The sequence below is a fragment of the Vulpes vulpes genome, chromosome 2 (assembly GCF_048418805.1).
Source record: "Vulpes vulpes isolate BD-2025 chromosome 2, VulVul3, whole genome shotgun sequence".
NCBI lineage: Eukaryota > Metazoa > Chordata > Mammalia > Carnivora > Canidae > Vulpes > Vulpes vulpes.
The window spans coordinates 156,034,508-156,296,113 of NC_132781.1; the positions used below are offsets into that span (position 1 = coordinate 156,034,508).

General features: G+C 53.0%; 3 protein-coding genes across 6 annotated transcripts; 2 read left to right on the forward strand and 1 right to left on the reverse strand.

The window, feature by feature from the left end:
- Window positions 1-3,949: 3,949 nt before the first annotated feature.
- TEX46 (testis expressed 46) lies at window positions 3,950-7,179 on the forward strand. The gene is made up of 2 exons (XM_026012474.2): window positions 3,950-4,141; window positions 6,283-7,179. Exons 1-2 carry the CDS (start codon window positions 3,950-3,952, stop codon window positions 6,478-6,480), a joined length of 390 nt encoding a protein of 129 aa, XP_025868259.1. The 3' UTR covers window positions 6,481-7,179.
- Window positions 7,180-20,017: 12,838 nt separating this feature from the next.
- LACTBL1 (lactamase beta like 1) lies at window positions 20,018-32,957 on the forward strand. Its single transcript, XM_026012473.2, has 6 exons — window positions 20,018-20,081; window positions 22,705-22,814; window positions 24,631-24,788; window positions 25,779-26,017; window positions 30,757-30,862; window positions 31,976-32,957. The coding sequence occupies exons 1-6, from the start codon at window positions 20,033-20,035 to the stop codon at window positions 32,955-32,957; spliced, it is 1,644 nt and encodes a 547-aa protein (XP_025868258.2). The 5' UTR covers window positions 20,018-20,032.
- A 16,257-nt stretch (window positions 32,958-49,214) lies between these two features.
- EPHB2 (EPH receptor B2) lies at window positions 49,215-234,078 on the reverse strand. Of its 4 annotated transcripts, none has more exons than XM_072750825.1 (16): window positions 233,914-234,078; window positions 173,649-173,713; window positions 169,828-170,512; window positions 94,328-94,483; window positions 92,665-93,000; window positions 75,172-75,296; window positions 66,645-66,807; window positions 64,367-64,475; window positions 63,428-63,495; window positions 56,667-56,789; window positions 55,825-56,072; window positions 54,651-54,866; window positions 53,622-53,771; window positions 52,558-52,751; window positions 50,910-51,065; window positions 49,215-50,408 (listed from the first exon to the last, which is right to left on the reverse strand). In XM_072750825.1, exons 1-16 carry the CDS (start codon window positions 233,972-233,974, stop codon window positions 50,300-50,302), a joined length of 2,964 nt encoding a protein of 987 aa, XP_072606926.1. In that variant the 5' UTR covers window positions 233,975-234,078; the 3' UTR covers window positions 49,215-50,299. The 4 variants fall into 4 exon arrangements, with proteins under 4 accessions (XP_072606926.1, XP_072606927.1, XP_072606925.1 ...); XM_072750826.1 differs by having other exon boundaries at window positions 63,428-63,492; window positions 233,914-234,077; XM_072750824.1 differs by having other exon boundaries at window positions 63,428-63,492; window positions 66,645-66,714; window positions 233,914-234,076.
- Window positions 234,079-261,606: the final 27,528 nt, after the last annotated feature.

Consider the following 261,606-nt stretch of genomic DNA (forward strand, 5'->3'; position numbering starts at 1 on the left):
AACTCATTGTACTATACATGTAAAATATTTTCATATTTTACTTTTTGTCAATTGTACTTCAATGAAGTTGAACTTTTTCTTTTTTTAACTAAGCAAATGGGAAAAAGGAGACAGGTCCAGGAAATTTAGAAGCTGTGCAAGAAGAAAAGTGCAATCATAGTACAACATATGGCTCAGCTATGAACTGCACTGACATGGCCATAATAATATAAGCAATAGGGGCAACCTGGGTGGCTCAGCAGTTTAGCGCTGCCTTCAGCCCAGGGTGTGATTCTGGACACCTGGGATCGAGTCCTACCTCGTCGGGCTCCCTACATGGAGCCCATTTCTCCCTCTGCCTCTGTCTCTGTGTCTCTCACGAATGGATAAATAAAGTCTTTAAAAAAATAATTTAAGCAATGAATATTGTTTTAGCCAATGGGATAGAATTATATTGAGAGAATGGAGGAAAGAGAAAATGTATGGAGGAGAGGGATGAGAGGGGTTTACAGAAGCAGCGATGAAATGGGAATGGGGGAGTTTCTACATGGGAGCTAAATCCTTATCTTCCATCATAAAAAGATAACATATAAGGAATATATATATACACATATATATCTGCCCCCTCTCTGTCTCTCATGAATAAATAAATAAAATCTTTTTAAAAAGATAATATATAATGTCAACACTGAAAAATCAAGAAATAACGGTACAAGCATACAGTTTAGATTTATCGAGATAAATGCTAGAAGATACAGCTAAGGGATCCCTGGGTGGCGCAGCGGTTTGGCGCCTGCCTTTGGCCCAGGGCGCGATCCTGGAGATCCGGGATCGAATCCCACGTCGGGCTCCCGGTGCATGGAGCCTGCTTCTCCCTCTGCCTATGTCTCTGCCTCTCTCTCTCACTGTGTTCCTATCATAAACAAATAAAAAATTAAAAAAAAAAAAGATACAGCTAAAAAGTTGGAATGAGTTGTCGTATAACTTGAGGATGGAAAGAGGTGAGATAGATCAAAGTTTGTTTTAAACTCTGTAGTTCTGTCTGACTTGTTTGCACATTTAATAATTTCATAAAACTTAAAATTAGATTTTTAAAATATGCATATCCTTTAATCCAGCAAGTCCACTTTCCAGAAGACATTCTAGGAAAATATTTAACTATATGTACAAAGATTTAACTTTAATACTGTTTGTCTCAGAGATGCCTGGGTGGCTCAGCGGTTTAGCGCCTGCCTTCGGCCCAGGGTGTGACCCCAGGGTCCTGGGATTGAGTCCTGCATTGGGCTCCCTGCAGGGAGCCTCCTTCTCCCTCTGCCTGTGTCCCTGCCTCTCTCTCTCTCTCTCTCTCTCTCTCTGTCTCTCAGGAATAAATAAGTAAAATCTTAAAAAGAAAAAAAAAAACTGCCTCAGATTGTATAAATAGCAATAAAGAAGAATTAACCTGAAGGCCCAATAAATGGCCACTAATTGAATATATTAGAATATCATAGCCATTAAAGTTAAAGCTTGAACATGAAGAACTCCCACACAAAATAGTGAGCATATATCAACAATTTATTTAACTCAGTCCTGGGAGAATCAGCAAGATGACAACACTGGTTCAAAGGAAAACATGAAAAATTGATATATAGTCACTAGTCAGAATGCTGGGGGCACCTGGGTGAGTCAGTCTGTTAAGCATCTGCCTTGGGCTCAGGTCATGATCCTGGGATCAAGCCCCGCTTCCAGCTCCCTGCTCCACGGGGGGCTTGCTTCTTGATCTCCCTCTGTTTGCTGCTCCCCGTACTTATGATCTCCTTCTGTCAAATAAATAAATAAAATCTTTAAAAAAAAAAAAAAAAGAAAGAAAGAAAACAGGACGCTGGAATAAAATTGCAAAGTTAAATAAGAAAAAAAAATGGTTTTAAAGTCTTCCAAAGCCATAAAGCTATAGACTTTGAGGTTTTCTTTTCTATCAGATACAACTCATTGGCTTGTATTTGGGGGAAAAGCAACAAATAACATTTGTAACTTACCCATTTTCCCCCTGGAAATAACAAATTTATTTAATTGTTAAAAATTGTGGTAAAATACACATAACACAAAATTTATCATCTGAACCATTTTTAAGTGTACAGTTCACTAGTGTTAGTTCTATTCACATTCACATACCTGTACAACCTCCAGAACTCTCTTCATCTTGTAAAATTCTGTGCCCATTAAACCACAATTCATTTCTCCCTTCCTCCTCACTCCTGGCAAACACCGTTCTACTTTTTGTCTCTATAAACTACTCTAGGTATTTTACATAAGTAGAATCAGATGACTTTTGTGTTTTTGTGACTGGTTTCTTTCACTTCATCATTTAAAATTCACCCATGTTTTTTAGCATGTGTTGAAATTTCCTTCCTTCCTTCCTTTTTTTTTTTTTTTTTAAATGTTAGCTGAACTCCTGGCCAAGGTGAGACTGATTTTGCCCTTCTCATCAACCTTATTGTATTGCAGGGTGGCTAGCTGAACCTTCTTTCTCTTATGCTTATTCTTCTTGGGAGTGGCATAAGGCTTCTGCTTTTCTTAGCACCACCATGAAGTCTCAGCACAAAACGAAGGACACTGTAGTCAGACAAAGAACGTCCACTTTCAGTTCCTTGCAAGTGAAGATGGGTCTCTGCTCATCAAGAGGAATTCCTTCCTTATCCTGGATCGTGGCCTTTACATTTTCTATTGTATTTGAGGGTTCAACCTCAAGATAGTCTTTGCCATTAGGGTTTTCATGAAAATCTGCATCTTGGCAGCGATTCCACCGCAGATGATGGATGGGAAAGGAGAACGTGGCAACAACCCATGGGGTTTTCCACATTTCCTTCTTCTTTTAAGGCTGAATAATTCCATTGTAGGTATATATATAGCATTTTATTTATCTATTCATCTGTTGTTGGATTTTAGGGCTACTGTGAATAATGCTGCTCTGAACATGGGCATAAAATTATGCCCATAAAATTATGGTCTTTCAGACCCAGCTTTCGGGACACCTGGGTGGCTCAGTGGTTGAGCATCTGCCTTCCGATCAGGGTGTGATCCCAGAGTGCCAGGATGGAGTCCCACATCGGGCTCCGCGCATGGAGCCTGCTTCTCCTTTTGCCTATGTCTCTGTCTCTCTGTGTCTCTCATGAAATAAATCCTTTTTAAAAAGAAAAAGACCCAGCTTTCAATTATTTTGGATATATTTCCAGAACTATAATTGCTGAAGCAACTTATCCAACTTTTATTTTATTTTTTTAAAGATTTTATTTATTTGACAGAGAGAGAGAGAGTGAGTGCACAATCAGGGGGAGCTGCACAGGGAGCGCCCCGCAGAGCAAGAAGCACAACTTGGGGCTCCATCCCAGGACCCTGGGATCATGACCTGACCTGAAGGCAGACACTTAACCGACTGAGCCACCCAGGCACCCCTTATCCAACGTTTAAAAAGTTTAACATCTACTTTACAGAGTCAAGATCCTAATCAATAATTAAACAGTATGTCGAACAAAGTTACCTTCCCCTAAAGCATCAGATGACCAACAGGTGGACCAGCTGGACAAGATTCTAATATGACCGTAAGTAAGCTCAACTTTATTTCCAGATCTTGGATAATTTTTCTTTGCAGTCTCCCTTGCTAAGAGGGTAGGGACTCTGTGCTGCTGACCATTTTATTCCCAGTGGCTAGGCCCAGTAGTACTGTTGAATAAATGAGGTGTCACTAAGACCTACATCACCTGGCTGTTGTGAGGACGTCATGAGATGTCGCTTACAAACTGCCTGTCAAAGTCTGTCACATAGTGGCTGTTTAAGACATAGGAGTAGTTAATAGTATTGTTATGCGGTAGCTGGGAAGGGTGGCTAGTTATGACTCAGAGCAGGGGGCAGCCATGGCTCCTGTTATGGAGGGTAACTGTCCTAGAAGGGTCACCAAGTCAGGGTCTTGGGGCCTGGGTGCCTCCAAGCCATAATGCTGGGGGAACTAATAACTCTTTTCGGGTATCTCCATGGGATACTTGCTTCTTCAGGCACCATAGGAGCAGTGGTGGCCTGGCTGCTCAGCTATAAGCCAGCCTTGTTTGGGTTCCTATTCCTTCTGCTGTTGCTTAGCAACTGGCTGGTCAAGCATGAACTCAAGCCCACCCCCTCAGAGCCCCCACAGGTGAGCAAGAGGGGCCTTAGCTTCAGCTAAGGATGATGGGATATGTACAGCTAGACTGAGGGTTTGGGGGACAGGGAAGATGTCAGGATAATGGGGCAAGACTGAAAAATCCATAGCTCTGATCTCAGCCTCCTCTCTGCAACTCCCACTTGGGTGATGGAGGACAAAGATTTCCTTTACAAGGTTTCAATTGCCTGGGCTGTAAAATAGGGACCAACTCTAGACAAAACAAAAACAAAAAACAAAAAAAACAAAAAACTGAAATGAAACAAAGCAAAAAACCCACAATAAAAAACTCTTAAAATACAGAGAACAAGCTGGTGGTTCCCAGAGGGGAGGTAGGTGAGGAAGGGGTGAAATAGATAAAGGGGGTGCCTGGGTGGTCCAGTAGTTGAGTGTCTGCCTTCGACTCAGGTCATGATCCCAAGGTCCTGGGATTGAGTCCCACATCGGGCTCCCCACTGAGCGCCTGCTTCTCCCTCTGCCTGTGTCTCTGCCTCTCTGTGTCTCTCATGAATAAATAAATAAAATCTTTAATAAAAAAAAAACAAAAATAGATAAAGGGGATTAAGAGTACATTTATCTTGATAAGCACTGAAAAATATATACTATCAAAGAATCACTATATTGTATACCTGAGACTAATATAACACTATTAGTTACACTTCAATAAAAAGAAAAGAAAGAGAAAAAACTTGTTTTAAAAAAAATAGGGACCATCCCAGACTCTCCTACTTCATATTTGATATCAACATGGTTTGGCAACAGTAACAACTACTTTATAAAGTGGAAATTTTTTAAATTGATGAACTAAAGATACCTGTAGAACATAGACACATCTCCAGGACAGCATAATAAAGATAGTAGAACTGTACCCAGATTATGAGATCTTTTATGTCAAGTTAAAAGAACATGTGAAACAATATCCTGCCTTGTTTTATGGATGCCTATGTATAGCAAAAATATGTTTAAGGTTGGGTCTCTCAACCTCTGCGCAATTGATATTTTGAGTTGGATAATTCTACATTGTGAGGGCCTGTCCTGTGCACTGTTGGATGTTTAGCAGAATCCTTTGCTTCTACCCACAGGTGCCAATAGCACTTTTCACTCCTCTTTTGTGACAACCAGTGTCTCCAGACATTTGCCAAATGTCCTGCGGGGAAGGCAAAATAGCCTGCCATTGAGAACCGCTGGTATCAAGAAATGTATGAAAAAGATAAATCCGGAATTCAGGATTGCAGTTGAGATGAGGTTCAGGGAGGGAGGGAACTCTATGGGAGGGACCCACAGGGGATTTCAGTTACATTTGTCATATTTTATTTCTCAAGCTGGTGGGGAACATGGATATTTGCTGTAACATTCACTTTTTTTTTTTGCATGTCTGGAATATTTAAAATGTTTTTTTTTAATATTTTATTTATTTATTCATGAGAGACAGAGAGAGAGAGAGAGAGAGGCAGAGACACAGGCAGGGGGAGAAGCAGGCTCCATGCAGGGATCCTGGGTCTCCAGGATCACGCCCTGGGCTGAAGGTAGGCACTAAACCACTGAGCCACCCAGGGATCCCCTAAAATGGTTTTAAAGATGAGGAATTTGTAGCTGAACCCAAAAAGAAAAAAAAAGTATTTATTAACTGTGTAGGGATAGATGAGGATCATAGTGATTAGAGGCATGTCGTGAGACCATGGGAAGCTCGGCAGGTGGTGATTTTATGAGGCCTGATGACAGTCTCAGAGAGGCACACTGGGAGAAACACAAGCTCCGGAGATAGATATATGTGGGTTAAATGCTTTATTTCCCCTGCGAATGCAGATGAGCAGGCCATTTCGTTTATACCTATGGAGCAAAGACAAGGACAGGTCCTAGGAGTTTGGGGGCTTCCAAGCTGAGAAGAGGACCTTTCCTCACTGGACCCCATATCTCTCACCCACAAGGTGTGGCAAAGATGCTCTCCTTGCAGGCTGGTTGTGAGGACTGATTAATGGGGTGTTTAAATAACACTATTAACCAACGTTTCCTTTTTTGTGGTGGGGGGAGTCTAGGAAGAGGCAGAGAAACCAAAGCCTCCTGAAGCCAAACCCAAAAGCTGCGTCTTGAACACAAAAGAAGTCGAGAGACTGCATGCCTGCTTCGCCCTCCAGGACAAAGTCCTTGAACGGCTTATGTTCAGTGAAATGAAGCTGAAGGTCTTAGAAAATCAGATGTTCATTGTATGGAATAGAATGAATCACTGCAAGAGGTCAAACCGGCAGCGGACTTTTCCCGCGAGGAAGCACAGAATAAGGAGACAGGACTCAATTTTCTCCATCAACTCTGACTGTACTTCTAACTCCCCCTAATGAGGTCAGAGAGACTGGGGTGGGCTGGCCTGTTCGGATGTTACCTTTACGCAGTAAAACACAGTCAGAGACTATTGAATTTTCTTAGTAAATCACACTGGAGAGCAGGATTGGAGGCTGAAAAAGCCAATCACCTTTGGAAAAGAAATCAGTACTCACTAGGTCGGCCACACAGCGCTCTAAGATACCACCTGAGGGGGCTCCAGAACCCGGCTCCTCCTCTCTTTCAGTTGACCACCTTAACCCTAGTCCAGGGCCCTATACCTGTTCACCTGGAGTCTTACAGTGGCCTCCCCAGGGCTGCCCCAGCTCCCAGACTTCCCCTTCCCCTTTGCTCAGAGGCCAGAGCCGAGCTCTGCCAAGTGCGGCTTCGGACAAGTTCACTGCCTGTTCTCAAGCCTACACCTCGCTGTGGTTGACAGAATAAAGGCCTCCTTACCATGGTGTTTAGACCCTCCATGATCTGACCCCCTTTCCAGGCCGGTTTTCCCTCTTCCTCTCCCTCATGTGCTTTATACCTTGTGCCAGAGAGTATCCTAAACATCAGTCACTGGAGTAGCCCCTTTGTGATTTTTGCCAGAGCCATGAGCCACCTGAGTGTTTGACTCAATACTGTCCCTTTAAATGGACTTTTTTTCCTTAAATAAATTTGTCTGTGAAGGAAAGTCATAATAAAAATAATGATCTGTACATTAAAAAGCAGTATCATTGGGCTGAAATAGAACATGACTGTCAAAAAGTAAAAGACAATAAAGACGGAACAATGTTACGAAAATTCCAACCAGAGCTTGGTTGCCCACTGAAGGGTCTGAGCCTGGGAATTTGGGGTTAAAAAGCGAGATTAGCAAGTATTAGCATTTGAGAGAGGGGCTAGCACCAAAAAAAGGAGAACTAGAGGGAAATCACCACCTCGCTGTGGGATCAGGTGTGGCTTAATGCCTTGTCAATGCCCCACCTAAAACCATCTCTAATCAAACCAGATGGTTGGTCATCCCCCAAAAGCATCCACGTCTTCGCTCACATGACGTCTTCCCCTGGAATCCCTTATCCTCCCCTTTCTACTATTACAATTCTTCAGTCGTTCCCAAACTACACCTCCAGAAAGCTTCCCTAACCCAACCGGGAAGAGTCTCCTTCCTTGGTGCGCTCCCAGCATTTTATCTACAGTTCGACACTAGGATGTGTCACAATCCTCTGGGATTTGATTTGTACACCTTTCTATATTCCCTCCCCATCCTCCAACTAGATTATAAACTCTCTGAGGGCAAGCGCTGCCTCTTGTTCATCTGTATATTGCCTCACACAGCGCCCAACAGTGTGGCTAGCATATAGTCAGTGCTTAATAAATAGCATCTCTGATTGTTGATCACAGTCTTGTGTCCAGACATGTTCTCAGTGTTCTCCTTTTATGATGACTCTTCTGTATCTTGGTTTCTTTTCTTTTCTTTTTTTTTTTTTAAAGCAGGATCTCTGGAGCCCAATTGCCTGACTTTAAATCCCACCTCTATCAACTCCCCGCTGTGTGATCTTAGACAATTCTGAGTTGTTTATTCTTGCTGTGCGTCAGTCTGCTCAACTGTGAAATGGGGAGAGTAGTACTCCCAACCTCATTGCATGTTGTAAGGATTAAGTGAGCTACTACACCCCCTCAGGTCTTTCCTCCCATGACCTCTCTGCTTAACTCACAACCCTCCCTTGTGGGTCAGGTCTCTTCATGCCTCTCCAAGTCCACTCTCTATTCTGGGATTGCCTCAGGCTGGTTTAGGGCTGGCTGGGTTCCTTCACAGAGGGTCACTCCTCTCGGGAAGGCTCTTTCTACAGGACCTTCTTCCAGGTTCCCTTTGGAGCCGGGGGTGGTAAGCATCCTCCATTTTCCAGTCCTGGGGTATACTACATTATCTTTGTGGGGTCCCTATATGCTGCTCACACCTTTTTTTTAAAAAAAAGATTTTATGTATGTATGTATGTATGAGAGACATAGAGAGTGAAGCAGAGACATAGGCAGAGGGAGAAGCAGGCTTCCTGCAGGAAGTCCAATGTGGAACTTTATCCAGGACCCCGGGATCACACCCTGAGCCAAAGGCAGATGCTCAACCTCTGAGCCACCCAGGTGTCCCTGCTTACACCTTTGTAAACAGTCCCTTTCACAAAGCTTCACGGGCCACTGCTAGTGGTCTTGCTGTATGGCCAGGCCATTGGACCACCCAGAATTGGACTATTAGAATATCCATATGGAAACCTCTGCTGTGGAAACAGATAAAGCAGTTCAGCCCCAAACTCCAAATGTATGTGCCCCCCCCCCCCCCCCGGTCGCATGACACCTCACGGGTGATCTAGCAAGAACACATGCAAGCAATCTCAGGAAACAGACCAGGGTGGAGGGCTAAGTAAACTTGCCTTCTCTTCCAGATTTGGACGGGCAATGCCGAACAGCTTCTAGCAGCTGCCCAGGCCAGGGCCCATGGCACGAACCTATCACAGTACTCAACCTACCATCACCCTTATCCCCACCCACCATACCCAGCTGCAGGAGACTTATCTGACTCACCCTCTGACAATGGCAAAGACATTGCTCCTAGCTGGCCACAGCCACCAACAGCTATGTCTTGGGCCTCCACAACCATGTTCCTGTCCCTTGCTCAGATGATGTTGAAGCCCACTGGCAGAGTATTGAGCAGCACCCTTCATATCCTAGGACTGTTTTGTGCTCTGGTTATAGGTTCCTGCATCTGGTAAGGACTCCATGGCCAGATGGCTCAGACCTCTACCATGGGCTTTGTACTGAGCACTCCAGGCTTCTCTCCTTTTGGGGAGTCTCACCCAATATTGCCAACAACAGCCGGAAATCCCTTTACCAGCCCAGCTGATTTCTACCCCTGTTGTTTATTACACTCTTCTTGATCTCCATCCCTGGTGGGCAGGCCTATGTTCAATGAGCCTTAGGTCAGGAGATGGACCTTGGAAAACAATCTCTACTGGAAGACCCTAAGAGCTCACTCCAGGTTCTAGCAATGAGAGGACAGCGGGTGGACTCTAGAGCAGACTCCCTTCCCAGATGCAGAAATGATTCCAGAAGGTCTCCACTCCCCTTAGGATCTTCAGGTTCCTTCAGTACACAAGCAATTTTGCTGGTGCCTGAGCTCAGACCAGTTTTTTTTACTTTTGAGGCTGACCTCATGCTGGCTAGACAACAATAGAGTAGTGGGGTGGGGGGATCAAGGGGTTTTCTGGGGCACACTCCAGGATGTTTCCAGCCATGGCCTAACCCTCGAACCTCTCTCCATATGATGATGAGAGAGTGCACAATGCACCAGCACCTCATTAACCGCTGACCTGTCACTTCTAGTTTCCTGAGTGAAACCTGATTTGCACTTGTGCTGCATGACTTTGTGGTATCTGCCTTCATCCAGCGCTCACATCTCCTGGACCTCGGGGCTCAGTGTTCAGATCCCTCCTTCACTTCATTCCACTCCCTGGTCATGGCTTTAAATACTATCTCCTATATTCTAATGCCAACGATTTTCTAAATTATATCTTTGATATTGACCTCTACCTTCCAGACTCGAATGGCCAGTTGCCTACTTCCATACTTTCACTCAGACATCTCAGAATTAACGAGTCCTGAACTCTGCCCCTCTGCTCCAAACTTCTCCCACCTGCAGGCTTCTCCCTTCCAGTGGCTTAGGCCAAAAACTTTAGAGCTGGTCCTGAGTCTTCTCTTTCTCTCTTGTGTTTGGCTCTAACTTATGAGCAAGTCCTACTGGCTCCACCTTCGAAGCATGGCCAGAGTCTGGGACTCCAGCTGCCTCCACTATTGCTCCAGACCACCACCATCTCTGACCTGGGATAAGCCCCTGATCTCCCCACCCCCCAACTCTGGCCCTCTAAGCAGCTCTCAACACACAAGCCCGAGGGGTCCTTTAAAAACATGAGTCATGTCATGCTGCTCCTCTGCTCCAAGCCCTGCAAAGGGCTCCCATGTCACTCAGAATGAGAACCAAAGTCCTTCTTTCAGCCTATGAGGTTCTCCATGACCCCTCTTTACCTTGCTGACCTGGCCTACTGGCCTGCCCCTCACTTAGTCTCCTCTAGCCACCAGTCTCCTTGCTTTTCCCTTGGCACACTGGGCACACTCTCGACCTCTAAGAGGCCTTTGCAGTAGATGTCCCCCTCTTCCACTGCTGGCCACATACCTAACTCCCTTATTCCTCTAGGTGATTTGCTAAAGGTTTCTTTCTCAGTGAGGCCATCCTGACCTCCCAATTTAACACTATAACCTCCACCCCAGCTCTACTTATTTTCCATAGTCTGTGACACTTCCTCACATGCCACTTCACTTACATATTGTGTGCCTCCACTAGAACGTATGCTCTACAAGGTCAGGGATCTGTCTTGTTCATGGAGATAAATTCAAGTGGCTAGAGCAGTGTCCAACACTTAGTAGGTACTCAGCAAATATGTGCTGGGGTGCCTGGCTGGTTCATTGGGAAGAGCCTGTGATTTTTGATCTTGGGTCATGAGTTTGAGCCCCACGGGGGATTAAATATATAAGCTTAAAAATATATACATTGTGTTGACAGTGAGTACTTGTTGCTATGTGCCTTGACCTGTGTCCTCCCCCAGACCCGAGTTTAAGACCTGATGAATAGTAGATCCTTGATAAGTATCTGTTGGGTGATTCAATGGATAAGTTAGCCAACAGATGAATCAATTAATCATTCCAAGCATGACAGGGGGAAAATTGCTAAATATCTTCACAGATCCTTTGGGAGGGAGACTTTTCTTTTTCAAGTTTAATTTGTCCTTGAGATCTTTTTGGCCACGTTCTTCATTCTAAACAATTCTGATGCTGAGGGTAGGGACAGTCATTTTCTCTCTCTGGGGATGTTCTGGAGTGGATTTGGGGACAAGAGAGTGACCTCAAAATTATCTAGGGAGCAAGCCACATGGAGAGGTTGACTTCAGGAGAGAGTTTTAGGACATGGGGAAAAAGAGGAGGCCAGCAGGAGTTTCTGAAACCCACAGTCCACTGGAACTCAGGAGTCTCCTACCCCTCTGTGGAACAAGACCTGCTCCTAGTTCTACAAACCTGAGCATGGTCCACAGAGAACAGATATCAGAAAACACCTCCAGGAAGTGTTGGGACAACTGGAATGAGTTCTGAAACTGGAGGGAGAAAGATGGAGAGAAGAGCAGGGAAGTGAGAAGAGGAGGCAAAAGGGATGGGAAGGGGTGGCGGGGGAGATGGGGAAAGTAGGAGTAAGTGGGCAGAACGGGGGATGAAGAAAGGGGAAGAGACCAGCGGGGACATGAGTGGGAACCCTGGGAGGAGACAGAATGGGACCCATGGTCGTCATGGTGGCTCATGTGTGTTGAGCACTTAGCTGTGTGCCAGCTGCAGAACTGTGTGCTTAACTAATGGCATCCTCACTCCCATCCCAAGGCGGTAGGCTCTGTTTTATTATTCTTGTTACTAGATCAGCATATTGAGGTCCAAGAGAAGCCAAGAAGCCCAACCAAAGTCACAGAAGTAGTAAGTGGTGGAGCTGAGATCTGAACCCCAGTGGACTGACTGGTCCAATTTTGATCTTTCCAAGGGCAGTGGGCAGCCATGGAAGGTTTTTAAGCAAAGGACTAATATGATCTCTCATGTATAAAGTGGATGAATAACTCCTCCCTCATGGGGCTGTTGTGGGGATTATCTTTGTTCACGCATGGAAAGCCCTTGGACAAACGCCTGGAGGAACGGAAGCGCTCAATGAATAAAATTATCCTTCAGAGGAGGCTCAGGCGGGCCTAAGAGTTTACACATGGGCCTCTACTGTCACCATGTGGCCACTTTGCTCTATGACATGCTGCAGATTCCTACCCATTAACTTCATAAGGGGCAAGACTGGACTGGGTTGGTGACAAGTGGCAGCTTTGGGGAGGGAGGAGCTCAGAAAGTAGTCTGTGTCCTGGGAATGAGGGTCTTTGTCAGCAGAGGTGCAGAACTCTGGAGTGGTCTGTTTTGCATATTCGGCCTTGGGTTGGAGACCAACTAGAGTGAGACGTGGTTCTTGCCCTAGAGGACCTCTTGGTCCAATGGGGAGTCAACATAGTTGGCTGTATTTGGGACAAGGTGAAGCCTCTTGGGTCCAAATCCCAGTCTTGCCACTTCATGGGCAGAACAGAACATGCCTCATGGGACTATTTTGAAGACCAAAGGAGGTAACGTGGAAAGCACTGAGTACTATCTGCACTCCAACTGTGACCCGGTGGCACGCTGCCCAGCAAAGACTGACCAAGCGGCCAGGTCCAGAAGACACAGGTTCCAGCCCCACTATAGCAGCTGTCACTAAGCTTGCTATGAGACCCTGGGAAGTCCCCTCCTCTCCCAGAGCCTGTTTCACCAGCCATACGATGTGGAGTTTGGACAAAATCACTCAGCTCTCTTCTTGCTCTAACTTAGTAAGCATTCTTTTCTAGACCAGTCCAGATTTCTAACCACCAGAGACGCAAACTAAGATCCAGAAGACCTGCCTCCACCCATTCACATACTCGACCTTAATCATCAGCAAAATGGAGAGAATCGCTCAAGTCCCTTCAAAAATGGGGTGGCTGGGAGGCAGCTCTGGGGCCCTATGGAGATAATGATATGGGAGATGGTGTGACCAATGAATTGCAGAGGATTCTTGCTCCTCAAAATGTGGTCCATGGACCAGCATTGACATCACCTGGGAGCTGGTTAGAGATGTAGAATCTCAGGTCCTGCTCTGACCCACTGACTCAGAACCTGCAGTTTGACTTGACCTCAGGCTGTTCCGATACACATGTATGTATGTATGTATGTATTTATTATTTTTATTTATTTATTCATGAGAGACACACACACACAGAGACAGAGAGGCACAGACACACAGGCAGAGGGAGAAGCAGGCTCTACGCAGGGAGCCTGATTTGGGACTCGATCCCAGGACTCCAGGATCATGCCCTGGGCCGAAGGCAGGCGCTAAACCGCTGAACCACCCAGGGATCCCCTCCTATACACATTTAAAGTGAGTTGGAGACATGCTGGTCTGGGGCAGCGGTTCCTAACCTAACCTTGACCACATGGTAGAATCACCAAAGCCATGTCCCTGAGCATCTCTAGGTATGGAACCCAGGCACCAGTGGTTTTTCAAAGCTCTCCAGGTAATTCCAATGTGTAGCCTCATCTAGTGCCAGGAAGGTGAATGAATAAATTTTTTTTTGTCAATTAAACTCAATGGATAGTAACTTTCTAGCACGTTCACCGAGAAAGATCTGATGTCGACACAGGGGAAGAGTTTTGGGCACAAAGCTAAGTTATCACAAGAAGCTGGTCTTTATAGAGTCTTTACTCAGGGCCAGGTCCTAGGCTATCTGTTCACCAGCACGCTGTAATTTGATCCTCATGGTAACCAAGATATTATTTTCTCCTTTTATAGAGGAAGAAACAAAGAGGGCATGCCTTACCCAAGGCTACGCAGGCAGCAACAGAACTGGTTATCTGAATGTTTAACAATTGGGTTGACCCCTAGTGGTCTTCAAACTGTGTCCCTTGGAATCCTGGTTCCACAGAGGCAGCTGAGGAGCTGGTGTGGGGCATGGACAGGTCTGGGAGGCCTGTGGGTCATCTCTGGCACACCGGGCTTGGCAGACACTCCTTCTGGAGACAGCTTTCCTTTGCCCGCCAGCCTGGAGCATTTTGGATCACGTGGTGCTGCCAAGGCCCTGACAGATGTTCCCCACTCCCTGCCGCCCAGGGACCCCAGGAACTAATCCTAATGGCGGAGGGCTCGTGGAGGGATTAGTGCTGGGGTAATCGGCACTACATCTGCCAGCCACTGGAGAACTGCACCTCAGAAGCCCAGGAAGCCATTCCCGTCCCCTGGCACACGGGGACTCCTGGAGACACTGGCCAGCCATGGTTGGGCCTGAATTGCCCTGTCCTTCCTGAGCCTTCCAGAAGAGGGTGAGTGGGGTTAAGAGTCTGGAGGGCAGTTGTCTGACAGGGTTGTTTCTAAGGCTGGAAGGGGAGGCAGTGGCCAGGAGAACGACCAACTGTCCTGATTTCCCCAGGCCTGAGGGATCTGCAACTTTCAGTGCTAAAATCATGACAGACCTGGGCAGATCTGGATAGTTGGTCGAGCTTGCAGGGTTTCTGAGCTCAGTTCCCCTTGCCTTTGAGGTGGAGCTTCATGAAGTGGAGGGGTTGCTTTGCCCCCTCCCATCCTCATTCCCCCTCCTCATCTTCTAGCATTTCTGTCCCCTCCTCCTTTCCAGATTACAGGATCGCTGTTTGTCTTTACTCCTCTGACTCAATTTTCCATTCATAGGGTCTCCTGAGCTGTAGACCCAAATCTTCAAGGAGCTGGAATCTTCCATACCTTGGAGAGAATGAAGACCCAGGTAAGGCATAGCCCCATGAAGTCTAGATCACTCCACATTACCTTCATTATCACCACTAACATTTCTAGAGTTTGGACTGTAGGCCAGGAACAGTTTCAAGTATTTTGCGTATACTAAATTCTCGAAACCAGCCAGAAAGTACTCCCCTTCCTTCTCATATCCCCAGGCCTTTGGCTGGAGTGCCCTTGATTCATCCCCACTACCTGTTCAATGAAGCTTTCCTCCCCCTCCCACCCAGAGGCTGAGCTCATGGGTCCCCCTGAGACCCAAGAGCTGTCTGCACATGCTCTGTTTACATTTCCTTCCCAGAGAAATGACTACACTAGCACCAGTTAGGCAATAGCTTTCTAGGGGCTTTGCATGCATTATCTCATTTACCCTTACCTAATTTCTATGAGGTATAGGAAGGATGGTCACTTCCATTACACAGATAAATGGAGACTCAAAGAGGTGAAGTCATTCGTCCAAGGCCAGTAAGGGCAAAGTCGGCATCAAGTCTTGCTTTCCCTGACCCCAGAGCCCTTGAGTATGGTCACTCCACCATCTTGCTGGCTCTATGGGGGACAGATGTTGGCCAAAGGTCCTGTACCCTAAGGGCATAGGACTGTGTCCAACACACAGCTGACCCTTGGAAACTGTATTCTGGATGACTGACTGGACAAGGAGGGTTGCACCAGAGTGGGCAGGAGAAGGAGAATGGAAGCGAGTGTCTTGGGACTGTAGACCACCTGGGGAAGGAATGGGGAGGCGTAGAGTTTGAGAGAGTCAGGCTCTTCCGGAACCCTTCCCTTGCCAGCATTTTCCAGAGGGGAGAGAGTCCTAGTGGCTACTGCAAGTCAAAATGTGAGCAGCTGGTGAGCAGCTTAGAGATTAAACACTGACCCCAAATTTGGGTCTTTTGGTGTAAATCCTGAGATTGGAGATGGGCATGAGAGGCGGCTGGGCCTCAGAGGAGGATGATGAATTGGGGGTGCAGAGATCGCAGTCATGTGGTGAGGTGGGGTGGAGAGATGCAGAGCACAGAGCTAGAATCCCAGGTGCATCTTGTGCTGTTCATGACTTCGGCAAGTCATTCAAAGTCTCTGAATTTCGTTCTGCACTTGAAAATGAGATGTTGGGCAGCCCTGGTGGCGCACTGGTTTAGCGCCGTCTGCAGCCAGGGGTGTGATCCTGGAGATGCAGGATCGAGTCCCACATCGGGCTCCCTGCATGGGGCCTGCTTCTCCTTCTGCCTGTGTCTCTGCCTCTCTCTCTCGCTCTGTGTCTCTCATGAATAAATAAAAAATAAAATCTTAAAAAAATATCTTTCTAAAAAAGAAAAAGAGAAAATGAGATGCCCACATCCTGGCCATGTCATGGATGCGTGTTAAGGGAGATTAGGTTACCCTCCCACTGGGGCTCCCTCCCTGGCCCTGCCCCAGTGGCCCTTTGCTCATGCTCTGAGGGAAGCACCTTCCAACTTCCCTCTCACACAAACAATGCCAGAGAGCACCCCCTCCACTCCTCTTGGCTGAAGCGCGGTCTTGTGTCTGATGTCACTCCTGTGACACCTCGGTGGAGTCATCCTTATGCTCTTGGGCTCTTTAGCGGCTTTGTTAAAAAAAAAAAAAAAAGAGGAAGTGTTGTGTACATGCATTAAAAGGCACTTTTTTGGAGTTCAGTTCTATGAGTTTTGACAAATGCACACAGTCCTGTAACCATCGTCAAGATACAGGACTGTTCTATCATCTTCCGAAGTCCTTTCTGCTCCTCCATCCTCTACCCCATCCCTACGCCCCAGGCAGCCACTGAGTGGTTTTCTGCCCCTACAGCTCTGCTTTTTCCAGAATGTTATGAAAAACTGAATCACATAGACTGCAGCTTTTCAGTCTGGCTTCTTTCATTTAGCACAATGCATCTGAGATTCATTCACATTACTGCATCTATTTGTTTCTTTACATTGCTGATAGGTATTCCGTTGTGGGGATATAGTGGAGTTTGTCTATCCGTTCACCAGTTGAGGGACTTTTGGTTTGTTCCCAATCTTTGGAAATTATGAATAAAGAATGGCTTCAATGGGAACCCCAGATTTAGAGCTGAAAATCAGATGAGATTTCTGGATGTAAATATAAACTCTTTACAAATAGTCCATCCTGCTCCAACAGCTGAAGACATGGAGTTCCAGACAGGGGAAGGGACTTGTCCATAGTTAACACCTGACTCAGGAAATGAGGCTGAGATTTGAACCCAAGACCTTCATCTTGCAGGACAATGTAAAGTTCAAAACATATTTCCTGAGAATCTGCCAGTGCCAGGTGGAGTGCCAAGTGTTGCAGGTGTAAAGGCCAAAAAGGAACGATCCTGGTGTGGGAGGCACCTGCCACCGAGTAGGGACCCAGACAAAGACGCCAGTAGCAGCCAGTGCGGATTACTATTACAATAAGGGGTGTGCATACAGCAGAGAGGAGAGGCCCTCAGTTCTACCTTGCGGAGAATGAGAAGGCTCAATGAATACCCATGGGTTTTAAGGGAAGAAGACAAGTTTGTCAGGTGGAAATGGATAGAAAGGGCCTCACAGAGGGGAATCACAAGTACAATGCCATGGAGAGGGGGATGAGCCATAAAGATGCAAGGGGGAAGAGAAGGAGGAGGAGTAGGATAGGCAGGAAATGGGCCCATGGAGTCATTTGGGGTCAGATTATAGCAAGCCTCTCTGGCCAGACTGTTTCCTGAAGGACAGTGCTCAACATGTGAGTGTGTGGGATTGGACAGAGGGACAGGGAATTGAAACTCAGTGAGACCCTAATGGAACAGAGCCTATAGAGCAGGTGTTGGTATGTACAGATGCTGGGTATGTTTCAGAGATGGCATACAGGTCAGTGGGGGACAGGATTAGAGTATTTGATAAATGGTTCTGAGATGACTGATTATCCACATGAAAAAATAAAATTATTTTCCTTCTTTTTTTAAAAAAATATTTTATTTATCTATTCATGAGAGACACAAGCAGAGGGAGAAGCAGGCTCCATGCAGGGAGCCCAACGTGGGACTGGATCCTGGGTCTCCAGGATCACACCCTGGGCTGAAGGTGGCGCTAAACAGCTGAGCCACCCGGGCTGCCCTATTTTCCTTCTTTATACTAAGACCAAAAATATATTTTTGTGTGTGTGAAAGTATAGAAATCTACATCTATAACCTCTGTATAAAGGCTTTTCTGAGTACATAGCACACACACACACACAGAGCAAACAAAAGAGACAATATTGATGAATTTGATTGGCAGCAACCAAAACCAAAACGAAGAACCCTCTATTCAACAATAATAGCTAACAGAGCTTACAATGGGACAAACAGGATGCACTTTATATATATTAACTCACTAAATCCTTACTAATTTACGAGGCAAGCATTGTTATCATTTCCTTTTTACACGTGCAGAAACAGAGGCACAGAGAGGGTGACTTTCTTAAGGTCACGCAGCCAGGAAGTGGCTGAACTGAGATTCAAAATTTGGCAATCTGGCCACAGATTCACCACTACACTATTCTGGCCCCGCAACAAGGTATCATAAACGCAATGTGAAAAGACAAAAAACATGAGCAAGAGTATCCAGAACTTACAAAGAACTCTAATAGTAATACATAAAATTGAATAGGAAAAAACAGGCAAAGGATAGGAACAGTCTATTCGTAGAAAAGCAAACCCAAATATACACAATAAACACAGGAAAAAGGGCTCAGCCTTATTAATTAAAAATAGAAATGAGAATCACAGGTGGTGGGAGTGTTACCTGGAGCAACAACTTTGGAGAGCAACTGGATAGTATCTAGTTCAGCTGAAAAAGGTCACACCTGACCGCCCAGATATTTCACTGCCCATCACAGTGCTCTCAATTCAAATGCATAAAATAGGCACTTAAAAAAAGATTTTAGGGGGCAGCCCGGTGGCTCAGTGGTTTAGTGCCGCCTTCAGCCTAGGGCCTGATCCTGGAGCCCTGGGATCGAGTCCCACATTGGGCTCCCTGCATGGAGCCTGCTTCTCCCTCTGCCTGTGTCTCTGCCTCTCTCTCTCATGAATAAATAAAATCTTTAAAAAAAGATTTTAGGGGTGTCTGGGTGGCTCAGTTGGTTTGGCGGCAGCCTTTGACTCAGGTTGGGATCCTGGGGTCTTGGGATTGAGCCCCAGGTCAGGTTCCCTGCTCAGTGGGGAGTCTGTTTCTCCCTCTCCCTGTGACCCTTCCCTCTGCTTGTATTCTCTCGCTTTCTCTCTCTCTCTCAAATAAATAAAAAAAAAAACCTTTTTTTAAAGAGAGAAAATGAGGGGGCGAGGGACAGAAGGGACGGAGATGGGAATCTGCAGGTGGTGCAAAGAGGACATTACCTCCACCTAGAATGTTTTATTTTCCCCTACATGCATTTGTCAATTATTTATTAGGGTCTGCTATGCTCCAGGGACTGTTCTAGGCACTGGGGCACCACAGTGAGCAAACACGAACCCCTGTTCTCTATGGGATGAGATGGACCAACCAGAAACTAAACGAGTGACTGACATGGTATTTTTTTAAACATAAAGGATATAAGGAAAACATGGTAAAATGTTAAGATCTAAGAAATTTGAGTGGTGGGTGCCCCGTCCTTGGAGAACTCACACTCCCCTAAGTACATCAGCTACTAGCAGTCAGACAACTGCTGCATTAGGGAGTTGGTCTTGTACCACAATGGACACTTGGACAAAGTGCCATGGAGGGGACCTGGATGAGGAGAGTTGGGGAAAGCTTCACGGAGGAGGTGGCACCTCAGCTGGCCTTGGAGATTTCACTAAGTACACAGGAGAGAAATGGCACATGCAGCAGAGGAAACAGGCTGTGCAAAGGCCCAGAGGTGCGGAGGTACACGTGTGGCACAGTGTTGAAGGGGTCATCCTAGAAAGAACCTTGGTTTTCCGGGCGTGATATTTCCCCCATGCCCTGGGCTCTCCTGATGTCTGGGTGAACCTAAGGTATAGTAGGGGGTCCCTCTCTCTCCTCCCTCTGGCTGACCACCGTGGGCTGCGCCCTCTGTCCTTCCCCTTCCAGGTGGGCCGGCAGCCCCGCCTGCTGAAAGTGGAAAAGAAGTGGCTCTTCCCAGCTTCCTGCAGCTTCTTCTTCCTGTTATCTGTGGTTATGACCGGCTGCTTCCTATGGCAGTACCACCTCCCCAAGCTGAAGACCAGTGAGTGCACAAGCATCCTTGAGTTTCTCCCCCCACCCGCGGGTCCTGTGGGCCGTAAGCTGATCTGAAGGTGTAGGGGTAAGAAGACCCCAAGACTCAGAAACTCTGGCCTTTATTCTGACTCCAACCCTCACTGGCTGTGTAGCTTTGGGACACTCACATGATCTTTCTGTGTCTTGATGCTCTAATGTCTAAAATGAGGACCCCAGTGCCACAGGGGTTTCCCTAAACTACCCGATCTGGCTGTAAAATTCAGGGTCCCCCAATAAGGGCAAATGGAGTTTCTCTTGCCTGGTAGGATCAGCCCTCATGGTAGGATCTTCAGGCCCTACACCCCTTTAAAGATCCTCCCCCAGCTATATCTAAGACCCTGGGAGGAACAATGAGGTGTCCTTGGACAGACGCTGCCATTGCTTGGAGCCTCTCCATCTGGGGGCTGGTCAAAGCTTGGCAAATGAGCCACCACTGCTGGGCATATCCATCAGGCCCTCTGTTGCTATAGCAACCCCTGTGCCCTTCAACCTGTCGAGATCCTGAATCATCCAGAATCCCAGCTCTCTGCTGAAGCTGGGGTGAATGCCTCTCTCCAGTCCTCTTGTGTTACAGATGCCCAAGGCTCAACACGGTGGCCTGGGCTCCCAAAGTCCCACAGAGATACTTTGCAGAAATGGCTCCTTTTATTTTCTTGCTGGCCTTTTCTTCTCCCACCCAACCCATTCTTTCTAGGGTAAATTCCTTTACCAGGGTTTTCTTGGACTCTAAAGCAAACAGTCCCCAAGTAGGTGGGTCAGCCTGTCCTCTAGGGCCATGCTTCTCAAACTGTCAACCTACCAATCCAAAGCAGACCAGTACTGCTGTAATATGGTACATACAAATGAAATTAAATGAAAACAAGAAAGAGAAATTAAATGAAAAAAAGATTATAAATAGAAGCCCAAGTTTTAAGATTCAACACATAATTACTCCATCAAATTGCTATAGAAGTTTCTAAATGCGTGTTTTTAAATCTTCTCCTTAATTTGTCACAAATGGGAACAGTTCATGGACCTGCTTGGGTCTACTGAGTATGGTGATCGAAGTCCTCTCCCTCGTGTGGGTACCACCTGAGAGGCTGTTAAAAATGAGGATGCCCTGGGTCCACCCCTTATCTACTGAATCAAATCTGCATTTTTAAAAATAGGGTCCATACCCAGTGTGGAGCCCAGCATAGGGCTTGAACTCATAACCCTGAGATCAAGACCTGAGCTGAGATCATGAGCTGGATGCTTAACTGAGTGACCCACCCAGGTGCCCCTCAAATCTGCATTTTGAGATTCCTGGGTGACCTTTTGTACAGGTGCAAATTACTGCAGGGCCCTGGGCTTGAGCCATACCTGAGTCCCAGGTGAAACAAACTGGCTGAGACCTCCCTACTCCAATGATTAAACCTATGTCAGGGATTTGTTGAGAGATCTTCCCCAAGGTTTGTAATTTTTCTGTTTGGGACCATATCGGTTATCTAATGCTGAGTAATTAAAAAGTAATTAAAATGTTCCAAACCTACTGGCTTGGAACAAAGTGATTTATACTTCTCGTGATTCTCTGGGCCTGCTGACAGTTCTGCTGCTGGTCTAACCTGGGCTCTTTTCAATTCAGGAGACAAGTCACCTGGGTAAGTCCCTCTATGTGCACACCTGCTCCATGGCCGCTATTCCAGGCTTATCCACGAGGGGGCAGTGTTCCCAGGGAGCAAACTGATCAGGCCTAGTTTTGGAAGGCACCCAGACAATTCATCCTGACAAAGTCACAAAGTCAGGCAGATTCAAGAGGAATTGGATGGGAGGAGTTGGATGAACTTATGGCCATAGTGAGCCTCCCACATACTGGCTGCTCTCAGTTCTGAGTCGTCTCGGGACATAGTGGGGGGATGCCTTCACGAAGGGTGCAGCTCCTAGGGGCCCTTACACCCTCCCCGCTCTTCAATGTTCTTCGAGGACCCAGGGAGGTCTGGAGCGGCTGCAATTGATCTGTAGGCCTGAACCCCGTCCTGCCAGGGCCCACATCTTCTCCCCTGAGGTTCCCAGGAAGCCATACTCCTGGACCAAAGCAGAATGGGACTGAAACCTGCTATTTTGGCCCCACAGCTCTGGTGACAGAAGGCGCTGTCCCTTATGGTTTAGGCCTGAAGCCCTAAGTGGAGCCCAAGTGCACTTCTCCACCCAAATATATGATCAGAATCGGGGAAGCAGAGACAGACAGACAGGTAGACAGACATGGCTGAGCCAGCCCCAAGGAGGCAGAATTTTTCTAAGGCAGCTGACTACATGGAGGGGGGATGCCAGTCATGTAAGAGAGAAGAGCTGCCAACCAGGAACCATGGCCTAATTGGTATTTTGAAGGCCAAGCATCACATGTGGGCATGGACTGTCCCTTCTCTTCCCAGGCGGACTCTGCCTTTTGCCCCTTGCTGCCCATAGCAGGTGGTTGTACCCTGCTATCTCCCGGGGAGGCTGCTGCCAGCTGGGAGGGCTGGCCCCGAGGCACGGCTCTGCCCTTTGCTGCCACCGTCCCATCTCTTCTAGGATGACCCCTAGACTCCTATCCTGATCTTTGTCCCCCACTCACCATGTGATGTTCCCTCCAGGTTCCTTGGGACCAGAGGTGACCTCTGCCCCTGTGAGAATGTGTCCCCGGTACCCTGAGCCTGTGCCTCTGGCCCACCCTCTCCCTGTGTTGAAGGAGGCCCTGGAAAAGGTCAGTGATGACCCAAGAGGGGACTGGGTGTGTGGGCTCGGCCTGGGTGATGAAGGGGAGGGCATAACCTGTGCGCTAGCAGTGGTATTCATGCATTTATTCAACATACAGTTCTTGAGCACCTACTCTGTGCTAGGCACCAGGGCTATAGCAGGAAGATAGTGTCCTGCCCTAAAGAAGCTACTAGTCTAGAAGTGACAGAGAAGTCAACACAAATAACATCTACAACACGGGAAAGAGTGAGGATAGGGGACGTTTGGGGAAAGCAGGGATACAAAGAATTGGCTTTGGGGTCAGGCTAGGCTTCTGGAGGGAGTGGTGTCTAAGCTGAGACGTGAACAAGTAGGAGATACCTAGAGGATAGATTCACGTGACATTCACATGACAAGGGAGCTTGGAGGAGTGACATGCATGCTCTGGGCAGAGTGGCCAGCATGTGCATAGGCCCAGGGGCAGCAGAGTGAAGGCAAGGGACACACAGAGAACTACAGGGAACTTCAGGCTGCTGGGGCCAGAGGTGGGCCGAGGAGGACAGAGCCCCTATCCCAGAGGCCAGCACAATACGATTAACCACCCCCCCATGATGCCTTTTAGGACCGCATGATGGCCTAACACTAGAGGGGGCTGCCAGCCAGTCCTAGCCTGTGCCACTCAGACCCCACCCCCTGGGCCACTCACATCAGGAGACCGACAAATGGACAAATGAAACATGACCAGAAGTACAGGAGCCAGCAGCATGGCGCAGGGACGGGACAGGCATCCAGGACAGTTGAAGAGACAGGGGGTGATGTGTGTCCACGTGGGAGAAGGTGTGAGCCAATGCAGGGAGACACCATCACTGTCTGCAAATACAGGACAAAGTTAGCAGAGGAGAGGGAGCAGAAGGGTGCTGGGAAGCTCCAGGGTCATAGTAATGAAAACAGAGCAGCAACGATAACCACGGCTGCCCTCTGGGGAGCACCTAGTGCATGGTGGCTTCTTTCTAGGAATGCCTCGGGAGGCCCCGTCTACAGAGGAGGACACCGAGGCACACAGGGGCAAAGCTAGCACCGGCCTGGGAACCACAGGTGGACGGAGCTCTGGGTTCCAGATCTGTGTAATCACCTGGCAGGCCGGTCCAGCAGTAAGTTAGGAGCTAGGGCTGGCCTTCACGTGGGCTTCTAACCCTGACTCCATGAACCTTTAGCTGCTTAGGGCAAGTCACTTTGTATCTCATGGATTTAATCTTCTCATCTGTAAGACAGGGAGAAATGAGCACTGAACTTGTTATGAGACTTCAATGAAACGATGCGTGAAAATCACTTTATATGACACCCGGCACATTCCAAAAGTCCAACACACCTAGGAGTTCTCACCATCACTGCATTTCATTATTGAAAACAATGTCTTTTCAATAAATGTTCAAAGAGGGCCTAGGGGCCCTCCTATAGTGACTTCTCTAACATTAGGAGGTGAGACTAGGCCTCCTGGGGGTCTTCTAGGGCATCAGAGGGGGGTTCCACTAGATCAGTAGTTTAACCCCTCCCTCTTTTTACATTTCGCCAAAGAAATGTTTCTTTGGACAAAAATCTTCATGAGGAAGCCCTACATAGAAAACACATGTGGAGCTGCACCGGTTGTAACTGGATGAGGGTCCCATCCCAGAGGGTATGAGAACCTGAGGTCTGGAGGCTCCAGTGACAGTGGGGAGAGAACAGAGGGGAGTCAGGCCAGGGCTGCTGTGTGCAGGGTGTGGTGTGGGAGTGCGCAGGGCATGAAGAATGAGTGGAGTGTGTCTCTGTGCCTGTACTTGAGCCTCCTGCTCCTTTCCTCCAAGGTGGACAGGATCCTGCGTCAGGCGCTGTCTGCCCCGGGCCTGGCTGCCGTGTCTGCCGTTGTCATCCACAATGACACTGTGCTCTGGACTGGGAACTTTGGGAAGAAGAATGGCTCAGACCCGGCCTCTGGGCCCCCCAACGAGTACACCATGTACCGGTCAGCCGGGTGACCTCCAGGGTCCTGTGGAGCAGGGCAAGGGATGGGAGGACAGGGGAGACCTAGGAGATCGGGGGACTCAAGAGAACCATGGCTAGGGTTCACACTGCCAGGGGCCTTTATGAAGTCCTGACGATTTTATAGATGAGGAGACTGAGGTCCAGAGTGGACCAGAGAGTGCCCAACATCACACCATGGTGGTAAGAGGTCAGGAAGAAATTCCTTCCGGAGAGTTCTGAGGAGCTCAAAACCTCCCTAACCAGAAAAGTTTCCCTGTGTCCCACCCCCAGCCCCTTCTATCTGCCACAAAGGGACTATAACCAGTTCCTGGGTCCTTGCCCCTGATCCCTGTCAGCTGGCAGCAGTGGTCCAGATGGAAGAAACGTGGGACCCTCTGCTGCACATCCAGAGTCTCCCTGCCGAGGTGCTGCCTGTGGGATCCCTAAAGCTGCCCATGCAAAGTGAACATACTCAGTCCCAGAGATACTGTAAGGACCACAGAGGTTCCAGTCACACTGCACCTGCTGTGTGCCAGGCATGGGGCCAACAATTCTATTTGCTGTCACCGCTGAACACTTACTACCTACCTGCCCGGTTTGTTGCCCAATCTCATTCAATCTCTCCTACCACCTGTGAAATGGACAATGAAACTGAATCTCAGAAAGATCTAATACTTGCCCAAGACCACTTGGCCAGTGTGAGGCAGAGGTATGGTCCCAACCTACGTCTGTTCCAGAGTGGGAAGGGCCTGGGTTATGGCCTGGCATGGGGTGGGTGCTCAAGAGTGTCCACCCACCACTGTGGTACATTCTCAAACATCCCAAAGGCAGTTCTACAGAGGCTGGTGGATTTCTGACTGAGGGCCTGGGCATGGGTGGGCTCAGTGCTTTCCTAGAACACTACAGAGTTGGGGCGGGGAGGTGCAGGGTGGATGTGGGTGGTGGGGCCAACCGCATTCCTCTGCACCCTCGTGCCCTTAACACTGTCCAGGATCTCCAGCCTCTCCAAGATCTTTCCGGTCCTCATGCTATACCGGCTTTGGGAGGAGGGCATCGTGGCCTCCCTAGATGACCCTCTGGAGCGCTATGTCAGCACCTTCACCATCAACAATCCGCTGGGCATGGCGTCAGCCCCTGGACAACAGAGCCTGATGGACGGGCTGGAGGAGGTGGGCCCAGCCCCAAGGCCTTCATCGGTCACCCTCCGAAGGATGGCCAGCCAGCTCTCAGGTGAGCAGCTCTGAACTTCCCCAGCTCAACCCAAACTATTTCAGGTGAGTTCTCACCCAGCCAGGCTGGCCATACCACCCTCTCACCTGCCCTGGATGGTGGGCCAGGGGTAGATAGATCTGGTGAGGTAAAAGCTGAGGTGAAATCTGGGAGTTTAGGGGCAGCCCAGGTGGCTCAGTGGTTTAGCGCCACCTTCAGCCCAGGGCGTGATCCTGGAGACCCGGGATCGAATCCCACTCGGGCTCCCTGCATGGAGCCTGCTTCTCCCTTTGCCTGTGTCTCTGCCTCTCTCTCTCCTCTCTGTGTTTCGCATGAATAAATAAATAAAATCTTAAAGTCTATCTGCAAAGAAAATTTCTGTAAAAAAAAGAAATCTGAGAGTTTAGATCAAAGGGACAAATCAAGATCAGGTGGCAGGTTGAAAGGCAAGATCTGCTTATTAGGTCAAGGACAAGCCAATTATTTGTACTCAGTTCTACACTGAAGACCTAATTTCCCTCAATATACAAAGATTGCCTACAAATCAATACCAAGACCAACAACCCAACAGAAAAATGGCTGAAGAACAGGAACAGAATAGACAGCTCACAGAAAAGTACAAATGGCCCTTATGACTACTAAAATGATGATCAACCTCATTCACAACAAAATATATGTAAATTAAAACCACTGAACAAAACACCCCCCCCCCCCCCACCACCATCATCAGGCTGGCAAAGGCCAAAATGGTGAGTGTACTAAGTTGGTGAGGTTAATGCTGAAATAGGAGGCCCTCTTATCCATCCGTGGTGGGAACTTAAATTGGTGCAACCTGTATGGGGGACAATTGATAACATTTATCACAATTTAAAATGTATATATCCTTTGACTCAGCAATTACTCTTGTAGGAAATTCTTCTACAGAAGCATTCACACGTGAGTGTTATGAGGTAGGCACACATTCATTACAGCCCTGTTTGTAATAGTGACAAGTGGAAACACTTAAAGATAGGATAGGGGTATACAATCAAGATGTAGCCCCAGAAAAAATGTTCTTTATGTGCTGAGATGGAATAAGACACAATGTTAATGTAAGTAAGGAAAAAGCTCAAACAGTATATTATATGCTACCATATGAATAAAATATGGATAAAATAATACACACATTTAGTGCATACTTGTACATGAATGTATATAGGTAAGAATGTATAATGTACATATTATATAACACACTTATGTAAACCTAATGAATATACACATACCTGCCATTCTATCATCTCCAAAGGCCTGAGGTCTCAGTCAATGGACATGCCTGGTTATCTCTTCTGAGCCCAGATGGTGTCCCCGAGGCTCAGCGAGAGGATGGAGCCTCCCAAATTAATTCAGGCAGGACAGGATCAGTCATCGTCGTCGTCTTCTTCTTTAAAGATTTTACTTATTTATTCATTAGAGACACAGAGAGAGGCAGAGACAGAGGCAGAGGGAGAAGCAGGCAGCCTGCAGGAAGCCCGATGTGGGACTTGATTCCGGGATGCCAGGATCACGCCCTGAGCCAAAGGCAGACACTCAACTGCTGAGCCACCCCAGGTGTCCCTTCCTCTTTTTTTTTTTTCTTTAAAAGAGTCTATTTATTTATTTGAGAGAGAGAGTGAGCAGGGGGAGGGGCAGAGGGAGAGAGAAAAGCAGACTCCCCGCTGAGTAGGGAGCGCAATGCAGGGCTCAATCCCAGGACCCCAGGATCATGACCTGAGCTGAAGGCAGATGCTCAACCGACTGAGCCACCCTGGTGCCCCAGGATCAGTCTTCTGGAGGGAAGGCGGCCCAGTGGTTAAGGGCACAAGCACTGAAATTCCAGCCCTGCCCTTCCCAGCTGTGTGATCTTTGGCAAGTCATTTAGCTTCTCTGAGCTCTATGTTTCTCTTCCATTTACATAATTAGTGGGGATTAAATGAGCTAATGAGTATAAAACACTTAGCAGAGCACCTGGCACACAGCAAGTACTTGTCAGGGTAGCTTTGGTTATTATATAGCCAGGGTTAGACCTAGGTTCAGTGGGGTCTGATGTGGATGTAATTCTGGGGGTCCTTTTTAAGGGTACATCATTAAAAATTCAAAATTAGATACAGGCCTTGGAAGGGGCCATGCAGGTGAGGAACCTTGAAGCTTAGGCTCCTCCAGCCTCCTGTTAAATCCACCCGGGTTGTAACTCTGACTCTAGCGCTCCCTCTAGGGGTGTGTTGTTGGATTCTCCTTTAATCCATACCCAGGGACCCAAGCACCAAGTGCTTGGTCAGTTTTAAAACATTCTACACATCTTCTCCTACCGTCTCAGGGGCCCAGCTGAGCCAGTGGCTGCCTGAACAACTCTGTTCTAGGCTCTCAAAGTCTTTCGTGATGGACTCGCACTATAATCTATGAACTCTCTCCCATTCCTGGAGCTTTTCATCCATTCTCCAGGTTAAGCCTTCCAAACCTCACAAGGAAACCACTGCAGGTGCTTAAGCCCACTTAAAGATGGGCAAGTAGAGGCCTAGAGAGGTAAAGTACACGGTTTTAGGTCGCACAGCAAGAAGTGCCAGAGTCAGGGGGTGCCTGGGTGGCTCAGTCAGTTAAGCAATCGATTCTCGATTTCAGCTCAGGTCATGATTTCAGAGTTGTGGGATTGAGCTCCATATTGGGCTCTGTGCTGGGCGTGGAGCCTGCTTGATTCTCTCTCTCCACCTCTGCCCCTCCCCTTTACAATTAAAAAAAAAAAAAGAAGAAGAAGAAAAGAAAAAAAAAAAAAGAAGAAGAAGAAAAGAAAAGAAAAGAAAAAGAATTACCAGAGTTAGAGTCGGAACTTAAATTCAGGACTCCAGACTTCATCTCCCAGTTGCTTGAGCCAAAAAAGCTCTGAGTCACCCCCGATATCTCCAATCCCCACACCCTTCAAATCTCCTCCAATAGTAAATTCTGTTGGGTCCCCACTCAAAATATATCCAGAATCCAACCACTCCTCACCATCTCCACTGCTAGCACCCAAGTCTAAGCCACCATCAATTAAACATGGTTTTTCAAGTCTTCTTACAGACTTCCTTGCTTCTGCCCCTGCCCCTCAAAAGTCTGTTTTCAAACAGCAACTAGAGCAACCCTGATAAAATATAGGTCAGTCCTCTGCTTAAAACCCCTGCAATGGTCACATCCCACTCAGAGAAAAAGCTAAGTCCTTCTAGCACCTTCTAGCACCCCATGGCATATCCCTATATCTCTCAGCTCCAAAGTCTCCCTCTTCTCACTCTTCTTCAGCCACTTTGGCTGTTCCACACTGGTCCCCAAACATGCCAGGCACTGTTGACTCAGGGCCTCTGCATTAGCTGTTCCTTCTGTGGGAGACACTCTTTCCTCACACTGCTGCATGGCTCTCCCCCTCACCTCCTCCAGCTTTCACCTCTCAAGGGTCACCTTCTCTGTGAGGACTTCCTCTGGTCACCTTGGATAAATAACAATCCCTCCCTTCTTACATGCAATTATTTTTCCCCACAGCATGAGTATTTATTTATTATCTTCCCCTTCACTTGAATAGAAACTCCTTGTGGGCAGGGACTTTATCCTGCTCACTACAGAACCTCCGGTCCCAAAACAATCCTTGAAACAAAAGGGATGCTTGAAACCTATTGATTGGAAGGATGAAAAGAAGCCCAGTCTTGTGATCCTTCCAAGGCTGGTTGCATCCAATAAACAGTAAATTCCAAGTGGGCAGAGGAGTCAGTTCCACAAAACCTGTTTGAGTACGGACCTCAAGAATTTTGTGGAATCAGACCTCTATGGTTGATGACAATTATTTTTGAAACAGTTACTGCGACCAGACCCCATGCTAAACATTTTTAAAATTTTTTTTATTTATTTGAGAGAGAGAGAGAGAGAATGAGAGAGCGAGCGAGCACAAGAATGGGGGGAGGGGCAGAGGCAGAAGCAGACTCCCACTGAGCAGGGAGCCCAACGCACGGCTCAATCCCAGGACCCTGGTATCATGACCTGAGCCGAAGACAGGTCTGAGCCACCTGTGCTAAGACAGGTCTTAGTCATCCTATGCTAAGTATTTTATTTCAACTAATCCTCAAATGAGCCCTATGATATAGGAAATTATTTCCCTCGTGTTACAGATGAGAGGACTGGAGCTCAGAGAGTTAAGTGACTTGCCCAGGAAAACACAGCCAGGATTAGAGTCCATGCTAGACGACTTCTTCTGCTTCTTCTTCTTTAAAGATTTTGTTTATTGATGAGAGAGAGAGAGAGAGAGAGAGAAAGAATGGGGCAGAGACACAAGCAGAGGGAGAAGCAGGCTCCATGAAGGGAGTCTGATGTGGGACTTGATCCCGGGACTCCAGGATCACACCCTGGGCTGAAGGCAGCGCTAAACCGCTGCGCCACCGGGTCTGCCCTCTTCTTTTTTTATTTTTTTATTTTTATTTATTTATTTTAATTTTTATTTATTTATGATAGTCACAGAGAGAGAAAGAGAGAGAGGCAGAGGCACAGGCAGAGGGAGAAGCAGGCTCCATGCAGGGAGCCCGACGTGGGATTCGATCCCAGGTCTCCAGGATCACGCCCTGGGCCAAAGGCAGGCGCCAAACGGCTGCGCCACCCAGGGATCCCTCCTCTTCTTTTTTTAAAGTGGTTTTGTGGTCCTTAGCTTTCAATTCATGGAAGGTGGGGGAGGGAGTGCACCCAGGGACCCACTTCCAGCTGGCCCAGCAGGTCTGATCACTGCTCTTCCCCAGGGCTGCCTAGAAGGCTCCGGTCCACTTCACTGCTGTGGAGGGGCAGCACCCAGGAGGCCCTGAACCTGCTCAAGGATGATGTGCTGGTGGCAGACCCGGGAACCAGGTGAGGAGTGTGTCTGATGCCCCGACAACATTAGGAACCTCCCAAGGCGACATACCCCTCCTAGGAGAGAGCCTGTGTCACCTCATCGTAGAGAGCTGGATCCTCAGGGATCCCTGAACGCATCCCCTGTTCCACAGCTGGGAAGACAGGCCCAGACAGGCGGCACAAGGCAAGGGGGAAGCTGGGCCCATGTCCAGTTCTGTGTGAACCTCGTATTCTGTTAATACATCAACTCAACTTTTTTTGAGCATCTACTCAACTGAGATATAGCACCTAGCTTTATTATTATTATTATTAGATTTTGCTTATTTATTTGACAGAGAGCACAAGCAGGAGGAGCAGCAGGCAGAGGAGAGGGAGAAGCATGCTCCCTGCTGAGCAGGGAAACCGATATGGGGCCCCATTCCAGGACCCCGGGATCATGACCTGAGCCAAAGGCAGACACTTAACCCACTAAGCCACCACCCAGGCGCCCCCAGCACCTAGCTGTTGAGGTACAGCGGGGAACACATGTAAAGCAGGCTGCTCCTCATGTAGTGTGCATTCTTCTGAGTGAACAGAGGACATTTTTATCAGTGAACAGATAAACAAGAGAAATACAGATTTTGCCAAGTGCCATAATGGAACTAAAATGGGACGCTGATGAGACGAGGAGTGGATGCAGTAGGGCTTGGGAGAAGGGAGGGCTCCAGTCCTGCCTCCTATTTGTTTGTTCCCCTTGAAGTCCTGGCTCCCTGTCATTTTCACCCCACAACAGTCGGAGACTCTAGTTTTCCATTTGATAAAAATAAATCATACTAAAGTGTAGGAACCAATGAGACTTGTTTACCACTTTTCCCAGGTGCATTGCCGAGTCCAGGCTGCTGTGTGCCCCTGGGCAATTCTCTGCGCCCCTCTCTGGCTTTTGGTCTGTCCAGGGGGTAGGAGAGTGACTTGTGTGCAGTGACCGGTGGAGTGTCTGCCGGGTCTGACCGTGTGGGATGCAGCGAGGCAGGTTCCTCCTGAACCGCACCCAGTCCACGAAGAAGCTCGGGTGGCGTCCGAGACAGTCTGGGTGGGTGGCTCGGGGCTCCTGAGGGCCACCCATCCCAGTTCCCGCCCTTCCTCTTGCAGGTGCCATTACAGCACGCTGGCCTTCTCGCTCCTGGCCCACGTCCTGGCAGCGCACACGGCTCAGGGCGACTACCAGCGCTGGGTGTCGGAGAACGTGCTGGAGCCGCTGGGGATGGAGGACACGGGCTTCGACCTCACGCCGCCCGTGCGCGCCCGCCTGGCGGCCGGCTTCTACGGCAGCGGGCGGCCCGCGCCGCTCTACGACCTGGGCTGGTACCGGCCGTCGGGGCAGATGTACTCGACGCCCGCCGACCTGGCCAAGCTGGCCATCGCGCTCCTGGGCGGCGCGCCCCCGCGGCTGCTGCGGCCCGACGCGGCCAAGGCCCTGCTGGCGCCGCTGCTGGCCTGCCCGGGCGCCTACTTCGCCGACGAGACGGGCACCCCCTGGGAGTTCCACGCGCAGCGGGGCTACCGCGTGGTGCGCAAGGACGGCGACCTGGACGGCTACGCGGCCACCCTCGCGCTCGTGCCGCCGCTGCGCCTGGGCCTCGTGCTGCTGCTGGCCGGGCCGCGGCCCCCCGGGCGCGACCTGGTGGCGCGGGCCTACGACGCGCTGCTGCCCGCCCTGGAGAGGGCCCTTCGCGAGGCCGAGCCCCGGCCCGCCCCGCCGCCCAGCGCGCGCCCCTTCGCCGGCTACTTCACCTTCGCCAACCTGACCTTCTACGAGGTGCGCCCCGGGCCGGCGGGCGAGCTGCGCCTGCGCCAGTTCGGGCCCCGCGTGGGGGCGCTCGTGCCGCCCGCCTTCCGCACCCTGGCGCTGCGCCACCTGCGCGGCCGCGTCTTCCAGCTGCACGTGGCGCGCGAGTTCCCGTGCGCGCTGCCCCTCGGGGACGCCTGGCTCTCGCTCGAGGCGCAGCACGGCCAGCTCGTCCGCTTCTACCCGCCCGACCGCCACGGGCTGTGCCCCGGCTTCGACGTGCCCGGCCTCAACACCTACCGGGTGCTGCGGCTGCCGCGCAAGCCCGCGCTCCAGGCCCCGTGACGCGCCCGCCTCCGCGGGTCCCCGCGGCGCGCTCAGAGACCCCGCGGCTGGCGGAGCGCGCCGGGCTTGAGCGGTTCCTTCTCCGTGGGGTGGAGGAGTTAAGTGCAGACACTGCGAGGGGGCATCTCGGAACTGGCCTAGCGAGGGGGCACCCCGGGGTGGCTCGGCGGTCCGGCGCCTGCCTTCGGCCCGGGGCGCGACCCTGGGGTCCCGGGATCGAGTCCCGCGTCGGGCTCCCGGCGTGGAGCCTGCTTCTCCCTCCGCCTGTGTCTCTGCCTCTCTCGCTCTCCCTCTATGTCTATCATGAATAAATAAATAAAATCTTAAAAAAATAAAAAAAAGAAACTGTCCTAGCAAGTTGACAGAGTACCTTCTTCTTCCTCCTCCTCCTCCTTCTTCTTCATTCTTCCTTCTTCTTTATTCTTCCTTCTTCATCCTCCTCCTCCTTCTTCTTCTTCCTCCTCCTCCTTCTTTATTCTTCCTTCCTCCTCCTCCTTCTTCTTCATTCTTCCTTCCTTCCTCCTCCTCCTCCTCCTTCTTCTTCTTCTTCTTCTTCTTCTTCTTCTTCTTCTTCTTCTTCTTTATTCTTCCTTCATCTTCCTTCCTCCTCCTCCTCCTCCTCCTCCTCCTTCTTCTTCTTCTTTCTTCTTCTTCTTCTTCTTCTTCTTCTTCTTCTTCTTCTTCTTCTTCTTCCTTCTTCTTCTTCTTCTTCTTCTTCTTCTTCTTCTTCTTCTTCTTCTTCTTCTTCTTCTTCTTCATTTTATCTATGTATTTATGACAGACACAGAGAGAGAGGCAGAGACCTCTCCTGGGACCACGCCCTGAGCCAAAGGCAGATGCCCAACCACTGAGCCACCCAGGTGCCCCCTAAGGCGTACTTTAAAAAAAAAGATTTTATTTATTTATTGGAGAGAGCACATGTGAGCAGGGGGAGGGGCAGAAGGCGAGGGAGAAACTCAAGCAGACTCCAAGCTAAGCCCGAGTCTCACCACCTGACCCCGAACCAAGAGTGGGTTGCTTAAGGGACTGAGTTACCCAGGCGCCCAGAGTATGTTTGTGTCTGTTGAATATAAGACAAAATATGGGTTTGTATTTTGTCTTTTAGAAATCGACCCTACTGAGTTTTAATTTGTATAAAACGAAATGCACACCTTATCAGAGTTGACGAATATTTATGCCCATTACAATCAAGATATAGAAAATTTCCATTATCCCCTAAACTTCTTTTGCTGTCAGTCTCCTCCCCTGCACCCAGCCCTAGGCAACCACTGATCTATTTTTGTCACTATGGATTAGTTTTGCCTGTTTTAGAATTTAATATAAATGGAATTATACAGTGTAGTCTTTTGTGTATGTCTTTCCCCCCCTCAGCATGATGTTTTTGAGGTTAATCCATGTCTTTACGGGTTAACAATAGTTTGTTTCTTTTTAAAGCTTTCTTTTTAAAAGATTTTATTTAGTTATTCATGAGAGACACAGAGAGAAAGAGAGGGCCAGAGACACAGACAGAGGGAGAAGCAGGCTCCAGGCAGGGAGCCCGATGTGGGACTCGATCCCAGGACTCCAGGATCACGCCCCCGGTGGAAGGCAGGTGCTAAACCGCTGAGCCACCCAGGGATCCCCAGTTTGTTTCTTTTTATTGCTAAGTAGCATTCCATTGTATGGGTACCACATTTGCTTATTCATTCACCTGTTGATGGACATTTGGGTTGTTTCCAGATTTGGGCTATAAGGAAAAAGCATTCCTGTATAAGTCTTTTTGTGAATACATGCTTTCATTTCTCTTGGTAAATAGGTAAGTCGTGCAGTTTTCCAGAGCACTTGCATTATCTGGATGTCCAGCAGCAAAATGTGACACTTCGGTTGCTCCACAGCTTTTAAAAACTTAGCATTGTCAGTCTTTTCAACTTTAGGCATGCTGGAGGTTGTGAAGTCCTAGCTCACCTGGTTTCAATGGCATTGTAGTCCTCATATTGTAAAAGTTCTCTATATGCTCTGGACGCAAGTGCTTTGTCAGATCAGGTATTGCAAATATATTCCCTCGGTCTTTGGTTTGCCTTTCCAGTTTCTCTCCTAATGATGTCTTTTGGTGAAGAGCAGAAGTTGTAACATTTGGATGAATTTTATGCCTGTTGGATCCAATACAAAACTTAGGCTTGTCTTTTGCATGTCCTTTAAAAAAATTAACCTTTTTATTTTGAGGTAATTGTAGATTCACATGCCGCTCTACGAAATAACTCATGTACCTTTTACTCAGTTTCCTCCACTGAAAGCATCTTGCCAAACTATAGTTACAATAGCATAAGCAATAATTGGCATTGATAGAGTGAGGATACAGAACATTTTCATCAGGACAAGAATCCCTCATGGTGCCCTTTTCTGGCTGTGCCCACTTGCTTACCAACCCCACCTCCTCCTTAACTCCTAGCAACCACCAATCTGGTTTCCATTTCTGTAATTTTGCCATTTTAAGAATACTATATGTATGGAGCCATACAGTATATGATTTTGGGGGATTTTTTTTTCACTCAGCATAATTCTCTGGAGATTTATTCAAGTTGTTGCAAGTACCAACAGCTTTTGTCTTTTTGTTATAGAGTAATGGTTGCATGGTATGGATGGGCCACAGTTTATTTAGCTATTCATTTGATGAAAGACACCTGGCTTATTTCCAGTGTTAGGCTATTACAAATAAAGCTGCTATTAACCTTTGTTTACAGGTATCTGTGTGAACATAAGTTTTTATTTCTCTGGGATGAATGCCCAGGAGTGCAACCGATGAGTTGAATGGTAGTCATTTGCTTTTGTTTTGTCTTGTTTTGTTTTGTGTTTAAGAAACTCGTCAAACTGTTTTTCAGAGTGACTGTACCATTTTGTATTCCAATCAGCAATATATGAGTGATCTGGTTTCCTTCATTTTTCTTTTTCTTTTTTTTTTTTTTTTAGCTTCCCCACATTTGTGCCATCTTTTGGTATTGTCATTATCATTATTTTCGTAACTGTAATCTCTTTCTTTCTTCTTTCTTTCTTTCTTTCTTTCTTTCTTTCTTTCTTTCTTCTTTCTTCTCTCTTTCTTTTTTTTGTAATTCTAATTTCTTGATAATGAATGAGGTTTTTTTTTTTTTAAAGATTTATTTATTTATGATAGACATAGAGAGAGAGAGAGAGAGAGAGGCAGAGACACAGGCAGAGGGAGAAGCAGGTTCCATGCAGGGAGCCCGACGTGGGACTCGATCCCGGGACTCCAGGATCACGCCCTGGGCCAAAAGCAGGCGCCAAACCGCTGAGCCACCCAGGGATCCCCCCAGGGATCCTTGATAATGAATGAGGTTGAATTGAATTTGTTTTCATGTGTTTTTTTTTTTCCTCCCAATCCATATATCCTCTCCAGTGAAATGTCTCTTTATGTCTTTTGCCCATTTCCTGACTGGACATTTTAAGAAATTGTAGTTTTGGGAGTTCTTTGCATTTCTAGATACTGGTCCCTAGTTTGCAAATATGTTCTAGTCTGCGGCTTGTCTTTTCATCCTCTTAACAGGTGTGTGGTGGTATCTCGTTGTCTGCACAGCTTTGGCACACGGGTCATTGTCATTGTGTCTTTGTCCTTTTCTGGCTTTATCATACTTCCTTGGCCAAACCCCTTCACTCCCTAATTTGTATCTCTATCCCGACTACTCCCCTGACTCCAGACTCATGTGTCCAACTGCCTACTTGGTGTTTAGGAGGCATTTCTACCTAATGTCCCAAAGGGAACCTCAGTCTCACCTCCAGACCAGTTCCTCTTGTAGTCTGTCCAACTCAGGTAGTGGCAGCTCTGTCTTTGCTGTTGCTCAGGGCAGACTCCTGGATCCCCACTTTCTCTCACATCCATTCCATCCACAAGTCATGTTGGCTTACCTTTACCGTGTCCAGAATCCAATCTCTTCTCATCACCTCTGCTCTTCTCGCCTTTTCCAAGCCATCATCCTCTCCCTCCAGGTTTATTATAGCAATTCCCTGTCTCCCCACTTCCACCCGCCGGCCCCCCACCCCTGTGGTGGTTAGTTTTCTGTGTCAGCGTGACGAGGGTAAATACTCAATTATTCAAACACTCATCTGGATGTTGCCATGAAGGTATTTTGCAGATGCAGTTAACATCTGCAGTCAGTGGACTTTAGGTAGAGGAGATTACTGTCAAAAATCTGGGTGGGCCTCATCCAATCAGTGCAAGGCCTGAAGAGCAAAACTGTGGTTCCCAAGGAGGAGGGAATCTGCCTCTGGATGTGGCATCGGCTCCTGCCTGAGAGTTTCCAGCCTACCAGCCCCAACTCCAGAGTTTGGATTTGCTAGCCAAATCATGTAAGCCAATTCTTCGAAATAAATCTCCTAATATATATCCTAGTGGTTCTGTTTCTCTGGAGAACCCTAACTAATATCCTCCCAGCCATCATTCTCCAGAGCACTCAGAATGATCCTTTTAAAAGTCATATCATGGCACCTGTATTCTCAAACACTGTCCGGGCTTTCATCTCATTCAAAGAAAAGTTGAAGTCTATACCATGGCCTGTGGAGGACCCCTGTTCTTTCCACTCTCCTCTTGTTCTCTCACCCTCGGCCACCTTGGCTTCCTCGCTGCTCCTTGAACATGCCAGGTGTCCTCGGCCTTTGCTCTCGCTGTCTCCTCTGCCTCTACAGTTCTTTCTCTGAGAACCACTCCTCTCTTCTCTTTGATGTTTACTCATCCATCACCTTCTCAGTGAGGCCTTCCTTGACCACCCCATTTTTGCAAATTGATAATTTTTTTAGAGGATTTTATTTATTTATTTGAGAGAGAGAGAGAGAGCATGAGCAGGGGGAGAGGCAGAGGAGAGAATTTCAAGCAGACTCTGTGCTGAGCGTGGAGCCTGCCTGATGCAGGTCAAGATCCCATGACCCTGAGATCATGACCTGAGCTGAACCCAAGAGTTGGACCCTTAACCGACTGAGCCACCCAGGCACCCCAATTGATGATTTTTGTAAAGCTATGTCTGCTATATTTCCAGCACCTGGTGAACTGACCATCACTTGAAGGCAGTCAATAAATACTTCAGTAAGTAATGAATCTCCATTTTCTAGGTGGTGACATTGAGGCTCAGAAAGGTGAAGCAACTTCCTCTTATGTCAGACAGCATTAGTGGCAGAGATAGGATTTGAACTGTCATCTGCCTGAATGGGAAGACTGTGCTCTTAACCTGCTGCATCAGTCCCTCCATGACTGAGAATCCATACACTCATATTCATATGTCTTTATGGAAGGAATGTGTATGGGGCATGAGGGTATTGATTCATTTAGAAATATTTTCTGAGTGCCTGCTGTGTGCCAGGCAGTGTGTTAGCACCAGGGGCATAATAATTAGCACAGACACATCTGTATGTTTGTACCTGTGTTTCTGTGTGCATACACGTGCATGTTTGTGTCTGGAGTGCTTGTCCATATGTGTATTTGTAAGTGTGTATCTTCTGTTGTGTATGTGAGTATAGCTTTGCGCCCAAGTGTGTAGGGATATGAGACAGCCCAGTTTTGGAACAGACCACCTGGGTTCTAATCCTGGTTCCCATTCTTATTAGCTGTGTTAACTGTGGGCAATCTTCAAAATACTGTACCTTAGTTTTCTTATCTATCAAATGGGGATAATGCCAGTTGTCCCCTTTCTGGCATGCTTTAGGGGCTTGCTACTCAAGATATAGACAGGACTGGTGCCTGCCCTACAACTGTTTGTTTCTGCTCTATGACAAGATAGGTACAGAAATTTCAGGAATATTTGTGGCATCGTGATATTGCCATAGCACCCACGTATGAGATCAGGACTGGTCTCATGTAACAGGGTACAAACAAGTTTGGGTGTTGAGTTCACAGTCAGACCATATACTGGTTCACAAAAGACTGGAAATTAGGAGCAAAACAAAACCCCTCAAAAACAAACCTGGTCTTTCACCACAGATAATTTGAGAAGCACGGGTTTAAAAGATTAAGCAGGATGGTACATGTAGAGCACTCAGAACCACACTTGGCACAGGGGAAGGATTCTGAGAGTTACCTGTGGTCATGCTGTGGGGGTGAGTGTTGTGTATGTGTGACTTGATCTGTATGGGGTGAGTTTGAACATGAACCTGTAGCTATGGGTGTGTGTGTGTGCATGAATGTGTGGGTGGGTGCCTATTTGTAGCTGATGGCAAAAATGCGTATAAAACCGCACTGGTTCCTTTGGGCACGAGGGGGTTTATTGCAGGTGTTTGAGTATGTAGGGGTGGGGTTGGGGCAGGCTTTAGCACACTTCTTGCTGCCTCAGGACCCTCCATCGCCAGGGGGGAGGAGGGGCCATGGCAGCAGCAGTAGTAGTAATAAAGTCTCAAGTTTTACCATTATGCCATCCAGGGGGCAGCAGGGGAGGAAGTGCCAGCAGTGGAGAGGGTGGGGAGGCTGCTACTGGCCCCAGGACCCCACACGCTGAGTCATCAGGGATTCTCAAGCAAGGCTGGTCCAGGCAGACACTTTGGTCTGATGGGATTGGTGGGGATTGGGGTGGGGGAAGGTGGTGGTGGGGTGGACTCTTGCCTAGTGTGGGGGGAAGGGGTCCCATGGCTATGATGCCAAACCTGGTGAGAATCTATGGGGGAAATCTCCTCCTCTGTTTCTCTTTTTTTCCTTGGTGACATCTTTGTCATAGTGACATCTGTGTCCCTGTGAAATGACTGAGACGGTGGATGCCCATATAGAGCCAGGAAGGGCAAAGAGAGGTTGCAGCTACTCCCTGGATGGGCAAGAAGAGGGTTGAGAGGAACAAGGGTTTGGTGAGGATGTTGAGGGGCAAGAGACCGGGGTCAGTGTCCCTGAGCTAGAGCAACCCCCATGAGATTGTGCTGGATCTTGGAATGGGCAGGAGAGTCTAGGGAGGGCCTGGGGTTAGACCAGGGACCGGGACAGGTGGAACTAGTAAGGGGATCCAGACTTCTCAGAGGAGCTGGGCTAGGACAAAGGAAGCTGTCTGTGGCATTGGGTCTGAGGCCCCAGGATGTTTAAGAAGGCCTTAAGTTTGGGACACCTGGGTGGCTAGTGGTTAAGCATCTGCCTTCGGCTCAGGGCATGATCCTGGGGCCTCAGGATCGAGTCCCACATCGGGCTCCCCGCATGGAGCCTGCTTTTCCCTCTGCCTGTGTCTTTGCCTCTCTCTCTCTCTCTGTCTCTCATGAATAAATAAAATCTTGAAAAAAAAGAAGAAGAAGGCCTTAAGTTTGCACACTGAGCTCTAATTGTGCTGTGTGCCCACAGGTGGTGTGTGACCCAATGGGCCTCACTGTGGGTTCTCAGAATCTCCTCCACCCAGTAGCCCTCAGCCCCTGATAGGAGCTGGTAGCCTTAGAGTCTGTATCTGCAAATTGGTATAAAGAATCATTTATTACTGTTTAATATGGTGGTCATGTTTATATTTGCACTACTTACATCACAAAATACATCCATGTTGGCTTCATATGTTTGTATCTGCTGTTCCCTCCATGTGGAATGCTTAGCTTCCAGAACTCCCGGGCCTGCCCTAGAACCCTGGTCAGGACCCCGAGGCGCTCCCACTCAGGATTAACTGCACCCTTCCTGGAAGCTGTAGGCACTTGGACTGTTGCACATTTGCCCTGAGTTGGAATGACCAGAGTACCTATTGGCTTCCTCCATTGACTGGGGAGCTTCTGTAAGTGAGGGCCCGCGTCTAAACCGCTACGGCATTCCTGGTACCATGTCTGGCACTGTGTGGGTGCCCAGTTGGTGTGCAGTGAGCCCTGATAAGCCTGATAATGCCCTGATAAGCTCTCCAGGGCGGGATGCACATGTGGGTCATTTCTGTGTTCCCCATGGGATACAATACAGCACCTTTTGTATAGTAGAAATACAGTAAGTATTTTTTGTTTTCTTAAATTTTATTTATTTATTCATGAGACACACACACACACACACACACACACAGAGAGAGAGAGAGAGAGAGAGAGAGAGAGAGAGGCAGAGACACAGGCAGAGGGAGAAGCAGGCTCCATGCAGGAAGCCTGATGTGGGACTTGATCCTGGTACCTAGGATTATGCCTTAGGCCGAAGGCAAGCGCTAAACTGCTGAGCCACCCAGGGATCCCCAGTAAGTATTTTTTGAATGAATAAGTATTGAATGAATGAATCAAATGACAGATTCATAGATTCCCATTCTCCCTGACTTGCTACCCCGTCTTGTTCCCAGGCCTCACTCCAGCCTCAGCTGTGCTCTACCTCTAACCTCAGAGCATTATTACCCAAGCTCTGGCTTACTTCTCCAAGTCTGCTCCCAGAGACACTGGTCCCATTCTCTCTAGAATGGGAAATTCATGAGGGGGGCACTTTATGGGATGAGCACTGGGTGTTAGGTAGGCTATATTTTGGTAAATTGAACTCCGCTAAAAAAAAAAATTAAAAAAATAGAATGGGAAATTTGGTAAATGAGAACACCTTTTTTTTTTTTTTTTAAAGTTTTATTTATTTGAGAGAGAGATTGAGAAAGAGAGAGAGCACATGTGAGCAAGCGAAGGGAGGGGCAAAGGGAAAGGGGGAGAGAGAGAAAATCTCCAGCAGACCCCCCAGCTTGAGCACAAAGCCTGACCCAGAGCTCCATCTCACGACCCTGAGATCATGACTCTGAGATTATGACCTGAGCCAAAACCAAGAGTTAGACACTTAACTACTGATTGAGCCACCCTGGTGGCCTGATAACACCTTTTCAGATGTGCCCTTTTAGCATATTTAAGGCTCTGTAATACCCTGAAGTAAAGAAATCTTGTCAACTTGCCTAAGTCCAGAATTTGCCTAATGTATTTGACCATGATCCTTCTTTGAATCCCCCCAGCACTTTTTTTTTTTTTTTTTTTTAGCAGGTCAACTGACATTTATCTGACAAATGTTAATGGAGAGTCTACTGTGGGTCAGGCATTGTCCTGCAGAGTGTATGACAGACATGGACCCCCTTCTGCCCAGCAAAATACTAAAAGCTGACATCTAGAGTGTGAAGGACCTGCCATGCTCCATCTCATTTAATTCTCCTCTGCCCTCTAGGTGTTAGGTATTATTGCCCCATTTAACAGATTTGAAAATGAGGCTTAGAGCAGAAATATGATCTCTCCAAGGACACATAGCTAACAGATGGCAGAGTTGTGATTCCACGCCTAGGATCCCTGATAGCAGAGCTCAAAATCCTAAACATGAGTGTGCTCCTAGTATTTGCTCCAGCTCCACACCCGACTCCAGCCCAGGCCAAGTCCCTGCCCCACCCTCAACCCCAGTCCTAGCCTTGGCTGCATTCTTAGCCCTGGACAACTCCTAGTCATGCTTCAGGACCCTGCTGAGAACCTTTAGGAGCACCCATGTGTTCCCTGGGGAACCTCAGTGGAAAAAGAAAATACCACAAACCATGAGTCCAAGCGATAATTTTTACAATTCACATTTATTTTGGAAAAAAAAAAAAAAGGTTCTGCTAAAAATACTCCTACAAAGGCATTGGAGTAACAGGGTCAGGGTTGCTCATGACACAGCTGGTGAGATTTCCTTGGTCACAGCAGTGGGGGTCCGGAGGAGCCAGGTCTGACCCCCAGCCATCGCCACCCCAGCCGCATCACTTCCCAACCCCCCAGCATTGTCAGAAAAACCCATGCTCATGACCAAAGGAAACAGGGTTCTGTGAAACCCTGCCAGATGCCCCAGCCCCCGGCTGAGAGCTCTGGGCTGTATGGCCCTGGCTGGAGCGGACACCTGGGGATGGGGATGGGGATGGGGGCACTCTGGGTGCTCACCTCCACCGCCCATGGCTCTGACAGTGGCTCCAGGAGGCCGTGGTCAAAGAAAAGGTGCCCTGAACAGATTGCCTCCTGGGGATCTGGGATTTGATTGGCAAAGGGTCTGCCGGGGAGTGGGGCTGAGTGGGGCCACTGGTAGCAGCATAGCATCGTGTTTATGAGGGCAGCTACTGGGGTCAGAGACCGCTGGCTGACTGTACGACCTGGGAAGGCCACCATGCATGTCTCTGAGTTTCCTCGTCTGTGGAGTGGGGATTATAATTGTACCTGTCTCACAGAGCTGTGTGAGGGTTAAGCAAGACAATGTGTATAAAAAAGCTAAGCGTGTTTCCTGGCACGTTGTTGGCACTCAAGAAATAGCAGCTATGATTAGGATTTGGGGCTGGACATGATCAACCAGTAATTTCTCTTCTCTGGAGTCCTAAGAGGCTGGCTGGTGGGGAGTATACCTGCCAGGCCTATGCTGGGCCAGCCTCAGGGGCTCAACGCTGTGCCCTCTGCTCACCAGAAACCCTGTCCACGGGAGGGAGGGCAGCCAGACTGACCACTAGTTCTGATCAATCCAGAGGCACCTCCCTGACCTCCCACAACCCATAGGCAATGGCCTCATTAGAGAAGGGGAAGAGGTCCCTGGAATCGGGCAGGGGCTGTGTGGCCATGGACGCTGCATCCCAAGTATCAGTGGGAAGGCACCTGGCTCTGGGGTTTGTAGCAAGACCCTATGGTTGCCCAGTGGCAAGCCTCTGGCTTGGAACAGAAAGGTGGTGTGTTTGGGGTCATTTCCTCAGCTAATCCCTTGTCTTGTACCTTCTACCCCAAAGAAGTCCCTTCCCAAATGGGGCCACGAGGGCCCCACTTGGCTTCTGAGCTGGACTGTCTTGCCCAACAGCTAGGAGGCAGCACGGCCTGCGTGAGGGCTTTGCTGGGCTGGAGCACCTGCCCCACTGGCCACCGGGAGGGCCAGGTGTGGGCATTTGTCATTTACCCAGGACAGAAATTCAGTATCACACTCAAAAGGAGGGGTCCTGGGCCCGGGCTACAGTCCACCTCTGACTCAAAGGATGGAGATTGGCTAGTATTTGATTTTAGCTGTTTTTCTCACCATCTTTCACTCTTCGTGCTTTGTTGCCTCTAGGGTCCTCCAGTTTAGGGACCAAGATGAACAATGGGACTTGAAGGTTTAAGAACTATCAGTCTAGAATCATATGGTGATGGAATCTTAAACACACGAAATCCTTCTGTTAGAATCTTGGAATTATAGGGCTAAAGCCTTAAAATCTTGGAATCTATCATCCACGAAATGTTAGATGGACCCTTGCAGCCTCAGTAGGGCCCCCAGAATGCATGTGGTCCCGGCCCTGACCTTCCTCCCTCTCCCGTTCCCCTCCTCCAGCAGGGGATGTTGGGCCCCGAGTAGAGACAGGGTCCTTTACTCGCTTTTCTCCCTCTGGAGAAAGCCATGTCTTAGTCTGGGTAGCAGAGGTTGAGGCAGGTGGCGTATAGGATGCTCCAGGCCCAGCTCGAAGACCCACCCTGACTTCTGCTGGCCCACCTGGCCAGGTGTTGAGTGAACAGGCCTGGATCGTAGCCTTGGAATCTGTGGGGTCTCCATAGGGCCCCTCGGAAGTATTATTTTCCTATTTCTTCTCGCTATATCAGCTTTTCCGAGGCAGCCTTCATGCTATGAAGCTAAACTCAGACTCCGGGTCTAGGGGGTCTTTCTAATTTTCCTGCAAGCTTAGCTCAGTCTGAACACATTCCTGAGGGTCAGCGCAGCCCCACTTCATGGGTCCTAATCCATGTCTGAGCTCGGGCATCTTATCGGACCATGCCTTGCTGTTTTGCTAATCCCTGTCTACGCCAGACCCTCCCTCCCTGCAGGACACAGGGTGTCGTGGGAGATGTAAAGAGATGTCTGGAGGAATCTCCTGGAGGAAGTGGTTAAAAGTAGATGCCCCTGGGCCTGGCCTCGGGGATTCTGATTTAGGGGGGTCACGACGCAGCCCAGGAATCTGCAAGGTGAGCGGCCCAAGAGATTCTAATCCAGGTGGGTCTTGGCAGACACGCTGAGAAACCCCATGAGACGGGAAGGAGGGAGCATTAAAGGAGGATGGGTTGGTAGGAACGCTCTGGGAATCACTTCTGGGAATCTGTTTCCTCACTAGTAGAGAGGGGATGAGAACACCAGTAAAAGTCCCAGACGTGGGGCCTGGCGTAGGGACCAGCAATTACTGCAGTGTCTCTGGCATCAAGCTCCTGAGGCGAGCCTCCCACGGCAGCGTCCCTGCGCCTTCCTGTGTCACAGAGCAAAGGCCAAGTCACTGTCTTTGGTTTCCCTGAAGGGGAAACTGGCCAGTTTCAAGGCCACTCCTCATGCTGAGTGTTACGGCAGGAGCCATTTCATGGGAGGCTGGGGCAAGGCCAGCAAGTGGTACAGGCATGCTCAGTGTGGCTCCTGACTTCCCTCCGGGTGTCCCCAACATAACACACTATGGAAAACAGCAGGACCCCAGACCGACCCTCCCGACACGGCCGGGTAATCTCAGTAGGGCCAGGCCTCCCAGAGTAGGAAGAGGCTTCTTGAGCAGGGCCCGTGCCACCCACCCAACCCCTAGCCCCTGCTCACCCCTGCACTCCGCTCTGTTCCCCCAGGGCTCTGCCCTGATCCCCAACCTGCCTTCTCATGCCACCCCCGCCACCCACATCCACTCAACTCTGGTCATGAGTGGTGGCTGTCTCGGTGCCTGGCACCTCTCAGTGAGGCCTGGCGGAAGTGGAGGTGAGCGTCAATTGAATGCAGCTGAATTAGGGATCAGGTAGCAGAAATCTAACCCTGCTGTTTCAAGCAGCTGAAATGACTCTTTGGATTATCTGCCTCAGTGAGTGAGGGTGGAAAATGAAGTGGCAGGGCTTGGAAACTCCTGGGAGGAGCGAGGGCTTTTCCAGGGGGCTCTTCCTCCAGGAGGAGAAAGGGAGCCGTGAGGCATCTTGCCCCCCATCTGATGGCTGAACTGACTCTTCCACCCAGAATCCCATGCTCCTTCTGCTGCTCTTCTGCTCAAGAACCGGCTGTGGCTGGACTGGGCATCACGTTCACGCTACCTTCCCCTCCTCTTAAATCAGCCCCCACCTCCCACCACTCCTTTGGCTCATCCAGACACGACTCTTGATGGTTGGACCATTCTGGCCTCTGTATCTTTGGTTACACTGTACCTCCCACCTGGAATGGCCTTTTCAGCTTCTGTCATTTTCAAGACGGCCTCCTCCATGAAGCCCTTCCCTGACAACCCCAGCCCATTTGAGCTTTCCCTTCTCTTATCAGCCAGCATCAAACACTGCGTGCTTTATGTCATCTGAGTGTGGTGGGGTGGGCATTGGGAACAGATGAACACAGCCCTGCTCGGCCCTTTCCTGGCTGTGTAATTCTGAGCAAGCTTCTTCCCTTCTCTGAGCCTCAGTTTCCCTGGTACCCATGGGAGGAAATAGTCCCTCCTCGCAGGACTGTGATGTATAAAGTGTTTTGCATGCCTGGCTCACCCAGTCCAAACTTCTCATTTTACAGATGGGAGATTGAGGCGCAGGGAGGCCAAATGGCTTGCCCAGAGCCATGTGTTAACTTTAGTGCCAGGAGCTAGCCTGCCACTCTGGGGTCAGGATGCATCTTCCCTAAGCATCAAGGGGCCTCCTATACTTGAATGCATTTACGTTATTTCCTGTGGCCAGAATCTTCTAGGCTTTAGTCCGGTCTGGGATCCACAGGAGCCCAGGAGAGAGCCAGGAGCGCCTGAGGGCCTAGCCCTGGGGTGGGTGGTGGCCTGGATCCTGGGCCCCTCCTGTGCTTCAGCCAGGCGGTGGGGAGGGCTGGCCGGACATGAGCAGGGGCTCCGGGGCATCTGGGACCAGCCCCTGATCTGAGACGGTGCAATGCTAGCAACTGCACACAAGGGGGTGCTGGCAGAGAGCTCCCTGAGAGGTGGTGGCATGAGGACCAACCAGAAAGGACGGGGCAAAGGCCAGCTGATGCCACCTGAGCCGGAGGAAGCACGCTGCTTAGTGAACAGCACTGCCCGAGTCACTAAGTGTCCCCGACTGCCCTTGCCACCCTAGCCCCTACTCCGAGGCCTTTCGGTCAAGCACTGAGACCATCGTCTATTCTGATTGATGGGCCCCCATCTTCCAGTTGACAGAGATTTTGAGGATCATCCCCCAGGAAGAGGCCCGCTGATCAACAATAACCCATTCTGGGGGCTTCTGGGGCAGTAGGGATACCAGCCTGGCCCTCCACAAATCTGCTTGTCACCCCCTCTGAGAGCAGCTGGTCCCCATTTCCATGGTGCCCTGGCCCGTGTTTACAAGGCAGCTTTCTTTCATCAGGACCAACTGTGGGCGCAGCAGCCGGAAACTCCTCTGACACTGCTGGGCAGGTGGGGGCTGGCACTTGGGGAGGTTGAGCCAGGAAAGGATTAGTAACCAGGCAGCGGGAGGCTCAGAGCTGTGTGCCCAGGCGAGTGGGCAGCGGCAGGGGAAGGCGCTTGGCAGCATGGCCTGCCACTCCCCGCCGAGAAGCGAGCAAGAGGTGGTGGTGGGGGGAGCTGCCCCAGCAGCAGGGAGAGGTGGGCATCCGCCCGCCCGAACCCCAGACAGTCACAGTGATATCCGATACCCTGAAGTGGGGGACACAGAGGGTCTGGGTTAGCACCCTCACTCTGAGAAGCAGGCACCTGGGGGCCCAGGACCCACTGAGGACTCGGCCCTCAAGGGGGGGTGGGCAAACGCGCTGGCTAGCAGACACCAGCCTAGCAGCTTAGGACAGGAAACCATCTGACAGGAAGCACCGAGTGCCAGCCCCCTGTGGGGCCCCGGAGTAGTGGGGGGCGGGCCAGGGAGATGGAGTTAATCTTTAGAGCATCAGGGCGGCTCCTTCCAGAAGGTGACCTTGTGTGCTAGGACAGCTGCCACCCGTGCGGGGCGGCTTTGGGGCACAAAGGGCGGCTGGCTGGGCCAAGGCTGGTCAGTTCGTAGGCAACCAGCCAGTGCCTTCCCTGTGGCTCACTCTGCTGTTCCCCCCAGGGGCCCGTGCTCCCCTCTTAATCCCTTCCTTCCCTTTGCATCTTGGGTTCTGGAAAACAGGTGAGTGACAGACGACAGGCTGGTTCAGGCTGCCCCCCTGGGGCCACCTGCAGCCGGGCTCCTTCCCACTGGTCAGTCTCCCATGGACAAAGGGGAAGGTCCTGGGATGGGCCGTCTCTGCCTCTCCCTCCCCAGCTAGACCGGATAGCCACGGCACATCCGCCTCCCTGCCTCCTTCCGCACAGAGATTTCGGATTACGTGTGAGTAGGAGCGCATTTATGGGGAGATTAGCGTTGACCGGGATAAGGCCATCTTACCTGTGGCTTGGACTGGGGGTCCCGTGGGTACTCCAGAACCCTTACACTACCACTGTCACAGCTCACATAACACCCTGACCCCCTTCCTTTGGCCCAGGAGAGCTGAGTGCACCCCTGTGGCCTCCCTGCTCCTGATGCCTCCCGGAGTGGCTCGCCCTGATTTGCAGGGGCTGGAACACTGAATTCGGAGCCACTTTCAACTCGCTTCTTTGGCTGCCTGTGCTTTCGACAAGCCAGAGCCAGAAAGGCCATATGGACCTTTGGGGTCCTCCATGTGTTTTCTCATCCCTGGGCCTTCTGAACCCTGAGGAAGGAAGGGTCCCTTAGAAGAGCATCACGGAACACTTAACATGTCCCAGGGTGCCAGGGTCTCTCTTGGAACTTACAGAGGACAGGGGTCATTTTATAACTAAAGTGTTTATTTCCATTCAATTCACTAACCGATTGTTCTGCTCAGGTGCCTGCATTTGCTCACAGGAGGGAGTTTGTGGCCAGACCCCCTGGCTGATGGTCTTCCCCTCTGGCTAAGACCTTCAGACCTGGGCGAAGGTGGGGGGGGGTGGTGTGGTGTGGGAGAGAACACACTTTCTCCTGAGTGGAGGAAAGAGCGCCTGCACATGTCTCTGAGGGTGACACTCCGGAGGGCTGGGATATCACAGTGAATGATCCGGGGCCCAGCTTAGGCTCCCAGAGGCGAAACTGGGTTCTGGCCATCTGAGGGCACTCAGGAACCTCGAAGGGGCCTATTTGCCTGGGAAGCACTGGACAGATTGGGGCAAGGGGGTGGAGAAGTGGACGAAGGTGTGTGGTCCTGCAGCCTTAGGGCGCACTTCCTTCTCAATCTGGTGCTTTCAAAAGCAGTCCTGGGTGGGGGCTCCTCCACCCGGCCCCTCATCCTCCCAAACCTCACTCAGTCTCTGAAAGGCCCAGATGGCCCCGTGGCAGTTGGCTTTGGTGAGGCCTGGCGGCAGGGAGGCGGGGGGGATCTCTCTGCAGGGGGAGGAGGGAGGAGCATCAATGAAGACCATATAAAAAAATCCAGAAATGTGCATATAAAATCTCGCCCTTGGTGTATTGCCTAAGTCAGTAAGCAGAAAGCACCTTCTTGGAGAAGGATCAAGTCCTCAAAAGGTAGGAAATGTCAAAGTGTCACTTCATTGTCATAAAAAAAAAACCCGACAAACAAACCCCCCAAACCAAATCCACCCCTTGACCAAAATACCCCCGAGTCCACGAATTGCTGTAAACAAACCCAAATGCAGGAGCAATCCTCAGTGGCAGTCGTAGCTGATGGCGGACACCGCAGCAACAGGCCTCCGGGCAGGGGCTGCCGGGCACCGCGCGCGAGATAGGGACGCGGAGCTGCAGTCTTGGGGGGCGGTCATCCTCAGGAAGGCTGACCCTTCCAGTGTCCCCATGGTCTCCCTGACTGAGGAGGACAAAAGCCTCCTTTCAGCCCCATGAGCCGACAGGAGAAAGAAGTCTTTTTTTCATCGGAGTTTCTAAAAGATTCTCCAAAGACAGATAAATTCTTCTGTGTGCCCAGTGGCAGCGGGAATGGATTATTCCCCCGCGTGGTTCCTGTGGCGGCTGCCCATCCACCCGCCTGCCCCGTCTGCCTGGCGTGTGGCTGTTGCCCGAGGCCTGGAAGAGCAGCCCAGGGACGGGAGAGAAGGGTGGCCCCTGTCTCTCCCTTCACATTGGTTTTCCTGAAAGTGTTTCTTGGCTCTGGCCAGGTCGCCTTCCCAGAGGGAGTTGGAGAGAAACTGCTTTTGGTCTCCGATTGGGACAAATCGCGTGGATCTCCCAAGCCCTTTTGTTTTGTTTTGTCTTGTTTCCCTAAGAACAATGATCGCTTTCCTTATGAGAATCCTCTTTAAAAAATATTCCTTGTATTTCCCGCCCCCTCCCAGGATCTGTTTTCTTTTGTCCCCGTTCCCTTTTTTTCCATCATTTGAGTTGCACATATTCTTGGTGACGTCTCATGGCTGGAGCGCTGCTCGGTTCTTCCTGCTGCCCGTGGCCTCCTGGCAGGTGGCTGACCCTGCGGTGGACGTGGACGGAGAACCAGGGGGCCGGCATGTGGGGCGGTGGGGCGGGGGGGTCTGGAGGAAGAGGTGAGCCGAGGCAGGTGAACGTCAAACCTCCACAGATTGGATCTGGTTCATCTGTGCCCGCATCACCTGGATACTGTTCAGGATTTTTTTCTGGTGGCCAGCCAAGGTGACCCCAACCCGGAGAATGTCCCTTTGGGAGAGAAGCATGTGTGTTAGGGAAATGTGGGGGTGGGGACTCTGGGCCAGGTGGAGAGCTGTCTGGACTTCTCCAGGGGGTTCCTGCTGAAGAGAGCAAGTGGAGGGGGGGTGAGGGGGTGGATTCCCGGTGTCAGAGTGACGAGTGGGGGAGTCAGGACACTCGGGTACACAGGTCTCCTTGGTTATAGGGAAGGGGAAGAGAACTTGCATTTATGAAGTACCCGGTCACTTTACATCCCTTTGGTCTTCCTTACAACCTCCAGTTTACAGAAGAAAACTGGGTCTCGGGGAGGTTCTGATTTGCTCACAGTCACAGGCAGACCTGGGTGTTGATCTGAATGCGACTCCGAAGTTGGCCATCTGGCCCCTTGGTCCCACACATCCCTGCTGGGACACTATCTATTCCTCACCCTCTAGAGCCCCCTGCTTGGTGGGATGGGGGGTGGTGGGGAGCAGTATTGATAATGGTGGGTGGAGGCAGCCAGGCACTTACTCCATCATCATCTGTGATACGACATCGAAGGAGGTGAAGCCTGCGTTGGCGAAGCTCTCCTTGTACTGCCCCATCTTAATAGCCTCCAGCCACTCATCCACCGTGTTAAAGCTGGTGTAGTCGGGGATCGTGCGGTCCAGCAGCGGCAGGTTGATTCTGGGGGCGGAGGTGGACAACAGAGATAGTTAGGGCAGGTGCTGGGACGGGGGCGAGGGTAACCATGGGTGGGGGCACATCTGCAGGCTTTGTACCTGCCTGTGTGTATCCATCTGCAGGGACAAAGGTGAGTGTAAATGCATGCATTTCTGTGTGAGAGTGGGGGTGAGTTTGCACCTATGTACATGAGCCCACATATGTGTGTGAGTATGTGAGAGCGAGTGTGTGTGCGGAACTCAACGCTGAGGCCACCTGGAAAGTCCAGGGATGCCTCTGAAGGGACTGCTGGGGGGCGGGACCACAGTAGTGAGGAGAGAGATCCTTCTCCAAGCCTCTGACTTTCAGGAGGAGGGAGTTTGGCCAGACTAAGTGTGTTCCTGTTCGCTGTTTCCTCCAACCTTCTCCAGCCTGGGTGTGCTGTAGGAAGCTGTGAGTTGCACCTCCAAAGTCTAGACAAGGCTGGCGGTGCTCATGGGAGCTGGCCAGGAGGGAAATGGACCTCATGGGGCTCAAAGCTCAGAGTCAGGAGTGGCTGACACAGGGTCATGGTGGGGAATGACAGGAGAGGCAAGTGCAAACTGTCGGCCACAAAAACTTGGCAGGTGAAGGACTTGGATCCAAAGAGTCTTGGGACAAAGCCAGCCCTAGGCCCGGAGGACACCTGGCTGGATGTCCCCCAGAAACTCTGCGTGATAGGGTTCCGGAGATAAAGAGTGTGCACGGCCAGGAGAGATGGGGGTCTGGGACAGCCACTCAGGTGAGGCAGTGGTGGTCTCAGCTCTGACGGGAGCATGCCCGGGGACCACTGGGAAAAGGCAAGCCTCAGGGTCACTGGAGCTAACACTTGTCCAGCGGAGCCAGTCTCTGTGATTTGGGGGATGATGACCAAGCATGGGCCTGTGTGTGTGGTCCGTATTTCTGGACGTGGGTGTTGTGGGTGCCAAGGGAGTGTAGGCTCGAGGGCCGGAGAATGGGTGTGTATCCATGTGTGTGGGAGCATAAGCATGAGCTTTTGTGCCTAATGGTGTGTAGGATTGTATTTGTGTACGCGTGTGTGCATGCAGGTGCGCGGCTGTACTGAGGAGGACGCAAATATAAGTTAGAGAGGGTCCAGGCTGGAGTGTGAAGGTAGCTAAGAAGGAAACCTGGTGACCAGTATATCTGTTTGCCAACCAAGACGTCTGGCAATTTTTCTTAAATGCTCTCCTCTCTGGCCATGCTTTAAAAAGTCCTTTCTTTTCCACCACTACCATGTTCTTCTCTTCTCTGTCCTGGGCTCCTCGTACCCCAAGGCAGGGCAAATGCCCAGTGAACTCTAGCTCTGGCCTTCCCTGAGCACAAGCTGCACTGCACAGCATCTGCCTGAAGCAGGGGGAGCCCGGGGTGGGTGGGGGTGTGCAGGGTGGATCTGGAGAGAGGAAGGGCTGGCTGGGGACGGGGTGGTGGGGGAGACGTACTGGGAGGAGGGGGCAGGGCCAGACCAGAGCCGTACCCAGAGGAGAGGGGTGCCATGGCTTTGAGGCTGTTGGGGTTTCGGATCATCTTGTCCAGCGTGTTGACAATCTGGCCGAACTTGGGCCGGTGGTTGCGGTCCTTCTGCCAGCAGTCTAGCATGAGCTGGTGCAGGGCGCTTGGGCAATCCATGGGTGGCGGCAGCCGATAGTCCTGCTCTATGGCGTTAATTACCTGGGAACAACACGCGGCAGAGTGGCGTTGGGTGGGTACAACCTCATATGTGCCCCACTCTGCCGCCCTCTGTAGCGCAGGACCCTCCAGTGGGCCACATTTTCCTTCTCCTTTCTGAGGCTCCTCCTTGGCTTTGGTGGCCCTGAGGACTGCTCTCTCTGGTCCTTCACCCCAGGGTGACAATCATTGCCATTTATCACTCCAGGTGAGAGATGTCTCCCAGGCCAGGCCCCACGGCATGGCTCACACTGACCCCCTGGCCCCTCTGATCCGTCCTGCCACTCGGCCCACATTCACCTTCCTCAGCTGGACTTTGGTCCCCCCCCCCCCCACTTAAGAAACTCCTTCAAGTCCTCCCTCTTCTGTGGTGTTGCAAATCAAAATGCATAGGGTTGGCTTTCAAACACTTCGTTATTGAACCTTATCGACCTTTCTGATCATCTTTCCTCTCTACTGCTCCCCAGCAGGATCCCTCAGCATCCCGCCTTCGGGCCTTTGCACAGGCTATTCTTCGCATTTGAAGTCCTCATGTCTCCAAGTCCTACTGCTGTGGGTCCCACCTGTTCTATGAAGACTTCCTGACTGATCTTGCCTCAACACCTACAGGACTTGACACCTGTCCTCTCCGATTTAACATCTGATTGTAAAGTTCCTGAAATAATTGTGTCATCTCCTCCCCTCCCTGCCCATTACAAGGAAAACATTTCAGGGCAGATACGGTCTCATTCGGGGTTGGCCACAAGGTGAACGCATCTTGAAGATTTGCTGAATTGTGGATGTGTAGGCCTTTCCTACTCTTGACCCCTGGAGAGTCCAGGATCCTATGCAGACATTTGAATTGGGCTAGGCCTGGCCACCTTGGATACTTACATCCTGGTTGGTCATGTCCCAGTAGGGTCGTTCCCCGTAGGACATCACCTCCCACATGACGATACCATAGCTCCACACATCACTGGCTGAGGTGAACTTCCGGTACTGGATGGCTTCTGGGGCCGTCCAGCGGATGGGGATCTTCCCACCCTGGGGAACAGAATGAGGAGGGTTAATGGGAGGGAGGCTGACCTGTCTGGCCTCTGCTCTCAACACTGCGCTTCACCCTATGCCCTGTGCTGTACTAATCACATGAAGTGCCACATTCTTTCTCGAACGCACCATGTTGCTTCAGGCCTCGGGAATTTGCACAGGCTGTTCCCCTCGCACAAAATGCCTTTTCTCACTCTGCCATCTGGAAACCTCTTCTCATCCTTTGAGTATCTCGGAAAACCTTTCCCTAAGTCCCAAAGAGTTGCTTACTCTTTTTAATCTTACAACTGCGTCCCATATCTCCCCATCCAGGAGGTGCCTCCCATACAGAGCAGTCCTCAAATCAGTCGCCTGTGTGCTTGGCTCTTCTTGTATTATCTCTGAGCTCTTCGGGCAGGAGCTGTGTGTTATTCCTTTCTGTTTAAAACTCTTCAGCAGGAGAGAGTCCTGATTAGGCATCAAGGGTCTCCACAATCAGCTCTGCCTGCCTCTCCCACGTTATTGTCACCACCTTCCCTCTGATAGACTGTGTTCCAGTCACATCTTGCCTCAGGAACATGGCATCTGACAACCTTCCACGGGCCTTTCAGCTGTCGGCTCAGATGTCACCCCCTCTTTGCAAGCCTTCCTCGGCCTCCCAAGACTGATGTCCTGACTTATAGCTCTGTTCCTCCCTGTTTCTCTGCACATCTGTGTCCCCCGCCAGCCTGTGAGCTCCAAGGAGGCAGAAACTGTGGTTTCTGTCTCTATGTCCTTAGGGCCCAGCACCATGCTTGGCATGAGCAGTTTTCGGTGAAAACATATTTTAGGGATAGATGGACATCTACATCTTCTTGCCTGGCACCATGACCCCACCGTTCTCTGCCTTTATCTTACCAGGGCGCTGGTGTAGGTGGGGTCTGAGGTATCATCCTCCAGAAAGCGTGAAAGCCCAAAGTCAGACACCTTGCAGACCAGGTTGCTGTTGACGAGGATGTTGCGAGCAGCTAGGTCACGGTGGACGTAGTTCATGTCTGCCAGGTACTTCATGCCGGCTGCGATGCCCCGTAGCATGCCCACTAGCTGGATGACTGTGAACTGCCCGTCATTTTGCTTTGGGAGAAGTGGAGAAAACATAGTCAACAGAAGGGCATGAATCAGAGCTCTGAATCATCCACACAAAGGGAAACCAGAGCAGGACGCTGCCACCCTGGCCTGATGCTCCCTGTGGGAAGGATTCAGATGCTGGGGGTGGGGTGGGGGTGCTCAGAGAGGCCTGCGAGAGGCCAATTTCAGGGTGGAGGAAAGAACATGGGCTTCAGAGTAGACCTAGCTGGTCTGACTCTGGCTCTGCCCTTTGCCCGCCGAGCAACCTTGGACAAGTGACATCTCTGTGTTAAATGGGGATAAGCTATACCCACCTCCCAGGGCTGTCTGGGTTAAATAAGAAGGTGCATGGAAGGTGCCTGGCACTTACTAGATGCTCAATAAATATTTGTTACATGGAAACTAGTCTAGCAGCATGCTTCTGTGTTCTTTTGTCCAGCTGGTGGACTGTGATCTCCTGGTGGGGGGAGTCTAGAAACTTTCCTCTCTTGACTTTGTGCTCCAGATTCCTTTCCCCAGCCCATATAGCTTTGGAGAAATCTAAAATCTGGTGAAAACCTGGACCAGGGTTCCAGAAACCAGGTTCCAGTTCTGGCTCTCACCTTGACCCTCCAGGCAAACTCTACCTGTCTTTGGGCCTCAGTGTTCTCTTGTGCATAATGAGAAGGCTGGCTAAGAGCACAGGTGGTAATAGATTTCAGGTTGCACGCCAACTCTGATGGACTGCGTGTGGTTTCCTAGATTGAAAAGGATTCTGAGATTGCTTCCTGGTTTAGTGGGGCAGACTTCTGGGATTGATTAGCAATGCCTGCCACGGGTAAGGGAAGAGCAAGAGGCAGCATGCAAGCCATTCCTGACTTAGATCTTTCCCCAAGACCCCATCAGGCTTTGGCACCATGAAGTTATGTCCACCACTCCTTTTCCACCCCATCTATGGGCCCCTGGCCCTCTTGGGTTCCCCTACCCGGAGGAAGGAGTCCAGAGAGCCGTTCTCCATGAACTCAGTGATGATCATCACAGGTGTGCTCTTTGTGACAACACCCTCCAGGTGGATGACGTTGGGATGGTCGAATTGGCCCATGATGGAGGCCTCGCTCAGGAAGTCCCGGCGCTGCTTCTCAGTATAGCCTGACTTGAGTGTCTTGATGGCTACAAAGATCTCTCTCTTGCCCGGCAGTTTTAGGTGGCCACTGCAAACCTCGCCAAACTCCCCTGGGACAAACACACACACACACCAAGAGAGGCAGAATGTCACTTGCCGGGTGGAAGTGCCACCTCCCACTGCTTGTAACCTCTACTCTTGGGTCCTGAAGGTAACTTTTTCTCCCCAGTGGTCAATACATTCTCTTAGACAAAGAACCCCTTTGTAGAAGGGGAGAGCCCAAAAAAGTCCCAGCCACCACTAGGAGGAAGAGTAAACTCTTCAGACCTGTCCCACTGCATGTCCAGCTGGTATTTGGCTGACGGGGTAAGGCTGTAGGGGAGCCAGGGAGAGGGAGAGAGGGATCTGGATGAGTTGCAGGGAGGACAGAGCACTAGACTGTGTCCAGAGAACGGGGTTCTAGACCTAGCCCAATCTCTGACATGATATGCAAGCTCCTTGCCAGCCCCGTGCCTCAGTTTCTTCATAGGTCGGTGAGGTGGTTTTACTGGATGACTTTTGAAGACTTTAATACCTTGGGTGTTCTGAACATTCAGGCCTTGGAGGAGTCTCTGAAGTGCCTGCCCCCATCCCACCCTCTGCCCCAAGGGTACTCCCCACTCATGGCTGAGGACATGGAACCTGGGAGAGCATCAGCCACCTACCTGCTCCAATCACCTGCTCAATTTTGACACAGGAGATGTCAATTTCCTTGGCAAACTCCCGCACTGCCTCATTGGGGTCCTCATAGGTGAAAGGGTCGATGTAGATCTTCATGCCCGGGGTCACTGGGGAATAAGACCAGGCTTGGTCACATGCACAGACTCAAGATGTGGACAAATGGAAAGGCTAGAGCTAGTCCCTTGTGGAGGGAAATACACTCCCATGTGAACCCATAGAACTGGACAATCCTTTGCAGGTCACTTGACCTCTCTGGGCTTTGGTGAGCACTGGGCTGAGTAGAAAGGTGAGGAGACCACAAAGCTCAGCAGAGAGAACAAATAGGTCATAGCCCTTGTTACAACTCTGTTTAGTAATGTCTTCCTAAGGGAGCTAAGGGACTATCAGGATTGATAAGCAATGTCTGTTATGGGTATGGGCACAAAAGGATAGATTGTGTAGGGGAATCAGGGGGTGCAAAGTAAAGGGAGGGAGTAAAGGGAGAGGGAGTCAAGAAGGAAGAGAGATTTGGGATAAAAATACAGAAAGAGTAGGCAATAGCTCATGTTCTTGGGTGTCTGCTAAGGAGATCTCCCTGTCTTTGAAGGCCTAATTTAAGCATCCTCTCCCTTTAGGAAACTTCTTGGCTATCTCAGCTCTCTCAGGCAGGCCCCAGGGACTGGAGGGGCTGCCCACTCACCAGGGCCTGAGGACCCATGGCTTCTGGGTCCACTTCCCAGGTCTCCCATTAGCTAAGTCTTAAACCTTTCTAGATCTCAAATTCCCTGGTGATCAACGTGAGGCTGGACATGGAGCATATTAATTGGATTCTTGATTTGATTGTACATTTTTTATTTGATGTAGAAATTAAGGATGTAACTTGGATGCCAAAAACCTAATTCTGACCCTAGCACTGAGCCAGCAAAATACTTGGAAGGAAAGGATGATCCATCCCACATTCTCCCTCCCAGATAACTGGTCTTCTGCTGCCCAGGCCTCCTCCTGGCTTCCCCAGCTCCCTGCCCACATTGTCCTATTGCTCTAGGAGCCGTGACTTTGGAGGCAGTAGCTCTAGGAGTAGGGAGCTGGAGTCCCTGGGCCATAGGAAGGCTTGACTGGGGAGTGGGGCCATCAGCCCTACTTGCCTGTGTGGCCTTGGACATGTTAGTTGACCACTCTCAGTTTCTGTTTCAGACATTCCGAGAACCTAAAGTCGGAACCTCTAACACACGAGTTGGTAAACTGGCCCACTGACCATTTTGTAAATAAAGTTTTATTAGAGCACAGCTGCCTGTATTCCTTTGCCTGTGGCTGCTTTCATGTTTCAGCAGCTGAGTTGGGTAGTTACAATAGAGATCATATGGCTATTGAAGCCTAAAATATTTACTCTCTGGTCCTTTTCAGAAAAGCAGCCAACTGCTGCTCTCATATATTAGGATTATTTTGGTCTAGCCCTTTATTTGATTAATTTATTATTAAAAAAGATTTTATTTTTAATTAATCTCTACTCCCAACGTGGCGCTCGAACAAAGCTCTGCACACAGCATGCACCCCATGTCTGTAGAGCCAAGCAGAATCCAGGTGACAGAGATAAAAGAAGAATGACTGCAGCTACCCCTGACTGTGTCCTTTGTGCACCACACTGGGCAGGCTGCACCCAACAACTTGTGGAGGAAGGGATCATTATTTTCATTTCATGCATGAGGGAGCTGCAGCTCAGAGAGGCTGAGCAATCTGTCCAAGGCCACACAGCTGGCAAATGGCACAGCCAGGACTTGAAGCCAGGCCTGTCGGACTTGAGCCAAGGACCAATACTCTTAATCATGCTCATGGCCTCCTGCATGCAGTGCAACCAGATCTGGTCCATGCCTCCTCCTCCTGGACTGTTAAGCCATGACTCCTTCCCAAGTCAGCACTCCTCAGAGCAAGGACATTAGCTCCTGGGAGATGCTCCTGTGGTTCTTGGTGACTGGCTTATAGCCTCCCTCCAACAGAATTGGAGGAAACCCTTTCAGTTAGGCCAGCTGCAGAGGGGTGACGGGAACAGGTCAGCTCAGGGAGCTAAGGAGAAGCAGAGCAGGAGCTCAATGCTGAGTTGGGCACTGCCAACCGATCAGATGCCACCTGCAAGCCTTGGCCGGGAGGGCTCTCTGCTGCTTGCAGGACTAAGGCGAGTGCCTTCACCTGGCATTCCACGCCTTCCCTGTTGGGCCCCAATGACAGCTCCCTGCCCCTCTACGTGCCAGCAAAAAGAATTATTCACCCAGACACACCTTAAAATTTCTTGCCTTTGTGCTTTTGTTCATGTGGTTCCCTCCACCTAGAATACCCTTCTCTTCCTCTTTGTGTCCAGATCAAATGCCACCTCCTCTCTGAAGCCTGCCTGGATCCTTCCAGTGGAGATCCATGCTTTCCCTTTAGGCTCCTGAAGCCCTGTCTCTGTCTGCACCCACTCCTATGGCCCTGACATCTGTATGGCTCTCCTGTCTTGTATTGAGTCTCCCAGATACACATGCCCACAGCCTCCTGCCACCCCTTTCTGGAACACTCTGCTGCCTGTAAGGGCTTGCTTCACACTCTCTCTCAGGGGGACAGAGGCTGTGTCTGTCTAGTTCACGCTAAATCCCAGAACCTGGCAAATCGAGGATGCTCACAAGATGCTTGTTGAAAGAATAATAGCATTACCTATTGAAATGTCCTTTTTTTTTCTCTTTCTGCCTGTTTGGGGTCATGAATACTTTTGAGAATCTGACAGAAGCTATGAATCTGCTCCTTAAAAAATTATTCACGTGTGTGTCACACTCCCAGATTCAGTATATAATTTTGGAATGTTCTCTGGCCCTTGAAGCTCTCAGGGTCTGTGAACCCCAAGTTAGGAGCCCTTGCTCTAGAATGTTTTCTCTATAAGTATGTGGAGGTGGTATTCAGTAGGTGCTTAATGTCCATGCTTCTGTGACCTCACTATTAATAACACAATCTACTTACAGTTCATTGTCAATCTACCAGCTGCCAGGCCCTGGTCTAGGTACTTTATAGGTATCAGTGCGATTAGCCCCCCTGACAACGCTACCTGGTAAATGCTATCATTAGGCTGAGTCTTATGAAATTGTTAGTATTTGACTGTTTCTGACCTACAAAAATGGCAATATCATTTCGCCCAACCTAATATTACCCTCATTGTTTGGATGAGGACACTGTGGCATAAGAAAGCTTAGATGACCTGCTCCAGGGGACGTGGGCAGAGCTGATAAGTGGCAGACATGGGGTCTGAATCCAGGTCGTGTGGCCGTGAGTCTACACTTTTAACTGCCAAACTTTCAACTGGGTGTGTCCCCATCCTATTTCCTGGGATGGAAGGGGAGCTCCTTGTAGCTGAGACTCGCTCAAGGTCCAGCTCCCAGGATGGATATTTGCTGTCTGGAGGCTGGATAAGGATCTCTATAGTCAGAGTCTTCAGAAAATACTGGCTGTTGATTGGATTGGCTTACCATTGTCAGGGCTACTACCTATTGTCCTGAACCCAAATGGGAAATTCAGGATGAAGGAGGGAAGAGGAATCAGATATTCAGACACCTGGTCTGAGTTCTGGATCTGCCAGTAATAACAGTCACAAATAAGCTGCTTTATGAGTTTGAATTGAGGATCAACCACGGTATTGATACAGCTGTGTGTCCTTGGGCAAGTTACTTAAGGTCTCTGTGCTTCACTTTTTTCATATATATATAATATATATATATATAATATATATATATATAATCTCCATTATGTGTGTGTGTGTGTGTGTGTGTGTGTGTATACACATAATGGAGATAATTAACAGCAGCCACCTCATAAGGGGACTGCAAGGATTAAGTAGGAATCTTTTTAAAGGGCTTAATATAATAGTTGGCGAATCAAAAACTCTGAATAATTGTTACCTGTTATAGAGAAGAGTTGGCTATTATTAAATATTATCAGGAAGCACTTTCATGTCCATTAATTCATTTAATCCTCACAATTCTGTGAAAGAAGCATCATTCTGGCTACTTCTCATGTAAAGATGCCAAGGTTCAGAGGGGTTCAACAACTCCCCCCAGGTCACATAGCTGGCCAGTGGTGGAGCAGGGATGAGAAACCAGGTTGGTCCCTCTGGGTCACATCCAAGTACCACAGACCTTGGTCCTCACTCAGCACCTGCTGAGTGATGGGACAGGTGTGCCGGTGAGGGTGACTTCAAGCCAGTCACACACATCTCTGGGCCTCGGTTTCCTCCTCTGTCCTGGCCACACAGGGTACCACAGGGCTGGCAGTGGGACCAGAGGGCTGGTGGGTGGGGGACCAGAGGGCTGGCAGTGCTTTGAAAACAAAAAACAAAAAAAAACACCAAAGCCCTTTTTAGATGCAGAGAGTAGGAGCTTGACCTTGAGAACGTGTAGATCTATGAACAAATCCTGGGCTCTATTTTAAAAATAAATCCCTGCTGGGACGCCTGGGTGGCTCATCAGCTGAGCATCTGCCTTTGGCTCAGGTTGTGATCCCCGAGTCCCAGGATCGAGTCCCACGTCGAGCTCCATGCATGGAGCCTGCTTCTCCCTCTGCCTGTGTCTCTGCCTCTCTCTCTCTGTCTCTCATAATTAATAAATAAAATCTTAAAAAATAATAAATCCCTGCTGTCACTTATTTCCCTGTTCTCGATGGACAAGGTAAATAGTGATGCTCCCACATGGCTCCAGGTGACAGAGTCCGTGAGCCCACCTTATCCCAGCTTAGTTGGGTGTGGACAGCACGGTGTGGCGAGGAGTGTGGACCTCAGCTCCGGCCCTGAGCTGCTGTGTGACCTCTCTGGGCCTCGGTTCCCTCATCCTCAAAGTTGACAATTATAAGGATTGAATGAACTAATGCTTGTAAAGCATGAAAACAATTCTGGGCATACAGAACACACTCAATCCACCTGGCTCAATCTACAACCACGATTTCGCTACTTGGGGAAGGGGGGGGGCACGTAATTTGTGACTTTTACTTTTGACGTACTGGTGATTTTTAATTAACAGGTGATTTTTAATTTCCGTGTAAAGTGTTTCACCTCTTTCTCAGGAGCCTTCCATCGCTTTTATGCTTAGAATATCAGTTCAATAGTTGCCTAAATTGTCTTCTGGAAATTTTAATGGTTTCATTATTTTTTTTTTACATTTATGTCTTCCCTGGATTGTTCTGACAGCCACCTCACAGGTCTCCCTGCTGTCCTGCCTGGCACTCTCCAGCCCCTTCACTCCATTTTCCACACAGTGGCCAGAGAAGTTCTGTAAAAACTGGAACTCAGAGCCTTTCAGTCTTTGGTTCAGATCCTTCTAGAGGTTCTCTGTCTCACTCGGAAAGAAAAACCGAGGCCCCTGGCTGACAGGGATCTGCATGCTGTGGCCCTTACCTGCCCCTCCTGCCTCCTGAATCTGCTCTCTAGTCACACTAGCCTCTGGCTGTTCCTGAAAAACCTCAGGGCCTTTGCACTGGCTGTCCCTTCTGTGCAGGAGGCTGTTCCCTCAGGTCTGTCCATGCAACTCCCTCCCCCAGCTCATTTGTGTCTTTGCTCAACTGAAACCCTCTCAGTGAGGCCAACCCCAGCTGCCCTACCTGAACAGACAGCCCTGACCTTGTAATTCTCAACCTATCACCCCATTCTACTTTGCCTTTTGCTGCAGTGCTTTCATCTTCTAGCACGCCAGATGCTTTTCTCATTTACTACCTGTATTTCTTTTGTCCCTCCCAGTAGAATAGAAGTTCTGCAAGGGTGAGGATATGTAGTTTGTTTACCTGTGTATCCCCAGCTACCTAAAACAGTGCCTGGCATACACAGCAGGTCACAAAGACCGTGTGACAAGTGAAGGGCTAGGCCGATGACCTCTCTTACCCAGTGGCATCCGAGAAGTGCTAGGATATCCCACGGAGGACAGCTTGAGAAGCCACATCGGACCCATGTGGAATTTGTTTGCTGAGTGAGTGGATGTGAGGGTGAAGGTTGCCCTGACACCCCCTACCCACCCCCCCACCCCACCTGCCCCATGTCGGTCTGCGAGGGTAAAATCGAGAGGAATCTATGCTCTGCTTTGGTCTCTGATGGGCCCCTTGAGAGAGGACATCCGCTCTGGGTGTGTGACACAAGTGTCTCAGCCGTGGTCTGAGATAGGATGGGACAGTGGGGGAAACAGAGGCACTGGGTGGGGGGAAGTGGCTACCAGAGAAGTCACCAGGGAGGAGTGACAGGGCCTGCCGCCTCCTGGGCTAGAGCCTGGAGTCCTCACCATCTCATTCAACTCATGGATTTATTGTGTGAGTACGTATCTAGTGTCCGCTAAGTGCTGGGCAGCGTGCTGGTGTTCAGGGGAAAGGGTGAGAGTCAGACACACTTTCAGGCCTTCAGGTGCTCCCACTATAATGTTGGGGAGACAAGGAAACGGCCACCACCATGCAGCCTGGTAAGGGGGTGCTGTGCAAGCATAGACGGGGCCCTAAAGCCAGGTTGGGGTGGGGTGCTCAGAGCGGTCTGTATACGCTGTGCCTGATGGAGAGGGAGAGTCACACAGGTAAAGAGAGGGCCAGGGATGCTCCAGGCAGAGGGGACGGCAGGTGCAGAGGCCAAGAGGGGAGAGTGAGCTTGGCCTACTCAGGGAACAGCCTGACATTCACTCTGGCTTCAGCAAGGTGAGAGGTAGTAAGAGGGAGGATGGAGAGGTCGTCGGGGAACTGACAAGAGAGGGGTCCATGGATGCCGGCCCTGCTGGGGGGTACATACTGTGGCCACTGGTGTAGTGCTGCAGCTTGTCCGTGTACTCCGAGTCAGCACGCTCAAACCCCCGTCTTCTGGAACAAGAGCAAAGGGCTGGAGCCACCTGGAAGCCCCCGGGGAGCTGGGAGCCACAGTAGGTGATAGGGAGAGGGAGGGCAGGCCCTCAAAACCACACCCCTGCCAGAGGGCTCCCTGTCTGCCCCTGGCCTAGCAGCCTGACCTTTCCTAGCCACCCGCCCCCCAATCCTTCCCCACCTCTCCCACCTCGAATCCAGGCTCCCCATTGCCCCATCCTCTCTCTGGTCAAGCCCCTTTCAAAGTCATCTCCCATGGCCCCAGAAAGCCCAGGGGCTTCTGTCCATCTGACTTTATGGCTCAGTCTGTTCTAAAGTGGGGATCTAAGGAAGAAGAGAGTCTTCCAGCACAAGTCAGGGAACAGGTCCCACCTCCTGTCTCCTGTGCCAGCCACTTGGGATGCCCCTTCCCCCACTTTCTCCTATCCACATTCTCTGTTTCTCCTGCCACCAAAGCCAGGGAGGCTTATCTGAGCTCATCAACCTCCCCTCGGACCCTCCACTTGTAGCCCTAGTCATGCAGGGGCCTCAACTAGTGCAGAGAGTGGGGCGATCTGGACTTCCTTTCCATCATCCCCTTAGTCCCTGCATCCTGCCGACTGTTCTGAGACATTCCTTCATGCGGAAGTATTAGTGTCTCTAAGGGCCACCTCCATGAAGAGCGGACTTGTCAAGGCAGCCCTAATCCAAAGGGATGGACTGTAGCTGATGGTGACCATTTAGGCGGGTGGGAGAGTATCCAGGCTTGCTTGCCTGGGCCTCTCCCTGGTCTGGGGTATGATGGGAATATCTTTTGGGGCTCACAGACTGTTCAGGAATGGTTGAAGAGATGGAGAGCCAGGCCTGGACGGGGCTGGGGATACCCACCCACCTGTTACACACGATGGCAATGACGACCACAGCAATGAGGAAGACCAGGCCAGCCGCCGAGGAGCCGATGATGAGTGGCAGCTTCTCCTGGATGCTTGTCTGGTACTCAGCTGGGGCAGAAAGCACGTGGAGTGTTGTCAGTCTGGCTCTGGGAGTCCTAATGCACCCCTCCCCGCAACCGCCGGGTCTCGGGATTCCCCAGACTCTGCTCCTGCTCCTGAGAGAGCACCTGTCACATGCCCAGCTGGAGAACTAGCTGGTACTCACTCATGGGTAACCTTGGACAAGTCCATGGACTGCTCCAACCCTTAGTTTCTCATCTATAAAATGGGCATAATACCTTAATGTTGACATGAAAATCAACAATAATAAGAAGCTGACATACAGAGAGGCAGTTTTTACCACGGACTCTGAGGCCAGCTCCCCGAGTTTGAGTCCTGACAGTGCCACTTCCTGTCCGTGATCTCTGGCAAAATGCCTTATGTCTCTGTGGCTTAGTTTCCTTATCCGTAAAGTGGGGACAATAGTCTCCATCTCATAGGGTTGATGTGTAAAGCACTTAGAAGGACATGTGGCAGGAGAGTAATCACTCAGGAAATATGACCTATTATTGTTATTGAGTGTTTTATTTTTTGGTCACTGAGCTAAGTTTGTTATGGATCTTGTTTGATTCTCAGAATAATCCTATGATTCAGTGCCCATGACGCCCCCTCTCCCCATTTACAGATGAGGGCAGGGAGGCTTAGCAATGCCATGACTTGCTTGAGGTCACACAGTTAGAAAGTGGCTAACGCCAGCATTTCAACCCAGGTCCGTGTATGGGCTTAAATGAAATAATGCATAAAATGCACTCATCATTGGTCTGGCTTTTGGAAACCACTCAGCACATTTTCAATGCCATCAACAGCATCATTGTTTTTAATTTTATTATTATTACTTCTCGTTTGCTTCCATGACCAGACAAGAGCTTGTTGAAGTCAGGGACCGGGTAAGTGCCGGGTCCTTAGCACCAGTATGCATTTGCCGAGGTAATGAAGAAGGATCTTGGGACAGTCCCTCAGGCCCCAGGTTAATGAAACCCATTCAACATGCAAGAGGGCCGAGAAGGGTGAAAATGCTGGCCACAAGGAGGTGGGGTTTTACAGAGGAGGTGCTGTTAGCACCCTGGAAGGATGGGGGAGCCATTAGGGAGGATTTTTGTGATAAGACAAGAATTCATGGGTCTAGGAGCCTCTGGGATGTTCAGCAAGGCAAAGGCCAAGGCCATGACCAGAGATTAAAGCAGGTCTAGAGGGGACACCAGAGTCTGGTCATAATTAAAGCTGCCCTGGAGCTTGGCAGGTTGGTGAAAGGGCTGCCAGACTCACAGCAATAACTATGACCTTTAACTACTCTTGGTGAGCGCTAACTATGTGTGAGACCTAGTGCCAACCCTGGGCCAGGTTATACGCGTTTAGCCCCCATCTTTACACAAGTTGGATAAAGATGATGATGATAATGAGATAGTTATCATCCCCATTTATAGATGAGAAAACTGAGACTCAGAGCTGCTCAGGGCCACACAGTCAGGGCTGAATCAGCGCTGTAATTTCCATCAGAGCCCATACTCTTAACTCTGCTGGTCTTCAAAGATTATTAGAGCAGGAAGGGCACTTAGAGACCATGTGGTCCCAGACTGGGAGACACACAGCATGTGGGCTGCAGCCTCCCACTCTCGCCCAGGGCAGACATCACTAATCCACGCCAGCGCTTCCTCCTGTTGAACTGCAGCATTCTTCTCAATCCAACTGCAAGTCAGCGCAGTAGTGAGCAGACAAAATAGGTGTGCGCCCAAAGACTGAATATGATGCTTTCATTTTGTAGATGAGAAAAATTTGGACCATGGAAGGGAAGTGATTTGCTCAGGGTCTCTCTGCAAGTTAGGGCCGAGCTCCTGACAGTCCTGTGACATGATGGTGACAGAGGAGTCCACGTGCTTTCCAGCCACAGAATCAGTGCCTCTCTGTACGGCCTGTTTCTGCCCACTAGGGAGGGTTGACATCTACAAGAGGGGGAGCCTTTTCTTTTCTTTCTTTCTTTTTTTTTTTTAATTGGAGTTCAATTTGCCAACGTATAGCATAACACCCAGTGCTCATCCCATCAAGTGCCCCCCTCAGTGCCCGTCACCCAATCACCCCGATCCCCCGGGCGCCTTTTCTAATTTGTACCAAGGCACTTTGGAGGAATGGTGGCCCTTAAGTTTATTCTGTTTGTGGAGTCAGTGCCCTCCTCTTGCTCACCTTCTGTCATGGTCTGGAAGTACATCTTGCCGCTGTAGCGCCCGTAGCCCGCCACGGTGCGTGCCCGCACCTGGAAGACATAGATGGCGCCGGCTTTGAGGCCCTGCACAGTGACCGTGTTGGTGGGGCTTTTTATGGCTGTGGCGTTGTACTCACTGAGCTCCTGCCAAGGAACAGAGAAGACCGTTAGCAAGATTGTTGCCCACAGAGGGCCCAGAGCCCACTCCTGCCACTTGGGGTGGGTTAGGCCACTGGATAACCATCTGTGGCTCCCAATTCTTCACTCCCTCCCTGTAAGAGAATTACACACCCATACTTTTTGCATGTGACTTCCCAGTACTTCCCACAAAAGAAGACAGAGTATATTTCTCTGCCTGGTGGGATGCCGAATTTGTCCACGTGTCTTGCTTTGGTCCTTGGAACACTCTAGAGGACATGATGCAAGTGGAGGCTTTAATGTGCGTGTTGAGTTGGGTGGCCTCTTGTGCTCCTGCCTCTGGCCATCATGGGGCTGAACCTGGGGAACAGCTGGTTCCAGAATGAGAAATGCATAGGGAAGACCTTGACCTAACTCCTAGGCTGAAATAGGGCCACTTCAGTTGACCCACAGACTAGCCAATGAGCAAGAAAAATAGGCACTTGGAAGCCACTGTATTCTGGAGACTGTTTATTTTGCAGCAGCATCCTCAGTGATAGCTGACTAACGCACAGATGCTGAGTGGCCATTGTGTGCAGATCCTGACGTCTGGGCTGTGAGTTCTTGGAGACAGCCAAGAAGAAGGCCTACCTTACCCACTCCTGCATCCTCGTCCCTGCTCCATGCCTTGATAGGTTGTGTGGAAGGGCCCCCCGTTCAGCCATAGCACACTTGAGAGAGGCAAGAATTAAGGCCCAGATGGGGAAAATGATGCTCAAGTTCATGTATTAGCTGGTGGCTTCCTTGGGACTCAAAACCAGGCACCTACAGGGACCTACCTCTAATGCCCAAGGGTTGAGTACCCAGGAACTAATGTTCCCTGCAGAGAGCTGCAGAATGCCACTTATGACCGGAGTACTGCCCAGGGTGACCCAAGGAGTACGGGACAAGATGGGAACGGAGATGTGGTTGAGCTGGATGCAGGTGCCTGCCAGTCTAGATGAAGCCTGTTCAGGCATCTGTCAGCTACCCCACAAACCTTCTCCAAACACCCCCTGTGCACTAGGCCCTGGGGACTCCAAGGGACGAAGGCACGGGCGCTGGATTCAGAGAGCTCAGTTCAGAAAAACAAACAGTGTGGAGACCTCAACCCCTCAGAGAGGCTGATGAAAGCTAAGAACGTTTGTGCAGAAACAGGCACACCTGATGGTACATGCCAGTCACGTGCACGCGCGGTCCACAGAGCCTTTGAAAACTCTCTTGAGACAATTAAATTCAGTGCTTGCAATGTCATTACGGGCGTCATAGCATAGAGGTTAACATCACAAACTGGAGCCAGACTTTCTGGGTTCAAGTCCGGACTCTCCTACTTATTACCTCTGTGACCTTGGGCAGGTTTCCTTTCCTTTTCCTTTTCCTTCTTCTTCTTCTTCTTCTTTTTTTTTTTTTTTAAAGATTTTATTTATTTATTCATGGGAGACACACAGAGAGAGGCAGAGATGCAGGCAGAGGGAGAAGCAGGCTCCCTGCCGGGAGCCCGATTGGGACTCAATCCTGGAACCCGGGATCATGAACTGAGCCGAAGGCAGACGCTCAACCACTGAGTCACCCAGGTGCCCCCTTGGACTCTTTGCCTCCTTTTCATCATCTGTAAAATGGGGATCATAGTCGCTACCACCTCAAGGGGTTGTTGGGAGGGGAAAATGAACTAATATGAAAAAAGCGCTGATGCCAGTAGGATGCGTACAGTGTGCTGGGGGCACGTGACCTTGCCTGGGTAGGAAGGGGCCATCCAGTGAAGTCAAGCAAAGCTCTCTGCAGAGTCGCGTGATGCAATGGGGTTTTGAAGAACAAACCGAAGTCACCCGGGTCAAAAAGGGCATGCTTGGTAAGGAGCACCAGGTGCAAAGGCAAGGAGGTGAGAAAGAACATGGGATATGGAGGCTGACCCGTGAGGGCCTCCTCCCCCCGACCCCTCACATCTCCCAGGGGGCAGCAGCACAAAGAGTCTCGTTTCCTGAGCAAGCCAGCTCATCTGCCCCCTCCTCCAGGTAGCCTGCTTGACTTCTTAGCCAGAAGTGCCTCCCCTCCTCTGAGCCCTGGAGCACATGCTGTGGATGCCCTAGGAGGGTTTCTTCCATGTTCCCTCATCCTGGGCACAGGATGATCGCACAGCCTTGACTGTAAACTCCTGAAGGAAGCGGCTGGGTTTTGTTCCCTTGTACCAAGCACAGGGGTGTGCACACGGAGACCTGCCCTGATTCCCACAGGGTAAAGGCTGTACTCCTTAGCTTGGCATTCCAGACCCTTCCTGACTTGTCCTTTGCCAGTCTTTCCTGTCACATCCCCAGGTCCTCCAAATGCTACCCCTTCCTTTCTTGGTAGGGCTGCCAGACTTCGCAAATAAAAATACAGGATGCTCAGTTAAATCTGAATTTCAGATAAACAACGAATAATTTTTTTTTGTATAAGTTTTCCCCATGCAATATTTAAACCATAATTATACTAAAAATTATTTTAAAAAATTTAAATGTAACTGGTGTCCTATATTTTATTTGGCAACCCTACCTTCCCCGGACACTCTGAGGCTTTACAAGTGCTGCTTCCCCTATCTGAAATACCCTTTCCCCATCTGCCTGGCAGTTCCTTATTCATCAAGACTCAGAACAAGTACCACTTTTGCTGGGGAGACTTCTCAGATGTCCCAGGAAGAGTTGCAGGTTCATTGTCTCCTCTCCCATCTGTTGTTCTGATATGCATGTGTGTTCTCCAAGGACTGTGGGTTTCCCGAGGGCAGAGACCTTGTCTCATTCACCTCGGGGACCCCCAGGATCAGCACACTGTAGGTGCTCACTAACTACTGCCACTAACAAATGAAGGAACGTTGTAGACAAATTAAAAAATAATAATAATAATAACACGGGACGCCTGGGTGGCTCAGCAGTTTAGCGCTTGCCTTCCTTCCAGGGCGTGATCCTGGAGTCCCAGGGATCAAGTCCCACGTCGGGCTCCCCTCATGGAGCCTACTTCTCCCTCTGCCTAGGTCTCTGCTCCTCTCTCTCTGTCTCTCATGAATAAATAAATAAAATCTTAAAAAATAATAATAATGAAATAAATCCACGAACGTGGGTTGCAGTGCCAAGATTGTCCACTAGGTGCCCCCAGGCAACATGGAATCTGCTCTGGTTGATTCCACTTACAGAGGGTGGAAGTTTTCAGTTCCTGATTATAGGATGGAGATGGGGGTAACCGCCAGGGGCATAGGTGCCTCAGGAGAATGAGGAATCGCTTCTCTAAAACAGGGAACAGGACAGAGCAGGGGATTGGAAGCAGTTGGATGGCTCAGTGGTTGAGTGTCTGCCTTTGGCTCAGGTCGTGATCCTGGGGTCCTGGGATCGAGTCCCGCATTGGGCTCCCCGTGGGGAGCCTGCTTCTCCCTCTGCCTGTGTCTCTGTGTCTCTCATGAATAAATACAATAAAATCTTTTTTTTTTTTTAAAGGAAGTCATGCCAATGCCCATTCTTCCCCTAACCTGCACTGGGACCTTGGGAAACACCCTTCTCTCTCCTGGGCCCCTGTTTTCTACTCCAGAAAAGGAACACTTAAATGTCAGCCTCTCACAGTTGTCGTGATCAGGTAATGTCTGGCACAAAGGGGCTGCTCTAGAGTCATCAGTTCCCCTCCTTTTTCTCCCGTGGCTGGAGTACTTTTATCTGAATAAGGACTAAGCATCGACAGGTCAGGGAAAGAAGTTTAGTGTGAAATCCACTAGTCCTGGGGCGCCTGGGTGACTTGGTCAGTTAAGCGTCGGGCTCTTGATTTTGGCTCAGGTGGTGATCTCAGGGTCGTGAGGTCAAGCCCCACATCAGATTCTGCTGGAGATTCTCTCTCCCTCTGCCCCTCCCATCTCCCCCACTTCATGTGCCCTCTCTAAATAAATAAATAAATGTAAAAGTAAATAAAATCTTTAAAAAAAAAAAAGAGGAAAAAATCCACTAGTCCTTAGTTTGGATCCTTTTCCCGGAGACCAACGGGCCAGTGAGGCACTGGGTGCATTTCTTAAGCCCTATGCGCCTCGATCTTCTCATCTGTAAAGTGGGATAACACCACCATATGCCACATAGAGTGAGTGTGGAGATTCCATAGGAAAAAAATAGGTATAGCTTGTAGCATAGTCTCCAGGACACATAAGGACATAATAAATACTGGTTATCGCTGTCATTGTTATCAACACCGTGACAGGGTAGCCTTCTCCGACATTCATGAAGTGGATGAGTGAGTATAAAAGGGAATGAGGGAGAGAACGACCCTCTCCATGTCTGCACTGGACAACCGTCCACACTGCTCCACGTGCCCAGGACAACAACCTACGCAGCCCGGACTCTTGCAGCTCATCTCCCACGCCCCCAGCCCTCCTTCCCCTCCACTCTGCCAAGTAGAAATTCCTGTTGCATAAACACAAATCGATGAGGCCTACAGGGGCCCATCTGCCATAGGTGGCCCCACGAATAAATCTTCTCCTGGAGCGCTGGGGGAGCCAAAGGGAGCACGAACCTGCGTGCTTTGGGGCAGCTGCCAAAGGAGGCCACCTCCCCCAGGACGCTGGAGCCGATGGAAAGAGCCAGCGTGGGTCTGGCCAACACCATTCGTCAGCGGCATCCAGAAGCCTTCCAGCAAAGTGGTTTTTAGCTCCGGGCTCCGGGCAGGCTGGGAAATCCCCAGTGGAGCTGGGGAAAGGCCAAGCGGAGAGCTCGCTCCAAAAAGAGCCCTTTCTAAAGAAGGAAAGGAGGAGTGGGAAAGATAGTGGGGGCAGGGCCCACTCGGGACCGCAGGGCTGGCTGCCCAACTTCCCCACCTGGGAGGATGTGCAGCTTTCATTAAAGAAATCCGTGGCAGGCCCCGGGAGGGTTCCGAGGTGTCAGGGAAGAGCCCGTGTCAGAAATCCAGCTCGCGTTCTGGCCGTCCCTCCCCGATGGGTCGGCCAGGCTGACCTGGAAGCCTGAGAGGTCGGGGACCGAGACTGCCCTGACCCCTGCGCTGGCGTCTCCTCCGACCCTTGCCATCAACTCCTTTTTCTTTCTCCCCTTAGGTCTGCCGTCCTCCTGATTCAGTCATCTGTGTCCCTTTTATCTCTGCACATCCTCCTTTCTGTTCTTGGCCCTACCTTTCCACCCCTGGCAGGCACCGCACCTGTGTCTCCATATCACCAACCCACACTGGCCCCAGGAAAAGGCACCACCATCCACTGGGAGTTGTCCTTCATGCTTCCCTGGTCCCCTGAGTTTCAAAATACTGTCTGAGTCTGTCGGCTTCTCACCATCTCTGCTGCCAGCCCCTACTCCATGCCACCGTCGCTTCTCACTTGGGGTCCTGTGAGAGCCCTCTGAAGGGTCTGTGCCCCCAGGTCCCTCTTATAGTCTATTCTCCACACAGCAAGCTTCGGGGATCTTTAACATAATCCAAGTCAGATCACATCATTCCAGAACCTTCCAATGATTTCCCGTAGTACTTTAAATTGAATCCAGACTCCAAAGGCGTAGAAGGCCCACCACATCCCAGCCCTGCCTCCTTCTCTAACTCTTTCTCTACTAGTCTCGCTCTTGTTCATATTGCTCCTCCACACTTGCCTTCTCCTGCCCCAGGACCTTTGCATGTGCCGTTCCTGCTGTCTGGGATGACTGCTCTCATCATTTGTCTGGTGAACTCCTAGCATCTTTTAAGGCTCAGCTCAAATGTCACTGGAGTGAAGACTTCCCTTCACTTATAGGCAGATCATGGGTCTCTCCTCGGTGCCCCTAAGGATCTTTGCTGGCCCTTCTGTGACCAGGTCACAACTTGTCTCATGCTAATTTGTGTCTGGATCTGTCTTTTGCCCTGGCCTGTGAAGGCCGTGAGGCCTGGGGATGTCTGGCTAATCTCAGCACTCCCAGTGCCTATCCCAGGGCCCAGCCCGGAGTTGGTGACAGTGGATATTGAATGAAGCAGTGTCCATCTTCCACAGGCAGATGCCAAGCTGCCCCCCATGGCACCCCAGGCCCTGGGAGGAGGGGCAGAGAGAGTAGGGCAATGTCTCATCACAGCCCTACCTCAGGCCTATCCCTCTCTTGCCATTTGCACCTAAGATCCTTCTTCAGAGCCTCCCTTGATCCACCTGTTAACAGTCATCCCAGAAGCATCCCTGAGAGAAAGCCAGTAGCCGCAGAGCCAGGTGAAGAGCGAGAGCACAGGCCCAGATCCTTGCTCTGCCACTTAGCAGCTGGGTGCTCTTGGACAAGCCACACAACCTCTCTGTGCCTCACTTCCCCCTCCCATCCAACCGGGTGAAAGGCACCGCCGTGAGTCGGAATGAGATGATGGAGGCAGTGCCCTTGGCACACGGTGTGCGCTCATGAAACATGCACAGGTGGCGGCCGCGCCTGCTGCAGGGGCTGCTGGTCCTGCCACCTCGCCGGGGGCCCGGGGATGCCGGGCAGCAGCTGAAAGTAGGGCAGAGCTGCCTCCGGGTTCACACCTCCATCAGCCTCCCTGGCTCCTCCCAGCTTGGTAGGAAATGGGTCGTAGGCAGGACCCGCGCCGGGATTCCTCATTTCCGCTCTAGTCTTCGAGGACAAACATGTTCAGTTTCATTTAATCATAAAGCTGCTTAATTAGTTTTTTTTTTTTTTTTTTTGTCTTTTTTGAATTCTGAGTCACTAAGCTGTCCCCGCTAGAGGGGGTGGAGATGCTGGCTCCTGCAGGGCCTGGGGCCTCCTGGGGCTGGGAACAGCTGGTCTGGCTCAGGCTACAGGACGCCTAGGCTCCTTTAAGGCCCTCGAGGGCCCAGGAGGGGTGGAGCTGCTTCCCTCACGCCATCCTCGGCTCAAGCCATCCAACAGCACCTCTTGAGCACCTCTTGAGCACCAACTGTGTGCCAGGCTGGGGAAAGAGCAGAGGTAAGGCAAGGTCTCCACCCTGGAGGGACAGGCCACAGGAAGGGATCAATTCCTTTATTCATTCAACCAGTATTGTCAAGTGTCTCTTTGGTGCCGGGCCCAGGGTGCTGGGGAGAAGATGGTGGATGGCCCTGGCCTCTGAGACAGCACTGCCTACAGCAAGGGATGAGCAAGGAAACAAGCAATCATAAGCCCACTGGGTGAGGCTGGATAGGAGTTGACGGCCCCCCGAGACTCACCAGAGTTGGGCTGAGCTGGCAGTTCAGAGAGTGGAAGGGAGGGGCTGGGCTCAGAAGGCAGGGCTCCAGCAGGGGTGGCTGGAACTACTTCCATCTCTCCTCCTCCCAGCCGTGAGGGAGAGCTTTTCTATCCATTTCCAGTTCTCAACCCTCAACCAAAGCACTTCTTATAGTCATTCACACCTTAGTCTGAATGAGATTCCCCATGACACATTTCCCAGGGGCCATTACAGCCTCTTTGGCTGTTTGGTGCCTTGAGACACAGGTAAGAAAAGTCTTCAGTCAAAAAGAGGGAGTTTCCTGGGCCTCTGATGTCCAGCTCCTCTATCCACCCCCTAGTTCCTACCCCAGGCAGGTCCCATGTTCAGATGTGCTGGCCTCACCTGGCCTCACATCCTGTAGCTCTTGCCCACCATGCAGCAGGCAGGGCGGAAGGGAGGATGGGAAAGCATACTCTGCTAGGACCGGGAGTGATGCTGGGCACCGTCCCTGCCTTTTCTCCTTGACCCGCGCAGCCCCCAGTCAGGAGAGGCAATCTCCTTTGGACTTGACACAGGAGGAAACTGAGGCTCCGAGAGGTAAGATGCCTGTCCAAGGTCACATGGCCGGGTACGGATGGAGCTGGGATCCGAACCTACAGTCTCTCACTCCTAGCCCAGTGCTTCTCTACGACTTCAGTGGCTTCCAAGCCCGGGTGCCTGGGTCCTCCAGGGCCCCAAGGGAGTGACAAGGGTCTGATCTAAAAGCTCAAAGAGAAACCACTCTCTCTGCAAACAAACGGCGCCCAGGCAAATGAAAACAAGTGTTTTAGCTGGAATCAGAGCGACACCGGGAAGGAAGGAGCTCTCCGCTCACCCTGTACAGAAGCCCTCTTGAGCGACTTTACCTCTCTGCTTCAGAATGGGTGAAGCTTTTTGGGAAACCAGTTCTTTCAGAACATCGGGCCCACTGAAGTCATGAGGAAGGGTGTTGGGGAGGAAAGGACTGTGACTGTCACCTTTTCCTGAGATTGCTGGCCTGATGCCCCAGACCCAGAGAGGTCAAGGCACCTGCTTGAGGTCTCACAGCCAGGGAGGACCGGAGTCAGAACTGAGCCTGGCAGCCTGACTCTGAGGCCAGTGCTCTCTCTCTGCTGCACCAGGGGGTTAGGTCTCAAGGGATGATGGAACCCCAGGCCCCAGGGAGGTGCAGGTGGGGAGGGTGCCCAGGAGCAGGGGTACCTTCTCATAGTACTGCAGCTCGTAGTCCAGGATGACACCGTTGGGCTGGTCGGGCTGGGACCATGACAGGGTGATGCTGTCCACTGTGCGGCTCACCTGGTGCATGATGGACACGGCCGACGGAGCTGGAAGAGAGGTCAGAGGTCAGGGGTCAGGGCAGCCTCTGGCCTCAACTTTAGAGGTACCCAGACGGACAGAGTGTAGGATCAGAGAGGAGAAGGCATCTGGCTGAGGCCACACAGCCTGCCCAAGGGGCTGCCGGAGGGGGGCAGAGGGTCTTGTGCAGGACCATGGGCTCTGCTTTCATGAAGCACCTTCAGATTTTATTTTACTTTATATTATTATTATTTTTAAAAGATTTTATTTATTTATGAGAGACACAGAGAGAGAGGCAGAGACACAGGCAGAGGGAGAGGCAGGCTCCATGGAGGGAGCCCGATGTGGGACTCGATCCCGGGTCTCCAGGATCATGCTCTGGGCTGAAGGCAGGTGCCAAACCGCTGAGCCACCTGGGCTGCCTGCACCTTCAGATTTTAGAAACAGACAACTCTGGCCATCCCTGGGGAGCTCAAGTCACACCAGGGGAGAGACAGATGCACTGGACCCTTCTCCAGACGCCCGGCCCCAAGCAGCTAGATGAAAGTGGTCCATTCTCTCTCAGAGCTCACAGCCTCCCAGACTAAGGAACCTCCAGACCCAAGACATGATGCTAGATGGGGCTCTGGGAGAGGGGCGCGATGGGGCTCTGGGAGAGGGGCGCGGGGAGGCGGGGAGATTGGCTTGTCACTTCAGCAAATATGCATCCAGTGCCTACTGTGCGCCACGGGTATAGCACTGAATAAACACGACCACCAGAAATAAATTCCTAAAAATAAACCCATAGCTCCCTGTGGAAAAACAGCTTGGCAGTTCCTTAAAGAGTTAAACATAGAGTTACCACATGACACAGCACTCGCACTCCTGATTTCATAACCCAAAGAACTGAAACCAGGTACCCAAGCAAATACTCGTACACAAACGTTTCCAGCAGCACTCTTCACCAGGCCCAAAAGGCGGGAACCACCAAGGTGCCCATCAACGGATGAATGGATACACCCATTATGGTATACACGTTCCATCCCATATTATTCAGCCATAAAAGTAAATCAAGGGCTCACACAGGCTACAGCGTAGATGAATTTGAAAAACATGCAAAGTGAAAGACAGACACAGAGGTCATACATTTTATGAGTCCATTTATATGAAATATTCAGAATAGGTAAATCCACAGACAGCAAGCAGTTGGTGGTTGCCAGGGCTGAGGGCAGGGAGGGAGAATGTTCTGGGTCTAGACAGGGGTGTGGTCGCACCGCACTGTGAATGCACTAAATGCCACTGAATTGTTGTTACACATTAAAATGGTTAATCGTATCTGAATTCCACCTCAATAAAATCCCACCCTCCATCCCTCCCCCTTCTGCTGCTAGTGCCCTCACAGAGGGTAAATGAAGGAGACAGGAAGTCAGGGGCAGCTTGTTCAGTGCTAGGAGGACTCAGAAATAATTTAGTCCCGTCCCTTCATCTTACGGATGTGGAAGCTGAGGTCTGGGGAGGGGCTGGGAGCTGCCCTTTCCTGGATTCCTTATTTCATAATTCACCCGGGCCTGTGTTTCTCGCCTCCTCCTCAAATAGAACAAACCTGTGCAAAGCACCTACTATGTGTCACCCACAGCCCTGGGCCCTCCGCATCTGTTTCCTGAGCTGACCGTTGGTGAGGGGGCAGTACTGGCTCCGCCGACGGGTGAAGACGCCGAAGCTCAGAGTGACCAGGGGCTTCCTGACATCACACAGCCCCCACGTCCCCCGTAGGGGAGCTGGGATTTGAACTTGGGTCTGCCGTGGCAGTGCTCGCCCTGTGAGCGGGATGGGGCGGGGTGGACTCCTGATGTGGTCCCTCCCTACTGTGTGACTGGAGTACGCCTCCTTGCCTCTCTGGGCCTGAGGTTTTCCCGTTCTCAGGAGGGGCTGAGGACTCCCCAGGGGGAAGGGAGCACCTCTTATGGTCTCTCTTGGCTCCTGGGCAAGTCTGTGACAAGCAGATGCCCCATCTCAGCCCACACTGGGGTGTCTGGAGCCTGAGACTGACCCTCTTCCTCCTCATCCAAATCTTGCTTCTCAGGTGCTCTGCATGAATGTGAGTGTGGAGCAGGGGCCAGTAGGAGCTCATCGGGGCTGGAAGCTTGGCAATGGCTCACCTGTTCCCTGCTGTTCCCATTGTGTTGCTTCGAAGACCCAGGCTCTGCGCTCTGGCCTGCTGCTCACTGACCGAGTGACCTTAGGCAAGCTGTCCCCCACCCCTGGACCTGCTTCCTCCTCTGTACCACAGGCAGGCTGGAAGGTCCCTGAGGTCTTCAGCTCGAATGCCCCCTGCTTGTCCTTTCCGGGCAGCCCCTCGCCTGGAGTTGGATTGGCCCAGAGGCCAGCATGAGCCTGAGCAGGTCCATGGGAACTGACCCGAGATACCCGAGACAGGCTGGCCGCGCTTGCAAGAAGGACTTAGACCGTGGTCCCAGCATCCCTGACAACCTCTGCTTCTTCTGCACCCGAGGGGGTGCTGCTTGGCTCTCGGCTTGGCTCCCGGCCCTGCTTCTTGGGAAGATCAGGTCCCCGTGCCCTGCAGGTTCCTCCTCAGTCCAACAGGGGGACTCTGTCTTCCTTATTGCCTCCCAGAGAGTCAAGAGACCCCAACGTGAGCGAAGGGGCCCCGCTAACCATCGTTTATTGGGCACCTACTACATGCTGGGCACCGTGCTAGGCCCTGGTCATGGGTTAACCCATTGAATCCCCACCACAGCCTCGAAAGCAGACCTCCTCCGGCCCATCTTGCAGATGGGGAAGCTGAGTATCAAGCAGTATCTTCCCTGAAGCTATACAGAGAGTAAGTGGCAGCACAAAGCAACACACTCTCACCAGACGCCTAGATGGGAAGTGATGTTTCTCAGGCTTCAGGAAGTCACTTGAAGGACTTTTAGGGCAGTGCATACATTTATAATGGTAGCAATGATAAAGCCATGAACCTAACACCTACTGAGCCCTTAACTTTGTGCGCAGCACTGTTCTAGGCTCTTTACGCCTGTTAACATAGGTGTAACAGAGGATTCTCACAACTGCTCCATGAGCTGGCGGCTATTCACATCCCCAGCTCATCATGGGGAAACTGAGGCTTGCAGCTGTTCTGTAATTGTGTCTGCTCAAGCGTCACACAGCAAGGCAGTGCTGAGCTGGACTTGAACCTGGCAGCTTGGGCTCTTTACTAGCACAGTGCTGGCGACTGTGCCGTCAGCTCGGCTCCAGAAGGACGCTCACCGGAGATGAACTAGGTTGACTGCTAGAGTCCAGTGGAGGGACAGTCTGAGTGCTCGGTGACTCAGTTTCCTCATCCGTAAAATGAGCCTGAGGGTAACGTGCCCCTGAGGGCTGTTGGGAGGAGCAGACGTGTGAAATCATGTCCAGTGCTCAGTGCAGCACCTGGCATATGGTCAGTGCTGGGGGCATTCACTGGTGTCACTGGGCATTTGCCACTGTGCCCTGAGCGGCTGACCCATATCACCTTTCGGTCCTCTCAACAACAATATGGGATGGGGGTTAATATCCGCAATTTGCAGAGGAAGAGATTGAGGCTCAGAGAAGCATGGTGACTTTCCCAAGGTCACACAGCTAGTGAGGCGCTTGAGCTGGGGCTGGAGCCGAGTTATCCTGCCCCACTATGCTCCCCTGCTGCCCCTCAGAGCAGTCCCTGCCACAGTCCCCTCATTCTCTGACCCCTTCTCCAGCCCAGGCCCATCTCTTCCTCTGCCTTTGTGCAGAGCTGAGCCCTCTGTTCTGCACTGCTGAGGCCCTGGCTCCTCTGTGAGGCCCGGCTGTCCACCCTTCTCTCCCGCCTGCTGTAGGCCGCTTCCCCTGACAGTGCGCGCTATCATCGCGGGTCTGGCGTATCTGTGGAGCATCGGACACACGCTGCGCCCATAAGCATGGGGAGCGGTATTGCCACCAAGCCACAACCATGTGAACCCAGTCACCTGGTGCTTTCTGCAGAGAACTGAACCCTCAGGGGAGAAGATTTCAACCAGCCCCAGAAAGGCAGTCCTGCTTAGTGGTCAGCGGCCAGAGGGTGGAATCAGACTTGATGCAAACCTGCCCCCACGCCCCAGTGCTGTGGCTTTCAGCAAGTTCTCTCAACCTCTCTGAGCCTCTGTTCCTCACCTGTCAAATGCAGACCCTTCCTGGCCAGGATGTCATGAGCATGAACGGAGAAATGCGTGCAGATGTTTGACCATGGGGCAGCCCGGGTGGCTCAGCGGTTTAGCGCCACCTTCAGCCCAGGGTGTGATCCTGGAGACCCGGGATCGAGTCCCACGTTGGGCTCCCTGCGTGGAGCCTGCTTCTCCCTCTGCCTGGGTCTCTGCCTCTCTCTCTCTCTCTCTCTGTCTCTCATGAATAAATAAATAAAATCTTAAAAAAAAAAAAAGAAGTTTGACCATGGTGCCAGGTACCATCAGGAGGGAGATCTTACTAAAAACATTTAAGGGGTGCCTGGCTGGCTCAGTTGGTGGAGCATGCGAGTCTTGATCCTGAGGTTGTGTGTTTGAGTCCCACATCAGGTGTAGAATTTACTTAAAAAAAAAAAAAAAAGGCAAAACCAAAACAAAGCAACATTTCAAGAGGCAGGGCGCGGACACCTGGATTGCTCAGTCGTTTGAGCATCTGAATCTTAGTTTCAGCTCAGGTCATGATCTCAGGGTTGTGGCATTGGGCCCCGCATCCAGCTCCATGCTGGAGTCTGCTTGAGACTCTCTCCCTCTGCCCTTCCTCCCACTCTTGCATTCTCTCTAGAATAAATAAATAATTTTTTTTAAAGGACATTTCAAGAGAGTAGAATGGTGTCAGGGGCTGTGGGCTGGGGGAAAGGAAGAGATGTTGGTCTAAGGATACAAACTCCTAGCTACAAGAGGAATAGGTTCTAGGAGCTAATGTACAGCATGGTGACTATAAGAAACAATGCCATATCCTATAATTGTAAGTTATTTAAGAGACTAGATCTTAAATATTATAACCACACGACATAGAGTCGTAATATATGAGCGGATGGAGGTGTGAACTAACCTTACTGTGGTGATCATTTTGCAATGTATACTTTTATTAAGACACCACCTCATATACCTTAAACTTTCATGTTATAAGTCAATAATACCTCAAAGCTGAAAAATATTTTAAATTTTTATTTACTTATGATAGAGAGAGAGAGAGAGAGAGAGAGAGGCAGAGACACAGGCAGAGGGAGAAGCAGGCTCCATGCACCGAGAGCCCGATGCGGGATTCGATCCCGGGTCTCCAGGATCGCGCCCTGGGCCAAAGGCAGGCACCAAACCGCTGTGCCACCCAGGGATCCCTGAAAAATATTTTAATTCACAGAGTTGCTATAAGGCCAGCATGATGCTGGGTTCTGGGGCTCAAGAGAGGAAACTCTCAGGTCCCTATCTTCCAGGGGCTTGGGGTTAATGGGAGAAAGCATATTTGCTTCACACAACAAGTCTCTGCTCCAGGCTGGAGCTCCTGAGTCAGGACTCAGCCACGGCGATCCAGGCCTAAGAAGGGCCGACGCCTTTCCCTTTACTTCACTCCTTGTGATTTCACCTCCCAACAGTGAAGAAAAGTGGTAGAAAGCGCCCCTAAAGATTACTGCCCTTTTCAAACTTGAAGAGGCATAAGGAGATAAATCAGGAGATTTTATTAAAACTCATGGTGCTGGGCACGACCCCCCCCCCCCCGCCCCCTTCCTAAGATTCTGATTCAACAGATCTGGGGTAGGGCCTGAGGATCTGCAGTTTTGTTTGTTTGTTTGTTTGTTTTGAAGATTTTATCTATCTATTCATGAGAGACACACAGAGAGAGGCAGAGACACAGGCAGAGGGAGAAGCGGGTTCCCCAAGGGACTCGATCCCAGGACCCTGGGGTCATGCCCTGAGCCGAAGGCAGATGCTCAACCACTGAGCCACCCAGGCACCCGAGGATTGGCAGTTCTAACAGGCTCCCAGGTCATGTTGATGTTGCTGGTTTGTGGACCACACTTTGAGGAGGAGTGGATTCGGGACCAGCGAAGGAAGGTGACTTGTCCCAGGTCACACAGCAGGTAGGGGTGGGCCTAAGAGCCTAGACCAGCTGGATCTTAGTCGAATGTATTTTCCACCCATCACACTGCATGTCGCAGCCTGGCTTCTGCAGACACCGCCCCTCTCATCTTCTGGAGCCTTGAAGCAGGGGTACAAGCGGTGGGAGGGGAGGTGCAGGGCTGAGGCCGCCCAGGAGTGGCAACTTGCTCCTCAAATAAAAAGCTTGTCATCTTGACAGCGCCTGTATGCCGCACGATGCCCAGCGGGAAAACAAAAGGAAGGTGAACACCTAACACTTACTCGTTCACTCTGTGCCAGGTGCTTTTCCAGATGCTTTACGTAGTGAACTCCTTTGACACTCATCTGAACCCTATGAGGCTGGTATTATTATTATTATTTTTTTTTTGAGGCTGGTATTATTATCATACCCATTTTATAGACAAGGAAATGGAGGCACTCAGGTATGAAGTAACTCGCCCAGAGCCACACAGTTAGCAGGCAGTGGAGCTGGGATTTGAACCCTGGGCCCATTCAAGTCCAACGCATCCTTCCCTTGGCTGCGGCCAATGCAGGCTGAGCAGGGAGGTCTGGAAACCCGTGGACATCACAGGGCCTCTGAGGACACCCTGGGCCGGCTCCCATCCTATTGCTGCAAAGCGAACTCCACCCGGCTCCCACTGACTCACCTCACCCACCGCCGCCCGGCCCGCCTCGGCTCGGGGAGCTCAGCTGTTGGTGGGGGCAGGTCCCCCACAGCCGTGGGGGTCTGGGCTTGCTGGGCTTAGCTGGCAGGCTTGGGTTACAGGCAGCTAACCCGGGCCTGATCCCATAAGCCCCGTAACCCTGGGCGTGGCAAGGAGGCGGCATTTGCTGGGAAGCTGATCAAGGCGGCCCGTGGGGGCCGAGAGGGCTGGCCTTTCTCCTGGAATCCGGGGGATTAATGGGAGAAAGGGGAACAGCTGGATGCTCTCCCATCCTGCCGTCCACCGCCCACCGCCCACCCTGGGGTATCAGGTTTCCCTGTAAGTTGGTCTTCAGGGAATTCTGGTATTTTCAATTACCAGGCGGGCAGGCCGGCAGGGGGCTGGGGTCAGTGGTGCCCCGTGACCCCTGCAAGGAGATGGAGCCCCGGGGAGCAAGCACAAAAGAAGCCTGTGGCCGAGAGGGGAAGGGGGAGGCCGGCCAGGCAGGGCCCGCTTGGCTGGAGCAGGTGGTCAGGGGCCCTGCTGCCTCCGCCCGCCCTGGGGGGAGTGTCCAGTCCTATCGTTCACTGAGACTTGGGGAAGCAGCCTTGGCCTGTGCCTCTGTTTCCGCCTCAGGGCATGAAGGGGTTGAGTGGGGACGTGTCTTAGGGCCTTCGGGGACAGGCAGGAAGACAGGAGGCCCGGGCACCCTGGCTGCTTCCAGAGGGCGTGGGTTTGGGCCTGGCTCAGCTTCATCTCCGCAGCCCTGAGCTCCGAGGCAGGAAGGAGACCCTGAGTGTGCTCGGCCTTTGCCCTTTCATGGGGCAGAAGACCCCAGGAGCTTGGAGGAGTAGGGAGGGACAGGTCGCTGGGCTTCAGCGGTGTGGGACCCCCACGCCAAGGCCCAGTCTCAGCTCCCGCTGCCTCTGTGACCTCTTCACTGCTGTCGATGGCCCGCTGTGACTTCCCAATGCCCCCCGAATGCCGCCCAGATGCTCCACATGGCCTCTGGGCCCACCTGCCTGGCACCCACCACCTCCAAGCACCTGCCACCTCCACTCCCAAGTGCCGTCCACACCGGCCAGTCACACCAAGGTCATCATTCCTTTCTTAGCGCCTTGGCCTCGCGCGTGTGGTGTTTCTGCCTTGGACACCTCATCCCCCAGATCTCCCTGGCCTCCTCGGGAGCCCTCCCTGACCACCCACCCTGTCCTGCCATCCCACAGCAGCTTTCTTTACTGGCACCATCCGAGGGCAGGGACCTCGTCTGTCTTGTTCTATCCATTATCTCCGGTGCCCAGGACAGCGTGTGGCTCAGAGTCAGCACGTATCCACATTATTAGAGGAAGGAAGGAGAGGAAGGGCAGGCCCTCACCTTTTCTAGCACCTTCAGGAACCTGTCTGAGTCGCTGACCTTATGCAGTGTGCTTGTATGATGGGCACTAACCATTCACTCTCCCTCACACCCGGGGCCGCTAGGGGATGGGACCTGCTGCTGTGGCTGGAGCCTCCCGCCGACCAACAGGCCTAGAGCCCCACAAGAGTCCGTGACAACTGTGCCCGCATTCTCCAGGACCTGTAGCGGGAGCACTTTCCCCATGACAAGACTCCTGGAATTTCTGGTTGATAATGGGGGTCCCTGTTTTGACTGTAGCGATACAGTAAACTTCCAGAAAAATGGACCTTGTTTCTTTCTGATTGGAGCAGACATTGGTGCTGCGGGCAGAAGAAAAGGAGAAGTTGAGAACTGGTGTCAAGGTGGCACTTTGCTATGAAAAAAAAGGAGTTCCGTGGCCAAGAAACGTAGAGAAACACAGAGTTCTCTAGAACCCTGCTTGGAAGACTCACAGTGCACACTCCTTTGTCCAAGGCTCTGAGAAGTCCTGCAGGGGAGAGACCCAGTTAACCTGGCAGTTAAGGTCTCATTTGGCTTCAGAACCCCCTTTTCGCATAATAGTTATTAATGTTGTTTGGAAGTAGCAATTTGTGGGACATATTTTGGGGGGAAAAAAACCTCCCAAAACAACAAAAATTGTGTCTAGGAGATACTATACACTTTTTCCTTGAACCCACGAAAAGATTGTGTCTAGGGCGGCTGTTCATCCGCTCCTTTGATTTAGCTCAGATTTAACAGCACCTTCTAGGTGCTACACAATCATATGGAGTGGGGTTAATCACGTCTGTTTCACAGATGAGGAAAGCAAGAGTCAGGTCAAGTCTCCTGCCTTAGGTACCTCGGCTCACAGGTGAGATCGGGACCCAGGCCTGCCTGACTCTACGGCCCGGGTTGGTTTATCCGCCCCCCCCCCCCCCCCCCCGCCCCCGATTACATGACCTGAGCCCTGTGCATGGTCGGAGCAGGTTAAGGCCAGGCCCTGGGCTTGGTACTATGGAAACACCCAATGGTCCACCTGCCAGACAAGGATGCCGAACACCTTTGATCTTACCTGTGGCTGCTGAATGGGACCCAGTTCTAACCCAGGATCTGGACCAGGAAGGTGGCAAGATCTGGATCAGGTAGCCCAGGCTGCATATCTCACCCCTCAGTGCCTCAGTTTCTCCTTTCTAGGTTACATGAAAACCTGCATATAAATTGCTTAGCACAGTACCAGGCCCAGAGTCAGGGGTCGGGGACATCTGCCATAGGTAGCTGTCCAGGCTGCTCAGAATCTTTTGAATCTTTTTAAGAGAAATTATTTTTTATTTTTTATTTTTTTTTTATTTTTTATTTTTTTATTTTTTTTGAGAAATTATTTTTTAATTTACTTCATGTAAACTCTCCACCCAACGTGGACTCGAACTCACAACCTCCGGATCAAGAGTCGCACGCCCTCCGACTGAGCCAGCTGGGCATCCCTGGGGTGCTCAGACCCGTAAGCAGCACCGTGAGTAGCTAAGGGCTACTACTTTGCTCAGCAAAGGCCCTTGAACGGTGGTGGTGATGGTGGTGGTGGAAGGGAAAAGACGTAGCACTCAGGGTTCAGATCCCAGCTCTCATGCCCTGGCGACCGTGTGACCTCAGGCGAGTTACTTTGTCTCTGGGCCCCATTTTCTCACATGTAAAATGGGATGTTGCAGACACGACTTACTGCCTGCCCAAGTATCCATTCTTTCTTTCTCAAATTAACAAAATCTTGGTTCTTAGCTAGGCACATTATGCCCAAATAAAATACTACATTTTCCCAAACTCTCCGGTAGCTACAAGTGGCCATGCGACAGCACGATTGCCAATGAGATATAAAGCCAATGTAATATCTGGGACTTCTAGGAAGTCTCTCTTAAAGGGAAGGGCCTTTTCACTCTCCTTCTTCCATCCTGCTGCCTGGGACATGGATGTCATGGCTGCAGCTCTCATAGCCACGTTGGCCCATAGGACCAGAAGCTGTGTGCCGGGGAGCCTGGATACCTGATGATTCCACAGAGTTGCCCAAACTCCTATCTTCTGACATCCTTTACCTATTGGAAAAATAAGCTTTCGTTTTGTCTAAGCCACTATGGTAGACTGGTTGTATTATTAATCACCTCCTTGTATCTACATTCTTTGCCCTAGAACTTGTGTAATCCCGCCCCCACCCCACTTTCGGGTTAGCCATGTGACTTGCTTTGGCCAATGGGATTTTAGCAAACATGGCATCAGCAGAGGCATGAACAAGCCCTTGCACATATCCGTTGCTGTCTTGCTTCCCTGTGGTTGCCACAGAACATGCCCAGGCTGACCTGCTGGGGAAGAGATACGCAGAACAGAGCTGTCGCCCTACTGGTCCCAGCCCAGGACCATCCTGACAATCTGACATCTGTCAACTCCAAACATGCAATAGAGCCCCGAAAATATCCAAAGATCTGCTGAGTGCAAACACATGCATGTGTAACCCCCCCTCAACCCCCCCCAGGATCTACCCGGCCAATCTGGGGACTCGTGGGCTAGATCAATGCTTCTTACTTTTATGCTGTTGGTATTGTGGTCGATTGTCAAACAGCATTACTGTGGCAGCAGCTATCTGCTATTTTTCTTCTTGTTATATGCAGCCAAACTCAATCCTAACTGACACTCCAGGCCGGCAGTGCCTCCCCTGCAGAAAGCTTGGAGTGATCAAAGAGGCCGATACATGCAGAGGGCTTGGGCTGGGGAGGGAAGTGCCCTCTCCCTCTCCCTCTGCCTTCCTTTCTCCAGGTCTGGGCCTCACCAGAGGCTCTCTTGGCCCATCTCCTTCTGATCCTCTTGGCCCCCAGGGAGAGAAGTAGGTGAGTACATGCTCATGCCAGTTCTAGAGACTGAGCCACTGTATGCCTGCCCCCCAGGAGGGCGGGAGGATCAGAGGAGAACACGCCGGCAGAAGGGGCTTTGGAAAGTTGAAAGTCTTTGCATGAGAAAGTCATATGGAGCGGTGTCATGGACGGAGGCCGTGATACCTAGCCAGGGTGTTGGATACTGGCTGGGCCACGACCTGCTGCGTCATCTTGGACGGGATGCTCAGGAACCTCTCCGGGCCTCCTTTTACCTCTCTATAAGAAAAGAGGTTTGCATCCAGGGCCCCTGAGAATGCTGATGTGCTTTAATTTGGCTTACATCACCTTCTGCAATAGGCAGGATAATGGCCCCCAAAGATGTCCACATCCTAATCCCAGAATCTGTGAATATGTGACCTTACACGGCCAAAGGGGCTTTGCAGATGCGATTAAAGTTATGGTCCTTGAGATGGGGAGATTATCCTGGATTATCCAGGTAGACCCAATGTAATCTAGTGAGTCCTTAAAGGAGGAGAAGCTTTTCCAGCCAAAGAGTCAGAGAACCAGAGAGCTGGAGCATGAGGAGGTCTTGACGCCCCATTGCAGCTTCTGAGATGCAGGAGCCACATGCAAGGACTGGAAAGAGGGCTCCACAGGCGAAGGGCAGCTGCCAGCTGCCAAGGACAGGGGTACCTCACTCCTACCATCCCATGGCACTAGTTCTGCCGACACCTGAACGAGCTAGGAAACGGATCATTCCTTGGAGCCGTCAAAAGGAACGCAGCCCTGCCAACAGCTTGATTTGGGCCTGTTGAGATCCAGACTAGTCCTCTGCCCTATAGGGCTGAGAGACAGGAGCTGTGGCTCCTTCTAAGTTGCTAAGTTTGTGCCATTTTGTTATAGCAGCAATAGGAAACTAAGACACATTCTGATCTCGTTTGAAGCCTCGCTGCCATAGCTTATCCACTTACTATGTGCTGGGTGTCCTGTCTACATGATAGCTAATCCGGCCACCATCCGGCAAAGCTGGAGTGAGAGATCAATGCCCATCCTCGAGGCGAGGACCCTGAAGCTGGGAGGAGTGAAGCCTCCCATGCAGCCTGGTGCTGGATGAGGGCTGAGCCTTTGTGCCCACATGACCCACTAGGACATGACAACAGGGGAACTTCCTAACATGTCAATCTCCTGTTCAGGACGGGTGATGCCAAAGACTGCCTCTGCCAGCCGGGCCATGGTGCACATGGGCCCAGGCACACAGCCCGCCTCACCTCTGCGGAAGGCTTGAGTCCGGCCAGCGCTGGGCCCCAAGCACGCAGTGATAGAACTATTCACGCTCTGCCACTGCCTGCCTGCTGATTGCAGACAAGTCGCTTGACCCTCAAAACCTTACTTTCCTTACCTGTGAGACAGGATAACAACAGGACCCACCTCATTCCGTGTTGTGAAGACTCATCATCAAGGACTCGGGATGGTGTCTGGCACACAGTAAACACTTGATAAATGGGAGCCATTATTATGATTAGGGGCAACGTAGGACGATCCCCGCTTTCTGAATGCCTGGATGTACCGGGCGGCCTGGGAGGCACCTTGAAACATGAGCTCAAAGCCTCCCAGCGGTCCCGCGAGGAGGGGTGGTGACGCTCACGAGGAGATGCATTCAGACGTGGGGTTAGTGACTTGCCTAAGGCTATGTGCCAGTGAGCAGCCAGGCTTGATTCCAAGCCAGGTTCGTTTGCCAGATTCCCAAACCCAGACCCTTCCCACCCCCTTCTGGAACTGGGCAGAGGTGCGGCTGCCTGGAGCTTGCTCCGGGTGAGATCGTGTCCGGCGCGGCCCTGGAGGGTGGCCAAGAGGACTGGACGCAGCGCTGAGGATGAGCCCCACGTTACTGAAATGCCGCACACGCCCCAGGTCTGCACAGCTGTCTCTGCCTCGAGGTCTCGAACGCAGCTTCAACACCACCTCCCCGGAGAAGCTCTCTCCTGACGCCCGCCCCGAGGCTTGCCCTCCTCCCTCCCGTCCCCTATGCTGTCCTGTTTGTGTCGAGGACCACAGACTCTGGACAGCAGATCGAATCCTGGGTCTGCTCCTTGCCAGCTGAGTGAGCCTGGGCGTGTGCTTGAGCTCTTCCCACGCCTGTTTCCTCCTTCCTCAAGAGGGGATCTGTGGCCCGGCCTGGCCTCCCTTCTCCAGGGGGCCCTGGCAGGACGCATGAATACGGAGTGGAAAGGCGTTCTGGAATGGTGGAGTGTGGTTCGAAGGTGGCATGACGGCTTTATGAAGTCAGAAGACAGCTCTGGCCCCGATGAATGCCAAGGGAGTGTGAGCAAGGCCCAGTCACTTGCACAAAAGGAACATTTTTTCCTTTTAAGGCAACGAGCTAGATATTTATATATTGAATTTTAGGGTCTGATTAAAACCGACCACTGAATGCATTTGTCTGGAAATCAAGTCCCCAGCCTTGCTTTCCAGCCTATCATACTTCTCTACACCCCACCTCACTCCATGCTTCTCTGAGCCCTTCTGCAAATGTTCACCGAGCATTTGCTGTGGTGTGCCCCGCGCCAGGTGCCAGGAAAACCGCGGTAAGGAAAAGCAGACCTATTGTGTCCCACCACATGCTCATGGCGGGGCAGACAGACAGGGATGACATGATCGAAGACGTAAGGCTAAAACCTCAACCAGGGAGGCCTGCGAGGGCCATGGTGCTGAGGGGGTGTGACCAAGTCAGGAAGGTCAATAACGATGAGCAAAGGTCTGCAAGAAGGGTGAGGAGAAAAGCAACCCAGGCCGAGGGAACATGTGTGGAGACACCTCGTGCTCAGGAGGAACAGAAAGAACTCTCCCTCCAGCCTGCCTCCTGCACTTCCTTCCCCTGGGACACCTTCCTCCCCGCAGGATTCCATCTGTGCTTCTTATGAGCTTCTCCATTCTCCAAAGCCAAGCTCAAGTGCCTCTTCTTCCAGGAAGTCTTCCATGATCTTCCCTTCTCCCGTTCCCCAGGAGGAAATGATCTCTCCTACTGTGATCTCTCTCCCCTCCCCTACACCTCCTTGGGCCCTCAATCTTGCCACCTTGTATGTAGATGACTGTCTGTGTCCATGTTGCTTCTTCCCAACCGGGGCATAAATCCTCAAGGGGAGGAACTCCAGTGTAGACTTGGCAATCCCATAGTTTTGGGTTTATTTAAATCCTAGTTGAGGCCACTTAGTCGTGGGGCTTTGCATAACTGGCTCCACCTCTCTGGGCCTGTGTTTCTTTATCTGGCAAAGGGGGATAATGTGGTGAGGGTGTGGGGTGGCTGCATGGTTTCCAGCGGTGCCCTGACCACCTGGGGAAGAGTCGGCTTGTCAAGGGGCTTGAAACAAAGAAGGGAGGGAGAAAGGGTATTCGTGATCCAGAAAGCCTTGGGGCTTTGAGGGTATACAGGGGCTTAGGCCTGAGTTTCCCAAATTTGCCTGGTGAGAAGAAACACTCGAGCCACTTGTTGAACAGGCAGATTCCCAGGGCCTGCTCCTGGAATCCTGATTCCACAGGTCAGGGGTGGGGGCCCGGGAACCTGTGTTTTGGAAAACCTCTCATATAGTTCTGATGCACAATTTGGTGGAAAAATCGAGGCTCTGAGGCAGGCAGTGACTTTCATGAGTGTGATGGGTTGCATTGGTTTTCTCAGTTTTGCCTCCTGGAACAGGATTATGAACCCACACCCTTTGCCAAGTAGCTCTGCGGGGCTCATTTGCTGTGGGTGACTACGCCACAAGCAGAGGCATGTGTTTGTGTGGCATGGCTTGGCTCGGCCGCTTGTGCTCCCAGCATTCACCATGACATTAACAAGCCTGGGTGGCTGCTGGTCTAAGGGGAATGGGAGACATATGGAACAGACTGAATCCAACCCACATTCTGGAGTCCTGCCCAGCCCAGAGAGCCCTGCTGATGATTAGCTAAACCCTAGCTGCCCCACAGATTAGTGAGTGAGAAAATAAATAGTTACGGTTGTAAACTTACTAAGTTCTGGGGTGGTTTTGTTATGCAGCATTATCGTAGCAATAGCTGACTGATACACGGAGGTCACACAGCAAATGAATGCAACGTTGGGATTCAGACTTGGTCTGAATGCAAGCTTCTCACTGCTTCTGTCTTATGATCCTGAGGGCTCTCCCTGCATCTTCCTCTTTGGAAGCCCCTCACTTCCTCCAGACAGGAAGAATCCAGCTCAAGCAGCCTGACTCTACCCCTTGCTGCTTATAAGCTGAGGCTTCTTGAGTAGGCAGTTCCACCCTCAGGGCTCTCAAATGGGTGCAGAGGAGGTTCCTACAGCCGGGGAAAGAACTCCCATCGCTCCACCCCATGGAGCCTGGGCGGGGCAGAGGGAGGAGTAGGGAGCCCAGGCTTCCCCACCCCAGGGCCTCGTCAAGTTGGAGGCCTTGTAATCTGTTAGGTGTCTCTGCCAACCGCTGTTGGCTTTTGAGAGTTCTCTCAGATTGCTTGCCTTGATTCAACTCCATCCAGACCCCAATCTGAGTGGGGCTGAAATGCACCCATGACCCTGTAAGAACTGCAGACACATGCTCACAAATATGCCCTCTCAACCGCAGCAATACCACAAACATTCACAAACAAAACCACACTCTTTCTCATGCACGAACACACAGATAGGCAGGGCCACATTCAGACATACATACTCGTGCTCAAACACACCCTGTTCCGAGCCCCTCAGATGCAGACACACCCATGCTCATGAATGCATGTATAAATAAGAAGCCACATGGCCACAGAACATGCGATCACAATCATAAACACATGGTCACCCAAGCACATACAGTGAGTGACACACCCACACCACACATCCTCACAAATACACTTGCTCACACGCACCATCAGACCCTTAGTCAAACTCAAGTTTCCTTGGCCATACCCTGGATTGTGCCCAAGCACAAGAATCTTTTAGACCTAGTAGATTCCTTCCCTTTCCTGCTCTGTGACTTGACTTCTCTGAGCATCATCGGTAAAATGGGGACATGGATGCCTTCTACTCCAGGTGGCCCGGGGCATGCAGTGAGGTCATATATAGACAGTACCCCTCAAATGGGTGGAGCTGGCTGACCCTTCTCCTTCCATGTCCTCGTTCATGCTCTTCCTCATTCTCAAAAGAGATCTCTTTGTATCGCTCCTTTAAACGTCTTACTAGTCCTTTAAACTGCAGGTCAAATCCTGCGTCCTACAGGAAGCCTTCCCAGACTTCTATCTCTGGATCCCCTGAGAAGTTATTGTGTGGACCCCGCTGGACATCCGAAAGATAAGGTGGGTAGCCCATTCACCTTCTCTCCTGGAGCCTGGCCTCCCTTGGCTCTTCCTTGGACAGGGCCCAGACCCCGCTTGCAGCAGAGCTTGGCAAGAGTTGTTGAGTGAATAACTGAGGGGCACACTCAGAATTTTCAATCCACAGGTACCATGAGGTCCTTGAAATCTCACATGGCCCTTGGTTGGGGAGATGAGACTGGGAAGTGTCTCTTGGACCTGGCCATATGGAAGTCACCGGTGACCCAGGGCACAGTGGTCTTGGTGGAGAGATGGGGCCAGAACCTCAGTGGAGCGGATTGAAGAGGGAATGGCGGTAGTAGTGAGACTGCACTGTTTGGCAACATTTTTGCCATGAAGGAAGCAAGGCAGGAGATGGAGGGTGACATGGGGGTCCCAGAAAGGATTATGAAAGGTGAGCTGAGGGAGAAAAGTTTGCTGGAGCTGGACTGGAGTGGGCTGAAGGTGCCTGTGGAAACTGCTAGATATCTACTGGCTGTCTCTCCACCGCCCGCTGTGAGAGGTTTTGGTTAGGCTGGGAGGGATCACATCTCCCAGCCTCCTTTGTGGCTTGGCAAGGCCACATGACCAGGTTTTTTTCCAGGGGAGTGTGCACAGAAGTGACGAGCGCCAGTCCAGCTTCCCTGGGTTCTCTCTCTCCCACCCTCCCTGCAGATGGACATCCCTGTGCCTCAGCTCCCACCACGCACATAGGCAGGGAGCACGGGGCGGGGTGGGGGGGCGTTGACACAAACTAAGAACCTGGACCTCCGCATCTCTAAGTGGATCCGCTCTACCCACGAATCTGGATTGCTCACCCCTGGACTCTTCCATGAGACAGGCCCGAAGTTCTGTGTTCTTTTAACCACCGAACACTGAGCCTTTTTGTTCCAGCAGCTTCACGCTTACCTTCAACAACACACGTTCACCACACGACAGCAATTGTTTTGAACACCACGGCACCGGAGAGGGAGCGCTTACGCCCCCGGGTGAGTTCAGGCTTGGGAAGGCGGGAGCCAGTCCACGGGTGTGTGTGTGTGTGTGTGTGTGTGTGTGTCTGACCAGGGCTGGCAGGATACCCTGCCTGCCCCCCACCCCTCCTGCCCCGACCTGGGGCATGCATTCGAAGTGCTCACCTGCCTGGTTGGTGGTGATGTTCACGGAGGCGAACTGCGGCGAGAAGGGGCTCTGGTCAGTGACGCCGTTCACGGCCTGGATCTCGAAGGTGTACTGGGTGTGAGCCAGCAGGTCGCTGATGTAAATGCGCGGCTCAGTCAGGCCCAGCTGGCGGGGCGCGTACTGCACGTTGTCCCCACAGCGGGTGCAGGCGCCCCGGCCCGAGCCGCAGCTCTTGCAGATGATGTTGTAGACCAGGTCCTCGCGGCCCCCTGAATCGCGGGGCGGGGTCCACTCCAGCATGAGGGACGTCTCGTTGACACTGGAGATCACCGCCTGGGGCGCGGAGGGGATGGCTGAGGGTGGGGAGAGGTGTCGGTCAGCGGGGGCTGCGGAGGTTCATTCCCAAGAGACGGCTCTCCGCCCGCTGCCCTGGCGCCAGCCCAGACCCCCAAAGGCTTCCTCCAACTCCTTTCTCCCCTCCATCCACCTGAGAGATGCTTCTAGAATATAACTCTCATCTTGCCGCACATGGGTTTAGCCCTTTCTCCCTGGACTCCAGCCTCCTCGGTGTGTGCTACTAGGGCGAGTCTTTGTGTGTTGGAGATTATAGCCACCCGATTTCCCTTTTCCCTTTCTCCTTCTAATAGAAACCAGTTTTATTCAGGGTGGCAATATGTCTAGCTAGGAGACTAATTTCCCAGCCTCCTGTGCTGAAGGCCTGGCCACTGATATGCTGTAGAAGTTGTTGGCCAGAACTTTTTCTTAAAAGGAGACAGCTGGGGGTGCCTGGGTGGCTCGGTGGTTGAGCGTCTGCCTTTGGCTCAGATTGTGATCCCAGAGTCCTGGAATCGAGTCCCACAGGAGGCTCCCCACAGGGAGCCTGCTTCCTCCTCTGCCTGTGTCTCTGTCTCTGTGTCTCTCGTGAGTATATAAATAAAATCTTAAAAAAAAAAAAAAGAGGAGACAGCTGTAAAATGTCCTTCTGTCCCTTCCCTTCTCCTCTGCCTAGAATGTGTGTGATGGCTGGAGCTTCAGCAGCAATGCTGGACTGTGAAGTGACCCGAAGGCCAGGAACTGCACGCTGAGAATGGCAGAGCAGAGTGAGCCAGCCAGGTCCCAGAGAACTTCCTGGGTTTGCCTATCTTTGGGGTTCTGCTGTGTGAGAGAGTCTGTCAGTCCTGTGGTGTAAGCCCCTGGGGTCAGCTCTCTGTTGCTGGCAGCTGGATTCCGTTCCTGCCTGATACAGGGGTTGTAAGATGGCCCTCCCAGCCACTGCTTTCTTAGAGAACCTTGGCCTGAGATTCAGGCGGCCGCTGCCAGGTTAGAACACTGGGCAGCCTTGCTGTCACAGACACCACCTGTGTTGGTTCTGTTTCTGCCAAGCCTCCCATTCACCGTCCCTTTGTGAATCAAGACCTTCGCTTTATCCTCCATGTGACTAGCGGGAGGAGGTAAGGAGCCAGATGCCAGCTCCACGGTAGCTGCCTGCTGGCAGCACAACTACCCCAGGATGGTTCTTTTCCAACCAGTTTTTCATTTCCCCTCCCACCAGGTAATTGGCTGCTCCCCACTCAGGAAGGGCTGGCTGGAGCCAGGCCGCTGCCCAACCCTTGCTCTGAGCTTTCTGCAGGGGGCCTGGGGACCCGGTGAGGCATTGCTCTGCAGGGGCCCTGAGCGTACTTGTACAGGGCATGTCCAGGGGGTCCAGGTCTGCTCTGTAGTAGCCGTTGCGGCAGACACAGTTGGTCGCCCCTTCTGAGGTGGTCCGGCTGTTGATGGGGCAGTGCGTACAGGCCTCGTCCCCTTGGTTGGCCTTGAAGGTTCCAGACGGGCACCCTGGTACAGGAGACAAAGAGAGTCGCTGGGGAAACCGGATGAGGTTACAGAGGTTTCAGAGGCCACAAGGCATGGGAAGACCTTGTAGTCTCCTGGAGGGGCCACACAGCATCACGCAGGGGCCATGGAGAGCCACTGTTGGGAAACCCATCTCCTAAGGCTCTTGGGGATCTCTAGGCTCCAACATGGCAGTCCTCTCTGCTCAGAAGGGTCCAGGCTACCTGGTTTCTCATCTCTGAAGCTATCTATGGGCTCACCTGGGGCGCCTAGCAATCCCTCTTCACCGTTTCCAGGTTGGCTGTGCCACAGCTTCTAGGCTCAATCCTGACTTGTTTTGCAAACTCCGAAGGGGTCTGGGGCCAGACGTATGGCCCAGTCTCACTCACTAATGGCTGGCCGAGCCCTGATTCTTATAACTAGGTTCCTGGCTTCCAGATGATTGAGATGATGACAGTAGACAAGTCCTAGCACACTACAGGCCATGCAGAAAGGCAATGTAGTAGAGCAGAAAAGAACACTGTCTTTGGAAGTAGTTAGACCTGGGTTTGAGTCCCAGCTTGGCCTTTTACTGGCTGTATGGCCATAGACAAATGGCTTAATCATTCCTGAGACTCAGTTTCCCTATTTGTAAAATTATGATTCTGAGACTCATTTCTGAAGGCCACTGGGGGAATTTGGTATAGTGTGTAAGGCACGTGGCAGGAGGCTGTGCACAGCACAGGTGCTCGATGAATTGAGCTGTTATTGTAGTAGGTGCTGGATCATTTTATTTCACCAAAGGGAGCCTGCAGTACCAGGAACAGCCTGAGCAGGGAAGTGCTTGCACTTGATGGGCAATCAGCAACCTGGCATCTTCCAAGGGTATTGGCCTTCTTCCCTGTGCTGAGGTGGGGGGGATGCTCAGGATTCGGGTTCAGGCCCTGCAGCTCAGGGCTTAGGTTCTACAAGCAATGACCCTCCTGTGTGGACCTGCGTGCAAATCCACCCTACCCTAGGCCTGGGCTGGGCATCAGAAGGCCTGGGGTCCAGGCCCTGCCCCTTTCCTGGCCTCCTTTTCTTCTTCTGCTTACTGGGGTTCATAATCCCAGCTCTGCTGTGGAGCCTGGGGAGGGGGAGATCACGCCAGGGGTAAGTGAGAAGGTGGACTGGGAAGAGCTTTGCAACAGGTAGGTTCCCCCCTGGGGTAAAAGGTGGCTAAACAGGCCAGGGGAGCTCACCTGGATCACATCCCATGCCTGTGTGTCGTGGGACCGTCGGCAAGCAACCCCTCAGAGCATCCGTCTCCTCACATGTAAATGGCCAACATACATTTCCCAAAATCATTTTTCCAGCCCCAGTCTTCAAATTTATCCTCCAAGTTAAAATCTTAGGCAACTGCCCTCCCCTAAACCCCTCAACCAGCTCTGGCCTCAGAGATCCCATTCTCCTTGATGCTTACATTACTGGAGTTCAGAAAGATTTGCTCCCTGGTCGTAATTATTCATCAAGGGGACCCCTGGCATGCTCTTGGCTCCCTCAGGGTGGGAGCCGTGTCTGATTCACAGCTCCGTCCCCTGTGCCTAGCACAGAACCCAGCACCCAGCACATACTTCTTGAAGTTGCCTTCCAAAGTGGGAAGAGCTTAGGCTTTGGGGATCATGGGAATAGAAGGGCAGTGAAGAATGGTGGTTAGTGTGCAGGCTGCTTGGCAAATCCCCGCTCTACCTCGGGCCGGTCACTAAAGCTATTTCCTTATCTGCAAAATGGGGACAATTGTATCTACCTCCTATAATTATGGTGAGGATGACATTGATTAAATTTAGGCAAAAATGCCTGGAACAATTCCTGGCATTATTGAACTGTATCTGGTTTAAATACCAATCTGCTGGGTGACCTCAGACAAGTAGTTCAACCTCTCTGAGCTCAAGTTTTCTCATTGGTATGAGAGCATCTAGCCCAAAAAGTGGCCACAAGGACTCCATGCGATGGACAGTGTCTGGCATAGGGGAGGGGGGGGTTGTCATTACAGCCTCGGGGCTTGCTGGATAAAACAAGTACTCGGTATATACGCCATGGACAAGTCCCCCTGGGTTGCTAGAAGGCAGCACCCTCCCCCTGGGGCCCGAGTTTGCCTGTCTTTTGGAGGGGGCTTTCAGGAGGTGGCAGCCAGCTAACAAACATGCTGGCTGATGCCACCCTGACCAGGCCCTGCGGGGATCTCAAAGAGCCAGTTCCAGCCTAGTCCTTAAAGAACTGCCAGGCAAGAGCAAAGTCAGGACTTTGATATCACCACCCAGGTCATCGTGACACCACTCGTGTCATCCAAGGAGGATGACAATGAGTGCTCTGGGGAGTTATTAGCGCTCCCACTGTACAGATGGGGAAACCAGGACTTCAGAGGGTGAATATGAAACAGCCAACATTTATGGAGTTCTTATGAAATGCTGACACCGTGCTAAGGACTTAACCCATAGCAAGTCATCCAGCCCCTACCCAGCCCTCTGATGACTCCCATTTTCAGATGGGGGCAGGAAGGCACAGAGTCGACGTAATTTGCCAGGATGTGAGCTTACAGTGGCAGAGCCGAGACTCCATGTCAGGTGGTCTGATTCTAGGGGGTCCCCTAACCACACATGACAGTGCTCCGTGAGTGCTGGGCAGGGATTGGCAGCTCCTGTTCTGGGCACCCGCCCAGGGCTCTCGCCACTTTGCTGCACTGGTTTCGGGGTCGCTCCTGCCCTCTCTCTTCTCATTTTCCTCTCAGGCACCAAACTTTTGCTGCAGGCCGGATGAAGAGACAGCCCTGCCATGTTGAGACACTCAGGCTGCAGCTCTGGCTCTAGTTAAGCAGATGACCTCTCTGAGCCTCGGTTTGCTCCCCTGTAGATGGGGGCACAGGGCTCCTGTGGGGATCTCGGATCATCCTTACAGATGCTGAAGGCTTTGGTCCCAAGATCAGGATGCTCCTGGCTCCCATTCAGGAAAGAGCCTGCCCCGCTTAGCACACCCCTTCCATCTGCTGGCAATTCCCTGGGTCGGGCTGGTGGGTCCCCCTCCATCTGGGCCACCTTCCTGGCTGCCCTGTCTTGTCACTGTGTCCTAGCCCCATCTCAGACTCCCCAGGCTGCCTCCTCCAGAAGCCTTCCCTCATTCGGTGTGCTCCCCGGCCACCCCTCCCTCCTCCCACTGGGCATCTAGGGCTGCTGGATCTATCAGAACCATGCTTCACAAAACCCGCTCTTTTGTCTTCAAAGGTGACATCACCCTCCACCCAGTCACTGGGAACCCTGGATGCCTCCTCCCTACCCTCATCCCCTGCAGCCAATCACCAGGTCTTCCCCACCCCAGCAGTGCCCCATCCCGGCTCTTCTCTGCTGCCGTCCTTCCCCTGTGAGCATCCAGAAAGCTCTTCCCACCTACACCTTAGCCTTTCATGGCCACCTGGCCTCCTCCTGCCCATCCTCCACGGCCAGCTTTCTAAAGTCCAAACCTTTCTGTGTCACTTAAAAACCCACAACGGCACACAATGGAATATTATTCGGCCATAAAAAGGAATAAAGTACAGATATATGCTACAGCATGGATGAACCTTGACAACATTATGTTTATAAAAGAAGCCCGACACAAAAGGCTATATAGCGTATGCTTCCATTTATAGAAAAGTGTCCAGAATAGCCATCTATAGAGACACAAGTAGATTAGTGGTTGCCAAGGACTGGAGAGTGCAGAGAACGGGGAGTGACTGCTAATGGGTAATAGGATTTCTTTATGAGGTGATGGACATGCTCTAGAATTGACTGCGGTGATGGTCGCACAATGCTGTGCATACACTAAAAATCACTGAATTGTACAACATAAATAGCTGAATTCTATGGTATGCGAATTATGTCACCATAAAATTGCTGTGAAAAATATCCACAATAGCTCCCCAAACTCCTCAGGGCCCCCAGAACCGCAGGGCTGGCACCTGCCCATCTCTCCGTGCCTGCCACCCCAAGCCTCGTGCCTGCTGCTCCGCGTGGTCAACCACATATGGTGCCTGCCCCAGGCCCACCTCCACATCTCTGGCCTCTGTCCACCCTGCCCTCACTCCCTGCCACTGCCTCCCATTGTCATCAAACTCCTCTTAAAGAGACTTGGTGCAGGTACCACCTCTTCCAGGAAGCCTTCTCTAAGCCACCATTCAGAGTCGAGGTGCCCGTTTTAATTACTCAGGAATCTGTAAGCACCTGGCTGGACTGGAAATTCCCAGCAAGATTCCTGGGTACCCAGTGGGTGGTGGAGGGATGAAGTGATTAGCTGGAAGAGTACCCAGATCAACCACCTTATCTGACATTTGAGGAAATGGAGGCCCGGAGAGGAGCTGACACACATGGCTCTTTAGCAGCAGAGGCAGATTCTGATCGCAGGCGTAGTGTGTGACTGTGGGGTGTGAGGGGCCTCAGCTCCGGTCAGCCCCTCTTCACCCACAGAGAGGTCTGGAACAGCTGCCTGCCCCCAGTACCCTGTGCCCTGGGGGCCACGCTACTCTTAGTTTCTCAGCTGGGAAAGCATCCAGTCCTGCCAATGTCCAGATTTCATGCACAGAACTGGGAAATGAAGAGATTTGGCAGCTGTCCCTCTGATAGGAGCCCTCTCTGAGCCTCAGTCCCCTCCTCTGGAAAAGGGGCTGATGACACCCGTAAGGTGTGGGTACACTCAGAGTCTCTGAGTGGGTCTCCCTGCCCCACTTTGGCCCCCCTCAAACCCCTCTAGTCCTGGAGAGACCATTAGAATGAATGAGACCCCCCACACCCCATTTATTTTAAGCTCACCCGTGGCTCCCCGCAGCCCTGAGAGCCACCCCACAACCCAGTCCTGGCCCACAAGCCCGCCGGGCTGGCTCTGTGGTCTTCCTGATGCTTCTGGAAGACATTGGCAAGAGCGCTGTCCCTGCCTCCCGTGGCTGATCTTCTTCCTCCTTCAGGCCTCCGCTTAAATTCACTTCCTGGAGAGGCTTCCCTGACCATCCCGGCCAGAGAGATCCTCTCACGACACTCTGTCTCCTCTCCGTGTCCCTCACTGGCCCTTGTCATGAGTGGTAATTATATTAGAAGCCAGCCTATAAACTTGCGTGCTGTCTTTTCCCTGCCTTGGAAGTGCCTGCAAAGGGGAAGAGGAACCAGGTTTGTGGCTCTCATTGGGTCTCTAACTCCTGGCAGAGTGGTGGGAGCAGAGCAGATGCTCAGGACACATATCTGTCCTATGAACGAATATGCCCCTTACAAGGTGTCCTGAGAAAACACGCGGCCAGGGAATGCCACCTTCGTGCCACCATTACCTGCGTGGCTGCTCAGATCCCGCTCCACTTCTTGGCTTCTCTCCCCGTGGTCATCCCAGGGGCCCGTCCACTACCGTGACAACCCATCCTGCTGTTTTCAGACTGGAACGCCCAAATCCCAGGAATGCCCTCAGTTTCTGGTAACCCTATGGCACACTTCTCTGGCCCCACCTGTCCCCTCTTTCACCTGCTTGCAGTTCCCTAGATGCCCTGGCTACACACACACACACACACACACACACACACAGGTCCCTTTGCCTGAATGCCCCTCTCCCCTTCAACCTTTCCCCTGGGACGGGGGTCTGACGCCTCTGGGAGGCCCATCTCCACTTTCTACAGCAGACACCTTAGACCCCCACTCAGGACACCAGACACATGCTCTGAGTAGTGACGTGCTAATACACAGCTGTCTGGGGCGGGGAGGGGGACAGCCCTGATTTGTTGTATTTGCCGAGTTCTGTGGCGTAAAGGCTCCCACGAGGGCAAATTTCAAGGTACCAATCTCACATAACTGAATATTGAGTAGGGAAGAAATGTGCATCATCGGCTCTTATAAGCCAAGCAGACACCAGCTCCATCCTACTACGGACCTAACCCACTGGTTGGTGAACCCTGGTTGGGGTAGGGGCTGGGTCTTTAGTCTCTACATCCCTAGCACCTAATGCAAGGTGTGGTGCATAGTAGGTGCAGAATGAAGGCAGGTCTATCTCCCCGAGCGGACAGTGAGGGGGCTCAAGGGTCAGATCGGCTGATACGCACCCAGAACACACAGCAAGTACCATATAAATGTCACCTGTTATTACTCATCCAGCATGCAAGGACAATCATAATCCCCATTTATCCTGTGCTTTCCGGGTGCCGAGTTCAGTGCAGGTGATTCCCATGGATTCTGTCCTGAAATCTATGTGACTACCCATGGAGGTGGTACCATTATCACCGCACCCCCCCCATTTTACAGATGAGGAAGCTGAGGCCTAGAGGGGGCAAGATGCTGTGTCAAGGTCACACAGCTACTAAATGACAGAGCTGAGGCTTGACTCCAGGTCTTTGTGATTCCAAAGACCTCTTGCCCAGGTATTCCTGGATGTAGAGATTATCAGGTGGCTTGAATGTCAGTACTGGAGACCATTTGTCAGGCCTAAGAGGGGACAGGGCTTGCTGGGCCACTCAGCAAGACAGAGGCAATACCTGACCCCCAAACACAGGACTGGAGACCGAAGCAGCTAGCCAGGACCCGCCTTCTGCCGATGCCCAGAGCCCTTGGCCAGGCAACTCGAGGCAGGGATGGCAGCAGGCCGGGAGAGGGAGGGAGGATTATGGGGAAACAGATTTTCTCCCCACCTGCCCCCTGGGCTCCGGGGATAGGTGATAATTGACCGAGTGAGCCCTGAGTCAGGCCGAGGCAGGGCTCCATCTGGACCTGGCACGGCGGGGCCGCTAATTGGCACTGGGTGATCCTCGCAGCCTCCCTGGCAGCCCTGCTGCTCTGCTCCTCACTCTCTTCCCAGAGACTCTGGTTTAATCCCCAAACCACTGATGGCACAGCGGGGTCAAATGCTCAGTCAGGCCCAGTGTGCCAAGCCTTGGGGGTGAGGAAGGAGCTTCTCTGCCTTCCTGGGGGTCCTGTGGAGCAGAGGGCTCTGTCTGGACAGAGGCGGGCTCACCGTCTAGCTCCTGGGAACCTGGGCAGGAGGTCTGATGAAAGTAGAGCGTGGAGCTGGCTGCCAGGGCTGAATCCCAGGCCTGCCTCTTGGTAACAGCGTGACCAGGGGCAAGGTCCCTGGCTCTCCGTTCCCTTGGCTGTGTAATGGGGACAGTAACACAGACCTTCTATTTGGTGGGAAGATCACATGAGTTAATCTAGAGAAAACACGTACAGCAGTGCCTGCCTGGTTCACACTGAGCAGGACACAGGTGACTGCTGTCCTATTTCCATTCATTCTTGGACCACCACTTCGCTATGTGCTAAGCTCTGGGGATACGGAGACAAAGATGTGGTCCCTGCCCTCAGGAGCGTGGGTCCAGCTGGAGAGATTCTGAGTTATGAGTTTACTCAATAGGCATGTAGGAAGGCCCTATCCCGTGTCAGGCACTGTGACATTAGACAAAGGCCCAGGCCCCGCCTGTAAGAGGCCATGACTGAGCAGGGGGCTGGGAAATCTTCCTGCAACCGGGCCCGACTGCTGGCCACTGTGAGCAGAGAGGGAGTGGGCTCCAGGCTCAGCAGTGCCAGGTTCAACGGCAGCTGGCTCACTTTCCTGCCCTGGGTTCTCCAGGATGTTCTGGCTTTGGGCTGGGGGGAGGAGTTTGGGCGGATGGAGAGTCCGGGGCCCAGGGAGGGAGGCTGGGCTGGGCTGCCCCGGTAGCTCCCTGCCCTCCTTGCTCTGTGAGCCCGGGGCCACTTCCTGCCCACTCCGGCCATGGCTGGGACAATCGCTATGGCCTCTGTCACCTGTGGGACTCTGGCCACGGACAGGCTCGGGCACTCAACCCTGGGTCCCACGTTCTCCTTAAATTGTGGATAAACTGATTTGCATATTTTCAGGGCCTTGTGCCTTGAGGATGTCTGAGCGGGGCCTGTGGTACTCCTGTGGTGCAGCGAGAGGAGTCTGGGAGTCTTCCTCACGCAAAGTGGCTTTTGCATTTTGCATGCCTCCTGCTTTTGCTGCTGAGGTTAAACCAGTGGAGTCAGTGGCCCTGGTCAGAGCTGGGAAGGGTGCCTGGTCCCCTGGGCCATGGGCACAGCCACGCTGGAAGCAGGTGGAAGCTTCTGGGCTTCGGAACACTGTGTACCTGCCATGAGCCTGCCGGGTGCTGGGCCAGCAGCTTCCCCCGCTCATAACCTCATTCAGTTCTCACCGTCTCCCTGTGTAGTAGGTGGTGTTGTCTCCATTTTAGAGACGAGGAAACTGAGGCTCATAGAGCAGAATGCCGTGTCCAAAGTCACTCAGAGCCTGTGCGCCCACAGTCCATGTTCCTTCTAGCTCCTGCCTCCGAGGCCCTCGGTGTTCTAGCTTGACAAAGAGTGTCCCACCCTGCCTTTCTACCTTTTTCCCTCTCCTTCCCTGAGAAGGCCTCCCCTGCCCGCCCAGCCTGGCCAGGTCAAGTCCAGGGAGTGCCTCAGGCTCATTCCCCTGCTGTGGTAGCTCCTCCTGGGACCACCCAGGGGATGTCAGTCATCCCGACACCCCCCCCACCTCCCCCACATGCCCAGGCTACCCCTGCCCGCCCCTGCCGGGTCCCACGCTCTATGGATCCTCGCCAGCAGCTGGCAGGACTACAGAAGTCAGAAGGCAGCAGCAGGAACTGTGTTAACACGTCTCCTCTTTGCCTGAGGGGGGATCCCTGGGCCTCCCAAAGCCGGTCTCCACGCTGGCCATCTGTGGCGTCCCTCCTCTGCTCAAGACAAGACCCTTCAATGGCTCCCTTGTGCCTGTGGCAAGCCCAGCCTGCTCTGGCCTCCCCTCTACGGCCCACCTTGCCAGCACCTCCTAAGCACCTGCCAGCTCTTAGCACCTCCCAGCTGCACCCCGGGCCCTGGTCTCAGTAGACTGCATCCAGCTCCCCCACCAGCTATGTTCCATCTCCCCACTCCGGGCCTTTGCTTGGCAGTTCCCTCTGCCCTGGTCAGCGCCAGCCTGGCTAACTCCTCTAGATCCTTCTAACCTTGGCTCCACCCAAATCACCTTCTGACCTTCCCCTAGGATGCCACCCCCGACCTGGTTTGGGGCCTCTTGCCTGTGCTCCTGAAGCATCGGCACTTTGCCTCTATTGCTGCATGATTATGTGGCTCTAAGTGTCCACCTCCTGCACTTGGCTGTAAGCCTGGTGCCAGCAGGAACCATAATGTCTGGAACCTCCCAGACCCAGGGGCTGAGATGTGATGGCCAGGAGGCCTCAGGAAGTGTGTGTGTGTGTGTGTGTGTGTGTGTTGAGTGACTGCTTGAGGCTCAGAAATACGGAATCTTATGCTGAAGGTCACTCAGCTAGTGTATGGAATGGAGACTTTGTTCTAGGCCTCTGGGTCCCCCAGACCATGTCAGAGCCCCCAGAGCTCCTCCCTGTGCCCCCAGGAATGGGGTCTCAAGTCATCCCACCTTCATCCTTCTTGGTACCTGGCTTATACCTGTCTCCACCTCCCACCTTTCCACTTGCCCAAGTATGAGCACCATGAGGCAGCTACCATGCCTGCCCTGCTCACTGCCTGCCACAGAGCCTAAATGATGGGCTACAAGGGGGCTGTAGGTGCCTCAGCCCCCAGGCCAGAGTAACCAGAACTTTCATAACCATTGGGTCTTTTGAGGTCTACTCTTTAGTTGTGTATGTGTGTGTGTGTGTATGTGTGTGTGTGTGTGTGTGTGTGTGTGTACGAGGGGTGGAACTCACAGTATCTTGTGGATCCAGACCCTGAACCCCACAACCTACGAAGGCAGGTTTCAGGCCCGGTGCGTCCAGCCTCTGGATCCTATGCTAGGCCCTGGTCCCGCTCTGGCCTGCCTCCCTTCGTGCCATCCCCACGCAGGGGCTGAGAACTCCCGCACGCCCCGCAGGCAGCCCCATTCCTCCAATTTCCTCCCAATTAATCAAGCTCTGAACTTTTTAATTATCTGCCTGCAGGGTGACTCCCCACTCTGGTGAAGCAATTAAGGACATTTTCAAGTGCTGAGTGGCTGCCGGCAGGCAGCTTTGACCAGGCCCTGATGGAGGAGTTGAGTGGAGGAGCGGGTGACAGGAGGGGTGGACAGGAATGCCCTTGGGCCGTGGGGCTGCTGGGAGGCTGTCCCAGGGTCCTGGCCAGGGCCATTCTGGGAATCTGGGCTCACACCGTCCAGGGCCACCCCCCATGTTCGTTCAACGGCCAGGTCTCCATAGCTAGACTCTGGTTTCATGGATCCCAGACAGTGACTACGTGCCAGGCACTGGGTCAGATGCTTTACAATCTCACTGAATCCTCACCTTGACCCCAGGAGTAGCAAATAGAATTATCTCTGTTTTCCAGGGGAGGAAACAGAGGTTCAATAACATTAGGCTGTTTCAGAGATGCAGCTGGGATTTGAAGGCAGCTCTGAGTTCACAACCACTTCATCTACTGTCTCTGGGAGATTGGCGTGGCCTGTCGGAGTGCCCTGGGTCCCTGAGGAAGGGGACTGGGTCAGGGGAAGACTCTGGAGATGCCACGTGAGCTTGAGATCTGCTGAAGAACACGGGCTCTCCGTGTGCGGGGTGGCTGGTGGCGAAGGGTGCCGCAGGCGGAGGGGACAGCCTGCGCACAGGCGCATGGTGTGTGTGTGTGTGTGGGAGCTACAGATAGTTCAGGGTCACTGAGGCATGAAGTTCAAGGCTGGCAGAGGTGGGAGATGAGGCTGGGGAGGCCCGCGGGGTCGGGTCACTGGAAGTCAGGAGAACCTTCACCATCTTCTGGTCCAAGCTCCTCATTTTCTGACCAGAGAATACACAACCCAGAGAGCAACGGTGGCTTTGCCTAAAGTCACACAGCTAGTTAGTGGCTGATGGAGACTGGGCTCCAGCCCAGGAATCCCGATACCAGACCGGAGGGGAAGCTAGAGAGGCCGAGGTGTGGTGGCTGTCAAATCACTGCGGTAGCCTCCCGACTGGTTTCCTGGCTCTCACCCTTGCCCTCTTACCTCCCGACTTGCCTCTGGCTGCAATCTGTTCTCAACAAATCAGCCAGAGAGGGATCCTGCGGAACAGGAATCAGCTGTGTGTCGCTCCTCTGCTCAAAGGTCTTCAACAGTTCCCACCTCAAAGTAAAACCCAATAGCCTATAAAGCCCCCTTTACCTCCCTGGTTAAATTTATCCATGATATTTTATCCTTTGTGGTGCAACTGTATCCCCCTCACCTCTCTGAACTCACCTCCTACTGCTTTCCCTCTCGTCTACTGCACTCCAGCTACCCGACCCCCTGGCTCTCCTGGAGCACATTAGGCCTCCTCTCACCTCAGGGCCTTTGCACGTGCTATTTCTGCTGCCTGGTTCAAGTCCTAGCTCGGCTACTTCTTCACTATGCCCCTCTCTGAGCCTCACATCCCTCTTCTATAATTGGGTTAATGCTGTACACCCCACCTCCCTCCCCAGGCTAACATAGGATCCCGATGACAAAGCAGGCAACAGACGAAGCCCTCCCTCCAGCTCTAGGCGATCCCTGCAAGAGGGCTCGTAAAAGTCCTCACTGCGTCCTTGAGAAAACAGGCCCTTTGATGAGCAGTGGGCTCTGGGCCCCCAGACCTTAAGCTGGATCAACACGCTGGAGCCTCCCAGCCTGCAATCCTCGGGACTCACAGATGCTGGAAAAGCAAGTGTTAAATAATAATCACGATGTGCCGGAGGGGAAGCCGGATGTGTTGGAAAGCTTGACACATCTGGCAGGGCCAGGCCCAAGTCCCCCGGCACATCTGGCTGCTGTATTGACAGGTGGTGCAGTGGGTCACTGAGGAAGGGCCTGGCGGGCCCAGTCCTGGTGCCACAAGCGGGGGGAGGGATTTGGGGGGATGATGGCCGGATGTAGCCCGGGAGCATCTCCCATGCTGCCCACGGGCCATAGCCCTCCTGCGGGTCCCCTCTAGGCCGTCCACTGTCCCTCGGTGTCTGTGCTCTAAGAGGCCACCTTGGGACCCAGAACCTGGTCTGCCAGATTCCTAAACCCCTGCAACATTGCGTCGGCGCCAGCCACCCCTGCGGGGGCTTGGAGAGCCAGGAAAGCCTCCCTCCCTTCCCCAGCTGGGGGGTGGGGTGGGATGGATTTTCGGGGTCACTTCATGTCGCACTTCCCTTTCTATAAGATCCAGAAATGTGGTCATAGCTCCACCTGAGGGAGCCCCCTGGGCTGAGGCTGGCCTCCCCCCTCCTCCCACCTGCCCTAAGAAAGCCATGGTCATTAATAAAGGACACAATTAGCTGTCAGCGGAGAACATGTCTGGAATTTCTTACCTGCTCTGTGTGCTCGGTTAAGGCAACAAAGCCCGGGACCCCCCAGGGAAGCAGCTACCACACACCTTTCAGGGGCCCCTGCGCCTGGGCCCGGGGCAGGAGGAGCCTGTGACTTTTGCAGCGTGGGCTCCGCAGGCCTGGGCCTGTGCGGGGCAGTTTTTTTTCCTAGGCTAGTGGAGAAAGTGACACAGTGAGAGAGATTTCCTGGCAGAAGTGGTTTTCTTCAACCCAATAGGGCCATATGATTCAATACGGTCCTCTCCCCCTTTCCGTGCCCCCTAGGAGTCTTCAGGGCTAGGAGGACTTTAGAGAAAAGCTAGCTCAGCCTCTCATTTCACACCTCATTTTACAGCTGGGGAAACAGAGGCCCAGGCAGGGGAAGTGACCCTGTTTGCGGCGCAGGGAAATAAATACGCTTCTCTTTCACGCAATTTGGATTTGTAGCCAAAGTCCGAAGGAATGTTTCCAAAGATCCTTCCAGTCGCTCCGCACACGCCGCCCCGTCCTGGCTGTGCTGAGGCCGGGGAAGAAGGGCAGTGAATGAGGAAGGCGAGGGCCCTGTCTTCATGGAGCCGAGGGTCTAGGACAGCGACCGAGGGACACCGACACCGTCCACGGTTTGTGATGGGCGTGGAGGTGACCAACAGGGGCTGAGGCAAGTGTACGGGGAGGGGGTCACTTTAGGGAGTGTGGCCTTTCTGAACAGTGGCATTTAAAAAGGCAATCCCCGGGGATCCCTAGGTGGCTCAGTGGTTTAGTGCCTGCCTTTGGTCCAGGGTGTGATCCTGGAGTCCCGGGATCAAGTCCCATGTCGGGCTCCCTGCATGGAGCCTGCTTCTCCCTCTGCCTGTGTCTCTGCCTCTCTCTCAGTCTGTGTCTCTCATGAATAAATAAATAAAATATTAAAAAAAATAAAAATAAAAAGGCAATCCCTGGGGAGAAGCCCATTTGGCTGAGCAGGAACAGTATCTGCAAAGGTGGTATAAGCTCAGTGCCTCAGTTTCTCATTCAGTGTAATGGGGTAAGAGCTGGCCGTTACTGGGCCCTTGGGGCCCACTTGGACCCCCTGTCTATGACCCCCACACAGGCCCTACTATGCCTGGAAGACACTCCCTGCCTGGGCACCTCTGTACTAACAATGCCATGAGATCAGGATTTGTCACCCCATTCTGCAGACGAGAAATGGAGGCTTAGAGTTATACAGGGGCTTTTCCAGGACATTTGGACATTGGGATCCTGGGCCTCTAATACTTGCCTCTTGCTCCGTGACCTTCTGGGTCTTTCCAGAACTACTGCTTTCCCCAGGAACCCACAGTTGGTCTGCTTGAGCCCTGGTGGCCTGTGACTTTAATGCTAATGAATTTCTCACTCAAGAGGTTCTGGCACTTGGTGCCTCAAGTGTAAGGGCTTAGAAACACAAACCAGGGGAGGGGGAGCTTACCCACATTTGCACAGAGGCTCTTGGGTTGGGGGCCTGCAATGGCTCTCTATCCTAGGGGTATGGACACCATCGCCTCCTGGCTTCTAGGGAGCAGGAGTGGGCCTTAGCTAACCCAAGCCATAAATCAAATGCACAAGATGTGGCTTGGCAGCCATCCCAGTGAAAAAGATCTGGGGGTTTGAGTTGACCACAAGCCAAAAGCTGCTGAAAAAGCCAATGTGGTCTTAGACCGTAAGAGTAGGAGACTGACAGCCCAGCATCCTCCCTGCAGGGTCAGTCTTGAGTTCCACATTTTACAGAGGTCCAATGAGTGAGAGGGGACAGGCTTCCAGCTTGTTTGGCATCTGCAGCCTTCTCTGGGTTGTGCCTAGAGGTGCTTGGAGTAGGGTCCCAGGCATGAACTCTCTCAGGCAGCATTTTCTAGGCATCTCCCACAGAGCCCCATTGACCTGGATCCCTGGGAAGGATGAGTTCTCTCCTAGTCTTGCTCAGTCCTTGCCTCCGTGTTCTAGCTCTCCTAGACACCAGAGATTTGTGATCATGTATGTGGTTTCACTAGGGCCAGCCCTTGATTTAAGGATGGATTTAATAAAAAAATAAAAATAAAAAAAGAAAGCCCAACAAGTTTTTCCTAAGTAATGACTTTGTGTTCAGTTCTGTGTTGGGCGCTCAGCCCAGAGTGGAGTAAGACATAGTCCCTAGCCTTGAAGTCCACTCCGGAAAGGGGAAGAATTAATATGATCGGCTAGGGGTATCAAAAAAGGTTTCCCAGAGGAGGGGCTATTTGAAGTGGGTATCAAGGGATGGGTAGGAGTTCATCAGGGCTGGAAGAAATGAAGGACATTTGAGGCAAATGAACAGTGTGTGCAAACATAGAGGGGTGAAGGACAAGGTAGGGTGGCTGGAGCACAGGATGTGTGTTGGGGGGGAGAGGTGGGATACAGGGCAAGAATGGTGATCTGGGGTTATACCACTGTGGGCTTTGTGTGCTCAGTGATGGAGTTTGGGGTTTCTCTTTTTTTTTTTTTTAAAGATTTTATTTATTTATTCATGAGAGACACAGAGAGAGAGGAAGAGACACAGGCAGAGGGAGAAGAAGCTTCCCTGTAGGGAGCCTGATGTAGGGCTCGATTCCAGGACCAGGATCAACTGCTGAGCCACCCGGGCATCCCAGAATTTGGGGTTTCACTTTCTAAGAGCGAGGAAGCCAGTGGTGGTCTTGTGCTCAGATGGCCATCCTGGTGCCCTCAGCGCTTTCCCCCAGCAGCCTCCCAGGCCCTCGCCAACTCATGCCCCAGCCCTGCTGCTCTGGCCTCTGCCCGCCTACCCCCAGTCTCAACTATTTCCCTGTTTCCCCTCCTTGTTTTCCCCTATTCTTCCCTTCTCCAGCTCTCATGTCCTTCTTCTCGTGTTGTGACCAGTCCCAATTCTTCCATCTAAAAACGGACTACAAAAATGAATGGAGCTATCAACAACTATCGACAATGGCAGCCACTGTCCATATGGAGAACCTACTGCGTGCCAGGTGGAGGGCTCCATGTACGTTGTTAAGGCTCCATGCATGATAGTGGTCAGGGGCACAGGCTCTAGAGTCAGGGCCCATCTGGCCTTGAGCCCTGGCTCTCCCTACTGACCTCAGGCAAGTTACTCAACATCTCTTTGTGACTCAGCTTCCTCATCTGGAGAATGGGTTCTACCAATAGGACTTACTTGTGAAGATTCGGAGTTAATACCATAGAGCCTGTTAGTGTCCATCAATAATTCTTTTTCTTATAGTTTAATTTTTAAAAGTAATCTCTGTGCTTAATGTGGGGCTTGAATTCATGACCCCAAAATCAAAGAGTCCCATGCTCTGCTGACTGAGCCAGCCAAGCATCCCGCCAACAACTCTTAGAGTAAGTCTATAAGGTAGGTACTACTGATAGTCCCATTTATAGAAATAAGTAAGGTTCAGAATGGATACAGGCAGGGTCAGGGCTGGGAGAGCAGTGGAGCACTACATTTGAGGCCAAAGTTAAGCCCTAAAGTTAAGCCCTACTCTATCCCAGGGCCTCACGTCTTCCAGGCTTGTGCCTGGACCAGGCCCAGGAACCCAAAGCTCAATGGGCTCCTGGCCTGGTGGGGAAGATACGCAAGTAAACAGGCAGTTTCCCCACAGTGTGATTAGTGCCAAGGGATACACAGGGGGAGGAGATGCTGGGCTTGGGAGCCCAGAGGAGGGGACCTTCCCATTGTTTCCTGGAGGTGATAATGCTAGAACTGTCTTTTGACAAAGGAGGACAAGACAAAAGAATGAAAGGAGGAGCATGCTGGGCAGAAGAATAGTCTGCGCAAAAGCGTGGAGATGAGAAACTGTGCAGGAAGACTAAGGACCCCGCCTCTGGCACCCTTAGTCTGTGTGTGCAGGGGTGCAGGGTGTGAGGCTGGACAGACGAGCAGGGGTGGGCTGCAACAAGCTCCCCCACCCCGCCCGGCACTGGGGGGTGTATCCATGTCTCCATGACCACCTGCAGGCCAAGTAGCTCTGGGCATGGCATGGGGATTTGTCAACCTGCAGAGAATCGGGAAGAAGCTTGCCCAGTCCTTGGACTGGAACATTCTTGGATCATAAAGAATGGGGCAGGGATCTGCGGATCCTAGCCCCCTCTGCAGGGCTCCTTCCAACTTCCCTGGGGGTAGATGGCTCCTTAAAAAGTTATTTTAAAAACACCCTGTCCCCAAAGCTTATGGAAATCCTACATCTCAGTTTTAAAGGGTCAAAAGTTGAAAATTATGAGCCAACAGCAAGATTTACAGAAAAAAATGATCTCTGGCAACAGCTAGAAATACTTCATGACAAATTGCCCAGACACGGTTGTTTTAGAGTGATCACCTTTAAATGATGCTTCCACCTTCTCCTAAATGTGTCATTTATTTGAACAGCGTGTTTATAGGACCGGGGGCTGCTCTTCCCAGCTTGCACTTTGGATTTTTAAAGAGGAGGAAACTGGGAGGGAGAGAGACAGAGGAAGAGAGGAGAGAGAGAGAGAGAACACAAGAGAGACATCAAGGCAGAGGATGATGACAAACCTCTAATCTTATAAACTACTCTTATCTCAGTCTTTATAAAAATGGGGAGGCCTGGTTATCTCTGAAAGCTCATAAACTTGACAAACACTTAGCTCTAGCACCCATAGGGAAGGACTCCAATCCTTGAAAAAAAAAACCAGAGACATAAAGCGGAGAGGCAACTTCTGGTGAAGGGCAGCCTGCAGAGATAGCCCACGCTGTCACCAAGTGAGGGCTTGAGAGCACAGCTTCCCGGCTTACTTTCTCTGACCTCACAGCAGCCCTGTTGGACCGAGTCTCTCTGGTTACAAGAGAGGCCAGAACGACTATTTTAACATTTGTAATCTTCTGATAAATAACAGCTCACATGTAGAGCTTACTCTGGGCCAGGCACTGTTTTAAGTGCCTTATATGGATTAATTCATATGATCTTAAATTATAGTATAATTATCCTCATTTGCAGGGGATATAGGCCCAGGGCGGTAAGTCACTTGCTCAACATCACCGATTCACTGAGTGGTGACGCAGAGATTTAAGCTGAGGTGGGAGCCCTGTGGCACCCCCCCCTTACCTGCTGCTTGCTCACCACTTGAGAGGTTGGGTTCCAGGCTGGGTGGGGGCTTTACTCAGCTCTGTGTTCTCTTCTCGCCTCTCATGACAACATCCTGATGAACTTCTGGCCCTGATTTACAGCCGAGGAATCCACGGATCCAGGCTGCAGGCTTTGTTTACTTGCCTGGGCTTGGGGTCCTTTTCTCAACCTGAGGGATCTGGAGCCCTGCCCGGCTTTGTCTCCTCAGACAGGCAGGACAGTGCAGTGGTTAGGGCCCAGGTCAACACTTCCAGGCTGGGTGACCTTGGTGAGTCCCATAAGCTCTCTGTGCCTTAGCTTTGTCATCTGCAAAATGGGGACAAGAAAGCTATCTCCCTCCTAAGGTTGTCGAGAAGATGTTAGCACATATGAGGCATTTAGAGTGTTGCCACACATGCAGTAAGTGCTCAATAAATGTTAGGTGTTGTTTTCCTGTCCTCTTCTCCCTGAGGGTGTGTTCTGTGCCCTGGACCCTGCTGTCAAACCACATAGCCTCCGCCCTGTCCTAAAGCCCCTTACATTACAGATGGCTACCTGGCTGGGTCCTGCCATCCCTGTCGCTATCAAGAAGGCAGCATGTGAGTTCAAATCCCAGCCCCACCTCTTCCTGGCCGAGGCCCTTAGGCACCTGGGCACATCTCTCTGAATCTCTGTTATCTGTAAAACAGAGGTAATAGCACCTGTTTTAATAACACAGCAGTACGAGTAGAGAGTTAGACAGATCCAGGTCTCTGCTTCTTACTATCCGCATATGACCTTGGGACAGTTGCTTGAACTCCCGGGGCCTCAGTTTCCTTAGCTGCAAAGTGGGGACATGCCCCTGCAGGGTTTTAAGTGTGCGGACAAAATGAAGTTACAGCTGGATGAGGCTATGGGCCTGGCAGGGTTTCTCAAGTGGCCGATGGTGTTAACCATGCATGTCTCCTGCACGGATCATTCATTCGACAGACCTGAAGCCCTACTATGTGCTGCAGCCACTGCTCTAGCTGCTGGGAACAGAGCAGCAAACAAGACAAGCTAGTTTCCTCCTCATAGAGCTTCTAATCAAGTGAGGAAGAGGGACAATCGACAGCAAATCAATACAGAGTGACACGCTAGAGAGTCTCTCTAGAGTCCCCTAGGGGGGACTCTTCTCGCTGGGGTGGTACGGGAGGGCTTCTCTCAGGAGGTGACACATGAGCGGAGGCGCCAAGACTGAGATCTGGTGGTGGGGAGCGCACAGGGAAGAGGATTCCAGGCAGAGGGAACAGCACGTGCAAAGGCCCTTCTTCAAGGGGGACTTAAAAAGGCCTTTGTGTGAAGAGCCTCCAGGATGCCTGTGTGGCTGGAAGGGGTGAGCAAGGGGCAGAGTGGGAGGAGGAAGCCGAGCCACGGGGGCTGGAGCTTGACTCTAAGTCCACGGGAAGCCCCTGGAGGGTTCTGGGCAGGGCTGTGAGGTGACCTGGGATTTGAACAGGTCCCCGTCTGCTGTGTGGAGAGGGGGCCACGTGGAGAGCGGGAAGGCTGTGCCACGGTCCGAGCAGAGGGGACGGTGGGTGGACAGGGTGATGACAGTGAGTGTGGAGAGGTGGTCGGGTTTAATAAGGACCTGTGACCACCTCTCCTGCCCACGGTCACACCCCATGTGGACAAGAGGGGTGCGGGGTGAGATGCTGCGCTCCGCTTCGCCATGTGAGCAGGGCCTCCTCCCCAAGGACTCAGTCAGCGGGCTGGCTGCCCAGCGAGGGCCAGTAATGAGGCTTCTGGGACAGGCGCCCGGGGGGCTGGCGGCGCCTCTCCTCTCGAGGCCGCGGGGCGCCCATGGCCATGCGGCTCCTTGGCAGACAGTTGAAAGGGAAGAAAGCTGCTCCCGGCAGTTCCTTGGCCCATTTTAAGGGTCCTCCTGTTGCCTCTCACTCAACCCCAGGCATGTGGCTCCCCAGGCTGCCCCGAAGTCGCACAGGACCCCTGCTCCAGGTCCTTAGATCTCGCCCACCTCCCGGCGCCTGCCCTCTGCCCCCTGCTGCACCTTGTTCCCTTCAACTCAGCTCACGCCGAGAGAGGCCAAGGACGCCTCTTTGCCAGGGAATCAAAATGTTACACTGGCTGTACCCTGTGTGCATTCGAACAGGACCCCTCCTGGAGGCAGCAGGCCTCCGTCCCAGGAGTTCATCAAATGGTGGACATTTCAGGCATGGTGACGGGTAGGGGAGGGGTGACCTTGCGTCCGAAGGTTCCCAAGGGGACCTATGGTTCCCTGCTGCTCCCACCTTCAAGACTGACCCACCTGCTCCTGAAACCAGCCTGTGAATCACAGCTTTCCAGAACAACCCCACCTCCTCCTTCTGTGTTTCCTGAGCGAGGCCACAGGTGAGCACCTGGTGCCGAGGAGGAACACAAGACTCAGAGGGAGAAGTGACTGGCCGAGGTCACACGGATGGTGGTGGCAGGAGTGGGCCAAGACCTCCCCCTCCGGCTCTGAATTGAGTCTGATCTCCGTGGCATGAGGCCCTCTACCAGCCAGGTTCCCTCCTGCTCTCCAAAGACTGACGTGACAGGAGGAGGCCCTGGTTAGGATCAGAGGAGTAAGTGACAAGGCCACTCACGGGTGATGACAGACAGGAATGGGTAGCAGAGCTTTAAGTGAGCTTTAAAACTGATGATGACATTCACTTCGCTGTGACATGGCCATCCTAGATGATTTAGGCTCTAACCCACTGCCCTTTGTCTACCAATTAACAGCATGACGAGAGCCTGCCGCAGCGCTCTAACGGCGGGTGGTGTGCAGATTCATTCATTCAGCTGTTCATTCATTCACTCCATAGTGATTGAGAACCTGCCATGTGGCGGGCACCTCGACGGATAGAAAGATGCCGGACACAATCCCGGCTCTTGGGTGCTCCTACCTAGTACAACAGCTTGCTCTTTCCTTTCCTTTTTTTTTTTTTTTTTTTTTAAGATTTTATTTATTTATTCATAAGAGACACAGAGAAAGAGGCAGAGACACAGGCAGAGGGAGTAGCAGGTTCCATGCAGGGAGACCAACGTGGGACTCGAACCCAGGGTCTCTAGGAACACAGCCGGGGCCTAAGGCAGACGCTAAACTGCTGAGCCACCCAGGGATCTCTTTCCTTTCCCTTTCCCTTTCCCTTTCCCTTTCCCTCTCCCTTTCCCTTTCCCTCTCCCTTTCCCTCTTTCCCCCTCTTCCTTCCTTTTCTTTCTTTCATTTCTTCCTTCCTTCCTTCTTTCTTAGATTTTACTTATTTGAGAGAGTGAGAGAATGAGTGAACGCACAAATGGTGGAGGGGAGGGCAGAGGGAGAGGAAGAAGCAGGTTCCCCCTAAGCAGGGAACCTGATGCAAGGCTCCATCCCAGGACCCCAGGTTCATGACCCGAACCGAAGACAGACACCTAACCAACTGAGCCACTCAGGCTCCCCCACAGCTCTGATTGTTCCACTGGGCTGGGAGCTTCCCAAATGGTTAAGAATGTGGCCTTAGGAGTCAGAACATGTCCTGGCTGTGCGACCTTGGGCAACTTGCTTCACCTTTCTGTGTCTCAGTTCACCCATATGAGAATGGAGATGGTAACAAGGCCTACCACACAAGGCCACTGTGGGGGTTAAATGAGTAAAGTGCTTAGAACAATGTGTCTGCACAAAGTGCTTAGCTCTGTCCTTCCATGTTCTCAAGGGCTTGTAGGGTTTCCCGACCAAGGTCTTACTGTCCTGATGGGAATCACTGAATTCTATTTCTAACAATGGTTACAAATGACAATTTCAGGCATCCTCCTTTTTTTTTTTTTTTTTTTTTAAGGATCCTGACAGAAAGCATGCAAAATTCATTTGTCAGGATCTATCTGCTGAGAGTACCTTTGCACCTGAGTTTAAGTAGTCATCATTATCCCTTCAATAAATATATTTTTAAAATACCAAGCAATATTCTAAGGGCTTAGCAGCATCATCTTATTGAGTCCTAACGATATCTCTGTGAGGTTGGCACTATCTCCCCCATTTTGCAAAGGAGAAAACAGGCTTAGAGAGGCTCCATGACCATCCATCCATCCATCCATCCATCCATCCACCTACCCATCCACCCAGCCATCCACCCATCCAACCATCCATTCAAGATTTATTGAGTACCCATAATGAACCAGGTAAGCACTGTGCCAGTGCTAGTTTCAAGTCCCAGCTAGTAAGAAATGAGACACATCTCTTTCCTATCAGGACTTCCGGTCTAGCCTGGGAAGTCCTACCTTTGTTAAATAATGAGCAGTATGATGAGGGCTGCAAGTACAGGAGCGCATGGGTGAGTTGAATAGGGCCTGATGGTATATGTTGTTGGGTTTCAGCCTAACTAGGAAAGCAATCTAGGAAATTCCCCTTCTCCCCCTAAGTCACTCCTCCTAAGCCCCATCTTTGCCCCATCAACATTGCAACATTTATCAACATTGCAAACTCCTATTCACCGGGGTCGGTGGCTCCTCCTGTAACACCTTCTTGTCACCTCCTCGGCCACAGATGTCATTGATCCCCAAGGAAGACCAATGTATCTGGACTCTCTACTGGACCTCATGTTTGTCATGTGTTTGGGCTGAGTGCTGACTGCAATGTCCCCACTTTTGGAAGTCTTCCTCAATCACCACCCAGTCCCCCAACCCTGGCCCTGAGCCATCAGGTTGCTCTCTTCTCTCCGTTCCCACAGAAATGTGTGTGTAGCTCCAGCTGTCCCCCTATAATTATTTCCCTTCGACTTTCTTCTGCACCAGACTATGAGCCTGTAAGCAGGCCCTGCTCGTCTTTGAGTCTGGCACAAAGCTCAGTATGTGGTGGGGACTCGATACCAGCTGGTTTCAGGAATAAATGGAATGGCAGAGTGGGTGAGAAAATCTAGGTCGGAGTCCCTACGTGGATGATTCTAGTCAAAGGCCTCAGTCTAGTGAGAGATGAGGATTCAGGATTTGTATGCAAATGGTTTCGTTTCATGCTCCAACTTCAACCCCTTGCTTGGGAGCTGCCTAATATTGTGTTGAGAAGGATCCTAAAGTAGGGCTGGAATTAGCGGGTCTTCCCGAGTACAATGCCTGATCCTCAACGTCTGGCTTGGAATCAGGGAGAAATGGCAACAGGCGCTTCTCATTTCTGATATCCTGGGAAAGCAGTTTTCCTTTGTAAGGCTTTGTTTTTTCCCATCTGTGAAACACAGAGACTAGACTCAATTACATCTGACACTGTAGGATCTGAGCCCCGCATCTCTTCTAGTGTCATCTTTCTTCAGGGACAGGAGCCACATGCCAGCCTAGCCCAGGGCCTGGTATGCAGCAGGTGCTCAGCGAATGCTGGTGGGATGCATGGTCCTCCTTGGTCATTGTGAGACTGGAGGGAGAACAGCCTTTCCACCCAGACTGATATGAGGAAGGTGGGGCCAACAGAAGCGAAGTGTAGGTTCACGTGCAGAGCCAGCTAGAGCCTTCTCAAGTGCCTGGGTCTTCTGACTTCTAGGCCTGTGGCTCCTGCCCCTGGTTGGTTGCACGTACCCATCTGAACAGATATTTCCCCTGACGCCAATCAAATAATGGTCCCAGCCATGACGTGTTGCGCTTTGACTCCACAAAGCATTTTCAGCATCATTACTGCACTTAAGCTTCACAAGGACCCTGGCAAAAGAGAGCATTTACCCTCACCCTCAAGTCGACAGATTGGGACACCGATGCTCAGAGAGGGCATATGATTTGCTAGGTGGGTCGAGCTCAGGTCTTCCGCTCTAAACCTCATGCTCTGATACTTGCCCCTTACCAACCAGCTCCTCTGTCCCACTAGTACTTCCTCTCTCCTCATGGCCACCTCCACATTTTCAGTAAAAATAAAAGAGCAGAGACACAAAGGAGGTGTAACAGGAGCTAAGCTCTCCTCTCCCATGAGGCCAAGCCCTACTTTGGGCCGCATCTCTGAGGGGGAGGCCTTGGAGGGGAGAGAAGGGGTCACAGACCCGAGCAGTGGGGTGCCAGCTGGACGACAGGTCTCCCAGGTCCTCCCCGTGACCCTGGCCTGAGCTCACACCAGCTGGGTAAACAGGAGCCAGCCCATCCAGGGGTGGGGGGCATTCCTGCCCCTCTCAGACTGCCTGTCTGTTGCTAAGGATTCTGGGAAGGAGGCGGGGAAGGCTTAAGGTGAAGAGCTGACCCAGAGCAGCCACACAGAAGGAATGGTCTGGAACTGTCCTCAGGAAGACAGGGATGACCCGGGAACAGGTGGGAAAAAGGCTGGACCTGGTCTGGCATCCACCCTCTCCCCTCTCTCCTGCTCCATACAAGCCTGGTTTCATCTCACTCTAAATACTCTACAACTCTGGGTACTTGGTCTCCTGTGACTCAACTTTCCATCTGTAAATGGGCCTAGGGAGAAATCCTTCAGAGACGCTCTCTTTCCTCCCACCGCCACCCTCTTTTTAGAGACCCAGACCCTCCAGGTGGAGCAGCACCTATGAACTTATGAGTCTGTAAACATCACACCCCCTATAGCAGCCGGACCAGGGAAAGCAGAGGTCTCTATGTGTCTCCTCCTACCTGTTGCAACGCTTTAGGACTTTATCTGCATCTCTGGGAACATGAAAAGCTTTCTGCCTTTCTTATCACTGCCCTGCCCTGCCCACCTGCTGGGACTGGTGGCTTTTAAAGGTGGGGCTCTGTGCTCTAGTGACTCTAGTGACTCTAGTGACTCTAGTGTTCAGCCCAGGGCCTACCCCCATAACAGGTACCCATTATGGGGCTGTTTGCTGGACAGACGAAATGAGAAAGCGGGCAGATCACAGGCCCTCCCTGGCCTTGGGTCTAAGTTCCACGGTGGCCCCGCAGCCCAAATCCCCTCCTTTTCTTGAAACATACAGAAATGGTGAGACAAAATGTGAGCCCAGGCAGAGAGGGCTGGGGTTTTGAACGATCTGGTGGGATCCAAGGTCCCAGAGCACAGGAAGGCTCCAGACGGTCAAGTTCAGTTAATGGGCGGCTCTCAGGCCTTAGCTGGTCCATCCCATGACGCACTTCCTCCTGCCTGCAGGATAGAGACCTCCAGTGCAGACGGGAGGAGGCCAGCCGTACACGGAGGCACCTGTCACCAAACCACGATGGTGGTCGTCCCCCCACCGTGCTCTCAAACGATGGCAAAACGGGGACGTGCAGGGCGGCCCTGACTCCTTGTCGGGTTCGTCTTTGTGCCTCGAGTGCCTGGTGCAGAGCAGGACTCGCCGGGCCCGGCAATGAGCGGCTGACCCCGCACTGCTGAGCGCTCAGCAGGCCTCCCCTCGGACAACACAGGCTCTGTGAGTGCAGACGATCAGAAGGCTTGGGGGAATCCAAAGCAGCCACTCAGGAAAGGCCGGGGCCCCCGCCCGAGAGGCCGCTCTGCGGGGCTGCTGGGCCCCCGGGCCGGTGATTCATGTCTCGCTCGCTCGGGGTGGGAGCACAGGCCGAGTATGAGCTGAATTCATAAGACCTTCTCTGTTTTATCTCACAGATGTTTCTGGGATGGATGTGTCAAGGAAAAAAAAAGGCTGAAGTTGAAAAATCCCAACTCAGCACATGTCCTCCAGCCCCTGGAGACGTGACAAGGGATTAAAACGCCTTTCTCCTCATTTGCCCAACATCTCAGGAGAAAGCTAAATTGCATGCCCGTCAGGGCCGTTCTGGGCACCTGCTGACTGCGGAGGCGACCTCCTCATTAGCGCAGCTTCCCTCTGGAAGCAAGCTCACAAAAACCGTGTTATGGGTGCGCGTGCGAATGTGTGGGAGCGGGCGTGGTGTCATGCACCCCTCGCTGTTTCTCCAGAACCTGTTCCCACACACGGAACACTCGAGCTTCTGGGTTCCTACTATGCCAGGCAGTGCATCAAGCATCCTGTCATTTTATCCTCACTGCCCAGCGAGGCCTATGTTCTTATTTTCCCATTTTCCAAAAGATTTGCCTCCAGGCAAAGACACATGCTCCTACACATACGTGTCTACCTGTGTGCACACAATGTGCTCATATGTACACCTGTCTTTCTCCATACATCCATGTGCAAACAGATCTACGCACATGCATGTGCCTTTGTGCGTACATGTATACGTGTGTGTGTATACACATCCTCGCGGGATGACCTTATTCACAAGAGGGGCTGTCCACTGAGCTCATTCCGTATAAGTCACTTTGCTTCTATTACTATTCCTTACGTCATCCCTAATCCTGGCAAGGCAAATGGTGTTATCTGCATCGGGGGTTGACAAACTATGGCCCACCGGCCAGATTCGGCCTGCCACCTGTTTTGGAAAATAAAATTTATTGGAACCCAGCCATGCCCATTTGGTTATGTATTGTCTGTGGATGCTTTTATGCTACAATGGCAGCGGTTCAGTTATATATTAACTCTCTGGATCTTTACAATTTGCTGAGGGCTAATCTGCATTTTTCACATGAGAAAACTAAGACTCAGCTAGGGTATTTAACTGTCCAAGGTCATGGACCAGGTAAGTGTTTAGTTAGCTGAATACCTGCCAGACCTCAGGCCCCCTCCCTCCGCCTTCTGGGTGTCTTTGTTGGTGTGACACTGCAATTGTGCCTACATACTTGTCACTCTCTGCCCCTGCGTGCTTATGCAGCTTATGCTTAAGGGCCGTGGGTCTGTGTGGCCCTCTCTGTGTGAGTGTGTCAGGAATAATTGCGCAGTTTTTTTTTTTTTTTTTTATGTTGGGTTCAAGGTTCTTATATGCAGGTCATTCGAGTCTAATAATTTGTGTCTACTTAGTCACTTTCTGAGAAAGCGATGCTACAATATCTTACTAAGAATGTGAATTTGACAATTTCTTCTTGCAAGTATATCATTTTGAGTGTTTTTTAAAAACTGTTTTGAGAGGCGCGTGGGTGGTTCAGTGTGTTAAGCAGCTGCCTTCGGCTCAGGTCATGATCTCGGGGTCCTGGGATCGAGCTCCCTGCTCAGCGGGGAGTCTGCTTCTCCCTCTCCCTCTGCCCCTCCCCCTACTCGAGTGCACATGTGCTCTGTCTCTCTCAAATAAATAAATAAAATCTTAAAAAAAAAAAGCTTTAAAAAATAAAAACCGTTTTGAAACTATGCTGGGAGTGCATGCAAGTTCAGGATTATTACATCTTCCTGGTGAATTATTCATTTTTGTTTTCATTAGTAATGACCCTCTCTGCCCCAATAATGCTTCTTGTCTTATTCCCTGATGTTTATCTTGTTACCAGTTTTATTACAGAGAATATGTTCTGATACATCATTTTGTATTCCTTTACTTATACCCTTTGCGCATCATTATTTTTTAGGTGTGTCTCTTGTAAACAGAGAAGGAATTTTTTTCCGCCGAAACTAACAATCTCTGTTTTTAAACAATTGAGTTTAATCCATTTGTATTTGTTGTGATTTCTAATATACAGTTGACCCTTGAAAAACACAGGTTTGAACTGTGGGGGGGGCACTTATACATGGATTTTTTTTTTTTAAAGATACAGTATGGTACTGTAAATATATTTTATTTTCCTTAAGATTTTCTTAATAATATTTTTTCTCTGGTTTACTTTATTGTAAGAATACAGTATAGAAGACATATAAAATACAAAATATGTGTTAATCGACTCTTTACGTTATTGGTGAGGGTTCTGGTCAACAGGAAGCTATTATTAGTAGTTAAGTTTGGGAGGATCAAAAGCTATGTGCAGATTTTTGACTGTGTGTGTTCAGGAACAGGGTTGGTGCTCCTAACCCTGGGGTTGTTCAGACATCAGCTGTTTTTTTTTCTAAAAGATTTTATTTATTTATTCATGAGACACACAGAGAAAGAGGCAGAAACATAAGCAGAGGGAGAAGCAGGCTCCCAGTTGGGAGCCCAATGTAGGACTCGATCCCAGAACCCTGGGGATCATGACCCGAACCAAAGGCAGACGCTCAACCACTGAGCCACCAGATGCCCCTGACATCAACTGTATTTGACCTTATTTATACTCTTATGTGTTTTTACCTGTCATCAATTTAAAACTTTTTTCTCCTTTCTTGCCTTCTGTGGCATTCGTTGCATTTTCTTTATGTCTTTTAATTTCCTCTGCTGGTTCAGAAGTTATATATGTTAGTCTTTGATGGCTACCCTTACATTTTAACATGCACATTTATTTCAACCAAGTCAAAAGTTACTTGATGTCTCCATCTGCTTCCCAACCAGCCTAGCACGCTTCAATTCCAGTCTTATTCCTTCTATATCTCCTCGTATGGCTGTATTTTTGTTCCACCTACTACTTCACAAAATCTCTTAAATTAAAAAAAAAAAAAAGTCACCCAAGGATTTTCCTTTCTTCCAAGCTTTTGTCAATATCATCTCTCGTGTTGTGTGTTTGTATGCGTGTCGGGAGATGGGCTCATCCATGTCAGCTCAATCTACCATATTCCAGAAAGTTCATCCTTTATCTGTACACGTGTGTACTCACCAACCCACACGTGCCTGTGTCTATGCAGGACTAAATACCTATATGTGACTCTAGGTAGACCTGCATGCCCCTCTGTGTGGAAGCAGCTACAATTTTAATAAAATATTTATTGTGGCCCCTTTCCTTCCATAAAAAGCATGCGCTGGGCCCTCAGAGTCTTAGGTGGGGGTACCTAACAATAGTGACAATGTCTGATAAATGCTTTAACAGAAGGAGTCTGGGGGCGCCTGGGTGACTCAGCGGCTGAGTGTCTGCCTTCAGCTCAGGACGTGATCCCCGGGTCCTGGGACTGAGTCCCACATCGGGCTCCCTGCAGGGAGCCTGTTTCTCTTCTGCCTGTGTCTCTCCCTCTTTTGGTGTGTCTCAGGAATAAATAAATAAAATCTTAAAAAAAATAGAAGTCTGGAAGGCTGTAAGAGAGGAGGAGTACTTAACCAGGCTATGTGGTCAAGGAAGGCTTCCTAGAAGAAGAGGCACCTGACCTCACACTTTAGAGGAACAGACTGGAAAGGAGAGGGCTGGTGGGGGTGGCCCACTCTGTGACCATCACTGGTTTGCATCCCAGCCCAAGGGTTAGAAACTATGTGACCCTGGGGTGCCTGGGAGGCTCAGTCAGTTCAGCGTCTGACTCTGGATTTCGGCTCAGGTCATGATCTCAGGGTCCTGGGATCGAGCCCTGCATAGGACCTGCTGCTCAGGGAGGGGTCTGCTTGTCTCCCTCTTGCTCTGCCATAAATAAATTAAAAAAAATTAAAAACAAAAAACAAAACTAAGTAATTCTGAGCAAGTCCCTGAACCTCTCTGATAAGAAGAATCCTTGTATGGCTTGAAGAAACATTATGATGCCAATGAGAAGATGGATGTGAATGTGCCAGAGAAGTTGAGAAGGGCTATCCTGGGGTCGTGATGTTAAAATCACGGCCATGGTAACAGCCACCACTTCTTGAGTACCTAACGGGTGTCTGGCATGGTATTGCTTCTGCCCAGCACGAAGAGGTGACACTGGTTTGCCTTTCCTACCAAGGGAGTACCTAAAGAGCAGAGAGTGATGTGACTTAGCCACAGCCTCCTGGGAGACGGGATAGGCACGGTGACTCAGGGCTCAGTGCTCTAATGGCCTGTACCCTGTCCTGCTGCTGCACCCTAGCCTGGTTTCTCTTATCCCTAATTTCTGGCTCTCCAGTCCTCTCCCCACTCTCTGCTCAAAGAGCCAGGGGCCTCAAAGGTCCTCCTGGACTATAAGAGAAGAAACTGATGCCATTCATTGGCTGCTTCATTCAGGGCCTGGGGAAGCCCAATTCTTCCCCTCCCCAGCTCCCCTCCCTCCCGGGGCTCCCTCTGCAGGTTTATGTGGGGCAGAGAATCAGGTTAATGGAATCCTGGCTGCCTCTGGCTAGGGGGGGGACGGTGCAGATAGCCCCCCCCTCTGGAACCCACCATGGTCAGCCCAGACTAATACAACTCCTCCTGAGCCCTTGAAGAGCCCAGGGGATGGTGTCAACATTTCACACCTACCGGAGGAAGCCCAGATCAGCCTCTCCCACCAAGAGCTACCATGGGGATTTGATTTCAGTGTTCATTTTGGACATTCCCTTGAAACATCTCAGTCAGCAATTCTTGATATCTATGCCAGCACAGCATGGCGTGGGTTAAGGCTCTGGATTCGGAAAGCCCCGGATTCCTGTCTTGCTCCGTGTGACCTCAGGCAAAACCCTCCCTGAACCTCAGTTTCTTCATCTGTAGAGTGGAAATAATAGTGGACTTATTCGTAAGAGTTGTTGAGTTTAAATATGATTATTCATGCCAAGGCCAAGCAGGTTGCCAGGCACATCGAAGAAACTCAATAACTATGTGTTGAATAGATAATGTTATTATTCTAAAGAGTGTGCAAAGTGCTTGCAGCTGAATTTTTGTGCAAAATGCTGTCATGGGGGGGGGGGGGAGGTCAGCAGGGGTAGTCACTCCCATCTCAGTTTTGTGTTTGTAACTAGCGCTCACTTACCTGAGCATAATCCCTCCCAGGGCCTGCAAGACATTCTGTGTGAGGTGCTTTACAAAAATTGCCTCAGTTAATGCCCATCACCAGCCCTGCGGCTCACCTTCCCCACCCCCGGCCCGTGGAACAGCTGGACAGAGTGGAGAAGCTGCCAATCTGGACCTGCAAAGGCCGGATCAGTGCCTGCTGAGCTCATCTTGGGAGCCCTGGGGTTTATTGCTCATCTTGTCACCTCAGGTTCAGATTTTGGCCTTCACTCTACCTCTTTGCTTACCCAGCTCCCTCACTCTGGGCAACCAAACGATGGGCCACTCTGCCTCTGAGATATCTGCTGCCGTTTTCCGGTCTCTGTTTGCCGACCTGTAAAATGGGGTGGTTGGACTAAATGCTTGCTGTCGATTCTAGGACTGCTGGCGTAAAGGGAACACCCATGAACTGCAAGCCTGCTGGGGGCCAGGCATCCATTCCCTCCTGGCAACCCTGTGGGGGAGGTTGGGTCATCAACCCTGTGTTACAGCCGGGGAAACTGAGGCTTGAGAAGGTAACGTCACTTGCTCAACCAACTCAGCAATGTGCGGCCAGTCTGGAATTCGAGTGCAGAGCTGTCTGGCTCTTTTCCTGGTGTGCATGGCCTCCTGCTCTGAGAAAACAACCACAGAGACTGCCAAGAGCTGGAAGAAATTGCGCGGTCCCCGAGTGGGACCTGTTCCATGCCTGGGGCCTGGCCCCGCCGCCTCAGAGCATGGTGGCTGCTGCTGGCCTCCGTGGACAAAAGCTACACAGCCAGCACCCCTTAGCACAGCCCTGGAATTCCCGCGGAAGCCCTTTCTCTGTGTTTTTGGAGCCCGGCCCGGGGTTAGCCCACCAGTCCTGGGAAGGAATTTGTAGTTTCTCATTTCTAAAGGAAGGAAAAGCAAACCGTAAGTTCTCATCCTCCTTCCCGCCGGTCACACTCAAGCACTGTCATGAACCTGCGTAGCCTTTTACCATTTACGAATCCCAACCTCCTTCGCCTGGCACTCAAAGCCTCCACCCAGTGCTCAACCTACTTCTCTTGCCCCATTTTCCATCACTTGGCACCTTTCACACAGCCTGAGCGAAAGCTCCCTGATGATTCTTGAACACATCCCACACACAGCTGTCTCTGGGCCTTTGCTCCTTCTGTTTTCCCTGCTTGGAATGCCCTCATCACCGTCTCTATATATCCAGATTATGCCTACTTCTAAGACCCAGCCCGGCCTCCAGGAAGGCCTCCATGGTGTCCTGGCCATTTATCCCACCTCTGACCCCATAGCACATTCTCTGTGTTCCCAAACAGCCCCCACACATCATGCCGTTTCTGTGGGGGCTACTTCTGTGATTCATGTTCATCTCCTCGGCACCCAGAACAGGGCTTGGCCCTTAGAGGGTTATCTGAAAACAGTGAATGAATGAATGAATGAATGGCTGAATGAATGAGGGAGGGAAGGGTGTTGGATGAAGATCAACGTGGTCATCAGTACACCAGACAGGAAGGTGAGGGTCAGGGCAGGTGGAGAAGGCCTTTGGGAATCATGCACCCATGGCCCCGCACACCCTGGCTAGGAATCTGGGTGGGGCCTGCAGAGCCGACCCCACGAGGCCTCAGGCTTCCTGCCCACACACTGGAAGCTGACCCAGCAGGCCCTAAGACTCAAGTTAACAAAAGGAGAAACACCGTCCCATGCTTCCCTGCTCTGGGTATGTGCTGAGGGTTGTGAGGGGCCAAGCACAGGCCCAGGCAAAGGCTCCCACCTTCCCGGCCAAGACTCAGCTCCTGGGCGCCTTGCCCGTGGCTCCTGCCTCCCGGCCCCACCCTGCCCGTCCTGGAGCTGCGGCTTCGTGGTTGCTGGCAGGGGTCATGAGTTAGTGGGTGTCAGGACCCATGTAAGGGGTCCTGGGATCGAGTCCCGCATCGGGCTCCCCACATGGAGCCTGTTTCTCCCTCTCCCTCTGCCTCTCTTTGTGTCTCTCATGAATAAATAAGTAATATCTTTAAAAAAAAATAGACATTCTCCCAGTTCTCACATTCCTCTAATTCTTGAGTGTGACATAACACCTGAGGATTGAAGTATTCTGTGTTTCTCGACTGTGACACTCTACGGCGACAGCATTTTATGATTCCTGAGACGGCAAGGGGATGTTCTACACGTATGTGTGTGTTTACTGGAACAGGCCACAGTTCCATGACTGTAACGTTCTAAAATTCCTGCTTGTAAAGCTAAATTTTTAATATTCTATAGTTGTAAAGTCTGTAATTCTATGATTATGACCTTTTTATGCCTGCAACGTTCCAAAACTCTTGCTTCTTAATCTTTTATGTACTTAATTAGTCTTCTTAGCGCCTCTATGATTACATGATTGTAACATTCTATAATGCCGTGATTATAACCTTTCCAGGCCTGTAACATTCTAAAATTCTTGCTTGCCTGTGATTTTAACACTGCACAATGCTGTGGCCGTGACGGGCAGCGACTGTGACATCCTGGGGGCTTGCAATCCTGGGGTGCCTGACCTCTGACATTCCGGACCTCCAGCCCCTGGCCGTTTGCAGTTCTGGCAGGACTCACGGTCCCTCTGAAAGGTCTCCTTCTTCCTTCCAGAGCCTGGGCCTGGGGGCCTGAAGGCCTCTTCCTGCCAGAACGAGGATCAGGTGAACTCAATGTTCGCCAGTGCAGATGTGAAAGCTCCTGGGGTGGGATGGGCAGGGCTTGGGGGCTTCTGGAGGAGGCCTGGATGCCTTGGCTGGCTTCCTGCCTCGCTTGTTGGGTCTTGGAGCAGCCCAGGCCCTGCTGGTACATCCCACCAGGGTCCATGAACAGGTGTGTGTGCCTTCTGAAGCCTTAAGTCAGAAGAAGTCAAACTACCATGCAGTCCCCCAAATGCCCGTGGAGCTGAGGTCAGGGTGGCATCTCTATTCCTGGTGCTGGCATGAGCAGGAAACAGCCCTGACCCCCTGGGGACTGGCTCAGCCTAGCTAGAGCTGACCAGGTGTGGCTGAAACCCACCCAGGAAGCCAGAGGAAGCAGCGCAATGGAGTTCTCTGCCCCACGGCTCCTGCTTTGAAATGTTTGCCTTTGCCTGGCAGCCATCAAAAGTGGCCTCTTTCTCCTTATCCTGAGTGTGTGTATGTGTGTCTGTAGACACACAGGATGGTGGGTACCCGTGTCTGTAGTTCTGTCCATCTCTGTGGGTATCTCTGTGCATGTCCCCGGTATATAGGTCTCATGCTTACACCCCCTGGGACAAGGCCAAGGTCAAAGGTCTGGTCACCTTTAGGCTGGTTATCCCTACAGTAGCCTGAGTGAGGGTTACTCACTCATTCCCAGTGAGAGAGGGAAAAACAGGTCTCACACAGGGCCAGCCCCTAAAGAGAGAACAAGGCTTCTTTGAACTCCCCCCTGGGTCTGTGTGGACCACTCTGCCACCAGATATGGGGGTGCCAGGGCTCTGGCTTGGGGCTCACGGCCATCATTGTCGTCGGCTGCTTCCACTGAGCACTTAGGACGTCCCAGGCACTTTACATGGGTTTCCTCAGTTAAGGCCTCACAGACACCCCAGGAGGCAATAAGTGCAATCACGACCCATTTTCCGGATGAGAAAACAGAGACTTCAAAAGATGTGGCCCAAAGTTGCCAGTGAACTGGCAGGAGAACTGCAGTTGAAACCCAGGTCTGCTGGGCAGCAGAGCCACCGCCGTGACTGCCATGCCATCGGCCAGGCTGGTGGCCACCGGCCCCCCTGCTGAGAACACGGCTCACAGAGCATGTCTGCCTGCCAGGCTGGGTGTGAGGCTCTCTTTGCTTGCTCTGCAGGCTCCCTGCTGTGAGCCAGACACTGGGTGGGTTGGGGGCGTTGGGAGGGAGTAGGGGACACAGAACAGGAGCGATTCAGTTCCTGGACAGGACTACCGACAGCACGAGGCAAGACCAGACCCGGAGTCCAGGGAGCAGCACACGTTCCAGGGTCTCCAAGATCTGACTGACACGCGTGTCTGGGGCAACCAGGGAGGGCTCTCTGGAGGCAGCATGGTCTGAACTGCGCCTGGGGAAATGTGCAGGGGTAAGGAAAGACGAATTTTTTTTCCTCCTTCCTTCCATAGGAGTTTTGTGCACCAGTGTGTATGTGGGGGTGGTGCAGGAGCTCTGAATTCCACACTAATTTACTGAGGATTTCAGGAAAAACTGGTTTGGCTCCACCGGACTGAAAACAAAGATCAACTGGAGGTCAAAGGCGGGGGTGGGGAGGGGGGCCTGTGGGGCATCCAGAGAGAGAATTCACCTCAATTCACAAACCCTCCTTGGGTTCAGACCTGTGTCAGGCCGCGGGGACACCGAGACGGGCCAGAAATAGACTCGGTGTTGGAAGAGCTCGCTGTCCTGGGGGAAGGCGGGTCTGACAGCATTTCTCAGAGCTGGACAAGACTCAGGCCCTTCGGAAAGGGAAATGTTCTCTTGTGGACCTTGGAGACTCTGTCTCCAGACCTCAGGTGCCTGGCTGGGGAACGAGGATGTGCGAGGCCACTGTGAAATCAGCACTGCTTTACAAGTGGTCAAAACAAAACAAAACTTTCCGGATCAGCATTAACATCTAAACATCAGTCTTAAATTCTCTCGCAGTTCCTAGAACCCCTGAGCAGACATCTGGGCTCCCCCTCATCCTGGACTCTGCAGACCCAGTCTGCAAAAGCGTGAGATACAACCTTGGAGCTGGGGCCACAGGGAAACTCAGAACATATTTGTGGAGCCCAAGGCCGCAGAGGGGAGCAGGGGGGAGAGGGAGGTGCATCCCACCTTTTCTACAGGGCACACACTTTACATATATTAGCTCCCTGCTTCTGGAAGTCTTGCTGAGCTGCCTTGGCCTCTGCAAGACCTCACTGCCTTGAGTGAGACAGCAGCCTCATTGCAGCCCTCTCTGCCTCCCATCTCTTCATTCCACTTCACTCACCCCCTTGCCAGGGGCCAGTCTCCTGATCGTGCCACACTCCCACTCAAAACCCTGCCGTGGCTCCCCAGTACCCTCAGGGTTACAGCTAAACTCCTTAGCTGGCATACCTGCCTCAGAGAGGGCCTCCTCACTCCTCGAGCCTCGGCCCCCACCCCCTGCCCTGCACTCATAGCTCCCAACCAGGACAACGTGGACCAGGGGTCCTGACTCAGCTTCTCACTCCTCTCCACATCTTCTGCCTCCTGCCAGCCTCCCCTCAGATGATCCTCATTTGTCTAACTACCTCGGCAGGTGCTTCTCTGGCTCCCATCACGTTGATTTGTTTCCCACCTGCAGCAGGACCTTGTAACCTAGGCGGCCACACCCTCTCCGGTGGCGCCGACTTTGCAAGGCAAAGTTCCGAGGCCTCACCTGCGCCCCAGGCTGGCCCTAGCACCCAGTTCCCACCTGGACCCACCTGGACCTCCTGCTCCAGATTTGGGTTCTCTGAGCCAGCTGCACAGCAATTCTCCAACCCTGGTCAGAGTATGAGGTGGCTCAGAGCATCTGATTTCCCCTCCCCTGCCTCTTCCAACTATGGTCGGGAGCCGGGGAGAAGCCCAGAGAGGCTGAGACATTTGGAGTTGTGGCAGAGCTGGGACTGGGACCCGGGCATCCTGACTCCTGCTCCAGTGCTCCCCTCACCCGATGTAGGCTCCTTCTAAGTCCTCTCCATTCCTGCTGAAGGGTGGATCTGCCTGGACCGTGAGGGACCTGGGCGTGTAGCTCTTCCCCGAAAAACTGCATCCTTGGTGGGAACAGGGTGCAACACCTGGAGGATCAGCTCAGTTTCACAGGGACTCAGAGAGGTCAGGTGCTTTTCTTAAGGCCACACAGCTAAAAAGTACCAGAACTAAGACATGAATCCAGGTCTTTCTAAACACAGAGCCCATGTCCAGGAAGTGTGGCCAGTCTGTGGAGCCGGATTGAGACCAAGACACTGTCACAGGCTGTGCTCCTGACCTATGAATGTTCTGGGAGCAACTGGTAGCCTGAGAACACTCCCTCAAGATGGGGAGGAGAGTGTCCAGTCCCCAAGTTCTCTGCCCGCGGGGCCGAGGAGGGGCCAGGCTCTCTGTGACCAGCTTAGCTCAACCCTGGGCTGCCTGGCAATGCCCCCCACGCCCCCCAGAACCTGGCTTTGGTCAGCCCACCCTGCCCTGGCCAGAGGAGCCCTGGGACAGAATGCTCACTGGGCTGCCATCCTGGGCAGGAGCTGACAATTAAATTAAAACCACGACAGGGACAGTTAATTAAAGCAGATTAGCGCGAGACTAATTAGGGACACTGACACTGGAACTATCGCACTCCAAGATGTTAATTAGCTGTTCATTAATGTCAGCTCCCCGTTCAAGAGAGAAATATGAACAGCCCTTCTCCGGGGCTTCATTCTGGAGCTGAGTAAACGGGCGGCTGCCCATTGGCAGCCCAAGCCCCAACCACGTTCCCTCCCTCCCTCTGGCGCTAGTGTCTGCTCACTCCCTTTGTCTCCCTCCTACATCAGCTTGAGCACTGGCGCTGCCAGAGACCCTGGACTCATGGGAAGGAAGAGCTCAGCTGGAGCCCAACACATGGAGGCTTTTGAAGAAAGGTGGCTTATCTGTTTTGCAAGCCAGCCTTGAGCACAGGGAACCCTCTGTCCCTGCCTTATCGCTCTCCGGTCTGGGTCAGGAGGAGGCCACTCCCCGTCCTTCCTCCCACCTTCCCTCCGTTCCTTCTTCTATACATCCATCCATCCACCCTTTAGTCCCTCCACCCGGATGGTCTTTACCTCCCACACACACAAATGCACACACACATTCTGTGTACAGTGCCCATCCATCTGTCCAGCAGCTCATCTAATCTTCAGTCTGTCCATCCAACCATCCATCAGTTCATCTATTCAAATATCCCATAATCCCCTATATGCACACATCAAAATTTGGTTCCAATTTCCATCCACCCATCTGCCCATCCATCTACCATCTATCTACCCTGCCTTCCTTCAAGCATCCAGCTATCCTTCTACCCATCCCTGCACAAATCCGTCTGTAAGCCACCGAGTCACGTATTCATCCTTTCCACCCATCCACTGATTCTTTCATTGAAAACCTACCTACTTATCCACCCACCCCCAAATATCTATCCTTTTCTCTCTGCTATCCATTCATCTAGACAGTCACCCATCTGCTCCTCTGCTAACCCATCCACTAGCCAACCTTGCAACCACTGGTCCAACCATCCATCCATGAACTTACCAGTCCATCTGCTGAGTGTTCACAGATAGCAGCCTCTCCCCCACTCACTCATCTACACATGGATGCCGCCTACCAAATCACCCACCCATCCACTCCTCTCATACACGTCCACCTACTGTGTGCCAGGCACCATGCCACGTACTAAGGCAAGAAAAGGAATGCAGAAATGAGGAATACAGATAGGGGGGATCCCTACTCTCACTTCCACTTTACAGATGAGGAAACCAAGACAGAAAGAGGCCATCCACCAAATTATTCATGCAACTGGTAATTACTGCCTATTACATTCCACTTGAGGATACAGTGACAGACATGCTTCCTGTTAAGATCACACAGTCTAGAGCAGTGATTCTCCAGAGAACATGGTGAAAGCTGTCACTGTTGTTCCCCCAAATGCACATAAGCACACGCAGGAAACATTCTGTGGACAAATCTAGTGAGTCTATCAACCTCCTGAAAGCCCAACCACACTGCTCAAGTCAAGATCCATGGTGCTGGTTTGGGAGACACACAAGTAGAGATGATGTCAAATCCCAAGTTCTACACTTTATAGGGCTGACCCTGACCCTTGAACAACACGGGGGTTAGGGGTTCTGACCCCCTGCCAGTCGAAAGTCCATGTATAATTTTTGACTCCTCCAAAACTATTAATAGCCCACTGTTGACTGGGAGCCTTACTAATAACAAAAGTTGAATAACATGTATTTTATATGTTGTATGTATCACAGACTCTATTCTTAATATGAAGTAAGCTAGAGAAAAGAAAAGACTCTTAAGAAGATCATAAGGAAGGGGTGCCGGGGTGGCTCAGTCAGTTAGGCGTCTGACTCTTGATTTCAGCTCAGGTCATGATCTCAGGGTTGTGAGATCGAGCCCCGTGTCGGGCTCCATGCTCTGAGTGGAACCTGGTTGAGATTGTTTTGTTTCCCTCAGCCCCTCCCCGCTGCTCACATGCTCTATCTCAATCAATAAGTAAAAAAAAAAAAAAAAAAAGGAGAGGAAAAGAAAATCATAAGGAAGAGAAAATACACATACTGTACTGTAATCAAAAAAATCTGCATATATGTGGACCCACGCAGTTCAAACCCATGTTGTTTAAGGATCAACTGTAATATAGAAGTGAGGGGGGTTGTTGCTGAAGGCTTCCTGGAGGAGCTGAGCCCACATTAAGCTGGGCAAGATAGGCAGAGTTAGCTGAGTGAAGGCTAGCCCAGCTCTGTTCACGTGTTGCGTGTGCATGCCAAGCATGGAGAGGTGAGGCAGTGGAGGGTACTGTCTGGGACCTGTGCGGGTGCTGGCTGCGGTGTGACCACACCCTGCTGTGTGCGGGGATGTGGCAAAGTGAAGACTTGAACCCAGGTTCCCTGCCCAGTTCTTCCCAGGAAACAATGAGGACCCTCCTCTGGCCCCACTTTTACTGTTGCTCTGGGACTGGCTGGAGTTCAGGGGCTTTCAGCTTGGGGATGAGCCCTGACTGCTGCCAGACTGTGTCTCAGAGACCTCCAGTGCCTGCTGCCCTCTGCCAGGCAGAGGGACCTCCGCTCCAGGCATGAACCTCATCCCTGAGGCTCTGGGGGGGCACATCTGCCCTCATCCCCAGCCTCTGCCTGAGGGCAGGAATTGGGAAGCAGGGGTGGGAGTCTCTGTGGGCACGGCCTGGAAGAGTGCTGGGACCAGCTGAGGGCGGGCCCAAGTGGAGCACAGCAGGCACTCTGGGAGTCAGTCCAAGCTCTGGCCTGGAGGCTAGCACATGTTCTACCCAGGGCTGGTCCCTCCAGGGCCAATTCAGCCTTCCCTCCACTCTTGCCTGCTCCAGCCTTGCTCTCTGATGGCAGGCACCTGGAACCAGATCGGTAGCCCATCAGGTCAAGGTCACGACACTGGTCGACTTCATTGGAGGCAACTAGATATTCCCAAAGAAGTAGGAATTTAGGAGACAGAAAGACCCAGGTTCAAATCACACCTCTGCCAGTTGGGGCAGACATGACTTCAAGTGAGTCAACTTACTGTTCAGAGCCTCAGCCGTGAAAGAGGGATGATAAGGATATTGCCACTCCTGTATTCTTTTCCTGTCTGGTTTTTAATTTGTTTGTAGCATTTGTTTTTGCTTGGTAGGCCTTTTCCCATCCCTTCACTTTTGATCCTTCACCATTTTGCTTTAGGTGCATCTTTCAAAAAGAACATGGAGCTGGATTTATTCTATTTTTAGCTCTATGTAAGAGTCACTGTCTATTATTGGGAGATATAACCTATTCACATTTATTGTAGTACTGTGTTGGTGCCTAGCAAGTGCCTGACAAAGATTACTCTTTCCTCCGAGCATCATCCAAGGGCCTCATCCATTAGCCCGCATCCTTTACCCACCACCCTTTCCACAGGTGCCCTCCCTCCCCTCTAGTACTGCCCCTGGAGCCTCCTATGCTGAGGAATGTGCAGCTCTCCTGGCCCTAGGGATATATTTACTAAACAAAAGCTACCATTAGTTTCTGAGTATCTCATAGGCTGACTGTCAGAGCAGGAAAGATCTTCAAGATCCTCAGACCAGAATACCAAGGGCCATCTTTAGTATAGATGTTAGGAACAGAAGAAAGTTCTTTGTTACTCAATCTTAAAAGAAGCCCCAAAGTGCCACTGACCAAAGGCCCCAGAAAGGGAGAGGGGGAAAACGGGAAAATGAGAGGAACAATCCATGAACCAGAAGAAAGGTCCCAGAAAGTTGGAGAGATGAGGGTGTTGTGCCAAGAGCTTGGGTTTTGTTACTAAGACAGTCTTCTAAATTTTTTTTGAAGATTTTAATTATTTATTCATGAGGGACACACACACACACAGAGAGAGAGAGAGAGAGAGAGAGAGAGAATGGCAGAGACACAGGTAGAGGGAGAAGCAGGCTCCATGCAGGGAGCCCAACACGGGACTCGATCCTGGGTCTCCAGGATCATGCCCTGGGCTGAAGGCGGCGCTAAACCGCTGAGCCACCTGGACTGCCCTTAAGACAGGCTTGTAAATTTGGCTCTGCCTCAATTTTCTGCTCAGTCCTGGGCAAGTCACATCCCCTCTCTGGGGTTAGACTCCTCTTCTGGGCTACCAGGAAGTGGGGGTTTAGTGACTTTCCAGACTGTACTATAGAATTCTGCTTATACATCTAGAGGGGCAATTAGAGTGATACTAATGGATGTCACTAATAATTGTACCAAATCTGATCTCCTCTCTTTCCTTAATACACTTGATTTATAGCTGGGCACATGGTCTTCTGGAACCAAGTTTACATTTCCTGCCTATGTTACACCTGAGCACGGTCATATGATTTCATGCTGGCCAATGAGATGTTACAAAAACGGGAGTGCAATTCCCGGGAAGGGTCCCTGAAAGAAACATGCATGTCTGTCATTACCCTGTCTTCCTTCTTGCTGGCTGGGATATGGATGTGATGGCTGGAGCTCTAGCAGCCAACTCAGACTATGAGACCCAGAGAGAGCCAGGGACCTTCCTGATGGTGGAGCTGCCATTTCAGCCGTGAACTACTTACCTAGGACTTCACTTAGTTGAGAGAGGAATAAACATCTACCTTGTTTAAGTCACTGTTATTTGGCTTTCTGTCATTTGCAATCCAAACTGAAACATTCACCATCCAAACTTGGTTAAAAGCAGATGTGGATTCAAACAGACCTAGTTGGAATTCTAGTTTTAACACCAGCAATCTGAATGATAGGATGTAAGTCACTTAACCTCGGAGCCTGTTTCCCTGTCTGAAATGGTTAAAACAATGCATATTTCTCAGGAGGATGCGAACTACAAATATAAAACTACTGGCATAATCTTTGTTTCATAATTAAGGGCTCGGCAGGTAATGGTTGCTATTGTAGTTGTCAGTATTAATCTCATCAGCCAATCTCTTCCCTAGGAGCTCATGAAAGCTGTGACTTCTGGCTTTTAGGGGGATCCTCATCACTGTATATGTGACGTGATGAGAAGGTACAGGTAAGAATGGGAAGATGAAGGCTTTGATTCCAGGAAGAGCTGAGTTCAAATCTCAACTTTACCATTATTAACTGTGGGATCTTAGCCGAGCCTCCTCTTTTCCTGGGGATGGTGATGCAAATCACAGTAGCACCGTGGTGAGCTGCCAAGCTGGCAGCCTCAGGGAGGGCCTATGGCAGGGTCACTCCCACTCCCGGAGGAAGTGGGATCCCCGTCTGTGCCTTCAGGAAGTGCTGAATGGACAAGACACGGGTAGTGTGGGTATGACCAGCCCTGCTCTCAGCTTTTCTGGAGAGTCAAGTCATGCCATCACTCATCTTTTGGCCTAACTAGCCCTGAGGGGGTGGTTAGGATGCAGGGAGAAAAACCAAAGCTCCATTAAAAAAAACCAATCAATTTGCAGCAATCCAAATAAAAGCCATTAGATGTGGCTTCCCCACTGGAGACACCCAGGGGCCTCTTCCCCACCAGGATCCCAGGAAATTGATTGGCAATTACTGACACTAATGGGGGCCGGAGAGGCCTGGTGACTTCCCCACCACTCTCTGGGGACAGTGATGACACGTGAAGATCTGTCAGGCTGAGCCCTTCCTGGGGTAGTCGGGACCCCAGATCTGGCCAGAGACAGGGCAGCCAGCTGGGCTCGAGCCCCCTGGGGACCCTCACCCCTTTACTTATTTATGGCTTCGTTTGACTCATAGTGAGTTAATGGCTCTACTGGGGCTGTGCAGATGGCAGATCCCGCAACAGGAGGCCGGTAGAGGGGCCAGGGAGGCTTCTAGGCCTGCCCTTCGACCTGGATCTGGGGTTGCATAAAGGAGGCTGCAGTCCTTACAGGAAGTCTGGGGCAGAAAGGGAGAGAAAGGGTCACCAGACAGCCCGAAACAGAAGTTGTGAGAGGCAGCGGCTGGAGATGGACTGAACAGGCACACAGAGCAGCAGAGAGAGAAGCATCACAGGAAACCCCTCTGTGGAACTGTGGGGCAGGCAGGGCCCTGAGCAGTCATCTAGTTCAGCCTCATGTCTTTGCAGACCCTTGGCAGCGAAGGCACAGAGAGGGGAAGGCACTGGCCCCAGGTCTCACAGCACAGCCCCGGAGATGCTGGGACTAGAGCCTGACCAGCCGTGCAGAGAGCAGGGAAGCGAGACTTGCCCTGGGACATTCACACTCACCTACTAGGGCCTTCTCTGAGCCTGGGGGTGGGGAGGTCCCATCTAGTGGGCAGGGAGACGTGTAAATAGACAATGACAATAATGAGGGACGGCGGCTAAGATGGGGGTGTGGGAGCTCAGGATGGCCCAGCTTGGGGGAGTGGTGGTTAAGGAAGGTTCCTGGAGGAGGTGATGTCAAAACTGCCCCCTGAAGGATCAGTGGCCATTAAACAACTGGGGAGGACAAGGGAGAGGAAAGAAGGGAATTCTAGGCCAAGAGCACAGCATGTGTGTGCAAAGGCTCAGGGGTAGGTCCAAGCACATCCAGCTGCCCAGTGGGGCTGGAGGCAGAGGGGCGCCAAGGGAAGAGGTGGGTGAGAGGGGGCTGGGACCAGATGGTGACAGGCCTTCCCTGTGGCATGGAAAGGAGTGTGAGCTTTCCTCTGTGTGCAATCAGGATGTGTTAGGTAGACACGACCAGCTTTCCATTTTAGGAAGATGGTTCTGGAACTGCCAGAGGGGAGGTGGGGGGGGGGGGGCAGGAAGCAGTTAGAAGGCTGCTGCACAAATCCGGGGGAAAGACAACCAGGTCTGGACCAGAGCAGGGACAAAGAGGGGCCTGGTGGGGAGGCAGCTAGGCTGATATTCAGGAGGGAAAGTGGACAGGACTTGGCACCTGACCGCATAGCAGGCACAGTGGGGAGGGAGCGCTGGAGGAGGCTGAGGGGGCGGGGGGGCTGGCTGGGCGCACTGGGCACACTGAGGGAGACAAGGGATGGGCACAGTGACTCGGAATGAGGAGGAACCACATGGTCTGGGGAAAAGTGAAGGGGAGGTGATAGAGCCTCAGGGAGGTTAAGTGTCTAACCCAAGGCCACACAGCCAGGGGGCGCCCAGGTGGGTTTAACCCCAAAGCCTACAACGTTTCCTGCCACTTAGGGAGAAGACAGGGCCCCGGGCCCTTCCCTCTCAGCAGTGCCACATCTCATGCCCGGACCATCTGTCCCTGCTTCAGCCTAATCCCAAGAAGCTTAGGGCTGCGGTTTCTCCTGCTTCACCTGTGAGGTGTGGGGCTACAAAACCTCAAGCTGGCCCATCCTTGGCTATGGGGATGCCATCCTGTGGCAGAGGGGCAGTGAGGCTGAGCTCACTGTGGTTGAAAGGTTTAGGCCCCAGAGAATTCATGCCAGCCATGTCTCATGTCCAGAGTGACCTTGGGGGCCAGGCCTACCTTTAACCTGCCTGCTGTGAGCTCTGGCGGAATGAGGCTGAGGATGAGCACCTGCTGGGTAGGTGCCTCCCTCAACCTGTCAAGGAGAACCTGGCCAAAGCACATTCTAAGCCCAGAAAATGTAGCTCAGGAGCCTATGCCCCAGTGCCCAGAGTATAGACAAGGCTGGACATGGGGCCCCAAGTGGGCATTCTGAGCTAGTAGGGGCCTGCTGGGTGTGTGCGTGGCCACAGAGCGCTCTGTATAACTAAAAAGGCAGAGTGTCTTTGCAGCAGCACGGGCTTTGAGCCCAGCAGGTGTGGGGTCTGGTCCTGACTGGGATGCCGCCTAAGCTGTGTGACCCTGGATGAGTCACTACACCTTTTGTGTCACGTCGTATCTATAAAATAGGTAACAGTAGGTACTGATAACAGTACCTGCCTCAGAGGGTGGCTGTGAGGATCCAGTGAGGTAGCACATGCTAAAAACAAACAAACAAACTGGGCACACTGGGTGGCAGGTAATGCTGCCTGGGTACGGTGATGATGATGCCACAGGTGGTCACGTCAAATCCATATCGTTCTGGTCTGGCCTGGGCCGACCCCGTGGAGGGAGCAGGCCTGGCTCTGTTTATTCCTGGCCCATTCTCACCCTTGGGGGCTGGCTGTGGCATCGAATGAGGCTGCCCGCCCTCCGAGGTATCGATCTTCCTGTCTCCCAGGAAGGCACGATGCATTTAGCACATCAGTCAGCACCGGCAGATCGTCCCAGCTGGGAGCCAGCCTGTCTACTTGCAGCTCCGCAAGTGGGTCAGGGAGTTGGAGGAAGTAAAACTTCTCAGAGGGGCCCCGAGGATGGTCCAGGGCCTCAGGGAGTGGAAGCCCTCATCCATGTCCTTGTAGGAGCTATGGACTGTGGACCTGGCTTGGTGCCCAGCTCCCCGGGATGACCTTGGGTGAAGCACTCAGCCACCACTGGCCTGGTCACTTCTGAGTTTATAAACCTTATCACTGTCCATCACCTCATTTGACCCTCACACAAACCCTGAGAGTTGAACAGAGCACGACTTATCATTTCCCCTTTATAGAAGGGGACACGGAGGCTCAGGAGGGCTCAGCCATTAGCCGGCCCAAGGTCACGCTGCAGGTAAGACGCCTAGTCAGGCCTGGGGTCTGTCTGACTCCACTCCCAAGCCTACCCCACATGGTGCTGTAGGGAGTCAGCAGGCAGTAACAATGTTAGCTGAGGAGGTGATGGACCCAGACGGTGGACTGCACCACAGCGGGGGCAGTGGAGGCAGCAGAGAAGGAGCTGAGGGGATCCAGGAGGGCCATAGAGTGTGTGTGCGTGCATGCGTGTGTGTGTGTGTGTGTGCATGCATACGTGTGCAACATGTGTCAGGGTGGAGACAGGCATTCTGGGCTGAGGGAATGGCATGAGCAAAGGCCTGGAGTGGAGTGAAGGTGAATCTGAGACATTAGGTATAGGTGGGTGGTAATGGGGTCCTTAGGCCCCTGGTAATACCTGGAAGGAGCAACACCAGGGATGGCAGTGCGGTATGGAGAGGCCAAAAAGCAAGACCAGAAGGAGCCTTGCATGGGGGTGTGGGCAGGTGTGAGCGTTCTGGTCAACCAAGGCCTTCAGCCCAGCTTGCAGCTCCTCCCCCATGACAGGACACAGAAGGGCTGGGCCTCGGGGTCAGGAAGGTCTGGCTTGAGGAGGGCTGGGAGTCCAGTCACTGCAGGTCAGGCTTCCAGCCTGCAAATCCACATCCAGAGGCAAGTGCGTACCAGCCCTGGAAGAGGCTGTTCTCTGACTAATCCCACATATGCCTGAGATGAGATGGGAGGGGGAGAGTTGGGCCTGCAGAACAGGATGAGTGGGAGAAAGGGGGAGGGGGCAGAGAGGTTAAGGAATCGGCCCCAGGTCACAGAGCCTGTGAGCGGCAAAGCTGGATTCTAAACTCTGTCCCCCTGCTGCCAACACCCACGCTCCTTCTGCTCCTCGGAATGGCAGATGCTCCAGTGGACTCAGTGGCTTCACAGGCTGGGTCTTGGAAGAGAAGGCTGGGGGCTCGTGCTGCCGGGAGCTCCACCTCCAGTGCCACCCAGGGCTCCCAGCATGCTTCCAGCCCCAGACCCCGGCACTGCCTCGGGGACCTCCGCCCAGGACCTCAAACCACTCTAGAAACCATGAACAACAGCCTTTGTAAACACAACAGATTCTGGAAACTTTAAATAGTTTTTGGAGCCTCCAAACAGCTTCCACGACTGACAAATTGCTTCCAAAATGTTCAAATGCCTTTGGAATCTTTGAGCAGCCCCGGAGACTCGGACCAAAATTGAGAGCCAAGAAGGGCCCGGGGCCAAGGCAGGACTCAGGCCGTCTTCCCAGCCAGCAAGCAAGCCCTCCTCCAAATGGGGGCTGGCTGCACCCTGGCCGTGGCATCTCAGGCCTGACTGAGCAGCTTCGTGGTGGCCCAGAACGAGCGCTGGACTCCGAGGAGGAGGCGACGAGGCTTCCTCCGGCCTCTGCCTTGCTGGGGGACCTCAATCAGATCACTTCTCTCTGGGCCTTGGCTTCCCCCGCGTACAGAACGGGGTGGCTGTGTGAGAGCTTCAGGGTGTACAGATGTGCGGCCCATCTCTGGGACCCAAACCCGGTCCCCACCCCACGGCCAGCCCCCGGCCGGCTTCAGCTTGTCCACAGTCCAGGGCAGTGGCTGGGGAGAACGCACCGCCTCGCCGGGCGGAGCAGGCCCGCGGGCCCGCCAGGGGCGCCCCAGCCCACGGGGCTCTGCAGCCAGCGGGGTGGGCTCGACCTTTCCGCTTTCCGTGGGAGCTGGATGCACACCCCCACCCCCGGCCCTCAACAAGTGCGTCTCAGGAAAGGCCTGTGCGGGTGCCCCACCCGGCGTGGCGCCGACCCCAGCACCTGGCAGCCTTTCCGCGCGGCCGCAGAGGGCGGCCGGTTCCAGCCACCCAGAGCCGTCTCCATGGTGACGGGCGCGGAGCCGAGCTGGGCTTTTGAAGAACGCTCAGAAAGACGCAAACTTACCCCAGATGAGCCGTCGTGTGCGTTTGTGAGGCAAAACATCTCGGGCCGGCCCTGTGCCTTGTAAACCCCGGCTGGCCAGTGGCCTCGGCGGCCCTGGCGACGACGCAGCTGCTGGTGTGCCAGGCTTGGCGCTCCTGCCTCCTCACAGCGCCTTTGGGCCCTGCCTCAGGCCCACCCACCCCATCTGGGGAGCTTGGGAGGGAGATGCCGCTCAGCTGGAGTCAGCTGCCTGTGTGGGACTCTGAGCCAGCGCCTCCAGCCCTCGAGCCTTGGCGTCCTCATCTGGAAAATGGGCAGGAGGCTAGACGGACGCAGATGGACGGGATGGGTCGGGGCTGGCCTCCCTCCGCTTCCTCCTCCTTTTCGGCATCGCCCGTGCGCAGGTGCGTAGGGCCCCCTCCTCCTGCTCGGGCGGCACCCTGTACGTCTACCTGCGTCAGTACTCGGCGCACCGAACCGCAATAGTCTGTTCACTCGTCTCCCAGCGGGGCCCTACCCTCACCAAGCCCGGCTCGACGGTGGCACTCGACAGGTCTTCAGTAAATGTCTAAGAGCAAATGAATCAGCGTGGTGACCGTTGTTTGTGAGGCTCAGATCTAGGGCTGGGGCCTGGGGGGTGGGGGGGCCAGGAGGCATCCTGCAGGAAGGTGGAGGTGACGGTGGCCGGAATCGAATACTGGTACCTGACCGGGACACAGCCCGGTGCCCTGGGTGCTTCTGTGCGAAGGGCTCTGGATGCTGAGCTCTCCGACTTCTACTGTAGCTTCCGCTTTGCAGAGAAAGAAGCCAAGCTTCTGAGAGGTGAAGTCACCCGCGGTGGTCATGTGGCCGGTGGACAGTGATGTTGGCACCCACACACTTCATCCAGGAAAATCTGGGATGCCTGCCGGCCTCCTGAGGCCTGCGGTGTCTGCTGCTGGCTCTGCCACCACTCCTCATCCCTCCACCAACGCGCCCTCAAATGCCAGGCTTGAGGTCCACCTCCTGCGACACAGGCCCCCGTGGCCCCCACAGAGACAGACCACACTCTGGAACAGGCATTGAGCTGCCCCCACCCTCAGCCTCTGACCTGTGATACCCAAACCCCCCTTTTCCTTGATCCTGCCCTCGGTGGCTCCCTTTCTCTCCTTTATTACTTCATGGCAGGCTCCAAATTGCCTGGATTGTCCCACCCAGAATGATCTAGACAGTACACCGTGAACACAAAAGTCCCAAAGTTTGAATCCTGACCCTGCCTGCCGCTTGTGAGCTGTGTGACCTTTGACAAGTTACTGAGCCTCTCTGAGCCTGGATCTCTCTCCTGGAAAACAGGAGAAGAGGACCTGCCTGACAGGTTGTTGTGAGGGTAGAGTTGATGGGTGTGGACGTGTCTTATAACAGGGAGGTGATAGACTTTCATTAAAGAACTACAGTGACTTATTATATCAAACCAAAACATAAATATATAATATGCCTAATTCTAATTATTCACAAATAATCATCGCAAAGGGTCGTGGCTGTCGGCGGCTGGCTAGGGGGTGGTGGGTGAAAGAAGAGAAACACACAACGCAGATTTAAGCTCCTGTGCCCAGTAAGCAGGGTTGCAGTCATTCATTCATCTCTTCTGTCCATCGGTCCGGCCGCCCCTCAGTCCACCATGCAACCATCTGGCCGTCTACCAACACTCATCAAACCCCTGCTGGGTGCAGGGTGCTTGCAAAGCTTCTGACGGGGTTAGCAGTAGCACCCCTGCCACCCACCATGAAGACCAATACTGGCTACTCTTCATGGAGCCCCGGTGACACCAGACTTGTTCCCAGTCTCCCTTTAATCCTCATGCCCATTTTATAGACGAGGACACTGAGGCTCAGAGAGGCTGAGGCCAGGATCCAGTGATCGGGAAGCCCCTCCTCACCTCTGTGCCACATCCCTCTCCCCCACTGGCTGGCCCTGAAGTCCCCTCCTGTCTTCATCAGCTTAGGAGCACCTCACTCTCCAAGGCACCCACTCCCAACTCCTCTCATTCTGCCTGAAAGGCCTTCCTACTGTCCCCCCTCCCCACCAACATAGGTGGGTGGGTTTGGCACCTCTGGGTGCCAAGCCCGCATCCCTTCTCCCCTGCTCCAGTTTCCAAGGCCTCACAATTTCCGCTTCCTTCTGTCCCTTATTAATTTTCTTTCAAAATGTGTTCTATGATTTCACTGCCATCACTGCTCTGACTGGAAGACCTGCAGAGAGTCCCCAGAAAGGCCTCAGAACGATCCCCTAGGGACACCTCCCTCAGCAGGGCTGCAGTTCCCCTGCTTCCTGCATGGCTGTCTGCCCCCCTCTGCCAGGCAGGGCATCTGGGGCCAGGCGGCACGGGCTGGTGGTGCCTAACTTTGCTGTTATTTCTTGCTCCTCCCAATACCAATACCCAGGCAGGTAGGTGCCACGTCTGCATTTTACAACGAATGGTCAGGGGTGTGCAGATGGGAGCCGATCGGCCCAGAGCCACAGAGCTAAACCGGGCCCGACGCTGCAGGCTCATCCCCTTGGCCTGGGGTACCTGGTTTTTGCCCTCCCTCTCTCCCAGTGCCCTGGTGGGGTTATTTTTAGCTCCTTATCTTGGCCAGGCCACTCCTGAGGACAGACTGGCTGGGTGACCAGCCATATTGAGAGGGGAAACTGAGGGAAAAGATGACATTCTGGCCTGGATATCCTGAGTGTGGTGGGGCGATCGCTGACCTGCTCTGTGGTCCTGGTCATCACGGTGCGAGGGGTCAAATCTGAGTTAGATGGAGAAGCAGAGTTCACAAGTATTGGAGCTGGACTGGGCCCTCGGGGATCTCCTAGGGCGGCAGTGCTCTGATGGCCGGGCCCTTCCTCAGATCAGGAGCATCGGAGATGAGCCTGAGGCCTGGAAGATTCTCGTATTCACTTGGGGCTTAAGGACCACTCTTAAGTGGTCTATCCGACTCCCATTATTGTACAGATGAGAAAATGGAGGCTCAGAGAGGACAAGGAACTCACCCAGGGTCACACAGCAGTGAGCTATCAAGCTGAGGCCAGACCCTGTTTCTTCTGACTCCCCAGTAGGCCCTTGTCACCTCACCCCGAAGACAAGGAATAGGGCATTTTAATAACAGGCCACTCAGGGGCTGCCAGTGGGCTGGGCGGGGTGGGGAGGAGGACTTGGGGCTGCCGGGCCCCTCTCTGATGTGTCAGCATATCTGAAAGTCCTGCGTTTGAGCTTCTCCAGCCTTGGGGTGGGATGACAGGGGCTAAGTGACACCTCAGGGGAGATTAGGTGACAAGGAAAGAGATGGGGTCCAGATGGGGTGGGTCAGGAAGGCAGAGAGGTTGGAGGACAAACTTCCTGCCTTGATAGCTCAGCTGGGGGCAGTTGTCAGGCGAAGGCCTTAAACTCCCTGCACCCATCCCCACCCACCGGGCAACTCCCCAAAGGCAGAGCTTTGCACTCATTTTTCAGACAGCTCTGGGATGCAGAGGTGTAAGCGCCTTTGGAGACCTCTGGTGTACTCCCTTCTTTGACTTTGGGGGAGACTATGGCCCAGAGTGAGGTGACTTGTGCCAGGTCACAGAGTGAGCTAGTAATGGCCTGATCTGGGGACTGAGGAAGGACAGATGGATGTAGCTCCTGGAGGACAGCAAGGAGGAAGTGGCTCAATGGCCAAGCAACCAGGTTGTTCCTCCCCTGGCCACCACGAGGCCCGGGGAATAGAAGAAAGGCCAGTGGGCCCTTCGTGCTGAAAGATGTGCCAGCAGCAGCCAGGCTCCTGCTCCCAGCCCGTGTCTCTCTTCTCTTTGGTTAGTGCCCAGTCCCACCTGCTTAGCCTTCCAGGCCCTTGACCATCTGTCTCCGCCTTCCCCACCCCAGTTATCTCACCAGACCCCAGACCACACTGGGCACCACTTCCCCGGCACACGGAACCCTGGAGTGTTTGTGCTGTACTCTGCGCCCTTAATGTCCTTTGGCACCTCTTCCCCTGGCAGGTTACTTACGACTCAGCCTTCACGGTCAAAACCATGGTTTGTTTCCTCAGTGAGGCCCTGGCTGCCTTCGGCTCCTATTCAAACTGCCCCGATCTTCCTGGGCTCGTGTATCGTACAACATATACCTCTAACGACGGCATCTCCTGGGGCAGGGAAGGGGTCTTCTATTCATATCCTTCCCTGGGCCTGGTCAGCGTAGGTGCCCAGCACACACTGGGTCGTTTCTTGCCAGTGGTCATCCTGGGTGCCTAACACAGTGCTACCTACGCTTAAAGACTGGGGAGGAGACCCACTGCATGGTAAGAAGCAGAGCCTTGGAGTCAGATGGACCTGGGGCCGGGTTCCAGCTCCCCTCTGTGACCTGGGAGATGTCTTCTAATCATGCTGGGCCTCGCTTTTCTTATCTCTAAAATGGGGATGACTATGTCTACCTTGCAGAAAAAAGGAGAGGACTCCACAAAGTAACCTGGGTAAGGAGCCTAGCACATAGAAAATGCTAAATGAATGGACGTGTATACACACACACACACACACACAATATAGGTTATAGGTATTAATATATCATATACTAGTAAAAATGACTAAATACCCCAGTTCCCTGGAAACTTGTTCTCAGGCACTGATCCCTTGGAAAAACATCTTAGAAGGGTTTTCGTCTGATCTGTAGACATCTCTGCACCCCAGCCTAAGCTCCACTTAATTGTCTTGCTCTGAGGGTGCCGAGTAAATACTCCAGGCCAGCTGGTGCCTGGAAACCGCCAATTGTCGGGGAGCAGCTCGTTAATTTTCCCGTCTCTGCATACAGACCTCGCAGCTTCTGCAACTCATCTCGGGAGATTGAGTGAAGCGGGTCAGCCTGGGGCCAAGGGTCGCAGGAAGTGGGGCTGGGGGTGCCAGGGGACTTGAAAGGGCCTGCAGAGACACCACTGGGAAGCCGTCCAGGCTGGAGGAAGTGGGCCTGGAGCTGCCGAAAGGCAGATGGATCCCAGGCCCGGCCTGGCCCTGTCGGCTCTGACTGAGCTTTCTCGGGTCTCCGCTTGGAGGGGAGGAAGCCGGGGGGCTCACAGTGACGCTGGACGTGCATCAGCACTCAGGGTGGTCAGCGCTGGGGACCGGGAGGTCCCACGCCCTTAGAGGAAGGCAGGGTGGTGTAGCGGTGGAGAGCGGGACTCCCTGCAAATTAGGGACCTGCGCTCTTGCATCAGGTATTGACTTTGTGGCTCAGCCTCTCCCTCTGTAAAATAAGGAGGAAGACGAGGAAGACGACTCACGTCAGACGGTGTTGTGGGAATCAAACACACATTAAGAGCTTTAGAACGGTGCCTCGCGTGTGGAAATCACTCCGTAAATGTGAAGCTATTAGTACTATTATTACCATCCCTTCCTCCCCATTGGGAAGCATCCTACTTGGAAATTCTCATCCAGACTGTGGGCCTGGACTTGACTCTGCGGGTGCACATGCGCGCGCGTGCACACACACGTCCCCACTTGTGCCAGCTCCGAGGGGTCCGCCTGCAGCCCCCTGGGTGGGGCAGAGGAATGCGACAATGGATCTGTGATGTCTGTCCTGGGCCTGAAAGGAAGAGTGGAAGCCCACGCGCCTATCCCATGCTGGCACTAGGAACATTTCATTTACTCAGCAGATATTTACTGAGCTCCTGCTCGGTGCCAGGACTGGGCGAGGCCCTGGCACACAAAGGTGAGCAAACACAGACATGGTTTTCCACTGGCAATCAAAAGTCCAGTGGAGAAGGCCCTCATTAGCTGGTCTCAAAAGGATGCATCAATTTAGATCAGTGGAAAGTGCCATAGAGCCTGGTGGCGGGGGACAGGCCCCCCTTCTGGCACTAGTTTTCCGTGTGACCTTAGCCCAGTCACTCAGCCTGCCTGGGCCTCTGTCCCCTCATCCACAATGGGCACAGTGACTCCAGTCCTGTCTGGATGGCTCATCTTCCTTGAAATTTGCTTTTCTTTTATGCCCCAGCTCTCTGCCTAGAATGTTTTTGCCCATTGTCCTCTTTTTTTTTGAGAATAACTATTCATCCCTGAGCATTAGCTCAAGTAGTCCCACCTTTCCCTGCAAACAGTCACTCTTCTCTCTGTGCTGCTAGAGGATCCTGAGGAGCCCTCTGCTACTGCAGGGCACTGCCACCGCGCACAGGTCACACTGGGGCATCTTCCCTTCGGTCAGGAGCTCCTGGAGGGTATGGCTATGTCTGTGTCCTCTTCGATACCCAGAAAGGCCAGAGATTGCCTGGCACATGGCGTGGACTCTGTCCCTGGGGGTTGAGGCAGGTGGGGAGTGGGACATGATGGTCCCTTGACCCTAAGAGGTGGGGCCTCTAGTATGCTTCAATCCAACCTGTACACTCCAGTCAGAAGGCCTGGCCTTGCGTGCAGGTCCTGCTACTCCCTTATCATGCCCGGCTGAATTACCGAGCCATTCTGAGCCTCGGCATCTCTGCCTATAGAAAGGGGATACCTCGGAATTATGTTGTGCAGGCTCAGAGTCCTAGCATACAGCAGGTGCTCAAAAGAAGTCATGTCTCCCTTTCCTTCCTTCTTAAAGTGGTACTCAGGGCCACCACTGAGGCCAGCCCTCAGGGCCCAGATCAGACACAAGGTTCTGGAAGAAAACACATGGGTAGCTCGTATTCTAAGAAGCAGGGCCCAGAGGACCAAGGAGATGGAGGGGGAGAAAGGAAAGCAGCAGGTCCCTCAGAGATGCCCAGCTGGAGTTGGCACTCACAGGCCGTCACAGAGTAGGACCTGTGGCCCACGGGTGACAGGCCACTCCGGGGTCCTCAGCAATTCCCACTGCCCAGCCTCTCTAGAAAGTGCTCCCATCCCTCCCTTGCGTGAGGCGCCCGTCTCTTGGTGCTGCAGCCTGAGTGCTGATAATAAAGGCACCTCTGTGTGTCTCTGGGGAAGTGGGGCTAGGGGCGGTGGTGGGGGGGGGCCCACAAAGCTCCCGCAGCTGTGTGTTTGCAAACAGGGGAGCTGAGCTGTGCAGAGGGGCTGAAAGCACTGATTGTCTTTAATTAAAGGAGGTTGGAGGCAGCGCAGGCTTTGACAAAAGAGGTTTCCAGCCTGTTAGCGGCTTCAGCCTACGCGGAGGCTGGGCCGCCCAGGAGCGCCCCCGGCTTTGTCCCCAGGGGGCCTGGCCCCGCAGAGGGCACAGCCGACACCTGCCCGGTGGGGGTGGGGCTGGGAGCCAAGCACACGCAGTAGGGCCGGGACGAGGGAGCTGGGCTCCAGGGCCTGGGAAGATGTCCTCGTGGCGAAGCCCCTGCTCGCTCGCTCGCTCATCCACAAGCACTGCTGAGCACTTGCCATGTGCCGGGCCGCTGCTCAGAACTGGGGGCTCCGAGGTGGGCCAGTCCCCACACTTCAAGGACGTCACTTTCTAAGAGGCCAAATGGTCCAGTGGCGGCAAGCACAGACTCCGGCACCGGCTGGCCTGGCCTTGAACCCTGGCTCTGCCGCCTATGAGGTGTATGGTCTTGAGCAAGTCCCTTCACCATCCTGTGCCTCAGTTTCCCCATATGTAAAAGGAAGATGATAAAAAACAGCACATGCTTTATGGGTTGCGTGAGGATTACTGAGGTATCCTACAATGTCTGTCCCACCAGTGCACATCACAAACCTCCACCGTCATTGTTCTTTCCTTCATTTATCCAACTCCATAGCTGGGAGTCCCCAGGGGTGGTCAAGTAACGAGAAGAACCCTGGTCTAGGAGGCTGCCTGGACTCCGGTCCCAGCTATGTGGCTTCCCAGCCTCAGTTTCCCCACCTGTACCATTGCGGGCAGGCAGGTCGGTGTGTGAGGGAGGCTCTGCAGACGCAGACGTCTCAATGATCCCTCCAGTGCCCTGGGAATTGAGACTCCTCTGAAGAGCCCGCCTCGCGGGGCTCCTGCTCCTGCTGCATACAAATGGGCTCAGCTTCCCACCCCAGCGGCTTCTTCAGCTCACTCCATTCTTTTGTCTTCTCTCTCTTGCAGGCTTGCCTTCCCGGGTCCTCAGACACATCTGCAGGCCCCCTAGCAGGCACACGTGCACTGGCGATCTCCAGCTCTCTCTCGTGCACACACACATGCACACGCATGCACACGCACCTGCCGGATTCTTGCCCTCACTCCCGCCCCCCCCCCACCTGATAGAATCACAGTCTCCATCCTCCTCCCACACTCCAAGGCTTGCTGACTCCCTGGGTCCAGGGTGGGTGGGAGCGGGGGAGGTGGCTCGCAGCCTCTGATGGCCTTGGGCCCAGCTGGCTGGGCTGGGTGGTCGCAGGGAAGAGGAGGGAGGGGGCGGAGGGCGCAGCGTCCAGGGGCCAGACTCCTCAGGCAGTAGGAGGGGAGGTCAGTTCCTGAAAGAGAGGGCCCACGTGGGGCCCCAGGGGGAGGGCAGGTCTGGAATCCGCCCACGGGAGGGGGCACTGCTGGAGGCTGGGGGTGTACCCAAAACCCACTCCAGCCCCACAGCCCTTTGTTTAATCAACTCGAAGGTCCTGATGACTCGAAGGTCCTGATGAGGAAACTGAGGCTCAGCGATGGTGATATGGCTCAAGGACCACATACGAGGTCATGCCAAAGCCGGACACCACTCTGGCCCTTCAGAACCCATTTCCCGAAGTCCCTTCAGGAACAGGCCAGCACCCTGCTGGAGATGCCAGGTGGATGATGTGGATTCAAGGGGCAGGTGACTCATCCCATACCTGCAGGGGATACAATTCCAAAGCTGTGGGAATCCAGCCTTGGTGGGAAGGGTAGCAGACAGACAAACTCCCTGCTGGCCAGGCCCCAGTCTGTGTCCTCAGCAATGACTCCCACTGAGGCCTTCACCTCAGCATCACTCAGGACTGAGGCTGGCCTCTTCCCTATGACCCCTGACCCTGGCCCGGCCCCTCACCCTGCTCTCCCGTGTTGACCTCAGGGGCAAAGGGGGGCAAAGGGCTGCACCAGCTCCCCAGAGCCCGAAGGGGTGAATTCTCCCAGTTATTTGCCTTCCACTGGGCCGTGAGGCCCCTGAGGACACAGCCCAGAATTTCTCTCATCTTCCATGGCCACCCTGGAGCACCTGCTGTGTGTCAGGCAGAAACAAGGAGCACTCTGCCGGCTTTAGCTCATCTGCGCTCTGCATGACCCTTTCAGGCCGACTCTCCTGTCCCCATTTTGCAGACAAGAAAGCTGAGACTCGGAGGTGGGGCTCCCGCTCAGGGCATGGAGGAAATCTGAACCAGGGCTATGTGAATCCTCGGTTCCTTGTTGGCTTCCTCCTGGGCCTCACCTGTGCTGGGCAGGGGCCCACATAGCTCAGTAAGTACGTACAACAAATAAACTGGTGAGTAAGGAGCGTGCCCAGCCTGGCCAGATGATTCCACCAGTTGGCAGGTGGGGAGACTGAGGCAGCCAGACCTCCTCCTCCACCAGTATGTGTGTACCACGCCCCTCCTGAAGGGGAAGGTGATCCCCGAGGGTCTGGGTAGAGGACACTCTCCAGCCTACAGCTCACTAGGCTCCTGGGGTCTGGGCAGGGGTACGTGGTCCCCTTAGGGCCTGAGGAGAGAAGTGGGGGAGGGAAGGGGCAAGGCAGGGAGAGAGGAGGCGAGATGGAGAGGCTGAGGGCAGTCAGATGGTACAGCAGGAAGGGCAGACAGAGGACCAGGCCAGAGGGCGGATCAAGGCAGACACCAAGAGAGGAGAAGACAGGAGAACACAGAAGAGTAGGGAAGGAGGGACAAAAGGAGGGCGGGAAGGGGAGGAGTCAAGTTCAGAGGATGAGGAGGGGTGGGTGTGCCGCTAACTGGGAAGGGCTGGCAGGCCGGGGCTGAGCCCAGAGAGGCCCACTCCGGAGCTGGGGGTGAGGGGCAGGGTGGGATGAGGTCCCCAGCAGGCCATCACTGGAGCTGCTGTCCTAGCCTGCGGCACCAGCCTGTGAGGCAGGGTGTGAGTGGGTCTGGGTGGCTGCATGTGTGTGTTGCAGGGTGTGCTTGTGCTTGTGCATGTGCATCCCAGGCCGCGGCAGGTGTGGGAAGCACACTGGGGTGTCTTTTCTTGCTCTCCTGAGTCCACATGCCCTTCTCATTTTGCATTCACAAGAACTGAGCTGAAAGATTAATTCATTTAATACAGTCTTCACTGGCAGGATGGGGGTTGGCGTAGTTTATGATTTTTTTTTTTTTTTTTAAAAAAGGCACCAGGTAGGGGAGAATTGATCAACTGATTGATATGTTTTATCCATCCATCCACCCACCCACCCACCCAGCCACCCACCACTTACTGAGCACCTAGCATATGACAGCCACCTCGCAGGGGCAAGAGTACGGAAACCACATACCCAGTAAACTCAAATCTGCACCGACTGCCATAGCCTGGAGGGGTGGGAGAGGTCCACAGGGTCCTGAGCTTAACTGTTGGTTCCATGAATTAACATGCTCTGTGAGACCAGGCAAGTCCCTTCGCCTGCCTGTCTGAGTCCACTTTCTCACGTGTAAAACTGGGTGGTTATTCCTGCTCCGTGGGGTTGGTGTGAGATGAGGAGATGGGGCGGGGAAGGCGCTTGGCTAGACAAATGTTGGTCCTCTAATACTGTGCTCTCAGGCACCGTGGCCTCCTAACTACTACCACCGGCCAGGGGCCGCCTGGGGACTCCCCTGGCTCTCCAGTCTCACCCTGTGGTGATTCTTACTGAAGATGCCGAGCATCCAGAAACTGCCAAGTGGGTCAGGCTGGGGAGGCGGCTACAGCTGTGCAGCCCCACTGGGGCATTGGGGTGGGGGTGGGGGGTCAGCCCTGCCCAGCCCAGGCAGCTATGGAATGAGGATGGAGACAGGGGTGGGCAGGTTCCCCACCCTGGGAAGCCCCACACCTGCCCTGCCTCTGAGGCCCATAACAGCCAGGGCTTCCTCAAGCCATTTCTCCTTGTCCTCTTTGCCCAGGTGTCCCTTCCTCCAGGAAGCCCTCTGGGGGCTCCCAGGCTAACTGCCATCTTGTCCCTTGCCCTCTAGGCCCCCTTGTGGGTTCTCACAGTCCTCGGCTAACCCCTTCACATGCTCCATCCTCTGGACATCAGGGTCTCATCTCTCCTGGTCTCTCTCCACTAAGAGTTCCTGGAGGCAGAGGCCGTGTCGGATCCCCCTGTGTTTGGACCCAGCACGCTAGAGGTTCTGGCCACTTCCAGAGGCTCTAGAGCATTTGCTGGTCACGGGCAGAGGGTGAGACCATCCTCTGTCTGGTGCTCCTGGGGACAGGGATGGGGCTGCTGTTTTCCCAGAGGGCCTCAAATACACCTGCTCAGATACCACATCCCTCCCTGGGGAGGGGACACAGGGACTCTCCTCACAATCAGGCGGTTGGGGTGGGGGCAGGGTGACATGGGGTTAGGAATTCCAGCTCTGCCTGGACTAGCCTCGTTATCCCTAGGTAAAGCAGGAGGGGAACTTGCGGTGGAAAGCGTAGAAGGGCAGGGTCTTGGTCTTTGCCTGGTGGCCATGCCCAGGGCTGGCTTGTGGTGGCCGTCTCTTTAGGTATCATGTCTCATTGGCTGGCCCCTCCCCTTTACATGGGCTCCCCCCTTAACCCATCATATGTAAAGTATTTAGACGGTGGCCCATCGTTGCGATCACATCGGCCCCGAAAGCCCCTCCGAGGTGGACACTCTGGTGGACACTCTTGTCCCCCACAGTAGGCAGACCCAAGCTGGGTGGCCAGCTCTACTTCAGTCGAGATTTGGGCCTTGCCCCTCCAACATGGACCATCGCTTCCCCTAGCAGCCCCTCTAGGTCAGGGTGGCCACTCCTCACCCAGCCAGCCGGCCCCCTGCCTCCCTCCACCCTCCACTGGGACGTGACATTCGCCAGCGTCACTTCTGGTCCCATCTGCAGAGTACCCCCCACCCCCACCCCCACCCGGGCAGCTAATCCCCACAAAGCCCGGCGCAGGGCCCGGCATGACAAGCAGGCCCTGCGCGCCTGCAGCTCCAGCAGGCGTGCTCGGAGGGGCCGAGGCGGGATTCGGCGCGGCTGTCACTCTCTCTGTCCGCTCCTCTAATTGGATTCCCGACACGCAGAGGTCAGCAGAAATGCTGGAGAGAAGGGAATCAAAGGGAAGGGGCATTGGGGAGATAAAGAGAGGCATTCTTCTTGGGCCACAAAGACTAGGGCTCGAGGGGTGGGAGGGGACCCCATCTGGAGGGGGAAGGGGCAGGGAGAGCCACAGACCCGGGGCTTGCCTTCCTCCGGCCTGGCCTGGCGGTGTGACTCCGGCCTGGCAGTGTGACTCCGGCCTGGTGGTGTCCTCCGGCCTGGCGCTTCCTCACCACATTCAAATAGTGTCTGGGGCTCCTGTACCATCCTGCCACACCCCCCCCCGCCCCCGCCACCCCGTGGGGGTCTGGGCATCCTTCAAGGCCTGGCCTCTTCCTTCTGCCCACTCTAGGAAGTCTTCCTGGGATGTGGCAGGAAGGCTCGGGAGGTGGGCAGACCTGGGTCCCAATTCTGACTTGCCACCTGCTGTGCCCCGTGGGGTGCAGGCAAGTCCTCACGATTCTCTGGCCTCAGTTTCCTCCTTTGTGGGATGAGGAGAGCACCAGCTGCCACAGAGGGCAGCGGCCAGTGACATTAGGGACACAGAAGTGACATGAGCGAAGTCCTTGGCGCACGGGGGCCAGTGCACAATAGGGGTGCACAGTTCACGGGTGCCCTTCCTCCTCTCAGAGAAGAACCGCGGCTCCTCCACTGGCCTGTCCAGGACCCGCCTGGCTTTGGGGTATTGTGTAGACACTGCTTCTCTCCCAGGAAGAAGGAGAAAGTGCTGCGTAAACATAACACCCGAGACAGATGTGAGAGGAATGACAATCCCCGGCCTGGGCGGGGGCTCCGTCATCAGGCCTTTTCCACCCTCTTCTGCAGAGAGAAGCTCGAGGCTCCAGGAAGTGAAGGGAAGTGCCGAGGCCAGCCGATTGGAAAGTCGTGGAGCCCGAGGACCCTGACCCAGCCCAGCGCTCTCACCGAACACCCCCCGGGTCCCCGTGCTTTCCCGTGAATGCTAAGCACATTCTGCATGTACGTGTTGTCTGCGCGAGCGGCGGGGGAGGCGGGCAGGCCAGCCTCGCTACAAAACGGGTCCTATTTGCTTTATGAACGTTGCGGACTTTGGTTCATGAAAAAGACATGAAGAGGACCTCAAAGGGAATTTCTAAGAGACAGAAAATCAATGGCCCTGACATCCTGGCCCCCAAAATGAGTGTGTGTGTGTGTGTGTATGTGTGTATTCCACACACACACACACACATACACGCACACATGTGCACGGTCTGCTAGTTGATCCAGTGCGTGTACACACACACGTGCTCACAAATACCCATTTTCCAGAGCATGTAGCCCTGGCTTGATACAGCATATATACGTACACATGGACATATGTGCTCTGGCTGGGTCTCCCGTGGGTGGGTGTGCACAAATGCACACAAAGCTATCTGACCCGGAGCACACACAGCCAGGGACACCGACAGGGACCCTCACATGCAAGGAGAGATGCGCACACTTGTTTGATGTGGCACCCACATTCCTTTACACGCACTGGTCCAGCTGATCCAGCACACGCATGAGTGTGCTCCCCACTGCACACACATAGGCTGAGACAGGTCAGAGAGACGGAGGAACACACAAATACTGGGAGTAGTGGGCTGCGGGGTGACCTGCTTGGATGAGAGTACGTGCATGTCCCACCCCTGAAACGTATACATGTGCTCATATGTCCAGATATGTTCCAGCCACACAAGTGGATGCTGGGTCAACGTGGGTGTACTTGTGCACATCCAGACACAAAAACACACTCCCAGCAGGCCCAGCAAATGCTCTCACACACCTAATGGGGCCAGGGCACATGCACACACATGTGCGCATGCATGTACGCATGCAAGCAAGCCGGGGTGCTCTGCGCTGACCCAGCGCATGTGTGCATGCACAACCCTCCCAGGCCTCCAGGGAGCTCCCACAGACAGTTCTGACAGCAGGGTGTGGGGGGAGGGCAGCCCAGGGCTAGGGTTGCCAGGGATACGGTTGTGGGGCTCCTAAAGCTGCACGGCCGCCCAGGCAGCACAAAAAGGCCAGCGACCACTCTTAGGTCTTTAAAATGTTGCTAAACAGATGGCAACACCTTCAAGGGAAGAAACTCGAGGCTGGTTTCCTAGAAGAAGCCAGGGTACCAAGAGCCTCTGGGCGCGGAATTTGCTGAGGACATGGGGACAGAGGTGGGCAGAGCTCTGATAGCCCCCAGACCCCACCCGGCCCACGACCCATGCTCCACTGCAGAATAGGGTTATGGGGCCTTACGTGCTGTGTGGCCTGGAGCAAGTCACCTACGCTCTCGGAGCCTTACTTTCCTCCTCTGTAAAAGGGGATGGTAACAACCCTGAACATTTAGATAGCAAGTTCCAGGCTAGGATCGGCACCGAACACACGCCACCTGCTGGGTGCTGTGCCCTGTGCTCTACTTTCATTATCACTGAATCCTCACGGCTTCATCTATAATATTCCATTTATTATTATTATACCCACTTTATAGATGAGGCGATCAAGGCTTTGGGAAGTGAGTCACCTGTCCAGGGTCACATGGGGAGTAAATGTTGGAGCTGGTATTTGCACGTAGGCAGCTGGCGCTTACCTATGTTACTAAACTTTCCTGGCAGGCAATGTGGGGTCATTGTCCTCAGGTCACAGACAGTCACAGCTGCCCTGCTGGCCTCACCAGGGGTGCCGTGAGGACCAGGCATCACAGAACCAGAGGCTGTTAGTGCAAGAGTCATTCTATAGGTGGTGATGCTGAGCCCCAGACGCAGGAGGGGAGGGAGGTGCTCTGCAAGAGCCCAGGGCAAGGGGGGCAGAACCCAATTTGGACCCAGGCACTACTATGACTGTGAGCTGCTCCTGTGCTGCTCAATAAAAGCGCCCTGTCTGATTAACATGCCATTCCACAAGCATGTATTAGGCTCCTGCTGTTTGCCCAGACTTGCTTATAACCGAGAGAGGATTATCAATGAACCCCTGTCCCCCGAAGACATGTACAAACAGCTTGTTCTCCAAGAGCTCCGCCAGGGCACTGACTGGTGCCTGCCTGAGAAACATTCCTTCCTGGAGCAGAAGCACCCCTGCCCCTCCCTATCGCTGTCCATAACTCCTCTGAGCCTCTCCCAAACCCAGTGAGGCTGGGGCTGCAGACCACATTTCACAATGAGGAAATTGTGGCTCTGACCCAGTGAATAAGGCAGCAGGGCCAGGGTCTAAACCCATGACTAGGAGACTTGGGGTGCTGGGTACATCCTCCCCATCTCCTCCAGCTCTCTGTCTGCACAGACCCGGGCACATAGTGGGCTCCCACAAGCTCCTAGAGAGAGAGATGGGTGCCTTGGCAGGCTCTGTGCAGGGAGTACAAACACCATCAGGCCAGCTCAGGCAAGGGAGGAAGGGCTGGGATTACGTTTGGTAATGTAAGAACATGAGTAAGATGTAAAGATGCTCCCTGAGGCCCCCAGCTCCGAGAAGGATTTGGGATTTTATGAGAAATGCTGAGTATCAAGAATAAGGACCCCAGGGTGCCTGGGTGGCTCAGTCAGCTAAGCATGTGCCTTCAGCTCAGGTCATGATCCCAGGGTCCTGGGATAGAGCCTCGCATTGGGCTCTCTGCTCAGCGGTCTGCTTCTCCCTCTCCCTCTGCCTCTCCCCTGGCTTGGACTCTATTTATAAATAAATAAATAAAATCTTAAAAAAAAAAAAAAGAATAAGGACCCTCCGTCCACTCCTAGAAACATCTGTCCCAACAACAGACAGAGCTGCTGGGCATCTTGGCCACGTTGGTCTCCCCAGAGCCCACCGGAGGTGGACGGAAGAAGCCCAGGCTCACCAAGGGCCTTTGTTTATGATCATCATGAGCATCAGGTGAACAGGCTCTGCAACAAACCTTTTCTGGGTAGCTACTATGAGCTAACACTACTCTAGAAACTGCAAACAGTGATGGATAAGTCAGAAATGCCTGTCCTTGGGGAGTGCACACTCCAGCTGGGACAGACAAGTAGTAAAGGAACAAACACGTGAACGCACAGTATGTCAGAAGGTGGTAAGACTCACAGAGAGAAATAAGGGAGGGAAGGGGCAGGATGTACATAGGCCTGTGTGTACACATGTGCTCTTCAACACTAGGGCCGTGGGGGGCCTTGGTGAGAAGGTGACATTTGGGCAGAGACCTGAAGATGGTGAGAGGCATATCTGACAAAAGAGCATTCCAGGCAGAAGAAACCACCAAGGAGACCAGTGTGCCTGGAGTGGAGGGGGCAAGGACAAAGATTGGTCAGAGGTACAGAACGGAGGGACAGCCTGTAGGGCCTTGTGGGCTATTTTTAGGAACTTGGCTTTTGCTCAGTATAAGCTGAGGGGCCTCTGGGGGTTCTGAGCAGAGAAGAGGTATGATCCTCCTAATTTTTAGACAGAGCTCTGGCTGTAGGGTGAAGAGGATATTATAGGGAGCAGGGGGGAAGCAGGGTGGAGATGTCCAGGAGGTAGTTGGGTATGTGAGTCTGGACTTGAGAGAAGGGGTCTAGGCTGGAGATAAGCCCAGGGAGGGCATTTGAAGCCATGGTGCTGGAGAGAATCACCCAGAGAGAGGAGAGAGAAGGGGAGGCCACTCAGCACTGGGCCCTTGAGGTGATGATGAGCTGGAACTGGCTATGGAGCACCCAGAGAGGTCACAGGGACCCCAGGAGACAGTGTGGACCCAGAAGATGCAGCAGGCTCTTTGTCAAAGGCTGCTGACAGGTCAGGGAAGATGAGGCCTAGGAACTGACCATGGATTGATGACATGATTTCACTGGTGGACCTGATTTTGAGCAGTTTAAAAAAATATATTTATTTTAAAGAGAGAATGCAAGCAGGGGGAGGGGCAGAGGGAAAGGGAGAGGCAGAGAATCCCACGCAGACTCTGTGCTGAGTGTGGAACCTGATGAGGAGCTCGATCTAACACCCATGAGATCACGACCTGAGCAGAAACCAAGAGTTTGACACTTAACCGACTGAGCCACCCAGGCACTCCAATTTTGAGCAGTTTCCATGGAATGATGGGGCAGAGGTGTGACGTGAGTGGGTTCAGGAGAGGCCCTGGAAGAGACTGAGCTGCAGGATGGGGGCTGGGAGGGTCAGTGCCTGGGCACCAGGGCCGAATGGGCCTGGCAACAGGCTATGGTCCCACCTCTGACCCTTCCCAGCCATGAGCCTTGGGCAGCTCACTCCACTTCACTGAGCCCTAATTTCCTCATCTGAAGAGTGGGGGTAATACCCTCTTATTTCCCAAGTTGTCGAGAATCAAATGAAATAAGAATTGTGAGGGCAGCCCAGGTGGCTCAGCGGTTTAGCGCTGCCTTTAGCCCAGGGCATGATCCTGGAGACCTGGGGTCAAGTCCCACGTCGGGCTCCCTGCTTGGAGCCTGCTTCTCCCTCTGCCTGTGTCTCTGCCTCTCTCTCTCTCTCTCATGAATAAATAAATAAAATCTTTAAAAAAAAAAAGAAATAAGAATTGTGAGAAAATTTTGCTCACAATGAAACTCTGTACATATATTCCAGGGGGAAGAGGACCAGTTTTGGATTTCATTTCTGGCTCACCATCTATTCACTAGCTGTGAGATCCTGGGCTGGTTTTTTAACCTCTCTGAGCCTCCACTTCCCTCTCTCTAAAAACAAGAATATCAACCATAGCCAGCTCCTGGGGCCTGTAAGGATTTAATAAAGGATTACACCCCAAGCCTAGGACATAAGGCCTACTGACAACAGGTGCTCAACCCACCAATGCGTGTCCCTTCCTCCTTGGGCTTTTGTCTCTGTTACTGACAACTGGGGTCTGACAGGAGGTACAGGGAACGAGGGTAGGACCTGACTGGATGCTGGGCCCCTGGGCAGGCCATTGCATCTGACATCTTTGGGCCTCATTTTTCACAACCATGAGGTTGGCGATCAGTTGCCGCGGGCCCTTCGCTTGAGGGAGCAGAGAGGACAGGAGGCAATATGAGTGTGCTGTTTGGGTGCTGGTGCAATGGGAGTGTGCGTTTGTGGGCCTGCTGGTTGGCTGGGCAGACAGGTTACCAGGACTGGGAAACAAATCCATGTGATTTTTTTTTTTAAAGATTTTATTTATTTATTCTTGAGAGATAGAAGGAGAGACAGAGCCAGAGACACAGGCAGAGACAGAGCCAGAGACACAGGCAGAGGGAGAAGCAGGCTCCATGCACGGAGAGCCCGACGTAGGATTCGATCCCGGGTCTCCAGGATCGCGCCCTGGGCCAAAGGCAGGCGCCAAACCGCTGCGCCACCCAGGGATCCCCAAATCCATGTGATTAAAACCATAGCATCACCCAATCTCTGTGGGGCTCTGTGGGAAAAGACTGTTTCTCCCCAGGGGGAAGAACAAAGGGCCAGACATACCAGCCAGGGTAGGAGTCCCAAGGCCAGCCCACCCTCAGGGGGACCCTGGCTGGTCCCTCCGGCCCTGGGTTGGTTTATCTGCAGGGCTGTCGGGAGCAGGTTGTCGCATCTCACCAAACCCACCCCCACATCCCTCTGCACACAAACCTTGCATTCTCTGAGCTGCAAGGGACTCTTCCCTGGGGCGGACCACCCCTTCCCACCTGGGATGGACACTGGGGTCCCCTGCGGTGTTTCAGGGGGGGCCTTGGGGTCTCATTCCTGCAGAGACAGAGGTAAAGGATGGAGGCTGTCTCTCTGAACATCTCAGAGAAGACAAGGGGCTTCACAGGGAGCCCCGGAGCACTGGGCTCTAGTCCTGGTTCTGCCCCAGAGTGCAATGTGACTCTGGGAAAGTCAGGTCTTCTCTTGACTTCAGTTATCCTTGTCTCTAAAACGGTGATAGTAACCTTCACCTTGCTTCTCTCATGTGGGTATCATGCAGATCAAAGTATCTCATAGGGTGAGACCAAATGCTATACAAAAGCAGCCTCTAATCTTTTCTGGAACAAGGCAGGGTGTAAGTAAATAAATACTGTACATATGTAAGACATTATAATTACAAATGGCATTTCCCCCCCAAGCTATGGAAAAAAACCCCACCAGTTTGGTAGAGTGTGAAGAATTCTCATTAGGGCTTCAGGAGGCCTGGGTTCTGATTGCAGCTCTATACCTGACAAGGTGAGTGAACGTGGGCACGTCACCCCACCCGCTCCCTGCCCAAAGCCTTGGTAGGGATGGATCCCATGTCGATCGTCGAGGAGCTCTATTAGTTCTGCAGGTTCATGCCCCCCACCTCCCAAGGGAAAGCAGGCTGGGGTGGGGGAAGGGGCTCAGGCTTTGCCAAGCAGGTCACTTCAAGCCTCTTACCTGCTGTGTGGCCCCAGCCAACTCCTGGAATTCCCCTCTCTGGGCCTGTTCCTCCTCTGAGGCCAAAGTTCACACCTAAAGGTTCCCAGTAGGGGGAACAGGGTGACCCAGCGGGATGGGGGCTGAGGACAAAGGGCCCCAGGAGGGGGTGCCCCCGCAGGGCGGGGGCGGAGGCCAGAGTGGGGCCTGTGGGGCCTGAGCCAGCTGCCGCAGAGCAATGAAAATCTCTTAACCACACAGAATTGTTAACGGCTCCCAAATCCTGTTGTACCACAGGCTTAGAAAGGCTTAAACTGTTAAATGCATAAACTTCCTCAATAAACGGGCCTCTCTCGCCAGATCCTGAAGCCCCGCCAGATGTAAAGGCAGCGGCTGGAGGGCGGGGAGCTTCCCCAGCTGTTTATGGTCTTGTTGGAGTGCCGTGGAGGCAGCCTGCCACCAACCCGTCACCCTGGTGCTTTCGGGGTCCCACGCCAGTCTGGGGCCCAGACAGGACAGCACGGGGGCTCCAGGGGCGGCTGGCCTGGGTTCAAGTCCTGTCCCTTCCTGAGTCACCTCAGACGAGCTGCTTACTCTCTCCGGGCCTCAGTGTCCTCTTCTGCGAAACAGAAATGATGATCTCCAGCCCCAAGGGGGCCTGAGAGTCAGGGAGACCCTGGATGACCACTGCCTGGGCCACAGGAAGCTCCAAATGAATGTAAGCCCCAGGTGCCTGCCACAGGGCCTTCCAGGCACCTCCAAGAAGCGGGAGAAATCAGAAGTGAGGGGCACGAGAGGGCACACCTGCCTCTGCCACCTCCAAGGAGTGTGACCATTGCCCCAGTCTGCTTCCCACTCGGACAGGGGCAACCAATAAGGTGAGTGCGCAGTGAGACACACAAGGTGAGCATTCGGTAAATGCGGTGTGGGGCGTACAGGACGGGCTCTTCCGTGTGGCCAGAGCTTCGCCGGGGTGCATGGGTCTCCCTCCTGGAGGCCTTCTCCCCCTGAGCAGAAGAGACCCACAGGGGCTCCTCCACCCCTGAGCCTCCACCCTGGGACAGCATTCCAGGGTGCTCAGCATCTCCATACGAAAGCAGCTCGTCCTCCAGAGACCCCAGCCACGAGCCTCCCTCTTCTCCTGTCACCTGGAAGCCCTTCTGGTCGCCCCACCAGGGCGGCCCCACAGTCCTGAGCGTGAGTCCCTCCACCAGTTGCATGTCAATCCTTTCACTTCCCCCATTTCAGGGGCCCCCGGTAACCTGGGAGGTGAGCAGGACAGAGTACATTCAGGCCTCGCCCCGTTCTGGTTAATCAGTTGTCCCAGCAGGTGGAGAAAGCCAGGTTCACATTCCGCTGTTTACTGGCCGTGTGGTCTTGGGCTGACCCTCCCTGGACCTCAGTCTCACCATGTGTAAGATGGAGCTAATCACATCAACGGGAGATCCGAAAGGATGACGGAGCACAGCATGGAACGCAGCAGCACTGGGCACACAGAGGGGACTGCCCAGCCCTGGCCCGCAGGACTCCTTGCAGCCTCTGCCTCATTCAGCACTTCGACAGCATGGAACTAAAAAGCCTGGCAGCCCCTCTACCTGTCTTATCTCCCTTAGCCAACATTTCTCTCACCCCATCCTCTACCCCCCAGTTGGCTGCACCTTGTGTGTCAGTGAGAGGTCAGAGCTAAAAGTATCATTTCTGATCATCTTTATCTTGGACTAATTCCTGCCGTTGGTTTCTTCCATTCTCCAAAGTCCTGGGAAAATGGCTCCTCCTCCAGGCAGCCTTTCCAGCTTTCCCTTGACTCCCTCCTAAGTGCTCCAAGACAATAGTTAGATAGAGCCATCTCCCTCACCCTAGATTGGAAGCTCTAGGAGGGCAAGAAGTGTCTTCATCATCTCTGCAGTTCTCACTTCTGGCCAAGGGTCTCATGCATAGAAGGTGCCTAGGGAAGGGGGTGTTAGGGAGTGAAGTTGTTCAATATTTCCTGCCCGGACCCCTGAGGGAATATGAAGACCATGTCATCTCATGCCCTGATATCAAGATCCTTCCATTTGGTTGACTCAGAGAGGAAACTGGGTGGATGTGGCCCTCCTTCCCTTTCTAAGAACACCCAGTCTGCCTGCCTCTGGAGCTTTGCACCTCCTCCTCCTCCTCTTCACCTGGCTAATTCCTGCTCCTCACTTGGCTTCCATTTAAACAGCTCCTCTTCCCGGAAGTCTTCTTCTGACCACCGTGGCGCTGGGTGGGTTGGGTGCCTTTTACTCTTCCACCTCCACTATCCGCAGATACATCTGTCAACATCTCTAGACTGGGTGTTCCTTGAAGGCAAGGGCCATAACTGATCTTTCCCAAAACCCCAATGCAATGCCTGGCACAGCACCTGGCACATGATAGGCACTCACTATGTGTTAGCCTCCTGGTCCTCTATGATGAAAGACATCACTGACCCCTCCAAGAACCAAAAAAAAAAAAAAAAAAAAAAAAAAAAATAGAAGCTGGTGTTTAGTGAATCTCTGATGGCTAGCTGGCGGGAGAGGTGGACCAATGTATGGATAGAGAGATGGGCAGTTGTAAATAAAGATGCTTTGAGAGCATATAGGAAGGGGAAGTGGGGGAAGGGGCATTTCAACTTTTAATAACTAAGAACTGAATAATCTGAATGTGTTGGCCAGGCTCCCTATCCAATTCCCTTCTCAAAAGGCTGGCCTGTGTGGTCTCAGGCCTGGTCTGAGCCTGGAGGCCTGGAGGGGGTGTCTGTTAGCACCCCCCAACTCCCCCAGCTGGGCGTCTCCATCCCACCCTTGAAGACATGCAGCAGAACTTCTGTGTGGGGGCCTGGACCTCTCCTCCCACCCACCCAGCATTCCAACCCTCACACCCTTTCCCTAGCCAGCATAGGCCCTGCCAGCTGGCGGCCTCCCTCCTCCTCACCCCAAGACTGACCGCACCCTACCCCATGGATTTGCCAGACACATCTGGGCCACTGGTCCAGCCTCTATGGGTAGGGCTGGGACTGAGAGCAGGGTAGGAAGGAGGCCACCCCGAGCGTGGCCCAGGCCCCAACCCTGAAGGCCCAGAGACATCCCCGGGGCCTCTCCCTACCTTGGCTGAGGGAGCACAGGATTCTGGGAGAAAAGCAAAAAATAAAGCGACAGATAGAACATCTCCTGCTGGTGAGCATACGGGGAAACAGGTACTCTGGATGTCTACTACCTGGAGGGTACCTGGGCTGTGCCTTTCTGGGGGGTAACTTGGCAGTACGTGTCAAAGCTCTAAAATGCACACATGCCCCCCAGCTCCCCCCCCCAATTCCACATCTGGAAACATATCTACTCAAATACCAGTAATAGTGCACAAGAATACAGGGGCAGTGATGTGCATCCCAGCATTCGTGAAGACAGTGAAAAATGGCCAGCAATCTACATGTCGATCAACAGAGGACTGGCGAATGAATTATGACACATCGTTCCTCTGGAATTCCAGGAGCCTTCCAAAATGACACTGGAGATCTAACATGACGCGGAAAAGTGTCCACAAAATGTTAATCAGTCAAAAACCTTTGTGTGTTTCCTTAGTGGGAAGCCCCCTTTTTCTTTACATGTAATCAATACGCGTAAATACCCCCAGAAGGATCTCCAGCAGCCTGTTGACAGTGGCTATCTCTGGATGATTTTAACTTTCTCCTTTTTGTTTCCTAGTACGTTTCTAAAGAGTCTACAAATAACCCACACTGCGTTTGTGATAAAGTTTTTTTTTCCTCAAAATAAAAAGCTCACCAGAGACAAAAAAAAAAAAAAAAACACCCAAAAAACAAACCAAAAAACCCCCACAAAACCAAACCAAAACAAAACAAAACAAAAAAACCATTCACGGTAGAAGACAGTGTTGATAGAAATCCCTGTTCTTGTTTTTATAACAGTTTTCTAGGTATTTTCTCATTTATTCTGCACAGCAACCTTTGTGTTTATCCTGTTTTGCAGATGGGAAGAGGAAGGCTGGGAGAGGGTCAGTTGCTTGCCCAAGGTCGCACTGTGAGGAAGAGCTGGGATTTGAAACCAGGTCTCCGAGGCCAAGGTCAAGGGGAAAGCAGGGCTGGGGGCTGTCAGGCAGGGCAGGGTGGAGAAGAGGGAGAGGCTATGAGAAGTCCAGCAGCTGGGAACTGGGAGTCTAAGCTAGAGCCAGAGGATCAACATGTGTGTGCAACCCCGCCCCCCATTCCCCTCCCCACTGGCTCGCAGCCCCTCTCCCTGTCCAAGCTAAATATTAAAAATCCCATTACTCCCCAACAGTACGCAGCAAACATGATCACTGTGGACCTGCCTCCAGATCTGTTATAGATGCCGGTGGGCCGTTGACAGAGAGGAGGGCAGGGGCCCCAACAGTGGTTTGGATGGGAATCTGATGGGCAGGGGCACAGTCGGGGCTGTGCTAGGGAAGGAGAGACCAAGAGGAATAGGGCTACAGAGGCAAACTTGGGGAAACTGAGGCAGGGGCACATTTGCAATCCAGCTCACGAACCTCTGGAAAGAGGGAGACAGATTTGGTCACTTGGGGGGAGCAGCTGCCGCAGGGAAGGAATTCCAGGGCCACCCTCTTGCCACCTCCAGCAGATCTGCTGGCGGCAAACCCCACTGGGGACTGTGATGCTGAGACTGGGGATTTGGGTAGGAGAAGGGGACAGAGTTCTTCTGGAGAAAGTCCCTGGAGTCCCTAACCTGGCAGCTGTACGGCCTGTGCAGGTCCTGTCAGGCATCCAACAAAGAGTGAAGAGACGAATAAATAGGGAGAAGTCATAGCCTAACACCCACACCCGGTCAGGCCCTGGACACCCACAAAACATACCTCGGGGCCTATAGTCATGCAGTTGGTTCCTCCCTCCTTTCACCCCTCCAAATCCTACTCACTCTTCAGGGCCTAACTCAAATGCCACCTCCTCCTTGAAGCCTTCCTAGACCTCCAGTCAGAAAAGATGCCTTCTTTCTCGTATTCTCAAAGTGCTTTGACAGGATAGACTTCATTTCTGGAAGGACCATACCGTGCCTTATTCTCTATGTGTCTGAGTCCCCTGCTCAGCCAGGAGCCAGTGAGACAAACTCTGCGTCTCAGGTGCTCTCCCATCCAGCCTTCCCAGGGCGGCCGCTGTCAGCTCAAATGACACCTCTTCCAAGAAGCCTTCCCTCGCCCACCTGGCTATAGCGAGTCTTCCTTTGTTCCCTCTTGCTGCATGCCTTTCCCCCTTGCATTCATCACAGCCTGTAACTATTTTATTTATCTGCTCACTGACTTTTTCCCTCCATCTTCTTCTGTCCACTGACCCAGACCAAAAACTCTGGAAGGGCAGCGAACGTATCCCTCTCGTTCACCTCTGTGTTCCCCGGCACCGGTATGTGCTTGGCTCATAGATGGTACTCAATACACACAGATCTGCCTCGACGTGAGGTTACGTCCTGATAAATCCACCGTAAGTTGCAAATATTCTAAGTGGAAAACTCACTTAATACCCCTAACCTATCAGACATTAGTGCTTAGGCTCGCTTACCTTAAGCGTGCTCAGTTGAGCAACACTGTCTAACACAAAGCCTGTTACATCTCACGCACTTGATTGAACCCAATACCGAAAGTGGAGAAAAGACTGGTTACGTGGGTGCAGAATGGTTGCACGTGTATCGGTTGTTTACCCTGATGCTCTCGTGGCTCACGGCCCAGCCTAAGGAGGGAGTATCATCAGACCACCTGTCACCAGCCCAGGAAAATATCAAAATTAAAAATCTGCTGAATATGTATCACCACTGCACTGTCGTTACGTTGTAAAATTATGAGTCTGACCATTGCAAGTTGAACCATCATAAATGGGGACTGCCTGTATTTGCTGGAGGACTAAATGGCACACAGAGGGTGCTCAATACATGCTTGAGTGGTTGACTGGCTTCTGTACGCCCCTCCTTCTCCCACTGTGCCCTGCATACGGTTGGCACTGGAGGAAGTTGGTCAGATTGAGTTTAGGCTACAGTTCTGTGAAATGCTCCGGGCACTGGGAACTCCCAGGCCTTCATTAGCCACCCTGCCCACCCCTGGGATGGCCGTGCCACTCCCATGAGGACTCACCTACTCGCCATCTGTCAAGTAGATTTTATCCAGCCTTATCTTCTCAAAATTGTATTAACAAAGCAATGGATTTTTTTCCTATCAAATTATACTTCAGTATTCAATAGATCTTTCCAAACCACGCTCCTGGAGATTCTGCTGATGACCCCTCGCATTCCTAGGGGTGGATGCTCCCTGGGGTTGTGTGTGTGGCGGGGGCTGGGCCCGTGGTCATCCATCTGGCTTTGAGTCCTGTTTGTCTGGCCAAAGGTATGTTATCACATCACGAGTCGGAGCTAATGGTCCTGCTACAGAAGCATCAAGGCTGCTAGTTTTAAAATGCTGATTCTTGGCCCCACCTCAGAGCCAAAGAACCAGACCTGGGGGAGAGGTTTGCACCAGACCCAGGAATCTGCATTTTAATGAACTTCTCAGCAGATCCTGAGACAGAGTCAAGGCTGAGAATCCCTGAGCTGGAGACCAAGGAAGTACTGTGCCAACCACTCAGATGTGAGCTGTAACCACCATTCCCACATGTCCCGGGTGGGTGGGAACAGAGCCTGTGGGACTTGGGCTGGAACAGCCCCACATCTGAGTGGCTACAGCACAGGACACAGCATCAGCTGGTGTCCTTCTGGATTCCCTGAGCTCATTAATCACACCCGGACTGGCCTCCACTCACACCCCATGACTGACTGGGCCAGGCTGGGCTGTGCCTGTGCCTGGAGTGGGCGGGCTGTAGGTCTGGGGAAATGAGTCGGAGGCGGCCAGGGCCTCCTTGCAAGAAGCCCAGACTTGGAGAACCTGCCTGTGCCAGGCAACCTCTGTGATGGCCCCAGTGACCCCTACCTCCTGGGCACTCACACCCCACGTAATTCATGCTCCTGGAATGGGGGCTGAGCTGAAGGACTGGCTTTCAACAAAGAGAATATAGCAGAAGCAGTGAGATGAGGTCACAAAAAGATGGTTTCTGTTGTGGGTGCTCTCTTGAACTCTGGGTCAGTTGCTCTGGGGGACGTCGCTGCCCACGTGGGTCCCTGTGGCCAGGGGCCGAAGTCTATAAACAACCATGTGGGTGCATGTGGACTCAGACCCTACCCGGGCACTGCCATCAGATGACACTGCAGCCCCCAGCCAACAGCCGGACCGCAGCCCCAGGAGAGCCCTTACACCCGAGGCACCCACCTGAGCCCCACCTGGATCCCCGACCCTCGGAAACTGTGTGATTACAGATGCTTGTTGTTTTCAGCTGTGACATTTCGGGATGACTTGCTGGGCAACAATGGGTAACTAATGTACCTCTTCATCTAGGCACCTTCCAGGGACAGTTCTTCCTCCCTCCCTCCCTCCCTTAGCCACGGCCATGCCAGACACCGTACCAGACCCCACAATGGGACACACTGCTACACGTCCCTGGATCCTTGCAAATCACTCATCCGGAAGGCCTGGGCCACCTATTTAATACATCGGTCTCCCAGGACTCAGCCCCAGTGGCGCCTCCCCTGTTTCACCTCCTTTCCTTTCTGGGCCCACCACAGCCCAGGTGGTTCCAGTCAAAGCCAGCCAAAGGCATCCCCTCCCTTGTTCACTTACAGTCTGTCTCCCCTGCTAGACTGTGGCTCCTAGAAGGCCACGGTTGTGTTCTTCTGTCTTTACCTGACGCTAGGCACGAGGTCTGACACAGAGCAGGTGTGGGTGAGGTTTGACAATAATGCACAACAAGTGACTGCTCCTGCCCCCCATGGCCCACCACCTCCCAAGGCTGTGCAGTTTACACTCAGGTACAGAAAACTAGCTCTGTTACCTTCCTCCAGAAACCAGCCCTTTCTCCCAACTTCCCTGATTCTTTTCTAGGACCATCACCTCCCCACAAGCTGGAATCCCCGTTTCCTCCTTTCCAGCCTGTCTGCACACACCATCCTTCTCATTTATCCTCCTCATGTCCCTTGATCTTGGCACTGCGGCTGCTGTGTCCAGACGGCCACCATCTCTCGAGCGGGGCCGCAGCTTCCCCACGGGCTGCTGCTCCTATCCCTCGTGCTCCCATTTATCCTCCCAGGAACCCCTCAAATGCTGCCTCAGAGCATGGAGGAGGGAACTGTGGGATGGTGGACATGGCAGCATTTTATAAAGGGGAGGATCACGCAGCCACCTCAGGCCACGCTTTTATCGGCACTTCAGGAATCCTGGAATCAGGTCCAAACTCAGCCTGGCACCTGGAGGACCCCCCAGGATCTGATTCCAATGAGGAAAGCAAGAGGAGGTGGTACAAGCAGGCTTTAAATCACCATCAGGCTCACACTGGGGAGTACCTGCCCCAGGCTGGGCTTCCTAGACATCACATCTCATTTAGTTAACATTTATTAAGCTCTTACTGTGTACTACAAGCCATCCTAAGAGCTCAACGGTCTTGAATTGTTGAGTCTTCACAAGTACCCTGAGAAAGAGGGTTTCATGAGCAGCCCAGGACAGATAGCCAATAACAGGCAGGGCCGGATTTGAACCCAGGTCTGCCTACCTTCACAGCCTCTGACCACCATGCAGTCCCTCTTACAAACCCACCTATGTGGTTGTTGGCCATAATCAAACATCACCTGTACCACCGCTTATTAGGACTTCTCCTTAAATCAATCCAAGTGGCTAAGGGGTGGGCTTGGAATCACACTACCTGGGTAAGACTCCTGGTTGCCCCCACGTACTCTCTGAGCCTTGATTTCTTCATGGAAAATGGGCACCTTGCCTCACAGGCTTCTCATGAGGAGTAAGCAAGCTAGACATATAAAGTGCTCAGCACACAGTACAAGTGGCAGTCAGGAGGCCTGGCTCACGGTGGCCTCCCCTACCCCCTTGAATCAGAAGGAAGCATGTGACACCTCTGTCACTGAAGTGGCATGTGGGCCACCGCACGTACACTTGAGAGCCAGCACGCAATCCACCCTGCACTCCTTCTCTCCGTCCTCATGATCCCCACGATCCAAATGCAGGCTCCTCCATCCGCTTGGCTCCCCGAGGGAGGAATCCCGAGCCGATCCCCAATAGACAGGTAGCATTGCACGAGAAATAAATTGTGATTGTCTGGTCACTTCGGTCTAGCCTGGCCCTGTAGTCCCCCTGTGGGGACTGATGCAGCAAAGGTCCAACAAATGCTCACTTATAAGTGTTACTTACTAGGACTTATTTCCTTACCAATGCAACGACAACACTTTTGCCAATGACAACACACAGCACCGCTTGCTGTTGTTCATATTCATGTAACAATTGAAATGAGAGACATTAATCCTCGCACCCACTAAAATCACCTTGCACACCCCATAGGACATACACATACCGCCGTTCTAGACGTGATCTCCAAACGTCTCGCTCTGAGACACTGAACACCGGCTGCAGATTTGGGAAGCCTGGTTGGCTCCAGGCCACTGCCCTTGCCAGCCTGAGTGCCCGGGCCCATTTCTTCCCCCAGGCCCAGCTCCACAGCCCCCCCGGTGCAGGGGCACCTGCCCCGCCGCTGCCCTTACCTCTGCACACGGTGCCATTCTCCACGGCCTCGAAGCCCGCTTTGCACATGCAACGTCCGATGGGCACCAGCCACTCGCCGTCCCCGTTACAGTACAGCTTGATGGGCACGTCCACCTCCTCGGCATTGGGGATGCAGCTGCCCCGGGCAGCCACCAGCGAGGTGCTCTCGGCCCCCGACAGGGTCTCCTGGAAGACAGCGCCATTCTGGATGATGCGCGGGCACTTGCGGTAGAAGACGCGCACGGCGATCAGGGACATGCAGCCACCATAGTCCTGGAAGGCCAGATAGAAGCCGCTGCGGGACACCGGCCCAAAGCTCCGCACCTCGGTGTTGATCTTCATGACCCGGCCCCCCAGGTCCACCTGAGAGAAGCTCTCGTCCGCCGCGATGGTGTCCACCTTCACCCACGGATTCTCCATCCAGTTGGGGAAGGTCTTGGTGGCCGAGTCGAAGTCGGCCTCATAGTAATAGAGGTTGAAGGTCTCCTTGCAGGAGCCGGGCACACTGGGGATGCTGCTGCAGTCACGCACCGAGAATTTCATTTCCACATGGATGCGGTGGGCGCCGCGGCGCCGGATGAACTTGGTCCGTAGCCAGTTGTTCTGGCTCGACTCAAACACATTGCACACCTGGTACGTGCGGATCGTGTTCATGTTCTCATCGTAGCCACTCACCTCTTCCCACTGTGGGTGAAATGCTAGTCAGGTGGGGGAGATGGGGCTCAGCCCCAGGGGTCATCTCTCTATAGGGGAGACACAGATCCTGTGTCAGGGAATCTTTCAGTTCAGTGGGGGGTAGACAGGGTTCTTACCACTGGGGGCCTCCTAGTCTAAAGGGGGAGGCACAGACTCTACCTTAGGCACCTTCTAGTCTGATGAGGAAGACATGATTCGTATCATCAGAGAACTCCTGAACCGAGGGAGAGACGTGGCCTTGGCCCTTGAGGAATTCCCCCGTCTGTGAGGGAGACATGCCAGTCTGATGGGAAGGGCATGCACCCTGCTCTTGGTTTTCCCCTGATTAATACGGGAGATGTGACCCTCATCCCCAGGGTGATAAAGGACACAGGGCCCCTGCTCCTAGGAAGCTACCACCTGGAAGGGAAAATGGGGTGAGGCCCACACTGAGGGAATTCCCTTTGCTGAGAACAGACATAGCTTTGTGCTTGGGGAGTACTAGTCTGATGGGGGAGTCAGGACTTCTGCCTACTGGGAGCTCCTATTCTGACCAGTCCTTGCCCTAGGGGATTCCCAGTCTGAGGGAACAAGAGTCCTTACCCCCATGATGAGGAAGACAGGCAACCCTGTTCTGGGGCCTTAAGTGGTTAAGATACCACTAATATAGTTAAGGTACTTGGACGGAGACTTCCCATCCTTCCTGCCTGGGGTAGGTGCTTCGGCATCCTCCCTGGGCCCCAGCCTGGCTCTCCCACACCCAGCTGAGAGTTCCCGAGCCCCACTGCTGGCTGGGGCTGCGCAGGGCCATGGGAGGCTGGGGATGAAAGGCACAGGCCCCATGGTGTCTCCTCACAGACCCTCATAAGCCAAGCTCACTCACATGCTGAGCCTTTGTTCATAATTTTGTGCCCTCCTTGAGTACCCTCTCGTCTTCTCTGTCCATCCTTCTGGAATCTCTTGCAACAGGCTCTCTCCGGCTGCAGTGTTTGCATTCGCTGACTCTCCCATGGACCTTTGGGGATTACTGGCCTGGACGAGGGCCGGGCATGCTTGGCCCTCTTGGCCTGGTCTCCCCAGTGGGGCTGAGAGCTTGCTGAGAGTAGCTACCCATCCCCTCCCTCCTTCTCCTGAGTCGTCCCCTTTGGTATTGAGCTAGCTTTTCCTAGGCTAGACCTAAAAGAGCCAAAACAGCAGAGCACCCCCTCCCACCCATGCTGGTCTGGGGTGGGTGCTATAGCAGGACCTCATTTCTTTGTTATGATTATCACACATTATCATCACCATTTTACAGATGAGCAAATAGAGACCAGGGAAGTGAGGCCATTCAGCCCAGGTCACATTGACCCAGACCCATTCCCATGCTTGTGCACGCTGCCATGAAACACAATGACCCACAGGTACTCCAGGAGTCCTGGGTTTTGTCCCTGCTATGCTTAACTTGATGCATGGCCTTGGGCAAGTCACCTCCCTTCACCAGGCCTCTATTTCCCCAACTGCCCAATGGGACTGTGGGTTTGGGGTAGGGGGAGACAAGTGGTACTAGAGGTGTCACCCTCGCATGGGAGTTCTTTGTCCTTTTCCCTCTTCAGATATCTGGGCCGAGTCTATGCAGGGTGGTGTAGTAGCTGCTGGCCTGGGGTGGGTCGATGTTGTGAAAGGCTAGTGCCCGTGAGGAAGGCCAAAGCGGAGCCTGCTGGCCCAGCCTCTACGTCAATGGCGGCTCCGAAGCTCCCTACACTGCATTTTTTTTTTTTTTTGGTGGCACCATGTGACAAAGTCAGCCCCTTGTTACAACCACTGCTCTTCTTCAGAACTTAATTAGAGCACTTAATTAGAGCACTCTGCCTTTCTCCCCTCTCTCTAATTAACATGCGGAGGCCCTGCAGCCTAAACACCCCAAATAATTGCGTCCGGGGGCCCCACAGCCCAGCCTGGCCTCATTCCTGCTGGGGTGGGGCTGCGGGCCCAGCCGCCTTCGCAGATGGAAAACTGGTGACAAGAAAGAGCCACAGAGAGAGGCCTGACCCTAGGGCCCTGCCTATTGAGAGCACAGGCCTGGGGTGGGGGGTGGGGAGGATATAGCTCCTTGGGGCAGGGGCCGAGTCCCAGGGGGAGGATCTGGGAGGGGGAGAGGGAAGGGACAGGCTGGGGGAGCCCAGAGCCCTCTCTGGAGCCCAGGGGGATGAGAAAGGAATGATATAAAAATTGATGACCGTGACAATGATGATGGTAGTGCAACTATAGCTACTCATCATGGGGGAGGGGGTTCCCCACTCTCTGCCAGGCACCATGCTAGACACGGTGCAGGAAAACCTCACAACAATCCGGTGCACAGGATGTGACCACCATCATTTTATAGGTGAGGAAACTAAAGCTCAGACAGGTTCAGGAACTGGCCCCAAATCACACAGCTGGTGAGGGGCAGAACTGGGACAGAATTTCAGGTGCATCTGACCCAATAGCCTGTATGTAAGCGCCGGGCCGGTTGGTGCTGGAAGAAAGAGGAACCTTAAATTGTGCCTGCACTTGCTCTTGAGCGACTCATAGTCTATATGGGCTCAAACCACTGGCCCCAGGGAAGTATGGGACTCATCGGAAGTGTGATGATAAGGGCTCAGGGAGGGGGATTCTTGTTATGGGGACCCAAGAAGGGGGCCCAGAGGACTCCATCAGAGCCCTGGATACAAACCTGAGCCCCATCATTAACAAGGTGTAACAACCGGTGGCAGGCGGCTACAACTGTCTGAGCCTCAGTTTCCTTACCTGTAAAATGGAGGTGTTTCCTCCCCATATGATTGGAGATGATGTGTATAAAGGTGCTTCCGTGATACAGGTATGTGATAGAATAGGTGCTCAGAAAATGACAGTTCACTTTCCTCATCTGTAAAATGGGGATAGAGCCAGTTCCTACTCCCAGCCTCGCGCTGAGGACAGTGGGATAAAGACTGAAAGCCTCTAGCATGTTGTCATGGTAACCAGCACTCCATCAATAGTAGGGGACCAGGAGGGTGGGGGCCATGAGAGGACAGCTCTGGGCCCTCGAAGCAGGGAAAGGGGCTGGAATTTAGGGGGCATCCAGGCCCTGCGGCAGAACCTGAGGTACTCTGAGGGTCCTCGCAGGGTTTGGGGACCACCGACTCACCCCTGATGGAGGATGCACGATCCAGCCCAGCTCCGCCGTTGCTGTGGTCGAGTCCATCAGCGTTTCTGTGAGGAAAGCAAAGAGTCACTGCAGCCCACCTACAGAGTGCTGCCCATCACCCCAAGACCCTCATTCCTTTGGGCCCATCAGCCATCGGGCTGCACTCCTGCAGACTGCCCTCCCTCGAGGTCTCCCACTCTATAATCCCACCCACTCCCACCTTCCGGGCCAGTCTCTGATTCTCCCCCGTCAGGCTCCATCCCTCAAAGCCCAGCCCCAACCCTTCTATGTGTGGTCAGGCCTCTTCTCAGCCCACCATGTCCCACCAAACCTGGCTCCTGCCACTTCCCTCCCTTGCAGGTGGAGAAAAGTCTTAGCCCGGAGTCTCCTGGGTGGGCAACCCTGGAAATTTTACATCAAACTCAGGGTGTCCGTTTGCTTTTTAGCTTGCGTCAAATTCTCAAAAACCGGAATGTGGCCCTTAGAAAGGCCTCCCTGTAGTCCCAGCTGAATCCTATGAGCTACCCCACCTTGGCTCTCTGGCCCAAACTTCCTATCAGCGACACCCTACCCCCTTCTCCTCCACAGTGTCCCCACACTGGGGCTCCGTCAACTGTCCTAGGATAGGGCCCCAGGAGGGGAGGAGGTGTTGAGGGTGAGCACTGTGCCAAGTGGGTCCAGTCTGTCATCTGCCCTCTGGGGGTTGAGGACATTCAAATGAGCTTCTGAACCAGCCAGCGCCCCACCTGCCCCTCACCCCACTCCACTCCAGCAGCTGGAAGGAAAGAGCCACACAACCTATGACAAAGAAGACCCCTAGGGCCAGAGGGAGCCCCGGTCATCGCCAGGTAAGGCCCAGGACCCCTTCCTACTACCCCTTCCCTGCCACAGGGAATTCAAAACACTTCTTGAGCTGAACTGCATTGAACAGATTGACATGGGTCCCTTTCAAGCATTCATTCAACAAATCTATCCTGATGCTCCTTCTGTGCCAGGCACCGGGTACCCTGAGAGAGAAAAGGGCGAAGAGCAAGGCCCTCCTGTGGAGTTGTTCACAGTCTGTAGTGGTGATAAGGTGTGAATACAAACAGCCATGACAGAGGAGGCAGAGAGACCTAGAAGGTCACAGCTGGCGCTTCCACACCACCTAGCTCTGCTTGCTGCTATGCTCCACTGCAGTGCCCGAGCAGACCTCACTAATCGATCCCCACACCCTGTGGCTGCACGGTGGGTGCTCCTTGCCGCTGTGTGCCAGGAAACTAACACCCACCATCTGAGACATCATCCCTGGCCCTGTCGTTTTGGAGACAGGGCAGCTGAGGCACAGAGAGGGGAAGTGACTTCTAAAGATCACACAGGAGTTGGTGGCAGAGTGGGAAGTGCCAATCTCCTGCCTCGACCCTATCAACTTCTATATCCTTACTTGGGTGGCTTGGGCTGGACTTGGGTGAGGATAACGGGGGCAGGGGACATGGCATCCAAGCCACCGTGAAGGTCGAAACGGGAGCAGCAAGGTCTTGAACTAGGGCAGGAGCGGCATGGACGGGAGGAAGCACGCAGCCAGAGATGACCCGGTCAGACCCGCGAACTGACGACAAAGGATCCAGCAGTGTCCCCATGACCCCCCGTGGCTTCTGTCCATGGTCACTGTGTCCCTTTGCACGGGGGGGGGGGGGGGGGGGGGCTGGGGAAGGGGGGAGGAGAGGTGCCAGGGACGGTGGAGTCCAGTGCCAAGGGCGTCCTTTTGATGGCAAATTGGAGGGAAGTTCTATTGTGCTGCTTTGGAGCTGAAAAAAAGGGTTCCTTTTCACACTCCGAATGCTACAGATTTTTCTTCCTGGAGAGAACAAGGGCTGAACTTTTAACCTGTTTTCTCTCATCGGCCTCAGCCAGAGACGCGCCAAGCCGGGCTCTCTGCCTGGGCCTGCGGAACAGCTGCTGGGAGCCGTGTGGAACAAGGGAGAGGAGACTCTGCTCAGGACTAGAAACGGGTCGGGTGGGGGAGGCAAGCCTGCCAAGCAGGTGGCCCCACCCCTTGGCTGGATTCTTGGGCTGACCCAGAGGCCAAGCACTAGAGGATTCCACGGCCCAGAGGAGGGGCTGCGAGCTGACATCCTCATTGTATGGGTGGAAGCTCAGGCCCAGAGAGGGCAAATGACTTGCCAAAAGTCACGGACTGAAGGCTGGTGCTCAAACTTGAGGCTCCCGGGAGCTCCATCCGGGGGTGTGTGTGTGTGTTCCACGGCCCCCGCTCTGCCTCCCACCACACCTGGAACCAGCAAGCGGAGGATTTCAGGAGGCTGGAAGTCAAGGGGCGAGTTGGTTCAGAGTCAGGAAGGGACAAAGGAGTGGTGCAGTTTGCAGATCCCTCGGGAGGGATGCAGGAGGCTCCCTTCTTCCCATGACGGTCCTGGCTTCACCCGGAAGCCTGACTCGGGGAGAGCTGTCACCCCTCGGGGCTGCAGCAGGAGGACACCCATGGGGCCTTGGCTTTTGGCTTTTCAGTGTTGACCTCCCTTCACCCTCCGCACACATGCGCAGAGCAGATAAGAGCAGGGGTCGGGAGGTCAGAGGGACTTTGATTCCAACACCTGCTCCTCCATCTATTGCCTTGTAACCTTGGACCTGTAACCTTCCTAAGCCTCAGTTTCTCCCCCTGGAAAATGGCCACAGCGCCTTCTGAGCGGAGCCAGGAGGACTGAAGCACAGGGAAGCGTGCTAACTTGGAGCCCAGCACAAAGCAGAGCCTCGCTGAGTGGCAGATATTCTTTTTTTAGACGGAGCGTGGTGCTTTTTGGCTGACCCGGTGCCTGCATACACACACCATTTCCTTTGGGCTCATTAGGTGGCCCCTGAAAGTGAAGGCGGGTCCAAGAGGCTCCAAATACCCCCAACTCCAGACAGTGCTTGCCAACATCTGACAAACATCAGCCTCTTGCTCCAGCGCCATAGCCTCTGGGGAGCCCTTCCTGGTCCGTCTGGTGCTGCTTCCCGGGGATGCTCTGAGTTTCCTCTGTTCCTCTCAAAACAAGTACAAAGTCACATCCAGTTCCCTGGGGAATCTGGAGTTAGTAGTTCTTGCCTCAGGAACCCGGGTGGGTTCAGGAAGCCAGGCCTCTTTCTACCACCAGCATTTCCTTCCTTCTTCCCAGAACTCCCCAGACATCTCCCCTCCAGCCCCAAAAATCTGCAAAAGGGAGAGAATGCATGTTCCCTGAGATGGAGACCTGTCTACTAGGAGCCAGAGACCCTCACCAACGAAGACACAATTGATACCATCCCATTTCACAGATGGGGAAAACTGCAGCTTATAGAGGCTTAGGAACTTGCCCAGGGTCACACATCTTGCATTCACTGGCCGTGCTCCCGGTGCACAGACTGTGTCGTGTTCTCTCTCACCCCCATGCCCCACCCGGACGATTCTTTCTGACCGTCTCCCCCTCTGCACCTCCTCTGCCTACACCCGAGACCCAGCACGGGGCCTGGCACCTAGTAGGTCTACAGTCAGAGGCTGAAATCACAGCCCACCCCCAGGCTTGCGTTCTGCTCCAGCAGAACAACATTCCTGACTTCAGTCATTGCCACCTACAACCTGTGCTATGTTTAGCTACTATTTTTATTCCAGTGGACTCTTTTTCTAAAGTGCATTTTAAAGAGGAAAAAGTGATCATTATTATAAATGGAAAACCAATATCACTTGCCATAAAGAGAAGGAAAATAAACACGCGACTATTACAATTAAAAATGTTCATCTGCAAACTACCTAACATCATTTCACTTCTCACACTTTGGGGACCGCGAGACTGCACCGAGCTGCTTCTAAAGCACTAGAAACGTCCCCATCCCATCCCCACTGTGACAATGACAGTCCCTCATGCAGGGGAAGCTGTTTTCGCTGTACACAGATAATTAATCACCACACGAGGTGACGGAGACTGCAACAGGGATGCGTGTGGGGTGCTGTGGGTATGGGAACTGGGTGGGTGTGGAAGGAGGAGAAAATGCTCAGTGTAGGGATGGCTTCCTGCGGGAAGGGACACGTGGATGGAGGCTCGAAGAATGAGTTCGAAGTCAGGAGAGGCTGAGCGGGAAGGGCCTGTGAGCCACAGGGCACTGCAGCGGCAAAGGCAAGGAGGTGGGCAACAGGACCGCCCGTGGGAAGGAGTCAGTGTTGGCAACGCTCAGCAGCTCTCTGAGGCCCCCTGGCTGGACCACATCTGCCTGCCCGCACCCCTGCCAGCTTCTCGGGTGCCCCCCGCCACCCCCTGGCCAACAACACCCGCTTCCTCCCCCCTGGACACTCCCACCCCAGCCAGCCCTGCAGAAACAGTGAGCCCCGAACGCGCTCAGTGACCGTCTTTGAAAAACCCAATGGCTAGATGGGGAGACTGAGGCTGGCGGACAGAGATTCTCAGCACCCTGGACGAAGCTGCAACCGGGGCCTCCAGCCGCTGACTCGGACGGCCCTCCTCAGTGGGGAAACAGGGTTCGTGCCTCGGCAGAGGCTTTGGCCGTCACCCCACTGCGCCCGCGCCCCCTCTCCTTCCTGGAGACTGCACAGAAGAAAGCAATCAGGAGGCCCTGATTGCACGGGCTGGGGAGGCCCGCAGGCCCCTCTGGCTATGTGTGAACGAGCAGTGTGCATTTCAGAAATATTTGAACTCAAAGGGGAGACACACTGAAGTCGTTAGTGTGGAGCCGACAGCAGGGTGGCTGCACGAGGAGGCCCCGGTGGACGCTACCACCACCCCCTGTTTCAGGCCGGCGGACGCGGCCACCCTCTGCTCCCCGGTCCACCCCCGGTCAGCTCTGTCTGACCCCCGCTGGGGCCGCAGACACTGTCTGTCCTAATGGCAGTGTGTGTGTGAGAGAGAGATTTCCAAAGAGACGAGCAGGAACTTTCACGAAGCGCCTCCTGTGTACCGGCACCGAGATGGGCACCCTAAATGCGGCTTCAGGCTCATGACAACCGTTTTACAGATGCAGAAATTGAGGTCCGAGAGGTGAAGCAACCTTCAGGGGCACACAGGCGAGGCTGGCATTTGAAACCACATCTGTCTCATTTTACATCTGTATGACTTTTTATTTTAAGAGCGAGAGAGAGAGTGCAAGCAGGGTGAGCAGGGGAGCCAAGAGAGAGAGAATCTTAAGCAGGTTTCGCACTCAGTGCAGAGCCTGATGAGGGGCTTGATCTCATCACGACCCTGAGATCATGACCTGAGCCGAAATCAAGAGTCAGATGCTCAACTCACTGAGCCACCCAGGCGCTCCCATCTGCATGAGTTTTAAGATGTTGCAGCTGTGGCCTTAAAAAACAGACCACACACACACACACACACACACACACACACACACACACACACTCACCGGGGCTCTCTCTGGGGCTCTCTCTGCGTGCTAATTTTCTCCCTCTGTTTAGGCCTGAGTGAGGACAGGAGGGGAAAAAGGAGAGTGTAGCAGGGGACTGGGGCTCAGCCTGTCCAGGCTAGAACCCTGGCTCTGGTACTCTCCAGGGTGTGGCTATAGGCAAGCCTGTGCTCCTCTCTGGCCCTCAGTTTCTCCATCTGTAAAACGGGTTGTATGAGCATTAGGTGACATCAAGTAGGTGAGTCCTGCTGACCTGCCCTCCCCCAGGGTCCTCGTTCAGGGGGAGCTCTGTGTCTGCCTCCTTCACCGCTGGATCCCTAGCCCTGAGAACTGGTTCTGACCTGCAGGAGATGTGTTTGACCTCCACATGGCAGCTGGATGATGTTTCTAAAGTCCGTGTCTGATCATGTCTTAACTGAGCCTAATGCCTGTCAGAGCTCCCGCTGACGGCAAGAGAAAGTTCTAGCTCCTAGCTCCTTGCCCCAAGGCCCCTGCTGACCAGGCCAGTTAGCTCTCTCCTAGCCATGCTCTCCCATGTATCCCGGTGTCCAGCCGTCCTGAAGTTCCTTCTGCTTGCAGAAGGCATCATGTTTCCATGGCCCTGGTCACTTGACCATTCCAGGTTTTTCTGCCTAGAATGCCTGGCCCTTCCAGCTTTGTTAACCTGGCTAACTTCTCTTCCAAAACTTCACTCATGGGCTCTTTCTTCCTGGCAGCTGTTCCTGAATTCTCCTAGGTTAAGTAACAAGATCACAGTCATTCCAAGAGCATCGAATCTACCTACTGTGTGCCAGGCCCTGCACTGGGCACTGGGGACATCAAAATAGATCAACAAATCCTTCCCTCAAGGAGGTTCCAGATTAGTGCCTGACATGTGAGCTTTCTACAGAAAGAGGCAGGGGGAGAATGCTGGTCCAGGTCAGGGGCCAGGAAATCCAGGGGCAAGTTAGCTTCGACCAGGAAATTCGCAAAGGTGGAGGTGGCATTTGAGCTGAGAGAAGATGACAAGAGCACGCCAGGTACAGGGCACAGCAGCGTCAAAGGCACAGAGGCATGACACTGCAGGGGCGCTTTGGACAACAGTAAAACCTGAGGACTGGTCCGCAGTGGTGAGCTCTGGGCTGAGGGTTTAGCATTCATGATGTCATTTGGTCGCACTGATTCATAAAGTAGGTACTTTATTATCTCCCTTTGCAGATGGGAAAACTAAAGTCAGGAGAGATGGTTTGAGGTTTGCAGGGCCAGGAAGTGGTGCCATCTGTGTGTGCCTCCCATCAGAGCGCATGTCCTTAACCCTGCACCGTGCTGGAGTTTCTGTCCCATGTGGTAGGAGCAAACTGCTTCACAGAAGGATATGGGAGCTTAGGATGGGGCCAGAACTTATAGGGTCTTGAATGTGGGGCTAAGGAGCCTGGATCTTGTGCCCTAGGCAATGGGGAGTTATGGAGGATTCCTGAGAAGGGTGGTGACGTGGTCTGTACTGAGAATATGGATGTAAGAACATGGTCTCTCTTGAAAATGGACACCTAGTAGTTGTTCCCCGGGGTCTTTGTTCCAGACTGGCCAGCAGCCCACAGCCCAGGTAGCAAACCAGCCTGGTACATGACCCAAGCAGCAGATGCTGCTCTGGATCCTTCCCAGAAGCTCCAGCTGCTCCCTGTCGGGGCTGTGGTGATTTGAACTCAAGCCTATCTACCCTACCGTGGGCCATACCCACGAGGTCACTGGCTGGGAGTTGGAGCATTCTTTCCACAGTCCACATCCACATTAGAAATTCCAAGAGGAGGCAACAGGCAGGAACCAGGAGAAAAAGTTCAAGGCCATTGACAAGCTGGGTGACTTGAAAAAGTCACTTTGCCTCTCTGAGCCTCAGTCTCCTCATCTGTAAAATGGGGATCACAAAATCTTTGCTCTGTGTACTTCATGGGGTTGCTTTGTAGATCCAAGGAGACATTGGGTACAAACTTTTTAAAAAGATTTATTTATTTATTAGAGAGAGAGAGAGAGAGAGCATGAGTAGGGGTTGGGGCAGAGGGAGAAGGAGAGAGAATCTCAAGCAGACTCCCCACTAAGCACAGAGCCTGACATAGGGCTCGATCGAACAATCCTGAGATCGTGACCTGAGCCAAAAACAGGAGTTGGACGCTTAATTGACTAAGCCACTCGGGCACCCTGCAAGGAGTTTTATAACATGCCAAGGCCACGTCATACAAAAGCAGCAGTGAAAATCGCTAATACTCATGGAGGCTGATGTTGGGCAGGTGCTTCATCAACACTGTCACCCCAGAGCAAGCCTGCAGGGAAACTGAGGCTCAGAGAGATCAAGAACTCCTCCAGGACCACATGGCTGGTAAGGGGTGGGGCAGGATCTGACCCCTTTGGTCTGACCCTGAAAACCCCAGGCTATGCTGCCTCACAAAAGGGAGGGACAAATCACACTTTCACGTCCCATGCCCTGGGTGCCTGTCCTGACACACCTGAGCCACTCTGCACACCCTGCAAAGCCGGCAGTACTGTCCCCATCGTGTGGATCAGGAAATCAAGTTCAGAAAGGCTAAGCAGCTGGCCCAAAGTCCCATGGCCAGAAAGCAGCAGAGCTGGATTTGAACCCAGATCAGCTCGACTGGCTTCCCCAAGGCCCCTCCTCTGAAAACCAATGAAGCTCGGCGGCCAAGCAAGCTCGGCCCAAAGCAAGGTGAGCGGGGGTGGCGATGCCAGAGAAGGGCCGAGCGGGCTCTGGGAAGATCCAGGCTCCAGGAAGACCGTGGACTTTCTAAGGCGAAGCCTGCCAACAGGCAGCACGTTGTTTTTGCAGCTTGGCCCCCTGCTCCGCCCTCGGGCTCCCGGAAAGGGGACCCGGCTAATGTAAAATCCTTCTGCCCCAGGACTCTCGCCCCCACGTCCCTCCTGGTCCTCCTGCCGCTCGGAGGCCCTCCTCTGCCTCGGTTGCCTGCCTGGAGCGGCTCTTGTTTGCTCAGGCTCGGGCGGAGGGGTCCCCGCGACGCCGGCTCCTCCGCTCGGTCCCCCGCCTGCCCGCTGCTGGCCTGGGCATCCGCCAGCGCCCGCCGCCCTGCTGAAACCCAATCCTCCGGGCCAGCCGGGTTGCTCGCTAACAGCGGGCCGCATTGTGCGGCGGAGGCTGCGGGAGAGTTTGGATTCGCTGCTTGGGGACCCACTTAACCTCTGCAAAGGACAGGATGATGGATGGAGGTCTGGGAAGGGGTTGCTGGGGGTGGGGCGGGCGGGAAATGAACACCAGGGCCTGACTGGGGAAGGGGAAGCGGGGAAGAAGGGACGGGAACAGGTCTGCACACAGAAGAGCTTCATCAGCCCTCAGGACGACCCTGGGGGATGCCCGTTACCGGCCCCACTTTACCCATAAGGAAACTGAAGCTCTGAGAAGTTAGGTGACTTGGCCAAGACCACACAGCAGATCAGTTGAACCCAAGCCCATTGCCCTTGAGCCTTCCTGACACCAAGCTGCCTCTCGCAGGCAGCATCTGCTCTGTGATTTTTTAATCTTTAAAGCCTCTTTCCTTAAGTGAATCCCCAGATCCTTCCCACCTACTAAGTAGGTAATAAGGATATAGTGATAGCAGGTGGCATCACTGAGCACCAACCGTGTGCCTGGTGCGGCGCAGAGAGCTCTTTGACTTCGTTTCATAAGATCCTAACAGTGACCATTAATGGAGAACAACTGTCATGGCCATTTTAAAAGGAGAGGAGAGAATGTCAACTATACTTCCATAACAAAAATTAAGAAAATAAACAAATAAGAGGAGAGGAAATTTGTCACCCTGCCTTACAACCTTGACTCATCAGCCCAACTGGATTGTGAGCACCTTGTGGGCCAGGCCGAGTCTGGCTCGCTGCTCAATCCATCTAACCTCCCACCTCATCTCCACCCCCAGCCTACCCAGACATCAAACGTTCTTTCCTGCTTACACCATCAGTCTGGGTGTCTGGATTTTTCCTCCAGGAAATATGGCCTCCGGTATCAAGATGACTCCATCTACTATATCATCGTAAGTGCCTACTGACTACAACCACTGTGCTGTCACTCCTCGGATGCTCACATCACCCCATTCGCTCATCCACCCATCATCCATCTACCCATTCATCCACTCGCCCTCACTTACCCTCTCCATCTGTCTTCTATTCCACTGGCCCAATCACCCACCACCCGTTCGCCCACCCACCCGCACGTCTAGCATCCCACTTAGGTAATCCATTCATCACTACATTTCTCCATTAAACCAACTTCCCTTCCTTCATCTTTTCCTCCCTAGCTTCCTACAGATGTGGGAAAATGAGCTTCAGAGAGGTGAAGCAACCTGCCTGAGGTCACATAGCTGGCGAGCAGCAGATCCAGGACTTGAACGCAGGCAGGTATGCTTTTAACCACTCTGCTCTGTAGCCTCTCACTTTCTCACTTTATTTTGAACTGTCCTGTTGTATGCAGGTTTTAATATTATGTCACCTCAAATCCTTTTGGATGTGTGTGGAGTGTAAATTACAAATCAATAAGACACAGGCCACTGTAAGTCCAAGCCAGGGTCTGTCAGGTTGGAGTCAATTAGCAAGCCTGCTGCAGGACCTGCTGGGACTGGATCTATTTGCCTAATTGGCACTGGTTTCTCCCAGTGAAGGACAATTAACTCAAATCCCAGAATCCAGACCACCCCTCAGCTTCTGGGCAAGATGTCAGGCATTTAACCACATGAAATTTTACTGTTCATTCATCTACCCACTGACCTACACCCCCACTCATCCATCTTTCCAACCATTCAATCCTTGCAATCATCCATAAACTATTTTGCTATCTACTCACCCATCCACCTACCTATTTACCCACCTGCACACCCTTATCCTTCCATCCATCCATCCATCCATCCATCCATCCATCCATCCATCAATTTAGCCTCACTTACCCAACAGTCCACCCGCCATTTATCTATCTACCTATTCTCATACCCATCCATCCACTGAAACATCAAATCCAAAGAAATATTTATGAAATCATTCTGCCTTCTTGCCATTTGCCCATCCATCCATCCATCCATCCATCCTTTCACCCTCTCACTCACCCCATCCATCAGCCTACAATTCCTTCCCCCAATAATCCACCATCCATTTGCTGCCCCATACATCTAGCATCCCTCTCAGGTATCCACCCAGCCGCCTTCCCTTCCTCCTTGCCTTTCTTTTCATTTGTCTATCCACCCGACCGTTCATTTATCTGTCCTTCTATTCATACCACTTATATATCTGAAATCTGCTACCCATCTATCCACTCCTCCTACCCAGCTAGGCTGCATTTATTGAATACCTACTATGTGTTAGGCCCATGCTAAGTACTAGGGGTTCAAAACTAGACATTGTCACTGACCTCAAGAGATGTTCTGATTGGGGACAGTCTCAGAGACTGAGAAGGAGAAGGAAGGCCTAGGAGAAAGAACTCAGGACACCACAAAGAGCCTCGAATGTCAGGTCAAATGGCTAAGATCATCCTGAGGGCAGCAGGGAGCCACTGAAGTGGGGGTGGGGTGGCCTGATTCAGCTGTCACTGCATTCTCTTGAGTAATTGATCCATTTTATAGATGAGGAAATTGCAGCCCAGGGGTCAGAGAGGTGCAGAGGACTGTCCCAAGCTACACAGCTGGTTAGGGACAGAGTAAAAATTCCACCCCAGTTTTGACATCTCCAAAGCCCTCGCTTATTCTGAGAGCAGCTGCTGCCTCAGAGGAGCTGTTTCCAGAATGTCTGCATCCCTCCTATGTTAACACTCCCGCCTAGCTCCGCTTCCATGGCCCTTGGCAGCATGGGTGCAGACCCCCCAGGGCACCATCTCTGCTCAGTGTGACTCTACCTGTTCCCTCTTGGTCCCTGGGCTCGCTTGTCAACTGCGCCTGGCATCTCGGGCACGTAAGCAAACATAGCCCTGCTGGGGCATCCTCTCATGTATTTCACAGGGGAGACATCCAGCAAGTTCCTGCCATTGTCTTCGTAATCAGAGCCTCCATGTCTTTGTCATCAGCTACTGTTCATTCCCCACGGCCCCTGACACCCTAAGAGATGATGCCAGACAAAGAGCCAGGCCTGAGAGCTTCTGGCATGAGCTACTGGTGACATGGCTGTGCACAAAAAGGTTGATGACAGAGAAAGACCTGGAAAGGAATGGGACTTGAAACAACGGGGCTCTTGGGGCGGAGAAGACCCCGGGGGAGGGGAGCTCCAAGCCAGATACAGGGAAGAGACAGGCCAGACAGGGAGGGAATACCACCCCCGCCACCAACATCCCCATCATCACGGAGGGACCATTCACTGAGCACCCACGCTATGCCAGGCACTGTGCCATGCAGTGGACATCTAGGATCGTACCTGAGTTCATCCAAGCTTCCCCCAAACCTCCAAGGGATGGATATATCACTGTCCCCACTTTGCAGATAAGCAAACTGAGGCCCAGTGAGGTCAAGTGAGTGGGCCAAGATCTCCTGCAAGTCAGTGGCAAATTCTGAGCTGTATGAGCCAAACTCCTTTTGTGACTCCAAGGAAAGTCTGGGGAGTCTGCAGTCTCGGGTGAGGGCTGAAGCAGGTGGTGGGGTCAGGAAGTGGGAGCTCCCAGGCCTGAGGATGGCAGCATGGACTCAGGGAGTAGGCATGGGCTGATCTGGAGGTGGGAGGCTGCTGCCAGGGAGGGTGAGTGGGCAGGGGACGAGGCCACCTGACCCCAAGTCCTGAGCTCTTCCTACAATAACCTCTGGGTGCTTCTGCAGCCTGATGAGTGTGAGGAGCAGGGCGCTGGCTGTTCCAGGAGGTACACGAGGTGGGTTGTGACAGTCACATCACCTGCAATGGTCTTTCCTGGGTCTCTGACAGTGGATGGCGGCAGAGGAGACTTCTTGCCTGCGTGAGATCGCTTCGTGTCATGAGCCTTCTTCCCATGGAAGGCTTCCAAGGGGGAGTCGGCCACAATGCTGGGAGGACAGGGCCCCTCTTCCCCACCTATGATTTTACAGGCCTCCGGGCTGGCGCTGCCCTGCGACCCTGACCAGGTACCGACTTGCCACTGGCTGCCCTCGGGATGCTCCAGACTAGGCTGACATCCAAGGCCTTCTATGCGCTGGCCCTGGCCTCTGACCCCAATGGCACCTCCCTCCACCCCACGGGGCCAGGCTGCTCACTGTGGGGAGGCCACACCTGCAGCTCCTCCACTGCTGAGCCTTTGCTCTTGGTCATACCCCTGCCGGGAACACCCTCTCTGAAAAGATAGGAGCATGGCAGGCAGGCAGGCAGACAGCCAGACAGCAGGGGTGAGGCCCAGGGCAGGAAAGAGGAGTTCCTTAAATGTGCTAGACACTTCTTTTGTGCCCATTGCCTGCCTAAGCTGCTTTCCCCTTTCCCCCTCCCTTCTTCACCTGGAAAACTCCTCTTTACCCTTTAAGACTTAACTCAGGCATCTCTTCTTCCAGGAAGCCTTCCCTGACCACCCTTGACCCCTTCACTATCCCTTTCTCTGGACCACAACTCACCAGAGTTTGTCTGATGCCCTTTCCTAGCTGGTATTTGGATGGGGCAGGGGTCCTGCAATGCTGGCTGCTGAGTGGAACATGGTGTCCCCGGTGTCCAGTGCAACCAGAAGCCAGCTCCCCGCAGGCACAAGGAGAGGCTATGTCAGACGGTGAGCAGATGGCCTCAAGCTCACAAACACAACCGGCCAGGCCTGCTGCAGAGTTGAGCCAAGGAGTAGACTTCCCAAGCTGCTGGCTGTGCCACTTGGCTTGTCCATCTGGGAGCAGGAGACCACAGGACCGCTGGCCACAGTCAGGCCGTCTCCCTGCCCTGATCAGCTCTCCAGCCCCCAGCCCCACACGGGCCTCCTCCTCACTGGGAATTCCATGGTGGTGGTGGCATGGGGCAGCCATGCAGACGTGTTGGATGCTGGGAGCAGGCCCAGGAATTCCTGTGCTAACTGAGAAAGCAGATCTGGAACCTCATGCATCTCAGCCCCCGGGTGTATACCCTGCTAGGATGGGGATGCTTCTCTGACATGGGTAAGGTGTGTAGTGGGCGGTCTTGTGCCCTCATGCTGACGGCAGCTCCTGATCCCTTCCCTGCCAGGCCTCTCCTTCCCCACACATGCCCCAGGTCTGTAGCCTCAGTGACTTCATCTGGGAAATGGGAGCAGTAAACAAGATGTACCTCTAGGTATGGATGCAAAGCTCTGACCTTCACACAAGGCCTGGTACAGTTACCCTGGCTCGGGAGAAGTTAGTACCAGTTTTTATTACCCTCCTTGCCAGGAGGCTAATAGGACTGAGACCAGGTCCCAGAGAAACCTCTGGGTAGGGTGGGGTAGGCGTCTGGATTCGACCAGGGATAATCATCATAATCCGGATGCCCAGCTATCGAGTACCTACTATGTGTCAGGCACCACGCTAGCTCCTCTCTGGAGGTGATGCCCATTGGTCATCACTTGACAGATGAGGTAACTGAGGCTTTGAGAAGGGCAGTGACTTGCCTGCGGCCACTAGGGAATTGGTGGCAGCACAGGAAGCTGAGCGCGGTCCCCACTTCCCGCCGCCTCCCATCAACACTCAGGAAGTCCCCCGTGCTGGGCCTGGCAGGGAGCGTTAACTTGGCCTTATTTAAAGTTGCAATTATCTGCCCCATTTCCCGCTGGTGATAGCTGAGCTCTCTGGGGAGATGGGGAGACCCTGATGGAAGATGCCACGAACAGGGAGTTTCTCAGAGAGCCTCCCTTGAGCCTGAGACTAAGTGCGCCTGGAGGACGTGTGTTCCCTTCCCATTCCTGAATCTCTCCCCCTCTGCTTCTGCCCCACGGCGCTGACCAGGCCGGCACGGGGACTGCGAAGATGGCTGGACAGGTGCCTTGTCCGTCCTGCAGAGGCTGCAGGGGCTCACGCTGTGGGCCAAGGCCCGGGACAGCACCCAATGTAGAGTTGGAAAGACTGAGGCTGCAGTGTGTGTGGGATACAGACCCAGGGAAGGGCCCCAGAGAGGCGGCTGAGAGATAGAAAGATAGGGCCTGGGAAGGGCCCTGAGGACTGCAGTCAGAGTAATAGGCTCACAGAATAGATTTGGGCTTCTCAATGGGCCGGTGTCTCCTGAAGACCTTACAGGGGACAGAGAGGCCACAGGAGCCTGGAACCACAGGCAAAAAGCCTCAGAGAGGAAGGGCTGGGCCAAGGCTGCATGTTGGCCCCTCGCTGGTATGGCCAGAGTCAAGCTCAGGGAAGACAAGTCAGTGGGCCAAGACCCTGTGCAAGTTGGTCAGGACGGGAGATTTTGATTTCTGGGCTGTGTGACCCAAACTCCCTTCCTAACCCCAAGCCCAGAGAGTCTGGCTCCCAGTCTCCCTCTTCCCACTCAGACACAATTATTCAGGCACATACCCACTCCCCTTTCCTGCGTGCAGTCTCAATCCCACCCACCTTCCCTCCTGGCCCTCCCTGAGCACCTGCTGTGCAGCCAGGGCCCCTGCCTGGAGGCGCTTGGGCTGGCTAGAGGGAGACCCAAGCAAGCAGTCGTGGTGCTTGCCATCAGTGTGGGGAGCACGCGCCAGGCTACGGGACGAGAGGGGCAGGAGAGCAGGAGCCCGGCGGTGGAATCCAGGTGTTGGATCCAAACACGGGGAAGTAGCATATCCTGCCTAGCCCAGGTTGCTGACGGTGTGGGCTCAGCAGCGAGATCTACATCTGAACCCTTCTTCCTACCCCAGTGACCTCAGGCAAGCCACTTCCTTCCCTCTCTGGGCTGCGCAATGGGAATAACATTAGCACCTTGCAGGTGGCTGTGGCAGTTAGTGAGATCATGCATGGAAGAAGGTGTAGCCCAGTGCCTGGCTATAGTACGTGCTCAGTAAAATATTGGCTGTCATTACTAAAACTCTGATTTCCACACCACTTGGCACAGTCGCTCAGGAAAGGAGTTTTGGTACCGTGACCATCACCAACATTAGCAAGGCCCCTCTGGTCAAGGCTAGAGCAGACTCTAGCTTTCCTGTCTGTGGTGGAGAGAACCACAGCCCCCCTAAAAGCGTCCATTAGTGTCCTAATCCTCAGAACCAGTAACTGTTAGCCTTACAGAGCAGAAAGGACTTGGCAAAAATGCGATCGAGGATTTTGAGATGGAGAGAGTTCCCTGGACTGTCCAGGTGGGTCCAGTGTAATCACAAGGATCCCTATGGGAGAGGCAGGAGGGTCACAGTTGGAGAGTTGGGGTACACGAGCAGAGGGCACAGGGGTTACTCTGAAGATGCAAGGAGAGGCTACAAGCCAGAAATAGAAGCTGGAAGAGCCAACGAAACGGATTCCTCCTCTGAGCCCCTGGGGAGATGCAGCCCTGTTGACACCTTGATGTCAGCCCAGTGAGACCCAGTGCAGACTTCTGACCTCCAGTATTGTAATATAGGAAACTGTGCTGTTTTAAGCCACTAAGAGGAAGTCATTTGTTAAGCAGTGGTAGGAACCTACAATACCATCCTCAACAGATCAAGTGCTCATTTCCCGCACACTGGCATCTGCTCCATCCTTAAGAACCCATCGAGGAAAGGCCCAGCCCCTCTGCTGAGAGAGGTGGGGCCTGGGGGCCCACAGCAGTGGTGAGGACAGTCCTCTCCTCCAGCATTCCCAGTCCTTCCTGTCTGCCAGCAGCACACGTGTCCAAGAGAGGCCCGTGGCTGCAGCAGGCCACATGCTGGTCCCATGTAACTGGGCACCGGTGGGCCCAGTGGGTCTCTGTTCTGGACTCAAGAGCGAGCTGGTAGGGATGGGCTATTCTAGGGGCCACTGTCTATCTAGTACTTATTTACCTTGCACCAAGCCCTGCCCAGGATCCAATCTTCCTAAAGCTTGGGAACCTATTTTACAGAGGAAGAAACTAAGGCCCAGAGCATGAGGCAACGTGCAAGGTGGTCTGGCTTCCACGTGCACAGGCACAGGCATGGGCAGCCCAGCCCTGTCTGGATTCCCTGTCTGCACCCAGGCCATGCAGACCTGATACAGTCCTCCCAGGCAGCGGCCCTCTGTTACAGGCCGGGCTGTGGAACCTGGGGCTACTCCCTGCCCAGGCTCCCTCGGGAACTAGGGGGGCGGGAGGGGGAGTAACTGTGCTTCCTTGTCTGCCCCACAGAGGTCCGCACGGTAGCCGAGGTCACAGTGGCAGGAGGCCCCCCAGAGAGCTGAGCCCCATGGGAGGAAGAGGCGCTGAGAGTCACGGAACCAGCGCTCCTGGAGGGGTGCCAGGCCTTCCTCATGGTGAGCGGCTGGAGCTTTGTGCAAAGCCCTCTCCCATATGACCTCACTCAGGCTGCCTACAGCTCGCCAGCACATTCCCATTTCACAGAAGACAGTAAGAATGAGAATGATGGTAGTAATGGCCATTTACGGAGCCCCTATCCACGCCAGGTGCCGAGCTAAGAGCTGGCCGATGTCCTCTCAGTCTGTCCTGTGACACAGCCTCTAGAAGGACACTCCTAAATCACGCTCGTTTGCAACTAGGCCCCTGGGGTTCAGAAGCCCGTCCCTGCACCACTCTGGGGCCTCCGTTAATGTCCTTGCTGTGCAGAGGAGGGAGCAGGCCCAGAGAGGTTCCTGCCTGCTCTGTGCCCAGCGCGTGAGCACAGGGGTGCACAGCGAACCCAGCTCTCCAGGCCCCAGATGGGTCCGCTTTCCTTTGGGCCACAGGGCATCCCTCGTGTGACATCCTTGGGAGGCAGGGCCTCCAGCTAAATGGCCTGGGGACCTGAGAGGGGGACGGATGGATCCAGAGTCTGCCCAGTGGGGTGGCATATGCCTCTACATGCATCTTCTGCCTCCAGTAGGACCCCATGACCCTGGACACAAACAGCTAGGAGCTGGGAAGCTGGAACTGAGGGGGGGTCCCCATTGGCCCCTGGCACTAATGGGGACACTGCCTATACCCTGGCCCCTCCTAGGAGCAGTTCGCCTCAGATGACTTCCTGGTGCTGTCGGTGCCAGGCTGGGAGGAGGGAGGAGGCAGGCTGCGCATCTCTGCCACAGCAGGCCTCAGAGCCCCGCTCGGAATCCCAATTGAGCTATTTTTAATGTGCTTCAATTTTCATTTTCTTTTATTGGAAAACACAGATGGTGACTTGCTGCCCCTCACACACTGAGCAAGGCGCCGGCAGGGAGAGAGATGTGCAGCGAACACATGCACACCCCTCCCGTGGCTGGGGAACCGGAGCCAGCAGCCAGGGTCTGCAGCTGCTCCAGGCCTCAGTTTCCCCGGCCGCAAAGTGGGGATGGCTGAGGCAGCCCCCAAAGCCCCTCCCGGCCGCACAGTCTATGAGGGTCTGGGCTAGAGCAGGGGAGGAGGCTCCAACTGGACACTGGTGACAAAGGGTGTCCAACGCGCGGGGCAGCGTCACCAGGGAAAGAGGCAAAACAGACACGGGCAGGAAGGACAATCGCCAGCCTTGGGGAATGATCCTGTTTAACACATTCAGCCGCACTTTGAGGATTTCCTACTCCCATTTTACAGATGGGGAAGCAGAGGCCCTGCCCGAGAGCCCAGTAGCTGGGGAAAAACAGAGCTGGCCACACACGGACCCAGGTCTGTGTGGGCACAGCTCCGGTTCTCACTCTCGCCCCTCTCCAAACTGCTCCTGAAGAGGAGCAGTTATTTATTTCTCCCATTAAAAAAGGCAATATATGCTCGTTACAGACTATTTGGAAAATGTAGTAAAGTCAGAAGGAAATGGGAAGTACAAGATCATAATCTTCCTCATATTGGCCCTCCCCCCTACATGACCTCCTGCTCACATTTTGGTACGTTCTTTCCACTCTGTTTTTTAATTCACATAATTTGTGATGCTTTTAACATCATCTGGTGGCGGCACAGGGCAGCAGCTGGCCATGCAACACAATGGACTCAGGTGCCTTTTAAAAACACCAATCCTAGCTGTCCCTTACCCTGTAAGACAGAATGAATTAGGATCTTGGGAGAGGCTGGCAGTTGGTGGCTGGGAATCTGTATTTTCAACCAGCTGCCCAGGTAATGCTGGAAGCAGCTGGCCTGGGTCTAGGCTGCAGACCTGCACTTACCAGGACCATGGGCTCCGGAGACAGCCGGAGCCCACCTGGCTGGACCGTGGTCGGAGCTGTGTGGCCTTGGATGAGTGAATTCACCTCTCTGAGGTGCAGTTTCCTTGACTGGAAAAATGGGAACCTCCTCTGCAGGGTGGCAAGGAGGAGAGAGAAGGGCCCAACAGGATCTTACACCCACCGGAGACACTGCTACCCTCCCAAGGCTGTCATTGTAACTGTTCCAAAGCCACCATCATAAAGGTCCTAGGGCGATTTTCCTGGAGTACAGTGGGTATGGTGGAGAGGCCCCCAGAGGAGAGAGGAATGGTTACAGCAGAGGAAGCAACCACCACAGTATTTGGGGTATGATCTGGTGTCTCACATCCCCAGGCTCATCAGCCCTCCCGGACTCAGGAGCATGTGGGACCCACAGGCCAGAGCCGTCCCTCCTGCAGCCAGGGAAGACAGGATGTGGATTCTTGGGGCCCAGGCTTTGGGAAGCATGAGAAGCCACTCCCTGAAGCCAGGGGTAGAGCCACCTGGAACCAGGGAAGAGGGGCACAGGTGGGGCAGGGCTAACTTTGATAAGGAAAACCATAATACACATTGATCAACACTCTGCCTCTGCCTCCCCAGAGCCTCCCTTTCCACAACACAACTCAGACCCTGTGACCCAAGGATGATCGGTGGCTCTCCATTACCACAGGGGAAGGTCCAAATGAGACTGGTAGTCAGTACCATTCACTTACCGAGAACCTACCATGTGCCACGCTTCCAGAATGAAGCTCCTGCCATTCCCTCCCCTGCTCCTCCCTGCCCCTCCTACTCCATGCACCAACCACTCTCATCCTTAAAAAACCAGGCTCCCACTGCCATGCATGGAATCGACCTTAGCCCAGCCCACCCTACTTCCCAAATTCTGTTCATCCTTCAGGGCCTGGCTCAAAGTTCACCTCCTGGCTCCCTCAGCCCCCTTTCTGTGTGTCCCTGCTCCTGCACTCATGCTGGGACAGAAGGGTTTCTGGGCACCCTGCACCCACCAAACTGTGAGGTCTAGGAGGGTTCGGTTGGATCAGATTCCATTCTATCTGAATAAACCAAGCATGAGCTTCTCTAGGTCTGTTTTCCTAGCTGTAAAATGGGTGAATCATGTTATTTCTCTCACCTACCTCAGAGGCTTGTCATCTATAGCAAATTAGAGGGTGTGGATGCATTTTGGAAACTGTAAAGTACATAAGCCTTAAGCTGATGGGCAGAGAGAATGTTGCACGGGTGGGATTTAGAACAGGTCCCCGAGGTCGCCCTGCCACACACACACACACCCGGGTCTGCTGTCAGCTGGGCCCAAAGTCTGGTGTTGCGAGCCAGGGGCTGCAGGAGCCATCAGGCAAATGTGGTTGTGTGTGTGGGGGGGTGTGGCCCTCTGGAGGGTGCTACTGTCATCAGGGAGGTGAGCTGCTAATTGCTCCATGTGAGAACAACATTCCCCACACCTCCTCTACAGTGTGTCACAGAACACAGTGGGGGTGGTGGTGGAAAATACTTGGGATTCTCTGTCCAAAGGCTCAGAGACACCGAGAAGGGTAGCCCTGGAGGCAGAGCCATGGAGGGGGTGTGGTTGGTGCAGCCAGGGGCCAAGACAAGACTCCTTAGAGATGATGGCACAGTGCTCCGCAGTTTACAAGGCACTTGCCCCTTCATCGTCTCGTGTTTGTCCTACAACCATTCTGCAACAGGGACATTCATTCATTCATCAGACCTTCCCTGAGCATCTACTATCTGCCTGCCTCGTGCTGGAGGAACGGGTTCCAGCCTCTGGGTCAGTGCAGATTACGAGGAGGTGGGGACAAGAAGAGCATGGGACAGGCCGACCAGCCTTACATGTAATAAAGGTTAACAGGTACCACAATGAGGAGCACACGAGGGCACACAGGAAACAGGTCTCGGTGGCCTCATCTTACAGGTGAGGCCAAGGGTTTTGCTCAAGGCCCATGGCGATCAGTGGCTATGCTACACTCTTTTGGGATTCCTTGTGGAGGTGAGGGAGTGAGCCAGGAAAACAATAGGAAAAAATGTTCTAAGCAGAAGAAAGAGGAAGTGCAACGACCCTGAGGAGGGAGTATGCATTATTTGATTCTAGTGTGTTCTTTGGCTACCTGGTGGTTGGGCACCATGGTGTCCTACTTATGGATGTCACGTACCCCCATTCGGGAGGCAACGCCCATGCAAATGAATGCCAGCTGCCACTGGAAACCTGGACCTGTGGGGCTTGGATCCAAGAACTGACTGCCTGGTGCTCTGGTGAGGTGTGGCCAAACTCCCTGCCCTTGACCAGCTGCCTAAGGAAGCCCTTCCCAGGAGGAACTGCCTCCTCTCCACATTGCTTCACACAATCCTCCCTGACCCACTGCCCTTTCAGGCTGAGGTGCTGGACATCTGGCAGGGTGCTTTCAAGCTCTGCAGGGTCATCCCTAGGTTTGGGGGCCCCCATACCTAAAAATAATAGTTTACATGTAGTGAGCACAGTCTTATTTTTAGTAACATTTAGGATGCCCATTATATAGATGAAAAAACCGAGGCTCAGAGACAGGACAAAATTTACTCAGGGTCCCATATCTGGTAAATAAAAGAGCAAGACTTTGCATTCACACTGACCCCAGACTCTGGTGTACTCCAGTCCTTCTAGAACGTCCTCACTCTCTTTCCCATCTAGCCAAATCTTACCATACTTCAAGGGCCACTGCCTTTGGGAGACCCTCCTTGACTGGCCCAACTCATCTCAATGCTCCCTACAGCCTGTCTGCATGTGGGTCAGTAGCGTCTCCCGGAGTGGGGGTTCTCAGCAGAGACAGAATGACCCAAACCCTGAGCACCGTCGGGCCCTGGCAACAGCAGCCCGCCCATCACCCAGAGCACGGAGAAGGTCCTCCCTTCTCTCTGACATCACACCCTGCCATTACTCTGAATTTTAAAAACATAGTTTTTAAGTGACAGACGTATATGCTTATTATAAGACATTGAAACATTACTGAAGAGTATAAAATGGAAAGTCAAAGCTCTTTCTCCAGAGGGAGTCACAATTAGGTATCATTTAGACATTTCCTGTGCATAAAATGTATAGAGGGAGAGGCATAAATGCATATTTATCCCTTTGAAAATCATAAGTGAAATCATACTCAACATACTGTTTGTAACCAGCTCTCAACATTTTATAGACATCTTCTGACCCTGGTACAGAAGGTTCCAGCACATTCTTTCTCCTGGCGACTGGTAATCTAGTGTGGGACAGCTTCTTTGTATCTAAAGATTGGGGTATGCAGCTCCTCTCTGCTCACCCCTCAGGGAGTCTGTGAGGAGCAACTGAGGCAACAGGTGCAGGGCCCTCAGGAACGGTGGGTGGAATGGGGCATGGGGTCGTACCCTCTGCTGGGCCAGCTGGGGTCCAAGGTGGAAGTGGGGTCAGAGCAGGTCCATGGGCTGGAGAACATCCTCCTACTCTCCCCTCTTCCAACAGCTTGTCTCACGCGCCCACTACCCCCGCCTGCCCCGGCCCACTTCCCCCACACCTCATAAATCTGCAGACAGCCCGGCCTGCTCGACCCAGCCGGGACACCCTCCAGAGACTCCCAGATAAAGCGGCAAACTGGCAAAGGGTTGGGTCTCCAGGGCCCATTCGGCACCTCAGGCCCGGGCCCCGACCCAGCTGGGCCTCCACCCGGGGGCCCCAGGGGTCAGTGTGGGTGAAGGTGGCCTGTGCTTGTCTCAGGGGACCTTTCCAGTCCAGCTGCCCCGCTAAGCTTCAGCCTCCCCTCTGGACCTTTCCACTGCCCATCCATCCTGAAACCGCAGCCATGCAGACCTGTCCTGAACACCCCTTTTATCATGTCACTCCCTGCTCGTAGCCTGCTGGTGGCTCCCCAGTGCCTGTGGGAGAAAGTGCAAACTTCTTCCCCCGGAATTCCATCCTGATGTCTCCCCACCCCCACCCCAGGGGCCCTCGCCTGGGCTGGCCTGGGCTGGTTCGGCTCCTCTCGCCGCCTGTTCCTGTCTCCCCACTCTGCCTAAGTCCACGTAGTGAATGTCCACGTGAACAGAGACAGATGTGGGCTGCACCCCTACAATGATGTGACCCTGGACTCCTCACTCATGCTGTTGGAGCCCCACCTTCTTAGGGGACAAAGAGCTGCCCTTCTAGAGTTGTTGTGTGGATTGCAAAGGAGCTATGCAGGGGCACCTGGGTGGCTCAGTCAGTTAGGAGTCTGCCTTCGGCTCAGGTCATGATCTCAGGATCCTGGGATGGAGCCCCCCCCATGGGGCTCCCTCCTCAGCGGGGAGCCTGCTTTTCCTTTTCCTTCTGCCCCTCTCCCTCAGTGTGCTCTCAGTCTCCCAAATAAATAAATAAAATCTAAAAAAATAAAATAAAATAAAGAATCAGCTATGCAGATTAGAGGCAAGCACTTGGCCTGTGGAAGGACTAAATAAATGTTAGCCTCATCATGCTGAGCATCCTATCAGGATAGATAGAGCTTGTGCCAGGACAGATGGAAACATGTATCACTTTACGTAATCTTAATACTTCTCTAAGACAGGCACTGTATCATCCCCACCTTACAGATGAGTAAACTGAGGCACGGAACAGTGAAGTAATTGTCCAAGGCCATGTGACCAATCAGGAGCAGAACAAAAACTTGAACCCAGGGCTCCTAGCTCCCCCAGGAAGCCTCCAGAAGCCTAGCGAGATGGTCCCTGCTTTGCCTTACGTCATTTCTCAAATGGCAAGAATTCAGAGTCACCCTGGGGGCACTAAGCCTGGGTAGGGGCGAAGGGTGGGGAGGAGGGGGAGGGCTGGGACACATGAGCCTTTCTTTCTGAGGCTCTGTCCTTTGCACACACCACAGCCTGGCTGAAGGCAGCCTCTTGCCTATTCAGTTTTGGGGATCCCCTGTCCTGCATCCACCTAAAAATTATTTTCTGGTCTTTATTGTTCACAACACTGGCAAAGTGAGTGAGAATGAGTCTGGGGCCGGCGGGTCAGTGTAGTGAGAGGAGGAGCGAGCCTTCAGCTTCCATGTGACTCGGACAAGGCCCTTTGCTCCCCGGACCCACTTCTCATGGGGGGTGAGTGGGGGGCCCGTCTGCAAGAGATGTAGTGACCTAACAGCGCTTCCTGGTCCCCTGCCCAGTGAGACGGTTTCTCCCTGTCCCGTTCCCTGCAGTGCCCTGACCTCAGAGGGAGAGCCTCCCCTGGGGGCTGCTGACACTTTAACACCTTGCAGGAACCTTGGTCTTTTTAACAGCGAGCAGCAAGCGGCCTCAGGTGTGGGGCCTGTGAGGCGCAGCCCTGTGCTCTTGCTCCCCACATCACTGCACCTGCTCTTGCCTTACCTGCTGACCTCTCCTTCCCGCCCCAGAGCCTGAGGGGCCTCTACCCCGTCTGGCAAACAGGGAAGTGCTGGGGAAGCAGCTGCCCCGGAGCAGCCTTGGCCAGGGAGGGGGGCAGGCTGAGGCTCCGCCTGACATCCTGGGATGCAGAACCCCAGGTGCCCGCAGCCGCGTCCAGCCTCAGGACAGGCCCTCGCCTGGCCTTTGCTTGCTTCCTCGTGCCCCTCTGGTTCCCTAAACCCCATCGCACCCCCGCCTCGGGCTCCCCTCGTTTCTGCCAGGGCCCAGCTAGGAGAGAGAGCGTCAGGCTGGAGCTAGACCACAACCATCCTATCCTATTGCAGTTTTATTTATCGCGGGGCTATGGACTTTCCTTCTAATAAGTTTCCTCCAGTAAACAGAAAAGTGAGTCATTTCAAGAACAGCGGTGAGAACGTGGTTCCAGCAGGTGGAAGTTGAGACAGGCGATGGGGACCGGTCGTGCGACAACAAAGGGTTTCTGAGGCCCTTGAAGCCCTACCGCTCCGGCTTGGCCTGGGGACACGCCTGCTATTTTTGTGGGGTGAAAGAGCTTCCTGGCTGCCCCATCTCTCCCCTGGGGTGGCCACAGCGGGCCCGCCATCTCTGGGGTGCCCTGGAGGGGCCCACCAACACCCCGGCAGGCAGAGTGCTCGGGCCCAGGCCGCAGGGTCCCGCAGCAGCCTGGGGTCCCCATCCTGACCCAAGTGTCCTAGGCCCATGTGAAGATGAAGCCGAGGTCAGGGGGCAGACGAAGCCCTTCCACTGTCCCCCCGATCCCAGCACCCTCTGGGCTCGAGGCAGAGGTTCTGGGAAGGCCTCCTCACCACATCTGGAGCTCATTATACCGAGAAGCTGGAGAGTCTGAGGATATAAATGGGTCCAGCAAGGGTTTAGATAAATACGGGGATGATAGATCCGCACCAGGTTATTGAGGGGAAGTGAAAGGATGTTCGAAGAAGATCCTTAACCTTGTCAAGCTCCTCGACAAACTGTCCCCGGGGGGGCCGTCTACTCAGCAGCCTCATCTCCTGCCTCTCCCCCACACACAGCCCAAGTGCGGCCAAAGGCAGAAACGGCTCCCCCCTCAAGACGCCAAGTGCCGGTCCCTCCGCCTGGCGTGTGCTCTTCCCTTCCCTTCCCTTCCACTGGGCTCCGGGACGCCTTCGCTGGCCACCCAGGCTGGGTGTGGCGCCTGCCTTCCTCCCCCAGCGCCGGGACTGATTGACTTGTACGTTTGCCCAACTACTCGACTCGGCCACAAGAGTCTGGTGGAGGGCCCAGAGTGTAGTAACATAGGACAACAGGGACCGCCACCACTTGGCGGGTGTCCACCACGGGCCGAGATGTACACCACGCGTTCCACATGCATCGACTCATCGAATCCCCACGACGACCTGGTGAGGCAGGTCCTCTGATCATCCCCATTGTACAGACAAGGAACCCGAAGCTCAGAGGGGTGAAGCAACCTGCCCAGGGTCACACAGCCAGAAACGGGGGGCAGCTGACATGCAAACCCAGGGCAGCCGGGCTTTGGAGCTCAGGCTCTTTCTTCCACACTGCAATGCTTCACCAGGGTTGTCACTGAACAAAGACCGTAGACTGGAAAGACGAATGGGAAACCAAGTATCTGCTCAGATTCAACTCCACGGGGTCTTTTTCAGAGCCTCTTACTGAAAAGAGGGTTTTAATTTCCTCGTAGGTCCTGTCTACGCGGTAGGAGTGCGGCACAGTGATTTTTCTGTCACACAAGGCATGCAGACGGTCATAAATAACATCTGTAGAGTGCCTTGGATATTACAGAGAACATTCATCACATAAGTCTCAAAATAACCCTGTGTGGTAGGCTTCATATGACAGACGAGGAGACGGAGACCGAGGAGGAGAATCGACCCACCCAAGGCCACAGGTGCTAGTGCTCACCCAGGGTCCAATGCCTGTGAGTGGGGCCCCTGCCCACCGGGTGGCATCCAGACCACTGCCTGACTTTGGGAGAAGCTGCCCCCCATCCTTGGGGCCTAGCTCTGCTCGTCTCTATGATGGGGACAGTGACCCTCATTCATTCTTTTCTTCAGTGGAGCCTTATGCCCCTTGTGGCTCAGTGACTCTGAAAGAAGCTGAGCAGTGATACCCACTCCTGTGCCCTCCCAGCTAACTGTCCCTGATCTTGTTCATCCTCATTTTATTTATTTTTAAAAATATTTTACTTATTTATTTGACAAGAGAGAGCACACAAGCAGGGGAAGAGGCAGAGGGAGAGGGAGAAGCAGGCTCACTGTGGAGCAGGGAACCCGACGTGGGGCTCGATCCCGACGTGGGGCTCGATCCCAGGACCCCAGGATCATGACCTGAGCTGAAGGCACTCAACCGACTGAGCCACCCAGGCACCCCTCATCTTCACTTTATATATGAGGACAGCAAAGCCCAGAGGGACTAAGCATCTGGGTCCATGGCGAGACCACAATGTGAACCCTGGTCAGCCACGTCCTTGTGAGGCAGAGGCTGCGGAACCTTCTGGAAATGTATCAAGGTGTAAACGTGAGCACTGACATGCAGCTGAGGACAAAGCTCCGCACTTGGGCTGTAACGAGTCCTGGGAGAGAAGGTAGAGAATGTGACGAAAGTCAGCTCAGAGGTGGCCAAGACGCCGTTGGGGCGAGGGCCTGTCTGTGCCGGGAACAGCAGACACGGGAATTGTGTTACCAAGACACTTCCAGGCAGGGGAGCACAGCTCGGCACTCCCGCCTCCCGGCGCCCCATCAGCCCCCCACGTGCTTGCAGGAAGCAGACAGGTGTGAGCTGCAGGTGAGAGTTCAACCCTCTGTGCCCTGGTGGCTTACAGGCTCACCTGCTGTGTAACCTTGTCCTGTCCCCTCTCTGGGCCATCTGGCATAGGAGGGGCTTGGACTAGAATGGAGTTTCTCAAACCTGTCATTCTGGAATTATTTTTAGGACTTTGGCCACATCCATGTAACCACTTGACCTCGGCTTTACCTTTAAATTAACTCACCTATTTTTACTGAAATACGCTCATCAGCAGAGGAAAAAATCAGGTTGCTACTATAACTAGAAGAAAGCCAGCACTGATTCCTATAACCAGAAGTAGTTTGGCGAGGTGGTTGAGAACACGGCCTCAGCCTATTCATCTGTAAGACGCAGATAATAATAATGCTGATCTCATAAAGTTGTTATGAGGATAAAAGGAGTTTATATTTGCAAAGCACTGGCACTTAGTAAGTGCTGTCTATGTGTCTGTTAAATAAAAATAAGTAAACAAGCTATGCACCCTGGAAGCAAGACGACACCCTGGCATTCCAGCTCCCTAGTAGGGTCTGAGCCTGAGGCCTGCTTTTCCCTATTGAAAAGAGAGATTAGCGGCTGTCAGAGAGGTGTTAGAGACACGTTGGCAGGAAACAGAGACTTTCTCCGTGAGTAATCAACAGGCGTGCAAGAGAGAGGAAGGGGAACTTTCTTACTGTGTGATTCAGTGTTATTTAATGCCATTTCCATGTCCCCCCGCCCCCACCCAGAGTCTGCACTGTTGGACACAAGGCACAATCCCGGTGAACACAAGGCACATCCATCCGAAGCCTGGCTCTGATGCCCTGGGGCTCCAGAAGGAGAGGAGAGCAAAGCTCTGACGGCACGCAAGGGTCCGGGCTGGGGCACCCTTCCACCCCATGCCCCTCTCTGTCCTCCCCTGCCCACTGAAGACCCTGCCACCACCTGCCCTGGATTTTCTTGGTCGGCCCCATTCAAACTGTTCCACTCCGCTTCCTTTCACTGGGAGGTGGTGCCCGGTAGGAGTTGAGAATATAAAGCTTCTGGACTTTAAATTTCATCTCTGACTTGCCTCGGGCAAGTCACATCCCTGGCTCTGCTGCATTTCTTCACCTGCCAAATAAGGATGAAAGTGCCTACCTGAGAAGGTTGGTGCAGGCGTCAAGGCGATGATGCAGCTGAAGGGCTTAGCATAGCTCTGGGCACACACTGGCCGTTGCTGTTTCAAATAAACGCAAAATCTGGGAACGAAGTCCCTTGTCCGACTATGTGTGTTGATTATGGTCATTGTAATACTTCATGCTCCATGAGAAGCAGGGACCAGCTGGCTCAGGTCAGTACCCTCAGCCCCCAGCGCAGGGCTGGACCCCAGCAGAAGCCCAGCTGCCTAAGTGTTTGTTGAGCGAATTGAATGATGTAATGGCTCAGGTGGACTTAAGACACCCTGAGGATAGGGAGAGGTAGTGTCTGCCCTTCTCCATCCTGGGCCCCATGCCTTCAGCTTCTTTTCCCCTCCCCTGAACACAGAACAGGAAGGACAACTCTCCTCGGTGGGAGCTGATGTCACACCAGGATCTGTGATGTCAGACAACCCAAAACACCTTCTGTTGTCACCCACGAAATTGAACACCTTAATCTGAAGGCCTTGATTCACACCCACCTCTCTGCCGGAGGTCTAGGATGTGCCCAGCCCTGGGCTAGGAAGTGTGCAGGGAAGACAACTCCAAAGGAAATGCACATCCCAGGCCCTGCCCTCCGTTCCTCTCTTCTCCCAGGGCACCAGTATGTGCTGGTAACCAGCAGTCACGAAGTACAAAAGAATGGGATAGGCCCTGATGATAAGGAGCTCACAGATAAGAGGCTCCATGGCATGGGTAGCCTACCCTGTTGGCTTTCATAAAATACTACATACTCAGTTGTTTCTAGAATTTGAAGGGAATTTATCATTTAAAAAAAATCTATACACGACAGCTAAATTACATTTATGTTAAAAAAAAAAAAAAAAGCATCCAAAACCCCTTAGAGGTAAGAGAAAAGAACTGTTTCATGAATCTGGGATGAGATCGTGATTGTAATCAGGAAACCATGTTTTGCCCTGAGCTTCCTGGCAGCCAAAGTGAGAAAGGAAACAGGTTGAGAGGGGAAGAGGAAGGAAAATCAGAACAATAGTCAAAATTTAGGGAGTGTTCACTCTGTGCCAGGCATTAAGAGCTTTACGTGCGGAAACAAATATAACAATATAACAAAGTAACCCAATGAAAGAGATCTGCCTCATTTTACAGATGGAGAAAGTGAGGAAGAAAGGACTGAGTCACTTGCTCAAGCGGCTAGCAGACAGGGGAGCCTGGACATGAACCAGGAAATCTAGCTCTAGCGGCAGGCAGCAGTTCGCCCTAGTGCTGTTCCACCAGGCCCTGTACCCACGCTTGTCCGCTGGCTTCGCTCAAGGCTGCCGGGCAGCGTGATTATCTTCATCTGCCAAGTGATGTAACTGAAGCACAGAGAGGTAAAGTGCCCTGCCCAAAGTTACACAGCGTGCCAATGGCACAGTGGGTCCTGGCCAACCTCCCCGCCTTTCCCCTCTCAGCTCCACGGCACAACAGCTTTTAGGGTTCGTGCCACTGACAATGGGAAGCAAAGGAGTTAATTCCAGGTGATGAGACAGGTCACCCCTGAGTCCCCAAATGGCAGTGGAATCCTGGAAGCTCACAGGCCGCCCCTGCTGGCATGGGTCCATGATGACTGGGGGTCTGGCAAGGCCAGTTCATAGGCCACAAGCCACCCTGAAGTGTCTGCTTTGCTCCCCTGGGCGGGTGAGGAGTCTCAGAGCCCCTGCCCCTTGCCTGTGGCCGTGGGGTAGGGGTGGGGGGTGTCCACAGAAGGGACCTGGACTCCAAGCCTCGCTTGATTTGCCCTACCAGGATCACAGAGCCCCTGGCATAGCCTGGTTGGTCCAGAATCCACAGTCCTTGACGCAGTGTGACCTTGGGCAAGTCTAACTTCATTACTAGGGGGTAACATCGAGGACCGACTAAAATAATTCAGGGAAAGAAGTGAGCACCATGTTTGGCACACAGAAAGCGCTTAGTCCATCTTCGCTATTATTAACCTGGCCTGGGCCTATCTGGTGTCCGCAGCTGCTCCGACCGGGATGGATAGACACGAGCCTGCCTCACTGGGACCCCAGCACAGCGACGGAGGTCAGAGCAAGAGGCAGTCCTGCCCTGTCTACTGCTCTGCCTGGGTTTCTGGTATAAAGCAGCTGGTATGGAAACCAGAGTTTCAATCCCAGCCAGCCCTCCTCCTAGTGGGCTGTGAGATCTGGGGTCAGCCCATCCTCCTCTCTGGCCTTCAGCTTCCCAACTCCTATAAAGTAGGCTTGGACCGAGGGGCTCACCCACACTGATCGCTTGTCACTTCATCCGTTACTTCATCTGACTGCCTGACACCTCCCAGGAGGGAGGCAGTGTTGGTCCTGACCCCTCTCCAGAGAGGAGGAAAGCAAGGCCGAGTGAACAGTGAAGGGATTTAAACCCCGAGGCTGTTGCGGAAAGAAGGGCGCAGTGGGGAGCGTGTGGACACAGCCTCGGACGGAGCTGGGTTTGCAGCCCAACCCCTCCACTCCCTAGCTGGAAGGTCATGAAGGAAATACTTCACACCCTCCTGACCCGACTTCCCCACCTTAAAGGGTGGGAGCGAGAACCCCCCCACCCCTTGCAGGAGAGGGTCAGGAATAGGAGTGGGGCCAGAGGGTCCAGCACGGAACACAGCCCACACTCAGTGGTCAATGAGGAGGCTTTGTTATTCTTCTCAAAAGACCAATTTCACCATCTCCTCTCTCTCCTGCAGGCAAGTCTGGAATGGCTTCCTGTTGCTCCAAGTAGGAGGACATACAGGGTGGGGCTTGACCAAGAGCTGGAGGCCTCTCTCCTCTTCTCCCTCCCCAACCCCCAGGTCCTCTCAGCCATCCATAATCCACACTCCTGCTGGGTCTTTGCCCAAGCTCTGGCCCCGGCTTGGTGCACCCTCCCCTCCCTCCGAGCCAGGTCAGCTCCCACTCATCTTTCAGGCCACACTTGTATGTCCCTTCCTCCAGGAAGCCTTCCTTGGCTTTCCTATCGGATCCAATCCTCCCTTACAACCTCTTCTGAAGCAGCGAATACGTGTTTGTCCCATGTCTATGACGTTCTTTGATGACCATCTGCTCTGCCAGCAGGCTCTAAGTTCCTTGAGGGGCAGGCATCTCGCGTGGTCTTCCCACTACTGTATCCCAGCCCCTGGCTCGGGGCCCCGCCCACAGCACATGCACAGTCATTACTGGATCTTGATCAGTGCAGAGCCAATCACTGTGTGGCTGGAGGTCCTGTTCACCAAGCCTTGGTGGCCTACTGAGGGGTCACACCGATCCCACTGTGTCCCCACTTTGCAGGCTGATTGCAGGGGTGTGGAAACGCATGGGGCAGGGAGTGGGGGAGAGACATGCTCTGAAAGATAAGCTGCAGATCATCATAGAAACCAGAGGAGTGCCAGCTAGCCACTCCAGTCACATCTGTGGGCAGACACCAGACCCCTCCTGGGCTCACGGCTGCCGGGCCGTCTTGATGCCGGACCCCATCAATAAAGGCCTCACTGCTGAGCACCCGCCGTTTGTCAGGGCCCTGCATGGGTCATAATTCTCTGCACCGTTTGGATCGTTTATCTTTTAATCGAGGTATAATATGCATACAGTAAAGTGCACAGATTCTACAGATACAGCTTGATGAATTTCTCAGATGTCTATACCCCCATTAACTACCACTCAGAACGCTCCTCATGTCTCCTTCCCCTCACCGGCCACCGCAGGCACTCGCTATCCTGACTTCTACCACCATTGATTAATTCTGTTTGTTTGTGAAGTTGCCATAAATGAATCACTCAGATCAGATTCTTCAGTGTCTGGCCCTTTTTGCTCAGCATAGGGATTTTAAGATTTATCCACACGCCGTGTTACCAGCAATTTGTCCTTTTTTATTGCTGTGTGATATTCTCTTGTGTGGCTACACCATGATTTATTGACCCAGTCTTTGTGGATGGACATTTGGGTCTTTTCCAGTTTGGGGGCTATTATGAGCACAGCTGCTACGAACATTCTAGCCCAATACCTGCCTTGGCGAACACGTGCACTCATTTCCTTTAGGTACAGGCTGGACAGGGGAGTGGGACTGCTGAGCCACGGGGAAGGCATACATCTAGATTTATCAGAAACTTCAAAGCTATTTTTCCAAAAGGTTTATGTGCCTGTCTTCACATCATTGCCCCAATCTGTTTCTGAGGGGAATCGTGGTGTGGGGTGATTTTGTTATTTTGGATAAAGGTGCTCTATTGTGTTAATAATCACACGTTGATTGGACTCTTTGCAACACTACTGGTGATTTCTGTTAGAAATAAACTCATGAATCAATTATCAGCCCTTTATCAGACTTCTTATATGCAATTTAGGGGTTCAGGTAAATGGGGCTCGCTTGATAGCTGCCCCGAACATCAGGTCAGGCTCTTGGACTCAGAGCTGGGAGAGGGGCCTCCAGTCCAGAAGCAGATGAAGGGGTGTAGGGGTGTAGGAAGAGGCCAGGCACTGTACACCAGGCTTTTATTCATTTCCTCTAATCCTGCCAAATGTATTTTGAAGAGCAGTCACGACTATCCCGTTTTACAGAGGAGGAAACTGAGGCTCAGAGAGGGAAGTGCCTCAGCCCGGGTCTCACAGAAAATAAGCGTATGGAAAGGGTGGCTTCCTGGGGTTGTAGGTCAGAAGCCTATGAGGACATTAGGGACAGCCCAACCGTCACCAAGCCCTGGGTTAATGCAACCATGAACAGCCACTGCATCCTAAGCCAACGACGCCTAGCAGCGAATCTGTGCTCAGTAAAGGCTTGCTGGTAACCAAATGACCAAGCGAGTGTGGCTAATGTCAAGATGGAAACAGAACAAGGACCCTTCGGCAAAGTTGGAGGTTAACTTCTCTGCCTACACAGACAATATCAAACCACTTGGAAAAAAACAGTTAATAAATTGGACCCTCTTTTGTGCCAGGGGAGGCCCTTCCAGCTCTGAGAGCTATTCCCAGCTCCTGGTGTCGTTCCCACCCCAACCCTTGCCACAGACATGCCATCCATTACTCCTGACCGGCCCCCTAGGCCTGTCCTGACTGCAGAAATGGTCGTCTGTCTCCAACCTGTCTTCTTCTAGGTGGCCTCCTCGAGTGGCCAGGCAGCCTCAATGCCAGCGACTCTGGGACGTGACCACACCACGAGCCCAGAGCTGTGCAGGCCCAGGAAGGTGATATGCTTGGACCCTGGGAGCTGGGGCCCTGGGTCTGGCCCTGGCTCGACCCTCCCGCCCCCGACCCATCCACACACCCAGGGGCTTTAGGTAAGTCCTCCTCTCTGAGCCTGCTTTCCCATCTGTAACAGGAGGAGTCTGCAAGGAAACTACAACAGCGCAGAGGAGATGTGGGGCAGTGATGATGTGCGTGGGCCCTGGAGGCTCTCACGCTGGGTTCAAATCCCCACTCTCCCACTTCCCTTCTGGGGCAGGTGCCTTACCCACACTGAGCTTCAACTTTCTTACCTCTGAAGCTGGGAGAAAACCAGAGCCCGCGTGGCAGATGGGCAAGAAAGGCAATCAGGCCAGCGCACGGCACGTTTTAAGCGCTCGTGCAGGTTAACTATTCCTGTTGCTCTCGTCATGACTGTTCTCCACTCCGGCTGGAGCTGACATGAGAAACTGATGGAGTTTTTTACTGGGAAGAAAACCAGGCTGTCAGAGTGAATACATCCCGCCTTCCCTGAGGCTTTTAGATTTCATTCCAAATCTCTAAACAGGAGGAACAGATGGGCCACACGGTCCACTCACTCACTCAACAAGTATTTAAGTGCCTACTATGTGCCAGAAGTTATTCTGAGTGTCAGGCAGTGAGCGAGTGTCTGACATGTGACTGTGGTGTTGGGGGCTGGAGGGGTGCAGGGAGAGGGAATCCCCTTATCTCTCCAGGAGAGACAAGATGGCTTGGGATTTAGATAAGAGGGAGCCTGGGGGACGTGGGCTGGGGGGGAGAGCGGCCAGGTGTCAGATGGGAGGGAAAACAGACGGCTCTAGGAACTCGGTTTTAAGGAGTTTTTACTTAGAAGGAGGATAACGTGGAGGGGACAGACTCTCGAGGTATGTTTGGGGAGACAAGTCCCAGCAGCCCCGGGGTGAGTGAGGAGACATCTCCCAAGGCTGCCGCTGGATGGGTGATTGGATAGAAGAAGATAAGAGGGTGGGGGGCTCTGAAGCCAGCGCCAGCCCCACTGACCACCGTTAGCCCACGCCCGCCGGTGCACACAGCACCCTATGCAATCAGGCCGCTGTCGCTGGGTAGGAGCCCCTGGAGGGTATGACTGCCCCCCTCCACTGCTGCAGGGCTGGAGGGGGGGTGCAGGCAGGCAGCAGTGAGCAGGGTGCACAAGCTGGGGTGCCAGTCCCTGCCTTCAGCGAGGGAAGGCATGGCCATGGCAGGGGCAGCTCACCCTTACCCGGTGCTTACTTGACCAGGCACCAAATTAAGAGCTTTGCACAAACCCTGCTCCACACCTGAGGAAGGAAAGTTCTATTCTGCTCCTCATCTTACTGCTGAGAAAAATGAGGCTCAGGGAGCTGAAGAGGAAGTCCAAGGCCACCCATCAGGAACGGTGGAGAAGCCACCATGCTGTCGACTGCTCTAAGCAGGGGCTTCTGGGGCTAAGGGGGTAGAGGGCTCTGGAAGGGAATGCAGGGGGTGGGGAAGGGCATCCCAGGGGAGGGAACAGCAGGAGCCTGTTCCCTGGGCTGCAAGGCAGCGTTAAAAAGGGTGAGTAAAAGGACTAGCAAGACATGGAGGGTGGCAGGACACAAGGGCAGTAGGTCTCGACTGGGTACCTTCCCCCTGGTTGGCATTTGGAAATGTGTAGAGGCAGTTTGGATTGCTGTGTGGACAACAGAGGTGTACGGTGCCGTTGGCAACCTGCTAGCTCGCAGGACCCCAGGGTCGTTGTGGGTCCCCCATTTTAGGAATTGTGGAGGCCCAATGGGGGCTGCTATTGGCATTTATGGGGTGGAGGCTGGGGTGCAAAATATTCTGCAATGGGCAGAAAAGTCCCACAAGAGGAAGAAATGTCCTGACCAAAATACAAACAACAACCTTGTTTAAAAAATCAAAGTACATTAGGCTAATCATGACACCCGCCCCCCAAAGGGAGGACCATACCTCTGAAGAGAATTACAGTGAGGCCAAATGACGGGGACATTACCTGGATGGAAAGGACTGGGCTGCGTTGGTACCACTCAAAGAGATCTCAGGATCACTGGGGACCTCAGGCTGAGTACAAGGAAGCAACAAAAGGCTCAGGCAAATCGTTTGGGCCTGAAGCTTCAAAAACGGGGTTTATTTAGATAATCCCTCCCCAGGCCTTCCTGCCTCAGCGCCTGGTTTCTCTAAGGATTTATTTTGTGAAAATGTCTCTCTCAACAAGTAAGTTATCCTACCCTGAGCCGATGAGGGAATTCTTCTCTACGTTCAAAACCACAAACCCTGGGCAGCCCTTCTGCGGCCCAGCAAACTTTCTGCAGCGTCAGGTTATGAATCACTCATCAAATCCGAGTCTGATTCCAAGCCAGGCAGGGTGTGGGGGCAGGGAGCCTGCACCTCACTCCCCGCTCCGGGGCTGGGCCAGGGCCGGGATGCTGCGTGGGGCAGGTTCACACCAGTCTCTTCTGATTCTGACTCCCCAGGGGCCACCAGAATATCCCCAGACTGGCTTGGGTTTGACCCCTGGTACCAGGCCCTCCACACAGATAAGCTCTTTGGAGTCTTGGAATGGCCAGGTGAGCGGGGCAGGTTAGACCATTTCGGAACTGAGGCTCGGGGAAGGGGGGATGTAGTAAACAGGAAAAGGTGACAGCTAAGCCTAGAAGCTCCAGGGGCCAACTCCATAACGGCGAGGGTGCCTCCGTCTGCCAACCCAGACTCCTCTGCACGCTCTCTCACCGCTGATGTGCTAGGGGCACCATCCCTAACCTGCCAGGTTGCAGGAGATAGCCTGGCCCTAAGGATTTCTCCATCGTGGCTTGAAAGCACCTCTTCTCTCTACCAATCTCTAAGGCCCCGCTCTTGCCTCCTCGCCCCTGGAAGCCTCTGCAGCAGAGCCCCGGCACATAGTAGGTCCTCAGTAGACATCTGCTGAACACAGGCGTGAATACATGATCAGAATGAACGACAATGGCACAATGACCTCTTGACAGTGAATGAATGAATAAATGAACAGATCCATAGCTGCAGTGTGGTCCCCGAGCAGAAAAGTAGAAGGAACGCATATGGACATTTGAATCCTGGCTCTGCCACTTACTAGCTGGGTGACTTCAGGGCAGTGACTTTGCTTCTGGGAGCCTTGGTCTTCTCATCTGCAATATGGGGAGAATGGTAGCACCTACCCCAAGCAGCTATTCTGAAGATGCCAAGGGAGAAGGGACCAGAAGAGCTCAGCACAGCACCTGGCACCCAGGCACGCTCAGAGATGGAAACCATTACTCTACTGACCATCATCCTTATTTGCCACTGATGCTCGAAGGGTTTGAGACCAAGAACATTTAAGGTTTCCTGGCTTCAGAAAGATCATCAACACAGCCATGGATAGAGCCAGGCATATTTAGGAACAAGAAAATGATAACGGGAAGAGAGGAAGGGAAAGCTAAGACCAGACTCTCAAGTGAATAAAGCCATCTGTGCTTCTGTGAAAATCATCCCCAAAGAGGAGGCTGGGCCGGGGTGGGCCCCCAAGAATCCCTCCAGCCCCAAAGTGGGGATTTCTTATCTCTGAGATGAGTTGGTGTTTTTCACCTGTAAATAGCTTCACTAGGGACCTGCTCAAGGCAGGGCATGAACTCAATGGGCTTCTGAAGCCTGGACTGATAAAAGAGCCACCTTGTTCTGGCCCGAGACCCAGCTCCAGTCTCCTTCTAGGAGATGCCTAGTTTTCGATGCATTGGGAACAGCCTGTGCATTATGATCACTTCCTCCCACTTCCAAGGTCTTGAGAGGGCGTCACGCTGAGTTGTAAACGCTTCTAGGATAGAGGAGGAAGTTATTTTTATGGGCAGACAGTGTCTTCATTCATTCCCTCATTCATAAAGCATCAGTTTAAGAGCCTGCTGGTAACAGACCCTGGGCTGGGCATTGGCAGCCCAATGATGAATCAGATGAAAGTCTCTATATTCTGGTCTAACAGGGGAGGCCAACGTGGTCAAAATTAGCTACACTTTGTTGTTATAAAGAGTTGTGAATAAAGGGCCGAGGGTGGGTGCAGAGCAAGATATACTAAGGTGGGAGGGGGCATTTGAGTTGGGCTTTGAAGGATGACTAGGAGTTTGCTGGACAGTCAAGAAGGGCATTCATTCTTTTCAGCTAGAACCTGAACAGAGGTCTGGCGGGCACAGGAATTTATGACATACATGTATGAAACCTAGAGCTTATGGATGAGAATGACAAGGACAGGCAGGGAGGTCAGCAGGGGCTGGGTCACCCAGCAGCTGGGTTATTAACACCAGGAGGGGACGTTTGACTTTGATTTTTTTAGAACAAAGAACCCAAGGTCTGAGCAGGGGAGTATTGTGGTCTGAGCTGTAGTTCTGAAGACTCAGTGGGGTCCATCACTGAGATGGTCCAGGAGAAGAAGGGTACGGTGTTGAGCTCGGGTGATGGCTGTAGGGATGGACAGTCAGCAAGCAGCTGGAACGGCCAGGGAGAAAGGGAAGCACAGATGAAGAGGACTGTGCTCGCTCTGGCCCGGAGACTCTCCCAAGATCCATAAGCTAGTCAAATTAGGAAACTGAGGCATGGGAGGACTGGCCCAAGATTCCCAGGCAGGCCAATGGCTGCAGATACCCGGAGGCCTCTAGGGGGAGTCTCCCTTCAGAAAGAGCCATTGCCAAGGTGGCAGCTGACATTTCTAAGCCAACCAGGCGCCCCCAGCCCCCACCCCCCCCACCGCCCCCCAGCTCTGATGAGGGGCAGTGAGGGGGCAGGCTGGGTCCTGTGTCTCCATCAACGAAGTTCCATTATGCTCCGAGGCTGGGTGACCCCCTGCCGCCACCCCACAGTGCGCTGGGAAGAAAAGCTCCTCTCTGACAAGAAAGCCCCATTCCAGGCTGGGCCCGGGGTCTGGGCAGCGCCTTTATCCACGGTGACCCTGCCACAGTGTCATCGGCACAAACGTGTCGGGCTGCAGAGGCTGCCCCCACCCCCAAAGGGCCTTGCGCTGAAGCTGTGAAGGGGCCTCCTATGGGAACCAGACTGCGGCCTGCAGGCCCCACTGTCGCTCCCAGGCCCTGTCCCCCCACCCCCCCAGACCCCGGGGAATCATGCTCTGGCCGGCCTGGTGACCAAGGCGGGCTGGTGCAGTTGTGGGGGGAGGCTAAACAGAGCCCCTGCTTATGTGCTGGGGGGGCGGCCGAGGGACTCTTTGTCTAGCCTCCAGAATTATTTGGGAGGGAAGCTGAAGGGGAGAGTCTTTTGTGCCTCTGGGCCCAGCCCCTGGGCCTCACTCCCCACACCAACCAGGCAAGAGGGGCCTCCTTGTCCCCAACCCCCTGCCCTCCCCCCTGGCCTGCTCGCTCCTCGCTCACCCCCTCCAGGTATAGTCTTGCCAGGGAAGAAAGGGAGCCCAGCCTCCTGCACCCATCCAGACACCCATCCAGCCGACGTGATGCCTTATACACCCACACCCCCTCTGCTGTCGGCAACAGTAATGATGACCCCCTCATCGCCTTTATCCAGCACTTCCTCTGTGCCAGGCATGGTGCCATGTGCCTCTCTGGGCTATATTATCATCCTCAATTTACTGATGGGGGACTGGGGCTCAGAGAGGGAAAGAGGCCTATCTGAGGTAACAGAGGACGCAAGTGGCTGAGTCCATCGGACTCCGGAGCCCACGTTCTTAACCACCACACAAGACTCCAGTAGCTGCTCAGCTAACGAGGGGTGAACCGGCAGGGGCTCTGCTCTAAGTAGGGTGACCTTACCACCTCCCCGGCCCGGGGCAGACTCATTTCTGAAGAGCTCTGAGCGCCCTGGACGAATGAAGAGGTTATCCTGGGGTGGGAGAGGCAGTTTCGGGGAAGACAGGCTCCCCAAATTAGAGAAAGAAGCATTTGGATAAGTCCACAGGAGTCCAGAGGAAACTGCAGATTTTCTAGTCATGTAGTACCGAGAGGAGCTGTCCCCAAATCAGACCCCTCAGAAGTGGACCAAGAGTCACCGCGTGCTGGGAGTTCCCAGGGAGTTAGGGAACCAGGTGCTCAATCGGGCTCCCTGCTCTGGGGCCCCGGGGCTTCGGGAAGCCAGCGCTCCTCTTGCAAAGGCTCGAGAAGCTAACTATGGACTTTGAACTTCCTCAGAGCCTCTGCTTCTCCACAAGAGCCTCAGGAGGATGCTGCAGCACTGTGCCCCCCCCCCCCAACCCCAGGCCTGAGAGAAAGGAGTACCACCTGCAGACTGGGGCTGAGCGGCCTCAAATCCCTGCTCTGCAGGCTTACTGAGCACTACCCTCTCTGAGCCTCAGTTTCCCCACCTGGCAGGGCTGTTATGAGGATTAAATGAAAAAAAAAATGTGTATACAGGGCATCAAACTCTCTGCCTTCCACGAAGGTGGCGCTCAATTAAAGGATACTGTCATCACGATCATGGGCACCATAGAGCAATACAGCAGGAGCTTTGAGTCCCCTACAATTGTACACAAAAGCATGTGTGCATGTGTCTCCAATTTTCTCGGAGGCGGGAGGTTCATAGCTTCTTGACGTTCTTAGTGACCCCAAGGAAGCTAAGAACTGTAATTAAAGACGTTGATGTTTCTGTAGCACTCTCCTGGGGTATACATATCTCCAGGGCCTCAGTTTCTCTAAGACTGGAAACCCCGCCCGGCTGGTTGCAAGAGGATGTTTGGAATCTCAGTGGAGAGTGGAGGTAAAAGGACCCTGAAAACTGTGGGGACTGCTCCAGAGCCCCTCAAAAAGAGGCCTGGGAGAGATACCAGCTCCCTGCCCACCCTAGGCTGGCCTCTAGCCGGGGCACAGCTCTATCTTTCCTACTCAGGAGCTCCTGATGGATGGAAGGGGAGCTCCTGGGTATTGTTTTATTTCTGGAAGCCAGGAGGCCAAGAGTCCGGAGTCCTGAGTTCAACTCCTGGCTCTTGCCCCAAGGCCCACAGACCTAATATAGTCGTTTTGAGAATAGGCTGTGGACTCAGAAGATCATGGGCTCCAAACCCAGCTCTGCCATTTACTGGCCACATAGCCTAGGGCAAGGTACCACAGCTCTCAGAGATTCAGTTTTCTTTATCTTGAAGGCAAAGATAATAATAGGCTCAGCAGTTGTCTGAGTCTGCCTTCGGCCCAGGGTGTGATCCTGGGGTCCCAGGTTCGAGTCCCACATCAGGCTCCCTGCAAGGAGCCTGCTTCTGTCTCTGCCTGTGTCTCTGCCTCTCTCGCTCTGTCTCTCATGAATAAATAAATTTCTTTAAAAAAAAAAAAAGACTATTATGTGAACCTACTTGATAGAGTCAACACCATCTTAATCCTTTGTGCCATTCCCATCATTACTCATCTCCGTGGGACCTTGCATAAGCCCTTTGTCCTGGGTCCTGTCTCACTGGGTCTTGCTTTCCCCATCTGAAATGAAAGGGCTAACTAGAATGGGCAGAAATGAAGGGGCAGCGAGGATGGGACACACAGAGAAGGTAGACAATCCTGGGCTTGAATTGGAGCAAAAATCCACGTGGGCAAGGGCTATCTCCTCTCTGAGCCTCGGTTTCCCCAACTGTACGTGGGCTTCATGCTTCACCTGTATTCAACAGACACTGACTGAGTTTGAGTGTGGAGTGTGCAGAGGCTGGAGCGGGGGGGGCCTACTGGCAAAAAAGATGACGATGGCATGGTGCTCCCTCCGGGTGGCGGAGCACAGTGACACCCGCTCCCTGGATGAACAACCCAGACAGGACCTGTGAACACACCTTGAATACTGCAGAGAACTGCAGTGTCAGCCTTGTTAGAGGTCCCTCAAGGGCCTCTGATTGCAAATCAGAAAAAGAGGGGAGGTCCCCTAAATACTCACCTGCTAGGGAAAAAACAACAAAAAACCCAAAACAGAAAAACCCTCTAGCAGAGGCACAGAAGGCAGCATTAACTTCTAGTGTGTGTGTGTGTGTGTGTGTGTGTGTGCGTGCGCGTTGGGGGGCGTGGAATGAAATGAGGTCATATGGAAATGGACTATTTTTGTTTCAACACAGCATTTTAAAAATACTCTTAATTATATGAAGATGGGGGAAAGGTTTTCTCAAAAATTAAAGAGAACTGTTAGAGCCTCCCTCTGGCCGCCCCCGAGCCCTCCCCCGGTCCTCCTGACTCCCATCTCCAGACATCTGCCCACCCCCTGCCCTGTGCCCCCCTCACCTTTCCCAGGGCCCTGCAGCTCTCAGCTCCCACCCCTGGGAGGCAACTGGCCCACACATCTGGGCAGAAGGGAGCCAGAGTTCCCTGAACCCCACCCTCTGAGCCCTTTCCAAACTGTCCTCACAGCAGCCCTGGGAGGCAGCTCTTCTTATCCATCCTCACAGATGGGGCCCGCTCATCACCCCTGGCGCCCAGAGAGCCTGGGTCCCCAGCCTGACACAGTCTTGCAGATGGTCTCTGGTGCTCTGAAGCCAAGTCCTTTCTCTAGAGGGCGCTGGGTCCCGGGGCCACAGCAGCCGGGCTCTGCAAGGTCTGAGACCCAAGGGTGAACCCTAGGACTGAGGTCACTGAGGAGCACGCAAATTCTCCTTGGATGTAGGCTGGGTCAGGGCACACCACCTGGACAGATGCAATCCCACCTCTGGCTTCGGTGCCCTGCCCTCTCTCTACACAGTGATGATGACCATTTATTGAGCACTTACTATGTGACACAATCAAATAAGGGAGATACCGACTATCATTATCCCCCATCTACAGGTCCAAAAGGCACCATGCAGTCACTCTGTGGGTCCTGATCAAGGCGGGGCCAGGACGCAGGCCAGGCCTGTCCCCTGCCCACTGCCCTCCGGTCCCCCAGCACAGCTGCCAGGAGATTGAGTTGTCAATAAATTATTAATGTACGTTAGAAACAAGAAGACAGGGACGCCTGGGTGGCTCAGCAGTTGAGCATCTGCCTTCAGCTCAGGTCATGATCCTGGAGTCCCGGGATCGAGTCCCACGTCAGGCTCCCTGCATGGAGCATGGAGCCTGCTTCTCCCTCTGCCTGTGTCTCTACCTCTTTCTCTCTCTGTGTCTCTCGTGAATAAATACATAAAATCTTAAAAAAAAAAAAAAAGAAAGAAAGAAAGAAAGAAAGAAAGAAAGAAAGAAAGAAAGAAGGCAGATACTTCCGCATCACAAATGCCAATAGAGCCTCCTGGAGTGGGTAGAGGGGTGAAGTCAGGACCAGGACAAATGCATTACACTTCCTCCCCTCCCCATCCTCACCCCAAACTGAATGAAGCAGCTCAGAGAGCAAAACCAGGGCAGTCTATCGACAGTTTCCCACCGCCCCCCTACCACAGTCCCCTGCCTGGACCCAGCCTCCAGGTGTCTCCAGGTCTGTACCCTTCACAGCAGTCAGGGCAGCGCCTTGTGAACACAGGTCAGATCCTGCCACCTCCTCAAAAACCTCCATTGCTCCTTTCCCACTCAAGGTGGAAGCCAAGTCCTGACGGTGGTCCCTGTCTCCTCTGATGTCATCTCTTCCCACTTGCTGCCTGCCACCCCTGGTCCTCTTGCCCTAGGGCACTGGCCTCATTGCATGTTCCTGCCTCAGGGCCTTTGCACTGGCTGTCTCTCTGCCTAGAACACCCTCCTCCAGGTCTCCACAGTGCTCCTTCCCTCCCTCACTTCCTTCAGGCCTCTGCTCAAACATTGCCTCCTCTGAAAGGCCTCTCCTGACTCTTCTCCTCTGCCTAGTTCTCTTCTTAGCACCCTTACCACCCACCCTGCTCACTGGATACCAGTCTTTCCCATTTAGAAGGAAAGCTCCTTGGGACAAGACAGTCCATAATGCCTACAGTCACGCTAGTAGGAGGCTTGGATGTCAAGGCACCAGGATGCAGACCCCCAGAGGCCACGGACCTGCTGGCAGCACCTTTCTGAGTGCCAGAGAGAAGCAGGGGAAGGCTCTACAAGCTTGATGTCCACCATATCTGAGTGTACATCTGTCCCTACTTACCCACTATGTGGCCCCACCAAGCTACTTCCCCTCTCTGCGTATCCAAAGCCTCCTCCATCCATCTAGGAGACTAGTCCCAGTGGGCTCCTCTTCCCAGGGGGCTGTGCACATCCAGCGTGTGAGCTCCTGAAGGCAAGGCCCATGATGCCTGATTCACTGTCAATCCCCCCACCCCCACCCTGGGGCCTGGCCCTGTGCCAAGCCCCTGCAGACTTCAATACCAGTCTGTTCAATTAAAGAGAGATGACGGATGTCACAGCACTCTGCCAACTGTCACCCAAAAGAACAAACAGAAGTGTATCCTCCTTTCGTTTATCCCGAGAACTGTTCGTTCATTCATTCATTCATTCATTCATTCATTCATTCATTCTTCCCCCTCAGTACATATTTACTGAGCACTTACTATGGGCCAGGCACTGTGCTAGGCCTGGGGAATCTAGTGATAAAGCAATTCAACAACGGTCCCTACTCTTACGGAATTGACAGGCTGGTGGGAGAGACAGATGAGCAAAGAAACACGCTAATGATTTTAAAATAATGACTTTGACAAATGCTACAAAAGATTGGCCTCTGGGGCTGTCAGGAAACTCAAGGAACCTTCCCTGGAAAAGTGGAGGATGAGTGAGAATTATCCAGGTGACGAGTGAAGGGAACAGCATTCCAGGGAGAGGGACCAGCCAGTGCAAAGGAAGTGCTGGAAGGGAGTGTAAGAGATGAAAGGTCACCTCTTAGATGAGGTGGGTGATGGAGCCAGCCAGAGAAAGGGCAGCAGCCAGACCGAGCAGGGCCTCTGGGCCATCGCAATGGCGAGTCTTTACCTTAAAGGAATAGGAAGTCATGGGAGTGTTTTAGAGAGACATGATGGGATCCAAAATCCAATTCCAGGTGATGTTCTCTTAACATAGGTCCATATGTGTCTGTGTCCCTGTGTAGCCAGGGTTGGTGGGGGGGTGGGTAGGGAGGTCAGGCTCAAATCCCCTAATTTGGAGGCTTCAAGGCAAAAGATCTTCTCCTCTCAGCATCTCAGGCAAAGGTGAGAACACCTGCCAGGACTGAGCGTTCCAAAGATGTCTAGGTGTCTGCCGCCTGAGGTCTACTCGCTGACTGAGGTCTGCCCAACAGAACAGTTGTCACAGAGAATTAAAATCTGCCCAGAAACTCAGGAAACTCTGCGCGGCTCCCCCTGTGATCCTAACTGGGAGGCATTACCCCGAGTGAGCAGATTATCAGGATGTGTAATTTCTGGAATAAACACAGCTGTGTTTGTTTCTCTGAGCAGTGCTCCAGACAGAGCGGCAGCCCGGCCGCCGCGTGCAGCTGGAGCCTCACACCTTGGGACGGACGCCATCGGGGAGAAAACACCCCTCCCGAAGGCCACCGGGTGCTGCCATCCAGGTGGATCTGTCTGGAGGCCAACTTGGGGCCCCTCAGGAAGCTAGCAGAGAGACCACGCCGGTGCCAGAGCCCCAGGAGAGGAGCTGAGGGTCGAACAGCTTCCAGAGGCCTTTTCTCTTTGGAATGGGAACTGGTCACCATCGGCGGGACAGCTGGCCATCAAGCTGTCAGCTGGGATGGTGGAGGGAAGGGGAAGGTCCCCCTTAGTGGGAGAAGTCCAGGTGGAAGGACCCTGAGAAGGCCACAGTCCAGCCCCGGAGCTTTCCAGATGGGAAAAACTGAGGTCTGGGGAAGGGGAATGGGGGAGAACAGACTACGAGACACCATATCCAGCTCTGCGCGGTGCCAGGTCCGGAGATAGGTCCCAGAAACACCAGGGGCTCACTCAGCTCTGGAGCAGCTGAGGCCCTGCAGCCTGCAGGGTCACACAGAGCAGGGTTGCAAGCCCAGCAACATCGCCCAGGAGCCCTGTGCCCACAGGCGAGTCATACAGACGCTCTGAGCCTCAGCTTCCTCACCTGTGAAGTGGAGATAATCATACCCACTCCGTGGGGCAGTGCTGAGATTAAGCAGAAGTCTGCACGTGAAAGCCTTTGTGCAGCATCTGGCACATTCGAAGGTGCCCTTAGTCATTCGTTCATTTGCTGATGATTGACATATATTATGTCGCAGGCACCATGCTGGATGCTTACAAACGAGATACAAAAATCCCTGCCTTTACGAAGCTTATAGTCTTACTGGGAGAAAAGCAATGACTAACTGATGTTTTGGGTCCCCCCCCCCCCCGCCCCTCGTTATTATAATTCTCATTTTACAGAAGGGTAAACTGTAGGCCAAAATGGTTAAGTCATTAAAAAAAAAAAAAAAAAAGTCCATTATTTATTTATTTATTTATTTTTTTTCATTATTTATTTTTATTTGACCTCGTTCTCAAAAGGGCTAGAGGCAGATGTTAAATGATTAATCCAAGTCTCTACGGCCCCCGGAAAGGGAGCCACGGATTTGCATGGTCTTATCTCCCTTGGGGAGAGTTTCAGTGGCTACGGACCCAGCCCCTAGGTCCAGGCCTGTGGCTGGCGTTGTGTGACCTCAGGCAGGTTGCTGTCCCTTTCTAGGCTTCAGTTCCCCCACATGTCCAGCTCTGGTATTTTGAATGTGGGGATGGTTCCCTGTGCGCCGCTCAGCTTGTCTAGGCTGGGTCTGTGGAGGAGCTGAACCCCAGCAGAGTGCCCACAACCCTTCCCCGGGCACAGAGGGATGAAGTGGGGGGGGGGGGGGGGAGGGGCAGGATGGGATCCCAAAGAGCACTCTAGGAGCTAGAGGGCTCCGGTGAGGGAAGAAGGGGCCAGGCAGCTGCCCTCTCCTGACAGGTTCACTGTGTCTGGGTCCCCACCATCCTGGCCCACTTCCCCATTATATTTGCTACATCCTGGCCCCTCCTACAGCCAGAGTAGCTGGGCAGGTAGGACTGCCCTACACCCAAGGTCTGGCTTATTGGAGACCAGACCTGGGAGGCCCCTCCTAGCCTCGCTTCCCTGGATGCCAGCCTCCGCGGCCACCTTCCTGAACCCTTCCCTGCTTTTGCTTTCTTTCAGTGGCTCCCTACTGCCTCCAGCACCAACTCCAAACACCCCACCTTGTACTCAAGGCCTCTCTTCCCTGGCTCAAACCTGCTCTCCAGCCTCACCTCCCATTTCTCTCACAGGCTTTTGTTCCCTGTGGCTTTGGGGAACCCGCCCTCTTCCAGTCTCCAGGTCTTTGCTCAGGCTGTTCCCACCGCTAAGAATGTCCTTCATTCCATTCCTTGTGTATCAAAAATCCTAGGTAGACAAATATGCCTCCCCCAACAACCCAGGCTGGAAGACATTTCCCCTTTGCACTCAATACATTCCATCATCTCCGAACCTGCTTTTTCATCTGTAAAGCAAGTGTTAATACTATTACACACAGTTGTTGAAGGGATTCAGTGAGAACACGTCTGAAAAGCAGCCAGTATGGTGCCTAGCAAATAACAGGGACTTGGTGGTGGGAAGCGGTTATGATGATGTTGATGAAGGAAGAGGAGAAAGAGAACGAGAAGGGGAAAGGAATAAGAGATGGAACAGAAAGAAGAGGAAGCAGACCTGTCCAAGCCTCCACTTGGATATAACTCATTGACATCAGAATGTCAATTGTATTTAATTCCTGTGTCCTTTAGCATCCTACAGGCTTTCATAAATGACTATTGACTCAATAGACGATGGATGGATGGATGGATGGATGGATGGATGGGTGATGGATGGATGGACAGATGGATGGAGGAATGGATAGATGGACAGGAGGAAGGTGGAATATGAAAAGGAAGGAAGGATGTATGGACAGATGAACAGAAGCATATAGGTCTGGAGGAGACTGAGTGTGCTATCCCAGAAGCCTAGCAGCATAGCATCCCACTGGCAGATGAGGATTCTGGGACCAGATGCCAAATCTGTTCCCCCTGGCTCCAAGCTCCTGTGCTCCTGGCCAGCATCAGTCTGCTCTCAAGGTTGAGCGAGTGGAAGCTCAGGGCAGCTGATGCCCAGGGGAGTTTCAGCTCTTCCTCCACCTGTCACCAGCCTCTGAGAGCACCAGCCCCTGACAGCAGGAACATATCTCCAAAAGTACGAGCCAAGTCAATGGGAAAATAGGATTTACTTTACAGAAATTCACTTTGGGGGCCAACTTCTCCGGAACTCCTCAGTGCAGAAAGTTTGGCAAATCTACCGTCAATGGCTCAGAAGATTTTTCCAAACCTGGGGAGTATGCTGTTTGTCAGCTCTTTCCAGGGCCAGAAGCTGGAGAATAAGGAAATATCACAGTCTAGATACCAAAGGGCATCTAGAGAGGTGGAGAACTGAACTCTGGTTTTGGCGTTTGTTAACTTTTCCATCCATCTATCTGCTCAACTATCTAAAATGTGCAACTATGCTGCCATTATCCAGCCAGCCAACCATCCAACCATCCATCCATCCATCCATCCAATCACCCAACCAACCTTCAAATTGTTCATCATTCATCCCACCATCTAATCCATGCAAATATCCATTCATTCATTGTCTATCCATCCAGCCACCCACCATCCAACCGCTAATCACTCAAGCACCCATCCAACTGTCAGCTGCTTTCCACTTATCCAACTGTATATTATCCAACCAGTATGGCTGATACGGTATGGTTCCAGGGAAGGCAAATATGTTGACTCAGTACACATATGATCTAAACTACACATTATTAGACAGGTATGTACAAGGTGCCACCAAGGATAGTAGACTCAACACTGCATATAGATGCAGGAAGGACCAGAGAGACAGGTCAGAGCAAGCTTCAAACAGGAGGAAATGCTCAAGTGTGGTCTTGATAAGCAGCAGAAATTAGCCAGAGAGAGGAAACCCAGGCAAGGGAGTAACATGAAATAGCATGATGGATTCTAGAAGTCCAAAGGCCTGACTCTTCATAACCAACTGGTTAACTGTGGACCATGGGCCAGTCCCGTTTTCCCAAGTCCACTGGACTCTGTAATTTCCCCTTGATTCCTAGAAAGAGAGAGCCACCTCCTACTGCAGCTGGAAGCCAAGCTGCCACCTGCTGACCTGAGCTGTGTTCTGGTGGTTACAATAGGGGTGCATCTGGGAGAAAAGTGGGTCCCCCAAAGTTGTGTGGAACAGGCTTTGCTGTCAAGCAAACACAGGTATAAATCACAACCTCATATTTTGCTCCAACTTACTTAATCTCAGAGTCTTTCTGAAAATGAAAAAGCCACGACTTAGCTCCCCACTTGGTCATGGTGGAAAGTGAACGAGGCAATCCAGGGGAAGTAAGTGGTTGCCTGGAGGTAGCCCTATTTACTCTTCCCAGTGGCTGCCAATGTTCAATGTGTGATCTAAAATATTGGTTAAGGGGGGCCTGGGTGGTTCAGTGGGTTAAGCGTCTGCCTTCAGCTCGGGTCATGATCCTGGGGATCTTGGGATTGACCTCTGCATCGGGCTCCATGTTCGACAGGGAGCCCGCTTCTCCTCCCTCTGCCTGCTGTCTGCCTACCTGTGTGCTCTCTGTCAAATAAAAATATTTAAAAATTAATTAATTAATTAAGATAAAGCAAAATTAAATTAAATCAAAATAAAATAGTGGTCAAGAATGTGGGCTTTTGACATACACGGATCCATTCCTGGTAAACACTACTTCTTTGTCCACGTCTGCCACTTCTGGTCAAATACACATATGAATGCACACATATCTGTACACATAGGGATGCAGATGGGGCAAAAACGATCACAACTACTGAATCTAGGTGAAGGACACATGGGTGTTCATCCTACTACACTTTCAACATTCCTGTGTGTTTGAAATACTAAAGAGAAGAAGACAAGAAACCAGCTCTTTGTTGATCTGTCTTGAAGTCAGGGTCCCTGAGTATGGATTCTAACTCCATGATTTTCTGTAGGCAAAGTATTTAGTGTCTGTAAGCCTTAACTCTTTCGTCTCTAGGATGCAGGTAACCGTTAACACCTAAACACCTTGCCTGGTCTCTAGCAAGCCCTCGATAAATGTCAGTTGAGAAGCCGAGGCTGGGAGAGGTTCAGTAAACACTTGCCTTTCATACATTATCTCTTTTAATTCCCCCCAAATGCCACCACAGGGCAGGTGAGGTCATCTCATTTTACAGATGAGAAACTGAGGCTGGGAAGGATGAAGCGACTCAGCCACGGTGATACAGCTGGCGTGGGGAGGAGCCAGGATCCGAACGGTCTGCCTACCTCCAAAGTCTGGGATCTTCCTCCGCTGTCTCCTGCCTCTGCTACGTCCCTGGACCCAGGCCAACGAGCCATCAGAACCCTTTCAACTCCAGAAGGGAGTCCCAAGCTCTGCTGGCATGGCTGGGCTTCCGGGCCGGCTCGGGGACACCCAGCGTCAGGGCCTCCTTGGCAGCTCGGGGGCCCTTTCGGCTGTTCTCCCGAGAGCCCCAGGAGCTGCCATCCGAGGCCGTGGGGAATGACAGCTGACGCTGACGGGGGACAGGCGAGAGGATGCACCGGCCCGGGCCCTGACTCGCGCAGACTCCCTGGGCCACGGCCTTTCGTGGGTTCTAGAAAGGCCCCGCGGGCTCTGGCCGACGCTGTTCCCAGGCTCTGCCTCCCTGTGAGAGGCGGAGAAGCCCCATTCAGGCGGGACGCATCCCACTGTGCGCTAAGCCGCTTTCTCCCCACTTACACGTTTCAGATGCTTTTTGTCCTTCCGGCTTCCCATGGACTCAGGCCAAGTGACAAGTTGGTGCTGTGGACATATGTCGTCGCCATAATGGGAGTGTTGACCTCACGCTCTCTCCCCGCTGCGGCCAGGCAGCTCGCACCCCGCCCTGGGCCTTGGCGGGCCCGTTCTCAGCCACACAGGACTCGGGCTCCCCGCGCCGCACGCTCAGGGGCCGCCCATCCGGACCCTTGCACATGCTGCCCCGCTGCCTGCGACGCCTGCCTGGCCGCTTCCTCCTGGCCCCATTTCACAGGGGAGGAAACGGAGGCTCAAGGAGGGAAGTTAGAAGGGCCAACGTCACGCCATAGGAGCCGGAGCCAAAGGTCCAACCTGGCCTGGAAGGTTCCATTGCAAGAGCGCGTGCTTTCCATTCCAACAACTCTGCCCCAAAGAAGAGACCCAGAGGGAGACATGCCCTCTGCCTCCAAACGCGGCCCACACCTGCAGGAAGGGGCTTATGCTTCTGGGTTGTTCCGGAAGGCAGGAAAAGGAACCGGGGAGGGAAGTTACGGGCAAAGAAATTCCCCCAACTCAAGGTTAAGAGGCATTTCCAACAACTTCACTACCTACCGTCTGCGTGACCGTGGGTGAGTCACTGCGACTCCTAGAGCCCCAGTTTCTCCATCTGTAAAATGGAGATAACGATGCTCTTGTTATTTCGCTCCCACCCCGACACACCTGAGCTACAGCTTGTTAACTGCCAGCCGGTGAGCCAGATCAAGCCAGAAAACACGGTTTTGTTTGATCAGGACAGTGTTTTAGAAGAAATTGAGCAAACATTTAAAAGCTCATCTTTCCCATAAACACCAAAACTCTGAAAATCAGAAGATGTGGCAAAATTGAATCCCAATTCCAGCACGGCGACCTGGTCAGGAGAGGGTTGCACCTGGCTTCCTTGGAGGACACGCACGGGCTCCGGGGCACTGCTGTCTGTCTAACACGCGGCTCACACTCAGAGCTCAGGGTCGCCCACCCACCCAACTCACCACTGGCACAACATCTCTATGTGCTCTGGACCAACCTGGGGTCCAGACTTCGATCTGACAGCAACAGGCCAATGCCTCTAGACTTCTTCACTTCCACCACTGCTTCTCTACTCCTACGGTGGCCCTTGGCCAAGGTGGGAGTGACAAACTGCAGTTACAGTTGAACGGAGAACACAGTTGCTCCTTGCCATCACCTTCTGAGGTGGGTGAAATCATGATCCTCCATTCACAGATAAGGAAACTGAGGCTCCGAGGGGGGACGTGTCCTGCCCCCAGGCCACAGGGGCACCTTGGTCCCATTCTCCAAATCTGGTCCCACCAGACCAGGGCCCCCTTGTCTGGCCTCTAGCCTCATGCTAGATCTTGACTATCTATGATTCTGGCTGCCGTTTTTAGTCATTTGTAATTTACTGCATAAATATCTATTTTGTGCCTATCATGAGCTTTGTGCTGAGCATGGGATAAGGTGAAGTGTGGAGAGCCCCTTGCCCCCTTAGGGGAGACAGATAACACTGGAAGCCAGTGCAGGGAGACAGTGCTGGGGGTGGAGTGGGAGGGAACAGAAGGTAGGGAATGAGGCTTCTGGCTTCCTGTTACCCGCACCCCTGCACCAGACTATAAACTCCCCGTGGCAGATTGTCTCCAAATATGGCCACCAACAATGCCTCCCATTGCTAAACACAAAACCACTCTCCCATTAAGGGGGGAGTAGTCTAAGACTAAGTTTGGACCATAGGTTGGCTCGCAGCACATGGAGATGTGTGCCCATGGTGAAGCGGGCGGGTGGGGGATACCGAGCTCTAAGCATCCCCTCCAGAGACGTGTTGAAGACTCTGGGCAATGAAGAGTCAATTTTTATGGGTTAAACCATTGAGCAAGAAATGGGGCTTTCCTGGGAGCACGTGGCTGGCTTAGTTGGCAGAAGGTGTGACTTTTGATCTCAGAGTTGTGTGTTTGAGCCCCACGTGGGGTGTAAAGCTTAAAAAAGAGAGAAAGACAGACAGATAGAAAGAAAGAACAAACTGACTTTCCTTTAACAATTGAGCAGAAAATCAAGCCCACTCTATTTCCCCCCACCTGGAACCTGATGAAGAAGCCTGGGATGACCCTGAGATGGCTTTGTGACCTTTTTTTGGCAGCAGGGGGGATGTTTTGTGATGTTTGAGCCTGGGTCTTCAGAGGTCTGGGCAGTTTCTGCTTCACCATCCTGGAGAAGGATGGTGGCATCCTGGCTCCATGGAGCCAGCCACCATGGAAAGCCAAGTCAGTCTGGACTGACGGCAAGAGATCCTGAGGAATGCGATGGCGGGGCCAGCCCTGCCAGCCCCACCAGGGTCTCAGAGAGGTACGGGAGGCCACCATGGACTTTCCGGCACAACCTAGCTGAGTATGGGCTCATGAGTGACCCCAGCTGACACCGCACGCAGCAGAATGAACACCCAGGGGAACCCAGCCCATCTACTGAATCAGAAATAATAAACCATCGTTTTAAGCCAGTACATTTTTGGTGTGACTCGTTAGGCAGCAAAAGATAGCTGATACACTTTCTGGGAGCAGAGTCCTGCACTTTCTATAGCTCTCCCCTCCCCTGCCTGGAGCCTGGCACTAAGCATTGAATCTCAGAGCTTAGAAAGGGCCGCCCAGACCCCTGAGTCCCACTGCTTCACTTTATGGAAGAGGCAGGCCCAGAGTGACGGGCCTGAGAGCAGGGAAGCAGTTTACTCCAGATCACACGGAGAGATGGGGGCAGATCTAGGAGGAAAGCTTGAACCCACACAAATGTGGAATGCGAGTTGGTAGCAAGTTACCCCTAGCACTCCTGCTGTCTGCAGAGGCAGCCACTCTTCGGCTCCAGCCAACTGTGGCCGTGTGGGACGTGGGCCCAGCGAAGCCAGATTGTCTGACTTTTCACAGAAGCCAGAAAGAGGATTTCTCTCTAAAAATCTCTTGATTTTTAAATGTTGGCTAAGAATTCAAGTTGGATTGATGATCTCTGGGCCATTGAGACTGGCCCTGGGCTTCAAGCTTGGTCTGGCTGCTGACCCTGTACAAGCAGCATTGGCACCACCCCCACCAGCCTCAGTTTCCTCATCTCTAAAATGGGCCCCATGGCTCCTGCCCACTCACTGGGTTGCTGCGAAAACCCGATGAGCTAATGGATTTGGAAGTACAAGCTACAAATGGCCCTGCCGCTCAGTTCTCTGTGGAAGCGCCCCTTACGATGTAACGAGTTAACACCCGATTTGTCTAAGTTAGAACAACATTATTCTGGCCATTATGACAGAGATTGCATTTTTATGGCAGGTTTGTGAGTTCCAGAACCCTCTCGCTTGCATTATCTCAGGATGTTGATGGAGTCGGAGGCTGGACGGCTGCCCTGGAGACCCTCACCAGAGCCAAGCCCTTCCACTGAGCTGGGTGGCACATTCCAGAAATGGCTGGAGTGGCAGTGAAGAAAAAGGGCTCTGGAGTCACCCGGACCTGGGTTTGAATCCTTGACTCCACTGCCTCGTTTTATGTCCTTGGGCTAAACCCCTGAGCTTCCATTTTCTCATCTGTAGAATGGGCATCGTAATAATACCACCTGGTGGGGCTCTTGGGGCGACTGCAGCAGATGACACCCACACAACGGTAGAGTGTCTGGCACAAGAATCGATGGCCCTGATCATTATCATGGCACAGAAGTTGGTGCCTGGCAGGCAGAGGGCCAAAAAGGAAAGCATGGCTCTAGAGGATCCTACTACTTTCCTGAGATTAGGAAGGCAGACCTGGGGGAGGGATGGGTCCCAGAGACAGAGTCTGGGGGTGCCTCTCAACCACCCAGGAAGAGTCAGAGCCTTGCTCCATAAGGCTCAGGACTTACTACTGCATCTCCAGTCTTTCCCCACAGTTGAGTGAAGAGGGGTTGAGAGAGAGATGGAGACGGAGTCCCCCTAGTCAAACAGCACCCACATTCCCCTCCACTCTGAAGCCAATCTCCTGTCGGTGTCCAGCAATAACAACCAGTTAAGATTTGCTGCACGCTCATCACACTTGAGGCCGCACTCAGCTTTATCTTTTATGGATTAACACACTCATTCTTCACAACCACTTCCAGAGCTGGAAACTACCGTTCTCCCTGTTGTACAGTGGGGGGGGGGGGGGGGGGTGCTGGGACTCAGACAGGACACCGAGCAAAGGATGGTCTGACTCTGGAGGCCCTTCCTGTAGCCCCCAGGCTATGTGGTTTATGGAATAAGAGAAAGGCGGTCAGGGCTAAGCTAAAGGGCTATGGGATTTCGGAGAAAGGAGCAAGTACTCTGGCAAGGAGTGACATTCGTAGGACATTTCGTAGGAAAGGACAACCAGTGAACATGGGCCGCAGCCACCGGGCAGGCTGCACTGCTGAGCATCTCATTTAATCCTCGCCAGGATGCGTTTCCATCTCCATTTACAGAGGACGAAGCCGAGGCTCAGCACATCCCTTGTTCAAGGCCACAGAGCAGGTGAGGTCTCCTCCCTGAGGACACCCCCACCCCCAGGGGGCTGCAGCAGGGCAACAGGTGGTTCCAGGAAGCTCACCTGGCGTGGCCCGGCTAAGGTGGCCTGGGCAAGCTCTCCAGGTGACACAGGGGCGCCAAAGAGACAGGTGTCCCTTCTCCCACCCTCCAGAAGGCAGCTGCCTTAAGAGGCCCTTTAGGGCTTTCAAGCAGCCTTATCAGACTGAGCTGATCCCAATCAGGAAGCTTCCAGGTGCTGTCACATCAACGGCCCGCCCCGCCCCTGGGAGCTGTGCAAACATCCTTCCCTGCCCTCCCCCAGCCCAGCCTCTGTCCACCAGCAGGCAGGCAGCCCGGGCAGGTGGTGCTAACTCTGATTGATTTCGCTTTATTTCAGTCTTTTCCAGTTTCCCGCTGCGGCGTCTCTTCCTCTTTCCCAGGAGTCCTGTGTTTTATCCTCTGGGGAACAAATCTGCCTGCCCAATGGACAAGCCCAGGGGAACGTGTTAAAGATACACACTCCCAGGCCGTGTTCTTGATCTACCAAACCTCCAGCGAAGTCAGGCAAGCAGGCCAGGCCCACCTCTGCCAGGAGGCCGCCCTGATCTCCCCCCTCCACCCAGGGAGGGAGCACAGCTCCCCTGCCTTACCCTGCCCAGGCCTCCTGTCACCAGCCAGCTCCATCCGCACCTTCCTGCAGGGGTCTCTCTGTGTGCGGGGTCTGACCTGTAGCCTTAACTCATAGGTGAGCTCTGGGTGGTACAGCTGCCCAGCTGCTACCCTGGGCTTTGCGGAGTGCCCAGCACGGCTGCCCGGAGACCCTCCCTCCACTCCTGCTCTGAGGCTGATGCAAACCTTCACGAATTTGAGGGAGGGTAGCAAAAGCACCAGGAAGGACAACCTCGTGGGAGGGACGGGGGGTGGGGGCACAGCAGAGCAGAAGGACTGGCTGGCAGGGGTGGGAGCGAACCTGGGATTCCAGAATTAGGGGAAGCAAGCCCCCCACCGTACGCCCTGGCGTAGGCTGGTGTTTTCACCATGACTGAGAAATTTCTGAAACTAAGGACCTTCTTCCTGGAAAAATCTGCATTAATATCCCGTGTCCAATGATCATTTCGGGCTGATCACAGATCCCCAGAACTAAGGAGGTCTGCGGAACCCTATTGAGAGTCCGTCTGGTATAAGAACCCAAGTACCTGCTCCCAACAAGGCCCTGGAGGAGGAGGCAGAGACGGAGCTCTGGGCCCACCCACACTTGTGGGGTTGCCATCCCGAGACTGGGGGATGCTGGGAGCCTGAGCGATGAGTTGAGAGAGACACTAGGGTTGATGTGTTGCCTGGACAACCCAAATGCCAAAAGGGGGGCCAAATTAGGACACGGCCATCACTGACTACACCTACACTCCAAGGAAGGGGACCTCACAAGGGCCAAGAAGAGCATCTAATGTTCACGGCCGTGTGCCGGAGTGCCTGACGCTTCATGTGGGTGTCCACAGAAACCCCTGGGGGAACGGAGGTCCGGGGAACCTGAGTTCCTCGCCCAGGACGCAGCACGCTGGCATTTAAACCCAGGTCCGACCGCCCTCGAACGCCGTGTTTCTTCTCTACCCAACCCTGTCTGTGAAGCCGGGCGGGCCCCATTCCCCACCGGAGCTGGAATGCCTGCCCCCTCCCCGGCACCTGACACGAGCGAGGTGCCCACGGATGGATGGGAGAATAAATGAATGAATAAAGTCAACTTGCCTCTGAATTCTACAGCATTTGGGTTTTAAATCTAAGCCCGGATTTCCTGGCTAAGACGGATACATGAAAGGAGCCTCCTTTAAAAATGAAAAGCAGAAGAAACAAACATAAAAGGAAAACCAATTCCAAATTAATCCCACTGAAGGTCGCTGGGTCTTAGGGAATGCCCAAGAGGTGGGCCCAGTAGAGAGCCGGGGTGGGGGTAGGAGAGACAAGTGTGTTGGGGGGCTGGAGGGTGGGCTCCCTCAGCCCTCACAAGAAGGGGACCTGCTAGCACAGAGCCGCTGCTCACCCATTTGACTCCTCAGCCCTGGATGAACCGTGACCTGTGACCATGTCCAAGCCAGCCCCTTGGCTTCTCCCTCCAGGAAGACTTCCTTGGTCTCCTTCATCTCTGTATCATTCCCCTGATTCTTCACATAACACAATGCGATAGATCCGTTCACGCATTCACTCAACATACATTCAGTCAACGTTCCTTCGCTGACTGTGTCATTCAGTTACTGGGGACCCATGGGACTCGGCACAGCTCTAGGCACTGAGGATGATGCCACAGCAGACGTGACTGATAAAAGCCGCTTCCCTCCCCGAGTTTATCGTCTAGTGGGCAAGGTGGACTCCAGACAAGGAAACTAATGAAACTCTGAAACCGCTTCGGATGGCCATGGGTGTCAGGAAGCAAAACAAAGCAGGTGGGTTAGAAAGCGGCCGAACGAAGTCTGTTTTAGATGAGGTACTCGGGGAAGGCCTCTGGGGAGGTGGCATCGGAATTGAGCTCCTCTTCCCACAACTGTGGACATAAAAATAAGCCAGGTGAGCTCTCTCAGGGAGCTTACACTCTAGCAGGGAACAGACAAGCTGACCTTTTCTCAACTGTGCGGGGCCGGGTGTGGCTCATCTGAACATCCCACACCCTGGATGTCAGAGATCTTTCCAGACGCAAATCTGGCCAGGTCCCTCAATGGCTCAAGAACCTTCAACGGCTCCCCACGGCCCTCACCATCAAGTCCAAATTCCTCAGCCTACCGTCCTAGCCTTTCAGGACTTGCCCTGCCCTCATTTCCAGGCTCATCCCGCATTGCTGCCCTCGACACCCGGCTCCCTCAGATGCACCCAAGCAAGTCCCCAGTCCGAGCCTCCACATCCCTGCACAGGCTGCTTCTCTTTCCAGGTAAAAGTCTCCTCATCCGCTACGTCTTAAAGGCAACCTCCTTAACTTTTGAGAACACAGTTCTTTAGCGTGACAGGTGGCTGGGGAAGTCTCATTGCAGGGAGAATGAAGTAGAGGACGAGGCAAAGAATAAAGCCATAAAAGAGGAAATAGCCCTCTTCCATCCTAAACTGCCTCTGCCGCCCCAGTGGCGCACAACTTCCTCCTGGCAGCACTCTGGGACACACGTATCACATTATATGTGCCAATGTTTTCCCTATCAGCTTGTCCCCTATCTCCCTGCTCAGCCCCACACCGGCCAGAGGAAGCTCCATAAATATTTGGAGACCAAAGGAGCAAATGCACGGAGACCGATTTTCCCTAGACTTCAACCTTTGGATTCCATCTAGTGGCTGGTCTGTCACTGGCCTCTTCTCCTGTTGGATGTGTCCCCAGGGCGCTTCCATCCCTCACTAAGCCCCCACTCCAGATGCTGCAGACTTGTGTTTCCCTGGAGGGGGGGGTGTCTCATGGTTCAGGGGAGACATTAGGTTCACTGTACCAACCCAGGAGTCCCCCATCCCCCAATACACATATGCCTTCTCTCCCCTCTCTTGTTCTGGGGGTTTCCTAGGATCTCAGTGCTCGGGACAGCCTTGTAGCAACAGAGTCGGAAGAGCGGGGAGGGAATGGGGTGCGGCCATGTGACTCGGGGGATTGGGAGCTTCAGGGGAAGCCCTTCCAACACCCCAAGCTTCAGACGTGAAGCCATACATTCTGCTGTTCCCAGTTGAATCCAGTCTTTTCTGGGATGTGCTACAAGCATCCCTGCACCTCATCCTCCACCCCCCTACCTCAAGGCCACACACAGTTCTTCAGGGTGGGCTTTTCTCATTTGTTATGTGGTCTGAATCTCACAAACACCCCCATGAGATAAGGTGGGAAGGGGATGATCATTACGCCTTCATCTGACGAGAAAGATACAGGCTCAGAGAGAGGAAGTGGGTGCATATATCATGGGATCCCAAGAGATCACCCAGACCATTTTACACACGGGGAAACTGAGGCCCCCGTAAGGGAGGGAGCTGGCCCAGAGTCCCAAGTAAATTAGAAGCAGGGCCCTTGGCCTCCACCTCACACCATGTCCCCATCCATCTGGCCAGCTCCTTGTTAACCCCTGACAGATTAGATTCCTTGGTGTCTTGGGGGTTGGGGGGCAAAGGAAGAGCCTAAAGCAAGGTCTGGGGTGCCCTCCCCCACCCTGCCCCCAAGCAGCCACCTCCTCCTGTGATGTCAGCGGCCCATCGACCGGGTGTCCAGGGCCCACAGTCCAGCCAGGCCACAGCCCACCAGATCCCAACCATCCCCAGCCAGGGCCACGGCCGGACAGGCACGGGCCTTCCATCTACCCCACGGTAATTAAAAACACACCAGGCCTCTTCCAACGCGAGAGGGGCCAATTTTCTTCCCCTCCAGCACCGCTGACTGCAACCTAAATAGCAATATTTATGCCAAGCGCCCCATAATACTGTAAACATCCCAATGTATAGCGGGCCAACACATGAGTCATTTCCCCAAAGCCATAGTTAATAAGTGGTACCTCAGCCATATTCCAGGGAGCTCCAGCCAGCATCCAGGCCTCAGGGCTGCCCTCCACACCCAGGGCCCCGGGGCACCCTCAGTGCCCCAGTGGCCCCACTCTGGGAAACCACAGGCAACCGCCAGATCCTCCAGGAGCCAGAAGACAGCTGCCTGCATTCGAGAAACTGCCATCTAGGGATACCCCTGCACCCCCAAAGTGTGGTCACTCCTTTACCAAGAGAAGAACTAAAGTTATAGCACAGGGTCCCCCCAGACCGTTTGCAGAGGCCACAGCCCCACGCCTGGTCTGATCAGGTTTTTGTTCTGGGGCTTGTTGGTATGTTTTGAGTTGCAAGAGGGGAAGGGGCTCTCCACCATCCCAAAGTGGCCTGAGAGGAGGGCACATATGCTTCACTCCTCAGCCCGTGGGGGCAGATCCTGGAAGGGGTCGCCCTGCCGTGGGAGAGCCAGCCATACGAACAGAGCCCAGGCTTCAGGGACCTCAGACCTAGGCTCTGTTTTTACCACCCAAAGGCCATGGGTGAGCCACTGAGTTCTCTGAGCCTCGGTTTCCCTTCTGCCTAAAAGGGAGTAACAGTCATACCCACCTGGCTTCCGTGCAAGACTTACTTGGGGGAATCCAACAAAATTGTGGGTGGGAAAGCACTTTGCAAAGCTTAAAGTACCCTTGTCAACCGTACAGCACGTTGTAAACCAGAGAGAGCTGCATATAGTGCGAAGTACTTCATAAACCGTAAAGCGGTTTGGAAACTGTAAAGTGCAGTTCACATGAGAACCATTATTCACGTTCATTCCTTGCCCTGCAAGCTTGGCCATTTCTGGTGGACACACCCAGATCCCACGAACTTTCCCTCCAGAGCGAGCTGGCTCGGGGGGGACCCGGCCGCCACCCCGACCCCTTGGGGGCCGGGCGGTACCGACGCCCGAAGCCCCGAAGCCACGAAGCCACGAAGCCGCGGCGAGAGGGTGGCAGCGACCCTGGCCAAGCCCGACACGGGGCGAGAGCATCTGGGCCGGCCCTGGCGGCAGCTGGAGAGTTCCCGGGGCTCCCGCGGCCACGCCGGGCTGTGCGGCCGGCGGGGCGGGGGCCGCAGGGGTGCCCGGAGGCCGGCGCGGGGAGGGATGCCCACGGCCCGGCCCCCCGCGCCCCCCCGCGGCCCTCCCGGGGAGGGGACCCCATTGTACGCCGCGGGCGATGGGCAGGCGGCGGCGCGGGGGCTGGCGCGGGTCCCCCGCTCGTCCCGGGGGCGCAGACCGCGGGGCCCCCACCCCGGCCGGCCGCGGGGCCTCCCTGCCTCCGCTCGCTGCCAAACTTTGCAGCCCCGACCGCGCGCCGGGCCCGGGGCGGGCGCCCCTCCACGCCGGGGCGAGGCAGGCCAGGCCCGCGCGGGGCGGGCGCGGGGCGGGCGCGGGCGCGGGCGCGGGCGCGGGGCGGGGGCGGTGCCCGGGCCGGGGCGGCGGGCGCGCGTGGGCACCCCCGGCCCTGGGCGGCGCTCGCCCGCTGGCTACAAAGCCTCGGCAAGATGGTCCCTTCGCCTCCCCCTGGCACCGTCCACCAGCGCCCGCCGCTCCCCGGCGCCCGCGCTCCCCGCGCTCCCCGCGCTCCCCGCGCGGCCGGACACACCTCCCCGCGGCCACCTGCGCCGGCCGAGCCCCCGGGCAAACTTGGCGGGCGGCGGGCGGACGTGGGCGCCGACGCCGGCCCGTGCCCGCCGCTCCCCGCCCCCACCGCCCGCCCGCCCGCTCACCTTCCACCGCGGCGAGCAGCGGCAGCAGCAGCAGCGCGGCCCCCAGCCTCCGCAGGGCCATGGCTGCGCTTCCCGGGGCCTCGGGCCGCCGCGCCGCGGGACCCGGGCGGCAGCGCGCGCCCCGGGCTCGGGGGGCCGGGGGGGGCCGGGGGGGGCGGCGAGGCGCGGCGCACACACAGCCGCCGCCACCGCGCAGCCAGCAGAATGAGCCATCCAGCCCGGGCAGAACGGGGACCCGGGCTCCGCCAGCGCCGGGCACGGCCCACCTGAGCCGCGGGCGCGGGGGGAGCCCGGCCGCGCCGCCGCCCCCCGCGCGCGCCCGGGACCCCGCCCGGCCGCGCGCGCCCCCCGAGCCGGGCCCCCCGCGCGCCCGCGGAGCCCCCGGGGCCACGGCGCGGGCGCAGGGCGCAGAGACCTCGCGCGCGCGGGCGCCGGGGACCCCGAGCTCCCCCCGCGCAGCAGTGGTCTCTCCCGGCGCTGTGGCTCCTCCAGATAAAGCAGCGATTTCAGCCCAAATGTTTCTGAATTTTTATTGAATGCTGCAAAGCCGGAGAGCGTCTGGCGCGGCTGACAGGGGCAGGGAGAGGGGACCCCGGGGGGGGGGGGGGGGGGGGAGGGCGGGGAAGGGGCTGCCCAAAGCGAGGGCTGGCCCTACCTGTCAGGGCCGGGAGTGCCACCCCCTTGCCTCAGCCCTGCCACCCGGGTCCCTGCGGCTCCGAAAGGGACCGAACTGCAATGAATGAAAAAAAAAAAAAAAAAAAAAGAGAGAGAGAGAGAGAGAGAGAAGGGGGGGTGGAGATGGGAACAAAACAGGCGGCTTTCCCAGGCGCTGGGGCTGGGCTGGGGCCTCCGCCTGGGAGACAGGGCCTTGGCGCTAACACGAGGGCCTTGGGTGGGGGGGGTCACTCCAGCGGGGGGGGGGGGGGGGCCGGGCCTGGCAGACAGACCCCAGGCCTACCTCCCCGCCTTGTTCTGAGCCAGCCCGTGAGCCTCTCCCCGCAGACCCTTCTATCTGTACATTAGGTTTCTCTCTCCGTTCGTCTTGTTCCTAATGCAGTTTTGGGGTGAAAGAGGCAGATGGGGGGGCGGTATTTGGGGAAGCCTCATTCCCCCCATGGAATGGACCTCTCTCTGTGCAGCCATGGTTTTGTGCATGGCAGTCCCTTCGGGGAGGACACAACCCCATTTCCATCCCTGTGGGCCCGGCCCTGCTCTGACAGCCTTCATCACCATCATCATTAACAGGCTTTGCGGAGGCCGGATGATGGGCAGGCTGCAGGGGGCCTGCGGGAATCACCCAGGCAGGGCCCCTGGCCTTTGCGAGCTGCCTCCTGACAAACAAGACTTAACCAGGAGCTTCCTGCTCTGTGGAGTGGGTGTAAGAGCCCAGTAGAGGTACAGATGGTTTAAATTCGCTCTACACCACCCAGACCTCTCCTGTCCCTTTGTCCTACAAACTATCAAAATGTCCCCGCAATCCCCTCCCTTCGGAGCCCACCCTACAGTCCATACCAACGAAAGGGCCCCCCAGACTCTGAGACTCCATCTAAGGTTGGGGAAATTGGGTCGTCTTTTGAAGCTTTGGGAGTCCAACTCCTGGAAGGTCACCAGGAGGAAGTGGGCCCTGCCAGCTGGGAAAGACTGCTTGGAGAGGAAGAAGTTGGGGGGTGGGGGATGCCCCCCTCTCAAGCCTATGGATTCCTCCTTGACCAGGGTCAAGATCTTCTAGGGTAGGGATGGCCTTTATTTTCAGTTCTTGCTTGTCAGACTTTCCAGGGGACCCAGGGTTTGAGGGATGCTGAGCTTGGCCCATCCTGGGGCAAGAGTCCCTCTCCTGGGCAGAACGACCCCGAGCTAGCGCACATGCTGGAGCCAACATCCAGGTGCCCCGTCTCGTCTCTTCCCAAATCAACAGATGTTTCCTGAGCACCTGTTACTATGTGCTGGGTGGATCCAGCTCTTCTGCTCTGTTTCTCTCCCCGGGGGCCCTTGTCACCCTCTACCCACCACAAAGGGGTACCTCCCTCTTTGACCCAAAATAGGAACAGCAGTGGCATTGATTGCGGGTCTGGTACCAGGCACTAGGCTAAGCTTTGTGTATACATTGTGCCCTGAATCTTTTAACCCCGTGAGGCAGGTGCTGACCTTTTCAGATAAGGAAACGGAGGACCAGATAACTCGTCCAAGAGCATATGGCAAGTCGGAGCTAGGGTTCAACCCTAGGCTTGTCTGATCCCGGTTCTAATCCCTCTCGGTCCTTTCACGGTTGCATCAAACTCGGGGAGTCGTTTATCAACTTCCCACATCCCCTCCGCCCAGATAAGGAAACTGAGGCCTATAGACGGGAGTGACTTACTCAACATTATATAATTAAATACAGAGCAGTCCAAGGGCTTTAACTGGCTAAAAAGAAAAATAGTGATAATAATAATAAAGCCTCTCCCATCTTTGTCTCCCTAAAACAATATCTTAGTCCCTATTTGGGATCCGACAGGGAGGCTGGGTTCTGCAGTCTGGCCGGGCCTCTCCTCACTGGTCTCTGGCAACTGCCTTCAGCCGGCCTTTGTCCCAGCTGCTCCCTCTGCCAGGGCGCCCCCTCCACTCTAAGAGCTTAGATTTGGCCCCACCCCACCCCCCACCAAGAGCTTTAATTGACCTTGGCCTCACCCCCTCTCTGAGCTTTTGCACTTTTCTATTTCCTGAAAGATGGTCAGCCCCCTACCGCCCTTTGCGGGTGTCTCAGATTGTTTGTTTCTGATTTGCATCTTATCTCTGCAACCCCTGCAGACTGTGAGCCGCCTGCAGGCAGTGCCCGGACTCAGAACAATACACTCGCAGGACGGGAGGCCCCCAGAGAGCACCTGACCCAATCCCCTCAGCTGCGAGGACCAGGCGGCTTAACTTCATTTGTCTAATGACAACAGCTACTCACATTTGCAATCACGCTTTAACAGTTTACAAAGCAGTGTTCACACCCATCAGCTCGACTGATGCTAATTCAACCAGCCTATCCTGCCAGCCAGCCTGGCAGCAGTGGAAGCTCCATTTCTCAGAAGGGGAAAAAAGTTTCCAGGGAGGGGAAAAAAGTACTTACCCAAGGACACACAGCAGATTTGGGGGTAGGGGTACAGCTGGAACTAGCCTGCAGTGACCGGATTTGTCCAGATCTCTTTCAATCAAATTTGATTAATAAACACTAATTTAGGGGGCACCTGAGTGGCTCAGTCGGTTAAGCATCTGCCTTCGGCTCAGGTCATGATCCCTGGATCTTGGGATCAAGGCCTGCATCGGGCTCCCTGCTCAGTGGAGAGCCTGCTTCTCCCTCTCCCTCTGTCTCTCCCCCTACTGGTGTCCTCTTCCCCTCCACTCCCGCCTTCTCTCTGTCAAAAAAATCCAAAAAACAAAAAAACATTAATTGGGCATTTCCTACATGCCAGACACTGGGGAGGCAAGGCCAGCTGTGAGAAGACGCTGCTCTTCTAGAACCCACCTTCTGTCGTATAAGACCTACGTGGACGCGAGAATTAAGATAGTGATAGATGCCAAGGAGACACTAAAGCAGGGTGATAAGACCTTGGGTAACTGGGGAAGGGGTTTCTCTAGTTGGGGGGGATCAGAGAAACCCTCTGTGAAGACTGAAACAAACATGACAGCCAACCCCTGGATGATGAGGGGCCCACCATGTAAAAGTATAGAAAAAGAGGGCTTTCTGAAAAGGAAATGTGTTATGCTGAGTGACATAGGGGTCACCTCACAGTGTAACTAGGTCTCAGGCTCCCATCCTAATGCCCCTTTTCTGCCCACAGGTAGGAACTGCAAATGCAAAGACCCTGAGGTGAGAATATCCTGAGCACCTTCTAGGAATAGTAGCTGAAGCATGGCAAGCAACTGGAGTGTGGAGAAGATTAGGTCAGGGAGAAAGAATATGGATTGTATTTTAAGCACAATGGGGAACCATCGAGAATTATTATTTTTTTAAAGATTTTATTTATTCATGAGAGACACACAGAGGCAGACACACAGGCAGAGGGAGAATCAGGCTCCCTGCCGGGAGCCCGATGCAGAGCTCGATCCCAGGACCCCCAGGATCACACCCTGCACCAAAGGCAGACGCTCAACCACTGAGCCACCCAGGCGCTCCACCATCGGGGATTATAAGGAGAGAATAACTGTGTGACCTCGGGCAGTGCACTCACCCTCTCTGGGCCCTACTTGCCACAAATGCAGAATGAGGGCATTGACCGAGATGGTTTTTCTGAGGCCACTTTGGAGACAGCAAAACCTGCATCCTCATCTCCCCCACACCAGGGATGCCAATTTCTGGCCCCCTCCACTCCCCCTGAGGCCTTCTTCCTGAGGGCCTTCTGAAAAGGAAATGTGTTCTGCTGAGTGACAGGCACAGGGGTCACCTCACAGCATAACTAGGTCTCGGACTCCCATCCTAAGGCCCCTTCTCTGCCCACAGGCAGGACCCATGGCGGGGGGACAGCCAGTTGTGGGTGAGACCACAGCTGGAGCTAGTGCGAGGCCCGGGGGAGTTCAAGTCCTAGTTCTGACACTAGTTTGCTGTGAGGCCTTGGACAGGGCCCTTTCCCTCTCTGGGCCTGCCCTGGCAAGGGCAGATCTTTCCTCGCAGATCTTTCCTCATGAAACTCACAGACCAGCACCGTCCAGCAGCGTATAATACAAGCCCCGTACGTAACTTTTTAATTTTCTGTTAGCCACCTCAAAAAAAGAAAAAGAAACAGGTGAAGTTTGCTTTAATGTATTTATCTACCCCAGTATGTCCAAAATAACAACCATTTCAACATGCAAATAATGAACTATTTTATACTTTTTTTCATACTAGGCCTTTGAAATCTGGTGTGCATTTCATATTTTAGCATCTCTCAATTTACACCAGCCACATTTCACGTGCTCTGCTCTTGGTGACATGTGGCTAGTGGCTAGTGGTCACCATATTGAATAGCATAGATTTAGACACTGACGTCAGTAATTACCTTATGGAGCAAAACGTGCTCCTTAATACAGGCTGTCCAAACACTAGAAGGGCACAGAGGAGGAAGTCGCTACCTCCCTCCGGAGACGGAAGGCTTCCTGGAGGAGGTGACCACTGAAAGACCAAAAAATCTTATTGACGGCTAGTATCTTTCCCCTCTCTTTTAAGAAAACTTTTTCTACCTCGTGATAAAAGTGGAACACATCCGCTGGTAAAAATAAAGAAGATATAAAGGAGCTCGGAAGGAAAACAAAAACCACCCATAATTTCCCCAGCCTGAGAGCCACTGTGCATGTTGTTTTGATCCATTTCCCTTCAGGCATTTTTCTAGACTCAAGTATTTTGCACATAATTAGAATCTTACCGAATGCACGACGCCGTGTCCTATTTTTTCTCCACCTAGCACTGTGGAGTGAGCATTTCCCTCGGTTGTTATAAACTCTCATGCAGCAGTATTGCTATCAGCTGCGTACTATTCCGGGGACAGGATGGCCATAAACCTGGCAACCTTTTGTGCCTTCTTCCTGCTTCACCTGAAGGTACCTGCAAACCCAGCTCCACTCTGGGTGCCCCTCTAGGGCAGAGGCGGCAGGGATTGTGGCCAGGAGCAAGCAGGAGGGGAGGATCCCCTGAAAGTCTCGCTGTGCTTCACTGCTCGCCACCGCCAGGCCCTGGGTCTTTGTGACTTGGAGCTGGAGGCTGGGCTGGGCCGAGGCTCCGAGCAGCCAGTCTCCCCACTGCCACCTGGCGGGCTCGGAAGTTAATGCACCCTCCGGAGCACAAGCGGAGGATAGAGACCCAGGCGGGAGGGGCCGGGCCCACTTGACCTCTGAGTCTCCACCAGACTTTGTGACCAGCCTTCTGCAGTGGAGGTCATCTTAGGGTCTATTCTGAAGAAGAGCTTCCCTCTTGCTCTCATTCTGAAGGGCCATGGGTTTGGGAGAGGAACGGCCTGAGTTCAAACCCAGCCCCACCTTTTATGAGCCCTGTGACCTTGGGCGAGCCACTTCACTTTTCTGTGCCCCAGTCTCCCCATCTGCAACCGAAGCTGACAACAGTGTCTATCTCCTAGAGTTGTGACATGGGACATTGCACGAGATGCTTACCACGGAGCCTGGTCCACAGAAAGTGCGTTCAGTGTTTTTGAATGATTTGACGACAGAGGGAAACTAGATGCCAAATATAGGGGGTGGATCTTAATTAGCCTCATCTTCTTTTTCCAGGACCCTGCTCACGACCCTCCATCTCCTGGAAGGTTTTCCTGAAACTCTAAATCTTCGAGGGAGCCACGTTCCTGCTCAACAGTCCTCCATGGCTCCCCGTGGCTCCCTATTCAAGGTCCTTTAGAAACAGGACCTAGCCCATCTTCCTAGCCTTGCTCCCCACGGTTCACCTCTAGGTCCCCTCTGGTTCAGCCAGGGTGTTGCCCTCCGTACCCCAGGAGCCCCCTCATCCCTCGTTCCCCACATCCAGGCTCTTCTCACACACAGCTTCACCCCGGACCACAATCTCTCCATCCTGTCTTCAGAATAATCTGTGACTTCCAAAGTCCTGCTCACATGCCATCTCCTCCAGGGACCCTTCCAGGGATCAACTCTCCCTCTCTCAAGGTCCCCAGTGTGCTGACGACACACACCCCAATTTCCTTCATCTTAGGTTCTTACAGCCTCACAGAGTAGTAGAAAGAGTCTGGGCTTTGGAGTTAGGGAGGTATGTGTTCGAATACTGTGTGATCTTAACCTCTTTGAGCCTCAGTTTCTCTCTTTGCAAAATGGGTCTAATCCTTACAGGTTTGCTACGAGCGCAGAACGAGAGGGCGTGATGCACAATGCCTGCCCCAAGCAGGTGTCTGTAGAATGTTACTTTCCTTTTCCTGCAAATTTATGCTCTCTCTAGACAGGAAGCCTATTTGGGGCGGACTGTGTTCTGTTCACCTCTAAACCCCTGAGGGCCAGGCACAGGGGTACTGAGTAATCGCTTGCTCTAACTGAATTGAAATTTCTCTCCAGGCAGCAGAAGGAACCTGCTTGGTATTGGAAACAGGTGGTAAAATGCTACTCAGTATCCATGAGCCAGAGTCAGTCCCTCCTGGGAGCCCTTCATAGGTCCTGGTAGGGGACGGTGGGTATGGCTTCCCATGAGCAGCCCGGCTCCACAGCCTGTTTCCACCCATCATCTGCTTTGATCCTCCCAACAATCTCATGAGCATGACAGCCTTCCCCACTTTACGGTGAAGGAAACAGCAGCCGGGAGAGGAAGTGACTTAGCTAAGGTCACTCAAGAGACTCGTGAATACTGGCCTGGGAGCCAGGTTTCCTGACCGCACCCCCCCACCCCAGATGAAGGGCCTTTAGAAAAGGCATCAGATTAAATGTGAGGAGACCTGAGTTCAAATCCTGGTGCCGCCGTTTACTTTCTGCGTGGCTTTGGATGGTTATGTCATATCCTGCGTCTCAGTGTCCTTGTGGCGGGGCCCCTTCTGGGAGATGAAAGGCGCCAGGAGATGGGAACCGCCTCTGTAAACTGTGGGATGCTGTATCCAGGTAAAAGGTGGTTAGGGTTACCCATCTAGCCTGATATAGGATGCTTTGATCTTTGCGCCACCCGGGAGTACACAGGGTTTTTATGGCTGCTCACCAGGCCAGCCGTTTCCCAGTTTACCTATCTCTTGGGTTTTGAAAGAGCTGTTTGGGTGGGTGCCTGGCAATAGAGGTGCAGCAGGGAGGGGTTGCTGGCCTGGTGAGCTGGGCACTGGGTGTGGAGGCATTGAAGACCGGGAGAGCTGCCCTCCTCCAGGCACACTCAGAAAAGACCCAGACTGGGCTGGGCACTGGGGTGGCAGGAGCACAGGGAAGGGTCAGGCAGTCTTTAAGGACTATTGCACATGACCAGAAAAAGTCATAGAACCAGATGTAGCTCAACTGTCTGGAAAGATTTCGGGGTAAGAGTAGACCTGCAGCAGGGCAAAGATTATGGCTGGTTCACACTGAAACAAGACCAAGCACAAGGAGGTGTTCTAGAAGTATTTACCAAGCAGGAGAGTGGATGGATGGATGGATGGATGGATGGAGAGGAGGGAAGATGATGACAAGCAGGTATGTTTCCAGGAGGTGATGACATAGGAGTTGTGACAATTCTCTTGATCATAAGAAATGGACTCAGGACACATCTGGCAATCGAAACCCAGGAAGCTCTACTCTGTGATCAGGACTTAATAGAATCCAGCAAAGGGAGGCCTGAATATGACTTGTGATAATTCAGAATCGAAGGCATCTCTAACCACTGAGATCATGAAAGTAATCACAAGAGTTGCCAAGGCCTGTGCTGAGCATTTCACAAATGTTATCCCATTTACTGCCCAGAATATTCTCCCAGGGTGCCTGCCTGAGGCTTCTGGGCCCTTCCTTCTCTCTGCAGATTGCTCGCCCCTGTGCTGTCCCTGACTGCCTGGCTTCGCTTCTTGGGAGAGTCTGGGGTTGGCCTCGCCAGCACATCCGTGTGGCATGGACAGAGTGTCACGGGCCCCTGGCCAGTCCAGAGTCTGGCTGTCCTTGGATGTCGTGCTGTCCAGGGTCTCAGGCGGGTCGGAGCAGTGTCAAGACTAGAACTCAGATCTCCTGGGAGCAGGCATCTGGGGTCTAGGACAGGTTCTGAGAAGAGGAAAAAGAGAGGGGGCTTTGAGGCTATGAACCCAAACTTCCCAGCCTTCCCCAACTTGCCTAGGATAGACTCCTTCTGAAAAGTGCGCCCCAAAATGTGCCTCAACACAAGCGATGGGGAGTATAGAACCAGAGAATTTCTAAATTCGGAAGAGCCTGGCATCAGCTTCTCCACCCCTCTCATTCTATAAATGAAGGAACTGAATCTCAGAGAAGGAAAGTGATTAGCTCAAGGTCACACAGCAAGTTAGTGGTAGGATGTTCCCCCAGGTTATGGGGTGGAATTAGCAATTGGCTTCAGACTATGGGGCTGGGACAAGGAGCTCGAGGGGAGTCCAAGGAGACCAGGCAGGTGGCTCTCATCTTTCTAGGACCATCACAAAGGCTGAGTAAGGTTCAGTGCCGTAACCGCCTGAGATGGCCTTGGAAAGCAGCCAGCTTGTCAATTCTACCTATTAACTAATAGTCTATTATTTTCCTCTGGGATTAATTTTTAAATGCAAACGGTGTGTTTTATCACACATTTGAACACTTAATATCCACCGATTGCTGATCTTTGAGCGGGGGCCAGGCCTTCCTTCCTCCAGTGGTTCCCAAGGGCTTGAGCAGCCCCAAGGGAATCCGGGAATGAAGGGACACACGGCTGCAGGTTCAAGCCTCTGGTTCCTGATTTCCGACTCTGCATCATACCCATGACATATTTGGGAGGGGCGAGCAGTAGGGATAGTGCGAGGGGACAATGGTTGGAAATCAGGAGCCAGTCTTCCCTGCCCAGGACATTTTCCTCCACATAATTAATATCACAAAGAGAAGCTGAGTCTGCATTGGATTGTGGGGATTATGCAAATGAGGCCACAGAAAGGGAGATTTCTGAGCTCATGGTTATTCTGGTTGCAGTAAAGGGTCCGTCCAGAAAGCACCCAACACGGCCACCGCCAGGACTGGGGCCATGGGGAGGCAGTTGGAAGGACCCTGACCTAACCGGGATCCAGCGAAGGGCCAGAAATTCTAGAGGCAGGTTTTCCTGGCAGAGTGGAGCTTGGGCAGATCATCCTTGCAGGAGCCAGCCAGGCAACCCAGAGCTTGCTTCTTCTCCAAGCAGTCGGAGGCAGGGGAGAAAGGGCGAAGTCCTTGGAGCCACAATTGGGGCCAAGAATCCCTGCTCTGCTACTTGCTGGCTGTGCGGCCCTGGCCGAGCCACCTCATTCCCGGGAGCCTCGTGTCATCTATGCCGTGGGGGCAGGGAGCGTGCCCTCATGGGGTTGATGTGAGCACCAAATGAGATAAAGTCCATTAAATAGACCCAGTTATGCCTCCTCTTCCACCTGCTTCATGTGGAGTGAATACAAACTGGATTCACATAATATAATAATAGCAGGACTGTAAATAATATAACACGTCAAACTGTACGTATTGACGTACACACGTATAATATAGCAGTGAACACTGGAAGAGTACCTGCAGGAGCTGGAGACGGTTCTGAGCTCCTGACATATGCCAGCTCACGTAAGGTTGTAGCAGCCCTACGAGGCAAGTACTAATGCACCCATTTTATGGATGAGGAAACTGAGGCAAGTTAAGAAGCTTGCTGAAAGTCACACAGCTGGGGAGTTGCCGAGCTGGGATGGCTAGTTGATTCCTGAGGATGAGCCGTGCAATCACGTTTCTCTCACCCTCCTCAGCCAAGGGAGGGGGTGACAGATACCTTGAGGTCAGGAGACCTAGGGTCTCCTCCCTCAGAGTGTGGGGCCTGGGTGTCCTCATCCATCATCCCTGGGAGTGTGTACTAAGGAGGGACACATCTGTTGTGCTGTCACCTCTGAGCAGAGCCTGGCTGGTCGGGGACCCTCATTACTAGCTGTTTAGATGCCACAGATAGGCCTTAACATTCTTTGGGTTTGACCTGCCCATTTTTATAATGGGGAAACTGAGGCCTGGGGAGAGAATAATCCAACCAAGGTAGTCGCTGGAGTTACCAGCAGGTCTCCCGTCTGCCAGCCCAGGGTTTTCTTCCCTCCCTGCCCCCATTCACACAGGGGGACAGATTTCTGAGCCACAACTGCCTCACGGGCTGAGAATGTTTGCTGAGCTTGAGTCATGAGCCACGAGCGAGACCCTGGGGTGGGGACAGGCACGAAAGCTGAACAGCCTTCACACTCGTCTGACCACGGAGAGAGGCCCGGACAGAGCGGAGCTCTGGGTCAGGTGCCGGGCCAGGGGGTAGGCTGTGTGTGGCGGGGTGGGGGCAGAGGTGAACAGACCCGGGGGCCTGTCCTCCAGGACTGCTCGGCCTGGTGGGAGTGTCAGACCCGTGACAGTAACCCCCGCCACCACCGCAAGTGGCATCTGCCGAGAGCTTACCCTGTGGTGTACACTGCGCTCCAGGCGTTACGCTCATCCCCTTCATTAGTCCTTACCACAACCGTTGCTGGCATAATCATAATATACCAGATAATGGCATAATAATAATAATAATAATAATAATAATAATAATAATAATAAAACATCTAGGATATAATGGTACCACCTTTATCATCATATTGCATACGGAATATCATAGACATTTTACAGATAAAGGCTTTGAGGCTCAGAGAGACAGAGTTATTCGCCCCAGGCCACACGGCACTGCAGCCCGTGGAGGAGGTGATACTCCCACTCTCTGCGGGTCCCCAGGGCCTGTGTCCTACTACTCCGTCTGACGTGCTATGGAGCAACTGAACTGGGGCTAGTACGAATTGAGATATGCCATAAATGTAAACATACACTGAATCTCAAAGACTTAGTAAGGAAAAAAAAAAAGAAAGATATCTCAATAGTTTTTTTAATTTTTTTTAAATTTTTTTATATTGGTGACATGTTGGGCAGCCTGGGTGGCTCAGCGGTTTAGCGCCACCTTCAGCCCAGGGCATGATCCTGGAGACCCGGGATCAAGTCCCACGTCGGGTTCCCTGCATGGAGCCTGCTTCTCCCTCTGCCTGTATCTCTGCCTCTCTCTGTGTGTGCCTCTCATGGATAAATAAATAAAATATTAAAAAAAATATTGGTGACATGTTGAAATAGTATTCAAGATATACTGGATTAAATAAAATGTGATTAGAGTTTGCTTTACCTGTTTGACATTTTCTTTTTGTCTTAAAAAGATTTTAAGGGGGACTTGATCCCAGGACTCCGGGCTCACGCCCTGAGCCAAAGGCAGATGCTCAACTGCTGAGCCACCCAGACATCCCAATATCTTCTTTTTTTAATGCGTCTACCAGAAAATGTAAAATTACACACGTGGCGTGCGCTTTATCCTTCCGGACCGTGCTGCTCTGAACCTATGCTGATGGGACTTGCTGCGACGGTAAAATGTGCCATTCTGCACCGTCCACTATGGCATTACTAAGTCACATATGGCCACCGAGAGCTTGAAAGAGGACGACTGTGACTGAGAAAGTGAATTTTTAATTTTATTTCATTTAATTAATTTATATTTGAATGTAAGTAGCCGCAAGTGGCTAGTCGCTACCTACAGACAGCACAGCTCCAGACCATTATGCTTTTCTGCCCTGTGAAGACGAATGAGCGCCAGCGTGTTAGAGGATCCCTGATGGATGTGTTTATGCTGGGGCTGGGGGCTCACTGGATGTCACTGTCTCCACGTAATTGTGGAACGGGAGGCTCAGGGAGGTGTAGAGGTTGCCCCGGGACACACAGCTCAGGGGTGATAGAGTCAAGAGAGCTTCCCTCCAAGCTCCAGGCTTGTCCCCTCCTTCGCTGGGGGTGGGGGGACTGTCTCCAAGGACATTAGCCTGGACCACCCCATCCCGGAGCCCACCCAACCTCCGGTGACCTTGCTGGGAACCCTCAGATGTGATCACCTGCATCCGCTTGCTCTCAGGTACTGCTGACACCTGCCATCACCTCCCCGCCCTCATCCCTCAGCACTTCAAGCTCCAGCGGCAGCTTCTCTGCACCAGCCACGCCCTGTCTGGTCCCATTCCTCCCCACGCTCGCCAGGCCCTTTCCACCCTGTGCCATCCTCTTCTCCCGGAGGAGTCGCTGCCTTGCTCATCACCTGCTGGATTTCCATGACTTCTCACGCATCTGCATGTACTTTAGAATGCAGACCCTGAGCTCCCATCTTGTGGGGAAGCGGTAACAGAAGCAGCTGCTGCCGTCCTACCAGGCTGACCCTGAGGGGGGGTTCCAACCCCAGCTCGAGCCACCAAAGTCTGGGTGACTCTAGGCAAATCACATCACTCTGAGCTTCAGTGGCCTCATCTGTAAAATGGAAATAGTGACACTAAAGGGTTCTTTGAACATGGGATGTAGGAAGGGGTGCAAAGAATCCTGTTGATTGTAAAATGAAACACAAACATGGCAAAGGATTGTGACACTCACAGATCCTCCACTGAGCTTTTCATGCTGCTGTGGTTCGAAATATGTCCCCACATTTTAGGTCCTCCTCCCTTTAGGAGGTAGAGGCTAATTCCCTCCCTGGAGGATGGTCTGGACTTAATGATGTGCTTCTAACTAATAAAACAAAGCAGAAGTGTTGCTGTGTGACCCTAGAGACTAGGTCATTAGAAGGCATTTGACTTTCTCCTCTTGCTTGGATCTCTCATTCTGGGGGAAGTTAGCTGCCATGTCTGAGGACACTCAGGCCCATAGCCCCGGGCCCAAGTTGAGAGGAGCTGGGGGTCCCGCCATTGGCCTCATGAGGAAGGCACCTGGCAAGTGGACCCTCTACCCGAGGCCAGATCCTCACGTGACTGAAATCCCCACCGACGTTCTGACCATGACCTGGTGAGGCCCTGAGCCAGAACCACCCAGTGAAGCCAGTCCTGAATTCCTGACCCACAGAAACCACCAGAGCCATACAATAACCGTTTGTTATTTTAGGCCAAGAAGTTTGGGAGGAAATTCGTTACACAGTAATAATGAAAACACACATAGAATCTTTTTTTTTTTAAGGTTTTATCTATTTATTCATGAGAGACACACACAGAGAGGCAGAGACACAGGCAGAGGGAGAAGCAGGCTCCCTGTGGGGAACCCAATGTGGGACTCGATCCCAGGACCCTGGGATCATGACCTGAGCCAAAGGCAGGTGCTCAACCGCTGAGCCACCCAGGCACCCCCCACACATAGAATCTTATTTAACTTTTGTAACATTATGACGTACGTGTTATTATTCCCATTTTACAGATGAGAACACTGAAACTCATAGAGGAGGAGACACTTGCCACGGCCACTCAGTAAGGATGTGGACTCAAGACCTCAGCCCTGGCCCATTTGAATTAAGAGCTGCTGCGACTGGAACCATGTGCCATAGACCTCCTAGAGACGCTCCGATGATGGACTACAGGTCTTCCTAGGCTGGATTCCACTATAGGCCAGTGTCCTCCCAAGAACAGCAGCTGTAAACTACACCTTGGCCCCATCCCCATACCTAGCAACCAGTAGGTGCTCATTAAATGGGTGTTTGAATGCGATACAAGGCATTTGGATCGTGTGTGGCCCTGGGCAGTTCCCTTGGCTAAACTCACCCAGATGTTTGTGGGGCCCCGGGGGCAAGATACAGATAGAGTTCCTCATACCATATATCTGAACATTTAAAATTTAGAAATTGGGATCCCTGGGTGGCGCAGCGGTTTGGCGCCTGCCTTTGGCCCAGGGCACGATCCTGGAGACCCAGGATCGAATCCCACGTCGGGCTACCGGTGCATGGAGCCTGCTTCTCCCTCTGCCTATGTCTCTGTCTCTCTCTCTCTCTCTCTCTGTGACTATCATAAATAAATAAAAAATTAAAAAAAAATAAAATTTAGAAATTAAACCAGTCAACAGTAAATGAATTATGACAAATACATATACCAAAATACAAAATATGTGTAAAGCTATGGTTTCTATGTAACTGAAAGTCAGCAAAATATCAAAGATTACTGGATTGAATTATTACCACACGTCTGGGTTGTCTCTTGAGGGGCTGATGATGTTTGCATGAGTGATAAAATTAAAAAAAAAAAAAACATGATTCATAAATTGTATATTTACTCTACCGATTTTGGTTTTTCTTGCCTTTATTTCAGCAAAATCAGTAACTGTGTTGTTATAATCAAGATTTTCACATAATTTCTTTTCTGCTGATAGATGAAATTAGACAACCTTTCTCAAGTCATTGTATTCCTTAGATGGGTTTTAATTTCAGTCAAAAAACACTTGCTCTGTTGAGAAGGTGGCAACAAGTTGTCAATAATATTCTTAAAGCAATATTTAGATTAGGAAATGAGCCATGACTTTTCACATGACAAGCTTAAATGTTGAAATGGGGTTGCATACGTTATGATTATCGTGGAAAATATCACAAACAGTTGCAGTTCTTCGTGTCAATCCTATCTTGTGTATCTTGATTTTGGCCGTCTGTCGAAGCAATCTCTAGACCCAACAGTCAGAGAAGCCACTGGCTTCATGCTTTAAGCATGTTATGTCTGGACCTACATATATGCACAATTAAGGGTACTATGGATTATTTAATATTGTGATATTGTGAAATGGTCTTTGGCTGCGCTGCGCACCTCTGGCAGACATAGGGCCTCATTTGAGAACCTCCAAAACCACAGCCTGGAACATGGAGAGAAGCAGGGAAATGCATGCTTGGTCCTATTGAGAACTGACTGTGTTTGGGCCCAGAGAAAGGACTTCACGAGTGAATTATTTTCTCTTTTCTCTGACCTCAGAGCAAGGGCTTTCCGCACCCAGCTGAAAGCCTCCCTGTGCTCCAAGGCAGCGTCCCCCTGCAGTGTCAGCCACCCACAACCCACAAGCGTCGGTGGCATCTGCACGCAGCCATCCTTTGTGTCGAGGATGCAGAGCAAGGGATGAGCAGAAAGCGTTTCCCTCGCCTCCCAGGGGCCTGAGCAGCATTAGTCAGTCACGAGAGCGGATGTTGACAGTGAGGGGCTGTGCTGTGGGCTGAGGGGCCCAGGCTCCACGTGTTCCTTAAGCAATCGCTTGCATTTGTGACCTGGGGGTCTCCGCGCTACTCCTGTGTGGCCTGGTAGGCAGGAGCTGGCCAAAACCCAGAGGACTTCGGAACTGTCATAGCAACAAGGTAGCTCACCGTCAGAGTTCTAGTAACTCTTCTTTTCATAATTATTTAATTTTTAAAAAAGATTTTATTTATTTATTCATGAGCGACCCACACAGAGAGAGAGAGAGCGAGAGAGACACAGGCAGAGGGAGAAGCAGGCTCCACGCAGGGAGCCCAATGCAGGACTCGATCCCAGGACCCTGGGATCATGCCCTGAGCCAAAAGACAGATGCTCAACAGCTGAACCACCCAGGTGCCCCAAAACTTAATTTTTTTTATTGTGGTAGAGAATGCATAACATACAATTGACCATCTTAACCATTTTTAAGTTTAGTAGTTCAGGATGTTTATGGGCTTGTGAAACAGGTCCCGAGATTGGTTTCATCTTTCCAAATGGAAAGTCTATACCCTTCCAACGACTCCCCCTCCCCCTGCCCCCTGCCTCTGGTAACCACCGCTCTCTGCTCTCTGTTTCTATGGATTTGGCCACTTTAGGTATCTTTCTAATAGTTCACTTTTATTGTCTTTTATTTATAAAAGTATCAGTCTACAACAGATTGCAAATTTAAAAAGCAAAATGGTCCTTTGCCATGGAAGAATTTAAAAAGCAAAATGGTCCTTTGCCATGGAAGTTTGAGAAGCACCGCTCCAAAGAGAGGGCCCAGAACAGGGTCCCTCTGGCCCGGATGGGTCTGAAGGCATTTCAGAGTTACTTTGCTGGATCTCAGTTTCCCCGGTGTAAAATGGGGTGATAGAGCAGCAGTGCTTGAAGCCAAGTCATCCCAGGATGCTCTGGTCATTGGAATTCCCCCAGTCAGGACCAGCTGATGGGCTGCAGCCACCCTCCATCCCCTCCCGGTGGGCCCTGCTCCAAGTCCCATTTCACGCGCTGAGGACTCTTTTGTCTCCACCGACACCTGGTTTCCTGCCTCTGCAGTCACAGGAGGGCCTTTCCATGGATGACACACACGGGCAACTTCCACTGCTCATGTCCTGGCCAAAGGTTCACAGCACTCCCCCCTCCAAATGCACATTCCTCTTCAGTTGACTATCTGTTCGCCATGATTCACCCGAGGGTTGGAAGGAATGAACCAAAGTTAATGAAGGTGCAGCCAAGGAGGGGGCCTCCCATGCTGGCATTGCAGAGCTGAAAGGGGCTTGATTCTATTTTTTTTTTCTTATTTCACAAGTAATACACAATCGCTACAAAACAAAGCCAAAAGACGATATATGTGTATTTTTCTTTAAGATTTTATTTATTTATTTGAGAGAGAGAGAAAGAGAGAGAGCACAAGCAAGGGGAGCAACAGAGAGAGAGATTCAGACTCCCCGCTGAGCAGAGAGCCCGATGTGGGGCTCGATCCCAGGACCTGAGATCATGACCTCAGCCAAGGGCAGACACTTAACCAACTGAGCCACCCAGGACCCCTTGTATACATATATTTTTAAAGGCCACCCAGACGCCCAGAATCCAATGATAATTACCTTTAACATTTTTAGTGAATGTTTTGCCTGTTTTTTGAAACATATATTTTAAACCAACAACATTAACAGGAATGTGTTACCCATGTTGTTAATTAATTTATTTATTTATTTTTTTACCCATGTTGTTTATAATCTGCTTTTTTCATTCAACATTTTTTCTACATCTATACATGTACTGCTACATCATCAGTGTGAGTCGCTGCAGAGTATTCCATTATGTATACGTTTGGTAATTGACAGGACCAATGTCCTTCTTTTTTTTTTTTTTAAGATTTTATTTATTTATTCATGAGAGACACAGAGAGAGAGAGAGAGAGAGGCAGAGACACAGGCAGAGGGAGAAGCAGGTTCCCTGTGGGGAGCCTGATGTGGGGCTCGATCCCAAGGTCCTGGGATCACAACCTGAGCCAAAGGCAGATGCTCAACCATTGAGGCACCACCCAGGTGCCCCAAGGACCAATGTCCTTTGGTTGGACACCTACTCTCTCTTTCACTTGCTTTCTCACCGTGTTAAGCAATAAGCAACATTCCCGAAGACAATTTTTTTCATTATTTCCTTAGAATGAAATTCTAGAAGTGGAGCCTCTAGGCCAAAGGATATGCATTCTGTATTTGAAATAGTCTGGGGAGGCGCCTGGGTGGTGCAGTCGGTTTCTTGCCTGACTCTTGGTTTCAGCTTAGGTCATGATCTCAGGGTTGTGAGATCGAGCCAAGCATTGGGCTCTGTGCTAAGTGCAGAGTCTGCTTGAGTTTCCCTCTCCTCTACCCGCACCCCTATCTGCAGCACTCCTTTCTCTCCCTAAAAGAAAATAAATAAATCTTAAAAGATTTTGGCCATAGGATTTGACAGTATTGATGAATATTGCCTTCAAAAGTGTGCCAATTTCAGCTCTTGCCTGCCAGCATTGGGTATTATCGCTTTTGGTTTCATTCTTGTTTTAATTTGTATTTCTTTGTAGGGAGTTGTATGCGTTATTATGGTTGTTGGTCAGTTATACTGAAAAATATCTTGGAGCTTATCTATCCAGCCCTTTATTTTGACAGCTATGAAAGCAGGCACAGCGGTGAGGCGCTTCTTCCCCAAGCAAGTTAGGGACAGCCCAAAGTGGAAATCGAGAGTTTTCCAATGCTTGAGAGAGGAGGTTTTCCCATGATCCTGGGGTCCCTCGAGCTGACAGAAGGAGGTGCAGTGTCATGAGTTACAGCACCTCTCTTTATTAGGCTACAAAATTCGCTGAGCACCCACTGAGTGCCAGGCTCAGTGTCAGTGGAGTGGGTACAGAGGTGAGCAAGGAACTTGGATTCTGGGGAGGGAGACACACCAAAATAGACCCTTTCAATAGAGGGTGATAAGTACTTTGAAAGAGGGCAGTGCGAGGTGGAAGCCCACCAGGGGAGGTGAGATGTCTGGCGGGCTTCCTGGAGGAAGTGATGTCTGACTCTTAAAGAGGGAGTAGTGATAGAAAGATGGAGGACAAAGAAGGCATCGGGGGCAGAGAGAATAATGTGGGCAGAGATCTAGAGGTAAAAAAGGGAACAGCACCTTCGGAGAATTCTAAAAAGGTCACGGGGATTGGATTCCATCCAGTGACCGAGCAAACTTAGAAATATTTATTTATTAATTCATTTCAAAGTAGCAATAAGAAACCCATTACACGTTAAAATAAATAATAGATTTTTATTAAAGGTAACTGTACTTTCTAATATAAAAGTGTTTAGTGGGCAGGGTGGCATTGATTTACATGCTTGCGGATCTCTTTTATGTCTGGCTTATTAACATGAAAAACTTTTGATCTCACAGATTCCCCGAAGGGGTCTTGGGGATCCACGCTCTGAGGCGGATGAATGGGTGAGGGGATCCCGGAGACAGAGGGGCCAGTGAAGAGGCGGCTTTTGTATCTCATCCCTTCCTGGGAGCTGAGGGCAGGGCGATGACTGAGGGCCAGGGGAGGAGGAGGCAAGGCTGATGGGTGTTCATGGGGGTAGGATGCAGAGTCTGGGCGCCTGGCTTAGGTGCTGGGGTGCTGGGGCTCTGGCAGAGGAGCATGCTTGGGGAGGAGATGATAAATCGTATTTGGAACTTTTGAGGATCAAAGCATCCGTGGTTCCCCAAGGACTGACGCCTGGGCCTTGGCGGGGATGGGTTTGTGTGGGAGAGAAAGTGCCACTGAGGACAAGAGGAGCGGCCCCCAATCTGCTGTTGTGGGACTAAGGAGAGAGGGTGGCAAGGGGTGTGTGGCCTGGATCCCGCTCACCAGACAGCAGGGGCCATGGTGGGGTGGCTGCCGGGGTTCTGTGTCCCCTCAGCCAAGCCGTGCTGAGCAAACACTGCATAATCCAAGCCAGCTCCAGAGAGGGGTAGCCAAGGAGAGGCTTAGTGAGGGCTAAGCCCCCCCGCCCCGGGGGGAAGTGGGGACACAGTGAGGGATGAGCTGGGGGCCCCGAAGCTGGGTAGTGGTTCTGGGGAGGCGGTGCACGATGTGTCCAGGGGTAGAAGAAACTCAGGAGAGATGAAGAGGCCAGAGAGGGCCTTATCTTTGAATCTCTGCTGCATTTTAAGAATTTGGACACCTTGCCAGGTGGAGACAGAAGTCCCCAGTGTGGGCCCTTCCAGCCTCCAGCCGTGGGCCTGACCTCAGCTCTCTGGCCTGCCCCTGGTCTCTGGGGTCTCTTACGGTTGAGTTGGGTTGTAGGAATGCCCACCCCAGGCTGCCCTGGTCCTTCCTCAGGCAGCTGGGTGAGCTCTGCACATGCGCTAGCCCCACGCTGGCACAGCTGGCTCCAGGCCCTCGCATGATGTCAGCAGTCACCTTGCCCTAATTTTCCTCCTCAAGGGCTTTGTCCTCAAGCGTTCTCTCCCCATGTGTCAGCAAGATGGTTTCCTCCATCGTAAGCCAAGTAAAAAGAGGACTCCCTTTTCTCAATGTTTGTCCACAATGTTCCTGGACTGATTGTCGTTGCCTTGATGTGAGTCACGTGCCCATTTGTGAACAGGTTACTACCTTCTGAGAATAATGGACTCTATTGACTGGCCAGACCTGGGACGTGTGCCCACTCCTGGCCTGGGAAGTGGGATGGGTGAGGGCAGCAGTGTCAGCCCCTCCGAAATGACACAGGCTGCCAGTAAGGACAGGAGTTCCCCAGAGGAAATCCAGGAGGCTGCTGCTGGGAGGAGGGGCAAGCCATTCCCTGAGGCTGAAGCCTCCAGAGCTGAGGGCCATGCCTTGCCCAGGAGTAGACGAGCCTCCAGCACCCCCTTACCTGCAGCGTAGACCCGGGGTCCCCACATAGCCCCTGAAGATTGGTCAGACGTGGCTTCCGTCTTGGCTGCCCATCCCCTGGCTGTGTGACCTGGGGTGAGTCATTTCTGTCTGAGTCTCAGTTTCCTCCTCTGTGAAAGGGAGTGAGTCTTTGTAAGAAGAGGAGTGGATACAGAGAAGAGGCCGTGTGAAGACAGGCGAGACTGGAGAGACGCTGTCATAAGCCAAGAAATGCCAGGAGCCGCCACAAGCCAGAAGAGGCGAGGAGAGCCTCTCCCTTCATCTTCAGAGGGAGCGTGGCCCCGTCACACGCTCCACACGTTCCAGACCCCGGGCCTCGGGAGCTGTGAGATGCCATGCTTCGGTTGTTTCAAGTCACCCGGTCTGTGGCAGTTTGTTCCAGCAGCCCTAGGACACCAAAATACTGAAATGATTTTATTTATTTATGTGTTCATTCCCCATGCTTCTCCCCAAGGGATCAGCTCCATGAGGCCAGGGGCCATCTGTTTTTGTCACTGCTGTGTCCCTAGTGTCTGGAACAGTACCTGTTGCAGGGTAGATGCTCACAAAGCAGTTGGCCAAATCAAAGAGTGGGGGACTGCATGAACCCCCCCACCTGGCACTCTCGAAGGACATTTCCTCAGTCTGGCATCAACCTGCCACTTCACTCAGGCCCTCCCTGGCGCCTGGCTCCTGCTTTCCAGGAGTTTTGCTTTGACAAATTACAGTGGTGATAGGCCATGTTCCCATCCCCTTCACACCCCCGCTAGACACACCCACTATTCCTACAAGGGCAGTGCAGTCTAGTGGTGACAAGCTCAAAGGTGTGGGAACCCCAGACCCAGCTTAAATTCTGGCCCTGGCTTGCCCAATGACATCACTCAGGTTGGTCTCTTAGCTCTCAGATTTTTCCTCTGGAAATGGAGATACGATCCCCACCCTTTCAGGGCCTGGAACACAGCAGGTGCTCAATAAGTGGTAGCTAACGTCAACTCTCCTTGGACATCCTCTCTTCCCCACGAGGCCGGCCTGAGTCTTTTCCTCCTGCAGGAAGTCCTCCCAGACCACTCCCGCCCTGACCCCAGCTGGGCACAGCTGACCCTCTGAATGGCTCCCTTGCCGCTCAGCACGGTCTGCCTGGGATCATTAATTCTCCTTTTGTGCATACGTGGCTCGTCTCCCTGGTTGCCTCAGCCGTTGGCCATGTTTTAATGAGGATTTCTCTTTGTGAATAAAGAAGTAGGCCTTTGATCCCCCTTCTGGAATGGGCTGTCTTTGATAGTCGGCACTGAGTAACTGCTGAGAGCCGGGCCAGAATTCAGGTCTGGGCTCTGCTGCTGCTCACTGTTGGACCCTTGGCGGGTGGCCTCCCTGCTCCCAGCCTCAGTTTCTCCTTGAGGATAAAGGGCTCGTGCTGAGCAGACATTCTGTTGTAGGTAAATTAGCTGATTCATGAATTCGGCGAAATGTCATTTCTTTTGTAAGATCCGCTTCTTAAAATTTCAACTACAAATCGGAAATTATCCCCAGCTTACTGATGAGGAACAGTGAGGCCAAGAGACGTAAAGTAACTTGTCCAATCACCTCAGCCAGGTATGGGATAGAGGTAGGATCCCTCCTTTGGTTATCTGATAATTCCCGGTCTCACTTATTCCTGTGACTGCCCCCGGCCGAGGCCCAGGTTACCGGGGAATGCCACGGTCAGCTTGGGGCGAATTGGGATCAGGGCCCACAGGCTCACTGTGCTCTGCAAAGGGGAAGTCCGAGAGATGTGGGCAGGAGGTCAGGTTGGGTGATTGAGGTGGGGGTCCCTGGGGGGCACAGGGCAGGGAGGCTTGTCCAGGGAGGCTGGAAGAGACACCAGGATTCGGAGGAAGAACCTTTCCCAAAGGTGAATAAAGTTCTTATGTAACTTCTCAATCCCTTCTCAAATCTCAAATCCCTGGATCTTGGGGCCGGAATGTCTGTGAGGCCATGTACCCCAAGCTGGGTGTGCAGAGGAAGAGGCCCTATGAGAGGAGCCAAGAGTTGCCTGGGGCTGCTGACAGGGCCCTACACCATGACCCAGAGGGACACGACTAGTCTTGGAAGCTCCCAGGAGAGCTGCTAGTTCAGAGAGAGGGACACAGAGCCCACTCTCTGGGCAGAGCCCACTTCCAGAGCCGGGGAAGGGAGGGGCTGGGACAGCTTACTCAGCCAGTTTCAACCGGAGCATGAAGACTCTGGCTACCTTGTCCCTGGACGGCTCCTCAGTGGGCATGGCAGGGAGGGAGGCCTGTGGGAGCCAGGGCCAGACCTCCCCTGGGAGGGGAGAGGCCGGTGGAGGCCTGGGCTGTGCTCAGGAGCTCGGTGATCTTCTGAGAGGTATGGCCTCTTTCCTGAGCCTCGGTTTCAGCATCTGTGAAATGGTCGGAGTGGGGCCAGCGGTGTGTGTTTGTGTAGAGGACAGCGTCTGGCCTCTGATATCCTGGATTCTGGCAACTCCTGGGCTCAGGGCCTCACAGGGTGGGGAGGTGGGGGTGGAAGCAGCTGGTCCACAGCCCCCTCCCTGGAAGGGATTCAGCTTGGGCCTCAGCTGCTACCTCCCCTTCCTTGTCCCAGTGCCTTGCCCCCCTTGCCTGGCTCCTTCCTCACTCCACTGGGCAAACCCCAACCACAGAGGGGGAGAAATGAATGTTGGGGCCAGCCATCGATGGGCAGAAACTCAGTGATTCCTTCTCTTTGGGTTCTGGGATCCATCCCACTCTGGGCCATTATTGAGCACCTACTGTGTACCAGGCCTGGAACTAAAGTCTCGAATGCATCATCTCGTCAAACCCTCAGAATGACCCTCTCTGCAGGTGCCCACTTCACAGTGAGGAGAGGGAAGCTGGGGGAGCACAGTGACCAGCCTGAGAATGTGAGCCAGAGACGACTGAGCTGGGCCTGGGGCTCCCGTCAGGCAGAGTCTGAAGCCAGGGCTCCCCACCCCTATTCACCACCCCAGCCCCAGGACTACAAGGGTGCTGGAGGAGCAGCCAGAGAGGTGACTTCAGGTCCCCGTTCTGCTCCTGCCCTCAGGTCCATCACCCTCCTGCTCTGATCCCCTGTGTCTTCACGAACAAGACGGTACCAAGGATGTTGTCTGTCCACTCCTCAAAACTGTCGTGAACAGTTCTACAGCCAATAACAGCTAACACTGTGGGACACTTACACGTGAAGGAGGCACCATTCTGAGTGACTATAATTAATGATTTAATTAATTTAGTGCTCAAAACACCCCAATGAGGTGGTTAGTCCTATCCTCATTTTACAGCTGCAGGTCTTGAGGCCTGCAGATGCTAACTTGCCCAAGGTTGCACATGAAGTAACGGGGGCTGGGACCCAGGGACAGGATAGAGATGGGACTTTTTTAAAATGTATTGATTCATGAGAGACACAGAGAAAGGCAGAGACATGGGCAGAGGGAGAAGCAGGCTACACGCAGGGAGCCTGATGTGGGACTCGATTCCAGGACTCTAGGATCATGACCTGAGCCAAAGGCTGATGCTCAACCACTGAGCCACCCAGGTGCTCCCTGGAGCCAGGACTTTACCGGTCGGTGACCTTGGACAATTCACCTTCTGCCCCTGGGCCTCAGTTTCCCCATCTGTCCAAAGGTTGCCATAAGAAAGGGAAGGGGTTGGAGAGCCCTGGCTGCATGAGCTGCAGTTACACGGGTGAGCGAGTGCAGATTCAGCCCCGAGCTGAGATCCCAGCTCTGCCATGGAGCAGCTGGGTGACTTTGGGCAAGCGCAGCCTTGCTGAGCCCATTTGTAAAACTGGGTGCTGCGAGGTGTCTATAAGGACCCCACTGGGGGCCTGGCCCTTGAGGGAGGACCTTGGATCCCGGCCCCTCTGCTCCTCCCCTGTCCCTTGCCCCAGCCTGGCTCGCCGGTGTGGGAAGGGAAGGCACAGGGCAGGCAGGGATTAGCCCGGGGTCCCCCTCCTGGGGCGGTGCTTTTAACCATGTTCTCCTCCCGGCTCAGCCCTGCCCCCTCCCAGGCCCCGGGCCAGGCCTGTGTTTGCCGTGGGGATCTGGGCCGGCCAGGCCTGTCTTTCATTCCCGGGCAGCTTTTGCTTGCTTTCAGCCGTGGGGCCGGCCGCTGTGCCCGGCTCCCCGGGAGCAGATGGGCCGCAGTGGGAAAGCGCGTTGGCCCTAAGAGGATTGGCGTCTTTCTTCCCACCCTTTGTGCCGCTCCCTGAGGCCGCCTGAGCCCCGACCACAAAGGCCGCTTGTTTGACTGCCTCCGGGGGCGCAGGGGTCACAGCTGACAGCGGCGCCCTTGGAGACAGCGGCACCCCGTGTGCGCTGGCGCGCCCAGGCTCTGGGAAGGACCAGGAGTCCCGGGCTGCACCCCGGGGTGAGCACGCAGCAAGTCGGGGTGATGCCTAGGACAGGTTCGGAGAGGGTCTGTGTCCCCTCCCATCGCCTCACTGAAAGCCCGAGACCCAGAGGGGTGAGGACTTGGCGGGGCCACACAGCAAGTTGGTGCCCTACCCGTTCTTGCTCCCAGGGGCCCCGACACCCAGCATTTCCCTTTCATCGTGGAAATGAGCTCTCCCTCCTCTGTGGGCTCATTCCTCAGGAGCCCGGGGATCGGGAACACCTGAGAAAAGGAAGGCTGGGGCCAGCAGGACTGGTGGGACGTGGCAAGCTGGAGCCTTGGGACCAGGGAATCACCCCAGAAGGGGCATCCGACAGCAGCGTTTGAGACCAGGTTCTAGGTGAGAGGTGGTGGCAGCTGGGGAGAGGAAAAGGACAGGAATTATCTCACCAGTGAGAGAATTTCTTTAAGATTTTGATTTAAAAAAACTGTTGAGGGGCGCTTGGGTGGCCCAGTCGGTTAGGCACCTGCCTTCAGCTCAGGTCGTGATCCCGGGTTCCTGGGATGGAGCCCCATGTCTCCGGAGCCTGCTTCTCCCTCTCCCTCTGCTCCTCCCCCTGCTTGTGCTCTCTTGCTCTCTCTCTAATAAATAAATAAAATCTTAAAAAAAAAAAAGATTGAGTGCCTGCTTTCCAGTCGGTGCAGAGGAAACAGAGAACTAAGATCAGATCCCACCCTTGAGGGCCCACTGTGTGCAAGGGAGACAGATTGGAATGTAACCAGCTCTAGGCCAGGGGTCCTCCAGCTTGACACTACTGACACTTTAGGACAGGTAATTCTTGGTCGTGGGCGCTAGTTCTGTCAGACTAGTTCTCAGTAGCAAATCTGCCCCCCTCCCAACCGTGTGACAATGTCTCCAGACATTGCCAAATGTCCCCTGGGGAGCAAAATCACTTTGGTTGAAAAACCATTGGTCTAGGGGCTCCTAGGTGGCTCAGTCATTAGGCGTCTGCCTTCAGCTCAGGACGTGGTCCCAGGGTCCTGGGATCGAGCCCCACATCAGGCTCCCTGCTCAGCAGGGTGCCTGCTTCCCCCTGTCTTGCCCCTCCTCCTGCTCTCCTGCTTGTATGCTCTCTCTCTCTCTAAAATAAATAAATAAATAAATAAATAAAATCTTTAAAATAAAAAATCCCATTGGTCTGGACTATAATTCTGTCCTTGGTCTGTTCATGCACTCGGCATGTTTCTCGAACTCCGAGTATGTGCCGGGCCCTCTTCTAAGGGCCTGTGATTTCAGCTGGGGGGTGGGGGTGGGTCCAGGTATTGATTTTGTGCCTGTTGCATTTGTCTGCTGGGGGAGGGAGTGAACTATGCCATGCAGGGATAAAATTGGGGGCCAGGGTGACCAAAAGTCTCTGAGAAAGTGACATTTAGCCAGGCCTGGAAGGTTGACTAGAACATACTGGGGACACAGAAGATGGGAAAGAGGGCATTTTAGGCTGAACGGGATGGAATGGCCAGCCTGGATCTGCTCCCCAGAGGTTCACGGAGGGCCTGCTGTGTGCGGGGCATCTCCTTGGGTACGGATGGATGAGAGCAGGCCCTTTCTGGCATGCAGACAGGTCAGGGCACACAAAGAAGGGTCTTTACCCTATCTAGAAGCTGCAGAGGGATCAGAAAAGACTTTCCAGTGAAAGGATACAGGAGCCAAATCTTGAAGCTGAGCAGACAGGGGAGAGAAGAGGAGATGGGGGAAGAGGGAACAGCCCCCCTGCATAGGCCTAGAGCCTAAGAGAGCCTGAGGCTTTGGGGGACCTGCAAGGAGTCTTCTGGGGCAGGAGCACGGCGTTCTCACAGCAAAGGGAGGCAGATGAAGCTGCAGAGGGAAGTGGGGTGGAGTGGGACTCAGCTACAGAGCCTGGACTTTTGTCCTGGAGGTGCTGGGGAGCCATGCAGGATATTTGAGCAGGGGAAAAAATCACTGGGGCTACCCTGAAGAGATGGGGTCTGCGGGGAGCAGGTCAAGAGACAGGAGACAATGGCAGAGGTTCAGGAGTGAGATTAGGCTGTCAGTTGAGTCTGGAGTGGAGCGAGCAGATCCCACAGACACTTAGGAGGTGTAAGCATTTGGAGATGGGCTTGAATGTGGGGCTCAGCAAGCTGGAGGCAGCATCTGGGCAGATTGTGGGTGCCTGGCAGTGCAGCCCTGAAACGAATTACCAGATTAGAAACACCAGATTAAAGAAATAAAGAACAATAAGCCTGTGGATCCCAAATTACAAATTATTTTTGAAACTTTGCTCTCATGCATCATCTTTAAATATTAATAACCAACATCTTTTGAGAGCTTAATGCTGTTCCAGACACTGTGCTAAGCACCGCATGTGCATGAACTCGGTAAGTCCTCACAACAACCCTGTGCGGGAGGTACCTTCTATCCTCTCCATTTTGCGGAGAAGGACATTGAGGCACAGAGCGAGCAAATAACTCGCCCGAGTACACAGCTAGCAAGTGGCTGCGCCAGGATTTGAAGTCAGGCAGTCTGGTCCCTGAGTCTGTGCTATCTGCTGTTGTACTGCCAAAATGCAGTTTGTTTAAAGTCTGCTTAACTTCAGCTATTTATAATCCTATAACCTTAATATAAAAGTAAAAAAAGCAATGGCGTTATATTTTATAGGTTGCGGTGGAGAAATATAAACTGGAGAACCACCTTCTGGAATCTCAGGGAAACCCTACACCTTCGCGGTGGCTACTGCCACCTGGTGGCAGTGTACCCCCAATAGAGGAGCCATGATAAAGGCCAAGACCCAGTTTCTTTGGGTGCTGAATTTATGAACCCCCAAGCCAGGGTGATGAGAACTTGCTAATACAG

Excerpts from the sequence above, each read along its gene's own strand:
- TEX46 (XM_026012474.2), top strand. The coding sequence starts at position 3,950 with ATGCTGGGGGAACTAATAACTCTTTTCGGGTATCTCCATGGGATACTT. Across the intron at positions 4,142-6,282 it reads CCCCCTCAGAGCCCCCACAG|GACAAAGTCCTTGAACGGCT; the intron begins GTGAGCAAGAGG and ends TTCGCCCTCCAG.
- LACTBL1 (XM_026012473.2), top strand. The coding sequence starts at position 20,033 with ATGACCGGCTGCTTCCTATGGCAGTACCACCTCCCCAAGCTGAAGACC. Across the intron at positions 20,082-22,704 it reads CCTCCCCAAGCTGAAGACCA|GTTCCTTGGGACCAGAGGTG; the intron begins GTGAGTGCACAA and ends TGTTCCCTCCAG. Across the intron at positions 26,018-30,756 it reads GATGGCCAGCCAGCTCTCAG|GGCTGCCTAGAAGGCTCCGG; the intron begins GTGAGCAGCTCT and ends GCTCTTCCCCAG.
- EPHB2 (XM_072750825.1), bottom strand. The coding sequence starts at position 233,974 with ATGGCCCTGCGGAGGCTGGGGGCCGCGCTGCTGCTGCTGCCGCTGCTC. Across the intron at positions 64,476-66,644 it reads CTTCCAGACCATGACAGAAG|CTGAGTACCAGACAAGCATC; the intron begins GTGAGCAAGAGG and ends TTTCTGCCCCAG. Across the intron at positions 54,867-55,824 it reads CTCTGGACTCCTTCCTCCGG|CAAAATGACGGGCAGTTCAC; the intron begins GTAGGGGAACCC and ends CTTCTCCCAAAG.